Genomic DNA, 288,358 nt, shown 5'->3' on the forward strand with positions numbered 1-288,358 from the left:
AATACACGGGAGCGATAAACCAAATCAAAAACCATCGTTGTACATACATTGTACAAGCCTTGTAACCACGCTCGTACAAGGCTTGAACGAGTATTGTAATCGATCTCAGCGATTCAGTCTGTTAACACAGCCTTGTACAAGACTTGTTCAAACCTTGTATACAAGTATCGTTCAAGCCACGTCTACAAGGCTTGAATAAGCCATGTATTTTTGGACAAAACAAGCCTTGAACAAGTCTGTTTTACACGGGACAATTCCGTCAGGGTACAAATTAAAGCACAATTTACCCTTTGTTTTGGAAAAAAAAACATCGAAATATGTTGATTATGAAAGCAGATATGCAATTCTTAACTAACATTTTGGAGTAAATAATTTTTTTTTTGTTGTTATTTTTCAGATACAAATTTTGGGACTGGTGGTACAAATTAGTACAAATTATTCTGCGTTTGTAGTAATTTTTGTTTCCCCTTAAGTCATCTAAAAAAAAGTAGATTTTTAACCCTTTCTCCACCCTTTAATTTTGAGATAAAAATTAAAACAATTATTACGGTACAAAATAGTACAAATTAAAACGCTTCTAATAAGTATCCTAGAAATTTTTTCTAGAACTTATGCATGGTTGGTTATGACACTGAATTTGGCAGCCAATGCTCCAGTACGAATACTTTTTTCCTTAGGGCGAAGCGCCAAGTGGCACCTGTATGTTACAATGGTTGACAAAATTATTATAATCAGGATAAAATGTTTGAAAACCCCTTAAATTTCTTATTTTTCCTTTTTTTTTACATGAAATGCCACATGGAAAAATCCTAGAAAAATTCATAAACATTGTTAATATTGTCTACAACAATCTAGAAAAAGAAAAATCAGAGGATGAAGGTCTTTTAACATTTTTTGATCCTGGTAAAAGCTATAATAAGTTTCTATAATATGTCGGGGCGCTACGTGGCACTTCGCCCCTGGAAAAAAATATCCAGCCCAATCCGGCCACTAGACGTGGCTGCCAAATTCAGTGTCATTGGTTGGTTCACTCACCTAAAAAAAAGACGAAGAAACAGGATAATAAATTTATTTTATTAATTAAAATAAAGAGAGAGAGAGAAAGAATATCAAGCTAGGGAGAGAGACAACAAATCACACAACGAAGAACTGGCATTACAGTTCTTCTTTTTATAATAGGATTTTATTTAAATTAAGTTATTAATTAATAACTTAAGTTATAGTTCTTAAAAAATAATTTGAGTAAAAAAAAAAAAATGTGAAAAAAAAAAAACAAAATATTTTTTGAAAAAAAAAAAAAAAAATATTTAGGAACTTTTGACTTGAAAAAAAGTTTAAGCTATTATTCACATATAATTTAAACAGTGTTTTTTGTTAATTAAAAAAAAAAAAAAAAAAAAAAATTCATTAAAAAAAAAAGTGCCCATTTTGGACACCCTGTTCATTTTAGACCACTCTCCCCTATACAATTACTTATTGAAAAAGTATTACTATTATCTTACCTTTGTCGATGAAAATTGTAATATTTATAGGTCTACTTTCAGGCAATATAATTGTTTTTAAAAATTTAATATCTTTAAATACAATAGACGTATCGAAAAATGATTTTCCTTGCATCATACACAAAGTTTGCCAAATAAAAACAAAATAAAAAGTTGTAGGAAATGAATTAATACCATCAACAACATGTCCAGTCATGTATTTAAAATCTTGATCTTTCAAAGAAACTTCAATTGTTCGTTTGTGTGATATGATATTTTTTTCATTGTCAAATGAAACAACAAAATGATCATCAGAGTGTTGCCATTTTATTAATGGTGACAACATTGGTGTACCTCTTGATACTGGTAAAGAAACACTTGGATATAAATTTGATATTTTCGATTGTATACCAGCACAATATAGTTTTCCAATACAATCAAGAAATACTTGGATATTATCTTGACCTCGTTGAGCAAGTGACATGTTAATGACACTTGAATTAAGAGACGTACGTAAAACTGTCTGAAGAATACCATGTGGAGATATTTCAATGGTAATTGCATCATCAGGAATTAAAGTGCATGTTTCTTCGAATAAAACTGGACTCGTAAAATTTTTAGTAAAATATTCAGCAGATGCTAGCTGTGCTGTTGGTGTAGCCCATTCATTTTGATGAAAACAAGTACTTAGCCATTTGGAACTTCTTTTTTTTGGCTCAGGTATAATTTTTTCAAGATATTTCAATAATTTTGTTGATGCTTCAGTAACATAACTACTATGATAAGCAATTTTACCACATTCAACTTCTCTGGCAAAAATATTCAAATCATTTAGCTTAGTAACAATTTTTTGAATTGAAATTGCTGAACCTGATATTGTTGTACTTTTAGCTCCATTATGACAAGCAATTTCAACATCATTTGAACAATATTTTTTAGCATCTTGATGACCTATTTTATTAACATCAAAAATAAATTAATATTACGCATGTAAAAATTGTCTCTTTAAATTATAATAATATCAATAATTACCTAATCCAATGACAGCCATTGAACCTTCAATTGTTCTATTGTTAATTGATGCAACACCTCGATAATAAATTGCTAAAATCATTTGTTCAGCTGTTATTGTATTATCTGCATATGCACAACCCACCTCACCCATTGAATGACCAATAATTTTATCTGGTACAATTTTCAGTGATTTAAGTAAATCAACTAAACCAATTTGAATAGCACCAATTGCAATGCATTTTTAATATATTATTAAATTTCGATTTATCTGATTATTGATAATATCATAAATATCAATATACATTGGTTTTAAAGCAGCATCATTAACATTTACGTATTGCTTCAGTAAATATTGTCAAAAGAAATGATTTTCCCATTGTTGGCCATTGAGATCCCATGCCTGAGAAAACAAACCAAACTGAATGTTTTTTTTGTGGTAAAATGTCAATTTTTCTACTAATAACTTTTTCACAATTTGACTGAAGTGTTTTTTCTATTGAATTTATTGTATTCAAAATAGTATAGCCACCATATAAATGACCATCAATACGATCAGCATGAATGTCATGAAGAAGTTTAATAAATTCAACATCAATTGGACGATTTTCAATCTAAAACAAAAAACAAAAATGTAAGTATACTAATGGCAATATCTCAGTCGATGAACGTATATATGTTATTAAAAACTTACATCATCAAGTATATATTTAACAGCATATTCAGTTCTTCCAGATACCATAACAAGTCTTGGAAGATCATCATTTGGTAAAGCATTATTAATTTTTTCTTTATCATTTGATTTAATAAGACAATGTGCATTTGATCCACCAAATCCTAGACCACTTACACCTGCATAACCACCATTCCAATTTTCAGCTTCAGTGATAATTCTAATACGACCTTCTTCAATAGCTTTTAAGCCTTTTTTTGCTTTATTAAAATGTAAATTTGGTGGTATTTTACCAGTTTCATTGGCAATTATAATTTTAGTAACTGATACAATTCCACTTGCTGATTCAGCATGTCCTAAATTTGTTTTTATTGAACCAACAATAAGTGGTTCTTTTCTATTACTACATAATCCAATATCAATAGCCATAATTTCTTGAGGATCACCAATTTTAGTGCCTGTTCCATGTGCTTCCATATATTTAACATCATTTGGTGATACTTTACATTCATCATACAATTCACGAATGAGATTACTGTGCATTAAACTTGAAGGTAATGTTATACCTTGTTCTTTATATCCATCACAATTTGTTTTGCAATTAACAATAGTGCCATATACACGTTTTGCATTTTTTAATTTTTGTAAATAAATAATGCCAACTGCTTCAGCACGAACAAAGCCATTTGCATCAGCATCAAAAGTTTTACAATAACCATCAGGACTAAGAGCACCTAATTTAGTATATTGATATGATAAACTTGGATGAAGACATAAATTAGCAGCACCAACTAATGCTGCATCACACTGACCACTTTTAATTGATCTATATGCATTTTCAATAGCAACAATACTTGAACTACATGCTGAATCAACTGTATAACTTGGTCCAGTAAGTCCAAGCCAATATGACAAACGATTTGCATACATAGCTTTGCTACAACCAGTTATTCCATATCCATTATTAGCCTGTAATTTATAAAATAAATTATATTATAATTATTTAATTATATTTTTATAATAATATTACATACCCATTTTTTTTCATAGAGACATATTTTTTCAGTTTCTGAAAAACATGCTGCAATAAAAACACCAGTTTTACTGCCTTTTAATGTAGATGGATTAATACCAGCATCAACAATTGCTTCGTATGCATGTTCCATCAACATTCTGCTCATTGGATCCATTGCATTAGCCTGATTTGGATTTATACCAAAAAATAATGCATCAAATTTATTGATGTTATTTATTTTTCCCATTCTTTTTGGTAACTCAGGATTATCTGTATAAATTTACAAATAATTAATTTTTTTTTTTTTTTTTTAATAAAATTAATTAATACAATATTACCATTTTTAAAGCGACGTGTATCTTCAGTCACCATGTCAATTTTATTGAAAAGATTTTTTTCAAGTTCTTTGACATTATCTGACTCTGGAAATCTTCCAGCAACTCCAGAGATAACAATATTTTCTTCAGAATTCATTGTTGGCTTGTTGCGAGTAATTGTGCAAACACTGACAATTAAACTGTTATACTTTTTTTTTTTGTGATACTAGACAGTCGGGCTCGTCTATTTATTTGAAAGTTGAAGCTCATAGACATTCATAAATTCTAATGAGATTTTAAATTTAAATCATTGTTTTAGTTTAAAAATTAAAAAAACACATAAAATTGTTTTTCACGAAACTCGTATTGATAAAAGTAAGACAATTAAATTTTATTTATTTTACGACTTTTTTTATTACATATTCATAGCCTAAATAAATTTTTGTATTATTTAAAATTTTTTTATTTTAAATCAATTATCATTTGAATGGGTAACCTTTATTAAAAAAAAAAAAATTTTTTTAAATTATCAATCATCAATTAATATTTTATCTAAAAAAAAATATTTTAGAAATAAATATTAATATTTTAAATAAATAAATAAAATATTGCAGTGTTAATTTTTTTTTTAATTTTCATTTATCCATTCATTTATTTATCCAATAAAAATAGTCTTTTAAAAATAAATTTATAATTCATTAAGCTATGATTTTTTAAAAAACAATAAAAACTGTTTTTATTGATTTGGTAAAAAATTACGTGATCAAGGTAAAAGAAAAAAAGTAATTAAAGAGGTCATAAAATAGAGAAAAATAAAATTTTTATATTTTTTAAATTTATGTAATAATTTTTTGTTTATTCATTGAAAATTTTATTGTATTTTTTTAATTAAAAAATAACATTTTTTTTTTCATTAATTAATAATAATTATATATATTATTAATTTGATAAATTTCATTGTCACATAAATATTACAGACAAAATGAATTTTAAATCATCAGGAATATTCCAAGTTAATATTGAATTACTTTCAATTAAATTTGTCAATGCATTTGTTTCAACAAGTCCCATTACACGTTTATTTTTCATTAAATCAATACCACTATATTCAAATCCAAATATATAATCTTCATCAAGTCTTGAGCTTGTAATTGATTCTGGTTTAAGTTTTCCATTTGCCAGCAACCCATCACGTTCATTAATTGAGCTAAAAATAACTTTAATCATTCTTGATGGTGATGTTAATGAATTTAATGTTTTTAGTCCTTGATGCCATTCAAAACTATTCATATCACCTTATTAATTGTTCAACATATGCATCATCATATTGATCATATGATTTTTGTGTATTAGGTAACATAACATAACGATATGTACCCCATACAGGTAAACTTGAATTTGAATCAATGCGTAATACATTTAAAAAAATAAATCTTTTTAAATTTTATTGACTTGGTAAAAATTACGTGATCAAGGTAAAAGAAAAAAAGTAATTAAAGAGGTTTATAAAATAGAAAAAATAAAATTTTTTTTATTTTTTTAATTAAAATAACATTTTTCCATTAATTAATAATTATATTTATTGAATATAAATATTACAGACAAATGAATTTTTAAATCATGGTAATTAAAAATTGATTAAAAATTTTTATATAAATTTTATCATTATTTTTTAATTTCATCAGTAAAAAGATAGCATGAAATATCACATATATATATATAAAAAATATGATTTCTTTTGTACAATTTTGGGTAAAAGATAAAAATTTATTAATTCTTTAGATACAATTAATTTTTAATTTAAAAAATCCTTTTATCTTTTTTTATAAATATCATATAGATATATACATTTTTTTTATACACCTTGTCATTCTCTTTATTTATGTAAACCCCTACTATGGACATTGTTAACTTTGGCTTAAAAAAAAAAATAAAATTTAACATATACAACTCAAGAACTTATAACCCTGACAATTATTGTCTCTAACTCTGTCAATGTTATCGAGTCTCATTATTTTACTGTTTTTTAAACATAGAAATTTTTTATTTCATTTTATTTACATATATTTAAATTTACAATGTTTTTATGATATTTACTCTTAAAATATTATAAAGTTAATTTTTATGTTATTTATTTGTTTTTTAAAATAATAATATATCCAAGTGTTTTTTTTTTTTTTTTAATCATATCAATAAATTATTATTTATTTTTTGAATATACAGGTATATTATGACATTTAAATTTACGATTAAAAATTGAAGATCAAAATTTTACCTGGTGGAAAAAAATTGACTCAACATTTAACATTTCCACGTGTTGAATTGAAATATTTTAATATTAAATTTCTATTGGAGATCATATTTTTTTTTCAATTTTAGGTCGTAAAAATAAACAATTCATGAAATGAAAATGTAATAATAAATGTTTTTTTTTTTTTTTAATATTTTTAGGAATTTGATAATCATCAAGGTTGTGATAGTGCCAATAATGAAAACAAAGTTAATAAAAATGATAATCCTGGATTATCGATTACACGACATAATAAATCCGCCCAAAATAAATCACGAAAAAATAAATCGCAAAAAAATAAATTTAGACAAAATAAATTTAAATAATATTGAATACAAAAATAAATAAAATTAAAAAATCTATCAAAAATTCATCAAAATTGTCTTTTAAAATTATAAATCAGTAGATATTTTCGCAGTTGGGAGGGCACCCCCCCTTGTGACCTGAAAATCACCTCCTCATTCATGTAACAATTTTCTTCTTTTAAATTTATTTTGTCTAAATTTATTTTTTTTAAATTTATTTTGTCGCGATATATTTTGTGAAATTTATTTTGTCATGTTACCGGATTATCTTATGGAAACGATGATACACCACCTTGGTATCTTTGTTTTTTTATGGCCATTCAGGTACAGCTTTCACAAGCTTTTTATTACTTAGAATGATTATCACTCATACTTACAAGTTGATATACCACTTTTTTTACATTCACAGTAATCAATGTATTTTCATGAAAAAAAAAAAAATTATCATGTAATAGATTGTAATAAGCGCAGTAATAAGTGCGTTTTATTCTTGACAAAACTTTGAGGAAAAAAATAAATTCTTAATAATATTTATAAGTATTAATTTAAAATGGAATACATATAAAGAAATCATAATTTTTTTTTTGCAAATAAACAAATAAATGATTGTACTAATCCATAAACATATGTAATTTAAAAATGAAAATTTTTTTTTCTAGCATTATTTAACAATGATTAATGCAATTGTATCAATACCATTTATATATTAACACCAGCATTACGTATGGCCGAAGATGGACCATCAAGAAGTTATATAATATCAACAATGATATTTGTAACTGGCCTTGTTACATTATTTCAAACAACATTTGGATGCAGGTAAAATAAAAATAATTTAATAATTATACCATATCAATGTTATTAATGTTATTTTTATTTTCAAGATTACCACTTGTTCAAGGTGGAACAACATCATTTCTTGTTCCAACACTTGCAATATTAAATTTACCACAATGGAAATATCCTTCATCAGAAATAATGAATTAAATGACATCAGATAATCGTACGGAACTTTGGCAAAAATTATCTGGTGCAGTTGCTGTATCAGCATTGCTTCAAGTATTTATTGGTTTATTTGGTATTGTGGGTTATTTGCTACCACCATTAACAATTGTACCAACAGTATCACTAGTTGGTTTATCATTATTTGAAAATGCATCAAATGCTGCATTAAAACACTGGGGTATATCATCAATAACAATAATTATGTTAGCTGTTTATTCACAACTACTTGTTAATACACGTTGTCCAATAATTGTTTATATTAAAAATAATGGTATAAATATTAAATAATTTTATTTATTTAAATTGTTTCCAGTAAGTTTATATCTATTTACTTTATTTTTTTTGTGTTTAAATTATTTATAATAATATTTTTTTTTTTTTCAAGGTACTACTGACAATTTGTGGTTTATTAACATTTACAAATTATTTACAAATTATTTACGAAGCCTCCGTGCTAGTATGAAATGTAGGATGAAGCGTGCAGTATTGTATTGCTATCATTTACCAATTGGTCATCAAGGTAAAAGAAAAAAATAATTAAAGAGGTAATAAAATAGAGAAAAATGAAATTTTTATATTTTTTAAATTTACGTAACGATTTTTGTTTATTCATTGAAAATTTCATCGTATTTTTTTAATTAAAATAACATTTTTTTTTTTTCATTAAATCAATACCACTATAATCACATCCAAATATATAATCTTCATCAAGTCTTGAGCTTGTAATTGATTCTGGTTTAAGTTTTCCATTTGCCAGCATCACATCACGTTCATTAATTGAGCTAAAAATAACTTTAATCATGCTTGATGGTGATGTTAATGAACTTAATGTTTTTGGTCCTTGATGCCATTCAAAGCTATTCATGTCACCTTTTATTAATTGTCTAACATATGCATGATCATATTGATCATATGATTTTTGTGTATTAGGCAACATAACATAACGATACGTACCCCATACAGGTAAACTTGAATTTGAATCAATGCGTAATACATTTAAAAATAAATTTTTTAAATTTTATTGACTTGGTAAAAAATTACGTGATCAAGGTAAAAGAAAAAAAGTAATTAAAGAGGTCATAAAATAGAAAAAAATAAAATTTTTTTATTTTTTTTAATTAAAATAACATTTTCTTTTCCATTAATTAATAATTATATATATTGTCACGCATAAATGTTACAGACAAAATAAATTTTAAATCAAGTTAATTAAAAATTGATTAAAATTTTTATATAAATTTTATCATTTATTTTTAATTTCACCAGTAAAAAAAGGCATGAAATATCACATATATATAAAAATATGATTATTTGTACAATTTTGGGTAAAAAGATAAAAAAATTTATTAATTCTTTGTGATACAATTAATTTTTTAATTTAAAAAAACCTTTTTATCTTTTTTTTTTTTATAAATATCATATAGATATATATATTTTTTCTACACCTTGTCATTCTCTTTATTTATGTATACCCCTACTACATTGTTAACTTTGGCTTAAAATAAATAATAAAATTTAACATATACAACTCAAGAACTCAATACGCATTCGTTATAACCCTGACAATTATTGTCTCTAACTCTGTCAATGTTATCGAGTCTCATTATTTGCCTATTTTTTAAACATAGAAATTTTTTATTTCATTTCATTTACATATATTTAAATTTACAATGTTTTTATAATATTGAAAAGTGAATTTTTATGTTATTTAATTTTTCTTTTAAATAATAAATAAATTAAAAATTTGGTTATTTAATAATGGAATTGTCTAACGTTGTAAGTATAATTTATTAATAACAATATTATTTTTTTGTTTTAATATAAATTATTTAAAATGAAAGGAAACAAGTTTCAATGTATAAATTATTATCGAGGTCATTTTAATTGATATCATTTAAATGATTGATGAATATCCAAGTGTTTTTTCTTTTCATTTTTTTTTTAATCATATCAATAAATTATTATTTATCTTTTGAATATATTGTGACATTTAAATTTACGATTACAAGTTGAAGATTAAAATTTTACCTGGTGGAAAAAAATTGACTCAACATTTAACATTTCCGGGTGTTGAGTTTAAATATTCTATTGGAGATCATATTTTCTTTAAATTTTAAATTGCTTTATTATCTGTCGTAAAAAAAAAATAATACATGAAATGAAAATGTAATAATAAATGTTTTTTTTTTTTTAATGTTTTAGGAATTTGATAATCATCAAGGTTGTGATAGTGCCAATGATGAAAACAAAGATAATAAAAATGATAATCCTGGATTATCTTATGGAATCGATGATACACCACCTTGGTATCTTTGTTTTTTTATGGCCATTCAGGTACAGGTTTTACAAGCTTTTTATTACTTTCAAGTTGATATACCATTTTTTTTATCTTTTTTTTTATTTATCTTTTCATTCACAGTAATCAATGTATTTTTATAAAAAAAAAAAAAAGAAATTATCATGTAATAGATCGTAATAAGTACGGTGTAAAAATTAATGAAATTTTCATATTTATCAAGGGCTGTAAATATTTCTTGATAAAACTTTGAGGAAAAAAATTCTTAATAATATTTACAAGTATTAATTTAAAATGAAATACAAATAAAGAAATCATAAAATTATTTTTTCTATAGCATTATTTGACGATGATTGGTGCAATTGTATCAATACCATTTATATTAACACCAGCATTATGTATGGCTGAAGATGATCCATCAAGAAGTTATATAATATCAACAATGATATTTGTAACTGGCCTTGTCACATTATTTCAAACAACATTTGGATGCAGGTAAAATAAAAATAATTTAATAATTATACCATATCAATGTTATTAATGTTATTTTTATTTTTAAGATTACCACTTGTTCAAGGTGGAACAATATCATTTCTTGTTCCAACACTTGCAATATTAAATTTACCACAATGGAAATGTCCATCATCAGAAATAATGAATTCAATGACATCAGATAATCGTACGGAACTTTGGCAATTACGTATGCGTGAATTATCTGGTGCAATTGCTGTATCAGCATTATTTCAAGTATTCATTGGTTTATTTGGTATCGTTGGTTATTTGCTAAAATTTATAACACCGTTAACAATTGTACCAACAGTATCAATTGGTTTAATTATTTGAAAATGCATCAAGTGCTGCATCAAAACACTGGGGTATATCATCAATAACAATAATTATGTTAACTGTTTATTCACAACTACTTGTTAATACACGTTGTCCAATAATTGTTTATACTAAAAATAATGGTATAAATATTAAATGGTTTTATTTATTTAAATTATTTCCAGTAAGTTTATACCTATTTACTTTATTTTTTTGTGTTCAAATTATTTATAATGATATTTTGTTTCCTTCAAGGTACTACTGACAATTATTATCATGTGGACAGTTTGTGGTTTATTAACATTTACAAATTATTTGCCAATTGGTCATCCAGCACGAACAGATGCTAAAATAAATATATTAAGTGATTCACCATGGTTTCGTATACCATATCCATTTCAATGGGGTTTACCAACAATAAGTTTAGCTGGTGTACTTGGAATGTTAGCTGGTGTTCTTGCATGTACTGTTGAATCAATTAGTTACTATCCAACAACATCGAAAATGTGTGGAGCTCCACCACCACCAGTGCATGCTATCAATCGTGGTATTGCAATTGAAGGTATTGGAACAGTGTTAGCTGGTATTTGGGGCAGTGGCAATGGTACAAATACATTTGGTGAAAATGTTGGTACAATTGGTGTTACCAAAGTTGGAAGTAGACGTGTTATACAATGGGCATGTTTTTTAATGATTTTACAAGGTATTATTTGTAAATTTGGAGCAATATTTATCATCATACCTGAACCCATTGTTGGTGGTATTTTTTGTGTTATGTTTGGAATGATAACCGCATTTGGTAAGCTTAATTTATAAATAAATTAACAGTATTTTAATTTAACAACACAAAATTAAGTGTAACTGAATTATCTTATTATTTTTTTTCTTTAATTTTATAAAAAATACTGGTAAAATAAATAATGGCAATACGCTTGCTTGTTATTATAATTCACAAGTTAATAAAAATAATAGAGAAAAAATAAAAATTTTAGTACCAAGAGATTACGCTCTTTTAATTTTATCTCTTTCAACTTATGATGATATATTTTTTTTTTATTTTTACAGGCTTATCAGCGCTTCAATATGTCAATTTAAATTCACCAAGAAATCTTTATATTCTGGGATTTTCCATCTTCTTTCCACTTGTAACAATAAATAGCAAATTAAATTTTTTTTGTCATGCTAAAAAAAAAAAATATATATATTTAAGTTTAAACTTTGTTTTAGGTATTATCCAAGTGGATGATTGTAAATCCAGAGGTCGTAAAAACAGGCAACAATACTGTTGATGGTATTTTAACAGTTTTACTAAGTACAACTATTCTCGTTGGAGGTTTTATTGGTTGTCTATTAGATAACATAATACCAGGTAAAAATAAATTTTTATATTCACATTAATGATAGCAATAAAATTAAAAACAAATACATAAATAATTTTATAAACATTTTTTAGGTCAACGAACATCAACATAATTTTTCGAATAATAATAATTTTTTTTTTTCGAATTTTTTTTCAAGGAACAAATGAGGAAAGAGGACTAGATTCATGGTCAAATCAAATGTCACTTAATATTGATGTTTCAGAATCAAATGATAATACTCAACCAGAATATAATACATTTGATTTTCCAATTGGAATGAAATTACTAAGACGGTATGAAATTATAAATATTTATTATTAACAAAATTTCTTTAAATATTTTTCATTCTTTTTCAGATGGAAATGGACATCTTATCTTCCTTTTTCACCAACATACAAAAAAAATCAATAATCTTGTTGGTTAAAAAAAATTAAAACAAAACTCAATTATTATCTAAATATTTTGATAATAATTTTAAATACAATTTTTACATTAAAAATACATAAAATTTTACTTTTAAATATTGAAAAATTAAATAAAACCATGATTGGCAATTTTAGCTGGAATAAAACCTTGATGTCCATCATTTTTTTGTATTAAAAACCAATTTTTAATATGATCACTACCAATACAACAACATCACCTTTATTAACTGATATTGTATCATCATCATTATCATTTTTAAATAATCACATTGTATACAATAATATTCGACGTGTATAAATTATTTTTTTTTTATTATCAATATGTTTATAATAATGATCAAAAAATAATTCATCATATTTTGTATTTTTTTTTTTATTTAATCTTGAATAACGATTATTTCTATCATCACATTCTGATCTCGTATCATTTTGTCTATCAGTCATATTACCTAGAAAAAAAAAAGAAGAAAACAATAATTTTTGAAATATAATTTCATTATTAAAAATTATGAAAAATACCTAATGGTTTTGGAAAAACATCAGTTGTATCTTCCCAACAAGGTCCACGAGTTGGTTGTGGTAATATACCAAGTGGTAAACATGCTGAATAAATAACATATCCTTCTTTATTATGTGGTGTTGTACAATAAAGCCATTTATCATTTTTAAATATTGCATTGACAATTGTACCAAGTGGTAATGATATTTCATCTTGTATACCATTTTGAGTTTGATATAATACTGATGTAAATGATATGACAATTGGTATATTTGCTGGTTCATCAATTGATGCCTGATTTAATTTTAAAAATTATTATTATTTAATATATTTAGCAATATTATAAATTTTTATTATTTATATTTTTTTTTATTACCTTTGTTAAAAATAAATCCAAATCATTTATTTCATATTTAAATTTTTTTTTTATATTACTTGATTTTTTTGTACGTTTTTTACGATGATATTTATATTTATCATTTAAATTTGATGTTAATGAATCACGTAATATTAAATTTGGTTCAGATATTGCTCTTGTTACTTTATTATAATTATTTAAAATATCTTGATTATTACGAGATTTTTTATTTTTTTTCTATAAAAAATAATAAATTTTTTTTATTTAATTATAATTATTATTATTAGTTTAATGTATTTATTTACCTTTTTAGATAATTCATGTTCATTTAGATTATAATTTTGTATATTTTTATTATCATCAATATTAAATTTTGAATTTTTTATTTTAATATTTTTTTTATCATTTTTATTAACATCATGAAGTACCCATGTTAATGATAATTTTGGACGTAAATGTTGACTATTAAGTTGACCCATTGTCAATTAAATAATTACATTTTAAATTAATTATTTTTTAATTTATAAATTATGTTAATCTAAAAATCAAAAATAATATTATTAAAAATGAATAAAAAGATTTAAAAAATGATTTTAAGCAAAAAATAAGATTAAGAAAAAAATAAAATGAGAATGAAAAAAAAAAATGCCTTGGGAATAATGCCTAACCCCATTGACCTTTTTCCGTGGTAAAATATTTTTTTAATCTTATTTTATCTCAAGCTCAATTCTCGTGTGTGCATATATGTCTGCATATAATTTTTTTTATTTTTTTTTTTACGTGGCTGTACCAATGTACTCAATACCCATGTTACCATGTATATAAAAAAAAAATAAATAAATAAACAACAACAACTGGCAATGAGGCCCCCAAGGGCCTTAATTATATCTTCTCTATAGACGCAAATTATCTTACACGCTATACACGAATTTTATCACACCCACTGAACTCACATAATTTTTTTATCTTGATTTATTTATCTACTTGAATTTTATTTTTTAAATATTCAAAAAAACATATGTATATTTAATTTTTTTTTTATAATTAATTAATAATTTAAATTAATTTTTTTCTAATCAATTAAAAGGCACTTTTTTTTTTTTTTTATATAAAAAAACAAATATTATTTTGAACAAATACACATACCTTTTTTTTTTTTTAAATAATTGTAATTTTTATTAACTTAAAAATTATAAATTTTATTTTTTAATAGTTTAATATTTATTATTTATTTAGCTTTGGATAAATGTTGGCTGTTTGAAAGTTGATTGTTGAATGTTTTAACTGATGTACCTTAGAGTTGTTGGAATGAAGAAAAAATAAAAAAAATTACAGCCTGTGGAAGGGTTTTGATCTTACGGATAAATAAATGATTGGTTAAAATATTCCCGCGTAAAATTTTACAAACCAATGAAATTATAGATGCCAAAAATAATTGCATTTTCTCACGATGTGTCGAAAAATTTTTTATTCGATAAAAATATTATAATCGCATAAAAAATACATTATTTAAATTTAATTAATTAATTTATTTATTTGTAAATTAATAAATATTTTTAAAGATTTTTTTTTAATAATAAAATTTAGTAATACAGTAAAAAATTTAAAAAATAAAAAATTTTTTATTTAAGAAGGGGAAATAATGAGGGAGGTCCCGATGACTTTTGACCTCTGAGGATGAGAACGTGGAAGCTAAAAAATTCCGACAAGGCCAAAATTATATATTATGATGAAATACACTTAAGAATGTGTCTAAAATTATTTTTTAAATATATTATTTAATCATTAATTTAATTTTTTTAATAAACTCAAATTGTTTTTAAAAATAATTAGATATTTTTATCGCTATTTATTAATGAATTTTTAATTAATATTTTTAATGATAATACAAATAATTGTTGTTGTTTTTTTTTATCGAAATTTATTTATTCTTTATCATTGACTATTGTATTTTAAAAATGTTTTTTAAAATGATATAAAATAAAATTTAAAAAACAATTCAATGATTTTTTAAATATAAATTTGTATTGTTGTTAATTTTGTGGTAAATTTTATTCAAGAAAATTTTTTATTAAACAAAATGTTAAAGGTATTTAAAGAGGTTGTATAAAATGTCTGTCATGAAAAAATAAAAGATGTATTGCTTATAGTGTAAGTAGGCGGAACCACTAAAGTATTTGATCGTAAATTAGCTACATACGCACGTCATGAACAATTTAAATTATTCAGTAAAATATATAATAAAAATAAACAAAGAATAAAATTAAAAATTCATGTATCTAATTTAAATAATGATAAATAATAAGTTGAAACAATTTTTATTTATTTTATCGCAACAATACAAGTAATTATTTGTGTTTTAATTTAACAAAATAAATTATTTCTTTTGTCGATTGCAGGAATATTATAAACTCCATCAAATACTTCCATTTGATCGAGATTTTTATTAGTTAATTTTATATGAAATCTTTTATTTGAACAATATAAATTTTTAGAACTACATAAATTACCAATTGTATTTTTTATTTCAGGATCATCAATTTCTGAAGATGCAGTATATTTACCCTGGAAAAAAAAATAATCACAATTTGAAATGGAATTTAAAAAAACGTATTATTAGTGTATAATTATTGTTTGATAATTTTTTTTACTGATTCAATTGGACATGATTCAGGTAATCCAATAGCTTTTAAAAGTGTTTTTGCCAAATTGTATTCTTCTTCAGAGCTATCTAAAATACTACAAACATCAGCTGAATTTAAAATTCGGTATTCATCAGAGCAATCAAGCCCACAAGGATTGCCAAAGAAAGCCTAATAATAAAAAAACACAATAATTATTAAAAATTTTTTAAGAATAATCATTGAGTAATATATTCATACTGTAAATGGATTTTCTTCCGATATTTCTTCCTTCAATTGATAAGTTGATAATTCATCACCAGTAATATTTTTATCAACCTCAATAACTGGACGATATGTAGCGACAATTTCATCGAATATAATTTTAATTTTCTGTAATATTTAAAAAATATCTATACTAGCTAGTAAAAAATGAATAAGCTATAAATTTATCCAAGATTTATAATAATTATTTATTTAATAATATATAATAATAAATTGAAATAATAAAATAAAAATAAATAAACATTTCATACAATATTTGAAAGATTAATATTAAAAAAATTAAATTTGAAATAATAATAACATTGAGTCATTACAATACGATGACTAATTAATTTATTTTTAAATTAATTAATTTTAAATTTATCCAAGATGTATGATAAAAGTAAATTTAAAAAAATAAATAAATTGTTAAATGAAATATTTATTTATTTATCTTATGATATATACTGTTGTCATAATTTTTGGCAAATTCAAAATAGTCATTAAATCATTATGTTTATATTTTACTATGCTTCAATTATTTTTATAATGATTAATTTTAATTTTAAATATAGGATAATGTTTTTTATACTAATTACACGACACAGGATAATTTTTTTTTGTTGAAAAATTGATTACCAGAATATTTTATTTCAAGATGATTTGAGTAGAAAATTTTTATTAATTAATAGAAAAATATAGAGAAATTTTTTTTACCTCTATATCTTCAGAAGTCGATGATGAATCAAAATCCTGAGCACCAACAAAAATATCACTGTTAATAAAAACAATAAAATAAATAAAATATATCAACATATTTAAATTTTTTTGAAACTTTTTTCTCAACGAAAATATAGGTATTTCAAATAGTTTTTTTATGAAATAAATTTTTTCTTATATAGTCTATAATCACTATTTTTTTCCTGTTATTATTTTTCCTCAATTTGCAAATAATTGATTATTGATAACAAAAAAAAATAAGTTACCATAATGTTTTATTTATATTTTACATTATATTTACTTGTTTTTGTTTCCTTAACTAAGATATGTAGTATATGTATTGATAAATAAATTATAAACATTTTTTTTTTTTTTAAATAATTTACTATTACTAATAACAGTAACAATATTACAATATATTTAATGTAAGTTGAGGTGATTTATTTTTAATAAATTGACAATTAATTATTAATTTCATTTGCGGTTACAGATATATATGTATTTTCTTTTTCTTCTTCTTTTTGTTTCTTCTCCCTCAAAAAAAACATTCAAATTACTCTTAAAATAAAAGCGGAAAAATATTTCAACCAAAGTGCCAATGACCTGTTGTATTTTTCATAACGCAACATAATTTTTCAAATATCCCAAAATTAAAAAACAAATAACTCAAAGATCTGACAATTAACCGATCGTTAATAAATGATCTTCTGTTGATAAAAAAACAATATTAATAATTCAAAAACAATATTAGATTTTGGATAAATATTGAATTTAAATTATAAATTTTCTAAAAAAAAAATACATCCTCCAATTAAAATTTAAACATTTTGTTTTTCTAAATTTAAATTATTCAATTCAAACATTAAATTAATCGAAATAAAAATAATTAATTGATATTCCATTATGTAAGAATTAGCCAAGATATTATAAATAAAAAAAAAAAAATTAAATTTATGTCAATAATTATTTACAAACAAGTAGAGTAAGTTATCTAAAAAAAAATTTAAGATAATAAAAAAAAAAAAAGTAATTATTTCATTTTCGCTTTCATACTGTGGTTTATTTTATTTTTTTAGTTTTTTAAAATCATGTAATTCTTCCGGTATTTATGATAAAAAAAACAACAAATAAAAAATAAAACTAAACAGTGGGGGACACCTCGAACAATGATTGTCCCTTCACTTGTTGTTTTATTGCACCAGTGTTTTTTTTTTCACTTCAATATCGTAATCTTTTACACCAGATACATTTTAAATCTTACTCTATTTTATAAAACGTCTATCTGACCTTAAATTTAAATAAACATATCACAGAAAAAAAAAAAAAAACAACAGGAGGCTATAACTTGTTCTTAATTTTTTCTTCTTTTAATTACATTTTTATCTTTTTGAATATTCTCCTTCTTTTTTTATTTTTTTTTTTTCATATAAATAGTGCAAAGTGTAGTTAAAATTTTAAATACTTGTTGAATATTTGTAAAACAATGTTGTTCTTAATTAAAAATAATTATATTTATAAATTATTGGCAATATTATTAATTTTCAATTTAATAAATTTATCAATTGGTTAGTTATAAAATAAAACGCGTCAATTTAATAATAAATCACTAATTTGCTATTTTTTTTTTAATAACAGAATACGGAAATAATTTTGAGGGTAATCCAAAAATTGTTGGAGGAAATCCAGCTGATGATGGCCAATTTCCTTATCAAGGTAATTAAATATCTATAAATATTAATTTCAAATTTATCAAGTAATTTTTTAAATGAAATTTTTTCAATTTTTCAAGTCTCATTACGTATTCGTACAAAAGGAGGTGAACTACGTCATTTTTGTGGTGGATCATTATTAAATCATCGTTGGATTTTAACAGCAGCTCATTGTTTAAAAGGGTAAATTAAAAAAAAAACTCTTAAAGTGTTTTTATAAATAAAAATTCACAAAATTACATAATGTAAATATAGTAATTAAAATGATATATAATTAATTTGAACCAACAGATTTAATGATACAGTGATAACAGCTGTTGTTGGTACAACAAAGCTAGATGAAGGTGGTACAGAATATAAATCAGCTAAAATACATGGTCATGAAGAATATAGTTCAATATTTGTACGTAATGATATTGGATTAATTCATGTTGACAAAGATATTGAATTTACAGAAAATATTAAACCAGTTGATTTACCTACTACGAATTTCGATAAGAGTAATTATCCAGCAGTTTTATCTGGCTGGGGAACAACAAGTGTTTGTATATTTACATTATTAAATTTTATCATTATAAATTAGAAATTAATGTATAATATTTTTTTTAGTATCCAGGAAAAACACCAAATGATTTGCAATTTATTAATTTAACAGTTATTGATCAATTGCACTGTATGATGTATCATAATATTCGTATAACAAATAGAAATATATGTACATTAAATAAAAGAGGACAAGGTGCTTGTCATGTAAGTATTATAAAATATATATCTCAACATTGAGGAGGGCCAACTCTCCCAGCACGATCAAATTTTTTTTTCTTCATTTTTAAAAAATATTAATCATCTCTTTTTTTTCAGGGCGACTCTGGGGGTCCCCTGGTAGCTGATGGTGTACAGATTGGTGTTGTCTCATGGGGAACTCCATGTGCCAAAGGAAAACCTGGTGAAAAAAAAAAACATTAAAAAAAATTAATAGTTTTCTTATTTTTAAAATTTAATTTCATTTTTTATACCTTATTTTCCAGATGTTTTTACAAGAGTTTACAGTTATACTGGTTGGATTAATATGATGATAAATAGTAAACAATATGATGATGATGATGAAACAGAGCAAGATGATGATGATTATTAAAAAAAACAAATGATATAAATTTATATTAAAAATGTTATAACAAAGTAAATTAATAAATATACTTATATGAAATAATATTTACTGGAAATTTATTTTATGACTCAAGATGATAAAAAAGATTAGTTTTAAAAAAATAAAGTCTCAAATGATACGATGAAAATGTGTTTTTTTATTATGACAAAGTTGAAATAATAATTATCAGTGTGTATTAAGAGTTGGTTCATGTGATATATAAACTAATTTTAATTTGAATTTATAATATTTTTAAATATGCTGTTTGATAAATTATGTATTTTAATTAATTTGATAATTATTTGTAATAATTTTATTGAGGGAAAAATTGTGAAACGTATTTTGGGTGGTGAAAATGCTGATGAACATTTATACCCATGGATTGTATCATTAAGAATTCAAGGTAATCATAAATGTGGTGGTACAATATTAAATCATCGTTGGATTTTAACAGCAGCACATTGTTTAATTAAATATCAACCAAATGATATAGCTGTTATTGTTGGTACAAATAATTTAATTGTCGATGGTCTAGCATATAGAGCTGATTATTTTTTTATCCATCATGATTATGATAGAGAATTACATGCTCATGATATTGGTCTTGTTAGAGTTGTTGATGAAATTTTATTTAATGATATTATCAAACCAGTTGAATTACCAAATCGTGATTTCTCTGATAGTAATTTAGCTGGAATTTTTACTGGATGGGGTACAACATTGGTAAATTTTTATTATTTATTTTCATTAGTTTAAACTATTTTTTTTTAAATTAATTTCTTTGTTCTAGCCAGATGGATTTGTTAATAATGAACTTCAAGTTATCAAATTAAATATTATTAAACTTGATCGTTGCCAAAAAATTTTTCCAAAAGTTGGATGTGGACAAATTTGTACATCAACATCAGACGGTGGTTTGTGTTTTGTAAGAATTTAAATTAATCTATAGTAATTATTATTTTTAAAAATGTAAATCAATTTATTTTATATTTTATTATTAAATTTCAGGGTGATTCTGGAAGTCCACTTGTTATTGAAAACATGCAAATTGCAATTGCATCGTGGGGTTCTCCATGTGCCAATGGATATCCTGATATTCATTCAAATGTTTATTACTATTTAAACTGGATTAAAAATACAACGAATATTTAAAATAAAAATAATAATTGTTTATTAAATTATAAACAATTAAAACGACAATAACTCTTTGTTAAAATTTTTTTTCATCAATTTATTATAAATGTAGAAATAAAAGTTCGAATTTTCATTCTATTTGGATCATGACCTATATTACGTGTTTATCAAATTCATACGTATGTATTTGTGAATTATTATTATTGTTAAATGACCCCAGTTTGAGTAATAACAAAAAGGGGGTGCTTGCGCACCCTTGTTTCATTTTACCCAGTACCAATGGCTGCGATTTGTCGAACACCAGAGAATAAATAAATATTTAAAAAAAAAAAAAAACAGCAAAAATCACAAATTTATAAACAATCTAAGACATCCAAAAACTTCAACTAACAAATTTATAAAAAAGTAAAGCATTTATTAACAAAGTGAATTAGAAATTTAAATTATTAATTTATATAAACATTATTATTTTTCAATGAATATATTTTTATTATTATTCGAAATAACAAAATAAAAATTTTCTAAAAAATATATATCAGTCAAGTGTATGACCCGATTATAACGCGCATGTTTTAATTGTGTATATAAATAATTATATAATTATAAACAAAAAAATATTTAAATTTTTTTTTAGCAAAGTTTATTTATTTGTTTTTAAATTTTTCAAATAGAAATATATTTTAAAATTATTCAAGAGCCAATGAGTAATAATGATATGAAAAAAAAAAATAATATAAAAGTTTTTCTACACACACCTGCGTGACACCTGGTCAGTTTTGTGAATATTACGTGTTGTGAATCAATATAAGCCAACAAAAAAAATATTTAAAATATTTTTAATATATACATAATCAATTTATCATTCATAATAATAATAATTACAATAGAAAAATAAATAATAATAATAGTTGAATATAAAAAAAAAAAAAAAGTTGTTTTGTATTTTTTATGTTTATTATTATCTTTTTTTTTAGTCAAGCTTGAGAGTTTTACTGCATAAATTGCTGTTATTTCATGTGAGTTTATCAATTATTTATTTATTATTAATATTAAAAATTGTTTAAGTTATTTTTTTGGTATTTAAATTACATGGAAAACGAGAATGCAAGTTCAAAGATCAAATCAGCTGTTCAGAGTATTTTTTTATATTTTCATTTTCTCACTTTGCCTCTAAATGTTTTATTTAAAAAAAAAAAATAACAATTTTTGTAAATAAAAAAAAGTGATTGATAAATGAATATTTAATTTTTGAATAATTTTTGTTTGTTTTTCTACTTGATAATTACAAACATTGTCTGTAAAAATAGCTTAACAATTAAATTTATTATTTTGATTATTAAAAATTATTATTATCAGTGATATTTTTTTTTTTACAATTTAATTTACCGGTCATGACCTCCGCAAGATCACCAACCTCAAGTAAATTCCACGAGAGTATACATAGAAACGTCAGTTGAAAAAAAAAATAAATAAACAAAAAAAAAAAACAATTCTAACCTCTTTTTTTTTTTTTCATTTTTATTGTTGTTCTATTTATACATAACTTTTTTTTAAACATTTAAATTTAAAATAACATTATTAATTAATACACTTATTTGTTTAAATTTTAAAAATAACACAAATATTATTTATTGTAAATTATACTTTGATGATAAAAAAAAAAAACTATATTTATTTTTTTTTAAAAACCACACATATGAAAACATGGCGTCTTCCCCACTTGATTATTTTTATATCCCTACTTTTAGTTGATTTTAGTCTATCCTACCCTTTTTTTTTTTTCAAAATAAAAATTATGATTGGTCGGCATTTTGTCCTCGTTCGTGAAACGTGCATCTGGATGTTCAGTTTTATTTTTTTATTTCATTGTTGTTGACTTGTTGTGTGTCACAGATAAAAAATTTAATAAATATTATTAAATTAAGCAAATAAATATTTAATAAAATCTCGATAACCATCTAAACAAATAAAACAATAAAAAATTTTAATAAAAAAAATTCATTTTACTCAATTTTTTTTTATTTTTTTTTTTCTCAATGTTTGCGTTGAAAGAGAGATAAAGAATGGCGAATAAAGATTTTCAGCTGATGATGTGAATAATAAATAAATACATTTACTCCGAAAAAATGTTTAAAAAAGAAAAATTATAATAATTCAATTTGAATGATAAAAAATAAATAAAATTAAATTATTTTTTTGTGTGTGATTTAATTTATTTTTTATTTTTTTTTTAATTATCAATTATTAATTTAATTTTTACGCCATAATTTATCAAACAAGTATCTTAATTTACGTATAATTTTTTTATCCAATTTCGTTTTTTTTTATCGAGACAATGGACTCACTACGACTAGCAATACAGTGAGTTTTGTGTTATAAAAAAAAAGAAATATATTATTTTTATTTTTAAAAAATTGGCTAGGTTTATTTTTATATACCTAAGTAATTTATTTATATAATAATAAAATAAAATTGCTATTAAACTTGATATTTTTGATGAATAATACAGTTAGAAATTTAAATTTTATTGGTAAATATTAAAATTATTATTTGTTTTTTATTTTTTAAACAGAACAAGACTTGGTGAACGGATGGTCAGTATGAGCTCAATGCTCGTGGAAACAGTAAGCATTAATTACGAGGATTTTAATGAAAGTTTTTTAACATGTGGTACATGTCTATGTGTCTATGATGGAAGTGAACATACACCAAAATTATTACCATGTTCACATACAGTAAGTTTAAATAAAAATAAATAAAATTATGTTGATTAATAATGAATAAATATATTTTAGGTATGTTTACATTGTTTAACAAGAATAGCAGCATCACAAACACGTGAAGTTGGACATTTTCGTTGTCCAATATGTCGTGAATTAATAACAATACCACGTGGTGGTGTACCAGCATTACCACCAAGTTTTTTAGTTAATCAATTATTGGATTTAATGTCACGTCAAAGACGTGAAGTTATACCAAAATGTTCAACTCATTTTAATCAAGAATTATTATTTTGTGAAACATGTGATACTGTTTTTTGTACTGTTTGTACTGGTGGTAATCATACTGATACATCACCTGGTTGTACTGAACATACTATTATACCATTTAGTATTGCAATAAAACGTATGTCAGAAATATTATTATACAAAGCAAATGAGTGTATATCAAAGGTAATTTATATTTTATATTATATGAAATTGATTTTATAATTTATATTTATTTAATTATTACAGTTAACACAAGCACAAGAATCAGTTAGTACTGAATTACGACGTTTAGATACAGCTATGGAAAAATGTTTGACAAATGTTGATAATGAATTTGCTGATATTATTAAAAAAATTGAAAAAAAAAGAAATGAATTACAAGCAGCAGTACAATCAGCAGCAAAAGATAAAAAACGTGTACTTGAAGAACAACATGCATTAATTGAAACTGAAAAAAATAAAGTTGAAAGAGAATGTGAAGGTTTACAATATCAAGTTGAAGTTAGAAATATAACACAAAGAATTGGTTCATTATCAGATCAACTTGATGCTGCTGTTGCATTAAGTGAACCACGTGAAAATGCATTTATAACAACTGAATTTAATCATAATACAGCAATTAAAGATTTTGAAAAATCACTTGATTTAATTGGACGTGTAAGATCAAGCACAACATTACCAGGTAATTTTTTCATTAATTATAAAATTATTTCAATCTATTTCAATATATTTAGAAATACATGAATCACTAGATTTCCATAATGATATTTTTCTTTTTTCATTTTCATATTGTTCAATTAACAGTCTAACATTTGGAATATGATTCCAAAATTTTCCTAATGTTGGTTTAATATTAATTGTACTTGTATCAATTGGAATATTAAAACCTTCAGTCTCTCTCCAATGACTTATTAAATTTGTCGTTATAATTATCATGTGACATTCATTAACTAAATAATTACAAATATTTGATAAATAATTTATAAACAATAAACTTTTACGTTCATCTGTTTCATTATAAAAAAGTGTTGGTAATGAATCAATGATAATTAATTTAATTTCATTAAATTTTTTTGATGCTAACATATGAAGAATATTCAATAGTTGATGAATATTTTCAACTGGATATACTTGAATACATTTCATGAATTTTTGAATTTTCTAAAATTAAAAAAATAAATAAAAAACAGTTTTAAAATTAAACAAAAAAAAAACAAAAATAATATAATTAAATTTAAATTAATAACCATGGAGCTTATATTTTTTCTATGAAGCTCATTTTATTTTTTATTTATATTTATTTCTAGGATTGTGTAGAGCTAGTCTTCGTGATCCAGCAATATGTAAATTAGAAGCAATTGTTATATTAGAAACAGTTGATTATCATGGAAATCCAAGAAATGCTGGTGGTGATCCAATTGATGCTGTATTAACATATGCTGACAATGTAAATTCACAAAAAAACATTGATTATGAAGTCAAAGATTTTGATAATGGTACATATGAAATATCATTTAGACCACCAACTGCTGATCGTTATGTATTAAAATTATCAGTATTTGAAAGACCAATAAAAGATTATCCATTATATTTTAATGCAACTGAACATAATGAACCAATTAAAATTTATGGTAAACGTGGTTCTGGTAAAGATGAATTTCATCAACCAGTTGCTGTTGCAATTGATGATAATGAAATTATATATATTGTTGATTCTGGTAATTCAAGAATAAAGGTACAAATAACTTTCAATTCATTTTATCAATTATAAAAACATTTTTATATAATCAATTATTAATTAATTTTCTTTGTATTTCTATCAAGGTATTAGATAGCAATTTAGAATTTATTAAACACATAACAAATGCTGGATTAGAGGGTCGTAGTTGTACCGGAATAGCCATATCTGAACTTGGAATTGTTATTGTTAATTGGCGTACACGAACAATTACAGAAATGAATACACATGGTGACACAATTCGTTCATTTTCACACAATGCATTTCAGGTTTGTTCACACGTTATACTTTTTTTTTTTTTTATACTCCATCACTATTTTAGTATTTACACCCATCCGGTTTTCATATGTTTCCGGAAAAATATAACTAGATTATTTTTTTTATATTTAATTTTATAATAGGAGCCAATTGACGTTGCTGTAGACAGAAATTATGGACATGTACTTGTTGCTGATAATGGACAAAGTTGTGTATTTGTATTTGATTCAACTGGTAAAATTTTATTTCAAGTAAGTTTATTTTTTTAATTTTTAAACTAATAATTTAATTTAAATATTAATAAATAAATAAATATAAAATAATCTTTTTGTTATTTAAATTATAAACAGGTGGGTAAAAAAAATACATTTAAATTAATAACATCTGTTACTGTTGGTACTGATGGTGAAATTCTCGTTGCTGATTCAAAATTCAAGTATTTTCAGCAAAAGGAGATTTTTCAGAAGAAATTAATGCTGATGGTAAAGGAAAATATGGTGGTATTGCAATTGATAAAAATAAAAAAATTGTTGCATCACGTTGTGATAAAGGACGTAGCATAATACAAGTATTAAAACTTGGTGATGGTAATGTCTTGACTGAAATTGATTCACACAGCTCAAAATTACGACGTCCAGCTGGTATTGCAATATTGCCAAATAATCATCTTGTTGTTGTTGATTTAGGCAATGATTGTATCAAAAAATACCGTTATTGGTAAACTGCCATTTTTTTTATTAATCATTACTCAAAATATTCTTAATTGTTTTGAGTATTTCTGTTAATTTTAGTTTACTCAAACCGTCCTACAATAATTGTCTGTCACATACTTTTTATTTATTTAAATAGTGATTATTTTTTTTTGTTGTTTATTTTAATTAAACAGCTCAATCTGTGTTTGATCAAATGTAAATAGTCTTTTTTTTTTTTTTCGATTAATTTTTTCAATTTTAATTCAGTATTAAAATATATGAGCTGAATCTCAAAATAAAAAAAAAAAAATATAATTAATTAAAAGAACAAAATTAAATTAACAAATATGATAATGATAATATCATGTAATTTTTATTTTTCCGTAATTTAAATAGACTTTAAATCACGAATGGAATGACAACTAGTCTTAATTAATCGTTTTTCTACGTCAAATTAACAAATGTTTTTGTTAATTTTACTCGGCAGAGTATTACTTAATTTTTATTTTATAATTTATTTATATGATTTACAACAAATTTTCTTAAGTGTCATTGTATAAATTTTTTTTTTTTTCTTAAATAACGTACTGTAAAACTAAAAAATTATATTTTATGTCTGAAATTTTAAGTACGAATTGATGGGAAAAGAAAATAGAAAAGTATTTAGATATTTAATAATTAAACATGTTTAATTTAAAAAGAATAAAAGCTCATAGAGTTAAAATCAAATTCACGTTTGACTGACGAACAATAAAAATTAGAAAAAAAAAAACAAGTATCTTAAAAAATAATAATTTACTTGTTGGTGTATTTTAAAATCTAGTCACACAAGATTAATTCATACTTAAAATGGACTGTTTTAATTGTAATATATTATATATGATCTTAACAATTGTAATATAAAAATATTGCTACATTGTGTAAATAAAAAACAAAGCTTGATTATAATAATCTTAAAAATTTTCTAAATTAATTTATTAAAACTACTTGGTTTATCACAGTTTAAAAGTTACATTTGAGGCAAGTTTAAATCTCTCGAAATTTGTATTATAAAAATGAACTTTGTTAAACTAAAACAATAATTTAATAATGATTACCTATAATAAAATTATTTAAATCCAAAATTTGTCAAGTTAACTTGAATATATTTAGAAATACAAGAATCACTAGATTTCCATAATGATATTTTTCTTTTTTCATTTTCGTATTGTTCAATTAACAGTCTAACATTTGGAATATGATTCCAAAATTTTCCTAATGTTGGTTTAATATTAATTGTACTTGTATCAATTGGAATATTAAAACCTTCAGTCTCTCTCCAATGACTTATTAAATTTGTCGTTATAATTATCATATGACATTCATTAACTAAATAATTACAAATATTTGATAAATAATTTATAAATGATAAACTTTTACGTTCATCTGTTTCATTATAAAAAAGTGTTGGTAATGAATCAATGATAATTAATTTAATTTCATTAAATTTTTTTGATGCTAACATGTGAAGAATATTCAATAGTTGATGAACATTTTCAACTGGATATACTTGAATACATTTCATGAATTTTTCAATTTTCTAAAATGAAAAGAAATAAATAAAAAACAGTTTTAAAATTAAACAAAAAAAAAAAAGAAAATAATATAATTAAATTTAAATTAATAACCATGGAGCTTATATTTTTTCTATGAAGCTCATAAATTCTTGATGAAGAAAAATCGCTTTTCGTATCAATATAAATAATTTCATGTTCATATTTATGAACAATATTTCCAGCAATGTTCAAACAAAGTTGAGTTTTTCCAGCAGATGATGGACCACAAATTTCATAAATATTTCCAACACAAATACCACCATCTAATAAATTATCTAAACTAAAAATAAATAAATTTTTTCATTCATCAAAAAGCCAAATTAATATTGTATCAAAAAAAAATTAACAATCACCTCTCAATTCCAGTTGATAATTTAATTTTTTCAAATTTTAATAGAGCATCAATATCATTGTCTTTTCCACCATATCTATCAACAATTGCATTTCGAATACTATAAATATTTTCTAATTTAAATTTAATAATTTTTTGTATCTTTTCAGTTGACTCATTAAGAAAATCCATTCCTGTTATTATTTTTTTTTTTTCAAGTATTTCAATTATATCATTATTTAATTCTGGATGAATTAATGAATTTAATCTAGCCATTTTCCTTTTTTTTCTAATCTGTAATTATTAAAAAAACAATTATTAAAAAATTAAATATAAAAATAAATAAATAAACAATTATTTATACCTAAATAAAAATTATCTAATTATTAAATTATATTGTTTATAAAATAACAACAAAATTAATAAACAATTTTTTGTCTAAAACAACGTGTCAAATGAAAAAAATTAAAAAACCAAAAGAACTTAATTAAAAATTTAATAAATTAAAAATAATAAAATTAAAATATTAATATTAAAAGTATTAACTATATAAAATAATTTATAAATTTATAAATAATATAAATAATTGTTAATTTAAGTACTACGTTAGTCAATTGAAGATATTATTTTTCTTGGAATTTGATCATCGGTGTCACACATATAAATTAATACACACAAAATTACCATATACATTATTGATGTGTGTGTATTTAATTTTTTCCTTAAACACGTGAAGTTGCCACGAAAAATTATTTTCTCATTCCATTCCAATTGTTAAAGTCAACAGGTCCACATCGTTTTAACAAATTAAAAAAAGAAAAAAGTTTTACTAAAATATAAAATATTAGCTTAAGGGTATAATTTTTATATTAAAATAATTGGTAAATTAATAATTTATTATTTATATAAATAAAATTAATATTAATAATGGGATTATTATTTCGAGTCATTTCGGATTTAGTCGAGTCAAACTTGTTTTATAAAAATTGCCTCGCGACTTTTAGATCACATGTGGAAGAATTGCGATCGGTTGTTCGTTAGTTACTCCGTTTAAATTAATTTTTTTGATTTTTTTTATATTATGGTTAAATATAATAATTGAAACAATTCATCAACAACTATTTATAACAAAATTGGTAAGTTTATAATAATTATTTTTAATACTTGGAAAATTTTATCATTTTCCACGTGGTAAATTTTTACGCGTGCTCCTTTTTCTTGTTAAATTTTTATTATATATTTATTTTAAATTAATTAATCAATCGTTAAATTAATTTTCATTAATTATATATTTAAAAAACGAGTAGATAGTTTTAAAATCATCTTGAAGAAAAATTTACTCCACGTTGATTTTGATAAATTAAATCTAAAAATGAAAGTGTATTTTAAAAATTTAATTAAATATTAATTAACATTAATTTCATTTAATAATACATCAAATTTTCCCCAAAATAATGCAAATTTTTTTTGGAGTAATTTATTAATAATTTTGTTGAAAAAAAAGAAAAAACTGTTGCTGATTTGATACAGGAAACACGTCATAATATTCTTAAAGTTAGCCATCCAATCCCAGCCGCGTGTATTAAATTTAAACCAATCACAATTCAGCAACGCCAATTTCCGGTTTAAATGACAAAAGCGCCATCAAGTGACGGCATTATTCAGCCGCCATTTTGTTTAATCGTTCAACTTTTTTTTTCCCTTTTTTTTCCTCGAATTTTCGAAGCATTTTTTTTTTTTTTTAATGGTTGGCGCAGACTCTGAGCATCGACATCGTCCCGTATATTCCGGGCAATATCATTTCGTGCAGTCGCCATGTTTAGATGTCTGTGGTTCGCGTGTCCTTGAGGGCGGCATCCCAGTGACGAACGTAAAAATTTTATTTCAACATTCAATACCATACTTGGGTGAAAAAAAAAAAAAAAAAAAAAAAAATTTTTTTTTTTTTTTTTTTAAAGTTTAAATAATAATAATAATAGTTTTTAAAACATTGTATCACATGTGGTGGTTAATAAGTGATATTTACAATTTATTTATTAATAATAAAATGTTTAAATTAAATTAATTATAAACTATGCAAAATGTGCACTTAACAATTTTGTGATTACATTATGGTAAGTCGAACGACATATAACCCATGGCATCGTATACAACGCCAATATGGCCGACACAAAATTTCCTTTGTATCGTGTCTTGTTGATGGGCTTGGCACTCGTATTTAATTTTTTTTTTTCATAAAATTATTTAATACACAAACTTCATTAGTAATAAATTTCCCAAAAAAATTAATTAACTTGCAATTTATAATAAAACATTTTTTTTTCGAAATTTTTTTTAATTACTAAATTTTTTTTTTTTTTTTTTTAATTTTCTATTTAATATATTTTTTTTTTTAATTAATTTTTTTATTGTTTTATTAATGTCAACTACGGTTTTGTTAATATTTGCTGGCTTCTTGTGATTATTGAATAATTTTTTCTTTTTTTTTTTTTGCACATTCCATTTTTTTTTTTTTTTTTTTTTGCGTTTGGTATGGCGCGGTTGGACGCTTGCGACTCGTGTCCCGGGGATTTCGATTTCGGCAGTCATCTCGAATAATCAATCTCAACAATTGTTAATTTGAATTAAAAATAAATTAATACTAATCGAAAATACCAATTAATAATTATTTAAAATGAAAAATTATAAATTTTTTTTTTTAATTTATTTGATGATTTTTGTTAAGAGGTTAATTAACTTGTTGACATTTGTATATGTGATAATATAAACATGATAATGAAACAAATATTAAATATAATTTTCTTTGAAAAAAAAAAAAAAAAAATACATGTAATAAGTTGAATATATATTTAAATATTTGTTTAATGATTAGTTGATTAATTTTTTTGTTTATATTTAATGATTACAGTGTGATGTGTAATGAGTGATAAACAGGGCGCGCCTACTTTGCCGCCCCTGTCTGGGGGTGGAAGTAATAATAATGGTGGTAATCCAGGTAATAATAATACCCAACAAACAACTCTTAGTATCCAGCAAGTATTGGCTACTGGACAAGGACTCAATGTCATCACAACAAGTGGACAACAATTTGTCATTACATCACAAGTACCTGGACTTAATCAGGTAATTAAAATAACAAAGTTAATTTATATTTTTAACATGTTAATTCAATGATGATTCTATACCGAACCTGATGGTTTTGATATCCATTCAAATCGAAACCAATTTGTGCTGTTAAACGAGGCATTTATCTGAAGAATTTAATAATAAATAAAAATTCAATTTTAAAATAATAATATTTCTATTAAATAATTAATTTTATTTATTTGTATTTGTTTAAAGATGATAACGAGTTCAACAACAAATGCTGGTATTCAGCAAGTTGGTGTTACCAGGATAGTCAATATAAATAATCAAACACCACGTGTTGTTGGTGTTGCAACTTCTAGTGGTGGTACAACATCATCAACACCAAATCGTATAAATACAACAAAAGTTGTATTATCAACATCACCAAAATTAATAAAAACATCAATTGGTAATATGTTTTTAACACCAACATCAGTTGCATCATTAAATACATCATCACCACCATTAAAAAAATTAAAATTAAATGATACAAATGATAAATCAACACTTAATGATGATACAATATGTTATCGTAATCGTATTATGGATAGTAAAATTCATAGAATGAGTTCATTACGTGATAAATATATTGATAATGTAACTGAATTATATTATTTATTAAATGATGGTAATATGATGGATTTTCAATATTGGAGAAAAAAATTACCAACATCTGATTATTTAAAATTTTTAAAATCACAAAAACTTGATGCAAATGATAATGATGAAGATTTATTAGCACCAATGACAACAGTTATTAATAATTTATTAAAAAATACAAATTTATTAACAAATTCAAATGAAGTTAAAGTAAGTGGTGTTGGTGTTACACCAATTGCTGTATCAACAACATTACCAGCAGCTGTAGCACAACTAAGTCAACAAGGTGAGTTGATTTATTTCTTAAAGTATAAATTTAAAATATGTGTTACTTCATATGATGACCAATGTTAAATGAATGAAGAAATGAACAAAAAAAAAAAAAACGAATTATTAAATTTGGGTAGTAGGTCAATTACCAGGTAGACCCCAAGGTGGTCGTCATGGCATGATTTTTGCTATAAGGACGTCTATACAACCACCAACAATCACAGTTCACCCTCCACCTAATACTTCTACTATTGCACCTACCATAATTATAGGTGATTACCCAACAATATTAGGATTGTGTCACTCGATGTTTATTTAGTATTTCAAGGTATCTCTTACGTTCAAAAATTTTTTTCAATTAACAAATAAACACCTTGAATATTTAAATATAGTAAATTCTCTTTGAGTAATTAAATATTTAAATTAATAAATTACTTGTTTTAATAATGATAATTATTATTCCAACAGAAGATTTAATTAAAATCGAAAAAAAATTAATATTACTTTGAACAATAGAGATACCAAGGTTATTTTTAATTTGAAATTTTATTTTTCCTTTATATTAATGGAAAATTATTGTCGTAGAATAAAATGTTGTTTTAATAGGATAAAAATAATTTTTGCATGTCATTAAAATATGTTGTATGATGATTATTTTTTAATAATGAAAGAAAAAAAAATATATTTTCTTTTCTTTCAACCCACGAATAATATTCCGTTGATTCAAGTGATTTTGCTTGTATTGGCCTTAAAATTTGTGGGTATATTAATTACGAGCATGTGTAAGGCTTCAAGATCATTATCGTCTTTTTGCCTAAGGGATACGTTCGTTACAAATTAAAAATAAAAACATAAATTAAATTACATAATTCTTCATGTAAAGAAAACTAACTGATAATCATTTTTTTTTTTTTTTTAATTAAAAAAGGTGGAACACCAACACCATCAACTCTAGAGCCAGTAAAAATATCATCAATATCACAAGTGCCAGTGTCATCAACATCAACAACAACAGCAACAACAGCTGCAGTAACGACAGCAACAACAACAGTAACAACAACAGCAGTAGCTCCAATTGTTACGAAAGCAGTAATAACAACAACAACACTAACGACTGCAGCACCAACAGCAACAACAACTCAATCAATAACATCAACAACATCAACAGTTAAAACAACAACAACAGCATCAATATCAACAGCTATAACATCAGCAAGTGTATCACAACCAGTTGTTAAATTAGTTAAATTACCACAACAACAAGTACCATCACCAACAACATCAACATCTTCATCACCGTCATCATCATCATTAATTACAAATGATTGTCATAATAATCAAGAACAAATTGTTGAAAAAGCTAAACAAGAAGCATATGTTATGCAAAGAATAAATGAATTACAACGTGATGGTTTATGGTCAGAAAGAAGATTACCTAAAATTCAAGAACCAACACGTACAAAAGCACATTGGGATTATTTACTTGAAGAAATGGTATGGCTTGCTGCTGATTTTGCACAAGAAAGAAAATGGAAAAAAGCTGCTGCTAAAAAATGTGCTAGAATGGTACAAAAACATTTTCAAGAAAAAGCAATACAAGCACTTAAAGCTGAAAAATTACAAGAACTTAGACTTAAAAAAATTGCTGGTTTTGTTGCTAAAGAAGTTAAAGACAAATGTTGAAAAGGTAAATATTAATTTTAATTGATTATTTTCTTTATATTTTTATTTTTACCCCACATACTTAAGCCGGCAGCTTCAATATTATCATTTTAGAAACTGTGAGCTCATTGTGGGAACATAAAATTTATCTAAATTATTTAAATCAGGTTTCAAATATTTAATTTGTACCATAAAATTATTTGGAAACATTTATTAATTATATTTTATTTATTATGTAAATTATAATTGTTTAAAAAAAAAAATTTACTAATTAAATTTTTTCTTTTTTTTGTTGTATTTTAGCTAGTTGAAATTAAACAACAAACAAAACTTGAAGAAAAACGTAAAAAAGCACTTGATCAACATCTTAATTTTATTGTTGGTCAAACTGAAAAATATTCAACATGGTTAACAGAGGGTCTTAATAAAACAGATGGTAATCAAAGTGTACCAGCATCAATAAATAGTTCACGTATATCATCACCAGTACCAACAAGTAAAACAAATTCAGATGATGAATTTGAACCAAATCAATGTTCAGATGATGATGAAGAAACAATTGCAAAAGCTGAAGAAGAAATGAAATCAATGAATCATAAAGAAGAAGTTGAATTATTAAAAAAAGAATCTGAATTACCATTAGAAGATTTACTTAAAGAATTACCACCAAATTATTTAGAAGAAAGAGATCAAGAATTACAAATAAATAATGAAGAAGAACAAGGTGGTGAAGAAGAAGGTGAAGATAATGATGATGTAGTAGAAGGAGAAGAAGAAGATGATGATGAAGAAGAAAAAAGTCAACAAGATAATGAAAATAATGCTGATGATGAATTTCATATAGCTAGTGGTGAATCAACTGATGATGATGAAGATACAATTATGGAACAAGAAAAAAATGAAAGTAAAATTGATCATAAACAAGAAATTGATGATTTAAATGCTGAAAATGAAATGTCTATTGATGAATTAATGGCTAAATACAGTGGTTTAAATCAGCAACCAATGGAAGTTGAAGATGACAGTGATGATCAAGGTAAATATTATTTTTATAATCTTAAAAAATTATATATTAGTTTGTTTTTTTTTTTTAAATGATGTTAAAATACCGTTTCTGAAGGAACAAGATCCATTCAACTTGAACCTACTTTGTGCTGTTATCGAGGCATTTGTCTGATTGAAAAAAAAATAATTATTATAAAATCTATTTAATACTGTATCATATAGTTAATATTAATAAATTTTTTTGTTTTTATTGTTATAGATTCTGAAAAAGAATCAGAAAAAGCTGTTGATGATGATGAAGATGATGATAAATCATCAAGTGAATGTGACAGTGATGATGAAACAACTGAAAAATTACAAAATCAAAGTGATGATGAAACAAGTATTGGTCTTAAATCATTATTTGAAGATTTTGATAAAAGTAATGTTGAACAATCATCACAATCAGATACACATGATGAAATGGATGATGTTGCTGCACTTGCTGAAAGTATACAACCAAAAGGAAATACATTATTAACAACAAGTGTAAGTTTTATTATATTTTTAATGATTAAAAATAACAATATTAAATGCCTTTCTTCCAAAGTGTTTTGTACATTAAATTACAATTCATCATTTCACGTTAGGTAGATAAAAATATGTGACATCTTTCCCATGCAATTATTTATTATTTAATAAAAATTAATTGCGCAAAAGTGTTACACAAATATTCATAAAAATATTTTAATTTAGAAGAAGAAAAAGAAATGATTTATTAATTTTTATTTGTTTTTTTAATATGTCAACAGGTTGTAACGAAAATTCCATTTTTATTGAAACATTCACTTCGTGAATATCAGCATATTGGATTGGACTGGTTGGTGACAATGTTTGATAGAAAATTAAATGGTATATTAGCTGATGAAATGGGTCTTGGTAAAACAATTCAAACAATAGCATTATTATCACATTTAGCATGTGAAAAAGGTAATTGGGGACCACATTTAATAATAGTACCAACATCAGTTATGCTTAATTGGGAAATGGAATGTAAAAAATGGTGTCCTGGTTTTAAAATATTAACATATTATGGTACACAAAAAGAACGTAAACAAAAAAGAACTGGATGGACAAAACCAAATGCATTTCATATTTGTATAACATCATACAAATTAGTCATTCAAGATCATCAAAGTTTTCGTAGAAAAAAATGGAAATATTTAATTCTTGATGAAGCACAAAATATTAAAAATTTCAAATCACAAAGATGGCAACTACTGCTTAATTTTCAAACTCAAAGGTAATTTATTTTATAAATATTTAATTTTTATTATTAAAAAAATTAAACAAATATTTTTCTATGATGTTAAAATACCGTTTCTGAAGGAACAAGATCCATTCAACTTGAACCTACTTTGTGCTGTTATCGAGGCATTTGTCTGATTGAAAATAAAAATACATGAAAATAATTCATTTAAAATAAAAGCCGGAACTTAATAATAATGTTTTTTTTTTTGTTTTCTTCTAGACGATTATTATTGACTGGTACTCCGTTACAAAATAATTTAATGGAATTATGGTCTTTGATGCATTTTTTAATGCCAAATGTATTTCAATCACATCGAGAATTTAAAGAATGGTTCAGCAATCCAGTGACTGGAATGATTGAAGGAAACAATCAATTCAACGAAAATGTTATTCGTCGTCTTCACAAGGTCTGTACGTAATACTTGCAAAAAAAAAAAGAAAAAAATGAAATGTTTCTCGCTATCCGCTCCCCAGAATATTTTTCAATAAATTTACTGGTTTATTTTTTTTTGATAGCGAGATAGTAATTTGAAAGAAAAATCTCTATTAAAACTCGTGTGATTAGAAATAATTAATTCTGCCATGCGAATCCTGTCGGGAGATACAATTTATATTTAAAAAAAAAAAAATGAATATATTTCTAAACTTTGCATAATTTATAAAAAATAATAATTAACCTTTTGTTTGATTTGTATTACAGGTTTTACGTCCATTTTTATTACGAAGATTAAAGTGTGAAGTTGAAAAACAATTGCCAAAAAAATATGAACACGTTATAATGTGTAGATTATCAAAACGTCAAAGATTTTTGTATGATGATTTTATGTCACGTGCTAAAACAAAAGAAACACTTGCAAGTGGTAATTTATTAAGTGTAATAAATGTACTGATGCAGCTACGTAAAGTATGTAATCATCCAAATTTATTTGAAGTACGTCCAACAGTATCACCATTTCGTATGGAAGTATTAGAATACATAACAGCATCATTAGTATGGAATGCACTTGATTATAATCCAATGAAACATGTTGATTTAAATTATTTAAATTTAAATCTTATAAATTATGAAAAAACAATAACAGCATTTGCATCACATCGTGTACGTAAATGTCAAGTACCACGTAAATTAATTGAAGAAATTGATACACAACCATTACCACCACCAAAATGTCCATCTGGTAAAATTAAAATAAATGTTAGATTATCAAATCAAGTTAAAGCACCACCAACAATACCACAAATGAATCAACAAAAAATTAAAAATATATCAAGTTTATTACCATCATCATCAAGTAATACATCAATTACAAATAAAAGTGGTAATAATGGACAGGGTGTTACATTGAGAGTTGCTAGTGGACAACAATTACAAGGCTATGCAGTACAAATTGTACAACATCAATGCAATGTAAAAGGTATAAAATTTATCTTCATTATTATTTCATTATTATTATTATTTGCATCATCGATCGGAATTTACATTGTGACGTGTATTTATTCCTTTGCAATGATGCTAGATTAAAATATCCGGACCAGCTTGTATATGAAATTTTTTACATAATATACATTCCAGAACCGGCATGACATTTTTTTTTTTTTTTTTATTATTTTAAAATAATTGAATATATTTATTTGATCAATTAAATAATATTTGTTTTATTCTTTTTCATTTATAGCAATTCCAGTTGCTCATACATCACAAGTATCAACATCATTAGCCACAACAACGACGACAACAACAACAACATCATCAACATCATTAACAACATTAACAACAACACCATCAACATCAAATACATCCAGAATAACAGTATCAAATCCAACTATGCGTGATGTTATACCACGTTTAACTTTTAAATCGGGTGAAAATTTACAACGTATTAATGTACCAAGTTTTGCTCAATTTGTACACACACCAACTGGTAGACAAATAATATTAACATCAAGTCAATCAAATACATCATCAACAGTATCATTTCCAGTAATGACAACAACAAGTGGTCAAAGATTAACAGTATTATCACCAAAAATAATGGGTTTATCATCAGCAGTTACTGGACGTCCAGTTATGCGTGTACCACCATTAAGTGTTACAACAACACAATCATCACCAACAACATTATCATCATCGTCATCTTCTTCTTCTTCATTATCATCGTCATCTTCTTCAACAAGTGGACAATTACGTTGTGGTATTGTTACAAAAAATATACAAAAAGATTGTAATAATCAACAACAAAAATTACGTGCATTAAAAGAAGCACCAAAATCTGAATTTTATATACAAGATATTGATAATGAAAGACGTAAAAAACGTATTAACAAATTACAAACAATTGCAAATATAAATTCACAAAGATGTTCAGTATGTCCATTATATGGTGATGATTTATTTATGGCATTAAGAATTGATAAACCATCAAATTGTTGTAAATGGAATTCTGGTTGGTTACATATTAAAAATACAAAAAAATCATTAAGAACAAGAAATGAATATTTTAGTACAACAAATACACTTAATAATACAATTAAAACAACTGATAAAATTGTTGATGATTTAAAGGTAATATTTGATAAATATTTATGTTATGTACCAGCAGTTACAGCACCAATGCCACGTATACATGTATCACATCCATCACAACATAAATATAATTCTGAAAAATATTATAAAACAATATTTGAAAAAAAATTAGTTAAAAAAATTGATATATTACATCCAATAATATCATCAATGATGACACAATTTCCTGATCCACGTTTAATACAATATGATTGTGGTAAATTACAATCATTAGATAATTTATTAAGAAAATTAAAGACTGATTATCATCGTGTATTATTATTTACACAAATGACAAGAATGCTTGATGTATTAGAAGCATTTTTAAATTATCATGGTTATATTTATTTACGTTTAGATGGTACAACAAAAATTGATCAACGACAAATACTAATGGAAAGATTTAATAATGATAAAAGAATTTTTTGTTTTATATTATCAACAAGATCTGGTGGTGTTGGTGTTAATTTAACTGGTGCTGATACTGTTATATTTTATGATAGTGATTGGAATCCAACAATGGATGCACAAGCACAAGATCGTTGTCATCGTATTGGACAAACACGTGATGTACATATTTATCGTTTAATATCTGAAAAAACAATTGAAGAAAATATATTAAAAAAAGCTAATCAAAAAAGAATGCTTGGTGAAATGGCTATTGAAAATGGTAATTTTACAACAGCATATTTTAAATCATCAACAATACAAGATTTATTTAATGTTGATAATGATGGTGATGCAACAACAAGAATGGCTGATGTTGTACAATTAAATAAAGAACGTGAAAAAAATAGAAATAATAAAATTGATAATGCAATTGCAAGTGGTAGCGGTGGTAGTGGTGGTGGACAACAAGAAGAAAAAATTGCAATGGGTGCATTAGAATCAGCACTTGCTGCTGTTGAAGAAGATCTTGATGTACAAGCTGCTAAAATTGCTAAAGCTGAAGCTGTTGCTGATCTTGCTGAATTTGATGAAAATATACCACTTGATGATTATGACAAAGATGATCAACAAATATCAAAAGCTGAATTGGAAGTTCAAACTATTATTTCACAGGTAATTACAAAATTAATATAATATATTTTATTATTTATTTTACCTTTCATCCAAAGTAATTTGTATTATTTCATTGCAAATTATCATTTCAGGGAAGGTAGATTAAATTACATGACAACTTTCCCATGCAATATATATTTTTTTTTATAAAGATACATTGCGCAAAAGTGTCATACATATTTCTTTGATACCAATACAATTTTCTCAAGTTTAAAATTTTGCATAGAATAAAATTTGAATTCATTTTTTATATATTATCGATATAAATTGCTTGTAGAATTTTTTTTCAATCACTTGAAATGGTTTTTTATAAATTTTCTTAGAAGATAAAACAGTTAATCTTGTGGATATAATTTATATTATTCATTCTTGTGTTTAAAATGTTTTCTTTTTTTTTCCACAATCAGCAATCGAAATTTAAACAAAAAAAAGACTTAATAATGATTCATATTTTCATGCAACTATTTTATACTTGAATGTGAAATTGTTAGAAATAAAAAAAAAAACATTTAATTTCGCTATCCGCTCACCAGCTTAGATTAATTAATAAATTAGTTGGTTTAATATTATTTTGATAGCGATATATTAAAAATCTCTGTTAAAACTCGTGTGATATGATTATTATAAATTCAATCATGCGAATCCTGTCTGGAGAAACACATGACGTAGAAAAAATCTATAATTAAATGAAATGTTTATTAAACTAGATTATAATTAATAAAAAAAATTGTTTTCTTTATTTTACAGTTAAAACCAATTGAACGTTATGCAATGCATTTTGTTGAAGAAACAGAAGATTGTTTTTCAGCAGCTCAATTGGCAGCAGCTGAAGCTCAACTTGAACAACAAAAACGTGATTGGGAAATTGATCGTTTACGTGCATTACGTGAAGAAGAAGATAGACGCATGAGAATGACTGAGGATGATGATAAATCATTAACATATACTCGTGAGGATGCACAAAATCAGGTTAATAAGCGTTTAATTAATAAAAAACAAAAAATTACAAATTTACCAATACGTCGTAGTTCACGTCGTCAAAATAGTTTTTCATCATCAGTATCATCATCAACATCAGCAACATTATCAGAAACAGAAACAAAATTATTAACAAATCTATCTGATAATTCGGATTTATCAGATGATAATGAAGATGATGATGATAGATATTTAAATGATAATCAAATTGATATTGACAATAATAGTAATAATAGTGATAATGATAATGATGATGATGGTGATGATAATGATGATGAAGATAAAAATTCATCACAATACATATCAAAAACATTTGTTAAACGTAAACCCGGTAGACCGTTTAAAAATTCAAAATTAAAAAATAATAATATTAAAACTGAAAAAATAAATAATGAAAAAATTGAGGTTAAAAATAAAAAAAATCATCTTGATCTTAATTCACCACGTACACGTTCACGTGGTGATGTTAAAATTAATTTATGGACACTTGATGTATCACCAATATTACCAGTACGTATGCGTAAACGTATTGATTTAAGTAAAAGAAATAATGATGATACATTTGATACAAATAATACTGATAATTATGATAATATTGATGAATTAGAAACAAATAATTTTGATAATTATTTGCATAATAAAAATAGTGAATATAATGAATCACATGACACAGTTAATGCCGATGATAATTATAATTCAAATAAATTAGATAATTATAAAATTGACGATGATGATAGTAGTTGTAAAAAGCCAACAAATAATTTATCAAATTTAGATGAAAATAATGCAAATAAAATTGATAATTTATTGGATAATTGTTCGCATGATAATACATTTGATTCATTATCATATGTTGATGAATCAATATCATCAAAAATAACTGATAATAAAGCTAATGAATCATCTATAAATATTGATAATAATGATAAAAAACCAGTGATAATGATAATAATGTTGAAGGTAAAAATAATAAAATAATAACAGAACAATGTGATGATAATGATGTTTGTAAATTAAAATCATCATCTGGTATATCAACACGTCGTTCAAAATTAATAACAGACACAAGTAATTGTAATATTGATGATAAAAAACCAAGAAGAACATCAACAAGATCATTAACTGGTACATCAGATTTAATTGATAAAAATGATATTGATGTTAATGCATCTAAAACAACATTAACAGCACCTAAAATTAATGATGATAATACAATATCATCATCGTCATCTACATCAGCTTCATCAACAGCATTAACAGTATCAAAATCAAGAGTTACAAGATCAACATCAAATACAAAAACAAATGATAATGGTTTTTTAATACCACAAAAACGTAGTAGATCAAATTCACGTTTAATTGACAATAAAAAATCATCATCAACAGATAATAATACAATTGTACAATTATCATCATTTAGAAAACGTCCTGATACACCAATGCCAAGAATAACAAGATCAACAATTGATACAAATAATAGTGATGTTAATAAAAAAATTAAATTAACAACAAATAAAAAATTAAATAATGATTTATCAATGATTATTGATAATAATACAACAACTGATACAAATGGTAATGTTGATATTAATATTATTAATGATGAAAGACCACAAAGAACGGCTAAAGTTGTTGCAATATTATCACTTGATACACATTCACGTTATAATTGTAATAAAATTATTAAAAAAATTGATAATAATCACAGTTTGAAAAATAATAATGACGTTATTGATGATGTTGATGTTGATAATGATAAAAAAAATCGTAAAAATTTACGGAAAAATTCATCATTATCAAGAATTAATTTTTAATCATTGAAAAAATACAAATTTAATTATCAATATGAACAAATTGTAAAATAGAATAATAAAAGAGAAAAAAAATTAAAAATGAAAATTTAATGATTTTTTTATTTTATTAATTTTTTTTTTTTTTTTTTTATTTTCATTTTATTGACAATTACGAATTTCTTAAAAATCGTAATATTTTTTGATTTTGCCAATATTTTTTTTTTTAATTGTAAATAAAACCCTACCGTTGAAAATTTTTATTTTTTTTTTTTCTTTTTTATTTTGTGATTAACAAGAAAAAAAAAAAAAAAAAAAAATTACGGCAGCGGCTTTGTAAAATATAAAATTAAAATAAGTGGTCTATGAATGAGTGATTATTTATATAATTCGTGATACAAGAGAACTCATGACTGTATTATATTAGATTTTAGTATGAAAAAAAAAAAAAGATGAACGTTATGAAAGAAAAAAAAAAATCTAAAATTGCGTAACCAATTTTTAAAGAAATTATAATAATTATTGATAAAATTTTGACTAGTGGATTGATTCCGTTTATCAGTTGAGTCTGAATATTTTTCAAATTTGTCTAGAAACTTTTGCCCTCAAAAAAAATCTCGTGAATTAATTTCTTTTTTTTGTTTTTTAACGTTTATTTTTTTTGTTATTGTTTATATATATAAAGCTAAAAAAAAAAATATATATAGGACTTTAGTTTGTTTGCAAGCAATTTATATTTAAACAAAAAAAAAAAAAAAAGAAAAAGTCCTGTAATTACATTTAATTGATAAGTGTGTGATTGATATTTTTGTATGAATCCAAGTGCGTCCGACAGAAAAATGAAGAAATATTCCTTGCTATCAAAAAGAAAAATTAACAAAGAATGAAAAAAAAAAAAAAAAAAGAAAAGAAATTATTAAAAAAATAACATGAAAAATAAATATAACAATGTGTTTTCTTATTTCTTGGTTTGTTTCCAAGTGCATTCAAAGGTTCAGATCCGTTTTGGTGTCAAAATGATAACAGAAATTAATTTAAAATAAAGCAAAATTTTGTCAGTGTGCTTGTTTATGTTTTGGTGGTTTAAATAATTTTTAATTGCATGACAGTTTGGCGTGGCAAAGCCGTGTCATGACTGCACAATATTAAAAATATAATAATAAGTTAAAATAATTGAGTAAAAAAAAAAAATAATAATAATATGAATCTTGAAAATTTAAATTATTTTTTAAATGGCACCAAAACCACTGCCTTTGCCATTCCAAACTTGGAGACTCCCAGGATATAAGCAGGCACATGATTTAAAAATAAATTAAAAAATAATTAGTATCAAATTATATATCAATTGAAAGCGAGGAATTTTTCCCTCGATTATTCGAATGTAGCGAAACACCACCAGAATGGTTTTTCTTTTTTTTTTTTTCGAAAAAAAAAAAATGAAAATTTGAGCCTTTGAATGAACTACAAGGCCCCTTACATTTTTTCCCAAATATTTTTTTTTTATTATTATTATTTAATAATTATATTTATAATTGAAATATGATAATTAATATTGATTAAATTCTCAATGGTAAGTTTGAAAGAAAATTAAAAAAAAAAAAACTTCTGGTTATTTCGCTGCAGTCAATATCGAAAGTCTGATGGATACATCTTGGATTGGAAAAAAATATAAATGAAATTTATTTTGATTTTTTTGTCAATTTTTTTTTGTTGGGTTATTTAGATATGGCTGTCGGATAATACAATGGAAGCAATGCCGGTAAGATTTGAATAATATACTTAAATATCTATCAAATAAAAAATGTAAATTTCATAATTTCTTTATAAATTTAAAATGGCATTTATTAAATTTTGTATGTGGTGTCCGTCAACTCCTCCAACATCAGATGATGATGTTTATGTTGATTTTTCAATGGATTTTCTTTATGATAGTACACCAATACCTGAATGTGATTTACCACCAGTATATATTAAAAAAGAATTAAAACGTCCACGTGTTGAAACAACAACAAATCAAACAACAACCACAACAACAACAACATCAATATCAGCATCAACAAATGATCGTGATAATCGTAAAGTACAAAAACGTCATAAAGATGATTCAGTACATGCACCACGTTCATTATTTGATCGTCCATCAGCAGCATTAGTAAAAATGCGTAGATATAAAAATCACAAAAACATCGTGGTAGTAATAATAATGGTAGTAATAGTAATCAAAGACCATCAATAACATTGCCTGTTGCTGGTACTGCTGGTGGTGTTAGTGCCAGTGGTGGTGGTGGTAGTACTGGTGGTGTTAAAACATCAACATCAATTGTTAAAATAAATGATTATGATTTTATATTAGAATGGTTAATACATGAAGACATAGCAATATTACAAACAATACAAGGTTATCAAAATTTATCACTTGGTCTTGTTATAATATCACCAGGTCATACACCAAATTGGGATCTTGTTTCTGATTATGTTAATAATACAAGTAGAATATATAGATCACCAAAACAATGTAGATCAAGATATGACAGTGTTATTGTACCACGTGAAGAGGGTAAATTATTATATGATACATTACCTAAAAAACAAAAAAAACAAAAAGGTATTTATAAAAATCAATTTGAACAACAACAACAACAACAACAGCAACAGAATCAACAACAACAACAAACAGCTAAAGCAAATAGACCAATGCGTACATCACAATTATTTAATCAAGATAAAAATTTAAATTTTACAACATTATTATGTGCACGTTTTGATATGATTAAAACAGTATCAAATAAACGTACACCAGCAGCAAAATCAATTATAACAAATTCAACTGGTAAAAATTCAAAACATGCTAGTGTATTAGCTGATTGGGGTATTAAATATGATACACCATTGACACCAACTGAAGTTGCATTAAAACGTGCTGAACGTATTGCCAAAGAAAAATTAAAAAATACGGTAAATTAATTTATTTTTTTATTTTAATAATAAATATTTTAATTATCATGTATATTAATGTTTTATTTATTTATTTTTGTTTTTTCAATTATTATAGACGACAGATCAACAACAATTGGCTGTTCAAAGACTTGCTCAACAACAAGCAGCAGCAGTACAAGCAGCAGCAGTACAAGCAGCAGCTGCAGCACAAGCCGCTGCCGCTGCTGCTGCTGCATCATTAGCTCATCAAGCTCAACCAGTTGTAGCTGCAGCACAATCACAAACATCTCGAATATCAACACCACCGCCAGCAGTAACAGCAGCAATTGCAGGAACAACAACACCAACAACAAATCAATTACCACAAATAAATACATTGGTAGCTCAAAAATCTCAAGTTCCAATGAATGTAGCAATATCAACACCTCAGCAACAGCAACAACAACAACAACAACAACAACAACAACAACAACAACAACAACAACAACAACAACAGCAGCAACATCATCATCAACAACAGTCAACAGTTGTAACAACACCAAAAATACGTCAAGCATCATCAATTGCAACACAAGAAACAAATCGTTCACCAGCAACAATTGTACCAGTTGGTAATATACAACAACAACAACAAACTGGTGGACAACGTTTAACAACAACACCAACAAATATTGTAGCATCACAAAATCAATCAGTTGTTACACCAAAAGGTGTTCTTAATGTAACAGTGGCACCAGGTGTTAATAATAAATCATTAACACATGGACAATTACAATTTCAATTAAATCGACAACAGCAACAACGTCAAAGTTTAATGAATCAACAAAAAATATTATTACATAATCAACAAAGTGGACAAAAAGTTGTTGCAGTTGGTAATCAACATTCACGTGCTGCACTTATGAAACAAGCAACAGCAGCTGTTAATCAGGGTATTATTGATAAACAACAAAGATCACAATTTCCTGAATTTGCAGCAATATTACAAAAAAAAGGCTTAACACAAGCACAACAAAAAGCAGCCATTGGACAATTACAATTAACAAGTAGTGGACAAAATATTGTTAGTACAATTAATTCAGCAACACAAGCCCATATATTTGCACAAGCTGGTTTACAACAAGCTGGTGCATCATCATCATCATCATCATCATCACCATCAACAACAACTGGTAGTAATAATAGTAATAATAATAACAATAATTTATCAACACTTGTTAAAGCAAGTATGCAAAATATAAGAACAGGTACACCATCATCAATACGTTCATTATCAGTACCAGCACAAACGTTAGCACGTGGTAATAAAACAAGTGGACAACAAAAAATGACTCAATTAACACAACAATTACCTGGTAAAAGTGGTGTACAAAAATTGCTAGTACATCCACAACAACAACAACAACAACAACAACAACAACAACAACAACAACAGCAACAATTAAATACAAATGTTTCTGTACAAATGGTTAAATTTCCATCAAATGTACAACAACAATTTGCTCATGTATCAACTGGACAAACAGTAACACAAAGTGGACAAGTTGTATTATCAAAATCACCAATGCAAGCACGTGTTATACCAGTTAGTGTTGGTAGTAATACTTCTTTAAAACAAACAATGCAAGTTGTTGGATCAAATGCACAATTAAGACATGTTACTGGTAAACCAATTGTAACAACTCCAAGAGGTAGTCCTGGACATGGACAACAAATTCGAATACATCAGTCTTTACAACAGGCACAGCAACAGGTGCAACAACAATTACAACAACAAGGACAACAACAAGGTCAACAACAACAACAACAACAACAACAAGGAGATTTACAAAAGTAAATTTCATCCAATTGTTTTTTTTCAAAGTTATCGTTTGGAGTTTTTACGCTTGTTTTTTTTCTTTTTCAGTTTAAAATAAACATTCCGTTTCTTTTTTTTTTTTTTTTTTTTAAATCTTGTATAAATGATAGTTACTTTATCAGAAAAAAAATCATCATTTTAATAGTAAAGAAAAAAACTTTATTGGATGAGCTTGATTTCGAGACTGTAATAAAAAAAATATATATATGTTTGAATGCCCGGATTTATAATTCAAATTTTACTTTATTTTGGTAAAATGAATGAGTTTAATATAAACAATTTAAATTAACAATTAATTATTGTTTAGAATAAAATTCAATGAAATCTACTTGTAAATGTGTGTATATGGTTTTTTTTTAAATTTTTTTAAATAATTTCTTTGTGATGCGGTGATTATTATTATTATTTTTTTTGTTAAACAATTAATGTTTTAGAACACATGTTTCATAATGTAAATGGTTAATTAATATGTATGTATTATATTTGTGTAACATAGTTAAAATATTGCATAAATAATAAGAAATAAAATGAATAAATTATAAAAATTTAAGAATAATTAATTTGTTTATGCTATTTATTTATTTTTTTTTCAAAACAAACATGACCAGTTGTTGTGTAAATGTTTTTTTTTATATAAAATAATTACTGTAATTATAAAAAAGCGTAATTGCATTTTTTTTTTCAAGTGTTATATAGCTATATAAAAAAATAAACTGAATATGTTTCCTTGTTTATGTGCTTCAAGCAAAAATATATTTTAAAAGATTACAGATTTTTCTGATAAAATTACAAGTGATTATATCACTGATGCATGAAAAAAATTTTAGTTATTATGTTATTCGCAAAGTGTCTTTGAATCATGACAAGACAAATTTTTAGAATTAATAAAAAGCAACAAAAAAAAAAAAACTATTGCAATGATAAAGTGCAAAATTATAGGGATCTGACCTATGGGCGGGGTTTGGTCGCTCACGCACACATTTATTGTGTAAAAGCTTATCTGTGAGGCAATATGGCGCATTCCAGACCGCTTTACTATAGTATGCTATCGTCAACAAACTATACCATAAAAAATTTTTTCATGTAGTTTCAATGGTCTGGAAATAGTTCACGGTGCGCCACCAGATGCCATGGTGAATAGGTCAGATCCCTTATGACAAGATGAATGTGACGTTGCAAATTTGCAATTGATAATCTCTGATACTGATAAACCAAGCTATCAAAATGCAAAATATTTTATCAGTTGACAAAAGAACATCGTAGAAGAATGATCATTGAATTGTCATTGTTGTTTTATCAATAATAAGTATATTTTAATATGGGCAAAATGGAAACTAACATATTGGCAAAGACTTGTGTAAAACACTACCAACAAATATATTATTTGGTAATTTTAAAGATAATATTTATCAACGTATATCACCAGGATGGTTAATTGGTCGTTTACATCTTCAAGCTGATGAAAAATTACCATTTATTGGAATATATATATTTCATCAACCATCATTATTAATACGTGATCCATTATTAATGAAAAAAATATTTGTCAAAGATTTTGATGTATTTCCAAATCATAAATTTGCTGTTAAAAATCCAGATGATCCAATTGGTACAAGAAATATATTTTCAATTGATAATCCAGAATGGAAACATTTAAGAACAAAATTATCACCAGCATTTAGTAGTGGTAAAATTAAACAATTATTTGATCTTATGGTTGAATCATCTGAAACATTAAATAATTTTTTATATGATAAATTTAATAATAATTTAAATAATGATAAAATAACAATTGATTTAAAACTTGCATCACAAAAATATACAACTGATGTTATATCATCATTGGCATTTGGTGTTAGAACAAATTCATTTGATGATTCAACAGCTGAATTTTGGAGACGAAGTAAGATTTAATTTTAAAAATATAATTTATTTATTTAATTTTTAATTTTTATTAATTAATTATAGGTATTTATCCAACAACAATGACACTCAAACAAATAATTCGTTTATTTTGTATATTTTTTTTTCCAAAATTAAATAATTTACTTGTACCTGGAACATTGCTGGATCATCATACTGATTATTTTCGTGATATTTTTTGGCGTTCAATGGATATGAGAGAAAAATCAAATATCGAAAGAGGCGATGTTATGGATACATTATTAAAATTAAAAAATGATAAAAAAGATTCAACATTTAGTAAGTTAGAGTGTATTTTTATTTTTATTATTTATATTTAATAAATTATGGTATTTTTATTTTTTTAAGCTTTTACTAGAGATGAGCTTGTTGCACAGTCAGTTGTATTTTTATTAGCTGGTATGTAATAATATAAATTTACTATTAAAATAATTTTTAATTTGTTTTTTTTTTGCATTTGAATAATGATTTAGGTCAAGAAACAAGTTCAACGACAATTGCATTTGGATTATATGAGTTGGCAAAACAACCAGAACTTCAAGATCGTGTTAGAAATGAAATTCGTGAAAAAATTAATAATAAAGGATTTACATATGAAGCTGTTCAAGATATGAAATATTTGATGCAAGTTATTAATGAGACATTGAGAATGTATCCACCAGCTCCACTTTTAGATCGTGTTGCTGAAAAAAATTACACGGTATGATAAATAATTTTTATCAGTAAATATTTTCTTGTTTATTTTTCATTTATCAATAATTTTTAAAGCGTCATAAGACATGTTATCATAATTGATTTCGATAATTAATTATCATCGCAATGATTTTTATTTGTTTCATTGAAATATGTCAGACAATTTATCAGTATTATAATAATTTAAATGACGATTATTGGTATTTCTTAGTTCAATAAATTGTGCATCCAATTTAGTATTAGATATTTTAATTGAAAAATTAATTTCAACAGATACCAGATACAGACGTGGTCATTGAAAAAGGCACAGCGGTGTATGTAGCTCTACCTGGTATTCAAATGGATCCAAAATATTTCCCAAATCCTGATATTTTTGATCCAGACAGATTCAGCGATGAACGAAAACATGAAATTCAACCCTGCACATTTATGCCGGTTTGTTAATTAATTTTATTTTTTTTTTATAAATTATTTTTGATTATTCAATTCGTTTTTTTTTGCTTTAGTTTGGTGAGGGTCCACGTACTTGTATTGGTAAATTAATAATATATTTATTCATTCATACAAAATTATCGGTATTTATTTGTTTAATTAATTTTTTTTGTTTTTTCATGAATAGGAATGCGAGTGGGTATGTTACAAACAGCTGTTGGTTTTATACAAATTTTGAAAAATTATGAAGTTTCAATTAATCCAGCTTATAAAACTGAAATTCATCCTGGAAATATATTTCTTGGTTTTAAAGATGGTTGTAATCTTTATGTTAAAAAATATCAATCTTGAAGTAATTATTGTTTTTAAATTGTATTCTTGTTTGTGTATCTTATAAACATTTGTTTTTTTTTTTTGGACAGAGTTGATAATTATAGCAGATATATTGCTTAAATATTAGCTACAGAATAAAAATGAGATCAAATTAGTTAATTACAATTGAGTTCTTTTAATAGAATCATCATTATTCATCATCATCATATAATTAGGATTACTAATACAATTTAATTTATCAATTTTTGATTTGTCAATAATTCCTAAAACGTGATAAGACATATTATCATAACTATTATTGATAATTTCCCCATCATTTTCATTAAAATTATCTGTTAAATTTTTATTACCACCTGATCTATCATCATCCTTGTTTTCATTTTTTGTTCTATTTTTATTTTTAAATTTTTCACGTTGTTCATGTAAATTAATTGGTCTTAAATAGTGATCATCTAGATCTTTTATTATTGATAATCGATCATGTGAATTGTCTAAATTATTATTGTCATTATCATCAGTATCATTTTGAAATTTAAATATATCTTTATGATTTATTTGTGAATATAATTTTAATGGTAATGTTGTTGATGATACAGCATCATGATCAGGAGCAGTCATCAATGATAAATAATCTTTTTTACCATCCTCAAGTAATATTGAATTTGAATTTAAATATGGTATATTTAAATTAACATAATGTACAACAGTTTTTTCATCTAATAAATTTGTTAATTCTTTAACAAGTTGTGTAAAATTTGGACGATATTTTGGTAAATCATTCCAACATGATAACATTATTTTATAAATTTCATTTGTTGAATAATATGGTTTTTCCATTCTATATCCTTGGCTTAATTTATTAAATTGTGTTTGTGCATCCATTCCTGGATATGGTGTACCAGCAAGTGTAAAAAATTCCCATAATACAATACCAAATGACCAAACATCGGATTGAGTTGAAAATATTTGATCACGTATTGATTCAATTGCCATCCATTTAATTGGTAATGGTGAATTACTTTTTTTTTCATAAATACCATTGTATACATTTTTTGCAAGACCAAAATCACATATTTTAACAATATTATTATCTGTTAATAATATATTACGAGCTGCTAAATCACCATGAAGTACCTGAAACAAATAACATTATACAATCACTGGTGGAAATATTTCTCCAACTTTTTTTTCGCCAAGAAAATTCATTTACCTTTCTTTGGCTTAGATATTCCATTCCTCTTGCAACTTGAAATCCCCATAATATTAAATCATTGGTGCATATTGGTTGAAGATTTTCATCCTTATAATCACCACTATAATTTAATCGTTCATTATCATTATTCGATGATGAAATTTCGAGGTTCATCAGTGAAGTATCTTCTGTACTTTTATTTGAATGTTGAAGATCATCAATTTCATCAGTATTTTCATCACTATTTAGCCTTGAATCACTTTGATGAAATATTAAATCAATGTATTTCATTTTATGACCACTGTAATAATTTATTTTTACATAAATAATAAATTCATTGTTCATAAAACCAGCTACCTTGATGGAAATATTTCTCTGACCTTTTTTTTTTTCCCCAGAAAATGTTTAAAAATTTCTTCGCGCTTTTTCGACTTTTTTATGCTTTTTTGGGGTTTCTGTACCCAAAAAAAATGATAAAAATATATAAAATATAAAAAACAGTGAAAAAAAAAAATCGAAAAAGACGGAGAAATTTCTAAGAAATGGTTGATTTTCGTAGAAAGTCAGAGAAATATTTCTACCAAGTAAATAATAAAATAAACTTACTAATTTTTTACAGCCTCATTATTATTTTGTCCAATTAAATGATTAATTTTACCACTATTAACATCAATTTGATTAATAAATTTATTTCTATTATTTAATAAATAATTATGTAAATTTCCATAACGACAAAATTCAACAATAACATATAATTCTTTTTTAATAATATTTTTAGTACATGCACCAAGTAAATTAACAACATTAACATGTTTACCAAGATGTATCATTATTTTTAATTCACTAGCAAGTGCATGTATAAATGTTATATCACTATTTTGTCTAACCATCTTAACAGCAACAATTGTTTTATCTTCATTATCAACAATTCCATATGCTTCAGCTTTAACAACAATACCAAATGCACCACATCCTAATTTTTTACCAAAAACTAATTTATTCGATGGAAATTCCCATTTTTTATCATATGGCAATAAATTAATTTGTTCATCAACTGTTAATGATGGATTTATTGATGTTAATTCACCACTTTCAAATTTTAACATTCCATAATTCATTAATTTTTTACGTTTTAATTTTTCATTATGTATTTTAATACATGAATAAATTATTATAACAATACATAAAAATATTATAATTATAATAACAATAAATAATATTGACATTATATTATTTTCATATTGTTTAATATTTATTATTTGATATTTTTTTATTTTACTAATACGATTTCTAGCAATACAACTGTACTCACCAGTACAATTTTTATGTAAATTTTTTACTATTAATTCTTGGCTATTATTAGTAATATTTAATTCACATAAATCAGTTGTATTATTATCAATTAATGATGTAATTGTTTTGTTATTTAATAGCCAATTTATTGATGGTACTGGATAACCACCAACGTAACATTTAAGTACAATTAAATTGACTGTATTATAATCAAATATTACTTCACTATCATTCATATTTGTATCAATAAAATACGGTGCTGATGAATTATAAATATTCATATTAAAATTAATTTTTTTTTCTGTATTATTTTGTTTTAATTCAGCTGCACATGTGTATGATAATTCATTGATATTTGGTACTGATTTAATAATTAACACAGTACAATAACTAAGCTGAGTATTATTTTTAATAATATTTATGTTACTTGTTGGAGTAATTGATGTACCATTTGGATTGTACCAATTAGCATTTTTGTAATTGTACACTGATGATATGCATGTTAATTCAATTTCATCACCAGTTGTTATGATGCTGTTATTATTGACAATACCAAAACCATCATTAACTTCAGTTAATAATATTTCTACACTTTCATTTGTACAATTATCAAGGCTACATGCTGTACATGATAATACACATGATGTTTTTGGTTTCCATGTTATTGTTGAATTGATTGATACAAGCTGTTTATTGTTTTCAATATTTTTATCAATAGGATTAGTCATTGATGTACCATTTAAATATTCAAATGACCATGTTACATTTGGTACTGGATAACCAATAACGTAACAATATATTTTTGCAGCATCATCATACTTATAATATGTTTTTTGATTTCCAATTTTTTTAATAATTGGATTACCTGAATTAAAAGAATAAAAAAATATTATATATTTGAAGTTAAATCAATTGTAGTCCCTGGTGGAAATAATTTCTCCGTAAAATTCCGGAAAAACTCCGTAAGCTTTGGGAAATACTCCGTAAAATTCCGGAATCACTCCGTGAAATTCCGGGAAAAAATCCGTAAACTTCCGGAAATACTCCGTAAAATTCCGGACAGCTCCGAATTACTCCGTAATTTTTCAAAGTAAGCCAATTCCGGAATAATCCGGAGTAGTCCGGAGCGATTCCGGGATAATCCGGAGTAATCCGGAGCAATTCCGGAGAAATATTTCCACCAGGGGTTAAAATTTTTAATTACCATAAACAATTAATGTTACGTTGATAAATTTCTCAATGGATTTATTTGATGTGATAGCTTTCATTGTGTAATTACCACTATCAATTGTTGTCAAATTATAAACAGATAGAACTGAATTTTTTGGAGTATTTTTAATTGAAAATTTATCATCGAATTTTGATGGAATAATTATACGACCAAGTGGATCATACCAAGTTACATCTACTTTTACTAATGATAATATGTTGATTCTTACGTCAACATAGTAACCTGGATTCATTTTATAAATTTTTCTAGATGAAGTTAAATTTAGGTGTATTAAATTTGGTTTTATCACTTGCAAATTTATTGATGGATTGTCTTTTACACTGGCAGTTTCAGCAATACATTTGTAGTCACCAGTATCATCATTGCTTACATTTGATAGTATTAATTCAATTATAATTTTTTTGTTGTTTGATTTTGATAAATACTTGTTGAATGTTAAATTTTTATTTGATTCATTTTTCTTTGTCCAATAGAATTTGTATTGTTTTACGTGGGGATGATAATCAATTGAACAGTTTATTCTTACTGTATCTCCTTCGATGACATAGTATGGAGAAGTCATTTCAATAACTGGTTGATAAATATCTAATGATTCTAAATAACAAATTTTTAAAATATTTTTATTAATAATTTTATCTCTATGTTGGTTATTTATAGTAAAAAAATAGTAATGAAATAAATAGAAAATAACAAAGGATAACTTACTTTTTATTTTCAAAAGAAATGTTAAATTTTCCGTACGATTATTATTATCATCAGTTATTGAACAATAAAATTCTCCAGAATGTAGAAAAAAATCAATCATTTTTATTTTAAAACCTTCTTTGTGATCGAATGTAATATCATCATTTTCCGAATTGCCAATAATTAATTGCTAGAAATAAAATTATAATTTAAAAAATTTTGTAATATTTATTGATATTTTTTAATCTGAATTTTAAAATGAATACATTCAATTAATATTTAAAATTTTTTTACCTGTGAATCTTTGTATAATGAAACATTGTAATTTTTGGACGTTGGTATACAGGGAAGTACAAATGAATAACCAGAATAGGCAATAATTGGTATTGTCAATTCATTTGTAACAAAAAAATGTTCTTTTGCTAAAAGTTGAAAGTTATAAAATAAATATAAATATACATGTTAATTTAATATTATTGTTAATAGTCAAAATAAATTTACATTTAACCCATATAAATATAGATTTTATATTTTCCTGATTGTTTATATCGTAACAACCATACAATCCAGTGTCACCATAAATTGCTTTATTTCTTTTGAATATTTTTGTATCATTGTCATTTGTTATTTCGTAAATTGAACGTGGAATATTATTGAATTGTGCCTTTTTTCAAAAACAAAAGAAAAAAATATATACATATATAAATTCATATTATTTAAACAAGTGGATTCACATATCAACATAATATTCTTTTAAAAAAAAAATAAATATCAATCTCTGAAGATAACAATTATTGATAATATTTATTTTCGAAATTACGAATAATCAATCAATAAAATTTAATAATATATATATCTTACATTATCTGAAATTGTTGGATAAAAAAATGATATATCATTTTCACTTGTACATGAAAATACAATCTTATCATTTTCATTAATTTCTGCATCTTTTTTATCAATAACTCCCGAATATTCCAATTTTATTCCTAAAAAAAAATTATTATAAATATTTTTTTCAAATTCAACATTGTTTGTAAATCGATGTAAATAACATAAACTTGACTTGATAATTTTTTTTCAGCAAATAAAAAAAGAAGAAGTACAAAAAAGAGATTATCTAAAAAAATAAAAAAGATAATAATAATAAATACACGTTAGATATGAATAAATAAAATTAATTATTCTTTTTTTATTGATTCGCTTATACCTACTAAAAAGATGATAAGAGTGTAAAAACGACGAGCTGGTTTTTAAAATAAAACATATTTGCCTCAGGCAAATTGATAAAGCGTTGAATAATCATTGAAAAAAAAAAAAGATCAAACTTGATAAATTTTCAACCAATGTTATATGGCCATTTTATTTATTTATTCACTAAATATTTCTCACCAAAAAAATGATTGTTAAAAAAATTTCATCTATATTTTTTTTATCATTAAAAAAATCCGATTCATTGTGGAAAAAAATAATCAATTGATTATAAAATTTTCAAGGTCAATGAAATTAATAAAAATAACAACAATATTTTTTAAACTTTAACATTGATGTTCAAGTTTAAAAATATATTTAATACTTACCCAAACATTCTTTCAATACAATTAAATAAATCCACAATTTTTGGCACACTAAATTCATCTTATCAATAATTTTTTAGACGAAAATAAATTCAACTAAAAAGACGTTTTATTTTTTAAAACTTTTGTGTTTTTTTACTTAGTGATAAAAATATCAAAATAACTGAATGAATCAAGTCTATTTTTGTAAATGTTAATTATATTTTATTGTTATTCTTCACCGAGTAATAATAATTATATTTATTTTTAATAAATATAAATATAAATTTTTAAATTCAGTTACAAATAAGTCACTGTTCCCATTAAAAACTTTTTCACAACTAATTAATAAACGATAATGTTTGAAAAAAAAAAACATGTCAACTTTTATAATGACCCACTAATTTAGAAATCATTATATTTAGAAATCTATTCTATTTTTTATATCATGTTAATATATTTTTTTTAAATATCGAATGGTATTATATCAACTTTTATTCACTAAAAATAAATAGAAAAAAAATACTAATTAACATATTTATATGTATATTTTATTTTTAGAGGTTTCTTTCTGATAGGTTTTAAAAATTGTTGATAACAAAGATCGATGTATGTATTTTTTTTTTTGATTGTTTTTATTATTTTTGTCTGTTTGCCTTGAAAAGTTTGACTTGTTTAGAAGTATCGAGGTGTATAGTGAAAAATAAAATAGATAGTTTCTTTGAAATTAGTGAGAAAAGTTGACACTTTGCTTTACACATTATCATTTATTAGTTTGTTGTGAAAAATTTTTAAATCAGCGACTATTACTTTCATTGGTTTTAGAAATTTTTTTAGAAATAAAATTAGAATATTCAGGAATTATTAGTAAAAAAGATAATCTCTTTTTTGTACTTCTTCTTTTTTTATTTGCTGAAAAAAAATTATCAAGTCAAGTTTATGTTATTTACATCGATTTACAAACAATGTTGAATTTGAAAAAAATATTTATAATGATTTTTTTTAGGAATAAAATTGGAATATTCAGGAGTTATTGATAAAAAAGATGCAGAAATTAATGAAAATGATAAGATTGTATTTTCATGTACAAGTGAAAATGATATATCATTTTTTTATCCAACAATTTCAGATAATGTAAGATATATATATTATTAAATTTTATTGATTGATTATTCGTAATTTCGAAAATAAATATTATCAATAATTGTTATCTTCAGAGATTGATATTTATTTTTTTTTTTAAAAGAATATTATGTTGATATGTGAATCCACTTGTTTAAATAATATGAATTTATATATGTATATATTTTTTTCTTTTGTTTTTGAAAAAGGCACAATTCAATAATATTCCACGTTCAATTTACGAAATAACAAATGACAATGATACAAAAATATTCAAAAGAAATAAAGCAATTTATGGTGACACTGGATTGTATGGTTGTTACGATATAAAAAATCAGGAAAATATAAAATCTATATTTATATGGGTTAAATGTAAATTTATTTTGACTATTAACAATAATATTAAATTAACATGTATATTTATATTTATTTTATAACTTTCAACTTTTAGCAAAAGAACATTTTTTTGTTACAAATGAATTGACAATACCAATTATTGCCTATTCTGGTTATTCATTTGTACTTCCCTGTATACCAACGTCCAAAAATTACAATGTTTCATTATACAAAGATTCACAGGTAAAAAAATTTTAAATATTAATATCTATTTTGTAAATTAATTAAATGTATTGACTTTTAAATTAAGATTAAAAAATATCAATAAATAATTATTACAAGTTTCGTTATAGAAAATTTCATTGGTAAAAAAATTAATCTATATTTATATGGTTTAATTGTAAAACAAAATATTGTGTTTTTCTTTAAATTTCTTTATTGTTTCAATATTATTCATACTTATACATTAACTATTTTCAACGTTACATTTATACTATTCTCAATTTTGCTTTGTGGTATTATTGCTCTCATTGTATAATTACCCTCATCATAAATAGTAACATTTTTAATTAATATAAATGAATAATGTTGATAATTTCCAGTGATATATTTATCATTATCATTACTCAATAAATATGTATTATTCAATCGATGATGATACCAGTAAATATCTGGTTTTTTATTAGAATCAATTTTAACAACCCATTGAAGATCGCTTTCCACTTTAAGATGAAATTTATAATATTTTGTTCTTAAATGAACATAATCATTGATATAATTTTTAACAATAATATTAATTGAATTTTCCTTAATAGCTGTTGGTGTTTGAATGATACATTTGTATTCACCTTCATCATCAAAAGTTGCATTTATTATTTTCAATTCACGTACATCAGTCCAATCATTATAAATCGAAAAATAATTTTTATCATAAGACTTTGTTGACAATATATTATTATTATCATTTGATTTAATCCAGTATAATTTGTAAATAGCATTACTATCTTTTTCTAGATCAACCGAACAATTTGCAATAAATGTATCTCCTTTCGAAATATAATTTATTGATTTTGTATTTATAATTGGTTTATTTAGTGCAAATGTTTCTAAAATTAAAAATTCAAATAATTAAATTTTACTGTTAATTTAAAATTATATTTTTATTAAATATACTTACTGATAACATTAACATCATAAGTACATTCTTCAGTAATATTTTCATGTATAATTTTGCATGTAAAATAACCATAATGTTTAATTCCTTCAACTTTTTTAATTGTAAAACCAATTTTACTATCGTATTTAATATTTTCACCTACATTTATTTCCTAAAAATATTAATAAATTATAATTTTTTTAAAACAAATAATTACTTAGTTAGATGAATATTAATTTGTCATTTTACTTGGTCATCTTTTGAAAGTGTAACATGATAATCTGGTGATGCTGGTCGACATGGAAGAGTCAATGATTCATTAACTCTGACTTGAATTAATCGTCCATCCTCATTGTCAACAAATAAACTATTATTAGCTGTAAATAAAATATTTATTTATTGATTTTTAGTCAAATTTATTAACAAGAAAATTTATCTAAATATTTAGACTTCATTTTTCATAATTATTGTTCTTTTCTATTTTTATTAAAACATTAAATTCTGGAAATAAATACTCTTTTAAACTATTTAAATTATCGAGATATATATTCAACCGTATTTCTTTATGATAGATTTTTTTATTATCATATAGTTAAATAGAGAAAACAAATGTTAACGAACTCAAAGTCCGCATATATCATAGATATTATTTCTATTTGTAATATACCGGCTTTTTTTTTCATTATTCATTTCAAGAATAAAAGAAATAATGTAGCAAATTAGTGGAACACTTAAAAAAACATTTAAAAAAAAATGTTTGATTAGTTAAAAAAAAAAAAAAACAAGACAAATAGCGATTCGTTGAAATGATAGTGATACTCAAGTTTGTCAACGACTTTGATTTCTATTTTATTTCTATTTTATCTATATGTAAAAAAATATTTTTAATACTTACCAAAACACTCTGCAATTATCAGTAATACCCAAAAAAATACAGTCATAATTGAAATAATTAAAATAAATTTATTAGAAAATAATTGAAAAAATTATTATAGTAGTTTTAATTTTACGTTAGTAAATTTTATGTTCCTTCCAGGATTAAAACTATCTAACTGAATTTTTTTGGAAGTTTTTATTCGATATATATTATAATGAATAAAGTAGAGGGGATAAAGTTTGCCATTATATCTAATTCTAATTAAAATTAATTACAAGTGACAAAAAAATAAATAGAGTATCTAACGATAAAATTCAGCCTAACACTTGTTTTTCTATTTTAGTTTTAAAATTCAATAAAAAAAAAAAAACATTTGTGTAAATTAATAGATAAAAACTATGCTAAATTTATGATCGAATTTTTATTATTTATATATATTTTTTTAGAATAAACAAAGTAATTAATAAGTCATTATTAACAATCGGTAAAAAAAAAAAAAATTGGGTTTTTCAAAAATATAAACTTGTTTATTTTTTGTATTTAAAGTAAATAATTTAAATCTTGAAAAACAAATATACAGACAAATTAAATTCTAATCGTTTAAATGTTAAAAAAATTCATGAAAAATATTTAAAAATAAAAAAAAACTGAATGTATTTTGAATTATTGTAAAATGATTTTTCGTTTATTCAATTAATTATATTCTTTGTAATAAATATTTACATTCATTTAATTTATTATTATTAATTATTAAAATGTACAATCTGTTTTTTGAAGTTTTTGAACAATTCTCAATACAGCTGCTGGTGTAACACCTGCTATCCTCGTGGCTCCAGCGACCTTGTTAATTTTAAATACAAAAAAAAAAATAAATTGGTATTAATTTATAAAAAAATACTTCTTTAATATATACTTACAGTTTGTGGTTGAATTGCTACAAGTTTTTCTCTATCTTCTGTTGAAATATTTATCCTAAAAATAAAGAAAACATAAATAATTTTCAAGATAATACTAAAAATTAATTTATCAATTTTAATAAATTTTTTTTCTTACATTTCATAATTAAAATTATCTGGTATCATCATTTTTTCATGTCTACGAACTTCTTCAACTTCATTATGTTGTTCTCTAATTGCATTTGCATACATTACTTCAATCTAAAGCAAAAAAAAAAGAAAATGTTTAAGTAAAATTTACTAAATCACTGTAAAAAAAAAAATATTTACCTTTATTCTTTTAGCTAAAATTGAATCACCACCAAGATCACCAAATTCATCAGGAAGTGCATTAACTATATCTTCAAAAGTACAATCTTCTTGTGTTTGTGTTAAAATAGTAAATGCACTTTTACCTTTAGCAAATTTTGTTTCTTTAATACCCAATAGTTTCGACCAATTTGTTGTACTTTTATGTATATTTTTTAATCTATATATTGCATCATTTAATTTACTTTCCAATTCAATTGTACAATTCATTCTTTTTTCTGATACACAACCACTATTAAAACCTTTTTTAGTTAATCTTAAATCGGCATTATCTGGTCTAAGACTAAGACGAAATTCTGCACGACTAGTAAACATTCTATATGGTTCATTTGTACCTTGAGTTGTTAAATCATCAATAAGTACACCAATATAACCCTCAGTTCTTCCAATAATTAATGGTGGTTTATTTAATATTTTAGCTGCAGCATTTGTACCAGCAATAATACCTTGTGCAGCAGCTTCTTCATAGCCAGTTGTACCATTAATTTGTCCAGCTAAATATAAGCTATTAATTTTTTTAGTTTCTAATTGATATGTTAATTCACGTGGATCAACATAATCATATGTTACACCATAACCTGGTCTAATAATAACAGCATTTTCAAGACCAATTATTGAATTAACAAGTTCTTGTTGTTTATCAGCTGGTAATGTACATGATAAACCACCAGGATATATTATATCAGAATCAAGTCCTTCTGGTTCAAGCCATATTTGATGAATTGGATTTTTAAATTTTAATATTTTACTTTCAATACTTGGACAATAACGTGGTCCAATTATTTCTTCAGTAACATGTAAATTACAATGTAAATTATCACGTATTATTTTAGCAACTTTATCAGTTGTATATGTCATATAACATGGTAATTGATCAGTGGGATTTATCCATACATTTTTATTCATTTGTGAAAATGGTTCTGGTATATTATCTGGTAATTGTATTGTACATTTTGTAAAATCAATTGTTGATTTTTTTAAACGTGGTGGTGTACCAGTTTTTAATCTACCCATACGAAAATTTAAATTATATAATGTATTTGATAATGCAATACTTGGCTCATCACCAATTCTACCAGCTGGATATTTTTCTAATCCAATATTTATTTGTCCTTTTAAAAATGTACCAGTTGTTATTACAACTGCATTACTATTAATTTTTTTACCATCTTTTAATATAACACCACAACATTTTTTATTTTCCGATATTATTAAATTATCAACAGATGATTCACGTATTTCAAGATTTTTCATATTAAAAAATTCATTTTGTAAATTTTTTTTATATAAATCACGATCAATTTGTGCTCTTAAACCCCATACAGCTGGACCTTTTCTTTTATTTAATATTTTATAATGTACACCAGATAAATCACATATTCTTGCACATAAACCATCAAGTGCATCAACTTCTCTAACAAGATTACCTTTTCCAATACCACCAAATGATGGATTACATGACATTTCACCTGTTAAAAATAACAAATTATTAAATAATCAATAAATTTTATCATCAAACATAAATTAAACTTACCAATTTTATTTTTTTTATGAGTTATAAGAAGAGTTTTAGCTCCCATTCTTGCAGCAGCTGCTGATGCTTCTGTTCCTGCATGTCCACCACCAATTACAATAACATCAAATTTATCATTGTCAATATTTGTTGAATAATATTTTGGTACAAGTAACTTATTCCTCCAGCTTAATTGTTTTAATCTCGTCAGCAACATTTTTATTGTCATAAATACTTAATTTATTTTTTGTTTTTAATTTGTTAAAAATGTCTAAATAAAAAAAAATATATTATATAGTTTATTCTTTAATTATTAACAATATAAAAATCATGTTTTTCAATGTGTTTATATATTTTTATAAATCTCATAGCTTCATGAATTTTAGGTAATATTAATTTATCACAAATATCAATTTTATTATTATAAAAATAATTTGGATATTTAAGTTCATTTAAAAATTCAATAATAAAATTAAAACAATTAAAATTAATTGGATGATAATTATTTTTATTCCATTTTGTTAATTTATTATTAAGCAATTTATTATTAATTATTTCATCAAAATATGAATGCCATGATTCTTCAAAATTATCAAAAACAATACATGATTTCCAGTTATCAAAATCATTAACAACAATACCACGATTATCAAATTCATACAATTGTTTATTTGAATTAATTATACCAATATGTAAATCATTATTTAATTCATAATTTAAAAATGTACCAATTGATGGACGTATTATTAAACATGACTTATTATTAGCTGCATTTGTAAATGGACATGGTAATTTAAATGGTGGTATTGTTAAATCCAAATTTAATAAACAATTTGGACATTTATTTGGTATATTACGACAAAATATTGTTGATAAACATTTGTTATTATGTTTAAAACATATTACATTATAATTATCACTCATTATTTATCTATTTTCAACAATTTAATTATCTATTTTTCACTTTTACATTTATTTTTTTTTTAGGTTATAATACGTATGATTCAATTCAACAATAAAAAAATATACCTTTAATTGTTTATATTATATTATTATGATTAGTTAATTAAACATACTAATAAATACCATTTGTAAAATTAATTAACAATCAACACTGTAATTACAAATTAATCGAAATAATGTACAAAAAAAAAAAACATTTGCTCTCTCAAATTTTTCTTGGAGAAAAAAATATAAAGAAACAACAAAAAACTGCATTATCAACTGTCGATAAATTTGAATTTTTTTTAAAAATAATTAATTGTTTAATATTGTTTAAAAAATAATTTATAAATTAATAAATTATTAATAATTGTACAATTATTTTCTGTCTTTTGTTTATAATCAAATAAATTATTAAAAGTTTTTTTTTTTGTAAGTATAGTGGCGCCGCCATTTTGTTATCAAAGTTTTTCAATTGTTTGCAACAGTTGCAGCTGATCCGTCGTGCCGGGAGGATCGTACAACTTTTACTAAAACAATAACAATTTTAACCAAATAAAAAAATTAAAAAAAAACCACACTAACATATTAGCTAACTTAATTAAACATAATAAATAAGTAAAAATAGTGCTGTGATAATAAAAGTGACGTAATTCAAAATTTTAAAAAAGTGAGTAAAAAAATTGTAACAACAAAAAGAACAAAAAAACAGAAAACATAGTGTCATAACGAAAGGGGATATAAATAGTTTGAGTGACTTCATATGGTAAGTCTTATTTATTTTAATTTACTTAATGTTGATTAACAAAAAAAATTTTTTAATATCAAATTATTGATGAAAATTTTTTGGAGTATTTGAGGTTATAATTCGCGTTATTTTGAAACACGTATGGATAGAGGTGACTGACACCTGATGCGTCAATGACCACGCATGTGATCTTGACCTTGTAGGTAAAAACAAAAAAAAAAAATTATAAATAATTTATATTATTAACTAATTAAGCCGCAAATAGTTGAGAATTCTGTTAAATTATTTGTCATTTTTTTTATTTGTTGGGCGAATTAGTTTAATTTACATGATGTCTTTTTTTTTCCTTCTCATTTATGATTAGGAGATTAATTAAAAATGATAACAGAATATATATTTGTACTGTTTAAGTGTGTGTGTAATTATCAAAGTGTGTAATGCAATAATTATATGATTGACCGTAGTCAAAAGACATAATTGCTATTACAAGCATTAACAATTTTCATGATAATTTTTATTATTTATATTATTCATTTTTATAATTATATATTTACAAATTTAATTTATTGTTTATGATAACATTTAATTTTTGTTTAAATAAATAGTATTATTATTTTTTTAAATTAGCTATGAATAAAAATAAAATTTTTAAATTTATTTAGAGTACTTCTTGTTGCGTTAGAAATTTTTTTTTTTTCTCTTTACTTTTTCAATATGGAAAATTATTTATTTCAATAATATTGACATTAGACTTTCTAGAGTTTATTGATGCGCAAATCATAAATCAAATTTCATGTAAATTTTTAATATTATATATAGAAAAATAATAAAAAAAAAAATATATATTTTTCAATGTGAGGATTGGTGACCGGAAGTTTCAACAGTTGGCCTTCTTGATATTTTCTAGACACCTTAATTGAATTTTTTTTTTTTTAACATCAGTTATCCCTTGAACCGCAAACATTTTTACTCCAATATATTTTAATTTAATTTACAAAACATCTGTTCAACTTGTTTTATTCAAAAATGTTTTTTTTAGTTTTTTATTTATATTTCTTTTGATGGTCGTTAGTTTTGAAAACTCTGGTATTCCTTGAACCATGTCTTTGGCTAGATGAAAGTCATTTTATCAAAATGCCTTTCGTACTGCTCTATCTCTTTGTATATCTTACCTTACTAACTTTTTTTTTTTTTTTCATTTTCTATCTTGTATTTTATTTCTTCTAACTATATATGACTTTCATTCCTGAAAACCAAGTTGTGGTTTGTACTTTGTTGGAGTGCATCACTGGGAATTGGATGGGAACCCAGTCGGATGGTAAACGAGGTGGTGTTAGTAGTAGAATTTCATCTTGTTATATATATCTTTTGGCATTGACTCACCTGTATACAAAATTTAGACATTTTCTACCAATTAAACTCATTTATTTTATTAAATTGAGGATACAATTATTTTCAACATAATTGGTTATTTTTTATTATATATAAATAATTGTTTAAATAATGAAAAAAACAGTTATATGATTTTTTAATGACTTGTTGATATTATATTTATTATAAATTTTTAACTAGATAATAAAAATATTAAAAATTAAATTTATCGAATAGTAAATTGATTTTTTTTCAAAGAAAATTTAACAATTAAAAATTTTCTATCAATAATTCAGAGCAAAGAAAATCGAAAAATCGAAATCAATTTAAATTTTAAAAATTATTATAAAATACTTTTATTGCTAATTTTTCTATTTCAATTAAAACTTGCCTTTTTTTTCTTGCAAAATCAAGTTTTTTTTTTATTATCGTATTTGAAATAAAAAAATAAATAAAAGATAAAATTTAACTTTATTTTTATTTACAGTATAACAAAAAAAAAAAAGTAAACTTTAAAAAAATAAAAAATAAATGATTGTAAAGGTAAACTTTTCTTGATTTCTTTAAAACTTTTATTTCGATTTTTTGAGTCTTTTACTTCAAACCCTCAGAGACAATACAAACACATTCTTTTAAACCATATATTTTATTTATATATAATTTTTTTTTTGTATTGTTTTTACTAATATTATTATTCAATATTGGCATGTAATCGATATGCGCAAACACTGATGATTTTGGTTTATAAACGAGGTCACAAAACCCTTGATTGTAACTAAATACCTTGGATGATGATGTGACAGGTAACCTTTAGGTGCACCTGGTTAATTAATTTTCATTTTAGACAAATATATGTATAACAAAGTAGACTGCAATTTCAATTAAACCAAAACATTTTGATTATAATTTCAAACAACATAATACTCTAAACTGGCGCTTTAATTAATTTGAAAATAAAGTCATGAATTTTTTTCGAAAATTTAACTCAAATATTGGTTAATTAATTAAATTATTTTAAAAACAAATATACACAATACAAATATTATTACTATTATTATAAAAAGAATTTACTGTTATATAAAATTTTGGTTTTTAAAAATATGAAGCTGAAGCTGGCAACCGAGACTAGCAGCTGAGATCATTTTTTGTTTTTTCATTAATTTTTTTAACCCTTTTATCATGATGATAGAATTATGAAATTTTTACCACATGTACCTCACATCATAAGCAACACAATGGTAAAAAAAAATTACAATAGTAAACCTTTTTTTCTATTTTTTTATTAATTAACAATTAAAATTTCCAAACACATTAATTGTTAATTAATAAAAAAATAGAAAAAAAGGTTTACTATTGTAATTTTTTTTTACCATTGTGTTGCTTATGATGTGAGGTACATGTGGTTTGAATTTCATATTTTTATCATCATGATAAAAGGGTTAAAAAAATTAAGGAAAAAAAAAAAAAGATCTCAGCTGCCAGCTTCATTTTAAAAATATATATTTAATATATTTGTCAAAATAAATATTATAATAGCAAGAACTTTGATATTGTATTTATTCAATTGCGGGTTTTATAATGAAAATCCAAGTGCATAATAATAATAATTATTATTATCAAGGAAGTAATCAGTTGGTCCTTATCATTACAATTGAAAAGCAACTGCCAATCTAGTCATTTGTCAAGAGGAGGAGGAAGGATATTCATTCAAAGTGCTTTAAATTGACATAGTGCATCAAACTCATTTTCACTTTGATTAAAATTCATGAATTTAATATCGGATATTCAAATATTACACTATTATTTTATTGCCATTTTATCATTATAATATATTTTTCTCTTTAATTTTTAAATTATTTCATTTTAAAAGAAGCCAAAACAATTTATTATCGAGAATATTATTTTTTAATTAACATACAATGTTTGTCATTTTTTTTTAAGTTTAAATTTTTGTAATTTAAAATTATGATTGGTAAAATTTATGAATTTTAATTTACTAATAACCTTAATTTGATTTGAAAAAAAAAAATATATTGAATCTGTTAATTGTGGTGTGGCTAATGTTGATGACACTTATAGCCAACGACTGATTTTAATTGGAAGCCAATTAATGTCATCCACGTAAATTGAGACCAATTGAAGCTGAGAGACAATATGTAGTGCTTTGTAACTGACAATTAATATTATCTAAAATTGATTTTATAATTCAAATATTTTATTCAATGGTTTTATAATTATGTACAACACGATTTTCACAAAATGACCTTATCAAAATTTACAAATTTCTAAACGTTTTAAAGATCACTCTATGAAATTATTTGAGGTGTGTCTTTTTATTGTTCTTTTTTTACACCACCCTCAAAGTAAATAACTTGTAATTTATTTTTTTTCTCTAAGTATCTATCAAGAGAAAAAAAAAAAAAATTATTTTCTTATGATGCAGTGTCATTCGTCGTTGTGATATAATATTTTTATTTTTTCCATCAAAATAAATTTGATTATATTAGTAGTTAAATGTAAAATATTTAAAAAAATTTAAATTTTATTTTGAAAATAACTTGACAAATATATAGTTTTTATTATTATTTTAATAATTTTTTTTTTTGTGAATGAGTAATGAGGTTGTTGGCATTCGATTTGGCACACATCACTGGCGCCATGCTCTATTAAAATATCAAAATTATAATCATAAAATAATATTTATACATTATTTGTATATTGCTATGTTATTTTGATTAAATTATATGGTGGTTTTGATAGTCAAGACATAATGAAACCTGATGCTTAACAAAGAGAAAATTACAAAATATGTATATTCAAAGTCACGTCTTCATTGTTTGAATTTATTTAATCTTTTTGTGATAAAGTTTTAAATTCACATAAGTAGTAGAGTGAATACAATGTCGTTCATTGTTACAATACATATATGATAAAGATTATAAACTTCTTTATATTGTCAAGTTGTCGAAAAAGTTCTATAAACTTTTGAGCTGTTTCAAATTATGACATTTAAAACTTTAGATAATTTTTTTATTTATTTATATTCTATTTACTTTGTTTATATAAATTACCTTCTACAAGTTTTTAAAACTTTTGAAATATTTTTATACTATAAAATTATTAATTAAATTTTCTTTTTTATTTATTTTTTTTTATAATTTTATTAAAATATATTTTCACTTTTTCTTTACTTTATTTTAATTTTCATTCAATTAATATTATTTATAATTTTTCTTTACTAACGTCAAGAACAAATTGTGTTAATTAAATTTTCAATTAATTTAACGATATAATATTATACAAATAATGCGTTATTTATTCATTTTTTTTAAAACGTGTTTATTCATATATAAATAAATGCAATTTTAATAATTAATTGTCAACAATAAAAAACAAGTATTTTGTGGTTAAAAAGTGACCAAGGTAATGCTCAACGAGTTTTAAAACTCAACAACTTGTCGCATTACAATTGTCTTGAATACTTGAAAATAATAATAATAATTATAAATAATCTTGGTGTATATAATTTAAAATTTTTCAAGAGGTACTCTTTTTTTTTTTTTCATATTATTATACACCTTATATTTTACGCTAAATTGACTTGTTTATAAATTTTATTTTTCACAATTTTTATACATGAATGATTTTTTAAATTTATATTTTTATTTTAAATTAAAGCAAAAAAAAAATAGCCATTTAAATGAAAGTTTTAATTTGAATAAATAGAAAGAATAATTAAATGCTATTGATCATTCATTTGAAAAATACTATTATTGTTATATTGATTTTATTTTTGTTAAAAATAAATTTTAATAATTATTATATTAAATTGATATTATAAATTTATTTTATGAATTATTGATTTATTTATTCAGCTAGACATTTATCAATTATTCAAGTTTACAGAATTCATGAATTATTTTGAGACACAATCATTTCTATACACGCGAATTTTCAATTTCAAATTGATTCCTTTATTCGTCTTTACCTTATCAATTTTATTATTATTATTATTTGGCATTTATCAATTGTCTTTTATCATTTCGTAATATTCTTCTTTATATTTCCCAATAATTTTTTTCTCCAAAAATTAAATTTCACCTGTTAAACTGTTGCTTTTGAATTATTTTTTTTTGGCACATTACCATCAAAAATAATCTTGGCTAACGCCCTCGATTTTTTTTTACTACAAGCTACTTTGTTTTATATGAATTTTTTTTTTTCTTTTCTAGTCTATATTTGTATAGTTAGCAAGGTTGAGTCTACCATTCATCGATCAATATTCCCTTCCATTGCGCAATTCATTTGTAATAACTATTCAAAAAGAGAAAGAACAAAAAAAAAAAAAAACAATAAGTTAATTTAAATTTAATAAAATATTAAAAATAAATTATCATATTTTTTTTTATTTAACCAAAGAATTATTAATTAATAAAAACATTTTAAATATAATTGAATGTACGGTAAAAAAATTTTTTTTTTCATTGTTTTGTATTTTTAAAAATAATAAATTATCATCATCATTATTATTGAGATAAAAAGATCGTGGGAAATGTTGAGAAGAAGGTAACGTGTAGTTTTTTTTTTTTATTATTATTTTTCTATATATTTATTAATATATCATGTTGTGAGTGTTTCCATACAAATGATGAGTTTGAATCTACATTTTGAGTAGAATGTATGTAATAATAATAACACTGGCTTTGTATGCTTGACTCATTACATTTAAATTTTAATTGAGTGATATATGTGCTGTTATAATATAATTATAAAATTGTATAAATAATTTTATACAAATATATTTTTAAATAAACTTTATTATTAAAAATTTAAAGAAATTAAAAAAATTTTTTTTTTAACATTATTATTGCAAGAAAATTTAACAACAATATGTGTGACTATGCAAAAAAAAAAAAAATTAAACTGATCGTGATCATTGATATTATTGTTATTATATATTTTTTTTTTTTTTTATTTATCGTGTTTAAACTTTCTCTTGCACGATTTCAACAAATAACCTCTGACCATTTTATTTTAATATTTAAACTTGAGTGAAATTTAATTTATCCATTATTTATTGTTCCAAAAAATAATAAAAAAAATTTACATATTGTTTATTATTATTATTGATATTATTTAGATAATTTTAAAATGATATTTTATTTAAAAATTTTATGCTATTGTGTTATCCATTCGTTTGGTTTTTTTTTTTATTTAAAAATTTATTTTTTTTTTGAAACTATTGTTGACTAGTGAGTTTTAGATTATTAAATACGATAACAAGTATAATTGTAATAATCAACAATAACAATTAAAATACGTCAACCTACTTTTTTTTTTTTTTTATTAAAAAATGGAACAAAGAAAAAAACAAGTGGAAAAATAGTTTAATCGGTATATGCACCGTATCAACAGTAATTAAAAATTTTTAATCTTACGTACATTTTGATAATAATTTTACTAAAATTATTGAAAGATAAATAACGTTAATAATTTTTTTTTGTTAACGTTATTTTGTTATGCATTGGAACAAATAATTGAACAAAAATTAATTTTAAACAATTGACAATTGTAAGGCAAAAATGAAAATAACAAATTTTTTATTATATTAGTTGTGAGGAACATAAAAATATATACAATTGTTAAAATTAAATAATTGTTACACACATTAGTTAGAGTTGAATTTGAAATTTATACAAATTTTAGTCTTATCGCATATGAAACAATTAAAATTATTAAATTTGCTTATCGAACTATGCAGCATTAACGAGAGGTACATGAGCTACATTTACGCGGTTGGTTAAATATACTAGTTGAGTTTATGTAAGCTGAGTTGTATGATTAGGCAAAATATATGTTGTATATATAGAGAGAGTCATGTGGGAAAAAGAGGACAGAGAAAATGTGCTTGATATAAAGGAAGGGTTAAAGGTTAAAGGGATTGTTGTGGTGATGGTAGGGTATGGGCACACAAAATGACAAGGAAAAAGTAAAAGAGAAAGAGAGGCATATGTGAATATCAATTAATAATTTCATACATATACTTTTCCATAAATTATCAAGTGCAGACCATATAATTTACCCAACTATTCTCAGGTGAACTTATCATAAAAAAAAAATATAATTTCCCTTGTGTTTTTAAATATTTAATAAATAAAAATTAGTTTAATAAATTTTTATAAAAAATGAAATTATTAAAAATTAAATTTTACATTAAATTATTAATTTATTAATTGAATTATGAAATTATTATTATTATTATTATTTTTTATATTAAAAGTTTTATTATAAATTAGTTAAATTTATAAAACGAAAATTTTAGCGAATTTGAAGGAAATTTAACTTGGTAATTTACGATAACTTTGTACAAGTGTAGTTACTGAAAATTTATCAAATAGCAATCACATAACTCATATGTATAATTTGATAATTAAATTAAAATTTTCCATGCTAATTTAACGCTAAATAAATGAAATTTAAAAATTATAGTAATACATTTTTTTATATAAGTTTTATTGATATAATATATATTTTTATTATAATTTTACAAAAATATCAATTGTTACGGTTTCCTTTTAGTGTAATTGGTTAATATTTTCCGGTGAATTACAACTACATAAATGAATGATGTTTGAAAACCGAAATATCATGAATAAAATAAATTTGGGTCAAATAAAATATTCTGGTGCGTATAACTATAGTATAAAAAACATTATTCTATATTATTTTTTTACTAAGTGGAGGAAGAAGTTTAGACACTATTTAAAGATTATAAATTTTAAATTATTCGTATTATTTGAACGAATTTGTATCACAATTAAATGTCATGCTCGAAATATTCTAAGCACAAATTTTCTACTCAAATCATCTTGAAATAAAATACTCTGGTAAATAATTTTCCAACAAAAAAAAATATCCAGTGTCGTGTAATTAGTATAAAAAACATTATCCTATATTTAAAATTAAAATTAATCATTATAAAAATAATTGAAGCATAGTAAAATATAAACATAATGATTTAATGACTATTTTGAATTTGCCAAAAATTATGACAACAGTATATATCATAGGATAAATAAATAAATATTTCATTTAACAATTTATTTATTTTTTTAAATTTACTTTTATCATACATCTTGGATAAATTTAAAATTAATTAATTTAAAAATAAATTAATTAGTCATCGTATTGTAATGACTCAATGTTATTATTATTTCAAATTTAATTTTTTTTAATATTAATCTTTCAAATATTGTATGAAATGTTTATTTATTTTTATTTTATTATTTCAATTTATTATTATATATTATTAATTCAATAATTATTATAAACCTTGGATAAATTCGTAATTTATTTATTTTTTACTTTCTCGTATAGAAACACCCATTTTTTCGTTGTGACATCATATTTTTTTAACCAGTTTTTATTGTTTTTTATATTTAAGGATATTCTGACTCGGATATTTAGTCACGTTTTGATGACTTTTCAGGTTAATTATATAATTTTGTGAATACTGTATATTGCAACATACAGAGGATATGAAATCCTGGCAAGTTGATAATACACTATATATATTTTCATGTTAATAATATGATATTGTGATTGGCAAAATTTCCATTATCAAATTTTAAACAAGTAACTGTTTCAAGTATCGTTTACATTGCATATATAGTTACACAGTCAAAGGCTTTGTTGACCTTTTTGATACTATTATACATATTTTATATTTAAATAAATTCTTTTATAAATCCACTTTGTTTATTACTCATTATAATGTATACATATAAAAATACATAAGCATCTATTCAACATTTTATAATGTTAATTTCATAGCTTAATTAGTTTTTTATTATATACGCTTTTTTTTTTCTTATAGTTACATATGAATTTTTATACTCTTATTCTCTATTCCATTTCTTATTCTTATTCTTGGAAATGCTCATAATAGTTCTCATGTTTAATTAAACACTCAGCATATAACTTATCTAACATTATAAATTTTATTTATTTAAAAAAAAGAAAATCTTATTATATCTTAATTATTCCATGAATTTATATGAAAAATAAAATACATCACTGCAATATTTTAATAATTTTGGAAAACCTATTTTTCATTTATAATTATATTTTATTTAGCAAAAAATACAATACAATAATAAAATTTTTATTTTATTAAATATTACAATAATAACATTTGTATGATTTTAATTCCATTGGAATTACATGGTTCATTTATGAATTATCTCGATTATGAATTTTCAATATTATTATTGAATACGTCTATATTGAACATTGGTCAAGTGCCAATGTTTGTGGTTTTGTATATATTTGTTCGATACAATTATAATTGATGATTTCTCAACATGATATACAATACTTACAATATTATTTGTAATATTTTTAATTAATTTTTTTAATTAATTCGTACCAGAAAAATAATAATAAATAATTGTATTATTTTATTTGTTATTATTGATGCATGTTTTTCAATGATTGAGCTTTATTTTCGAACTACAATTTTTCTCATTGACACAATTTATTGTGAATTGTTTTCTGTAAATTTTTTCTTTCAACAAAAGTTGTTTTTTTTTTTTTAAATATTTTATTTTTCGTTTGATGATATATTTTTTAATGATGTACTGGTCAATAGACACATATTCTGAGGGTTAGTGTTTTACTAATGTATATACTCGGGTGTGTCTTTACCTTGATAAAATCTCTCATCCCTGTTCAACTCACAGAGAAATTCTAATGAGTTTACGACACAGTAGCATATATCTACATAGTGTATTAGATTAAATTGTGATATACGTGATGAAACTGTTGCAAGCATCACACACATCTTTCCTCATTGCTTTTGAAGATCTTCTCAAAAGATTTTTTAATTTTAAATCTAAATAAATAATCATCAAGTATTATCGAAAAACAAAAAAAGCACTTGAAAAATATGAAACCTTAATTATAACAAAGAAAACTTTTGCTTTTTCTTTATCGAAAAAAATATTTTAATATTATTTTTTGTTGTTTTATGATATTGTTGAATAATTAAAAAATATTTTTTAATTTTTAAAAAACTGTATTATGTTTATATAGTAAATTTTATTTTTTTTTTTAAGGAAAAAGTTTTGAAGGTTTTTAATTATAATAGATAAAATATTAATATAAAACTTGAATAACATTATAAGCAGCAGCAAACTTTTAAGAGCAATATAAAATTCAGATTAAATATATTGCTAATTTTTTTTTTCAATTTGATACTTGTATTATAAAAAAAATTAAAAATTGGAAAATGAATATTAAATTATTATGTTGAATATTTTATAAAATAAAAAATCGTTTTTATTGAATATAAAAAATTAAAAAACAAATGTGAAGAAATATTTTATTTATTGAATAATTGAAAAATAAAAAAATCAAATTTTTAAAGGATTTTATAGTACTTACATAATTCATTTTAGATCATTTATTATTTTCAACGACATCCTCTCATTCTCTCTATATATACATTGTCGGAAACTGGATTTAGCCATTTATCTTTTTTCCCAAAAGTTCAGCGACTGAATAAAAACAGTAGAAATTAAAAAAAAAATCATATATAAAAACAACTTTATCATAAAACTTTGATGAAAAAAAAAAAACGTTTAAATCAAATTACATATTTATTTTGAAGATTGAATAATCACGTGATAATATTTAAATTATCTGTGAAAATATAAAAAAATAAAAAATATCATCAACAAGATAATGAAATTTAAATTTAAAATATTAAAAATTATGAGGCGTGGCGTTGATAATAAGATTCACCATATTGAACTTGTAAAAAAAATTGGATTTTTGCCAGTGATAGTTGAAGGGTAAAAATAAAAATTAAAAAAGTTACAATAAAAAAAAAAAAAGAAAAATCTTTGACGCTCTTGAAAGTCAAAAAGATAAAAACCATTTAAAAAAAAAAAATAGAGTCAAGCAAGATCATTCTCAGACCAAATTAAAAACCCTCAGGGTATTAGGAAAATAAGAAAAAAAAAAAATCTTAGTCCAAGATAGAATTGAGGGGCTGATAAAAGAGCTTTAAAATAAAAAAAAAAAACGTTAATAGAAGAAAGATTTAATTACACGCTTCAAAATGAATACAAGTAAAATATAAAAAAAAAATTTATTGAATAAATATTGAACTAGTTATTTAAAAAAAAATTGATAACTTAATTTTTTAAATTTTTTATATTGTATGAAATAAAAAAAAAAAAATCATTTTATTAAATTTTGAGAAGATGGAAAATATGTTAAATTTAAAAATGAATTGTAATATTTATTTAAATTTTATTTATCAGCTTTTTTTTTTATTATTATCATTACGTCATCGATAGGGTATTGATTTTTTTTTTAGCAAAATATATTTTGACGTATTTTATGATATTTTACAAGCCCCTATTTTACAAACCCTCTCAAATTGCAAAGCTTGATCAATATATTGTGCATTGATGGAGAAAAAAAAATTTTTTTTTTTCAATAATAATGATAAAAATGAAAAAAAAAAAAAAAAAAATTGTGTGTTGTTGATGATGAAACCCCGGTAAAGCATTAGGATTTTCTGGGTATTTTGTGGCTCATCGTATCTAGTATTACTACATGGTCTAGGTCATGAAATGTCTGATGAAACTACACGAGAATCTTGAGAATTTTAGTGTCCCTTGGGAAAATTTATTCTCTTGTATTTATATTTTTTTTTTTATTTTTTAAGTATAGTTCGTATTTCTTATCATCTGTTGAAGTTAAAAGGAAATCTAAATCTTTCAATGCAATCTGGGTAATATCTTACAAAGCTTTTCATTTTCTTCACAATTTTTTTTTCATTTTTTTATTTACTATTTTATCAGTGTTAATCTTTCTCTATTCATTTTTTTTATTTTTTCATATTGAAAAATAATTTACAATTAATTTAATTAAATTTTTTTCTAACGAGATATCATACATAAATGAAAATAAAAAAAATTTTATTTTAAAGTTTCTGAAAAGTTTTGAAGACGAAAATTTTAAATTCATTTAAAAAATTAAATACAAGTATGTTTGTAAATTAAAAAAAAAATTAAAATCTAATTACAAATTAATTTTTATATTTCGTTCACATTTTCAAACATTTTTATAATTATATTAAAAAAAAAAAACTTAAAAACCAAAGTTTTTTCTACGAATGAAAAAATATAAAAATATAAATTTCAATTATTTCATACAATTTTTAAGCTGCTTAATATTTTTTTTTTATCATGTTGCACTGCTTTATATAAATTTTAATAATTTATTACATTATTAATAGTTCTCTGTAAAAAATTTAAACACTATTTCAAGGAATATTACCTCTGAATTTTCATCCAAATACATATTTTTAAGATTTTTTTTTTTCTACTAAGCAAGTTGAATAAATAATAATTCACGTGAGAGGTTTATATTTTTTTTATTTATTCATATACCTATATATATTTTTTTTTTATTCGTCCGTGTCCTTTCGGATGCAGAAGGCGAGGCATAAGCTATTAAGTATTATATATATATATGTTAAACGATGTCGTTTGTGCCATGCACATATACACAACATAAAGAACGCACTTGAAAAAACATTACCCTGGCACTTGTATTGTTTGGATAATATTAACGACTCTTAGCACATATATTCCAACGAAATATGCATTTGTATTGTTGTTAAAAATTATTACTTTTATTATATATAATTTATTTTTATAATTAACAAGGACGTAAGTCAAAATGTTGATGACAATTTACTTAACAATACTGTTAAAGTTTTATTTTAATCTCAAAAAGAAATTTTTTTTTTTGGCAAATAGTAATTTGATGGAATGAAAAAATTATTTAGTGTTTACAATATGTACTTTGCGAAAGCCTTCATTTAATAACAGTCATGATTTAATAATTTATGAAAAAAGACATAATTTTTTTGGTTAAAAAATTCACTAAAAAACGATTTATTAAGGCAAAATATTGTGACTCATTTTTGAAATTTTTTTTTCTTTACACAACTGATGAATTAGTCAAAATAAAAAACTACTTTTTCGACTCAATAATAGTGTGATTCTTGTTGTTAGCTTATTTATGTTTGAATCAAGAAAATTTCATCTTTGTTGCAAAAGTTTTTTTCTTGGTACAATTTTTTCATTGTTTAATTATTTTAATACAAAATTCTCTGAATAATATAAACAAAGTTTTATATTTTTCTCAAGACAAAATAATTATGGTTCATATATTAAATAATTTTGTGCTTCAAACTTTTTTCTTTGCCAAAAAGTTTTCTTTTAACTTCAAAAATACTTGAAGTTTTATATTCAAATTTATATATGGCAGAACTTTAATAATGATTTACTGGCTATGTAAAATTGTTGAAAAAAAAAAATAAAAAATATATTTATGAATATTATATGAATTATTCAAAATATAGTATTGGAATATATTTTTATGTTATTTAAATGTCTATTTTACACTTTAAATGTATACATTGATTGCCGATTGAAATATCAATTCAATGAAATTTTAAAATTCAGCAAATTTATACTGATAAAACATAACATGATATTTAGGTATTGTTATGCATTATTATCATAATAGAAAAATCAATATATACCTACGCATATTTACCTGATTATTGTTCAATCGATACAACTATTTCTCTTTGTTTTGTTTTGAATTAATTACCATATTACTTTGTTGTTATAATATCATTATTAATTTATATAATTCATGATTTTATTGATCTATTTATTAGTTTTTTTATCATCTATTATCTTTGTATAATTAATTTTTTTAAAAATAATAATTAAAGCCATAAATGCCAAAAATATAAGAAATCTTTTTTCCTGTTTTTCGACATTAAATAACTCTTAATTATCAAGTGGATTAAGTTGCACTGACTAATTAAAATTTTTTTTTTTATTTTGTCTACAATTTTCCATTAAATTACCGACTACTTTGTGTGATAAATTTTAATAATTAACCTTGAAGATTAACAACAAAAAAAATTAGTAATTCATCAGCGTAAAAAGTATATTTAATTTTTTCGAAAATTACTTTTTTAATTTATTATTATTTAATGTTTTTTTTTTCAATATAAATAATTAAATTATCTGTAAATGTAAGATCAAATTATCAATTTTATTTTTAAATTTTTTTCACCATTGTTTTCGGAATTGTGGTGTGTATATATGCGATCCTGTCTAATGCAGATGAGTCAGTACAACATGTTACATTTATGATTGATTAATAACCCGATTAACTCGATGTTTAAAAAAAAATCAAAATCAATAATTATTCGAGGAAGAGTTTGATTTAAAATAAAGAAAATGTCTTTGTTCTATTTTCATAGATGATTTGTTGATATATAGAATAAACTTAGAACGTAATTCAACGGATTTTCTGAAGTATATTCAATATCGATATGAAAACTAGTTCACTTCATTCATGCATTATACAAGTTGTTCAATTTCATTTTTTCAGTGTGTGTTTATCGTAGTATTGCAAATGTAAAATAAAAAAAAAATGTAATAACTTATATACACTTGTATTTGCATTTCATTTTCTGAAAATTTACACTTTTCTGTTTATTTTTCAAATAAATTCATATATTTTTGAAATAAAATAAAATATATAGTTTTTATATTTTGAATAAATAAAAATACAACAAATTGCATTGCCATGTTTATTTTATATTTTATTATTATTATTATTTACACGTGGTTTATGGATCATATCTTATTTGATTTTTTTTATCCTGTATTTTTATATATATTTTTTTGTTAAACTTTTAACATGCATGTTCAATGGAAAATGAATTTTTCTCTCTTGTAAACTCAGCAAACTTTTGGATTGAAAAAAGGATTATTTGTAAATTTATTTTTCCACTGTTCTGATTTCTTTTCATTCGGTACGAGGTTAAAAAAAAAATTTCAGTAAGCTCTAAGACGAATGAAGAATAAATAAAAAAAATTTTAAATACATAAACAAATAGTTAAATAAATAAATAAAAGTTTCAACTATGATAATACAAATAAAAATTTAAAAGCATAAAATTATTTTAAAAGATTTTAATAATTTTATTTTTAAAAGCTTTTTTTGTTTGAATGAAAGCTTTTTTTTCATTAAATATACAAAATTTTACTGCTAAAATAGATGTAACTATTAATAAATGAATAAAATAAATAAATATTAATTTAATTTATTGAATTTTTTTAACAAGCAACTTGAATAAGCTTCGCAAAAATTTGCCAAATATTATTAAAAATAATCTGATTCAATTTTATTTTTGAATTTTAATATATTTTTTAAGTTAAACATTTAAATATTCAATTGTTGATATTTAAAATAGAGTAAGTTGAAGGTGAAGAACATGATAATATTTTTAAATTATTCCTCATTTCTTCCACTTTCCACTTTAACCCTCTTTTTTTCTTATTTTTTAAACCCTTATTCTTAGCATCCCTGCTCTAGCAAACTCTAACTCTCGCGCTGCATTAAATTGAATTACTACGACTTCTTTTTTGTTGTCGACAATGTCATTTTCGTTTTTTAGATGCTTCATATCAAAATATTCAAAGAATATTGTCCTACTTATATTTGTATATAAATAAATATTTAAATAAAAATTTTATTATAAATCTAATTATTAAAAATATACCATGTTTTTAAAAAAAAATAAAAAAGTTAATAAGCTTGAATTTTATATTGTAAAAAAAAAATATTTAAAAAAGTTTTTAAACAGTTTATCAACTTTTTTATAAATAAATAAAACTTGTACTGTGAGCATTATTTAATGTCATTATAACAACGATTCAATAAACACAAATTTATTTATGAAATAAAAAAAAAAAAAAAACAAAGCTGGGTAAATGTTTTTGCAAAGTTTTATAAAAAAAAAAAATTTTTGTATATATGCAGAATTTTCTGGGGCTTGATAAAATTTATTCTTTGTTTTTCATAATGACAAATATTTGCAGGTCGTTTTTGCATAATAGATGGAATTTTTTTTTTTACTAAAAAATTTTTAAACAATGACTGGCATTATAAAAAAATATTCTTCCTTTGTTTTGCATTTATTGATTTTTCATAATTCGAAAATTTGTACTTGAAAAATTTTAATTTTACATTCAAGTGAATTTATGTTTTACATTCTGAAAATTTTGTTTTTCAAATATACGTTTTATTTTATTATTATTTTTTTTTTTAATCAATAATTTAATAATAAAATCATCGAGTATTATTTGCATATTTATTGATAGACATTTACTGTGACCAAATATTTATTGATAAAAAAAAAAGACAAAATTTTTTGTTAATAAAAACGAAAAAAAAAGAAAATTAAAATATCAACTATTATTAATGAAAATCAAAAAAGTAATTATTACATTATTATTTTATTGTATAATTTATTTAAGTATTTTAAATATTTAAATTTAATATTATTACTTGATATTAAAAACATAATAATAATTATTATTATTCTATACTTTTTTTGAAAAATATTTTAAACAGTAAAATATTTTTTTTTATATTATTATTTTATCATTTGATTGAATCATCAAGTATTTATATTCATCGGTACACATTTATGATTTTTACAATCATTATTTTTACCAGAAAATGTTCCACTCTAAGGTGCACCTGCATTATCACATTTGCTCATAATTTAAAATTTACTATACTTCTATTTTTTTTCGTATATAAAATTTAAACAATATGAAATTTTTAATTTATAAACTTTTATTTATTTTTACAAATAGTAAATTTATATCTGCAACATGTGCAAAAGTTAAATTACATTTTATCTATATATTGCTGAATTTGTAAATAATTCATTTTGTTTTAAAATTCAACATAAATTTTCCACAATATTATTTATTTTATACAAAAAATTTATCAACTGAACATCACAATTATTGGATTTAATATTTCCAATAAATAATTGATTTTTTTATTTACAATTTTATAAAGTTTATTGAAGTTTGTGTACACTTATATCGGAAATATCAATTTATATATATATTTTTGTTTTTATATTTATTTATTTTACGATTATTATTATTATTATTTTTATCTTGTAAAAGTTTTCAACAAAGTTTTACAAGAGTTTTTCAAAATATATATGGTATTTAACTTTTTGTTTGGTAAAAACTACGAAAAACCATCACCAGGAGAATTATGAAAATACATATAATAAATATGAATTAACTTTTTACTTGAACTCAATGACTTTAGTAATTTTACCATCTTATGTTTACACTTTACCAATCAATAATTCATTTAGCCAAACTATAAAATCATTACATTTAAAAATTAATAAAATTTCTATTTACATTCTCATAAATTAATTTTAAATAACTTATTATTATAAGTGAATAACAATTACCTATAAAATCTAAAATATATTTCCTAAAATCATTCATTACATAAATCAACTGTCTATTTATTAAAAAAAAAAAAACTAATTTAAAAAAAATTATATTATCAGATAATTCCACTTCACTTGTGATGGGTTTATGAAAATTTTTTTGATATTCGATTAACTTGAAAATAAGGTGAAGTTGAGAAAAAAAAAAAAAAAAGTAAATGATGAAAAAGTTGTGATTGAAGGGTTAAAGAATGAGACAGAATAGATGAGGGGTATAATGGAGACAGAGAGGAAAGTAAAAAAAAGTAGAAGAGAGAGAGATTTTGAGGATTGAATATATCGAATGAGGGATGAAACGAAGGCGAGATAGATGAATTTGCTGATGTCAGTTGAAAATAGTTCACGTTGCTTGCGGCCACTAGTTGTTACATGCGGAAAATGTAAATTTTCACAATCTGCATATACAGCATGAATATATATATACAATTTTAAACTATGTTTCTGTTGATGTGTGGTAGAAATGTATGGATTATATGAACTTTGTATATTTCTCATTTGAGTATTCAGAGTAACAATTATTACTTCAATACAAACAATGAATAATGCTTTTTTTTTTGGAGAAAAAAAAAAGGCTCAATTAATATTTAATTATTTATTTAATTAATAATTAATTTATCAATCAATTTTACTATTTATTGAAGAACTTATTGATATATTTTTTTTACTTTTATTAAAATTTAAAATCCAGTTTTTTATATATTTTTTTAAATTCTAATTATTAATTTATAATTATAATGCTTTTAACATTTCATCTATTTCAATAATAGTTATTGCTTGTTTTTTTTATTATTTAAAGATTTTTTTGATAATTAGTTTATCACAAGTATATAATAACATTTTCACTTAACATTAATTGGCGGTATAATTCACGTCGATTTCAACGCCACGTACGCGTTTTACAATAAATTAGGGTGACAGTCTATTAACTCTTGTCCTGTCGTGGTTTCTCACACTGACACACAATTAGATACATATACATATAGACCCTATTAATTTACGAAATAAACTTACAACCGGAAAATTATTAATCACGTAAGTTTTTATCTTTTCATATAATTTTTTCTTTTTTTTTCTTGCTTGACAGTGAATTTTTAATTTTTTTTTTTCTCGGGAAAATTTTATTTCTTTTATTTTTCAATTTACGCTACCAGGATTATACATTTTGTGTTGGAAAAAAAAAAAAAAGAAATGCCGTTGATTTTCAGATTTTACTTTTTTTTTTTTGCCGTTTATTTTTGTACATTTCACTTGAGTTCGTTGGAGCGTCTGAAATCGCTTTTCTACGAAGCAGTTTTACAAACTTTTCGACCCTATCGTTTTATTTTTATTTTTTCAATTTTTTTTTTTTTTTTTGTATTCCATTGCCACCAGACTTTTCCTTTGCTTCTCCAGACTTTGTGGGGTAAGAAGGTTTTGTCCAAGCCTTTTACGATCGAGAACGTTGCAATTTTTTTTTTTTTTTTTGTAAATATATTTTCTTCATTTCCTTTTTTTCAAGAACTGTGAATGTAAAAGTTTTTATTTATTTATTTTTTTTTTTTACTGAGTAGAAGAAGTTTAGACACTATTTAAAGATTATAAATTTTAAATTATTCGTATTATTTGAACGAATTAGTATCACAATTAAATGTCATGCTTGAAATATTCTAAGCACAAATTTTCGACTCAAATCATCTTGAAATAAAATACTCTGGTAAATAATTTTCCAACAAAAAAAAAATATCCTGTGTCGTGCAATTAGTATAAAAAACATTATCCTATATTTAAAATTAAAATTAATCATTATAAAAATAATTGAAGCATAGTAAAATATAAACATAATGATTTAATGACTATTTTGAATTTGCCAAAATTTATGACAACAGTATATATCATAGGATAAATAAATAAATATTTCATTTAACAATTTATTTTTTTTTCAAATTTACTTTTATCATACATCTTGGATAAATTTAAAATTAATTAATTTAAAAATAAATTAATTAGTCATCGTATTGTAATGACTCAATGTTATTATTATTTCAAATTTAATTTTTTTTAATATTAATCTTTCAAATATTGTATGAAATGTTTATTTATTTTTATTTTATTATTTCAATTTATTATTATATATTATTAATTCAATAATTATTATAAATCTTGGATAAATTTGTAATTTATTTATTTTTTACAAGCTAGTAGATATTTGTGGGTTTGATTATTTGCGTATTGAAAAATAAATTATCTGATAAACTTTTTGATGATATGAATATAATAGAAATTGTTTTTTTCTTCTTTTCTCTTCTTTTATTCGATAATTTAGAATAAGGATAATGCTTATTGCTTGTTAAAGTGTGTGCTATATCCTTTTCTAGGTAGTGATAAAAGCTAAGTTGGATAAAATAGTTGTCTGGCATCTGATAATGATCCTACTTTGGTAGCACGTGTGCTTTTCCTTGTTCTTCTCAAGTCTTTAGATAATAAAGTCTCAAAATTATATGCTAAAATCATTTCCTTTTCTCATCCCAACTTCTTAAACGACCTAAAAATAGCACTAAAAAAATTTACGAATGCATTTAAATGTTCTTAAATTTTATTTCTTTTTCTCAATGAAGAAAAATCTATAAAGAGACAATTTCATTAGCATTGATTGTAAAGAGAACTCGAAAATATCTTTGAATAAAATAAAAAAAATTATCATAAGAATACATATAAAATCTTTTGTGATAATTCTATAAAAATTTAAAAATATATTTCAATGTGGTCTCGTTTTTTTCCTTTTAATTTTATTATTTACCATATTTGTCAAGTTTTTACCAGAAAAGATACTTTTTTTTTTTAATAAATAAATACTAACTAGTTTTCATGAAAATTAAAATTATTTTTTCATCAATAATAATATAAAGTTATTATTATTATTTTCATTTTATCGTTGAAAAAAATTATATTAAAACTTTCATAAGAATTTTAAATTGGAAAAAGAAAAAGAGTAAAGTAGAAAAGTGGCTGGCAAAATTGACAAATAGAAATTGACTTTAATTGTAAAAATAAAATCCTTTGACCCTTTTTTATGATTTTTCGTATGTATGAGAATTATTGTGTCTCTGATTAATTTACTTGAAATCAGACAATAAATAAATGACGAAATAAAATATTTAAATATCATACTTTTATATACTACTTTTATAATTGTAAATTTAAGCTTAATTTATTAACATTCAAAATAAAATATGAATTTTTAAAAATGTAAATTAATTAAGAAAAAAAAAAAAAAATTAACCAATCCAGTAATTGAATGAGAACATTCAGGTTATATTCCCTTTGTCAATCAGAATAAAGTGAAATTTAACAAAGGAATGCTCTTAATGTGGTACACCAATGCCATCAAACATTGTAGAAAATTTGAGAAGAGCTGGATTCAGCATCTATTTGCAAACCTTATTGGGTTTAAGTAGATATTTGAATGTACTATATTCTATTGAATTTCATGGATAACCAATTTGTGTAATTAAAAATTGATTACTTTTGGATTAATAACATTTATATATTTTTTTGTTTTAAATTGAAAATAACATTTTAAATATTGAAGGAAAAATTTCATATTTTTAGATTTAACAGTCGAGGATTTATTGAATTAAATATATCAAATGATTTGTTTTTCAAATAAACGTTTTATTTTATTATTTTTTTTTTTTAATCAACAATTTAATAATAAAATCATCGAGTATTATTTGTATATTTATTGATAGACAATTACTGTGACCAAATATCTATTGATAAAAAAAAAAGACAAAATTTTTTGTTAATAAAAACGAAAAAAAAGAAAATTAAAATATCAACTATTATTAATGAAAATCAAAAAAGTAATTATTACATTATTATTTTATTGTATAATTTATTTAAGTATTTTAAATATTTAAATTTAATATTATTACTTGATATTAAAAACATAATAATAATAATTATTATTCTATACTTTTTTTGAAAAATATTTTAAACAGTAAAATATTTTTTTTTATATTATTATTTTATCATTTGATTGAATCATCAAGTATTTATATTCATCGTTACACATTTATGATTTTTACAATCATTATTTTTACCAGAAAATGTTCCACTCTAAGGTGCACCTGCATTATTACATTTGCTATTAATTTAACGTTTACTATACGTTTATTTTTTCCAACCGAGTAAATTTTTACATGTCATTGAATCTATCTATATATTTGAAAATGAATATAAATATTTACAGACGTATATATTATTCTTTGAATATATTTATATTAAAAACTACGATTAAAAGAATTTTTAATTACTATTTTACATCACATGATCCTTCGTAACTTCGTGCAATACACTGATTAATTAAACTGACCATGTGACCTGGAATTAATTCCGACATTGCTAAAATTGATGATATTGATAAATTTATTAACCGGCATTATTTTAAGCCAGTGTATGTAAATTTTTTGATAAACAAATTTAAAAATAAAAAAAAAAAAAACAAATGTAAAAAATTGACAACATAAATATCCACCATTTTTTTGCTTTTATAATCAGAAAACAGATAAATTTCTATAAAAAATTCTATTTTAATTTTTGTATTGTTCAGCAATGAATTAATCAGTATCTATAATTTCAATAATTGTATTCTATATATTAACATATTTTCAAATATCAACTATTTAATTGCATATTTCTCGGTTGTGAATTTCTGACGAGCAACGGTATGTTACGGCCTATGTCCCGAGGGAAATATTCGAGTTCACAGCAAACATCTACCCCGATATTTTTTTTATCTAGCATATATTCATTTCCACAAGGGAATAAATTTAACACAATAACAGAATTTTTTTTTTGTCAATTTTTTTCCATTCGCTTCATTATTAGTCAATACAAAAAATATTGATTTTATCATGAATTCATTGACACATACATTTTAATTTTTTTTTTTAAATTCATTATTAAATTGTCTCGTATATCACATTGACTGTGATGAAAAGGACTTTGAATAAATATAGACGAGCTTCAAACTATCCAATTAATTTTTTTATTATTTTTTTTAGATCCAAACTTGTTAAACATTTTTTTAACAAAATGATTTTTTTAATTGTAAAATAATATTTATTCAATCAATTTATTTATTTTTTCCAGTAATTATTATCATTGTTATACTTTTAAAAATATATAAAATATTGAAATAAACTTTTGAATTTTTGTGTGAATGCATGTGTGGTGACACTACCCTTTAATTTTTATTTTTTATTTCTCTTCTATTTTGTATTAAATAAATCTCATACATACAACTGTGTATGTAGATTTTTCAAAAATACATTTTTATTTTTCACAATTGTGCAATTGACTTTTATACAAAAAGATATATTTTTTTTTTTCGTTTTTACAATTTTTTTTTATTTATTTTTTATATATCCTCTACCCTTTCAGAATCAACGCTCATCAGAGCTGTACTGTTATTTCACCCTTTCGAGTTATTAAAAAATTGCAATTCAAAAAAATAAATAAAAAAATATATGAAAATAAATAAATAAAGTCGTTATTTGTAGAGGATAAAAAAAAAAAAAAATTAACAAAAGCAATAAATAAATATTTAATTTAATATATTTATGTTTCAGATATATAAAAATGAATTTCGTCAAAAAAATTCCAAGCTAAATTGTGGTAAGTTTTTTTTATGAATTAATATTTTTTCTCTACCAGTAAATAATAAACTTTTAATTTTTTTTTTTTTTAAATTTTAATACTATATTTATTTAGGAAACAATTTTTTTCATTTTACTGGTTGTTTTATACAGCTCTTATATCATTAGTAATTACCTTCTTTTTTTTAATACAAAAAAGTAGAAATAAAAAATTTCTTTATGATCAAGTAAATTTTTATATTTTTCAGTATAAAGTTTATATATTTTTTAACTATTAAAATTCATTGTTATCTTAATTTTTAATTTTCAATTATTAAAGTAATTTAATATATAAAATACAAATAAAATTGAAACAAGATTTTATTTTTTTTATTATTGTATATTGATAGCAAATTTTTATCAGTAAACTTGAGATGATTTCGATGGGTCAGTTTGGTTGTACATCGACGTGAGTACATGTACCATAATACGTGATCCATTGAATTATCTATTATAAATTTCGATCACGTATTCAAGTAGACAAGGATGAGAATACCTGCTAACGTATAAACGTAATGCAATGTAACATACAGTCGTAATTACCTAAACTCAACATTGAGACATTTTTAATAATTTTAAATTATTTTATCATCTAACCATTGAGTATTTTTTTTTTTAAATTTATAACAAACTCCAATATTGATTTTTAAACTTATTTTTAAAACCAGCTCGATGTATTTTATCCTGATTTTTTTTTATGTCATTCATCAAAGTTTTTTTTAACACAAATATGAAGGAAAAAAAAAAAGAGGTTTTTATTTGTCTAGTTGTTGATATTTTCTTTGCAAAATCGTGTTTGAAAAGAAAATGAAAATAGAAATATAAAAAATATTATATGAAAGATTGAAGAAAGAAATGTGAGTAATAAAAAAAAAAAATAATAAAAAACAATAAAAAAGTGAAGAGGAAAATAGAGGATAATGAGGTTTAGGAAGTCATTGAACTAGCTATTGAGACGACGACTATAGTCAGATGGAAAAATCGATGGTTACCGATAAACCTGTTTGTAAGATGGTGTGTTTTAATAGATCCCGAAGGTACATAAACTTTATACATATATAAATTGAGTGTGTATACAACAACGACAATCTTGAAAAATGTTTGGCTTTTAAATTCAATAAAAATCTCGTATGTTGCATTTTACAATGTCATAATATAAATAACATGTGTTTAAAATTCAAAAAAAAAATTTAAATAACGTAAAAAATATCAATGATAACTTTTTTTCATGCAAAATAAAAGTTGGAAGAAATAATATTGAAAGCATACTTGATAATTTATGAGAGTTTCATTTTTTTTTTTTTTGTTTTTAGAATAGAAAAATTGCTAATTTTTATTATCATTGCATTAATGTAATTTGCAAATTATTCTAAACTTTTTTAAAGTGTTCGTTTCAATGTTTCTGGGAATATATATATGTGTAAAAATTATCCGGAGAATTGATGGAGACATTTGGTGAGAAAGTGAGAAAAGTAATGGAAAGAAAAAAATAGTTACATTTGAAAAAAAATTCAAAAAAAAAAAAATGTAAAAATAGTGAGACATACTGTGAAAATGTTAGCATCGTGGGTTCGTAAAGTTTCTTTAATGGCCACAATGTCCGTGATGAAGATATGGGATATGGTCCAAGTATTTTTCTTGCCAATTTTACTCAGTCATTTTTGATTTGTAATATTAGTTTGTTCAACTTGGTAAACTAGCCAATTTAATTCTACATTTTTTTTTTTATAAACAGTAGAGTTTTTTTTCACGTTTTTGCTCTTTTGTATTTCAGTAAATTATAATTAAATTATATTGAAATAATTTACTGAGAAATAAGTAGTCAAAGTGTCGCTAATACAAAAAAATAAAACAACAATCCTGTTAAGGAGGTTATGCAGCTAACACTCTTTTTAAATATAATGAGAATGTTCTGAAATTTTGTACACAGTTAGATCTTTTTATTCTGAATACGACGGTATAATTATTTTCTTATGTTGATCGGTTAAATTTTTTGTAATTAATTATTGAAAATATTATTTAACATTGGCTCTTATGGAGATTTCAACCATTTTTTTCGGATAGAAAAAATGATGAAAAAGTCTTGAAAAAAATCACACATATACTAGAAACCGAGTTTTATTAATTGCGCGAAAAATTTTCATATGTTGATCTGTCAATTAATGAGTAATTAATTATAAACTTTACAAAAATTAGATGTGGCAACGTATGGCATGTTCAAACACACACACACTCGCTGTCCCATATATTGCTCATGCGCTTTTCACTTTATTTTTTCACAGTGTAAGTGTTACCAGATTTCAGTTTTGTCTGTGACGTCAGAAGCGCCCTGCAACATGAATTTGTGCATAACCTCCTTAAATTAACAATACGATTTAAGGCGCATGCCCAACGCCGGTTTTAGAGTGTTGTGGAGGGGAGAATGTCCTATCTATTTTACATTATAAGAAATGCAATGCCAACCCCAAAAAAATAATTTTTTTTTTTTTTAACCGATCATAAAACGTTATTTTTACCATATTTGACTTTATTTCATAATAAAAAAATGTTTATTGACGTATTTTATTTAAGTTTATTTATCAAAAATATGATTTACTATAAATTAAAAATTATGTTGAAAAATAACATCAATTTTATGTTGGTCAACTTGAGTTTTTGTTTGAAATATGCTGACTGCTATACTATAATACGTCAAAATTCCTTTTTTTCGCAATTATTTTTACTCATTAAAAAAAACCCACCGACCAAACTTTTTTCATATACGGCTCAAAATTTTCGTCTTTTTTTATTTTATAATATATCAGTTTTTCAGAATAGTCTCTGTATTTTTCCATATAGTTTCTAACCAAGTTTATATGAAGTGTACTCGGCTGGCCATAAGAGCCTCCTTGAAAAATGTCAACTTTATTAATTAATTAAAAAAAAACCACCGACCAAAAAATTATAAAATAATTAGGGATTATGTATTGTTATATTAATATAATCTATTGTCAAAATTTCAAAAATTTCTCTGTATTTGTACTTCGTGTTGGACATCCCTTAAGGCCAGGCCATCTAGTGTCAAAACTATGACAGCTTCGCATCTCGAATTTTTGTCCTACGATAATAATTTTCTTTTTGATTGAATAGTTAACAAAAAAATATTAAAATGTTCGAAAAAAATTACACACATATCGGCAGTTATGTCTCCAAGTGATGTGATAAGCATAAATAATCTTAATTATTGTTTTTTTGTCGGCCATCACTGAGATGTACACTCATTTTTGTAATAGCCGACAAACTAGACTCAAAAAATAAAATTAAAAAAATTATTAAAATTATTTAGACTTGTCACATTAATTTTTTAAGACATTCTGATGAATTATTTTTTAATGTTTTGACAACTAATAATTTTTATAATAATTGTTATTTAATTTTATACCTTTTAAAATGATTAAGATGCCGTTGTCATCATTGTATACAATTAAAATTTTCCTAAATAAATAAAATAAATTCAAAGAGTTTTTCCTACGTTACAAGTCATTTGATGGCCCTGAAAAGGGCCGATTTTATTATTATTATTATTGTTTCAAAATCTTGAATTTTGAATCTTCTGTGATGTACAGAAGATTCTTCTTGACAGCACCCGAGAGATAAGATTTTATAAAACCTCGGTGTCTCTCTATATTGAGGCTGTACTTGTCCTTCAAATACGCCTCAATATTTTTCATTGTAGCGCAATCGTCCTTTTCCAGCTTCTCGATTACCTCAAAAAAAGTGTCGGTTGTGATGACCATGTTGGTTTGATGTCCGGCGAGCGAATGTGTCGTTCCCTCGGTGTGCTGCTGCTTTTATCCATTTTTGGCGCACAGATCAAATTGCAGAAAAACAAATTTTATTTTTGTTGTTGTTAATTGTAGTTGTGGTGTGTTGGAAAAAATAAAAAATACCTCAACGAGTAGAAAAAAAATTGAAGCAGGAAAAAACAAATATAAATAGATCTAAAAAAAATTATCTAATGCATACATAGAATACGACTTTATGAAGCACCTGATCCCCAGCCTTATACGAATTTTTCACTTTAGTTTGTTTAAAAGTTATTCGATTTACAAACAATTATTAATTTTCTTTATTTATTTATTTTTTTTTTCCGACGGCATGCGGACATTTTTGCCCCTTAAATTGTCACGAAATAAAAAAAAAATAACTGTCAAAATTTTAAAGAGTCAATTGCTTTGAAATTCATTCTAAATTGTAGGTCATTTAAATGTCGATGAATTACCAGTTTTGTTTTTATGATTTTTTGGAAAAATTAATATTCTGAAACTAACATTTCCCGGAAAATACAGAAAACAAGGTGTGCATTGGTTTATTAACGGACACTTTTCCCTTCACTCTTTCCTCTATGCAATACCGGCAATTTACTAAGAAATTTAAAATCAAAAATTTTCCAGTTACTATATTATGATTGTCAAATAATTTTTGATACATTTTATTATTTGCTCCAAAATAAAAAATAGTTTGTTTATGTCAAAATGATATAAGCAAAGTTATATTAAACCCATTAAGGTTGAATGTAAGTCCCATCGTCGAATAACTTTTTTGTGCCAAAGGGGCTCGCCCCAGCCCATGCTTTTTTAAAATAAATTGGTGCCCTCTATGCCTAAAATCTGTGTCCGTTACTATCACATCTGTAGTAGTATGAGTGTACCCGGCCTACACGAACACACACAACTACGACTGCAGCAGTAAAGTGAAGCAAATTTCGGAGTTAATTAATCGTTTGCGATTGAATATCTTCTAAAAAACACGGTCGAAATTGATGATTTTTTTTTTTAAATTTTCGTAATTAAAAAAACTCCAAATCTAAATCAAATTTAGTAATTTCGAGTAGAGGGGTTTTTAGATACAGATCAAAACGTGGGTTTTTCCGTTTACGGCCGTCTTAAATCGGTCAAGTTTATTTCACGGTCGAAAAATTTGAAAAAAATTAGCAAAATCGAGTAGAGGGAATTCGTATTTACATTCAACCTTAATAGTTCAAATAATTTGTAAAGTCAAAAATAAAAAAATATGATAGCCAGTGTTGCCACTTCAAGAAACATCTTATCCCTGAAATATTTTCTCTCACCGGTATTGCAGAGCGGAAAAGAGTCCCTTCATCAACAAACGCACCCAAGAAAATACAAAATAGCATATCCACTTTCCAACAACAACCAACATCCATTTATTGTATATAAAAAATATTTAATTTCCACTAAAAACAACGATAATATACTTCATTTTAGGGCATCTATAACATTTCATGTTCTACTTTTATTAGTTGTACATTCATTAGCATATAAACCACATTCAAATTCTAGAAGCTTTTCATCGTTATTAAACTATTAAAGTTTTATTTTGTACATTAACAAATAATACAATGTTAAAATAAATATTTCTAAAATATTAAATTTTCATATCACTATAAATTGTGTAAAAAAATAATTAATTGTTAATAAATTATTTAACAATATTCTCATTGAAATAAACATAATTGAAAATGTCTTTGTTTTTTATTAGACAAAAAAAATTCTTTAAATATTTGATTTATTTTTTTTATTTTATTTGTGTTGGTTTACTGTCGTTTACTTCAACACTGGAGGTCATATTAGAAACGTGTCTGGATTACAACAGACCTAACCCTTGGATTTTTTTTTCAACCCCTTTATTTTACGTGACAAGGAAAAAATGCAGTAAGTAGGATTTGACCTGGGTGTTTTCTCGATGCCCAGATTGTCAGATTACAACTCGTCGACTATACTGGGATAAAAAAAAAAAAGATTTCTATATATATGTATGTGAATATACATATATAAATTGATAGAATAAGGGATGTAGAAAAATGGAAAAATATCCACACTTGAAGTAGAGTGGAAATTGAGACACGTGAGCTTCTTGACGATATTTTTGATAGAAAAGATTATCGTGTCATTTATCGATTTGAGTTATTTAAATTGATAATAAATATATATATATTTTTTAAATCAAATTTCAATCCAAATAAGATTATTATTTATTATGAATTTTTTTTGTTTTGAATAATTTATAAATAAATGAAAAATAAAAAAATTTTGATTTGTAATATTAGTTTGTTCAACTTGGTAAACTAGCCAATTTAATTTTGCATATTATCGCTATTTTTTTTTATAAACAGTAGAGTTTTTTTTCTCGTTTTTGCTTTTTTGCATTTCAGTAAATCATAATTAAATTGTATTGAAATAATTTACTGAGAAATAAGTAGCCAAAGCCTCTATTAAATAAAAAAAATAAAACAAACAATTCTATCAATTTAATAGAACAATGTAAATGATAATAAAATTTGTGATAAATTAATTAAAATTACGTAAATTCATATTTGTAAATTTACAAATACATAAAAATACTTGTAATACTTGTAAAATTACTAATTTTCAGATTTAGAAATTTTTAGATTTTCCAGTTGGCAGCACTGCAAACATATTATCTGTAAATTATCTATAAAATTCTAGTTTTTTTATTTTTTCTTTTTTAAAGAAATATTATTTTCTTATTATTGGATAAGAACATAGTGAATTTGAAAAAAAAAAATTAGCTTTTTAGTTTATTGAAGAAAAAAGAATAAAAGTATTATCGATTGTCTTTGTATATAAGCTTAATTATTGGAAATTTTGAAGGATTTAATCGATCTTTAGGGAAAACAAAGTTTTGAATTTAAATTAAACTTTGGCCCACCTCCAACATTGAGCTTTACTCGGTCAAGTATAATTTAATATTCACCGATCAGCGTACATTAGCGTTGGCTCTTGCCCTCAAATGTATATGTAAATTTACATGAAGATAAAACCGATGTTTCAACAAAGTTATCCAACAGCTGTATCCAATATATAGTTTTTAAAATAAAAAAATAATATAATTTCGTTTTTTTTTTTTAAATAAATATAAAATTTAATAAAATTTTTAAAAGATCGAATAAATCCTTCGAAATTTTTAGGACAATCTTTCTTTAGGAATTTCCTTTGCAATAAACTAAAAAGCTAATTTTTTTTTTAAATCACAATGTTCTTATCCAATAATAAGAAAATAATATTTCTTTAAAAAAGAAACAATAAAAAAACTAGAATTTTATAGATAATTTACAGATAATATGTTTGCAGTGCTGCCAACTGGAAAATCTAAAAATTTCTAAATCTTGAAATTAGTAATTTTACAAGTATTACAAGTATTTTTATATATTTGTAAATTTACAAATGAATTTACGTAATTTTAATTAATTTATCACAAAATTTAATATCATTTACATTGTTCTATTAAATTGATAGGATTGTTTGTTTTATTTTTTTTATTTAATAGAGACTTTGGCTACTTATTTCTCAGTAAATTATTTCAACACAATTTAATTATGATTTACTGAAATACAAAAGAGCTAAAACGAGAAAAAAAACTCTACTGTTTATAAAAAAAAATAGCGATAATATGCAAAATTAAATTGGCTAGTTTACCAAGTTGAACAAACTAATATTACAAATCGAAATTTTTTTATTTTTCATTTATTTATAAATTATTCAAAACAAAAAAAATTCATAATAAATAATAATCTTATTTGGATTGAAATTTGATTTAAAAAAATATATATATTTATTATCAATTTAAATAACTCAAATCGATAAATGACACGATAATTTTTTCTATCAAAAATATCGTCAAGAAGCTCACGTGTCTCAATTTCCACTCTACTTCAAGTGTGCATATTTTTCCATACGTAATATTATTAATTTATCACAAAATTTAATATCATTGTTCTATTAACTTGATAGGATTGTTTGTTTTATTTTTTTTAATTAATAGAGACTTTGGCTATTTATTTCTCAGTAAATTATTTCAATACAATTTAATTATGATTTACTAAAATACAAAAGAGCGAAAACAAATAGAAGAAAAACAAAATATATTGTTTATTGAAATTTTATAACAATACATCAATCAAAATTAGCCATGACATTCATTCTCTGTAGTACACTCAAAGCTCGTTCAACTTGATCAAATCATGAGGACACTCTCGCGTATTACGTGATGCGTTAGTAAACGAAATCCGAGAATTAATTGGATCGGCACGTACGCTATGTGATGATGAAAAGCTTGCTTAAAATTTCATATCACTGGCCAACTTTAACATTGACTTTGAACACTGAAAATTTCACAAATTTCTTAAATTTTTTTTCAAATTTAATTAATTCACATGAATTAATCAAAATAAAATTTTAAATTAAATAAATAATTTTCATATTTTTTTATAAAGTGTCTAATTATTCACAGCATAAAACTACTTAAAGATAATTTTAAAAAAATATTTAATCTTGTAAAAAAATTACAGCATTTAATTAAATAATTTTCATTTAATAAAAATATTTAAAAAACTCATTTTTAAATTTTTTTTAAAAGCACTCAAGTGTAACTTGTGTCAAGCATATAAAAGTAAAAATATCTCAAAGAAAATTCCTTAGCTCTCATGTGTCCTGAATTTTTTTTTTCATTTATTTTCACTCGTCTTGTACTTGAAAAAAATACTCAGCTTGAATTCGTGTATACAATATCTATACACGTGTATACTTGCACAAAATAAAAAGACAAAAAACAATAAAGATTAAAAAAGAATGAAAAAAATAATAATAGTAGAGAGAAGAGAAAAATAAAAATACATCTTCGTATAAATTTTACAAAGTAAAAATTTTACATATACGACGTACAAAGATAACCCAAATTATTATCATTATTGTTATTTTTTTTTTTTGCAATTTGCATTTATGTGTGACCCAAGATTTCAATATTCAAAAAAAATAGAAGAGTAAATTTTTGTTTTTATTTTTTTCATACAAACCACAGTGTTTTTTACTTTTTGACGATAAATTTTTAACACACTTTTCCATTTTTTTTTTCCTAGAAATTAAAATTTATATATTCAAAAAAATATATTCTAGTTGTTTGCTGCTGTTTTTTTCGTTTTTTATTATAGCCTGTGGATATTTTTTAAAATGTGCTTTTAATAATATTAAAATGCATTGTAAAAATGTTGAAAAATAAAATAATTTTTACAAAATAAATGATGATGTAGAGTAAATACATAGAATACATGAAAAACAAGAATGTAATTTTCCTGGTTATAAATGGTTTGTAAAATAGGAGAAAAAAAAAAATTAATCGAAACAAAGAAAAAGAATATAAAAATCTAGTGAAAGCATTGTTATATATTCTTGAATTTATTACAAGCCCAGAGGCAAATTGCATTTTTATATAAAATTTACAAATTTATGAAACTGTAATAAAATATTTCAGTTTATTTTGAGTACAATATATTATTTTCTCTATATTTTATGATAAAATTAATTATTTTTTTGAAATAATATTTAAACAATGGATTATCAATTTTTGTTTTATACATTTAGCCAATTTTTTTTCGTTTATTTATTGGTTTTTTTTTAATTCGTTTTATATATGTATTTAAACTATTATTTTAATGTTTTTTTTTATTATTTTTTTTCAGTTTCAATACGAGGAAATGAAAAATTAGTAATGATAATAATAAATTAAGTCATTGCGGGTAAATCAATTTCAATTTTTAACGAAATAAACTAATAAATATATTAATTTTTGTACACACATGAGGGTTTTATTTTTAAACAGTATATGGCATGAAGAAAAGAAAAAAAAATTGTATGTATAACGAAAAAACATTTCATTTCTACTAACGCAAATGCAAAAAAAAAAAAAAAAAATAGAAAAAAACTATTATGAAAAGAGGAAAATAAATAAACACAAAAGCCGAGCTTTATCTCAAGTGACACTGCTTGATTGCACTAGGTGTATCTTATCTCACATTTTCACTATAATTCATTGTTTCATTTGAGAAATTTAAAATGAAAAATTTTAAAAATAATAACTAAAATGATATATACATACTTTTAGTCTATTTTTTCTATTTTTTTTTGTTTTTTGAAGTGAATGTGAAAATAAAAAAATTAGAAGCTTTGCTATTATCGAGTTTTTATCGTCAGCATTGATCTGCTTTCTGAGTCACTTTTGTTGGTTTTACATGCATGTGTTTGATAAGTGTAGACAATAGATGCTTTAGAGACAGATAAATACCCGTACTACAAAATCATCGCAAAGTATAAAATAACAAAAAACAAACAAGTATAAATATTTTTTATTCTTTGTTTGTTTGTTTTTATTATTTTTTTTTTTTATACCATACTTGTGCTAACAAAGAAAGATGAAAAATTTCCTAAGCATGAAAAATGTAGTATATTTTTTATGTGAATGAAAAAAAATGTAAATAAGAAACAGAAAAAATCAAAAAGCTGAAATAAAGACGATGAATGTTTAAAAGTAAAAAAAATGGTAAAAAGAACAATTTTGAATAACTGAAAATTAACAGAGAAAAATAATAATGAAAATTGTTATATTAAAAATAAAATAATGACATTTCAAATATTGACGAATGAAAAATAATTTCGTTTTATTTAGATATACATCGAACAACTTTGTTTTTCAAATACCAGTATTATTTGCATATTTATTGATGGAAATTTACTGTGACCAAATATTTATTGATAAAAAAAAAAAGACAAAATTTTTTGTTAATAAAAACGAAAAAAAAGAAAATTAAAATATCAACTATTATTAATGAAAATCAAAAAAGTAATTATTACATTATTATTTTATTGTATAATTTATTTAAGTATTTTAAATATTTAAATTTAATATTATTACTTGATATTAAAAACATAATAATAATTATTATTATTCTATACTTTTTTTGAAAAATATTTTAATCAGTAAAATATTTTTTTTTATATTATTATTTTATCATTTGATTGAATCATCAAGTATTTATATTCATCGGTACACATTTATGATTTTTACAATCATTATTTTTACCAGAAAATGTTCCACTCTAAGGTGCACCTGCATTATTACATTTACTAATAATTTAACGTTTACTATACTATTTTTTTTTTCCAACCTAGTAAATTTTCACATGTCATTGAATCTATCTATATATTTGAAAATGAATATAAATATTTACAGACGTGTATATTATTCTTTGAATATATTTACTTTGAAAACTACGATTAAAAGAATTTTTAATTAATTTTTTTGCATCACATAATCTTTCATATCCACGTGCAATACACCGATCAATTATTATACTGACCATGTGACCTGGAAGTAGTTCTGTCAGTAATTGAATTGATGATATTGTAGTGTTTGTTCGCTAGCATGATTGTTCATCAACTTTCTTGTTAATTTAATTGATAGCTAGAAAATTCAAAGGAAAAATAAATAATCTCTTTACTAAGTAAACTGCATTATCTATAATCATACTAAACCTTAAATATTCAAAATTTTATTACGTATTCAGAACGTATTAGTGCTCACACAAATTTTCATTCAAAAATCTTTTTTTGAGTTATGTTAATACCAAGGTATCAAGATAGATAATGAAAAAACAAGTGATCAATTGTTAACATTGAATGAAAAAATGAATTCGACATTGTTTATAAGTGAGTTGAAAGTCACCATTTTTTAAATTATTACCCACAAATTATCGAAAATTTTTTCATGCGTTAAGAGTCATTTGGTGGCCCTGAAAAGGGCCGATCTTATTAATATTCTTGTTTCAAAATTTTGAATTTTGAATCTTCTGTGATGTACAGAAGATTCTTCTTGACAGCACTTAAGAGATAAGCCTTCAGGAAACGTCGGTGTTTCTCTTTATTGAGGCTGTACTTGTCTTCCAAGTACTCCTCAATATTTTTGATCGATGATCGGTTCTCCTTCTGTAACCTCTCGATTGCCTCAAAGAAAATGGCGGTAGTGATAACCATCTTGGTTTGATGTCCGGCGAGCGACTATGTCGCTCCCTTAGTCTGCTGCTGCTTTTATCCATTTTTTTGGGACAGCAGCGCACAGTGCTTCTATAAGGTACGCGCTCTAAAATTCTGAACGCATCCAAACTGTTGAAAGCTAATATATTATAAATTTATAAAAAATAAAAGAGAAAAAACAAATGATTATTGTTTTTTTAAAAAAAGTATCTAATACATACATGGAATCCGTATTTTTTTAAAACTTTAATTCAATTATTCATTTTTTTTTGTAATGGACACTTTAAACCTAACATTTCAAACTCAAATACATGCACATGAATTTTATCTTTTTTTTTCTCATACTGTGAGCAATTGAATTTGCAATAGTCGACTCTTGAATAAATTCAATCAACTACCCCTTGAATTGTTTTTCAAAATTATTTTCCTTATTTAAATATTTTAAAAAAGTTGTTAAAAAAATTTAATTATAAAATTTAATTGTAACTTTTTGAAAAACAATTAAATTTAATGCATTTTTTTTTTTTTTCTATCTATTTTCGAAACTAATTACTTATTTATAAGTATATGGAAAAAAAATTATTCTTACTATTTTATATTTCATTTTTGACATCAATATTGTTATTAGTACTAAAAAAAAAAAGTAACGATTTAAGCTTTTTATTTTAAAAATGTTTAATTACTGTTTTTTGAATATTCTCTTATACACCCTCTCTTATCACGATAAGCTCCTATTTTATATACCAAATTGATTTGTTTTTATTATATTTTTCATGTCTTTTTATCATAAAACAAACATAATCTATTATAAAAATTAAAAAACTTATTCACGCAATTACATGTTTTTTGATTTTCCAACTTGGTAAATTTTATCTGGTTCATTTTATTTATTCAGACGTTAAAATCATCAGGTTCAATATATTCTCCCAGTAATATTTTTCCTTTTTTTTTTGTTTTTTCTGTATTGTACCGAGTAATTTAAATTTCATGTAAATCGTAAAACGAAAACTCACAACTCGAGCGAATGGCTCTACATCCGTTTCTACTGTGTCATGATGGTATTATGTATTGAATTTATATACACACAAACACACATGTATATATCAAGTTGAAACCAAAACCCCCAAGTGACGGTTTTACGACTAGTAACCTCGTAAATTTACAGATTATTGTACAAATGTATTTTCCAACAAATATATATACACTTTATATATTATATTCAAAAATATATTTCAATTTATTTTATGATTATTATCAAACAAAAAATGTATTTTTAAAATATAATTAAAACAAAGAATAACATTAATAAATTTTGTATTTTTTTTGTAATTATATGAATCGAATTTTTACAATATTTTTTGGATATTATTATTATAAATAAATACTGGGTATTTATTATGTAAATTTTAATGATGAATTATCTATTCTTGGCAGACGTGAATTGCATTTAGCAATAAATCAAATTACAGGGGTGTCTGAATCCCAATGGACAAACATAATCAACACTATGTGATGATTCGTTTGACAATGACATACTACCTTAATTTCAATATAACATATTATCTAAATTATTAATGTAAACAAATAATTAAATCATCAAAAAGCTTTAAATAAAATATCTAAATAAAAAAAATAAACATCATTATAAAATTATCAAATTTAATTAATTAAATATTCATCTATAAAATTATAAAGAAAAAGCTCTAATTACTTAATTTTTTAATGATCTTTGATTGACAATTTAGTGAAGTCAACAGTATTATTTTTAAGTGAGGTAAAATATGGGGGTTTGAGAAGATATTTTCTCCACAATTTAAAAGCTGATGAAAAATAATAATAGAGTTAATTAATTGCCATTAGTAAAATCAATAAAAATAATAATAATTTAATTTTTTTTTAATGTAAAAATATTGTCTATTAAATACAATTAATTTCATGAAATTTTTATTTTGAAATAATGAATATTTTAAAAATTATTGGAGTTATTTTTTTAAAAGAGAGAAATTTGTTTTTATTTTCTTATTTATTTATTAATATATAAAACTTTTAAAATATGTTGAATATATAGCATAAAGCTTTGTTATGCCAGTTGTTACACTGTTGTATACTCAAAATAACCAACACAATTGTCAATTTATTATTGGTCACACAGAATGCCACACAATTATACAACAGTGTACACTTGAAATAAATGAAATGGTACTATTTATCTTGTTGAAATAATAGTTAACATTAATATTATGTGGTTTTTAATAACATTTATTTAATTAACATTTTTATTTATCATTATTGTTGTTGTATAATGTAAAAATTTACTCGGATATAAATATTACATACAAGCTATTTTTTAATGAATAAAAAAAGCATTTTAATTAAGTTAACTAATTGATTTTTTTATTTCTGTTTCAGGTGTGATGTCGTATTTTTAGAGTGGAGTCTCTTCATCTCCATATTATTTTAAAATTAGATATTTTTTTTTTAAATATTTAATATGTCGTTTTTACCAAGTAGAAGTCGAAGAACACCGGTCATATGTTTTGTTGCATTATTATTTTTAATTGCACTTTATCAATTGGGAATAATATGTGGATCAAACAAAGAACAACCAACAAGTGTCATGGTTACAAGTGAGGTAAAATATATTATTAATAATTAAAATAAATAACATTTTTTTTTAAATATATTTATTTTGACGAGTTACCTTTACCATGTCTGACTATTTTAAAAATTTTCTACTTTGTAAATTTTGTTTTTTTCTTAAATGTTCTTTCCCTTGAAATAACTGGTTTATTATAATTTTTTTTTTCTTTTTTTAAATACAACTATTATGTTTGTTTTTTTATTAATTACCTTTTTTTTTTTTTTAATAACAATTTTTTAATTTTTCAATTTTAATATATGTTTGTTGTAAATTTAGTTTGTAAAATTCACTTTGATGTGACATGTTGGTAGTTGGCATCAGGTTTAAAGTAAAAAAAAATTAAATGAAGATTTTTTTTTTTTTTGTAAATACTTTTTTATCCATGCATAGTTTTTTTTATTTTTATTTTTTGTTAGGGCTAGTGAAGAGACAGGCTATTAACCAGGTCGCACCACCGTAAAGTCCCCTTTCGTGTCCCAACATTTTTTATTTTTTATTTTGCCAAATAAAAAAGATGAAAAAAAAAAATATATACACCTAATAAAAAGGTCAGAAAAGAGCAAAAAAAAAAATGAAAATAATAAAAAATGACGTCCAAAAGTAAAGATAGTGAAAAAAAAATTTTTTTTTTTTTAAATGACACGAAAACTAACTAAAACCAACGAGAAACATTTTATTTTTTTTTTTATTTTGCATGATTATGGTGAGAAAACGACGATATAAAACTTAATTAACGTTTTAAATTAGATAAAAATAAATAAATATAATTAATCTCTAAAAATACATTTTTTTTATGGACTAATTTTTTTATATAAAAATTTTTAACTATTAAATTTATTTTTCGTAAATTTAATCAAATATTTTCCTTTTTTATATTGATCAAATATTATATAAACTTTTTAAATTAAATTTTCTTTAATTAAATAAATTTTTTAATTTAATTTTCTGTATTTTAATAATATTTTATTATTATTATTTTACTTTTTCGATAGTTTAAATTGACAACAGAGCTAATTGGAATGTTATTATTGGAAAAACTTTTCAATGAGAAAATTAATCACATCACAGTTCACGAGTATATACGTTCTTAAATATTAATTGGAATTTCATGTTTCGTTAGTTATTATTAAATGACATTTGTAAGGGGATGTTGATATAGAAAATTTTAGCGAAAATGATGTATCCTTGACAAAAAATAAAAGATGATACTTGACAACGCGTTCTCATTACTCGACTTTATTATTTTTTTATTTTTCACATCTCATTCAATATTTTTTTCTTGAACCACCCTTATATTCACGTGAAAAAAAAAATAAAAAAAAGTAAAAAAGCGTCATGTGATCGATGAAATGTCAACGCAAACGAGCAGTCGTTTGAAAATTTTCAAATAAAAGTCAATAAATTGCCACTTTTATTTTTTTTTTATATAATTGTATATAGTTTTTTTTTATCTACCAATTATATGAGCTTTTTATTTTTATGGTTTTGATATTTAATTAACACAAAATCATACACATTGTTGCATTACTAACAAAAAAAAAAAAAAACTCTTTATTTTTTTGAAATTTTATTTAAATAAATTTGATTCACATATGCCTTTTTGTTATTAACAATATTTTTTTTTTATTTTTACTATTGGAAAAAGGGTGTGTCTTTAAAAACATATGCTTTTTTGTTATGAGCTTTTTATTTTTTATAAATTTTTTATTTTTTCTGTCTCAAAAATTTTTTTAAATAAAAATAGGTTTTAATTCATAAGTTAAGCCTATTTGTAATTTAAAAAAAAAATTTTTAAAAGAAAAAAAATATGAAAATATATTTTGACATATTTGTAAATGTAATTTTTTTTATATAAAGTAACAATAACAAGCATATTGGCATCAAAAGAACATGTATAACATCAAAGTCAAACGAAAACTCAGTGACGAGTTTGTGGTATATTAAAACACACCATCATATAAACTTGAAATTTCAAATCCTTTGCTTTATGCTATAAAAAGTAGTAAAAAGTTTTTTGCAACTTTCAAACATCCTGCTGACAACAACACTATATATTTCGCCACTGTTAATATTTACAAAAACCTGTAATTATTCATCTGTTAAATGAAAATAAATATGAAAAAAAAAAAAAATATGTTGGCAAAAAAAAAACTCATATACAAAACGAGAAAATAAAAAAATTCAAAAAAAAGCTATAAATAATAACACTGGACAAATAGATGTATGAAAAAAAAAATGAAAAAATAAAAAAACAAAAAAAAATGGTTCATGAACAATGACAGAGGTCTGACAAATAGAAAAAAATGAAAATTTATTTTTATATATATTTTTTAAACTAAAACAAAAAAAGTAATAAATTTTGTTATTTTTTATTTATAAAAAATAAAATGATTGATGTAAAAATTTGATAAAAATAATGTTCATATTTAGTTGTTAATAAATTTATCAGATTTTTTTATTTTGATATTATATACACAAAAGGTCAATATCCAAGAATTGAAAGGAAATATAAAAAATAAAAAATTTATGAAATGAAAAATATCGACTGATGCCAAGTTTTTCAATATATCTATATAAACATGTATATTGTTACAATTCAATGTCCTGGTATATATCATGTCAGGTATATGAACAGAGGATGCTATCAGTTTTTTTTTTTTTTTTTTTTTATTTTCTCTTGACTCAAACAAAACTTGTCTCCTTACTCAGGCTCCTCTTGTCATTTTTCTTTTTATTCTCTCTAGCATTTTTTTTTTCTTTTCTTATTTTTCTATATTGTTCTGTACAGAAAAAAAAAGATAAAAAAAAGAAAATACAATATTTATCGATTTATAAATGTGCTGAATATATAGATAATAATTGATACCTCGAGTTGAATGATTAATGAGGGCAATGTAGGTGGTTTTATCGCGTGAGAAAGTATAATTTTACTTGCATGTACTATTTTACATGGAATAATATTGTAAAAATATTATTTAAAATACTACTAAATATAGCATGTTAACATTTTAATTCAATTAGAACCTAATTGTTATTTTTTTTTAAACATAATTTATATTATAAATAAATATAAAAGATAAACTTTATATTTCAATTAAAAAAAACATCATTTCTTTTAACGAGTTAAATATCGATATTTTTAATTGTTTGTTTGTCCCAATTTAAAGGGATCATGAATAAATATTATGCTCAAAATATCCTGAGCACAAATTTTCCGGTCAAATAATTTTGAAATAAAATATTCTGGTAAACAATTTTTCAACAAAAAAAAATTATCCTGTGTCGTGCAATTAGTATAAAAAACATTATCCTATATTTAAAATTAAAATTAATCATTATAAAAATAATTGAAGCATAGTAAAATATAAACATAATGATTTAATGACTATTTTGAATTTGCCAAAAATTATGACAACAGTATATATCATAGGATAAATAAATAAATATTTCATTTAACAATTTATTTATTTTTTTAAATTTACTTTTATCATACATCTTGGATAAATTTAAAATTAATTAATTTAAAAATAAATTAATTAGTCATCGTATTGTAATGACTCAATGTTATTATTATTTCAAATTTAATTTTTTTTAATATTAATCTTTCAAATATTGTATTAAATGTTTATTTATTTTTATTTTATTATTTCAATTTATTATTATATATTATTAATTCAATAATTATTATAAATCTTGGATAAATTTGTAGCTTATTTATTTTTTACAAGCTAAGGGATATTTGTTTTTAATGATAATTTTCTTTTTTTTTACAGAAATATGTGATGGGTGAATTTGATAAAAAAAAATATCCATATGATAGAAATATGCCATTAATATTTATCGGTGGTGTACCAAGATCAGGAACAACATTGATGAGAGCCATGCTTGATGCACATCCTGAAATAAGGTTCATTAAAATTTTATTAATAACATAAATACAAAACGAAAAAAGAATCCGCTAAAATTTTTCTTTTGAAAATTTTATTTCACAATAACTTATTATTGTTTTTATTATATTATTATCATAATTATTTTCCACTAATATGAACTGTCTGGTGAATTTATTCATGTACTAATTCATACTTTATTTAGTGTTGTAGTTCATTCTTTATAAATTTTTTATTTCCATTCGTTTATTCATTTATTCTAATTTTTTTATTTCTCTTATTTCTTTTATTCAACTTTTATTATCTTTTTCTTTGTTTTATTTTAACAATTGTGTACAGCAGTTAAATTTCAAGTAAGAGAGCTTTAGTTTCATTGTGTATTTGTATACTTCAGATGTGGCCAAGAGACTCGAGTTATCCCGAGAATTCTCCAGATGCGATCACACTGGTACAAATCAGAACGTGAAAGTATGCGTCTTGCTGAAGCTGGAATTTCAAAAGAGGTATATACATACATAAAACAATTAAATATTTAAAATAAAAATACAAAAATAAAAATAAAAAATTTCATCTCAACAATTAACTTAAACTTTATGTCAATTATATTTAATTATTTTTTTCTCTTTTTCAAATGACAATTGACAGGTTGTTGACAGTGCAATTGCTGCATTTTGTCTTGAAATAATAGCAAAACACGGTGAACCAGCTCCACGTTTATGTAATAAAGATCCATTGACATTAAAAATGGGATCATACGTTCTAGATTTATTTCCAAATGCCAAATTTTTATTTATGGTACGAGATGGTCGTGCTACTGTTCACTCTATAATATCAAGAAAGGTAATAAATTATTATTATTTATACATATAATACAAGGGATTATCATCAGATTTAGTGACTCAATGACATCACATATTTATTATAATCTTGAATAGTCAAATATACTGTGACAACACAAACAAAATAACATGGCTACATGATTAAATTCAACAAGACTTATCACTACATTTATCCCATTTATAATTTACACAGTTGTTTTGTTAATATTACTAAATAGACTCTTGATAAATTGGGTAATCAATAAGTCTTATAATTATTGTTGCTAGTGGTGATGATGATGATGATGATACTGACAAAGTGACAAGCTAGAGAACATGACAAAAAGAAAAAAAAGCTACATGATAAACTCATGAATAATAAACTCAACTTGATTTAATAAATTTATGTATTTTTTTTGTTGATATTTTAGGTAACAATAACAGGTTTTGATTTATCATCTTATCGACAGTGTATGATTAAATGGAATCATGCTATTTCAGCAATGTATACACAGTGTCGTGATGTTGGTAGTGATAGATGTTTTATGGTACCATATGAACAACTTGTATTACATCCACGTCAATGGATGAAAAAGATACTTCATTTTCTTGATGTACCATGGAATGAATCTGTACTACATCATGATGAGTTTATAAATATACCTGGTGGTGTACCACTCAGCAAGTATGTTGATTTATTAAATTAAATTGTTTATTTTATAAAATTAAATTAAACAATAATTATTTTGATAATAAGGTGTCAATCAATTTCAAATTAATAAAAAAAAAAATTGAACAAATATTTAAATTAAATTTGTACTTGCTTTGGCAGTATATGTATTGTTTAAATTAAATTGTCAATTTAAAATAACTTGATGATTAAACGACAAAATAAATTCTGTTAAAATATATCAAGAAAATCTAATTTATAATTTAATGAACAATAGAGAAATATCATTAATTTTGTCGTTATTTATTTTCATGAAAATTTAGACGTGTAACTTGTTGGATAAATTAACTATTGTGATCTTTTTTTTCAGACTGGAGAGATCATCTGATCAAGTAATTAAACCAGTGAATTTAGAGGCATTAACTAAATGGACAGGTCACATACCTCATGATGTTTTACGCGACATGCCAGATATTGCACCAATGCTATCAGTACTTGGTTATGATCCATATGCAAATAAACCAGTTTATGGTGTACCAGATAATGATGTCAGGGAAAATACAAGAAAGTTAGTATCTATTAAGAAAAAAAAATATATTTTATGATTGCCAAGTTAAATTAGGCTATCAATTTTAATATATTCGAATTTTAATATATTTATTTAGTAAATTTTCTTTTTAAAAAAAATCTTTATTGTATTATGAATTTTGTTTTTTGTTTAAGGGTTTTAGCTGATGATGGAGTTTGGCTAACAAAAGCACGAGAATTAGCACTTGAAGTTAAACCAGAAAATGTTATAAATTCAGAACAAGAAAGTACATCGTCAAGTACACCAAACGAGTGAAGCTTAACAATAAATTCATGACTGAAAAAAAAAATAATAAATAAAATTAAATATAAAGTGTATGGAAATTAATTTCAATGCATAACGAATGAATGAAGATGAATGAAAATAGAAAATATAAATAAATTATAATGTAAAATTGAAAATTATATATTACAGAATCTCTGTACTGATAATTAATAATTTATAATAATTTTTTTTTTTTTGTTTTTATGTACTGAATGAATTACTAAAGATCTGTTATTTTATTCTCTTTAAGTTTTTTTTTAATTAATTCATTAAAGTATTACTGATAATAGTACTTTAAAATAGCATAAAATTTTTTTAAAAATAATTATATTTTTATTGATAATTTAAATAATAAATTGCTTTATTATTGTGTTATTATTATTAATTAAAGAGGGCCAATTTTAATTAACATAAAATTTTTTTCCTAAACAATACTTTAGTTGTTAAATTTTTTTTTTGTTCATGTATTATTTAGTTGAAAATTTTTATTGTATTTTTTGTTTATTTAAATTTATTGTGGTCTCTTGATGTGCATATTCAATTGCCATATTAAAAATAAGATTTAAAAACATTAACAATAATGAAAAACAAAAATTTAAAAAAAAAAAAAAACCAAATTATTTTTTCTCTTTGTTTTTGTTTTAATTGTAAAATTGTTTATGTTTAATTAAAATGAAAAATCAAACTTTTATATTTATTAATTATAGCGCAATATTATTTTATAATTTTAATTGATTTATATATTTTCGTTGACAAAAAAAAAAAGATATATAATATATAAATAGTTAGATAGGTAAAATATGAGTTTAAAAAAAAAAAGAATTTTTAATACTGATTGATGAAAAATAAATATAAACATGAGTTTAATTAAAAAAAAAAAAAAACAAACAATAATAATTGTTAATAAACGATTATTTATATGTAAAGTTTATGCATCAATATTGTATTTATACTATTAATTTAATTTAAATAAATTATTTTACTAAAAAAAAAAAAACAATTTCTTTCAATTAATTATTATATCTTTTTCCCTCTTTTGATAAAAAGAATAAAAATAATTTCATTTACTCGTTTTAGTTGATAAGAAACTGGAGGTAGCTGAGGAGATCCTGAAGAAAAAACATGATTTTTTAAATTTTCAGAAGTTTGTTTTCAGAAAGAAAACCCATGTAGTAAAATTTCTACCATGGATTTCTACCAGAGTTTTTCGATTGCAGTGTTTCGATTGCACTGGAAAACTGTGAAAAGACATAAATTTTCTTTTGAAAAACACTCGATACTTTATATCGAACACCCGATATTCGACACCTATCAAATATCGAACAAAAATATATCGGGGCTTTCGATATATCGACTGACATCGCACATCCCTACCAGTAGGTCAGATGAAAACTTTTTTTTTCAATTGTGTATATATGTATAAATAATCCACTCCAAAGTCAAATTCAAGAGAATTAAAAATGGTAGATGAACTTACTGACAGGTTAGTTAATTAATTAATTAATAATAAAAATATTTAATCACAATAAACAATGTTATAAATCACAATAATTAAACAAAATTAATTCAACAAATTTAATTTTTTCTAACCTCCAAAAAATTAGAACTACCAAAGAAAAAAAAAAAAAATTGTCCCAGTAAATTTATTGTCAGTTATTGTTTAATAATTCTTTATGATTTCTAAATTTATAATAATAAATGAATTAATTAATTATATATGTTTTAACAAAAAAAACTATTATTAAAAAAAAAAAAAAAATAGTACCTATTAATAATTTTTTATGACTCTGTTTTGATGTTGTTGGTTCTGTTTTTTTTTTTCTAATTCCAAAATATTTAATCATTTGTTTTTGATTAATTTTTTTAACTGAAATTTATTCAATCATAATTATATAAATTGAAATAGTTAATTTATTATTATTACTAATGAAAAAAAATGAACAAAATATAGAAAAATAACAATATCATTAATTTTTATTTGACATTTTTTTTTTCTAATAATTTTTATTGATAACCTAGATAATATGAAATAATAATAAATAAAATTGTATTATGTAACGAATATTAATAACAAAAAAGCATGTTAAATCATGTAACAATAAATAATAATTTTTATATTTTACAGAGATGATAGTGCAAATGTTGCAATTATTAGAGAAGTTTATGAAAGTGCAAATGCACATGAAGCATTTGAATATGAATTGGAAAGAGCACTTGAGGCTGAATATAATTTAATTGTTATTGAACCAGCTAAATTAGGTGATGAGACATCAAGATGGATTGCTGTTGGTAATTGTTTGCATAAAACAGCATCATTATCTGGTCTTGGTGCAATTGTAACTGGTAATAATTTATATTGATACATGAAATAATTAAATAAACAATTAATAATTGAAAAAATAATTTTAAGGACTTGTTTGGAGTGATCGACCATATATTTGTGGACCACTTGGCATGGCTGCTGTTATAACATGTGGTTTATACACAGTATCATGGCAATTTGATCCATGTTGTCAATATCAAGTTGAAACAGATACAAGTAAATTACCACATGTTGAATTACTTGCTAAACTTGGTCCTTCATCACCCACATTTCTCGTTAGAAAAGATGATAAAAGAAGAAGGATATTACACACAACAATTACATTAACAGCATTTAGCATTTGTGCATGGCGACTTTATCAAGCATTTCAATAAACAATTATTATTATTACAATAAAAAAAAAATTTAACATGGAAATAAAGGTAAATTTAACAATTCAAAATGAACAAAAATTATCATAGTAATGAGACAAGTTTATAGAAAAAAAATAAAACAATTAAAATAGCAATTAATTCATTAAACGAACATTATGTTATAATAATCGTACAAAAGTATAAAAGTAATTTCACAAATTGTTCTGAAATTATAAATAGATCTTTTGTTTTTTTTTTTTTTTTTTTAAACTAATTATAATTTTATATTAATTGCTATAGCTTTTTTTTTCTATATCTTCTTTCTGTGCTTGAAGATTATTTAAAATTAAATTGATCAATTTTAAAGCACAATATTTTTTGTTTATTATAAATTTGAGAAATTTAGTTTAAAAATGAAGATGGTAACACAAATGTTGGCTTAGAAATGTCGAGTGTTAATATATTTTTTAGGATGTAAATACAAGTAGGTAGAAACACACACAAAAAAAAAAAAAACAATATTAAAAGTTCAAAAAAAAAGGAAGAATTTAAATTGCGTAAATTTACTTTTTCTTTTTTATATAATACATAATATTTCAATAATTTTTTTAAAATTATTTTCTTTATTTGTATTTAAAGATACTTTATTTTCAATTGTTTTTTTTTTTTTCTTCAATTTTTTGAGTTTGAAAATAGAAATTATGCAAAGAGCCACTTGAAAATTTGTGTAAATAGTGAATGAATAATTGGTTCTTTTGCATAAAAAAAAACAGTATATTTTTAATGCAATGCAAATGAATAAAAAAATATGAAATATATATTTAAAAATATTATAAATAATTCCATCACAAACTGATAAATAAATTCTGCCAATATAATTGAATGCCAGTTATAGAAATAAATAAAAAAACAATTAATTTTATGTTTATTATTTTTTAATCTAAAAATTAATTACCACTTGTTACTTTCACATATAAAAATGAACAAATAAATGAATCGTATTATTACAAAAGAAACAAAAACGTTAATTGAATGTATGCTTTATTTAAAAGAAATTATTAAATAAATTATGTAATTAATTAATTGAATAAAAGGTATTGTCAACATGGTGCAGACAGATAACTCTTACAATTTTCTGTTTGCCTGGTAATTTTCAAAATACAATTCGATTTGTACAGGGAACATAAAACAAACAAAGAGATATTCGATATTTTTTAAAAATTTACCTTCTCAATTTTCTAATTATCTAATTTATTTATCAAAATTAAATAGACCTGTATAAGGAACATGACTGAACGGGTATTTATTAATTTGAAAAAACTTACTTCCTTACTTAAAGATCCCCTATTGGATAAAAATTTTCGCTCAATATAAAAAAAAAAAAAAAATTTGTATCAGGAACATAGGACCACATAAGAAGTAATTTGTATTTTATGAAGCTCACCTCCTTTACTTTATAATCCCCTAATAATTTTAAAATTCGTCGGACAGTTTTCAAAGAAATTAGATTTTTGTATTAGGAACATAGAACTACATAAGAGGTATTTTGTATTTTATAAAGCTTACCTCTTTTACTTTCTAATCCCCTACTAAATTTGAAAATTCGTCCGGCAGTTTTCAAAAAAATTAGGTTTCTGTATTAGGAACATAGAACTACATAAGAAGTATTCATTGTTTTATAAACTTTACTTCTTCTATTTTATAATCCCTTAATAAATTTGAAAATTCGTCCGGCAATTTTTGAAATAATTAGGTTTTTCTATTAGGAACATGGAACTACATAAGAGGTATTGTGTATTCCATGAAGCTTACCTCTTTTACTTTATAATTCCCTAATAAATTTGAAAATTCGTCCGGCAATTTTTGAAATAATTAGGTTTTTCTATTAGGAACATGGAACTACATAAGAGGTATTGTGTATTCCATGAAGCTTACCTCTTTTACTTTATAATCCCCTAATAAATTTGAAAATTCGTCCGGCAGTATTTTAAAAAATTAGGTTTTTGTATTAGGAACATAGAACTACATAAAAGGTATTGTGTGTTTATAAAGCTTACCTCTTTTACTTTATAATCATCTAATAAATTTAAAAATTCGTCCGGCAGTTTTAAAAAAAAATTGCGTTTTTGTATTAGGAACATAGAACTACATAAGAGGTATCTAATGTTCTATAAAGCTTACTTCTTTTATTTTATAATTCCATAATAATTTCGAAAAAATTGATCATACGATTCTTTATTAAATTTAAACTTTTATACAACATTTTTAAAAATAATAATAACATATAAGTATTAGGAACTGCATAAAAGGTATTTGGATATTTTAACATCTTACTTATTATACTTAATGATTTTATCATAAGTTCAAATTTAAAAAAAAACAAAACATTTAAATTAAAAAATTAAAGAGACAAACAACATCTTAGATTGTAGCTAATGTGACAATAAAAAATAAAATCCTTTTTATTGTGAATTCAGCAACATCAAAGTTATCTTCTCCTTTAAGGATTATAAAAAAAATAAACAACTAAATCAGTTTATTAATAATTTCTCTTTTATTTTATTATTCTAATAATAAATGAAATAAATGTATGAATACACAAAAAAAAAATGACTTAAATAATCAATAAACAATCTAAATTTTGAAAAATTTCTTTAAAATATTTCTAAAATATCTTCATTCTTTTTTTATAATTTTTTTAGCACGAATATTCATTATTATAAAATACAATGTTGGTATCATGAATCTTAAAAACTCCGCAATTTTTGGTAAAAATGTTGCAATCCTTTTTTCCTTATTGTCTCTCAAAATAGCGAGTAAAGTTTCATCAGCAACATGTTTTGGTGAGTATCCTTTTTCTGTATCTTTATCATTAACTGAAAAAATATTATCATTAATAATAAACATATGAATCAACAAATGTTATAAAATAATAATTAACTCACTTCCATATTTTTCACCATGACCAGTCAATGCATTTAATGATAAATCAGTTTTAATATAACCAGGATTAATAACTGTTATTTTAACATTTGAAACAGCTAATTCAGCTCTTGCTGAATCACACCATGCTTGTAGGGCATGTTTCGAAGCTGCATATGCTGATCTGTATGGTATTGCTATTTTACCTTGGACACTACTAATACAAACAATGCGTCCTGATTTATTTTCAATCATTGATGGAAGAATCACTATAAAAAATAAATTTAAGCTCTTTTAAAATGAAAGTTTAAATCATTACAATTTTGTTTTAGTACTAGTAATACTATTGATGTCAAAGATAAAATATAAAATTGTAAAAATAATTTTTTTTTCATATACGAATTTTACTGCATTTAATTTTAATGTTAAATTAAAACTTGAAGAATCAAATGATTTATTTTTAATGAATATACCTATGTAATTTGCAAGTGGAAAAGTTAATTTACCAACAGAAATAATTTAATAGATAATCAGAGATATATGACAAAAAGAAATTATTAAGTTTACCTTTAGCAAGTTTAATTTGTGCAAAATAATTAATCATCATGATTTTCATGTCGACATCAATGTCTGTTGTTGCTGCTTCACCACGATATGATATTCCAGCATTGTTTATGAGTATATCAATTTTTCCATGTTCCATCATGACATTTTTAATTTTTGTTTCAAGTAAATTAATTTCTGTGATATCCAAAGGCAAGACAATTGGTGTAAAAGTCTGTGATGTCTAAGACAATATTTAAATATATAATAATTGTTTTTTTTTTATCATTGAATAACTAAAATTTAATAAATTCATACTTGTTTTGTTTCTAAAAGAGTATTTTTAACACGTTCAAGTTCATTTTTACGTCTTGCTACAAGAATAAGTTTACATCCACAATTGTAAAAAGCATGAGCAAGTGCTTCACCAACTCCAGAACTTGCACCAGTTATTAAAACAACCTAAAGTAAAATAATAATTTAAATTTAAACAAAATTAGCTGATAAAATATATGAATTTTTGAAAATTTATCTTTACCTTTCCTGTGAGATTTGACTTATTTTTTTTTCTCCTTATGACATCATAAATATAATAAGCAAGCCATGGTAATGTCATTGGTAAGCCAAATAATGAAAATGCAATTTGCATTAATGACCAATCTTTCATTGTTTCTTTAAGCTTCATTTTATTTAAATCTAAAAGAAAAAAAAAAAGGATAATCACCAAGTTAATAACTCAAAATAAAATTCTAAAATTCTAAAAAATTAATAATAAAATCATCCAGAGTCATCAGCAAATAATAATTATTAAGAAATGACCTTTGAGATTGAATAAAAAATTTCTTTAAAATTGTTTACTTAAATAAATTAAAATTAAATTTCGTAAAAGAGTTGAGTAATTTTTAAAATACATTCAATTTAAAGAATAAAAAGTAAATGTTAATATTTTAATTACAATTGTTAATTGAGTAATTAATAATTAATGTTAAATAATTTTTAAATTTACTTTGATTTACCTCAGAGGTTACCTGATGAATATAATTTAATTTTAAAATGTATAATTAATTAATATTTTATCTTTTTGATAATGTGTTTATTCAGTTTATTATTTTCCTTGTTAATAATTTATTCATCAACAACAATGATAATTTTGTTTAATGTTGTTTTTAAAAATTTGATAAAAAAAACATTGTTTATGTTTACAAGTGTTATTTGAAGCCTTGAAGGTAACATTTAGGACGACGCCATTTAAAAAAAAAAAAATATCGAAAATGAAAAATTTCGATTATTGATATGCAGCAAGTTCACTCCACTGTAATATTTACGATAAAATTATAATATTTTTTTTTCGTTATAAACAAATAAAACGTTTACAATAAAACAAAAAAAAAATTCACTAATTTATTAAAAATTTAACAACAGTTAACTAGTAAAATTTCGATAACGAAAAATGTAAAAAATCTCAAATCAATTTCGACTGAAAAAAATTTCGAAAAAGATAAAAAAAAGCAAATAATTAAAACACGTTAATGAATTAATTAAACAATAAAAATATTTAAACAATGACCTAAAAAAAAGTAAGTTTTTTATTTTATAAACAAATTAAAAATATTATTTAAAATTCCGCCAAAAAAAAAAATAAAAATACCTATAAATAAAAAAAAATCATAACCCAACCTAACTTTTATTATTTTTTTTTGTCAGGTAGTACTATTTCATATGGAAGACAAGTGACATCTCACAAAAAAAAAAAACAATATACCTAAATCATCAAAATAAAAACAAGAAGTGAAAAATAATAGTCAAATGTTTATAAAAAAAAAATTATAAAAATGGAAAATAATATTAGCAATGAATATGTAACATTTGCATTTTCAAATATTCACAATACAATACAAGAAAATATGCATGAAGAAATATGTGATGAAGAAGCTGAATGTATATTACCAAATGATTTAACAGAGGTAACTGTTGTTAATGTTAATGGCCAACAATACAATGACAATAATCATATTTCAATTGAAATAATAACTGACAAAAATAACGTTGATGAAAATAATACACTTGTTTATCCACTTTACATAAAACAAGAGAAGCATCATCAACAACAACAACAACAACAGTTTACATCAGGTGATGAATCAGTTGCAGTAGAAGCACTTCGTCAACTCGGTGGTACATATACACCATCATCATTTAAAATTGATGATAACATAAAATGCATAAATTGTCATCGAGAATTTACTAAAAATGATTACAAAAATCATACAAAATTATGTAAAAAAAAAAACTTATCATGTACAACATGTAGCGAAACATTTGATCGTTTAACTGATTTAAATAATCATATTGTTTGTCATCAAACTGATCGTCCACATTCATGTAGAACATGTGGTAATTTATTTCGTACAAAAACATTATTAAATAATCATATGAAAACAACTCATAAAATTGGTAAATTACATAAATGTAATGTATGTGATGAAGAATTTATGCGTCCATCAAGTTTATCAAATCATATGAAAATACATTCATATACACCTGGTCGTGCAATAAAAGATAACAACAACACAACATATGATTTGATACAAACAAAAGTAACTGATGTTGATGATAAAAATTATATTGAAATAAATAATATTATTCAAAATGATGAGGAAGATGCTGATGATCCTATAATGCCATCAACATCATCAACCAGCCATAATAATAATCTACAAAATTATGAAACAATAAATACATGGCCAAATTCAACATATACATTAATTAATAATAATCAAAATACAATATCAACAATAACAAATACTCATGATGATAATGATAATAATTATGCAATTAGTGAATTTACTGTTATGCCAAATGGTGATGTTACACAAACATATGAATATACTGAAAAATTACAACAAGAAAAAAAAGAAAAATTATCAATACCTGATAATACAATAAGCAATAATGATAATATAGTTAAAAAATTAAAAAATAATAAAGAAAAACAACAATATTTATGTGATAAATGTGGTATAAATTTTAGCAATATTAGTTCATTTAAAAAACATGAAAAAGTACATGAAAAAGTGATGAAAAATAATGGTGATAATGATGATGATGATGATGATATACCAATTGATTGTGAATATTGTGATAAACAATATGAAAATAATGAACATTTAATGATACATCATAAAACATGTATTAAAAAATTATTAAATGATAATAAAAATAATAAAATAATAAATAATAAATATAATAAACATGCATGTATTGAATGTGGTAAAAAATTTACAACAAAACAAAAAATGTATCGTCATCAATGGATACATAGAAAAAAAACATGGATATGTGAACAATGTGGTAAACAATATGAAAAACAAAATGAATTAGATGAACATCGTATATCAATGCATCCTGGTGATTCACCATATACATGTAATGATTGTGGTAAATGTTTTGTATCACGTCAAGGTTTATGGGAACATGGTAGAACACATGCTGGTAGTCCAGCACATTTTCATTGTGATAAATGTGGTAAAACATTTTCATCACGTCAAGGTTATTTAATACATCATCGTACACATACTGGTGAACGTCCATATGGTTGTCAATATTGTTGGAAAGCATTTCGTGATGGTGGTACATTAAGAAAACATGAACGTATACATACTGGTGAAAGACCACATGTATGTCCAATATGTAAACGTGCATTTAATCAAAAAGTTGTATTACGTGAACATGTTAGATGGGTACATGCTGCATCTAAAAATGATAATAAAAATTCTACACCACCATATCCATGTCCATTATGTAATTATATTAATCAAGATCGTGATGAATTATGTGCACATATTGTTAAACATTCTGATCAAATTATTGCTGATGCTAAAGCCAAAGTTACAAACGTACAAACAACAACAACAACAACGTCAATAAAGAATTCTAACAATAATAAAAAATCACCAAAAGGAAAAAAATGTAAAAAATTAAAAACTGATAAAGAACAAATGATTAAAATTAATAATAATGTTGGTAATAATAATAGTGGAACATTGTTACTTGTTACAACTGATAAGACTGTTGATAAAACTGATGATAATATTGATGACAATACTTGCACAATAACTATTGATAATAATGACACATATATTTTACCATGTACAAGTCAAGGATATCAATTACATGACAATGATTTATCAACATTATTATTACAATCAAATAGTAATAATAATGGAAATCAAACAATACATTTTATTAATGAAAATAATACTATTCAAATTATTGAAAATGGTAATGATAATAATTTACCAATTATAATTGATCAAGCTAATAATTATCATGACAATAATATAACAGAAATTATTATTAAAAATGATGATGATAGTTATGAAATTATGGAAAGTGATGCTATTGAAATATTTGATAATTATGATTATGATGATGATGATGGTGATCTTTCATGTAAACTTTGTGGTGATATTTTTAATGATAAAAATATACTTATGGAACATATTAAAGAACATACAAGTGTTAACACAAAATAATCATATATTTATATTATTTTTTTTTGTAGTTTTTTTGTTAAATAAATTTTCATTTTGTTATTATTAAATATTTGATGAATATTGTTTTCAAAAGTATTTAAATTACAGATTGATAAATCTTTTTGAGTTTTTATTTTAATAGTTTCATTGTCAAGTGTAAAAATTTAATATTATTATTGTTTTTTTTTTCTATTTGATACTTTTAGGATAATTTATAATTAAATATTATGTACTATTCAAATATTTAATTTATCTATGATAATAATACTCAAAACAATAATAAAATATATAAATTCATAAAAATATAATTTTTGTATTTTAAATTAACGCGGTTTTTTTGTTCATTCAAAATGGCCACTGTACCACGTGATTTTCTATGACACATTTGTATTGTTAAATAAGTTTTGTTGTTTTTTTGGGGTTTGCATTTATTTGTAACACGTGTTGATTTAAAACTTAATTAAAATTCAATTTAAAAAAAAAAAAATTCATCAAGTGTTGACTCGTGTGTTTAATAATTATATTTAAATAATTTATCATCTCGAAATCTAAATAAAAAAGGTAAGAAAATTTTATTTTGTTATTATAAAAAGTTGAGGTTAGTTTGGTAATTATTTTCTACATTATAATGTTATCTAAAAACTATTTAAATTATAAAAACAATAATAAAATTGACTGATTAATTTAATAAATGTTTATAAATAATATTTAATTATTTATATATATTTATTTATTTATTAAAAAACTATCATGGCGTCGTGATTTCGATATTTGCCTTGAAGGTGTCGCTTGAATCGAAATTCGAAACCGGTAGAAAAAAAAAAATCCCTTTTAAAGGTTATGTTATTATTTTTTTGTGTTAAACAAAAAAAGCCGACACATAAAAATAACGTTAAAAATAATAATAAACAATAATTAAAAATGCCAACGTGGGATCAAATACAATCACAATTAAAAAATCCAAATAATCCAGTGGTATTTTTTGATGTATCTGTTGGAACAACTGAAATTGGTCGTATGATATTTGAATTATTTGCTGATGAATGTCCAAAAACATCAGAAAATTTTCGTCAATTTTGTACTGGTGAATATCGCAAGGATGGTGTACCAACTGGTTTTAAAGGTGCAATATTTCATCGTGTTATTAAAGATTTTATGATACAAGGTGGTGATTTTGTAAATGGTGATGGTACTGGTGTCATGAGTATATATGGTGGTAATACATTTGCTGATGAAAATTTCACTCTAAAACATGATTCAACTGGTTTATTATCAATGGCTAATTCTGGAAAAGATACAAATGGATGTCAATTTTTTATAACATGTGCTAAATGTAATTTTTTGGATGGTAAACATGTTGTATTTGGACGTGTTATTGATGGTTTATTGGTCATGAGAAAAGTTGAAAATGTACCAACTGGTCCAAATAATAAACCAAAAATTCCAGTTACAATATCACAATGTGGACAAATGTAATTTATAACAATAAACAATTTATATTTATTATTTCTAAATAAAATATTGTAAAGAAATAATTTTTTTCTTTTTTCATAAAAACTGTTTTTTTTTTTAAATTTATTTACTTCATTAATCAACTTGACATAGATTGATTAAGCCTGAGGGTTTTTTTTTATTGAATATTATATCAAGAAAAAGAGGGTTGAAATATTAATCAATAAACTTGTTAAGATGTCGTTAAAATTTAATACTAATATCATTAAAACATTCGATTACTTTCTTAACAATATTGAACAATTTTTTTTACTTTTTTATATTCATTTATCCTATAACTTTTTATATTATTAAGAACACACATTGATATGACATTAATATTAAGCTACAATATTATTTAAACAGGTTATATTAACAATTAATAATACTAGCTTTATTTAAACAATTTATTTTTTAAATTTAATAACTATTAAAAAACCTGGAGTAAAGTGGATATTTCAGTTTTTTTTTTTTTTGTTTATAATTAATTTTTAATTGTTATTTAGTATGTTAATAATAATTAAAACTTGATTTATATTGTTTGAAAACTTTTAAGTAGTTTTTATAAATTTAAAACAAAAAAAAAAGCCATAGAAATTCATAATTTCAATAATTTTCTTTTAGACTTTCCACTTTACCCCATAATTTTTTTACCCTATATGTTTTTAGTACATAACACATATTAACTAATTTTTTTCTTCAATGATTGATTAATTTAAATTGCAAACAAACGAAAAAAAAAAAAAGTCCGATAAAATCGTCATCATTTCCTGAAACAAAAAAAATCGAAATACTCTGGCTTTCGTACATATCCAGTTGATAGAAATAAATAGAAAAAAATTTAAATAAGTACTTCTTTTTCAACAGAATAAAATAATTCAGGATCAGAACGATATTTTGATACCCTATCTAATTGCCTAACTCATGGTAATGTTAACAATTTATTATTTTGATTAATAACCATGAGTTTAAATTCGTTCTACCGACTATTTGGCCGTAAATTATCATCATCATGTAAATCAACATTTTGATTATTATTATTATTATCTTCAACAACCATAATTGGTGTTGCACCATCATGTAAAGTTGTTTTAGATTTTGTTCTTTTATAAACATCTCTAGTAACACTTCTAGTAAAACTGAATTTTCTAACTAATTTTTTATCCAATGGTGCTGGACTTTTTGGACTTTTTGAAAATTCAATATCATTATTATCACAATGTGATAATAATACTTCTTTAGCATGTTCATCAATAACATCAACAGCATAATCAATATCATCCTCATTAGCATTTTCACGTGTTACACAAAATCTTATAATATATTTACCCATCATACGTGATGGTATCATATGTAATTTACCAGATGCATTTATATTTGCTAATAATTCTTGATTAATTTCATCAGTATCACGTAAACGAAAACAAACAAGACCAACTTTAACATCATTTAATACATCAAAACGTTTTTTACGTTTTATTAAATTTTCAAATCTACGTGCACATCTTATATGATTTCTAATATATTGTTGTAAACCATTAATACCATAACTACGTAATACAAACCATAATTTAAGTGCACGAAATCTACGACTTAATGGTATACCCCAATGACGATAATCAATTGATTCATTTGAATTAGCATGTTGTAAATATAATGGATCAACAACAAGTGCTGATGTTAATTTAACTGTATCACGTACCCATAAACATGAACAATCAAAATTAACAAGTAACCATTTATTTGGATTTGTATTAAATGAATCAGCATATTCAATACCAGCCATTAAATGACGTAATTCTGGACATATAAATGCATTACCAGCATATGCACTATCAACATGTAACCATATATTTGTATATTTTTTACATACAGGACCAATTTCAATTAAATTATCAAATGAACAACAACCAGTTGATCCAAGTGTTGTTGATACATAAAATGGTATTAAACCACGTTTAATATCTTTAATCATAGCACTTTCAAGTGTTATACCACGTAAACGACATTTATCATCTGTTGATAGTACACGTAATTTAACAAGACATATCATTGCTGCTTTTTCAACACATGAATGTGATTCTGTTGAACAATATGCAACAAGACGTGGTAAAAAACCAGAATCTTCAATATTTGGTTCATTTAATTTTAATGAATTTATCATTTGTGTACGTGCTGCAAGCATTGTAACAAGTATACATTCAGATGCTGAACCTTGTATAACACCACCACCTTTTGAATTTTTATTATCTGTTAAAAATATTGATGGTAAATTTATTGCTTTTGCAAACCAATCTAATACTATTGTTTCAAGTTCTGTACATGCTGGACTTGCTGCCCAAGAAAAACCAATACAGCCAATTGCATCAGATAACATATCACCGAGTAATGAAGGAAATGAATTACCAGATGGAAAATATGCATGAAAACGAGGATGTTGCCAGTGGGTTATCTGTGAAATTTAATAATTATTTGTTAGTTTAGTAAATAACAAATATTTTTTTTATGTTTAAACTTACACCAGGCATTATTTTACTCTCTACATCTTTCATAATATCATCCCATGATTCTGGTTTTGTTGGTGCTTCTGATGGTAATAATGGTCTCAAATATCCTGGATCAACATTTGCTGTAACTCTTCTTCCTTCAATTGTTCTTAAATATTCGCAAATATATTCAATCATCTCTTTACCACGTACCCTAAATTCTTCAATATTCATTTTATTTTTTTTTTTGATTATATAAACCTTGATGATACAATAATAGCAAGAGTAAATATTTAATTTATAGCTGGTTTTTAAAAATATCAAAAAAATACAAGTGGTAATTTTGTCTACTACTATTGTAGATGATAGAAAATTTCGAATAAGAGAAGAACTCGTTATTCATGTACCACTCAACGTGAATAAACTCAGTACACTGATGGGTGGTAGCTTGATCATACTGAGGGTTATTATAAAATAGGGTGAGGTTAAAAGTATATTTTTCCCCCTACTCTTTATAATCATATTTTTTTTTTTTCCTTTTTATTTAAAATTATTATTTTTTCTTTTTTTATCACCCTCAACACTTTGATTTTATTAATAGACATCTAGCAAACTCGTTGTCCAACGTATAACCAATACAGTATCAAGCAAAACCAACAGGTCACTGCTCAATCAACTCTCTGTCATAAACTATAAAAAAAAAATCTTTAACAATATTTTGTCCATTTAAAATACTACTTTATGCTTCACTTGTTGCCTTTTCATTAAAATTGAATTTATGATGACACAAAAGAGAACAAAATTTTAATTGAAAATAATTTATAAATATTTTTTTTTTTTTCAAATAAAATATAATTCAGTTTTAAAAATAATTTAAAAATAAAAAAAAAATAGCATCGACGTCAGTGACGATAGATTCATCAAAGGAAAAAATAAATAAGGCAAATTTATAATAAATAAAATATTTTTCTTTTTTTTTAAATTTATTTATTTTCTTAAGTAATCTCTTTTGATCATCAAGTAATAAGTATCAGGTCAAAATATCTTGAACACATATTTCCCACTTTAAATCATCATAAAAAAATAAAATTAAAAAATATCCTGTGTCGTGTAATTAGTAAAAAAACATTATCCTATATTTAAAATTAAAATTAATCGTTATAAAAATGATATTATAAAAGTCGCTAATTATTCATTAATTAATTCGTTGTATCAAGAGTATCATAAAACTGAATCGAAACGGTATTACAAAGATTCGAAATTCGTGAATATAAATTTCCCTGTCGAATCATCTCGAAATAAAACAACCTGCTGAATAATTTTCCCAAGAAAAATATATACTGTAGCGTTTAATTAGTATGAAAAACATTATCCTATATTTAAAATTGAAATTAATCATTATAAAAATAATAGAAGCATAGTAAAATATAAACATAATGATTTAATGACTATTTTGAATTTGCCAAAAATTATGACAACAGTATATATCATAGGATAAATAAATAAATATTTCATTTAACAATTTATTTATTTTTTTAAATTTACTTTTATCATACATCTTGGATAAATTTAAAATTAATTAATTTAAAAATAAATTAATTAATCATCGTATTGTAATGACTCAATGTTATTATTATTTCAAATTTAATTTTTTTTAATATTAATCTTTCAAATATTGTATGAAATGTTTATTTATTTTTATTTTATTATTTCAATTTATTATTATATATTATTAATTCAATAATTATTATAAATCTTGGATAAAATTTGTAGCTTATTTATTTTTTACTAGCTAGTAGATATTTGTGTGGCATATTGTCTTTTGGGATTATTTTTGTTCAAGATATTGTGACCAGGATATTTAATTATTAATAATAATTTTATGATTGTTGATGTTGTTTTATTTTTTTAATACTTTCATTGTCGTTTTTATTCAAGTTTAGTCATTGTTTTAAGATATATTTAAAAATTATTTATGCACGTCCATTTGGTGATCGGCTTCTTGATGGTGATGCTGATGGTGATGGTTCAGGACTACAACCATTGCTACTACCACGACGACTTCCTGATCCAGTTTTTAATCTTACCATTGTATCCAAATGACGAAATCTTAAAAAACAAAAATTTCTTTTTTTCATAAATTAGTAATTTTTCTAATCTACATCTTTCTATATAAAATTCTTTTTTTTTCTTTCTTATAATTCATTAATTAATTCTTATTTTTTCGTTAAAAAAAAAAGTTAATTATTTATTTATTTTAATACCTTAGTGATAATTCACTTGTATCAGTTGATTCTTTAGACATCAAATAAGCCAAAGGCCATGAAATCCATGATCGTCTTTTTTAAATTTAATAATAATACAAAATATAAAAAATATATTTTTTTTATTTCAACATTACTTATAAATTAGCTGTTATTTTAATAACTCACGTTGATTGTATATTTTGTCCAATACCACCAATTGTTGGTTGAGTTTCCAATTTAGCTGGTTGATTTGGTGTTTTTGTAAAACCAGGTTGAATTGCTGGATCAGATACCATACGTACGAAAAATGAACGTCTTTGTTCTAATGTTGCTTTTCTCTTTTTTTCACGTATATCAGCAAGCTCATCCATCACATCCTTCGATTCCAATATTTCCGATAAGAAATCAGTTATAATATTCCAAGCAATTTCTATATAGAAAAAAATTTAATTAAAATTTCTTTTTTTTTTTACATCATTTTTATTATTTATTAATAATAATAACTCACCAACATCCTCAGCAGTTGCATTTGGTGCAGCAAGTGCAAATCTAATGGTATATTTATGATTAACTTTTGCTGGTATCATATGGATCCTTCCAGAATCATTAATTGCACTTAATAATTTTTGATTTAATTTATCACTTCCTTTTGCTCTGAAGCACACTAATCCCAACTGGATGAAAAATTTATATTATTTTTTTTAATAATAGATGGTTAAACGTCCAATAAAATAAACAGTCTGGGCAAAGTGAAAAATAATGGACTTTTTAATTGAAAAAAATTGAAAATAAAAATAAATAAAAAATGTTTTTTTTTTTTCTTTTTTTAAATGAAAATCTTAGAAATTCATTTATTATTTTATCATGTATTTTTATATATGCTTTTTACAGTTTTTAAATTGAAAAAATAAATTAATTTATTCGTAAAAAAGTTTCCACTTTACCCTGCATGTTTAAAGGTTTTTTTTTTTGTTAAATTAATTAATATTTACCAAGACATCATTGCATACTTCAAATCTATCATCTTTTTTAACAAGCAATTCAAATTTTTTAGCCAACTGACAATGATTTCTTATGTATTTTTGAAGACCAGATATACCATAACTTCTTATAACAAACCACAATTTAAGTGATCTAAATCTTCTGCTCAATGGAATACTCCAATGTCTATATTAATTATTTAAATGAAAAAAAAAATACATATATATGTTTTAATTACAAATTAGTATAGTATATTTAAATATTTATCTAATTTTAATAATTATTAAAAAAATAAAAAATATAAATTCAATAGAAATTAGTTTACTATTCGAAAAAAAAGAAATACAATCGAAAAAAAAATATAAAAATATATTGAATTTGTTCTAAATGTTAATACAAATACAAATTAAAATAATTTTATATATTATTTTTAAAATAGAAATTATTTACCTGTAATCAATTGCAGTATCAGCATGTGTATGTTGAAGATACAATGGATCAACAACAAGTGCACTTGTTAATTTAAAACGATCTTTAACCCATAAACATGAACAATCAAAATTTGTTAATAAAAATTTATTTGTATTTGTATTTAATGAATCAGCATATTCAATACCAGCCATTAAATATTTTAATTCAGGACAAATAAATGAATTACCAGCATATGCTGCATCAACATGTAGCCAAATCTATAATCAAAAAAAAAAAATAAAATAACCAAATGAATTTATAAAAAGAAGAATCAAAAACAAGAACAAAAACTTACACCAGGATATTTACGACAAACTGGACCAATTTCTTTGAGATTATCAAATGAACAACATGCTGTTGTACCAAGTGTTGTTGATACAAAAAATGGTATAATACCATCAGCAACATCAGCTTCAATAGCTTGTCTCAATGTATCACCACGTAATACACTTTTATCATCTGGTTCTAATATACGTAATTTAACAAAACAAATCATAGCATCTTTTTCAACACAACTATGTGATTCACGACTACAATATGCCATTAATTTTCCTAATAATGATGTTTCATCAAGATGTGAATATAATGGTGATTCTTTAAGACGTGCTATTGCTTGTGCACGTGCTGCAAGCATACATACTAATATACTTTCAGATGCTGAACCTTGTATAACACCTCCACCTTTACTACCTTGACTAAAGTAAAGAAAATCATTTGGTAGACCCATTGCTTTACCTTTAAAAAAACAAAAATTAATTAAATATTAATTTTAGCTTTAAAATTAATTTATTTATTTACCAAACCAATCACAAACAATTGTTTCTAATTCTGTGCAAGCTGGACTTGCTGCCTGTAAATGATAAAAATTAAAAATTATATTTATAACAACAAGTTTATTAAATAAAATTTTAATTTTTACCCATGAAAATCCAATACATCCAATAGCATCAGATAACATATCACCTAATATCGAAGGAAATGAATTTCCCGCTGGAAAATATGCATGAAAACGTGGATGTTGCCAGTGTGTTATCTGTAAAATTTAAAATTTAAAAAGTTTCTTATAAATATAGTTGAAATATGGATCACGATTCACTCACTCCTGGCATTATTTTATTTTCAACATCACTCATTATTTTATCCCAATCTTCACCATCATGTGGTGCTTCTGATGGTAATAATGGTCTCAAATAACCAGGTCCAACATCTGGTGTAACACGACGATTATGAATATTATTCATAAATTCACAAATATATTCCACCATTTCTTTACCACGAATTCGAAATTCTTCAACATCCATTGTCACAACTTGGATAAATAAAATTTAAAAAAACAATAGTTATATAAATTGTAAAAAGTGTTGTAAAAAAAAGAAAATATTGTTTAATAAATTTTAAACACTGTTTATGTATTTTAAATGTAGAAATAAAAAATTAAATGATTAGTTGAAGTCTTTGATGAGATGAAGCCATACCTGTTTTTGTTGAAGTGACTCAGATTACTTACAAACTGGGTAAAGACAGTTGATGTTAACTCGAATAGTGCTCAGTACAATCTAATTCTTAGCATCAATTTTTTTTTTTAAATCTACCCGAAGGATTTTACTTTTTTTTTTTTTCCTTTTATTTATCAAAATTTTTTTATGCGCAAGCGTCTTTTCGGTTATCCTATATACCATGATATTTTCATTTTTACTATTCTTCCATTTCCTTGACTCTTTCTTATTCTTATTTATTTATATTTTTTTTTTTTTTCTATCTTGAGTCGAGGAATTGAATTGGAATTCCATTCACACAATAAACAGATCGTCATTTCAATTGAAATAAAATTCAAGAAAAATAAATAAATGAAATATATATGAAAAAAAAAATTTATAAAAAATAACATAAAATTTAAATAACAAATAGAAAATTATTAATTTTTTATTTTAAAAAATTTCTATTTAATAGTTTATTGTTTTTTTTAAATTAAAGTCAATTTTGTTATTTATTAGCTGATGATCTTTTGGTGTATTGGGGTAAAAATTAAATTGAAAAAAAATATGAAAATATAAAAAATATTATTGTGAAAATGTGGGATATTTTTGCGTGGTTGTTGAAGTACACTTTTAGTAAATTGGATGCTTAGTTCTTGATGGTAATTTTTTTTAAAAATAATACTTGAAAAATAAATGTGAATATGAACTTGAGATACTGCCAGATGCAGAATTTTTTTATTTATTTTTTATTTTTATTGTACTGTCGATTCAATTGTTAATTTATTAACAAATGGAATTTATGAAATTTAATTTACATCTGGAAAATTTAAAAGTTTATTAATAAAAATAAAATTTATTTCTTTGAATAGAAAAAAAATTAAATTTATAAAAGATATTTCAATTTATTTTTTTTTTTTATTGAATGTTTTTTTTTTATATATTTACTGCAATAATAAATTTAAATTACATTTAAATTATAAAAGTGTTATATAATTAAAAAAAACAATATAAATACTTTTAGTAAAATTAAAAAATTAAAAATTTACATTAAATTAATTAAAGAATATTTTAAAAATTATATTTACAATATTTTTATATAATTAGTAAATATAAATTATCATATTATTATTTACAACTCATTTATCTACTTGGAAAGTTTTTTTTTTTTTAATTTAACTTGAAAATAATATAGTCAAATTTTATAATACGATATTTTAAAAAAATTTAAAAAGGAGAAAATTCGTTACATTAAAAATGGCACGTGATACATAAGGGATGATTGTCGAATTTTTGAATATCAATAAAATAATAACATATGATTTATGTTGACGTGTTAAGGAATATTGAAATAAATATTTTCTAAAATTTCTGGACCGTATCACCCTTGTGGTTCAGGTTGAATTATCATCATTTTAATTCAGCTTTAAAAATTTTTTTTATTTTTTTATCCACTTTTTATATTCATTATAAATTATTATTATATTTTTTTTTTTTCATTCATTTTTTTGCTTTTTGGACTTGTCATGAGTTTTTAGTACTCTAGGGTGGCCCTTTGGGGGATGAAAAACCTTCATAATAATGGAATGTCGATGGGGTGATACTGGCATTAAGGGGGTGAACGTTTAATAATGCAATATGGCGTCAAAGCTTCGCGATGCTATTTCTGCTATGCCATATACTATCGTACACCCACATCTTCAAGCTCCACCACTAAAGAATTGTTTTATTTTTTTTCATTATATATATATACTTGTAAACATATTTTTTTTTCTTCCATTAATAAAATATGATTATTAAAGAAGAAGCAGAAATAATACATGTTATTTTTTAAATACAAGTCATGCTGAAAAGAATTACGAATTAAATTGTTTTTAAAATAAATTCCCCAAGAAAAAAAAAATATCCTGTGGCGTGTAATTAGTATAAAAAACATTATCCTATATTTAAAATTAAAATTAATCGTTATAAAAATGATATTATAAAAGTCGCTAATTATTCATTAATCAATTCGTTGTATCAAGAGTATCATAAAACTGAATCGAAACGGTATTACAAAGATTCGAAATTCGTGAATATAAATTTCCCTGTCGAATCATCTCGAAATAAAACAACCTGCTGAATAATTTTCCCAAGAAAAAAATATACTGTAGCGTTTAATTGGTTTAAAAAATATTATCCTATATTTAAAATTAAAATTAATCATTATAAAAATAATTGAAGCATAGTAAAATATAAACATAATGATTTAATGACTATTTTGAATTTGCCAAAAATTATGACAACAGTATATATCATAGGATAAATAAATAAATATTTCATTTAACAATTTATTTATTTTTTTAAATTTACTTTTATCATACATCTTGGATAAATTTAAAATTAATTAATTTAAAAATAAATTAATTAGTCATCGTATTGTAATGACTCAATGTTATTATTATTTCAAATTTAATTTTTTTTAATATTAATCTTTCAAATATTGTATGAAATGTTTATTTATTTTTATTTTATTATTTCAATTTATTATTATATATTATTAATTTAATAATTATTATAAATCTTGGCTAAATTTGTTATTTATTTATTTTTTACAAGCTAGTGGATATTTGTTGTGACATATTTTCCCCAATAAATTAATAAGTCGACATTTAATGAGTATTAATTTGTCAATTTCTTGAGCATTCTGCATAAATATTTCATGGCATGAATTTCAATTGAACTCGTGACCCAGTGATCCACACTGATTCTCTCAATATTCCATCACTATTAAAATTTTTTAGAAATTAAAAATTTAATATTAAATTTTTTCATTTAATTATCATTCATTTTTTATTGATTATTTTTTATTTTGGATAATTTTATAACGTTTTGGTTATAACAGTTATCTGTTGACATTTAAATTTATAATGAAAAACCTTTTCATCTTTTAATTAGTACTTTCAAAATTTTTTTTTATCAATCTTTCTACTTTAAATAACTAAATCACTTAATTTTTTGATTACAGATATAATGGTTAAATCAAAGAAAAAAAATAAATTTCAATTGAATGCTAGTACTGATGATGACGACAACAACAATGATATTCCAATTAAAAATTTACCGAAAAAGTGTTTAACAATGAAAGTTAATAGCGGAAGTAAAATTCGTAATGTATTGAAATATTCACTCAATAATTTTTCGAAATTTGATGGTATCATATGGTCTGGTGCTGGACAAGCTGTTGGTAAAGTAATATCATGTTCAGAAATATTTAAAACAAAAAATAAAGGGCTTCATCAAATTACAAAACTTCGATTTATTGCGTAAGTATTTTTTTATTTAAATTTTAAACAATAAAAATTAATTTTTTATATAAAAAAAATATAAGTTAAATTTTAAATTACATAGATAAATAGATAAACTAAATCTACACAAGAAAATATATTTTTTATTTTCATTTATTATTAAACAAATAAAGATAAATATTAGATTATTTAATTTTTTATGTATATTGTTTAATTGTTTTTTTTTCTTTTAATTTATTTCTAGATCGAAAAAAAATAAAAATGATGACACAATTGCTCGACAAGTACCAGAAATATTTATTTTTCTATCAAAAAATCAACTCGATAAAACGGAAACTGGGTAAACAATCATTTCAACTGTTAAAATATCTTAAAATTTATAATATAAAATTACGTGCATAAATTTAAATGAAATTAAAAAAAAAAACAAATTATTTGCATGCAGATATCAAGGACCAGATGACATAGGCATGTTCCAGAATTCAAAGGACAATGTCGAGTTAATTCAACAACAGGATCAAGGTCAAGAAATGACAAATATAAATTCAACAATTAATGCTGAAGAATTTGAAGAAATGGGGTTAAGAATGAATTTAAAAAGATCAAGACAAGAACGTAATTCAAAAATAAATATAAAAAAAAATAAAAAATCATGAATATATTAAAATTAAATGTTAATTTTATAATAATAATTAATAAATTATAAATTATTATTAAGGTTAATAAATATTTTATTATTTACAAATATATTATGTTTTTTTTTTTATTTTATTTTTTTTATTATAAATTACATACAGATCAAGGAAAATTGTCATAATTTTTTTTTAAATTTCATTTAATATCATTATATTTTTTTTGTTTATTTATCTATTATCGGTTTTTCTATTTATTCATTCTTAAGGAACCCTAACGCATTGTCTTTCTTATCAATCGTTTATTATTATTTAAATTTTTTTTTTATTTACAAAATTTATATACATTAGCGCAAAAAACAGGAAAAAAAAAAATGTTATTTTTATTGGTTTTTTATGTTTCTTTTTTTTTTTTGTTGAAGATTTTTTTTTTCAGTGGCAGTGACTGGATAATAGGGCACTTTTTATTGTTCGCAATTATCGAGTAATTATTGCAGAATTTTAAAATATACAAGAAAAGCAGACATGTATTTTTTTTTTTCAGTTTTTTTATTTTTACTGGGCGCTGCTTTTTTTTTTTTTTAATTTAATTTTTTTTATGACAATGCTAAGGGAGTGTTAAAATTAAATTTACATAGTTTTTTTTTTTTTAATTTGTAATACTCTTTAAGAATTTTTCTTTCAATTTTTGGGTGATAATTATTTTTTTTTCGTATTGATTTTTACTCATTTATAATGATAATTATGAATTTTTTCTTTTAATTGGGTCAATTTATTTTTACGACTGTTGAAGATCTGATAAATCAGTCACAATTTTTTTTTCATTCGCATTAAAAGCTATTGAATTTTTAAAACTTCAAATATTACAATACTATTTTTTTTCTTTATATATATATAATTTTTTTCTTTAAATAATTCATCAATCGTCTTGTCAATAATTCAGTAATTTTAACCGACGTTAATCCTACTTACACTCTAGTTAAATAAAAATAATAATAAACAAATTCTTTTTCTTTTTTAAATTTAAATTAGACACTTGTAGCTCTCTTTGTTTTAAATAGTTTTTTTTGTCTCCTTCATTTTTCGAGTATTGTTATGAGTCGATTTTTTAAATTTCTTTTTTTACTCTTCACTATTAAATAAGAAAAAAAGAAAAGATTGCTGGCTTTAAAATTAACCAGAATAGTTTTTTTTTTTTTCAATTTTTTAAATACACACACACACGCACACGAGTAGAAAAGAAACTTTTTCAATTTTTGAATAGAAAAAAATAATAATAAAAATCGAAATTATAATATGCGTCTGTAGATTATTATGTTAATAGTCGAGTTGGTTCTTCAAGATCCAAATAGCTCATGCTAATAATCAGTCAAAATATTATTGATACTTTGTTTGTTTGTTTTTTTTTTTCAACTGAATAATTGTATTATTGAAAATTTACATTTTCAATATTTGTTTTTTGTTATATTTTTGTTTTTTTCGTTTTTTTTTTTTTTTTTGATGTCTTACACATGTATGTATTTATTTTTCTTTTTAAATTTTTTTTATCATAAAATTATGCTTCACTTTCAGTTGCACCATCTTCTTTAGAAATTGGTACAATCAAATTATCTTTTGACATCAATTTATACTTGGTGACAAATGCAGTAAACCTAAAATGAAAAAAAAAAGAAAATAAAAACAATAAAATCAATTAATATAAATCAATAAAATATAATATAAAATTTTACAATATATAAAAATATTTTACCTTCGACATAGATATGTTTCATGTTCAAATGGATCAAATATCGTTAAATGATGAAAATATGCATGTGAAAAAATTCTATAAACTCTACGACAAACAGATCCTAATTTAGCAACACTTGATTCTTTGATACTAACACGACTTGGAAAATATTTATTACTGTTTAATAAACATGCAGCACCATCAAGTGTATGTCTTGTATAATCAATTGCTGGACATTCTTTTGGTGTTTTATGAGCAGCACATAAAAATATCCATTGTTCAGTTGCTGTCATTTGTGTACATGATAATGGATCACAATCTTCTTGTAAACGTACTGCAAGACCATTTAATTCCATACAAAATTGACGTAACTGTTCATATTTCCATACACCTTCATCTTGTGCTTCTGGCATACTTAATATATGATCAATATTTGTTGGATCACGTCTTATCATTTGTTGTATATATTGTTGTACTGCAAGTGTACTATCCATTTCTTCAAATGGTTCATCAGGCCATCTACAAAAATCCTGTAACAATAATTTCCTTTCAATTAAATATATTCATTAAAAATATAAACATTCTCCTTTCTTTTCATCACTAAATATGTCAATTTAAAAAACACAAAACTCACTATTAATTTATCTACAAAACATCATCACAATAAATACCAAAATAAAAAAATAATACAACACAATTATTAGTCTAACAAGTTATTGAATATTATGAAAATTATATTGTCAATAATATATCTGTCAGAAAAACAGACATGTCATTAGCATCAAGGCGTGTTCTGTCAAAAAAATGAAAATAATAAAAAACAAACAAACAAATCAATACAAATAATATTATTGTTATCATAATATTTTGACACTAACATAAGCAACTAGTAAATAATTATATGATAAATATATATAAACAAAACGAGTAATTAAATTGACAAATTTAGCTAATGCCAATGGCCGACATTTGCTCCAAAAAAAAAAGTATACATATGCAATGGTTGGTATGACAGCCAAGTAAAAAAAAAAAAAGTTAAAACAAAAATAAGTGATTAATAATAGCTAAATTATTAAATTACCTCGGATTTTGTTCCTGGTCTATTTCTTCTGACAATTGTTGTACCATCCGCCATTTTCATTTTGTCTGTTGACTCGTCGTTTGTTTCCGTTTGTTCACTTGACGCACCTGATCGACAATTTGTATCAAGCATTATGATCTTTTTGGACTTTTACATTACACTAAACAGAAGTTTTTGCGCATGGATGCTGTAAACAGTCTTGCACAACAAGAAAAATATTTATTTTTTACACAAGGGAATTTTATATTTGTTTTATTATATCTAGAATTTTACTGCGCTGGTAACTTACCGACTGAAAAAATGGTAACAAAAAAGACCGCGAGTTTTTGAATTGCTTAAAAATAAGTACAGTGTTTTCTTTATATTTTAATGGTGTTTTTTTTTAGGTTGAAAAAAATCAATATGTATTTTTCTTATTGTTCACAACTCGGTGGAAAATACTCAGCTCACACGTGAACAATGAAAAGAGGGTAAAAAAAAATCAAGTTCTTATGTTGAATGATAAAAAAAAAAAAAATATTAAATCTATAACGGAGGGAGATTAAAATAACTGAACGATTTCATAACTTCAGAGTAACACTTGTGAGTAATAAAAAAATTTTCTTTTTTTTTTTTATTATTTCTCACAGCTTGGACATAAATAGGAAGCACGCTTCGATTGTGCTTGGTAAATGTACGATAAAATCACGCTGGAACAATCTTGTTCTGGACCTAGTTTGCTAATAAAAATGAAAAAAAATAGTTAAAGAAATAAAGATATAAAAAATATCGTGAAAAAATGTTGAGAAAATTATTAAGAAAAATCAAACAAATTAAGGAAAAATAAAACAAATTAAGAAAAATAAAATTTGATAATTACAAATTAATATTTTTAAAAATACATGATGAAATAAAATAGTGTTTTTTAATTAGTCTGTTTTTTTATATTAAATTTCTATTGAAAAAAATAAAAATAAAATGTATTATTTGTTTGGATTGTGATCATCGATGGTGGTCCTTTTATCTGTACCGACAGTTTTTTTTTATTTTTAATTTTAAATCTCATGAATGAAACATATTGATAGAGTCGTATTTGATAGATGGCCGAAGAAACAATCAGGGGGGAATTTTTAATGGGGTAAGCAGGGTAGAGATGATGCAATAAAAAAAAAAAAAATATAGAAAAAGGAAGAGAGAAGGATGTAGCCATAAGGAGAGATTAACATAAGGGAAAAAGTTTAAACAAAAAAAAAAAAAAAAACAAGATTTGTAGTCATACTTCAACTGTCTTAACTTTCTGACAATTACAATTTCCTGATTTACAATTTCAAAGAAATTAGTTCTGTATAGTTTATATTATATATTTGTATAGATATATTGATGTGAAAATAATTCTCAGTAGTTGTTTAATACCACACACATTGTGGTAAATTGTCATGATACTCAAGTTCTTCTTGTATCTTCTTATTTCAAGTAGCTTTTTTTTAAACTTTTATTTATCATAATTACATGATATTTTATTTATTGCTATTTTATTTTTTATATTAATTTTTACAGAAATGATTATTATTGTTATTGTTTGTTAATTTTTTTTTTATTGATAACAGTTAGAATGGAAAATAATTATTGTCTCTTTCTTTTAGCAGAGAAAGTATAGCTTGATTGGCGATTTATCGTGACTTTCTTCTTTTCCTTTCTCCACTTTTATTCTAAATTGTTAATAATTTTTATTCTTTCTTTTTGAATTATTATGATGTTTTAAATTTTATAGTAAATTGATCATTTAACTCGATTGAAAAATAAATAAGCTACAAATTTATCCAAGGTTTATAATAATTATTGAATTAATAATATATAATAATAAATTGAAATAATAAAATAAAAATGAATAAACATTTTCATAGAATATTTGAAAGATTAATATTAAAAAAAATTAAATTTGAATTAATAATAACATTGAGTCATTACAATACGATGACTAATTAATTTATTTTTAAATTAATTAATTTTAAATTTATCCAAGATGTATGATAAAAGTAAATTTAAAAAAATAAATAAATTGTTAAATGAAATATTTATTTATTTATCCTATGATATATACTGTTGTCATAATTTTTGGCAAATTCAAAATAGTCATTAAATCATTATGTTTATATTTTACTATGCTTCAATTATTTTTATAATGATTAATTTTAATTTTAAATATAGGATAATGTTTTTTATACCAATTACACGACACAGGATCTATTTTAATCTTAAAAAATACTATGGTAGGACGCTTCGCGTCTATCCCACCTCCGTAAAATTAATCAAATATCTCTAAAATTACTACAGTGGCATTTTTAAATAATTTAATACGTAAAAGTTTTATTATTTGTATTATTATTTATCCTATCTTTTAATAATTACATCATTATTTTTATAAACATTGTTATGAAAGAGACATATAATAATAATCAAAAAAAAAAAAAAATTAAAAAGAAAAAATTGTATATCATTGGTGATTTTCCATTGGATCAATCCGGTGCAATTAATCGTTATGCGCAAACCGTATAAACCAGATGCTTTTTAACGACCCATAAACGGTTGACATACGATGTAACGATGAACCTCTTTATGATCATTCAACTCAACATGACAATTACCTATTGCTTGTTTTAATTTCTCCTTGCGTCAATGTACCTTAATTTTTTTAATATACTATCGGCTTCTTGAATGTAGTGCAAATACATGTATCTCTATAACATAACATTAAAAACTCGTTGAAAGAAAAATAAATGAAAATATATATATGAGAAAATATAAGATGTTATAAAAAAAAATTTAAGTATTATTGCACAAACGTTGTAATGCTTGGAAAGAAGAAGAGATCAGTTGATAGATGAGAATTAATCTTCCCTTTTAACTTCCTCTTAAAAGCCACCGGGGTATTTATCAATCAAGAAAAAAAAAAAAAAACAAATCCATATGTCCTGTAATTTTGTTAAATTAACTAGTATAGTCTTATCTTCAATTTTTCTTTAATTACACACAAGAAGAAAAGAAACTTTTTCAATTTTTGAATAGAAAAAAATAATAATAATAAAAATCGAAATTATAATATGCGTCTGTAGATTATTATGTTAATAGTCGAGTTGGTTCTTCAAGATCCAAATAGCTCATGCTAATAATCAGTCAAAATATTATTGATACTTTGTTTGTTTGTTTTTTTTTTTCAACTGAATAATTGTATTATTGAAAATTTACATTTTCAATATTTGTTTTTTGTTATATTTTTGTTTTTTTCGTTTTTTTTGATGTCTTACACATGTATGTATTTATTTTTCTTTTTAAATTTTTTTTATCATAAAATTATGCTTCACTTTCAGTTGCACCATCTTCTTTAGAAATTGGTACAATCAAATTATCTTTTGACATCAATTTATACTTGGTGACAAATGCAGTAAACCTAAAATGAAAAAAAAAAGAAAATAAAAACAATAAAATCAATTAATATAAATCAATAAAATATAATATAAAATTTTACAATATATAAAAATATTTTACCTTCGACATAGATATGTTTCATGTTCAAATGGATCAAATATCGTTAAATGATGAAAATATGCATGTGAAAAAATTCTATAAACTCTACGACAAACAGATCCAAATTTAGCAACACTTGATTCTTTGATACTAACACGACTTGGAAAATATTTATTACTGTTTAATAAACATGCAGCATCAAATGGATCAAATATCGTTAAATAATAAAAAATATACTATACAAAAGTTCTATATTCATTAATTCTAAATAAAAACTTATCAATTAAAAACAAACCCGAATTTATCAACTCATAATTTTCAAAATAAAATTAAAAAAAAATACATATAAAATATTAAAATTTATCGTTTTAAACAATCTAAAATATCCAAGTAAAAAATTTACAAAATATATATGAATGGTGTGGCAATAATGTGGACACGCGTGCTTGATCCGAATCGATATGACTCGATGCAGTTGATGATCGCGTGCCATGGTCACGCGAGTATAAAAAAAAAACAGAAACTTGAGGTAAGAAAAGAGATAAAAAAAAAAAAAAGTAAACTGATATGATGAAGTTAATATCATATATAGGAAGAGGAAAAAGCAACAAGAAAAAAATAAAGAAATTAAAAAAATCAAATAAATAAATTATAAAGTGAATGAAAAAAAAAAAAAAGAGTTAAAAAGATGCAACGGGGCAGAAGGGAGGGGAATTTAAAATGACCGTGAATGCATGGAGGGATAAACTCAGTTATAAAAGATAAAGAAAGAGATAATGAAGAAAAATAAAAAGATGTTTTATACTGTTAAAAAAAATAAGTAGATATAAGATGTGCACACATTGAGAGAGAGACCATATGAGTTGACGATGTGGTAAAGTAAGTTTGTGTTATGTTAGAGTTGGAAGGGCATGAGAAACCTTTAACTTCAACATTGGTTAATCGTAACCACTCATTCATTGACTTGCTGACTTTGCAATTCGTGTGTTATACACCTGTTATTTTTATCATTAAATATAACATTAACATTGTTCAAAAAAAATATAAATAAAGTTATTTAATCAATTAAAAAACTATAAGAAAAATAAATTAATTAACAGGTTAATTTAATATTTAATGAACAAAAAAAAAATGTTATAATTTTTAATTAAGTTTTAAAAAGTTATTAATAATTATTAATATTATATATAATTTTATGAATTTTAATTTGTTTATTTTTTTAAAAAATGAGGATGGTTGAAATTTTTATTGTCGTTATTGTACTATTAGTACAGGTGCTTGGTCGACCACAACAAATTAAATCAGGCAAGTAGATAAAATAATAATTTTTTAATATTATAAAAATAAATTTAAAAATATTTATTGTAAACTTTTATTATATTTATTTATTTATTTAAAAATATTTCAAAGTGGTATCACGTGTCAGGGATTTTTTAAATATTTTTTCATTTCAAGACATCGTTAATTACTTGTACTGAGAAAATAAATTCTAAGTGGTAAACGATGTTAAATGAAGTAAAAAAAGCAAAAAAAAACTATAATTTATTTTTTATTTTTAACAACCCTAAGATATTTAATAAAAAAATTAAAACATGATCATTTTTTTCTTATTTTATCGTTAAAAGTTCTTAACAATAATTAGTTTGATAAAATTTTTATAAATTGTAGATATTTTTTTTGAAAATTATTTAAAAGATATCATACAAAATATTAAAAAAAAAAATTAAGGGAGATTGTAGGTATATTTAAATTTTTTTAATTTGATATTTGACTATTGAAAATTTTTGTCACGATTATGGGAGTTATATGCCACGTGTGAAAAATGAAGTGTATGTTGTATATTTATTTATTTATTTATATTATATATATATGAGTATATACAGGCGGGAAACATGGATAGCAATATATTATTGCATAAGATTCAAGAACCTGTTCCGGTCCCCATTCATTCTTTGTACGGTCTTTTATTCAAAAAATATATAGTCGTTGTCGGTCATGGGCAAGGCCTCTTTCAGCATGAAAAAATAAAAATTTTAAAAATAAATTTGAATATAAAAATTGAATAAATAAAGTGTTAAAAATATTTTTTTTTCATTGTATGGGGTTTTTAATGTTTAGAAGGATTTTACATCCTTTTAGGAATAAAGTAAAATTATTAAATTATATTTTTTTATCTTGGAATTATATTGAGTGTTCAAGAAAAAATTATAATATAAATAAAGGAAATTTTTTTCATGAATTTTAATCTATATTATCGAAAGAATAAGTAGTTTTTTTTTTCACCTTGAAATAAATCAATAATTTGTGAAGTCAAATTTATGATTCACTTGAACAAACATATTTTGAAAATAACTTACAATTAATTTGTATTAAAATTATATTTTAATTTATAAAAAAAATTAAATTATTTCGAAAAATGTCGGTAGAAAATAAATGGGAAAAATAATGTTTATCCAGTTGATAAATAATATTTATTTTTTTATCATTTCTATAGTTGTTTATTATGAATGTCTTTTGATTGAAATTAAACTAAAGTATTCCTCTAAATTTTCTGCCTATTTTTTTACGTATTATTTCATAATTTTCTCCACATTTTTTTGCACTTGAACAGTGAAAATAATCCTTTTTTTCAAATTTATTAGCCATGGAAATATTTGTCGTAATTTTTTTCCAAATTTTCCTCCAAAAGAAACCTGTGTTGAATTATTTTTATAAAAATACTTGTCATACTTTTTTAAAAAATAATCCATTGCCTTGAAAATTTTTACATAATATTTTTCGTATAATTTATAGACTGACTGTAAATATAAAAAAAAAAAAAACTTCAATTCAATCAATTATTAGTTTTTTTTTTTTAAATAAAACCGGTGAATTTTTTTTTTTTTTTTGCATCAAGTTGATAAAAAAATAAAAAATTGGCAGAATGTCATGCGTGGGTTGTTGCACAAGTCGATGAATCTTAATGACGGAAGCGACAAACTACAGTAATAAATAATATTCATGTTATTTGAAAAAAATAAATTAAAAAAATCATATACAAACTTACATGTTAAAAAAAAATACATATTTTCCAGTCGGCGTGATCCTGACCTGACACAATATTACTAAAATAAATTAATCATTTTATATTAGTTGATAAATAATATTTAAAACACGCATATTTATAATCGTACATTGAACTATTTTATTAATTAAAAAATTTAAAAGTAAATATTTAATTAAAAACAAGTAACAATAAAAAAAAAAAATATATAAATTTTCATGAAAAAATTTAAATTTTCAACACGTAGTTTCTAAATAAAAAAAATGCATAAAAACAAAAAAGAACATATAAAATTAAAAGAGAAATAGAATATCGAAAAACTAAAAGTGATAAAAAAAAAAATTTTCTAAATGTCTGAGGAGTTTAATTAAAAACGTCGGAGAAAAAAAAAAAATTACTTATTTTTATCTGAGTAATAGAAAGGTGTGAATGTCAATTTAGCGGTAATTTTTTTTTTTTTTTAAATAACAAAAATGAGAGATTTTTTGAAGCTGCGTTGAGAAATAAATTGTCAAGTTTGACTAACGTCTTTTTGTTATTAAAAATGGTATATTTTGTTGTTAAATATTTTTGTTATTAAAGCAACAATATTTATTTATAATTTTTATTTATATTTATCAGTTATTTATAATTTTATTTGATGTACATTTTTTAATTCAAGTCACATTCAAATGTGCTTACAGTTTCGCGGTAATTGAAACATGCTCCGGATTCAAAGAATTTATACACAACGCTGGTTTATTAATTAGCTATAATCACGCAATCTTTAATAGCTTGTTAATTTATTAGCCCACTAGTTTTGATTTATATACATGAAAATATTAAAATTAAATATTAATAAATTTAAAAAATTTAATTTAGTTATAGAAAAAAAGTTTTTACGAGTGAAAAAAAAAATATAAATATTTTAGAAGTATGCAATTAACATGAAAAGTAATTTTTTAAAAAGTTTTTTTTTTTTAAATAAATTATTGAGTGTATGTTATTTAAAATAAATTAAATATATTTTAGAAATTTTTATTTTTTAGTTTTGTTTTTATAATTCAAGATAAAGTTTAATTATTATGAATATTTAGCATTTTATTGAGAAAAAAAAACAGTAGATGTTCAAAATATTTTAACATGTTTAATATAACTTTCAACACATAGAGTTAGAAAATATACCCGAGGCAAAATTATTATATCCATGCTTGAATAATTGCTTGGATCGTTGTACTAAACTACTTGGTCCTTTTTTGTTTTATTTTCAAAACATTTTACCTCTGTTTGACTACACTTTGGTTATAATTTAATTGTTCATTTGATATACAAGTTTTGATAGAGTTTCAAGTATAGCTAACAGACATTTTCAAACAGTAAATACATAACATTTTATTAATTATTTAACACTTTTATTGCTTGTTATATCATTTAAGAAATAAACTTTAATAAATCAATGTTTCTTTAATAAATGAAGTAATTTCTTTTTTTTTTTTTTTTTTTGTATTTGCAATATAATAAAATAAATATAACAAATTGATTTGTTAATTTTTTTTTTAATTATATATTTTATAACTATTTGAAAGACCTGGAGTAAAATCAGGCAAGTAATTTTCAATTAAATTGCCATCACTTTTCTTTCTCAGTGGATTTTATATAATGTTTCGTTGATTCAGATCATTAACCACTCTAATAAAAATTAATTACAATCGATTAATTAAATTATATTTCTTTTACCACAATCAATTGAACTAGTAGAATAGTTTTTTATTTATAATATTTTTTTTGTTAATTTTAGAAGACTAATGATCCTACTCACAATATCCTGAACATAAATTTTCCAATATAAAAAAATTTGGTAAAAAATATCTACTAGCTAGTAAAAAATAAATAAGCTACAAATTTATCCAAGATTTATAATAATTATTAAATTAATAATATATAATAATAAATTGAAATAATAAAATAAAAATAAATAAACATTTAATACAATATTTGAAAGATTAATATTAAAAAAATTAAATTTGAAATAATAATAACATTGAGTCATTACAATACGATGACTAATTAATTTATTTTTAAATTAATTAATTTTAAATTTATCCAAGATGTATGATAAAAGTAAATTTAAAAAAATAAATAAATTGTTAAATGAAATATTTATTTATTTATCCTATGATATATACTGTTGTCATAATTTTTGGCAAATTCAAAATAGTCATTAAATCATTATGTTTATATTTTACTATGCTTCTATTATTTTTATAATGATTAATTTTAATTTTAAATATAGGATAATGTTTTTTATACTAATTACACGACACAGGATTTGTTTTAAATTTTATTTCGTGATGATCCAAACTGGGCAATATGTGATACCACTTGCTATGAAAACGTCTTGTATATAATAAATTAAAGAATAAATGTACTGTAATTCATGTATGATTATTGTGAGTATTAATGAAGTGAAAAAATAATTACTTTACTAGGATGTTGGTATGAAGGCAAACGTTTTGAAGAGTCATCCATGGTTAATACAACTGAGCCATGTTTAAGATGTCGTTGTCTCGAGGGTTCTCTCAGATGTCGTCTTCGTGTCTGTCCTCGTATTCCTAATCCACCTCCAGTTGGTTGTGTCACAAGGATTCCCCATGAGAATGCATGTTGTGCTGAACTTGTTTGTCGAGATTATCGTTAGTAAAAAATATATAAAAATATATCATTTTTAAATTTACTTTAAATTTAAATATTGTTAAATATATTTATTTAAAAAATTCTAATAAATAAAGGTGGAAGTATTTTCTGATAAGTAATTTTTCTTTTTATATAATGATGAAATTGAGTGATATAATTTTTATTTAATTACAGACGTTAAAGAAAAAGCACGTGAATCAAATGTTGCTGTTAAATTATCAAAAAATGATGGTAAATATTTATATATTGCATTATTTCAAAATGACATTATATGATGAATGAATTTATTGTTTTTTTTTTTTACTTATTAAGGATGTATTTGGGAGGGTGTACATTATGCACCAGGTTCAGCAATGATGGGTTCACGAAGATGTGAATATTGCTATTGCATATCAAATGAACGTAGATGTGTTAGACCAAGATGTTTACTTCCATTGCCAGGGTGTACGCCAATTTATGCACCATACTCTTGTTGTCCAATTGCTTACAATTGTTCTCGTATGTTATTCAATTTTTATATTTAAAAAATAAAATACAATTCATTTGAAAATTATCTATAAATTGAAAAACAAATTTATTACAGATGCAACATCAGAAATTTCAACACCAATGTCTGCAAATGGTAAGAAAAATTATTCTAAAATAATAATTGAAAATGATTAATAAATTAATAATAAATTTACACATCATTGCACAAATACTATAAAAAAAACTAATTAAAATAATTCGCGGTCAAATCAGCTTGCAATAAAATATCTTAATAAACAATTTTCCAAGAAGAAAAAAATATCTTGTGTCGTGTAATTAGTATAAAAAACATTATCCTATATTTAAAATGAAAATTAATCATTATAAAATATATTATAAAATGCTAAAGCATTAATCAATATAAAATATAAAATAATTCAAAGATTAATGAATATATGAATATATAAAACAATGATAAAAATATATATGACTAATTAGTTGATATTATCATTTAAAATTAAAATAATATAAATATTGAAACAGTATATATCATAGGATAAATAAATAAATATTTCATTTAACAATTTATTTATTTTTTTAAATTTACTTTTATCATACATCTTGGATGAATTTAAAATTAATTAATTTAAAAATAAATTAATTAGTCATCGTATTGTAATGACTCAATGTTATTATTATTTCAAATTTAATTTTTTTTAATATTAATTTTTCAAATATTGTATTAAATGTTTATTTATTTTTATTTTATTATTTCAATTTATTATTATATATTATTAATTCAATAATTATTGGAAATCTTGAATAAATTTGTAGTTTATTTATTTTTTACTTGCAAGTAGATTTAATACCAGGTTTTGTTTTTTGAAGGTTGTCATGATGGTGAACATTTTTATGAAGAAGGTAAAATGGTACGAGATAGACGATGGAAGTCAATGTGTGACAATTGCTTTTGTGCAATGGGTAGTATTCGTTGTGTTCCACTTGCATGCGCACCACCACTTCGGGGCTGTAAACCTATTGTACTTGAAGGACAATGCTGTCCATCAACTTATAATTGTAGTGAGTCATTTATGTACATCCGTTTTGTCCACTCAATTCATTACATATTTATGAAATTTATTTTCACAAAAAATTTATTTTATTCATGTCAAGGTGGAAGTATTGCAGTCAAAGCAACTCAAAATTATGGATCATATGCATTTGTAAGCAAAGATTATGCAAAATTTCGTAAAGAAACAAATTTTTTATCATTAAAAAATAATAATCAAACAAATAATTGTTGTTCAACATTTGAGGGTCGTTCACATCGTGATGATGTACCAAATGAATTACCAGAAACAACAGTTACAACAATAATAATACCTGAATCATCATTACCAATAACAGAAACAATATTTTCAACATTTGAAACAGAAACAATGAATAATGAAATACCAACAGAAAATATTGATTATTCAAAATCAACAATGTTACCAAATGGATCAATCGATGATACAACAATGTCAACAATAAATGATGATTCAAGTGGAATAGTTAGTAATGTTGAATCATCAACAATTGAAATGATTTCATCTGGTGAATCAACAGTCAAAGATGATACAGACACTACAATTCATTTTGCTGATATTTCAACAACTAAAATGGATAAGCTTGTTTCAATGAATCCAAAATCATCAACAATATCCCAAACATCAACGACATCTTCAACACCAGCAACATTAAAAATATCTTCGACGTCAACAACACCGTCTTCAACATCAACAACTAATTCTCCATCATCAACAGCTTCACAAAACTCGACAATAGTAGAATCAACAACAACAACAACTTTAAAAACATCAAAGACATCAGAATCACCATCCACAACTGAAAAGTCAATAACTCCTGAAACAACAACATCATTAACAACAGTAAATACATCATCAATAACAACTCAAAAATCACAAACAACACCGGATATTATTTTTGAAACAAGTATACCAACAAGTGATCATAATAAAAATTCAGTATCAATTAAAGTACCAGTAACTGGTTTACCAACAACAATAATAATGCCCGATGATATATTCATAATGAATGTAACACTTAAAACAAACGTATCGATTGGTGTACAAAATAAAATACAAGGTGTTACTGTTAATCCAATTAGGCCTGATGTTGATACTATTGAAAAAATTGTAAATATTACAAATAGAAAAAAAGGACAAGAATTTGGTGAATATGATTACAGTGAACCTACGCTTCCTCCATCACTTCCAAATGTCAGGTAAATATTTTCTTTATTATTTTAATATTTTTCTCGTATACCACCTAAATTTCTATATTTTTTAAAAGTATAAAAAAAGCGAGTCCTCAATGCTAAGACATTATTTAAAATTTAAATAGAAATTAATATTAGTTAAATTTTTGTTTGTTATTGTGATGATAGTGGCTTTGATATTTGTATCATATTAGTATACTGCCTGAATTTAAATTTTTTAAAAGTCAAAAAAATCCTTTAGGCTCAGAGATTATTTAAAATTTTAATAAAAATTAATTTTAATAAATTTCGTAATTTAAACGATATTCAATCAGACTCTTTAAATTTATTTTACCAAAAATCATGATAAGCTCATGATGATTTACTTGGATGAATAATCATGATTAACTTTTATCATAAACATTATCATAAATTCATCATGAATCAAATTATTTTTTACATGGTTAATTATACTTGAATAAAGTTCAATGGGTTTTGCATCTAATCAAGTCTTGCTTGTCCTTTTGCTAAATAAATGTTTCATTTTTTTATATATATAAATTAGTCATTTATTTCTAAATACTAGAAATTTTTCTGCCACAAAATTAATTACTTAATTTTAATAAATTTTAATCCAGTTAAATTAATCCACAAAATTATTCTCAGTGTGTATAGATTAGTTTGTTACTTGATATATTATACGCAAGCCTTACTGTGGTTATTATTGTTATCTCTAAAATGATGTACTTCAAACAGAAAATAAAATTATTGAGAGTATATATATATTTCATTACAATATATATGGTAATAGGATAATACTAGTACCAAGTAGAATCACGTAAATTTCAAACACAACGACCTTAATTCGTATTAATCCATGGGTGGTTTACCATCAAAACTGCTGGTCGGAGAATATTCACGTTGTGAACAAGAAACAAGACTAATTTTACTGAGATATACTGATTATAATAATAACCATTACCACAATGATATGATAAAAATAATTTTATGAATAATATTAGTTTGAAAATTGTATAAATTTTCATTTTCGTTATTTTGTTTTTTTAATTTTTTACCATCAAATTATTGATGATAATTTAAAGAATCATACCATTTGTTGCGGCTGATGCACTTGTCAAAAATGAGGAAGCATCATCACCGGTGACAGCATATCCCTTGGGCTCAGTTGGTCTTTCACCAGAGTTAAGAACAACTGACATACCGTCTCGAGGTAATACTGGAAATTTCTATGACATTGTCACTCAGGAGAATCGATTTAGTCCACCTTTTGAAACACAAGGTATTTATTAATTTATTTAAAAATTTTCAAGTTCATTAATCCATGGACTAATACGTTATAAAAATTTTATTTTCTTAATTAAATTTTGTTTTTAAAAGGAGGATTTGTTCCAAGACAACCTTCGTATTTTGAATCATCATATCATTCAACAGATTTAAATCTTGAAATTGGTACTGGTGTTACAGTTGTTCCAGGAACAATAAAAAATCCACACAGAAAAAATGATGGTATGTTTTAAAAATACAATTTCATTTGTTTTATTTAAATTTAAATTTAAATAAAACTGAATTTTAATGTTGCAAAAAAAAATTTGATATTTTTGTATTTTTAATTTTTTGAATATGCGGAATTTTAATGTTTTTTTTTTAAAATTATTTATATGTAAGATATTACAAGCCTGTGCCATTTTGAAGGAAGAGAATATCAACATGGTGAAATGTTACCAAGCAGTGGTCATTGTATAATTTGCATCTGTTACTATGGACAAGTTGCTTGTTCAGATGAAAAATGTACACCAGTTAAATTTGGATGCAGAAGAATTCAAGATTCAAAAATATGCTGTGGTCAAATTATTTGTGGTAAGTTTTATAAATTAAAATAAAAAATCTTACGTTATTTGTATTTTCAAAAAATAAATAAACAATCAATTCATTCTTGAACCAAAAAAAAATGAAAAATAAGTTATGTCTGACTATTTATTGATTTTTCTACTTAAATTGAGACTTAATATTAAAAAAAATATATATAATAAACCCAACAGACTTTAATATTTGATTTTTCATTAAATTATTGTTTTTTTTATTTTAATTATCATGTGTGCCTTGATTTTAGACACTTTCAACTACTTTAATAATGATTTTCAAAGTAAAAACTTAGAAAATGAATTTAAATGATTCTATTAAAATTGCTAAATAATTTATTTTAGATTCAAACGAATCACCAACAGTGGTACTTGATCGTGCTGATGCAGCATCATCAGACAAAGAATCATCAATTGTTGAACATCTTGAACTACCAGATCCATTTCGTGATGTTATTAAAACTGAACCAGCACCAGATTTACCATCTCTCATTGAAGATATGATACCATTTTTTTCCGAACATGGTACATCAATAACAACAACAACATCATCATCATCACCACCATTAACAACTATAACAACACCATCATCATTAGAAAATTCAAACATAATTAACATAAATAATTACGACAGTTCACCTGATCAAATATCAATTACAAATCCACCAAACACTGACATTGTTTATGGTGATGATGTTCTTTTTTCAAATAAATTTGACATTAATAATTTAGACAATAACGATGTAACAATAATATTTAAAAATAAATCATCAATAAATTTTACAATTAGTAATAATAATAGTTTTAATAGTCATAATAATATTAATAATTTAAATAGTCAGATTAATTTTACTGATATTAATTACAATTATAATGATAACGATAAAAATAATATAACATTATTATTCAATTTAACAAGTAAAGAAAATATATATAATAATACAAAAATTCATGATAATAAAGAGTCTAATGATTCATCAATTTTTTCATTTGATGGAGTAATTGATATATTGTTTAATGATGATGATAAAAATATAAATAATACATCAAATATATCAATGACAAATACAGATAAAATTAAAATAATAAATGATACAAATGAATTGATAAATTCAATTAAATATAATAATTTAAATAATAATAATAATAGTTTAAATAATAATAATTTAACAACAATAAAAAATATAGTTGTTAATACAGATTTACCAGTTGTTAATTTAACAATTAAACCAATTATTGATGGGACATCATTAATTGTTAATGATAATATTGATAAAATTTTATTTGATAAAAAAATAATTAATAATAATAATGAAAAAATAAATGGTATATTAAAACTTGCTGGATGTAATATTTATGGACGTATGTATCGTGTTGGTAAAATAATTTCTGAATTATCAAATATATGTCTTGAATGTCGTTGTACGGAAATTGGTGTACAATGTGAAAAACTTAAATGTTAATTAATTTAAATAAATTATTTTTAAGTTAATTTAATTATATATTTTTTCAAAAATATTTTATAAGTTGTAATTATTTTACTTTATATATATTTGTTAAAATGCTCAATTTTTTTAACGCATATTTAATCAAATTAAAAATATAAGTTTAATAAAAAATAATACATGAATAAATAGTCAATTTATCTTAGTTTAATTTGCTTCGAAATTAAAATTTTTAATGCTGAAAGGTTGAGAATAGAAAAGCCTAACTTTTACGGATTGATTGAGCTTTTTTTTTGGTTTGAAGATTATGGTAATAAAAAATTAATAGAAAATAAAAAGCTTGTAATAAAAAAAGGGCCGGAAGACAAGCTCTAAATCCATTAGTGAAAATAAAAAAAATTACTATCAACATAAGGGCTTAACTTTGTAGAAATAAGCTTTATTTGATAACATCTAGGACATGAGCTTTTCTTGAAAACACTTTGACTTTATATGAAACTTAAAAAAAAATAAAAATATAACTATTAAAAAATAATTATAAAGCTTGTAAAATATGAAAACTAAATTCCTTTGGTTATTAACAAAAGCTAAATTATAAAAAAAAAAAAGCGAGTATAATTTGACGATATATTGTCTTATATTTAATAAGATAATTAAATTTGTAAATTATTTAATCAATATGAGCAATAATAATAAAATCTATAATTTAATTATTTAAAGTTATTATTTAAATTATAAGTTTTAGTATTTTATTCATTGTTTTAATTTAATTACAATTTTAGTCTGACATTTTATCCGATAATTCTACCCATGAGTGTATATTGAATTTAGAAATTTAGAAATATACAGTGTTTGTTTCATATGAAAATTAAGTTTTGTAAGTTTAAAATTTAGTATGAGAATGTTTGAAAATTTAAATCAAATATAATAAAGAACGAGCTGTTCTTTGTTTTACCTTAAATTACACATAAAATGAATAAAAAATATGTGATTTTTTTATTTTCTACAAAATTATAAAACTCTGTAAAAATCAAAATAATTATAAATTTAATTTTATAAATAAATTAAAATACTTGTAATATTAAAAAAAAAAAAATTAAAATATTTTTTATAAATTGCAGCCGACTTTTGTTCTATCTGTTTGAAAACAGGTTGAGTAAAAAGCTTGAAAAAATAAAAACATGGCTAGTGCAGAGCAAAGAGGAGGCAAGGGGGTGGTTAATGTGAATGTAAGTGGTGAAAAGAAAAGTTTAAGACGAAAACCATGTCCTGATGTTATTAACCTGACTCGCGAATACAGTTTTTTTGTTCTTTTGTGTTAATACGAACATGATCCGCTTTTTGAATCGCTTCATCAGTTTATGTATATAGCGAAAGAAGAAACTCCTGATCTTTGTTATACTTTTCTTATCTTCAAAATGTACAAGTATCTTACTACTTTTACGTCCATTGTATGATATTGCTGCTGGAGTTTTAGTCTTTTGTTATTGATAAATAATGGAATTTTTTTACAATTTCTTTTTTTTTTCTCTCTTGAGCAGTGAAAAACTGATTAAGTGTTATTTATAAATTAAAGATGAATTATTTATCTTGATTTATATATTATATATTGTATTTTCATATGGTTATTTTATTGTTTTGAAAGGTTTTAAAAGAAAAAAATTATTGAGAAATTTAATATTGCTGTTATTGACGACTACATACCCTGTTTTTCTTCTTTCTGTCTCTCTTCATTTGTTGTATGTTGCTATTGTGAAGTTGTAGAAATAAAAAACAGAAAATAACAAAAAAAACTTTCCCAGTTCGATCAATGAATGATCAATGATCCCAGGAATGATCAATGAAATTTAAAATAGTTTCTGTGGCGTGTAATTAGTACAAAAAACATTATCCTATATTTAAAATTAAAATTAATCATTATAAAAATAATAGAAGCATAGTAAAATATAAACATAATGATTTAATGACTATTTTGAATTTGCCAAAAATTATGACAACAGTATATATCATAGGATAAATAAATAAATATTTCATTTAACAATTTATTTATTTTTTTAAATTTACTTTTATCATACATCTTGGATAAATTTAAAATTAATTAATTTAAAAATAAATTAATTAGTCATCGTATTGTAATGACTCAATGTTATTATTATTTCAAATTTAATTTTTTTCAATATTAATCTTTCAAATATTGTATTAAATGTTTGTTTATTTTTATTTTATTATTATATATTATTAATTCAGGACATTCACAGATAATAACTTTTACAATGAATTTTTTTTTTTGCATATTAGTAGTTGTATTGATACACAGGGTCTATAATTATTAATATTTACAAATATTTTTTTTTTCATTTTATTATTTGGCATAATACATATTTTTCAATATCTACTATTTAGCATCAATTGTTCGTAACTATTTTTAAATATTTTCTGATAAAATTAAAAATAATCACAGCCACTTGACATTTTTTTTTTTCTTTTTTTCTTTTTTTATAAAAACGTTTAAGGGTTGATGTAGAAATCAAAACTTTTCATTAAATTTTTCTTTTTTATTAAATTTGAAAAACAAAATTAAAACAAGTCAATTATTTATTTATTTATTTTTTTTGAACTATTAATTAAATCAACAAATATATAAAAAAAGTGTATTATTTTGATCAATTTTTTAAATTCAGTCTAACCTTTATATTTTTTCAAATTAACATTACAAAACAAATTATTTGGCTGTTTGATTATTTATTTAACTATATTTATTAATAATTTAAATTGATGAAAAAAAAAAAAATACAAACATACATGAACAATACTTGTTATATTCTTTTTTTTAAAACAAAGCAATTATTTTCATAAAAAAATAAGACAAACAAAATATTTTTATACCATAAAATTATTCAAAAATAATATCAGCACTCTCACGTATTTTAACCATAAAAAATGACTTTTTACATAATTTAACAAACATATCAATACGTTGTCAGGATGGTTTTTGTAAATGTGGTAAAACAATAACATACATATTTCCAAATATACCACCAAATATAAGTAGCATAATACTAACACCACTTAAAAATCTAACAAATTTAACAAATTTACGTCCACGTGAATCTTTTTTACTTTTATTTGGAAATATTGATAAACCAATTAATGGTCCAGCAAATGCACCAGCAATATGTGCTGACCATCCAATTTTACCACGACCAATTAATGCTGGTACTGGTAATTGTATTATATCAGCACCAACAAGAAGTAATACAGCAACAAGACGCCATCCAGCATAACGTAATTCACCATGACACTGTAAAACAACAATAACAAACAAAAACAATAAAAACAAAGAGAAACATTTTGCTCCAGATAAAAAAAAACGAAATAAATTGAGCTGAAAATTAATGAACATAAAGCAGAGAAAGTTTATGTAAGAGCAATCAGTGTTTATCAGTACAAATAAAAATAAAATTGACATTGAAGATAATTGAAGATATACAAAGCAAGAATAATGCTTAATTTATCAAAGCGATTGAATAATCTACAAGGATAAAGAGACAACTGAAATTAGGATTGTTAGTTAAATGGCAAAACAGATGAAACGATATTATCAACTAAAATTAATTTGTATACATGATCAAGTTTCTAATTATTTTTACAAAATTTATATAATTTCAATTCAAAAAGTTTTAATGATTTACTGTATATTAATTTTTAGTATTTACTAAAAAATGCTAAAGCTTTTAAAATGATATAGAGCTAAGGTTTTTTAAACTTAAAAGTGACAAATTTATATATTAATATCTCATGTAAATATTTAGATAAAGTTACCAGATACAAATGGGCCAGATGGCTTGTGAGTAATGCATAAACACCAGCGGATGCTCCAACTAGATATAAACTTGGTTGAAGTAGAGAAGCACCAAGTGCACCACATACACCTCCACACAAATAAATTATTCCAACTGATAATCTACTCTGTTCCACCTGTCAATTAAAAATATTTATAAAGCCCACATTTATTCATCATTTTATTATACTTATATTTTATAAAAAAATGAATTAAAAATTATTTTAAAATTATATTTATTACTTTGTTTTATCGAACATAAAAATAAATAATTCTGGTTAAAAATCAGGCTATTGATAAATTAATTTAATTTTCAAAAAGTTCAATAAATTAATTATATGATTTAACAATAAATTTTAATATATTATTATTAAATTTACAAATGATATATATGTTTTTATGTTGGTGGTTAACTTTTTGGGTGGGTGTGGTAGAAGAAGTACATACCTCAAGGGGTATTGCAAGAACAAGCTGAATAACAACATTGAGAACCAGATGGAATACGTTTGAATGTAGTAACATGTAAGAAGCAAATCTCCATCCTTGAATTCTATGTCGAGGATCATAAACAAGCCATCTGCGTATAACCCCCTCATTACCTAAGCAGTGTACACTTATCTGAAATGAAAATAATACTGATAATTTTAAAGTAGAGAGATTTTTTTTTTTTAAATAAAAGAAAAATAATGAGAATAATTTAAAGCTTTGTTGATTATTAAAAAAAAATATGTCAATGCTTATTGGTAAAGTTCAATGAGATGGGAATTTTATTCTTGAAAAAATTTTAATATAATAATAAGGTGAATTATAAAAATTATATGATGCACAGAATTTATAATGATGATTTATTTTTTTTTCTTTGTTGTATATGTAGGTATATAAATAATAATGAAAACTTTTAACAGAGATTAATTAAGAGAATATTTGTGAGCTTATTATGAAACTCATGAATAAAATTGAAGGATAGAAAAAGTGAATAGAGACATAATAAAGAAGAAGATACTAAAAAGAGAAGGAAAAATTGAAGTGGAAAGTTAATTAAATTAGTTGAAGTATCAAATTATTTATTTTTTTTATAGGATAGAGTTATTTATATAATATATAAAAAGTGGATGTTGAGTATTGCGATTGAAACAAATAAAAAAATATCAAATTGTAGCTTTTTTTTTTTATTTCATTATTATCTTGGTAGCATGTGGTTTATTATAATGAATTTATATTTTGTTGTGTTATGTAAATAAAACAATTCGTCCTTTATGTTGTCGTGGAGCTTTTTAAATATATCTAGTTTACAACTATTGCTTTTTTTTTATTTGAATGCTTTATTTGCACATGTTACTGTTTTTATAATTCCTAATTTTTATGATAATCAATAAAAATATCTTAAATTGTTTGAAATTTAATAATTAATATTTTTCATTTGGTATTTTATAATTTTAGAGATAAATTAAAAATTAAACTGTGAATTTATTTTTTATTTTGTTTGTTATTTTTAAAATGTGGTATTTAAAATGTTGATGTAAGATTTAAAATTAATTAATTGTTTGTATGATTATCAGTTGTAGGACATATTATGAAAAATTTTAAGTAAAATAATAAAGGGGTGGTAATGTGGAGGAGGTGATGAAAGGGTAGGTTATATGTATCACCTTAAAATCACTTGTTAAACACAACACTCATATGACTTATTATTTACAATATCAACAATTAAATAAATAAATAAATAAATAAACAAACAAATAAATTTAATATATAAAAAATATTAAATTAAAGTTGAATTGTATTTTTGTTTTGTTTGTACTTGACGATAATGCAAAATTCAAAATAAAAAAAAAGTGATAATCCTCGATTATTTTTGACATAAAATTTCATCAGTTATTATCATAGTTAAATAAATTTTTCCAGTTTAATTATCACTGAGTTATTTTATATATATTTAAAAAATTTATTCACGAATAAATTCAGTTAGCTGTCAGTTGACTTATAATATTTAATGTGAAAAACATGAGTATTTCATACGTTTTAATTCCATGAAAATCGATTTATATATTTATTCAAATTTGATATTTATTAATATCATTTGTTATAATTATGTTCATCAAAATAATTGCCATAAATCAATAACCACTAAATAAAAAAATTTACGTGATGGCAAATTTAAAAAATCAAGCAATATAGGTATATGAAACAATCCATGAAATTTTTTTTTTTTTTTTCCTCAACTACTCGAGAAATTTTCCACTTTGAAAATAGAGCAAATAAAGTTGTATTTCTAAAAAACAGTTAAGTAACACAAAAGAAGTAGCAAGAAAATAAAATAAAAAAATACAAAATTTTAAAAGAAGGTTGAAAGTGGCAGTAACATTTTCTCTACTCTGTCCGGTTGTAACATCTATTTCCGGTAAATGTTGGAGACTGAAAAATAGAAAAGTGCATATATACATCACATTGCCACGTGCAATTTCCTCTTTACTCAACATATACATGTAACATAAACTTTTCTCTATCAAAAATCAATGTTTATGTTGGCATGTGTGTTGCGTTTATCAATGTTTGTTCTACTTTTTAAAGCTTTCATTTTTTACTTTTTAACATACAAAAAAAAATTAAAAAAATAGAAGAAAAAAAAGCCACTAAATTCACATTTAAAAATAATTTTATAAAATATTATATATCACAGTCAAAAAAATACAAATAAAAAGAGGAATATTTCCATTAAAATATTGAGCTATAGATATTGTAAAATAAAAAAAATTTACCTTTGTAATATTTTTAAATAAAAAATATGAATAAAAAAAATAATCAATGGGCCAATTTCAATTGGTTTTTTTATTTTTTAAATGTTGACTTGCAGTGAGACTATTGGATTCAACTCATTTACCGATATTCCGGTGAACGACAACATTTATTTCCGTTTGGTTTTGGATAACCCAACTGGATGAATTATATATACCTATACATGTATGAAGTGCTTTTATATAGCATTCAAAATTCAAACCAACTATATCTAAATGTTTTACCTCATTTCCCTTTAAACCTATGGTTAATTTAAAACTTGAAAAATTAAAAATAAATAAAAAAATGAATATCATTTAAAAAGGCCAATATTACGAGATAACTTTGATAATGACTGCAAATTTAATAACTATAGATATGAAATTATATTAATAAATTATTTGAAATATGTACCTCAATGATGCTTATGCATATCATGAGATATGGTGGTCGTATTCGAAATTCTGGTTTTCGTGGTTGTTGAAAATATCTTGATACTGGTTTTATTATTATATCGTTATTTTTAATTTTTTCAAATGTCAAATTGTCAATTGTAACTGATGAGCTGTCATTTGACAATTGGTTATTTGGATATTGTTGTGATTCATTTTGATCAAATGATGATATTGTTGAGACAGTTGGTGATGTTACTAGTAACAATGATTCAGCGTCCATTTTTGAATCTGAAACAGATAAAAGAAAATATTTGTAATAATATGTAAAGAGCTGTTTTTATATTTGAATGTGATTAGAATATATAGACAGTATTTAAATATTATACGAGTATATATATAATTATATTTTATTTTCTGTTTGAAGTACATCATTTTAGAGATAACAATAATAACCACAGTAAGGCTTGCGTATAATATATCAAGTAACAAACTAATCTATACACACTGAGAATAATTTTGTGGATTAATTTAACTGGATTAAAATTTATTAAAATTAAGTAATTAATTTTGTGGCAGAAAAATTTCTAGTATTTAGAAATAAATGACTAATTTATATATATAAAAAAATGAAACATTTATTTAGCAAAAGGACAAGCAAGACTTGATTAGATGCAAAACCCATTGAACTTTATTCAAGTATAATTAACCATGTAAAAAATAATTTGATTCATGATGAATTTATGATAATGTTTATGATAAAAGTTAATCATGATTATTCATCCAAGTAAATCATCATGAGCTTATCATGATTTTTGGTAAAATAAATTTAAAGAGTCTGATTGAATATCATTTAAATTACGAAATTTATTAAAATTAATTTTTATTAAAATTTTAAATAATCTCTGAGCCTAAAGGATTTTTTTGACTTTTAAAAAATTTAAATTCAGGCAGTATACTAATATGATACAAATATCAAAGCCACTATCATTACAATAACAAACAAAAATTTAACTAATATTAATTTCTATTTAAATTTTAAATAAATGTCTTTGCATAATATTAACGAATATCACTTTATCATAAGTATTTTTTTTTAATATAACACAAAACAGACATTGTTCAAACACTTGTGAATCTCTTTTTTTTTTGTTCAGTATGATTGATGAATTAAATCTTAATTGTGGTAATTTATAAGTGATTAGCCTTTCTGATGGTGCTTAAAATAATTCAACAAATACAAACACTAACGCAAAAGATCATGTATATTTTAACACATATATAGACACACACACAGAATTTTGTATAAAGTTTTACCAACTACCCGAAGTGATAAATTAATGGCCTGATTTCAATGGGTCTTTTGATAACAGGTACCAGACAAAGAGTGTCTAGTGACTCTCCCATGAACAAAGACTTCATAGGCACCAAGTTATCCGAGGTTGACCGTACATAACTTATCCCCAATATTCATTATACTCTTATAAATAAAAAATAAAAAAGAATATAGAATAAAACATTATCACACAGAATTTTAAAATATAAATTTCTGACAATCTCAGAAGTTTTTCATATATATAATTTTATTGATTTGCAATAAGTCATTTACATTCATTCATAAAATTAATAAGAAATAAAAAAGTGTATTTATTTTTAAAATTAAATATAATAACGATAAATATATAATTCTAGTTTTAAATATCGAAATTTGATTATCATTATTGTAAGTCGTTTTCATTTTATGTCGATTCAATATTAAAAGAATTTTTCGAGTTACGGCTACTTGCAGTTGTAAAATTTTTTCCATACAAATAAGTTAAAAAAAAATCCATAAAAAGTCTTTAATAAAAATAGTTTTGTTCATGTAAATCGCTGACTTGAATTGCCCGACGATTGAAACTTACATTTCCGTATATTTTTTAACACAAAAATCTCATTGAATATTTAAAAAATTGTGAATATCAATGAAATTCGCTGACTTTACAACATTGATGCTATTGAAATATTGAATAATTTTACATTTTGATAAAATAATTTTTTTTTTCTTTTATGAATTATACATATTTAATGAATAAAAATAAAAAAGTGTTGAAGAATCAATTGTTAAATTTTTTGTTATATAAAATACAAAGATCTGTGTAAAAGAAAAAAAAAATTATTTAGATTATTATAAATAATAACAATTTTGTAATATGTTCAATAAAATTTATTATCAAATTTACAACTCAAGTTCTTTTTAAATTATTTTTTAAGTATAATATTTTACTTTGCAAGTTGTAATTTTTACAAAGTTAAGTGATCATTAGTGAGCTTTATTTTCATCAGAATTAACAAGTTAAAAGTTAAGTTTCCAAGATTTTATTGTACCCACATGTGTACTTGAATACTGCATATAAATTATCATAAATTTCCAGATAATATTACACCATATTATGAATTACTTAATTTTTTAATAACAATTAATAATAATAATAATAACGCGATGACATTTTTGGATTTATGAGCTTAAAGCTTCATTGATTTATTTATTTATTTATTTATAATTGTATTATTATTTATTTCTATTATAAAATAAATTGTATTTAAAATTGAAATTTAAAAGAATAATTTCAATATAAAATAATTATTAATAATAAAAAATATAAATTGTTAATTAACAATTATTGAATGATAAAATATTTAATGGAAACTACTCAACATTAGTAGGTTTTAATTTTAATTTATTTTCAATTATCTAAAATGTATATTTAAAAAAAAAAAGAACGTAATTATATTATATCAAAATTAAATTCTAATTATCAAAAAAAAAAGGTTTATAAAATTATTGTGAATCAATTATTCATTACATCAGTATTTTAAATATTTAATTAACCAATTTGATTCAAAATAAATATCAAGTAAATATCAATAATAAAAAAAATATATTTCATTAAAAAATAATTTTTTTGTCTGACCAAATATGGTTTTATCTACTTCGACAAAAAAAGAGATTCTTTTTTTTTTGACCTCAACTGAATTTTTATGATCAACCACACTCCAATTTTTTCTGATTTTATTTTTATTTTATATATGAAAAGATGAGCACACTTACTGTCCCCACAAGAAGACATGATCTTTTGAATTTACGAGGTAAACGTGATGCTAAGGTAAAATGAGCTGACATAATGAAAAAAAAAAAATTTTTGCAGTCAAAATGTTTAACGAACAGATGATAAAAACCAAGTTTTATCTGTTTTTTCTTTATATGAATGTTCAAAATTTAATGAATTGTGTACATACAAAAAAATGAAATAAATAAAAGTTACAAAAAAAAATAATAATTATATTATATTAATAGTTTAATGATTAAAAAAATAAAAAGTAATTATTTCTTTCAATAAATAATCCATTTATTATTTCCCGGATATTAATAAATTTTTTTTCTCTATAAAAGCTCTAAAATATTTAAGTCTCTCGAGTACACAAGTATTGAAAATTGAACTCTTCCTTTTACTCTTAGCTTCACTTCCTCTATTTTTTTTTTAAAATAAAAAAACGCGAAATCACCGAGTTATATACCCTGGATGAAGAAGCATTTCTTTGTTCCTTTTCCATTGGGAATCGTTGAGTCAAAAATACAAGATGAAAAAGAGTAAAAAATATATAAATTAAGTGTAAGAAAAATAAGGAAAAGATCTATTTTCTATGATGATAAAATTAAATAAATAATAACAAATGGATAGATCTATTTTTCATATAAATATATTAAAATATTTTTAAATTTTTTATAATAATTGTTTATTTAAAATCAATTTAGATGTATTTCCTTTTAAATTTTCTATCTGCTTGTTTAATTTTGTTGAATTTATATATTCTTTTTTAAATTTATGCATGAATAAATGTTGATAAGATGACAGTTGAATTATCATTGTAATATTAGAGCTGATTCTGTATGAAATAAAATAGTGTATGCTTGAATAAATATCATTCGATGTCTCTATGAATACATTTCTCATTGCATTATATACGAAAACTCATTTTCCAAAACAATTTTGTGTCTGACACTATTATTGTCACAAGATATTTATTTAAATAAAATATATATTTGACAACAAAAAAAAGCTCACGACAGTGTTCATTTAAATATATATGAACAAATTTTATATTAACAAAAAAATTATAATCAAAACTAAAAATTATTCGCAAATGAGAAAAAATTAAAAACATTTTTTTTTATTCTACAATGAATTATAAATAAATAAAAAAATTATTTTTTTTACCAATTTATTGTATTTATTTAGATTAATAATTTAATTAAAAATATATTTTTTTATTATAAAACTTAGTTTGCAATTTATAATGCGTACTTTTGCGGTAGAAATAAAATTTTTTTTAATTTTTTTTTTCCACGTTTTACGATAACCATAGTAATTTTAGCTGATAAAAGAAAATTGACGAGGTCTCTTTTATCCGGTTACAATTTTATTTGTGTTATTTTATATTTTTTATTCGTTTGATATTATTTTTTTAACTTTTATTTCTTTTTTTTTAATTTTAGCATGTTCAAGCTAGAAGAACAATCACTGCATGGTAATCAGTGTTTGTCAAGCCGTCGACGTTAACGACACCAACAACGTTACCTATCCTCGTTTTTTTTTTTTTTTTTGTTTTTATTATATTCGATTTATTAAATTGCCAAAAATCCAATATCAATCGAAACACATGTATTGCAAAAATCAAATCGATCATGGATAAAATAAATAAAAATTTTTGACCAATGGAATTTTTTTAAAAAAATATATATAAATCACGTATGATGTACGTTAATAATTGTAATTTGATACCCAGATGTGAGAGATAAATAATTCACGTAAATGAGAGTTAAATAAAATAACTGTTGTTAAATAAATTAATCGTTTTTTTATGTTCTCAAGTTTCATTGAATTGAAAAATAATAATAATTATTTTATAAATGAAAATGAAGAGATTTGAATAGAGGACTTTCTTTTTTTTTTTATAAAATAATTAATACTGTTGAGAAGTGTAATGACATTAATTAAAAATGAATAAACAAAGATATAAATAAATATTTAATAATTCAAAATGAAAATTTAAAATACAGTTGAGAAGAGTTGAATACATCAGGTGATTTATCAAATGATTCATGAAATTAATTCGTAAAATAATTAATATGAAATAATTTTATTGTAAAAAAAAAAATTAGAAATGATAAAACATATCTGTGTATATGTTTCATGACACATATTATATGGTGCGAGTATATTAGCATACGTCCAATTTTGGATATCACACGAATCACATGGATTTGATAACGTTGAATGATCAAATGCAAATTCGTCAAATCCAAGCGTCAGATATATAGATGGAATATATATACTGATTTCGTGTAAATGGAATATTCAACTACATCTCTCGATGAACTTTAATTTCGTCTATATATCTCTCCTATTGTTTACTATTTTTATTTGCATCTCTATATTGCCATTCAATCGTAATTGCAACGAATAAATTTATCACAAATTTATCCAAAATTTATAATAATTATTAAATTGATAATATATAATAATAAATTGAAATAATAAAATAAAAATAAATAAACATTTCATACAATATTTGAAAGATTAATATTAAAAAAATTAAATTTGAAATAATAATAACATTGAGTCATTACAATACGATGACTAATTAATTTATTTTTAAATTAATTAATTTTAAATTTATCCAAGATGTATGATAAAAGTAAATTTAAAAAAATAAATAAATTGTTAAATGAAATATTTATTTATTTATCCTATGATATATACTGTTGTCATAATTTTTGGCAAATTCAAAATAGTCATTAAATCATTATGTTTATATTTTACTATGCTTCAATTATTTTTATAATGATTAATTTTAATTTTAAATATAGGATAATGTTTTTTATACTAATTACACGGCACAGGATATTTCTTTTTTGGGTTATTTTATTTCAAGATAATTCGAGCGAAAAATTGGTATTTAGAATATAATACCATATAATATGTTAAAGTGAAAAAATAAAAAACATTTGGATTAGTTCATTATGTTTTAATTTTCAAAGATTTATTATTTAATTTTGTCACTTTCAGCTTATTTTCATTTTATATATTTTTTTTTTCTACTTTATGGGAATATTACAAGGCAAATTCTTACAATTAGTATTTTTATCTGTATAAAAATTAGCATAATTTTACACCTTTTACTGTGAAATGCTGCCAACTTTTTCACGTTTTTATTTTTTTTTTTTTTTGTAAAAAAAAATAAAATTTAAAAAGTTGCACTCTATTACCCTGAAGAGTCAAACGAACTGTAGAAATACAAAAGCTATATGTTGAAAAAAAAAAAATGAATAAATGAAAGGTTGAATTGCCTTGATTAATTTTACGAGTTTATCCATTTGTTCTGAAAAGATGTTTTATTTTTTTTTCAAGTAACTTGTTCTTTTTAAATCTATTTTTTTTTTCAAATTGCCAAGTGTTCCCTCAGGAATTTTTTTTTCAAGGAAAAGTGATGACGGAAACTACAAGGTAAAAACAAAGAAAAATAACAAACAAACGAGGACGAATACACGAGTTTGTAGTGATCCTTTTTTTTTTTTGTGTTAAAAGTTTATTGAAGCACTCTACCTTCTTTCTTCGAAAAATACGAAGCTTTGTGAAAAAAAAAATGAAGAAGATGAGTTAAAAATATTGAAAAAGATAAAAATAAAATTCTTGAAATATTTGGAAGTGGAAAGGAATGGTCACTAGGGGAAAATGTACAGGAAAAGAGGGTGAAAATAAAGAAAAAATATAAAATAAATATTGTTGAAGATAAAAAAAATCTCTGGTTGGTAAAATCCATGACCTCGGTGAAAACGTGGCCACTTCATCTTTTGTTTGTTCTGCTTTTCGTAAAATGTCGCCAAATAAAGTTAGGACACAAAAAGAGGATAAAAAAAACAACAACGAGTATTATAACAAAGAAGGATGTAAAATAATAGGATAATAATGTATAAAATGAAAAATAAATATTGAGCATAAATTTTATTTTATTCTAAATATCAAGACAAGAATATAGTGTTAAAAAAAAAATAAATTAAGCTTTTATACATAGAAGAAATGACGTTTTTTAAATTTATTAAAAGGCAAAATAAATATTTGTTTTATAACTATACACTCAAGCTACAGCCACAATGTTAAATCATTTATTTAAACTCTAAAATTTGTAATATTAATATCAATACTTTTAAATGATAACAACAAAGAAATAAATTATTAGACTTGGAAAAATTAACAAGACTAAAAGTATATTCAATTTTGAAAAAAAAATCAGTATCACTGTGCGTATTGAATGCTGGAATATTTTTATTTTTCTATATGAAAAATTAGTAGACTAAAATATTTTTCTACTGTGATTATGAAATTTTATAATTTAATTAATGCGTACAATGAAAAATAATTTGTATTGTTTGTTAATTAAAATAGATATTATGAATTTTATAAAATGATTATACTAAAATAAACAAAATGCCGTGCTAAAAATAAGTATTCATAGTAAATCAACATTGACAATGAATTATAAAATATTTCAAATGTAAATATTTATTAACTCATATACAATGATTTTTCATAATCCATTTGATTTAAATACAAATTGCATCCACATTTCACCTATTATTTATACAAAAATAATTGAAATGAATTATTATTAAAATAATTAATATAAAAAAAAACAAAAATAACAACGTATGTATATTTTTTAAATTATACTCATAATATTCAAAAGTTTGATATTTCATTTTAATTTATATATATTACTGTTTTAATTAAAAAAATTAATTCATTTCAAAAAACTAAAAATAAATACTCAAATTTCATTTAAACATCAAATTTTATTTTCTTCTAAATAAAAATTAACACTACTACACAAATTATAAACAAAATGAGCAAATAGAAAAAACAATTTTTAATACAAAATACATAAAGTTTAATCATTTTTTATCCATTATTTTTTTCTATGAAATAAATGAAATTTGTAGCAAATTATTTTCAACGATTTTTCATCCAAAATCTCGTACATCAAGTGGCTACTTGTTTCTCAAGTCTACGATGCCACATGAAACTTTATATATCAGTCGATACATTTATCTGATAAAGCTTCATTCAATAAATAATACGCTCTTATTTAAAAAAACATAAACAACAATTATAATTCACAAAAGAAAATAAATAACTATACAAATATATTGTTAATAGTAAAAAAAAGTAGAATTAAATTAAATATTTATTAACCTTTATTTAAAGTTTTAAACAAACTTGTAAATAAATTTTATTGCGATAAAGAATTCTTTGATGTTTGAATTTGAGTGTGCTTTAATGTTTACTGAATAGTTACGTTGAAAGTTTGTTTTGTTTTGTGAAACATATATTTGTTTGGGGCCTGCAAATATACAAATAAATATATATATATTTGATTTGTCAAAGAGCTAACATCTGCTTCCCATAAATTCCGTAAATCCTAAAAAGAAATTTTTAAATTTATACCTCAAGTTGTTATTATAATATTTTTAATTAACAAAATTTGCTAAAACTTTTATTTTTTTTATATTTAAATAAGTTGAAAAACAATTATAATTTAATGGAATTGTTTTTTTATTTTAATTTTTCTATAATTATTTTTATGTAGCTTTGAATTTGTTGTCCATTAGTATTTACTGTCATGGAAATCCAATGGGAAAATTTACACTGAGAGAAATTTTAACTAAAAATTACAAACGTATAAGAAAAAATTACAAAGCGAATAGTAAAAACTGCGTTCCTCCGATTATTTGTAAGAATTATTCGTATATTGATAAATAATTTTTACAATAAAGTTATGTAAAAAATTTGGCCATTGACTATATACAACACTAAGCCATAAAAATTACATAATTTTATTGTAGTTTTTCTTTAAAAAAAATGACTAAATTCACGAAACTCACAAGTAAATTCTAGCAGGTTGAGAATTTACGCACTACCAAATTTAAATTTACTATATTTTATTATAAAATTTTATTAAAAGTTGGACATTTTTTGTGCTAAAGTTCGGCAGTTTGTGCTAGATTACGAGAGCAAGCAATCAATTCTCGGCAACATTTTTCTTTTCTGTTTACACGCTCAAAACTCGAAAACTAATTGATAAATAGAAAAATTCATTCTTGATAAATTGTTCAGAAATAAATTACCAACAATAAACCGCTTAACCCCATACCTAGCTTCAACAGATAAGGCTGTAGAAATGCTTGAAATTACATGACAATTAAATCATTTGTTCAAATCAGTAAGCCATCTTTGTATTCGCCTCACAACCAAATTTTTACAAAGAGATATAGTAAAAATATTTAAGTATATGCTAACTTTTATATGTACATGATAAATTTTATTATATATATTAGAATATTTATTAAATTGTTCAGTATGTTTTATTCGAACTTATAATATTTTTATCGTTTCCACAAAACATGTATGTGCTTTATTTTTAATTTAACTCATAACTCATTATCTAAGACATTAATCAAAAAGTAATTCTTTTATAAAGTGTTTAGAATTAAATTCTCAATAATTAACTCCACTCAACCCCATGTCTATCTGCAATAGATAACGATGTACAGAGACTTGAAGTAACATAACAATTTTTTGACATTGTGTGACATTTTACATAATTTTATTGTAGAATATCATCTCTCGCGGCCAATCCCAGAAATAAAACAAAAATTACAAAGCAGTATAGTAATTTCTATTCAACATGGGTTTTAATTTTTAGTTAAAATTTCTCTCAGTGTAGACTATAGGATAATCCGAACCATTTGCAAATATTATCACCGTTTGTTGTCAATTCATGTTTACGTTAATAGAGGGCATTCTAAATTGTCTGGACATTGGCATTTTCACGCAATTACCCATCCATTAAATCATTTAAAAAATAATTCATAATTATTGTTTCATTTGTTACTTGTAAATTGTAATTATTATGTTTAAATAGTTTACTAATATTTTACTGTTTAAAAATACAAAATAAATTCATAAACAATATGTCCAAACTTATAAACAAATTAGTTTTTTTTTTTAAATATAAATTACGAACAATATTAAGTGAAATTCATGGGTAATATTGTTAAATACATCTGATTTAATTACAGGTTGATTTTATCCAAAAAAGAAATTTAAAAATTAAAAAATAAAAAGAAAAATTTAGATTACTATTTTAGAGAAAGGTATTAATACAGCTAAAATGTTTAAACAGTATTTAAAATTGAGAAAAGAAAATTGCTGAGTATAATAAGACACAAAGTAAAAAAACTTTTATACAGTTTTTAGAATTTTATGCGAGAGCACTTTGTGTTTACTAAAATTTAGATATTTTATAAAAAGCATTATATTTTTTATTTTAATATATTTATTTTGTTTCTATTGAAATTTATATATACCTGTTTTTCAATATACCACATAAACAAATATCGTTTGTAGAACTTTTATTAAAAACTAAAAAAAAAAAATAAAATAAATGAAAAAAAATATAAAGCACATATAAATACAGATTAAATAAAGTAAAAACTTATTCAAATTAAAAAATTTTTTTCCGATATTTTTAAGAGATATTGAGATAAACGAAAAAAAATAAATAAAATATATGTTGAATAAGAAATAAATCGAAAAAACTAGGAGCGTTCGATGAATCGCGTTTTCCAAGTGATTTCCCACTTTCTTTATTCATGAATTTTTTTTTTTTTCTTTCTATATATATCTGTCTATTTAACCGTATATTTTTTTTCTGAAATTTTCTTTTTATTTATTTTTCAATTTTATTTTCTCTTCAGCACTGTTTGATGAAATTCAATCCAAGCGAAAAGACAGTTATTGCAATGAATCGTATTGTGAAAAAAAAATATAAAAATAATATATAAAATCAGAGAAAATCAGAGATATAAATATAAACTTGATTTATATTATCAATTTTAAATGGATAATAATATTTTTAATAATGTTGAATAAATAAATATTGAAATTAAAAATAAAAATTTAATTACAAATGACGTTGAAATGATTATACTTGTTATTGATTAAAAAATAAAAAATTCTGAATAATTTTAATTTAAATTTATGAATATTAAACGTTGAATTGAACAGTCTAGTTACTCAATATTTATAAAAATTAAAAAATTATATAAATAATATTTTTATTAATGTAAAAAAGATGAATTAGAAAAAAAATTAATTGAATTGGAATAAATTACCATAATAATTTTAATTAATTCGTTGAATGATGATCAATGGAAAATATGCATGAGTTAACTACTGAAATGGTCAGTGTAGAAAATATATGGGAATTTTTTAATTTTTAAATATTGATATTTAATTTAATTTTTAATTTAAACTTTAATTTCCTTTTTGAAAATGCATCAGTCGTTTTGTATGACGGACGGACTTCAATATTTATTAAAAAAATTTTGATGAAAGCAACGTCACTATAATCGATAAATAAATTTAAATAAAACCAATATAATAAAATTACTTATTTTTAATTTTTTTTTTTTTTTTTATATAATAATTTAAAGATTTTTTGGAACATGGTAGGATGCATTTCCTATAAAGATCGTAAAATAGTATATAGCAGTTTTTAGTCTTTACTTTTGAAGGAGAGAATAATTTTATCTGTGTGAATTTTATGAGTCATACATAAGTATCATTTTTAAAATATTTAAACTGGCATCATAGATTCTCACACTCACTTGAAAAACAAGTAGCCACTTGATGTACGAGATTTTGGATAAAAAATTGTTGAAAATAATTTGCTACAAATTTCATTTATTTCATAGAAAAAAATAATGGATAAAAAATGATTAAACTTTCTGTATTTTGTATTAAAAATTGTTTTTTCTTTTTGCTCATTTTGTTTATAATTTGTGTAGTAGTGTTAATTTTTATTTAAAAGAAAATAAAATTTGATGTTTAAATGAAATTTGAGTATTTATTTTTAGTTTTTTGAAATGAATTAATTTTTTTAATTAAAACAGTAATATATATAAATTAAAATGAAATATCAAACTTTAGAATATTATGAGTATAATTTAAAAAATATACATACGTTGTTATTTTCGTTTTTTTTTTATATTAATTATTTTAATAATAATTCATTTCAATTATTTTTGTATAAATAATAGGTGAAATGTGGATGCAATTTGTATTTAAATCAAATGGATTATGAAAAATCATTGTATATGAGTTAATAAATATTTACATTTGAAATATTTTATAATTCATTGTCAATGTTGATTTACTATGAATACTTATTTTTAGCACGGCATTTTATTTATTTTAGTATAATCATTTTATAAAATTCATAATATCTATTTTAATTAACAAACAATACAAATTATTTTTCATTGTACGCATTAATTAAATTATAAAATTTCATAATCACAGTAGAAAAATATTTTAGTCTACTAATTTTTCATATAGAAAAATAAAAATATTCTAGCATAATAGTGATACTGGTTTTTCTTTATTGAACATACTTTTAGTCTTGTCAGTTTTTAAGTCTAATAATTTATCATTCAAAAATTTTTATATAAATTATCAATCATAACGTCAATATATATGATCATAGCAAAAATGTTTTTAGCTCAACTTTTTATACCGTTTATTTTAAGCTTATAATAAGCAATCCAAAAGTTATATAATTTATTTTTATCAAATTTTTATCTAAAAATAAATTTACTAGATCTATTCTATCTATATGGAAAAACTTTTTATGATAAAAAAAAAAAAAAAAGAATTACTTTTATTATATTAGTGATAAAAAATTTTCATCAAGATGTAAAATTACTAAATTCAAAATAACTCGTTGGTATGCATGAAAAATCGTTGCTTTCAATGAGGCGTAAAATGTTGTATATAAGTGAACGAGTATATATAAAGATGATTCCATCAGGTAAATATGTTTTTTGTTTTTCTATCTATTCAAGTATTTCGCCAACAGCAAAAAAAAAAATGAAATAAATAAATAACGTGAATAAATAATTCTTTTTTTTTTATGTTTCTAGTGTGACATTAGTATGCAAATTTATGGACAATGTAAAGTGCACTGAATTGAAAAAAAATATACATAAAAAACTTGAAAATTCATATAAAAAAAATAAAATATAACTTAACTATTTTTCTCTTTAGGTCCTCAAGTTGTCCTCATTTTTTGTTTTATATATATTATTTTTTTTCTTAGATAAAAATTTTGCCTCAGGAGATGGACGTGCTTGAGGGCACTTTAAACTCCATCACTTGAAGACATAGATTTTTCAAAAGCGCATGTCTGTATTTCTCAAATCACTTGACTCTGATAAAGGTCACCCGGATGCTCGACTTTTTCTCAACATAAAATACCACCATCAGTCTCCCAATTCATATCACAAATACTCCGCAATTGTAAAAGAAACAGGATGAAAAAAAAATATTAAAATAATAAATAAAAATATATATTTGAAATTTTGCTGACCAGAAAATTTATCCACTCAAAAAAAATCTAAAAAACTGTAGATTTCAACTTTTTAACTGGGCTATGGATTTTTTTTTTTTTTAAATATTTTATTTTTCAGATAATAACAAACTTTTTTTTTATTATTTACTTTTCTTAAATTTATTTTTACTTTTTTGTTTAAAGATGTGTTAACTACTCGAGAAAAGTTTAACTTTAATTTTTTATTTTTTTGTTATAAAAGTCTCAATGATCAATTTTATTTTGAAAAAAAAAATCAAATAAAGTGCTTGAGTAGACAGACTGAAACGTGATGATTCATCGAAGCCATGTCAACTCACGTGGTGTATGAAAAAGATCAAGATAATATTACGTGTGAAAATAAAATTTTTACGAACAAGTATAATATTAAAAAATACTTTTATATCTTTGATATTTATTCAATATAAAATTCAATATAATGGGGAAAATTTTATTTATCTTGTTTACATTAAAAAAAAAATATTAAAAGTTTTATAATATTTTTATTTATTAAATTTATTAAATGTTGAAATTAAAAAAGTTTTAAATTATGAAATAAATTTTATCGTTGTATTGATTTTATTTATTTTCGTTTTATAAATAATATAATTTTTTTTTTTAAATGTTTAGTTTCAATATTAAAAAGTTTAAATATTTTTTTATTTTTTTAATAAATATTTATACATTTTTTAAGTGATTGATTTCTTTTAAATATAATTTTTATTTGTGCTTTTTTTGTTGATAATTTTGTCAATGATAAATAATAGTTATGCAATGAATTTGTATATATTTTTTTTAAAGCCACAAATCAGTTGACGTCCAAATGAAAAATAAAAAATTGGCAAAAATTCAACTCTTCAATTTCTTATCTATCTGAAAGTCCAGCACCAATCACTGAACATTCTTTCTATTCTGAGCTTTCATCCCCCATTTTTATACCTCCATGAACTAACGTAAAATCGAATAAGAGACACCCAGAATTTTTCCAATTGCACCAAAACGATCTCTCGGAATTTAAACTCAATTTTTTTTTTTTTTTTTTCAAATAGATTACTTTTTTTCTCTCATGGTATTTGTGACGACAAAAGAAGAAACAAAAAATTAAATGAAAAAGAAAACAAAGATAAAGATAATAAAATAAATAAAAAAATAAATGAGGAAAAAGAAAAAATAAGTGAAATGAATATACAAGTTATATATTTTCTGGATTCTTAATGACAATTTTATTTGTTGTCTATGAAGCTATAAATGTCAGACAATAAAATTTGGCTAAAATAATAAATTTAATTTAAATTAATTATCAAAATATAAATGTATTGATTTTATTTATTATTTTTAAATTAAAGTAGAAAAAGTTGATCAATATTTTACGAGCTTTATTTGCTTCTCTATATTTTTTATTGTATTTAACTATTTTTATTGTATTGTTTTATTTATCGCATCGTTTGGTACACTAACGTTCTCTGAAAAAAAAAAAATAGAGAAAAAAAAAAAGAAATAAATAAATGAACTTGGAAGAATAAAGAGATAGCTTGTTTGTCGTTATCACGAAAAAATGCACTATTTTCGAAAAAAAAGCTTTATCAAATCGATTGTTTATTTCATGTATATTTTTATTGTGACTAACATTAAAGTTGATCATTATCTTAAAATGATAATAATAATTTTACCTAAGAATAGAAAATTTATGAAATAGAATATTTTATGAAAAATTTTGATTTACAATTGAAACAAATATAGCTTTTTTTTTTTATTACGGTGCATTATACATGTATAATGAATTTATATTTTGTTGTGTTATGTAAATAAAACAATCCGTCCTTTATGTTGTCGTGGAGCTTTTTAAATATATCTAGTTTACAACTATTGCTTTTTTTTATTTGAATGCTTTATTTGCACATGTTACTGTTTTTATAATTCCTAATTTTCATGATAATCAATAGAAATATCTTAAATTGTTTGAAATTTAATAATAAATATTTTTCATTTGGTATTTTATAATTTTAGAGATAAATTAAAAATTAAACTGTGAATTCATTTTTTATTTTGTTTGTTATTTTTAAAATGTGGTATTTAAAATGTTGATGTAAGATTTAAAATTAATTAATTGTTTGTATGATTATCAGTTGTAGGACATATTATGAAAAATTTTAAGTAAAATAATAAAGGGGTGGTAATGTGGAGGAGGTGATGAAAAGGTAGGTTATATGTATCACCTTAAAATCACTTGTTAAACACAACACTCATATGACTTATTATTTACAATATCAACAATTAAATAAATAAATAAATAAACAAACAAACAAATAAATTTAATATATAAAAAATATTAAATTAAAGTTGAATTGTATTTTTGTTTTGTTTGTACTTGACGATAATGCAAAATTCAAAATAAAAAAAAAGTGATAATCCTTGATTATTTTTGACATAAAATTTCATCAGTTGAACGTATTTATAGTTTATTTATTGTCTCGTTAATTAGTGATAAACAAGCTTAAAAAATAAATACAAATAATGCATTTAAATTTATGATTATTGCAACAAGAAATTGCAGCTGAAAGTAAAGTTTTTCTGGATTTTTCATGATGCATGGAAAAGCAATCTGAATGATGTTTTAATATAATTATATGATAATGTATATATGTGGTAGATGTATTTATAATATATTCATTGAAGATATTACGTCTTTTAATTAAAAGATATTTCTTGTTGCATGCAAGTCGTGAAAATTGTCGTAAGATGTAGTCATTCACCAGCTTAACTTAGCTGGATTACACTAAAACTCTAGCATTTTCATTCTCTGCTATATGTGTATACTGAAACCAACTCAGGCAACTCAACTTTAACATGTCTTTTAGTAAAACTTAGGAACCAGTTTCCTTTTTTTTTTTTTTTATTTCATTTTTATACGAATGTATAGTTTATGTAATTTTTTTTCTAACATTTTACATTACTTTACTTAAACTTGAATATATTTATATCACATCACTGAACTTAAAAATTTTTTTTTTTTAAATTCTACGTATACACATACTATTTTTATGAAAACTTTTAAAGTAAATTTTTATAAAGTCATTTTGAATTGCAATTTTAAAAGTAGTTTGTTTTTATTTTTATATATATAAAATTATTTATTTGTTTATTTTATTTTATGTTTCTTAATTTGAAAATAATATAATTTTTTGACTATTTCATGTCATTTATTTATCTACTTTTTAATTTAAATTTTCAAAAGTAATTTATGATGCATTTTTCCTGATTTTCCTTTGATTCAAATACGGACATTTTCAAATGTCAACCAAATATAATTATATTATCAAAATTAAATGTTTATTCTTTACGTAAAATTGAAAAATACAATTTTCAGTTTGACACCGCTAAAATATTTAATTTCATGCTAAACATTTTTTAATTTTTCCAAGTAAAATTATTAAATATAATTATAAAAATTAAACAAAAAATTTAGTTTATTGTTTTTGTTATTTAATAAATTTTTGTTAATTATACACGTTGAATAAAAAAAGAAAAAAAATTGGGTATGACACTGGTTGACTTGTACTACTGAAATATGTAATGTCGTGCTAATTTTTCATCTTTAAATTTTTTTCCAAATAAAATTATTAAATATAATTATAAAACTAAATAAAACATTGTGTTTATTATTTTTATATCATATAATTTTTAATTAATTATACAAGTTAAATAAAAAAATTAAATTTCAAGTTTAACTTTGTTATTGACTTGTACTACTGAAATATTTATTGTCACGAAAATTATGCTGTGTCTTTGTTATTTTAATTCCAAACAATTGGTATATTTTTTTTTATTCAATTTGAAATTATCACAAAAAAAAAATACCACTCAAACATCAATCAAAAATAAACATTTAAAATTTGTTAATAAAACATCTAAAAAAATATTAAATTTTGAGTCAAATAATTTTTCAAATGTTAAGTCAATATTTTCTTGAATATTAATTTGACATTTATTTTTAAATGTCGATTTTAAAAAATATTTCAAATGTCCAATTTCAGCATTAACAGCTCATAAACTTTATAAACATATTTTGACATTTGAAAAATGTTAAATTTTATATATATAACTTTTTTTTGTAATTATGTATGTCTACTTTTTCAGGTTTTACATGACAATATCAGAAACATAAAGTGTCTGCAGGATCGTTTGTTGAATAAAGGGGTGGCTTAGAGGAGAAAAAGGTATAGAGAAATGGTGAAAGCACATATATATTGTAATTCATGGGTAAGTTCGTTATCAAGTAGACGGGATAGCTCGCGACACTCTAACGGTCCTTCTCCGACCTCGTTACGCTCTGCCACTATTAGACTTAAATTGATAGCGACTTTGTCCTCAGTTACAAGTTACTTATATATACCAATTTCTCTTCTTACTTTTCATGATGAGTATAGCACTTTTATCAAGTATTATCACCATATTCAAACCTCATACTTACCATTTTTTTCTTCACTTTTTTATCATCCTCAATGAATTAATGAGTTTTCAAAGACAAAAATAAGAAAAAATTTAAAATCTTTTTGTGGTTCAAGCCAATTGCAACTTTTTTTTTAAACTTGACAGATATATACTAATTAAATTATTCATTTTGGAGATGAAATTTTTTTATTTACTTGAAATATATTTATTTTTTTTCGTTGTATCAGTTTGAAATTGATATTTGAATGGAAAATGTAAATTCAATTAAAGGGTTAACATTTCAAGCCTCTTGTCATGTTTTAAATTGACTTGACTTGTCAATTTGTAACTCAATTGTTCACCATCAAATGGCAACACGTCATCGTAAATTCAACTGAGTGGTTTTAAAATTTAAATGTGTTTAATTATATTTTAAAACTCTTTTTTTTAAAACAAATTTTCATCGTTTTATATATTTTATGAAAAAAAAAAAAACAAATATTATCTACTATGAATGACTTTTTTAAAATTTAAAAAAAAATTATTTTTATAATAATTAGTTTATTTCATAATTAACAGAAATTTTATACCATAAAATTTTAAATAATTTGTATAAATAAAAATAATTCAACTTTTGCTGAAATTTTTAATTGAAAAGTATATTTTTTATTTAAATTAAAACATGGTATTCAAATAAAACAAATTATTATTTTTTCAAATAAATGTCATTTATAAATTTTAATGTTTATAAATATTTTATCAATAATATTTTTATTTTTTTATATATATTTAGTTGTACACGGCAATAATTTTATTCAAGTTTTTTTTTTGCCAAATATATATACTGAAAAGTGTTTTACTAAAAATAAAAAATGTGAAAGAAAACACATTGGTTATAAGGTATATCATTTCGCAAGAAAATTCACCTATACACATATACATTGACATATGAAGGTGTATGAAGGTACATTGGTATACCAGAGTGAAGTTTATTGCGGTTCTTTAACGTTGAGGTCGCGCATTTCACCTTTCTTTTCTCTTTTTTAACCCCAATTTTTTTCTTTATCATCCTTTAAGATCTCTCCTTTATTTACGCCTGCGTCTCATGAGTTTTCCCTCAACACACTTATACACACAGATTTTTTTTTCTTCTTTTTTTTCTAGAGTTTCTCTCTTTAACCGGGAAAAAGCTTCTTCTCTTATCTATCTTACTCTATCTTTATTTCCTATGTATTTTTTTTTTTTGTTTTATTTTAGCTTTTTTTCGCTATTTTCGCTTTTTTATATATATAGTTTTTTTTTTTTTTTTCCTCTTTATTTTTACGTCTTCCGCGGGAAAAATATACCCCACTGGGAACAACCCAGAACCGGATGGAAAACGTTATTGAGGCATCGTTGAGATACCAGAGGTTTCTTTCAAATTATGCTTTTGGGAGTCTGCTCGTCATATATATATATTATTCGTATTTTTTTTTTATTATTTTCAAGCCGGAAGTGTTGAGAATTTTCAATTTTCAAACAGTCGATTTTAACAAATTTACTTTTTTTTTTTTTTTTATCTTTTTTGTTGTAATTTTATTTTATATTCAACTTTGAATAAAAAATAAATAAATGAATAAATTGTTATTCAAACTTTTTAAATAATATAAATTTTTAGAAAAAAATACGTACATTTATATACATTTGTAAAAATCTATGACTAGATGAAAATTCTTAAGTGATTTTTTAATCAAAAAAAATTTCTAGGTGATATCCTAAATTGGTTTTACTGAAAAAGATGATTAATTAAAAGTCACGATAAACCAAACACAAAATAGTGATGAATTTATAATTTATTTTCAAGTATTACTCTTCTTATTTTAAATATTTATATAATATTATTTTTAAAAAAGTCCTTGATACTGAACAAAAAAAAAAGAGATTCACAAGTGTTTGAACAATGTCTGTTTTGTGTTATATTAAAAAAAAAATACTTATGATAAAGTGATATTCGTTAATATTATGCAAAGACATTATTTAAAATTCAAATAGAAATTAATATTAGTTAAATTTTTGTTTGTTATTGTGATGATAGTGGCTTTGATATTTGTATCATATTAGTATACTGCCTGAATTTAAATTTTTTAAAAGTCAAAAAAATCCTTTAGGCTCAGAGATTATTTAAAATTTTAATAAAAATTAATTTTAATAAATTTCGTAATTTAAATGATATTCAATCAGACTCTTTAAATTTATTTTACCAAAAATCATGATAAGCTCATGATGATTTACTTGGATGAATAATCATGATTAACTTTTATCATAAACATTATCATAAATTCATCATGAATCAAATTATTTTTTACATGGTTAATTATACTTGAATAAAGTTCAATGGGTTTTGCATCTAATCAAGTCTTGCTTGTCCTTTTGCTAAATAAATGTTTCATTTTTTTATATATATTTTTTTTACTAAAAGAAAAAAAATTAAAAAATAAAAAAACCTTGGCAAAAAACAAAGTAATTAAAATTCATAATTATAATGTTCATCGAGACAAATTATTTTACAAAGAAGATACGAATTGATGGGTATTTGATTTGAGCTCAAAGACATGATATAGTTGAGTGAATGCACCTTCAACTGGTGTGTATATATATACAAGTCCGCTTCAATTGAATGAGAGAAAATCATTGCCTTTGAATAGATTCAAGACCTATCGTTAAATTAACGTCGAAATGAAATGTAAATAATTTGATAAACCCAATTAATTCAACAAACGAGTAAATACCATATTTTTATCTTTTGAAAATATAAAAATTACCACGATAAAATAAAAACAAATAAACTACTAATAAAATTTATATAAATTTAATTTTCAGTTACCTTTATTTATTCGTCAATCTCAGTTGTATAATATTAAATTTATTTTCATTGTTCAATAAAATTAACTAAACAAATACACATCACTAAAATAATTTTTGAAAAATTTTTTAATACAATATTTGTTAATTATTTGAAATGAGTTTTTATTAACTTTTTTCAACTTAATTTATTTATTAATCAAGATAGATTAATTTTCAAATAATTATTTATAATTTTTTTATCTTTTTAATGTTATTAAACACGTACGTTGTTATTGACGTCAGCGCGTGTACTGACTCGACTCATCCGTATTTTTCTCTTCCACTTGTATCATCCCTTCTTTTGGAATGTAAACACAACGCTTGCGCAATAATTAATAAAAATGATGATGATTTTTTATAAAATCATCTTAAAATATACTTAAATTAACTTGCCAAAAAATTATAAATAAATTTCATAGGATAATTATTAATTATTTAATTGTTTCATGAATCAGGTTGATTTTTTATAGCTGGAGTAATTTTTATTAATCTATTTTTTGGTGGTATCAATAATTTAAAATAATTTTTTACTAAATAATTTAAATGAGCTTTAATGAATACCTTTTGTTGTGTTTTAATTCACTAATTGTACAGTGACAAATGTTTATTTTAACAATGAAAATCCACTGGACAACAAATGATGTATATTTAGACTAAAATGAACTACTTGTTTGTAATTACGGTATCAGTTTTTCCATTGATTTAGCTTAAGTGATTCAGCTGTTCCAAATTTGTATTTATTGTTTTATTTTTAATTATGTAAATCACAATGAATCAGGTAATTTTTTTATCTTGTATAAACATTTATTTAAAATATAAACACAAAATATTTATCGTCATATGTTTTGGATTATTTATTTTTTTAAAGTCAAATAACTGTTGACATGTACAGAGCAATATTTATTTTTCAATTTTGGTATAAAACTTTGAAATTAAAATGAGAAGAGCATGGCTCTAACTTTGTGTAACACTACGTATTTTTTTGATTGTTTTATAAAATATTGGATGACAGTATTTTGATGCAGCAAGAATTACATTTGGTGATTTTTTTATTGCAAAATCTGGCGTCTTCCTCCAAAAGGTCTTCTCACTAAAAATTAAATACAAACATTATTTATTTCATTTAATTAAATTGTTTATTCATTCTTGAAATAAATTAATAATTTATTAAACTTACACACTGAACAACAAATTAATCCTCCATCAATATAGTCACAAATTCCATCATCAGACCAGTACTCACATTCTCTAGCACCAACGCACTTTTCTCTTTCACATTTTCTGCTTGATCGTGAGTCGAAATTTCCTACGAAAAAAATTACAAAAATCACCATTAATATTTTAATATAAATTATTAATATAAATAATTTAAATTTAAAAACACTTCATACCAAAAACTCCAACACTAATAATCACAACCAAAATGGTAATAAAAAAAATTGTCGAAATTCGCATATTGATATAATTTTTGTAAATTAATATATTCTTTAAAAAAAAATACAATAAAAAATTACTTCACAGAGCTGATTTATAAAAGAAAAATGATTAAAAATTAAAATCAGGTCAACGTTGTTAATACAAAGTCAATATAAAGACTGACGATTAAATTCTCATTTCAAATATAAAAAAAAATCAATTTATAAAAAATAAAATTAGAATGTCCAACTAATTTAGGTCAGTATTAGATTAAAATTAGAATTATCATGCAGTTAATGACAAGTGATAAAAAAATAAACCAAAAATATTATATTATTTTTTTATCATTCGAATGACAAGTCAAAAAAAATAATCTATGACACAGCAAAAAAATAAATAAAAAAAAATTTTTAAATATAAAATTTCAATAACTTTTTTATTTATTATTATTGTTTATATTTATAGCAGTGTATCTGTTATACTGATAACAAACAGCTACTGTATTATCAAATGAAAAAAATAAATATAGAAAAATATGATAAGGTAGTGAAGTATTTGATATATATTTACGAAAGGAAATTGAGGGTACAAGAACGATATCAAGAATCCCAAAGGTATCAAATATGATTGATCAGTGCTTGACGTATCCAATATCATTCACCTTGCAATATCCTTGAAATACACATTCAAACAGTAACCATACAAAAGACTTGTAATAAAATTTATCGACTCATTGATTCAGTAAAATTATTTGAAAAGTTTTTCCAAACAAAAAATAAAAAAAAAAACATTTTCTTTGTTTATTATTTTTAACAACGATTTGTATTTATAAATTACGAGAGTCAAATGAAAATAATGAGAAAGAATAAAAAAAAAATCTAATAAATATAAAAAATATATTTAAAAAAACGATGAAACAATTTAACTAAGAATTTTATTTTTCAATAAATATTTTCCATAATATTTTAATGCTTAAATATTCTCAGTATTTAATAATAAATATTCAAATTCAAAGCATGTTGTAATTTAAATTAATAAATTCTTTGTAGTGTTAAATGGATGTTGTGTGTTGCAAATAATTATTGAGTTTTATTATGAAAAATATGAATATCCTTTTGTCGAACATTATAAGTCGATTATAATAATTGGATGATATTTCTATCTCTTGTAAGCATCAACACAAAGTCTCAGGGATTTTCCTTTAAACACCAAAGTTTACCAAACTGCAGAGAATAAACCATTATATTCAAGTGTATATAACTCGAATAATCTTCGTACAATATTAATAATAATTGTTATTGTTTCATGTATTATTTATTTAGATTATTCGAATATTTTTAAAAATTGAAATTTCGATTAAATAAATATAGACTGTATGACTTTCTATTGCCTTAAAAATTAGATAATTATTTTTCCTTTGAATATTGATTCGCGATTAGAAATACAATGTCAATATTTTTTCTAATATCTATTTTTATTTTATAACAATAAAAAAATTGCTTATATAAATGATAAAATCTTAATGTGTTTGTTTTTACTTTTTTTTTATCATTTGATTTTGATATTATATAAAAATAACAAAAAAAAAAAAAAACAATCTGTTTAGAATAATAAAAAACAGGTGACAAAAATTGACCAATGTCGTTTTAAAATCTAGACAAACCCACTTTTACCATTCCCCACTTTAATTCGACTGTGATCACCTGTTTCGTCTGCTAAACATATAAAAACGATGTCAATTATTATTTTGGCACTTTTGTCGTGTAAAACACATCTTCACTAAAAAAAAAAAACAATTCATCATGAATTTACGTGCTGTTTTAATTATTCTATTGATAAGTGTTGTTGCTGTATTTCAAGCTTCAGGTATATAACTATATATATTTAAATTAACAAACTATATTGCAGTCAGACGACTAATTCTTTTTTGTAGTAAAATTTTATTTATTTTTTCATTCTGTCGATATTATATAAACACCCAAAAATTTTTTTTTCTAGCTTTTCCTGTGCTGGATACTTGTTGTTGGAAGTGGCCCATTCAGTACTGTTTAAATCGAATTCCATATAATAATTGCAAAATGCCTGGTAAATATTCAATTTAACTTTTTCAAATAATATTTAATATATATAGTTGTAAAAATTATTTATTTGAAGATTGATATAATTTTTTTGCAGGATTTCCGATTGAAAATTAATCATCCAGAATAAAAATATTTTGAATCAACAAACTGACTAAAAAACAAATTAAATTGGCAAATATTTCATATTTTCTTCTGATTTTTTTATTAATTGACATATTATGTAATGAAAAATAATATAATTTTGAATTATATATTAATTTTGTAATGTAATAACAAATATTTGTTTGGTATTTAATAAAATAATTTAAATAATTTCAAACGACAAATTTTTGCATTTATTTATTAATATTTTTATATTATTTTCATCTGTTTTTTTATTTCGTGTTTATATTTCTATTGATCAATCTACCTAAAAGCAAAATACATCTATATAAATAAAAAAAAAAACAAAACAAAAAAAAAAGAGTTACATATTATATAAAAAAATAAAATTCAACTAAAAAAGAAAAAAATAATATAATGATAAAAATAGAACAGATGGAAAAGCTTTTAGTTTTTCAGTATGCCTCGAAAAATATTCAACTTGAATTTTCATTTATGTACTATGATGTATAAAATTTTAGTGATAATAATAGACAATTTTATTTCATGTATTTATTTATTTTTTTTTTTATTTATAAATGTGAATATTTTACGTGGAATTTTAAAGCATTTATTTCATCAAATATTTTATTAATTATACTTGGAATAAATATTCAACAACGAGTTTATTTATTTATGAAAAAAATATCAGGTTATTTATTATGATTGAAATTGATGTTTTTTATTTACGTACAATATTAAAATTATTTTTAACGAATGAATCAATAATATTTGGTGGAAATATTAACATTGCATTGAGTTATCTTTACTCTCGTTTGGAATGATCACCACAAAATTCATTTGCATCCAAATCACTACCACACAATTTCAAATATTCGATATATTTAACCACGAACAAGATTGAATGAATTTTCCATATTGTATATCTACAAAAAAATTATTATTGTTATAATTAAAAATACAAATAGGATATCAACAACATGATATATGGATATAAGCAAACATCAATTTAATTTGTGGTCATTAGTAATTTATTTTATAACCAAATTTTCCATGTTATTGCACTGTACGAACCTAATAAAAATAATTGATATTTTTTAAATTATGTGATTTGAGAATACCAAAATGTTAAAACCGGTTGCCGGCTCAGTTCTGGCAGGTGGTGCAGGGTTCTCCAGTTAAAAAAAGACAATACAAATCAATCAAAATTACAGTTTAAATTTATTAATGACAATAGGTTAATCAGAATTCTCAGTGACAACAAAATAACCAGTCCAGTACGTCAAATTATTCAGTTTAATTATTCAATTTCATTATGCAATTATAACATTTAATTATCTAAGTTAACAACCCAATTACCATATTTAATTATCCCATCATCGATAATAAATTGTGAAAGGGGGATAGATAAAATATGTGTAAGTGAGTTACATTATATTTTTTTTTCAAAAAAAACAAAAAGGGGTTTCTGGTGTTTCAGGCAGATATATCCTGGCGTAGACTAGGTGCGTAGTTCACATGGTCTATGCTAGATTATATTTGCATTAAACACCGGAAGCACTTCCCAATTAGTGTAACAGTAGAAAAGTATTTGGGGTAATTATGTTTGGTTTTGACTTCTGTTGGACTTCTGTTTCTTACGAGATTTGAACACATGCACCAATGTTATTGCCGAGAGCAGAACATTAGGGCTCTTGCCGACTTAACCATCAGCTCACTCGATGAATCAAGAAAAATAATTACACTTTATTATTGATTTGAAAAAAAATTCAACTTAAACTCAGATTATTCATTATGTCATTGCATTAGTTGGAAGGAAATCAATAGGAATACACCTCAATTGTGTAATCGTTTTTCCAAAATTAACATAAAATAGATCGGCTGTAAGCAGGAGGAAATTTCAAGAAATGCATCTGACTTTGACTTACAGCTTTTTTTTAAAGAATTTATCTCTTGCGGCCAGAGGAAAATCTCAGGACGTACACCTATCCTCGACATACCCAAAAATTAATTAGATAATATTTATCTTTATAATTGAAAAAATTATATGAAGAATTTGTTCTTTAATTTTTTCTTAAAATAAAGAATAACTAAGTAATCATTAAAATTATATCGTGAAAATTGATTATAACACGTAAATGACAATAAATATAAGTTAAAAAATATTAATACCGGCGCGCCAATGTGATCGTAAATATAAAAAATTAAAGTATTTTAACGGGAACATAGAACAACTGAAGAGGTATTTCAATTATTTTCCTACTTACCTCTTTTCCCTTATAATTCCCTAACTTTTTATACATAACTTTTTATGTATAGGAATATTAAAATAAGCAGAAAAAATTAAAGTCTTTCAACAGGAACATAGAACAACTAAAGAGGTATTTCAATTATTTTCCTACTTACCTCTTTCCCCTTATAATTCCCTAATTTTCTGTATAATAATATTAAAATAAATAAGAAAAATTAGAGTATTTCAACAGGAACATAGAACAACTAAAGAGGTATTTTTATTTCATAAAGCTCACTTTCTTTTCTCTATAATTCCCCAATAATTTCGAAAATTCGCTCTATTTTTTTTCAATACATTTAAAGTTTTTACTTTTGTACGAGGAACATAGCACTACGAAGGATTCATTCATTGTTTCATAAAGTTTAATTTTTTTCCTGAATGTTTTTTCAAATTTCGGAAATTTCCCGATTTTTTTCCGAAAAAATAAAAGTTTTGTATAAAAAACATAATATGAGTAAAGAGCTATATTTACCTGTTCTTACAGCTAACCTCTTGTATTTTATGATTTTCTTATAATAACGAAATTTCAATTCGAAGGGTCACCAACAATCCGATGACTTTTTAAATATTCTAACTTGAAATCTTTATGCAATTTTAAATATTTTATAATGATTTCAATTTTAAAAGAAATAGTTGTACGATCATTTTTTATTTTTTAATTATAATATAATACATAGATATTTTTTTTCAGAAAGTGTGGAAAGATTAATCATCCACTATGCGATTACGAGTAAATTAGATTGAGCTTTTTAGTATAAAATGAATGAAAATAAAAAAAAAAAAATGTATAAAATGATGAAGAGACGTTGAATGAAACCATAAAAGATTATGTAAGATAGAAAGAGATAAAAAAAGGTCAAAGCCAGAAAATTTTCAGCCACAGATGGGATGATAAAAGAGGTTTGGTTTAGACACAGTTACAAGACCAAAGTGAAAAAGTTCAATGAGATGAGTAAAAGACGAGTAAGATAAAGTATAAAAGGGTTTGACTGGTAAAGTTTTGTGGTGAGTGAGTAAACTCGATTTGAGTTGCCATCAAATTTTCCCTTCTTATTTTAACGTCCATAGACGACCAAGTAACTGTTACAGGCTACTTTTCGTAACCCGCAAGTATATAAATACTTTGAAAAAAAAAAAGCACAACGTTCACAAAAAACAAGAATAAAAATAGTAAATAAATTCAACAAGCACAAAAATAAAAAATATATATATAAACTTTGCCAAAGACTAAACAACTTAAAGTCAATTTTATTTATTTATTTTTTTTCTTCTTCAAACAATTTTCCTCATTGCTATTGAATTTTATTTCAACTAGCCTGTGTTACTTTTTAAGAAATTGACTTTTATTCTCTAAAGAAATTTACTTTATTGCCCTTTATTTATTTTTAAATATAATAAACAAAATATAAATCAAATTTATAAAACTACTTTATTTATTTAAATACAATTAAATTAAATATATATTTTTTTATTTATATAAAAATAAAGCTTCAAAAACACTGACAGTTTTTTTGTATAAAACTAAATTATTTATTTTTTTTTTTTTAATCAAATAAAGAACAATAAACTGGGTAATTTTCACGGACAGGTTTTCATGCTTCTAGCGACATTTCATATGAACATCTCGATGGAACATACACAAATCTGAAAATATATGTTTTTTTTTTTTTTGCATTTTTTTGTTTGTCTGTATTCACCTACATCCTTTCATCATATGTATTTTTATTATTTTTTCCGAGTTTTATTTCATCATTTTTTTATTATATTTTTTAAAAATTTTTTTCTATTTTTTGACATGGTTGTTACAAATGGCCACAAAGTCAGAGATATATTTATTAGCTAGCATAACTCTTGTCAATATATTTGCATTTTTGTCGATGATATGCGACGAGCGAATTTTTTTTTTTTTTTATAAATATATATTGGCTTGACTGTTGATACAAATGTACACAAATATATCTGTATATTTAGAGTATAAAAATTGTTCAATATTTGCTTGTTAATCCTTTAACATTTTTTTTATTTATTCTTTGAACTTTTTTTAACACACAAATCATTGCTATTATTTAAATTTATATTTATTTTATTTATTTTTACATATTTTAATTACAAATTTTCACGTTTGCGAGCCTTCTGTTGGTATTAAGTTTTTTTTTTTTTACATTCAGCTTGATTATCCGTTGAATTAGTCGTTGAAACGTAAAGAAAAATAGAAAAAAAATTCAAGTAAAATGCAATAGTTAAAAGAATAGAAAAAAAAATTTATGAAAACAAGTTGAAGAGTTGGAAAAAGTTTAATTTTCTCAGGTACTTTTGAAAATCGAACGAGAAATAAACTTGATCTACTTCAACTTTAAAGTGAAAATTAAATAAATAAAAATATATTAAAATAATTAAAATTAAATAATTTAATAGTAAATACAATTAATTTATTAGAAAAAAGAATAATAAATTATTTATTTTTTAAATTAATTTATACATGAAGATATAAAAATAATATGTTTTTATATTTTAACTTTTAAGGTAAAAGTGCTAAGTAAATTTATAATTACAAAGAAAATTATCTGTAAATTTTCAGTTGAGATGAAAAATATTTTCAATCGAAAAAAAGACATATTTAGTTGCTCATTTATTTATTTAATTATTTATTTATTTATTTATATAACTGTCCACAAAGAAAATGTGACTTTAAGCCCTTAAAAAGTTTTTCTAATCGAGAAATTGAGTTTATTTATTTAATGGTAATTAAACTTATAAATAACGTATTAAAAAAACATTGAAAAGTTTCAAATTTAGCGTTTATTTCTCCAACTGTACTATTTTTTAAAAACTTTTTTAAAAATTTATTTTATCCAGTAAGTCTTTCGACTGAATTCTTCATTCATTTCATTAATTACTATTCAACAATTTGGTACATTTTTGTTCATAAAAATATTCTGCAGTCTTTAATTTCAACATTCAAGCTAAATGTTAAATTACAACATTTCAAAAAAATGCTGTAAATGTCAATTATTAAAAAGCATAATTCAAATATTTTTCAATGTTTAAAAATGATAATAATTTTGTAGTATGTCTGACTATGTATTTACCTATTCTACTTTGTATTATTTTTCTATTCAACCTTTGCCTCAACCCATTTTCATATAAACCAAGCTGACTCGGGAAATTTCAAAAATATAAAATATATAAAACCGATTCACAATACTAATATTCACCAACGAAATACCTTTTTTTTTTTTTTTTCTTTCTTTATTTGTACTGCTTTATTTTTTTTTTCTCATTATTTAAATTCAATCCCTCTGGCTTTTGTATTTACACCATTATTATTATCATTATAAAAATTTTTTTTCCTATCATTTTCCATATTCTTTGCATCGATGATCTCTCTTCATATCGACAGCTCATTTACACTATGTAATTACTTCCGCTCGCAAGCATATGAAACCCATCCGTATATATAAATTTTTTTTTTTTCCAATTTTTTTTTTCATTCCAATGTTTTATTTGAATAAAAAAGAACATTTACGAGTTTTATTTATTTTTTTTTCATTTAAAAAGCGTATTCAATTTATTTTTTTTTATTATGAAATATTAAAAATCAATAAATAAATATTAAATTGATGAAATTTAAATTGAAAATTAGTTTTGTTTTTATTTTTTATTAAAATTATATTTTTAATTAAATTTCTCTTTGTAGTTTTTAGTTAATTAATCAATTAATTATTTGATTAATAATTTGTGATGCAGTAAGAAAATTTAATAGAAAATAATGAATATTTAATTGATACTAATACTAAAAAGAAATTAATTGATATATATCTTTTTTATTGACAATTTTACAGTGCAGTTTTTTTGTAAACAAGTGGATATGTTTATTAACTTAAGGTGTAATTAGTACATCAAGTTGATTTGTTAAACAAACCAAAATAAAGATATGTATTCAAAACGATGGACTACATGCACATGGACTAAATTAAATAAAATATTCGATTGTTAACTAACATTGACAAACCATTATCAAAGGCACCTAGAATATAATCTTAATTGATATAAAAAATTGTCAGGTTTTTCAATTAAATACAAAATTGGAAAATTGATTAATAATTTAAATATTCATATGCTTTTCATTATTAGTAAAAGAAAAATTTTCACAATACCCTGAGAAAATAGAAAAATAAATAAACAATTGACTCTGACAATGAATAATTTCTTTGAATATATTCTCAGACAATTTTTAAAATTAAAATCATTCTAAAATCCATAAATATTTCACGTAAATTTACTATTAAAATGGTCATTAACCCTTGGTTATATAAATAAGTAAAAATGAGTTTAAAAAATATACATGAAAGTTTTAAAAAGTCAATAATTTTTATTGACATTATAAAAAAAAAAAATTTGGAGGAAATTATTTCGTGAGGTTGAATAAATTATTCGTAAATTAACAAAGAGATTAAATGAATATTGGGATGAACTTTGAAATATATATATGAAAGGGGTATGTCTATATTTATTTCGTCAACAAACGCTAGTTTAAATTCACTCTAAAACTTTTGCACCCTCAAAACCTCAACATTCTTTATCAACTATCTAATGAATAATAAGTGGAAATTTTTAGTCTTTGTACTTCTTTTGTATTTTTATTATTTTTGAAATAATAATGCTAATTATTTTATGCAAAAATTGTTTTATTTAAAATGTATTATTAATTTTCTGAAAATAAACTTTAAGTTTAATATTTCATTTTTTTTTTTGAATATAATTTATTGTAACAAAAGAATAAATGTAAATTCAATGAAAATAATATCATAGTGAGTAAGACTTATATATTTAAGTAAAAAAGAAAATATAATTATATGCTGATTCATGAATATGAAAAGCCAAGTATTTGATATTCTGATATTTTCTAATTTTAACACAGCTGTTGAAATAAATTCTTGATATTTTAGTTTTAATATTAATTATGCATTTCAATATGAAATTTCAATTGATTTAAAATTAAAATTGATTTGCTTTTTACTGATAGTACATATTCTATGAGCTGTTAATGCTGAAATTGGACATTTGAAATATTTTTTAAAATTGACATTTAAAAATAAATGTCAAATTAATATTCAAGAAAATATTGACTTAACATTTGAAAAATTATTTAACTCAAAATTTAATATTTTTTTAGATGTTTTATTAAAAAATTTTAAATGTTTATTTTTGATTGATGTTTGAGTGGTATTTTTTTTGTGATAATTTCGAATTGAATAAAAAAAATATACCAATTTTTTGGAATTAAAATAACAAAGACACAGCATAATTTTCGTGACAATAAATATTTCAGTAGTACAAGTCAATAACAAAGTTAAACTTGAAATTTAATTTTTTTTATTTAACTTGTATAATTAATTAAAAATTATATGATATAAAAATAATAAACACAATGGTTTACTTAGTTTTATAATTATATTTAATAATTTTATTTGGAAAAAAATTTAAAGATGAAAAATTAGCACGACATTACATATGTCAGTAGTACAAGTCAACCAGTGTCATACCCAATTTTTTTTCTTTTTTTATTCAACGTGTATATTTAACAAAAATTTATTAAATAACAAAAACAATAAACTAAATTTTTTGTTTAATTTTTATAATTATATTTAATAATTTTACTTGGAAAAATTAAAAAATGTTTAGCATGAAATTAAATATTTTAGCAGAGTCAAACTGAAAATTATATTTTTTAATTTTACGTAAAGAATAAACATTCAATTTTGATAATTATATTTTATAATTACACTTGGTTACTTTTGAAAATTGATAGTAAACTCAAATTGAGTCACGTAAATATTTACAATCATCTCGTGAGTTTGATTATGTCAATGTTATGTTTACAAAATTGTTCACTGGACATTCAATAACCGATGTTAACGATGCATCAACACGACCTAAGGGAACGTATATATTACAATCTCCTCCAGTATTATCATTTTACAAGCCTTAACAAAAATTTGCACTAAATTAATTTGTTATTATTTATCAATTATTCAGTAATTAATTACATGTTTATTGTTCTAATCATGTAAATACTTTTAATTTTGTTTTTACCTTTAAATAAAATAAATTAAAAGAAAATATAATTATTTCTATTTTCATTTATTTAATTTGATTTCATTCAATTTATTTTTACACTAAATGTAATTATAATTTTAATTTTATTTCAAAATATATTTTATCAACTCTCTTGTTGTTGTAGATAAGAGATTATTTATGAAGTGACTTTCGAGAAATTTTCAATTTTGTATAACGTGCTTAACGACTCAAGTAAACAACTATTTTCTTTTTTTTTTTTGTTCAAATTTAATTACTGGTGATGTACATTAAAATTTTTAATAAAATTTGTTTTTTTTTATTTAATAAAATATTAATTACTTATTATAAAATCAAATTTTCATAAAAATCTTTAATGAAAATTAATAAGCTGTAGAGTATTCAATATTAATATAATTAAAATTAATTAATTTTTTACCTCTTCAAGAATTGACCCAATTAATTTTTCAAACATATATAAAATGACTTATAGAGTTTATATTGTATGCTTTTCCTCTTTTTTTTTATCCATTAAAAGTTATTTCAATTAATTGGAACAAAACGTTGAATCAAATTGGTAGGTCAGTGCAATCGAATGCACCCCCATTTTCCTCGTTTATTGCCTCTTTCTACTTTTCCCCCTCATTCCCCTTTTTTCTAAACCACCCCAATTCATGCTCCGCAAAACATTGGAAGCAATACGATTTAATCGTTGTTCCAATTATCCAAAATTGATGACTTTTTTAAATCTGTATTTTCATTTTTTTCTTTTTTTTTTTATATTTATTTATTTTAAATTCAATTATTGATTAAAACTTTCCGTTGAATGGCTTATAAATTGGCTGGAAAAAATCAAAAATACTTGAATTTTTTTTCTCATTATTGGTGTTGAATTTAAATGTTTTTCCATATAATTTACGAAGAAGAAAATCCGAATTCAACAGCCGCACACATTTTTTAACGTTTAATCGAACAGTTGTCCCATGGAAACAACAACCAATAACATTTTCGGTTTTTTTTCTATTTAATGTGTGACTTTGATTTTTCATCGAATGGATAATTATTTTTGAACTTTCTTATCAGTAATCAACGAGACAATATATAAACTATAAAGAAATTTTAAAAATATATATTGAATTTTAAATGCTGTTACATTGGGGTGAAGATGATTTTCTTAAATTATAAATTCTTGTATTTGAACAACCAACAGTTAATCCTACAATGCACTCATCTTTTCTAAAACTGTCACTAAAATCTGGAGAGTCAATTATTTAGATTTCTGTTGATGGAGTATATTTTTAGAAAAATATGGTCTTGTAGAAATTTTAGCTGGAATTTAAACATGTACTCGGAGTGTTGTGATCCCAAATTAATTTTTCCTTTTCGAAGAAATTAATTGGAGATCATAACACTCAGAGTGTATTCTAAGCAAGCCTCCGTATGGCTGAATTAAGCCAGATAATAATAACCAAACTAACATCCGAAAAATACCCAATAAATATAACGATGAGTAACGCACTGATAGATAAAAATGATTTTGGATGATTAAAAAAAAAAGACTTTGAAATGGAAATCATCCAAGATGATGAAGTAAGTATAAGATAAAGCAAAAGAATACAACAAATTTGTGATGCCTCGAAGCTTTGATATTGTGCCAAATTTATAAAGCAACCTTGGTAAAAATATATTTTTATCTTTTCTCCGAATTACTCTACTTTTTCTCCGCTTTTTTTCACGAATGATCCATGGCGGAGAAACTTCTCCTTTATCTTCGATTTTTCTCCGACTTTTCTTCTCAGTGATCAATGTAAATTTTTAATGAAAAAGTCAAAGAAAGTCGGGGAAATATTTCCACCAGAAAAGATGAAGATAACAATAGATTTAATATCAAGATATTTTCTTTTATCGTGCTTACCTTGGGCACCTCGTGTAATGGGTATATTAAATAACGAATTTTTGTAAAATACTCTAAAGAAATGCACAAATATATTTGAACCAAAACATGCATAACATAAAAAATAAAGTGTTTGATTTAGATAACACAATAAAATATAAATTATTATTTTAAAACTATTATTTTACTTAGTGTTTTACAATCTAAAGCAACAGAATACTCATTCCAAAACAATATATTAATGAATGATCATTTTGAAAAATATATGTAAATATAAAATAAGTATACTTATATATGCTGTTTTGAAATTGTATATACGAGTATTGTTGTATATGAAGGTTTAAAAATATAGGTAATATATGTATACATATTTATAAATGAAATAATGAAGCTTGTGTGAATTACAATATCATACATACGCATATAACAAACCACGGATTTTCCATTGTAAACTCGACACGTTGGCCATTGTATTATGTGGTATTTCCTTCCCTTCTGCACACCTGTGAACAACAAAGGACTACCATTAGAAATGTCACAATATATATACATATTAACTATATATTTAAAGCATATTATTTTACAACTGAATTTGCATACATATTGAATGAAAAATATATACACTTTGAAAAAATTATTTAATTTGTAAAGTAAATAGAAAATATTTGAATTTAAAACAATCCAATGTATGTGATTGAGTAAAAACAATATAAATAAAATGAATATATTAATATTAAATACAATATATCCTCAATAATTCACGAATATATAAATATTTTTTTAAATTTCATTATTTTTATTAACAAAATGCAGATGTTTTTAAATTAATATGCATAATATCTGATCGATTTGATTAACCACAAGTACGATGAGCAATGAGCATGTACCAACTGTGTATATATAGTTAAATCATTATCGTATTGATCCAATGTACAAAATAAAAGTAAATTATTCTTGATATATTGATTATTGTAAAAAAGTAAATGCTTAAAATTAAAATTAATCATTATAAAAATAATTGAAGAATAGTAAAATATAAACATAATGATTTAATGACTATTTTGAATTTGCCAAAAATTATGACAACAGTATATATCATAGGATAAATAAATAAATATTTCATTTAACAATTTATTTATTTTTTTAAATTTACTTTTATCATACATCTTGGATAAATTTAAAATTAATTAATTTAAAAATAAATTAATTAGTCATCGTATTGTAATGACTCAATGTTATTATTATTTCAAATTTAATTTTTTTAATATTAATCTTTCAAATATTGTATGAAATGTTTATTTATTTTTATTTTATTATTTCAATTTATTATTTATTATTATATATTTTTAATTTAACAATTATTATTAATCTTGGCTAAATTTGTAGCTTATTTATTTTTTACTGGCTGGTGGGTATTTTTTTGTGGCATATCTACAAGTTTATTTTTTATTTAGTTATATTATTATTCTAAAACAGATTTTTATTTATTAATAATTAACAATATTATTGGTTAAAAATACACCTTTTAATTTGCTGTCCTAAATGTGCTAGATATATATATTTTTTTTTTTCATAAAACTTGATGAATTCTCATGGGTATACGACCTCGTTTCAATACTCAACTCAATCGATAACACACTAATTAAATTATCTTGTTAATAAACTTATATATACATATACTAATCAAGTTTATTTACCCGATAATAAATATTGAATTATTTATCAATTAAAAATATATCAATTCATTTAAACAAATTGCTATGTTCAAAGTTAAACTAAAATTTTAACTCATCACTTCAAATTTCAATTAAAAAAAAATATTATTACTAGCAATAATAAATACTATTTATGTTTCCATGTTTTATATAAAATAGTGTCAGATTAAATACGTCTGTTAAAATATACCTGAATAAAATTTAAAGTGTTTGAAAAAACTTCCTGATAGCCTCAGGCGTTCATGAATTTCTTGAAGCTTTAATAGAGTTTTTGACATTGAAATAAACTATTGTTTATGTCTTTTTGACATTTTAAAAATATAATACAAAATATTATCTCGTTGATGAAATTTCCCTTGAACAATTTTGTAATTTTTTTTTATACATATACATTTACTTTATTATAATAATTGAATTAAATATTTCATTGAAATTTACATTATTTTTAAATTTTATTACAATTTATTTTTAACATATACAATTTAATTTTTTATTATATTTAATTCTTCAAATTTAAAATCTACAAGTTAATATTTGTTAAAATTTATCTCAAAATTCGGATACGTTTTTAATGGTTTAAAAAAAAAATCAAAAACAAACTAATGATTAAATTAAAATAAGAAAAATTTCATATTTAGCCTTTAGGCAAATTTGAATTGAATTCAACGACGTGAATACTTCATATTATATAACTGACAGCTTGGAAATAAAATTAAAAAAAAATATGTTTTTACTTTATACTCAAAAATTTATAAATAGTTTTTTAAATTGTTAAATGAAAAATATTGTATTATCAAAATTAAATATAGTATTTTTTGTCTTGACTTTTAATTACTTGACTAATTGAAAAAAATAATGATTAAATATAAAATTAGATTACTTTTTTAATAAGATTATAGAATTAATTTTACAAATCGGATTTTGTATTTTTATTTTCATTTTTTTTTTTTGCTTCAAGAGTTTACGTTATGAGAGGTAATTGACGTAAATTGCTTGAACGTTCCTAATTTAGATATTTAATGGTTGTGAAGATTCCATCTTACAGTAAAAATTACAGAAAAAAAAAATTTTCAAAAAAGTAATGACAATTTTTGTTGGTTCTTTGAAAATAAATTTTTAAAATGTCAGATAACTTATTTATTTATAATTTTACATCTAATTTAACTATCATTATTAAAATTTAGATATTATTAATAATTACCTTGCAATCACATGGATAAATCATTGGATGTCTTGATGAATTATAACATATTCTCCATGAGCTTCCATTTGATGTCTGACTATACGTCGTTTTTACTACTTTTTTTAATCAATATCATCTTCAATATTATCCGTCATTAATAATAATATTCCTCCAACAAGATTAATTAAATCATTTAAAAAATTAACAACAGAATTACTTTCATTGATCATTTTTTTATCAAAAATTAACATTTGAAAAAACAAAGCTAACTGTATTTTACATGTTTAATTTTATCATGAATACCATATATTTTTTTACCATCTGTTTTTTGTTTTTCCTAGTTGAAGTAGATGTTGTTCTAGGAAATGTTCTTTGATCTGACGATGTAATTCTCTGACAACTTCATTACCATGATGAATAAGTACTCTCTACATTTTCCATCAGTTCTAATTGCTTGAAAGAAAAAGAAAAAAAAAAGAAGAATCAGCCAATAAATTGAGAAAAAAAATACAATAGAATAATGAATAAAAAAAATAAAATTCTATGCAATTGACAGTTTTGATGTTTCACTGGTTTGTCGTCGGATATCATTATTGATTTTATTTTCGGTTAATAATATAATTAATATTCCATGCTAACCATGTACATATAAAAAATATAAATAAATGTCTGCAAACAGAGAAAATATATACACTTATTTAATTTAATATAAGAAAAAATATATCCAATTTATATTTATTTATTTATTTATTTAACATTTGTTATAACTATATACATATATTTATTTTTTGGCGCGAACTCAAATGATCACAATTTAAATTTATATGTTCTTACCGACACTTAGTATACAAATAATTACGCTAGATGACGCAGCTGTAGTTTTCAAGATGGCTAATTGTTTCGTCTGCTCGTCATTTTCTTACGTTTTAAATTGTGTTGAAGTTTTTTTTTAATCGTACATCAGTAGTTTTTATTAGCTAAAAGTTATAATCCAACGCTCAATTGACCAATAAACTCATTATAAATGTATTATTTAATAATTCAATGCCAGTTTTCATATAATTTGCAAAAAAAATGGACATTTTTTATGCTGACAAAGTTGAGAAAAAAACAAACGAATGCCGAGCATCAATGTGCCAACAAAACGCAAAAATAATAGGTAAATATTAGCTTGTTATATTATCTCATTTATTTTATTCATATGTGTTAATTTTTATTGTATAAATATGTTTTCTAAGAACTTTTATCTCATTACTATTAACCAAACTTCCCAACATATCTTCTTCTTGATTTGTGAACTTTGTCATTGTATATCAACTTGGATACTCAATTTTTGCAAATTTGTTTCCAATATTTTTTTAAATTGTAATTTATATAAGTATATTGACTGCATATCAAATTCAATAATCTCAGTGTCATCCAGCTTTTTGTTGACAATAATTATGCCACCATATAATGTATTAATATAAATTTTGATAACATGTTATCATGTTCATATAGATACCAAGAAGTGTGGCTGAATGTTTCAAGAAACTACAACTGGATAAAATGACAAAGATCTTGGTGAATAGTGATCAAGAATTGATGGTAAATAAATACATAATTTGTTTAAAATGAGTTTGTTAAAACATTTGCTTAACAAAAATTACAGGTACCGGTTATTTCAAAGCTGATGAAGATAATAATTTGACTGAACATCAATGAGGTGTTAATGAACGTTCAAATGAGCTTGTCTTTATGTACCTGATTGAACACAATTACTGGTTGTTGGAGCCAAAATGGTCTTGAAATAAAGTGAGTTTATTTTTAGTTTACAAAAAAATTAGGTTAGAGTTTTAATTAAACTGTTAATGCAATTTTCAATTAACAACTCAATTTTTATTGTTACAGCTTCAGTACAAACATCAATCATTGAAGAGCTGGAAACTTTAGCAATATATGGGAAAAAAAAAAAATATGAATGAACTTCAATGATGAAGTCAAGGAAAAGGAAGAGTTTAAAGAAAGTGTTACTTAAACAATTGTAACAACTGAGACTGCTTGTGTATTAAGAGCAGTGTGTTGTCAGCAATATAATAGAAAAGAAAACAATACAAGGATGATGATGCTGAAGTTGTAAGGTATGTGTACCATATGCTTTAAAAATTTATTGAATTGATTGTTTAAATTGTTTAAATAATAAACACTGTTGGAAATATGAGTAAGTAATACTTTTGAAAAAAATAGAGAATTTAATTGTCAATAATCTTCAATTGAAATGAACCACCCATGAAAAAATAATTAACTAGCACACCTGGAGATACTAAATTACCAATGAGACCATCTACATCATCTTTTGTTTCAACAATATTAACCCTTGATAATGAAAAATTTCTCTAATGAAATTCGTGTCGCTGGGCTTAAATAGACAATGATAAAATTATATTTTCACTCTCGTGTTTAATTAAATTTACAAAATACGAGGTTTAAATGAATTTTAATACTACATGAATTATCTGATGGGTATTTTATCAGCAAACTTTTCATTTCTTAGACTACAATAATCAATATTTTGTTCAAAAGAAATTGACGGTACTGATGTACCAGTTGGTGGTACTGATGTACCAATTGGTGGTGCTGGTGTACCAATTAGTGGTGCTGATGTACCAATTGATAGTACTGATGTACCAATTGATAAACTTGTTAACGAAAAATTAATTTAAAAACTACTAATTAATATTAATAGTTTAATATTAATAATTAAATATTAACCATCATCTGCAATATAAAATTTTATAAATAAAAAAGTCTTCGTTATTCGAAACCTAACGAATCCACTGCCAGTAACAGAAGGATGTCAGAAATTTCTATTCTATCAAAGATAGATTTCTGCTATTTTTTGAATAGTAAAATTATTTAAAATTACATATAAACTTATTTCGTAAATAATTCAATATTAAATTTATTACAGTTTATTATTAAGTTAATAATTATACAATTATAAAACTAATTTATTAAGTTAAAGTAATAAATAATTAATATGCTTTGATTTTTTCTGTTACAGATGGTATAAAAGTCGTGAAAAATAGTGAAAAAAAGAGCTTGTATGTGTGAATATACAGCCAGCTGGTGATGTAATAATTATGGACTTCCTGGAGAGCATGTGTGGGTTGATGGGATTTATGGACGCTTAAAAGGTAGGCCTCTATTTAATATTGAGTATTGATTAAACCATTACATGATAAAAGTATAGAACCGTTGCATGTGTCCTTGTTTTTTCAAAGAACTCATTTTAATACTCCGTGAAGCTTCGTGATAGCTCTCAATATATTTAATATGTGTTTTAGCGACTCTAACTTGCCTTGATTATAGAAAATTATTAAGCGTTACTCGATAAGATCCCCATAATTATATCTAATAAATTTAGTAATAGGTGACAATCAAGTCCAAAGACGTGGGGACCAAGGGGACCTTATTCTTTAACATTATAAAACTATAACAACTTGCCCTATAAAATCTAAAATTAAATATCATAATTTTAAATTTTATTGACTCAAAATATTCAGATGATTTCTAAAAAATAATGAAATCATTTTGCATCAAATCAATTCTAGGAAAACAAAAGAGAAATCGAAATATATTTCTGTATAAAAATCATAACTCGAGCATTATCCTCTAAAAATTAAATTCTGGGTGGCTATAAACTCGTTGAACAAACACATGTGAGTTTTGGTAATTTTTCGGGTGTTTCTCTTGACTTGTTTGTTTTACTTTGTCGCGTCAAGAATAATTTTATTTGTGGTGAGTAGAGAGGAACTGATGAAGAAAGTTACAAAAAAAAAAAAATGAGAACAAGCAGAGCAAACGATGCGATCAGTCTGTGTCTGTAACAGGCTTGACATCCATGAATTTACAAAGATACAAATGTTTTTTTCCTTTTTTTTTTGTTTCAATAAAAAAAAACAATATATTGCTAGCTAGTGTGTCAGTTGCGAACGTCACTGTGGGTTTATTTGTTTTTGCACGTGGCGTTGAGTGCCCAAGGGGTTGATGTGTCGCTGGCCATGGTTTTTCATACCCCTTTCCAAAATTTTAATGTTAAAAACAAAAATTTGATCAAAACACTATACGTAAGCGGAAGGAAAGTGACATTTAACCAGCCACTCGAATATAAACTGTCCTGACACTTTGACAGTTCAAAAATATTTACCGGATAGAAAATTCATGACCTCTTTCTCTTTCATGTCAAAATATAAATATTTAAAAAATTTCTACTGTTAATATTTTTAAATATATATATAGTTAAACAAAATTATTATTATTTTTTTTTTATTTTAACTATGTTTATGTTATTAAATATTAATGATAATTAAAAGTAAAAAAATTATTTACCATTGATATAAGCAAGTGTTCAGTAAGCTCAAATATAATCGATCAATTATTTATTCACTTGACACAATATTTATTTAAATACACAATATAAAAATGATATTATTTTAAATAATAAAAAAATTTTTTTATTATTTATAATCATCAGTAATGTATTTTTAAATTCATTCTCATTTTTATGCATGAAAAAAAAAAGGAAAGAAATAAATATTTTATGATGAGTAGAAAAAAAAAAAATTGATGACCTTCGAAACATAAATGAATGACATGATGAGCTATGAAATAAATAAGTTGAGAAAATGTCGGCTGTTTGTCTTACATTAATGGTCATAAGGTCGACACTAATTTGATTCTCCCCTTACTCCTTTAAATTTAACTCTTTGCGGTTGTTAATTGGATCCAGAAAACCGACCACCGACAATCTTCATCATCTTGTCTATTTTTTTATTTTATTTTTTCTTCATCATTTCTTTTTCTTTTCTTGGAATTTATTCACATTATTCATGCCAACTTTATTAAGATCAATCTTAGTTAATAATTTTCATTAATTTATTTATTATTATTATTACTCTAGATACGTGATTGAAATTGATTATAAATTATAATTTATATTTTTTTCCTTCAAGTATATATTGAGTAATATATTTAGAATGTTCATTTCAATTATGATATAGCTGTAATAATTAAAAAAAAAAAAAAAGTTATTGATAAAAATGATGGCGAGTTGGTTTTCATTGATGTTGAATCACGTAAAAAGACTTCCGTTTTGCTTTATGGTATTCAATGATAGGGGAATAAAGATAGAATTAACGCTTGAATAGAGTATAGAAAATCCTTAAAAGTCGTCAAGTATAAAGCTATATTATACGTGTTGATGTAATGGGGGTGTTATTATTTTTTCCTTTCAATTTTTTCTTTCTTATTATTAGAAAAATTTTTCATCCATTTTGTAATTATATATTCTGAATTTTTTGAATTTATTTCAAGATTTTTTTCCATATAATTTATAAAACAATAAAAAGGCTTTATAATTATTTCCTCTTTAAAATTTTAAGAAAGAATATGGGCTTTTTAATTTTTTTATTTTATAACAATTACTAGTTGCAAATTGACAATGAGAAAAAAAATTTTTATAAATTTTTAATTTTTAGTATTTTTATTTGAATTTTAAACTAGTACTTGTGCTAAATATTCAACCGAGATTTTAGTTTAGAAAAAAAATTAATGGTAAAGCAAAAATATTTTCAATTTCAATTTTCAAACATTCTTATGTTTTTTTTTATTGTTGAATTATTAACAATTAAGCTAAATATTATAATTTAAAATTTAAAATAACAGTATATCCTTCTAGACATTTGAATAATACTAAATATTTTATTTCATGTTATTTTAACTGTGTAATTGTTTCGATTGTAAACATTTGATATTTATAATGTTTTTTTTTTTCAATTTAAAAATATTACAATACTGAGGACATAACATGTATCAGCAGAAAAATATATATCAATTGAAAATAAAAAATAATTCAACAAATGGAATGTCACAGTAATCATTTCCAGTGATTATTTTGTTCGTGTTTTTTTTTATTACGAAAGCGGCGCGCGTCAAAGAACAGTAGTCATCATCAGAGTAAAAATACATAAAAAAAAATCACGAAGAGCATTGCAATGGAATCCGGAGATGAAATCAAATAACTCTCGTAAAGATCGATTGTGTCCGGCAATTTAAAATGTATACAAAATATACGTGACTTGATATCCTTGAGGATATAAAATATTTTATTTTGTTAAATAAACAATAATGTATATTAAATGCAACTAAATGAATTACAATAATTTATAATATATTAAATAAAAAATAAAAACATTATTCATATGCAAATATATAAATTTGATACATTTGTGATCAAAGAGTCGGAAAGTTTGTAAAAAGGTTGCTCCTTAGGACGGATCAAAGGTTACATCGGCTTTTGGTTATTTTGTTTGCTCAATGATTGAAACAGAATATCTATAATATATACAAATCGTAATGTTTTTTAACAAAATTTTCCTCCCTCAAAGAAATAAATTGTCTTGGGAAAAAAAAAAAATTCAATATATCGATGCTAGTTTAACAAACATAACCTCATTTTCCTTTTTAACATCAAAGAAAATTTTTCGTCTATTTTCTTCGTTTCCTTTAGATTTTTAAACAATTACGTTAAAAATTTTTATTCAGAATAATATATATTCGAAAGTGAATTTGATATAAAACTTATATCTTTCAAAAGATTGATATGGTTATTATATATTTTTTTTTTTTGACAAAGATCTGATAGTAGATTGGATGAAGAGGATAAAAAATTTTTTAAAAAAATAAGGATTGATATTGCGGCACACAAAGCGCATCTCCTTCCGGCGATATTTTTTTTCATTTCCTTAATGTCACGCTCTAGCTTTTGTATATATATATAGAGGAGTGAATATGTCCCATTGGTCTTTTCACTCGTCTTTTGAATGAAGAAAGATTTAAACTTGCCATTATATCAGAGAATCAGAGATTTCTTTATAACACTTTTCAACAATTCTCAATGACAATGGATCTCATCTATACGTTGAATTTTGAGGTATAGTCTAATGGCTGAGTAAATAATACTTTTCGCTTAATAAATACATTGTTGTACGATATCTATGGTTTTGACATATTTTTTTTTTCATCTAATATTCAAGTACATTAGAATGTATTTTAAAGTATTAAAAGTTTTCATTATATATACTTAGTATGATTGTCTTGAAAAACTTTAGAGCCAGTAATTTTATCCTGGTAATTTATTGATCATTTGTTTGAGATGATTTGATGATCAGGCATACTATTTTGTCAGAAATATTATATTGTATTATGTAAATGACATAAATTTGCATTTCTTGGTGTATCTTTTGACCTAGATTTCTGGGCATTAAAAAAAATAAATCGATAATCAAAGATTGACATATTTAATGCAATGCTGATAGAAAGAAAAATTTTTTTTTTTTGTCTTTCAATAGTTAAATTCACCTATTTACAAATAGCATTGAGATTTAATTTTACTATCTCAAATAATCTTTGTTTTATCTAATTTTTTTTTTTTTTTTTTTTAAACACCATATCTATACAGGGTTGCTCTTGATTAAAAGAAAATTTTTTTATTTAAAATATAAAATTAAATTTCAATGGAAATTTAACATTGTCTAACTATATGCAAGTTAAAAATAATTTAAATTAATAAATTTTATATTTTAATAATAATAAATCATAGCGCTGTTTATTTCCATTACATAATTCATAGATTTATAATAAATCATTTATTATTTACACTCAAATCATACATTGCATACTTTTTCATTTATAAATTATTTATAATATCATTTATTCACTTGACTCATTATTCATCTATTATTCACTATATAACACAAGAAAATTTATCAATTATTGATATTTAAATACGCGAACATTGTAAAATTACACATTTACAATTTATCATAATTCTTGATAAATTTAAACTAATGTTACCGAATCACTAATACAGTTGTAAATTAAATTTATCATAAATTACAATATCATTTATTTTTCATGTTCAAAAATAAAATATCAATAAATACCTATATATTATTTTTAAAATATAATTACTAAAACTAAATAATTTTTTTCTGTAAATTCATGATGATCATTACAGTTTAATTATTTCCATGTAAAATACAAAAATACAATGATTATATATATATGCACATGATAAGGGTGGTATCACCAAGCGAGTAATAGTGAGAGTGAGTATATAAGGAGGGTCGCGATTAAGCTTGCATCTATCCGACATAAACGATGGGCCAATTCATGGGGCCTTAGGTGGAATGAGGGTTGAATGCATAGGAATGAATGGGGAACACAAGAGAGGTGCGTAGAAGAGAAAAGTGAGAGAGAAGTATAGATTAGTTATACGTCCATGTATATAATGTATCAAATATATAAACACGTTGATCCAATGGGGCTGTTTGTGAACCCCACGGGCCACTTTATCCCTCCTGTGGCTTTCACCCCCACTAACCTTTCTCACACTAGTTTTATATCATTTTTTGCTACCCTCTTTACCCTCTACATTCAAAATACAGGGTGTTGGATCACCCGTAACGAATAACTATTCAGTCGAGGGAACACTTTACTTATATACATTTTTAAATTTAGTAGTTACAATATATATATTTGTATATATTGTAACAGTTTTAATGAGAATGGAGGCGGAGATCATCGGCTTCAATGATTGCAACTTTTTTTTTTTTTTTTTTCTCCGGATACCATATTAAACCCTCAAAACACGTGTCAGTTATTTGAGATTATATTTTTCGTCATCATCATGACATCTGGCTGCAACAAGAAATACATAAAATAAAATTATATGTCCAGGAATTGCGTATTTTTTTTATAGTTGACGTATTTTTAAAAATGACAGAAAAATATTTTATTTATATTTGAAATGTACATAGTTGAATAATAAAAAAAAAAATAGTTTAGAAGTAAAATTGGACACTTCATTTATCTACTGATATAAGCGTGTTTTTGACATCTCAATGTGACCCCATTTTTATACATTGAATGTTGTATTTACTATTTACCCGCGTCTCAAACAGACTAAGTACGGAATAAAGAATATAAAAAAAAAAAAACCCTAAATAGACTCTTGAAATCATAAAAATATGTGTTTAATCTAAATCTAAGAATCTTATTGATTTATATTTCATATAAACATAAAATAAAGAAGAGAAAAATATTCATTTTTTTCTTCAAGAATTGCTTCATTTTTATGTTAGCCTATGGACTGTTTCGTCTTTGTCCTGTTACGATGTACATAGGTTGTTGAATTTATGAACCCTCAAAATATAAAAGAAGAAAAAAAAAAAAAATTCCCCTTCAACTCTTAGATGTGCGGAATAAAAAAGAAATCGAAATTTAGGACCAGCTGCAGCTGGTTTTTTTCGACTGGATTTTTTTTGTACTCACGTACAGGAAAATTTTGATATACACGTGACTGAATGCATGTAATACATAATTTCTTCATTTTTGATCCGTTTTTTTTTCCATTTCATTTTTTTCCGGATTTTTTATTTTTCTTTTATTCTGTTTATCTTGTTTTTTTTCTTCTTATTTTTTATTCAATACGGAAAACAACTCGGTACTTTATTCTCGGATTTTTTTTTTATGGTTGATGGTAACTGTTTGACATGTTGATTATTAATTTGGAATAATAGAAGTACTTACATGTTGAATAATAAAATTTTTCAACAGTTATAATTTGCATTAGAACAGATTGATCTTTTTTTTATAGAAAATTATTAATTTCGTAATGGAAATTTAATTGTTGCTGAACAATTAATTTGACTATATAAAATAGATGAATATTTTTACATTATAATAAATCAAATAATGTTAATTGTTAATCATGAAATTAAAAATATTTTAAATTAAAAAAAAAGATCAATTTTTAAAAAAATTATTAAGTTTATTTATATTTAAAAATTTTTATTCTATTTAAATCATCTCAACTTGATAAAAAATAACAAAATAGAATATAAACATTTTTTAATGTCAAACTTTAATAGCTTCAAGGAATTTTATCGTTTGAAAAAAAAATAACATAAGTGTGAATTTCATACTAGCCATAAAATACTTGTGATAAGATCGACTATCTAAATAGAAAAAAAAAAAAAAATACACACACAGGGAATTAATGTTCAAACAGAGACGTATAATGTAGCCGCATTTTAAAAGAAAAAAAGAAGAAATTTCATAGTAATAAAAGAGTTTTGATGACGTTGCAATTTTTGATTTTTGGTAAAAATAAATAATGCCTGTCAATGTTAAAAATAAATTCGATTAATCAGATATATAATATGAGGGTGTGTTATTTTGAATATAAATATGAACAAAAGAATTTGATACATATATACGGTATATAAATTTTTTATATCATGTTTCTATATGTGCACATACGGAGAGGGTGCACGCATCGAGAATACATCAATCTTCTTCGCTAACGTACCATTAGAATGTTCACGTAAATTACCCTCATCGATATCAAAGTGACGAGGGAGACATCAAGCGTGTTGAAATTTTTTTTTTTTTTTTGCACATATACAACCCTTCAGACTGGTATCTTATATACAATTTTTTTTTTATTTTTAATCGAATTTACTTTAATGCACGCTATCTACAAAAGTTTATTTTCTAATTTTTAAAATTTTTGTTTTATTAAATTATATATAAAATTGAATTTTGAATTTTATTCATATTTTTATTTCGTTTAAATATTATTAATGAGTTTTTGAAGTTTTTTAAAAAACAATGAAAAAGTTTTTTTTTTTTTTTCTATTTTTTCTAGTTGCAAAATATACTTCATTGTGTATCTTGAAATTTTGTTAGGTATCATCGTCATTCGACTGAGAAAAAAAACGATAATTTTTTTACACATTTAATGTACCGTTATGATCTTTATGGGTGGTCGTTTATAGCTTTTTCCACAAGCATCGTGATTTTCACGCTTGGCTGATATTGTTTTATATTTTATCACAGTATAACAATGGATATATATAAAAAAAAAGAATTTTTAATTCAATAATAAAATACCGAAATATTTGACAAATAAAAAGTAAATTAAAATAATAAATTAAAGTTTTATTTTGTTTTAATTTTTTAAATATTCATCTGGTTTCTTTTTAGGCAGAAAGTTTCATTTTTAAAATAAAATTTTGATGAATTTTTATATCAAATATAGTAGATAGAATATTATTTTTGCATAAAATGATGATAAATTTACTATATAATTTTAACTAATGGGATTTTATTTTAAATGATTAGTCGATAACAAAGTTCATTTTGAAGGAAAGAATAAGTGGACCCCAGTTGATAATTAAATTAATTTCTAACATGTCAAATACTTGAAAATATTTTATTCTGTGCGCACCCTTTTTCATCAAGTGTTTTAATTACAATCTTTTCTCTTGAATGTTTTTTTTTTTTTATCTTCATTTTCTTATCCAGTTCTTTTTTACATTGCCTTTTGCTCGGCTAATTTGTTCATTCACTTGCTGCCACTTGAGACACTCCCGATATCACCCGTAAATCACTTTTTACGTTGCAAAGTACCATCATCTCACTCTGGTAATTTTTTTTTTTTAATTTTTCTTTTGTTTCTAAATTTCATTATTTTTTATTTGTTCGTTATTTGTTTTTTTTTTTTTTACTTTTTATCTTGTCATTATATATGTGAAAGAAGTAAATTGATTTGCATTATTGCGGGTCAATCTATAAAGTGACATTTTCAGATGGAATGAAAATTTAAATTATTCATTGAACAGAATATTATAAGGTCCATTAAGTTAGCATAACCTTCATAGCACAATCAATCGAAATCTTGGCAGGAATTTCGTTCAAACTTCGCGCAATTTTCGTGTGGAATCCGCGATTAAAAAAAAATACATTATAGATTTTTGTGAATTGTGATTGTGAACCAAATATTATATTGTATAGTTTTAATTAACCCATTAATTATTAAATATACATTTAACTGATAAAATTTTACGTCGAAAATAATCAAGGATTATCACTTTTTTTTTATTTTGAATTTTGCATTATCGTCAAGTACAAACAAAACAAAAATACAATTCAACTTTAATTTAATATTTTTTATATATTAAATTTATTTGTTTGTTTATTTATTTATTTATTTATTTAATTGTTGATATTGTAAATAATAAGTCATATGAGTGTTGTGTTTAACAAGTGATTTTAAGGTGATACATATAACCTACCCTTTCATCACCTCCTCCACATTACCACCCCTTTATTATTTTACTTAAAATTTTTCATAATATGTCCTACAACTGATAATCATACAAACAATTAATTAATTTTAAATCTTACATCAACATTTTAAATACCACATTTTAAAAATAACAAACAAAATAAAAAATAAATTCACAGTTTAATTTTTGATTTATCTCTAAAATTATAAAATACCAAATATAATTCATTATTTATAATTTATTCAATTTTTTTATTTACTTTTTTACAGTTATTAAACTAATAACTTTTACGCATAAATTTTTTGGCAATAAATAAATAATAATTATAATGGCGTATATATGCAGATTCAGACCATCGCGTGCATTTAAGTATACACCTCTCTTGCATTTGACTGATTGCATTATTTTTTTTTCCCTTTTTCAACGCACAAATAACCAAATTTATTTCAAATAAAATACAAAAATTAAGGTCAATGTACTACAAAATATTATAATTCAATGAAAAAAAAAAAAAAAGTTATTCACAAAAAATAATTCCTATACAAATAATATATTTTCAATTTTCAAAAAAATACTTTTTTCGTAATATAATAAAATCTAGAAACAACTACAAAATAATTCAATTAACACATTAATAATATATGATTAATTTTAGATATATATTTTAAGTATTATCGACCAGAAGCGTGTGTAGATTAGCATTAACGACAATCAGTTGGTCATTAATGCCATGATAATACTATCAAGGGGATGAAAGATAAATAAATACCCAAACACGATAGTCTGTCGCATCCCAAATAAATTACATTACATAAACCATGTATTTATCTATAGTATATACTGTCCATTGCAGAAATTGCATCACCAATTTCAGTATTTTCAAACGTGTTAAACATTGATGTTCTAAAATTACATTATGTTAATGTTATATGTATATATATATTCAAGTTTGGTTCTAACGTTAACGTAAATTTCATGGGTAACCTTGTCGTTAATGGTTCGCGTGTATACATACAAAGTTTCCTGTTATTTACTACTGATTTTATCAACAACCTCATATCACTCAGTACCTTTAGTTTTAGTTTATTTAAATGATTAAGTTTTGCATCATCAATCTACATTATATATTTTATTTTTTAGGTTCTATTTTCTTTCAAATAATTATATAATTTATTTTTTTTCTTTACAATTTTCTACGAACTAATTACTCCGTATATTATTCGATAATTATTCCACCCTTTTTACGTATTTCTCTGGAACTGGTCCAATCAAAATTTAAAAATATATTTAATTGTTTTCTTCAACGTTAAAAAGCTTCACTTGGAGTTGTCGAATAATGTCATTTTTTATGGTTTAGTCATGAAAATATTTTACAGAGTTTCTTTAAATGGCCAACTCGAAAAAATTCAGTTTAATATTTTTTTATTTCTCGTGTAAATAAATTGTTGGAATAATAAATTAAAATATTCATTTTTCTAATAATAATATTTGTTTAAAGTAAAAAAAATTCTCTCACCATGATGGTAATCAAGAAATAGAAAATAACCGCAAAAGAAAATTGCTAATTTAGTCAGAAGAATTACATTTAAAAAAAAAAATTCTTAAAGAATCTTCAGGATGGTGTGACAAAACGTAATTTAGGGTCAAATTATTCGAGAAATGATAAAATTCAATAGCGAGTGATTGAAGAAAAAAAATGAATAAAAAGAGATAGAAAAAAAAATTTTTACATCTAGGAAAACAAAGTTTAATTGCTACTTACGTAATTGGAAAGTTTGATGAATTTTTTTAGTTTGCTGACGTGATGAGATTTTTTTTTTTTTTTGCACACCCACCATCGCCATCATTACCACCTCCACTTTCTTTTATCGTTTACGACATAAATTTTCGATTTTTACCCCTGGCTAAAATTGACGAAGAACTTTAATTGCACTGAAAAATAAAAGAAATATAATAATATAAGGTCAGTCTATATATATTTTTTATTTTGTATTTGTGGAATAAAGAAAAGAAAATAAAAGTTTCAAGTATATTGGAGCAAAATGTTGAGATTAAAGTAAAAAAAAATGTTGAAAAAAAAATTTACTGATTGGGTGCGTTAGACACAAGTTGATTGGTGTTTTGATCGGGTGGTTTGTAAACTCACTTTCATCAGGTTTTAGTCAAACAATTTTCTGTTACCATAGACACACCCTGATGTCGATTGTCCACTACTTTTTTTAAAAAAAAACTTTTAAAAGTACTTATATATATATATACAATTGTTATATCCTCAAAACTTTTGTTGTTTTTAATCACTTTTTATAAATAATTTAAAGAAAAAATAATTAAAAATTAAATTACTTTTTAACATGAATTTTAATTCAACAACTTGAAATAAGAATTTTATATTGTTATTAAGTTTTTGAATTATTTTTATTGAGTCGTAATTTATATATATAAAAATTTATTTTTATTTTAAAAAAATATATACTGTTTTATGCCAATAAAAAATTTAGTAAATTTGTCATTTAAATTTATTTTTTATTTACATCAAAAGTAGTTTAATATATAAATTCAATGACAAAGTAAAATTTATATTTTATTTATAATTTATTATTAGATTTTATTTTTTTATTAAAATAGAATGTTTTTAAATTTTTTTTTAAAAATAAAATAATGGTTAAAATATATGTTTTGTTGAGAAATCTAAAATCAATTTGTATATTTTTATTAAATTTTTCACTGGAGACTGCGATGCATACGTGATGCTAACTCAACACTTTTTTTTTTTTTTTTTTTTTTATTTCACGTATTATGCTTATTAAATAAATTAAAACTCACGTCTATATATATACCAAAAATTATAATAAAATTGCTTTTTAATTTAAGAGTTTTAAAATTAAAAGAAATTAAATTTTTATAAATTTATTTATTACGTGTTAGTAAATCTATTTCTAAATGAAAAAAAAAAAAAACTTAATCTTAACATAAAACAAAAAAAAAAAATAATCATAACAACTTGAATATTAGTGATATCAAAAATAAATTTTCGCCCACATTCAAAGAATTGATGTTAAAATTTAACATCAATTTAAATGTTTTCTTTTTTTATTTTTCATACGTTATTTTTGTATTTTACGTTGTGATTTTATATTTCGGATTATAAGAATTGACATATTTTTTACATGTATATTTAATTTTCTTATTTCTGGAAAAAATAGTTAATTAAATATCAAAATAATCTAAAATTATTATCACAACTTCCAATCAGAAAAACGTCATCTAATTTTCGTTGGCTGAAAACATTAATTAAATTACTAACTAAACAATGAATTTAAAAAAAAATTAATCAAATAAATAAAAAACATAATAACAATCCAATAAAAAAAAAAAAAAAAATACTGTAGGCGGTGCATTCCATGTGCATGTTGGTGCATGTTGTTTTATACTCGAAAGGATGAAAGTTGCGCACGCATCATATCTCGTGGTCGAGGAATCCTCGTGGCTAACTCGACATTCAAACACACACACAAGTTCAGTAACTCCGTAACGGTCTCGGCGTGCACTTCTTTCCTCGGCGTCATTTTATTTTTCTCATTTAATAAAATAATAAAAAAAGTGTTATTAAAATTACCTAAAAACAATTTACAAATAAATAAAACTACTATTATTATTTATCTAATTTTTATTTATCTATTAACATAATTAACAAATACAAATAAAAAAAAAGTGATGAAAATGTGTTAAAGTGAATTTACAAAGTTGCAAAAAAGGAAAAAAAAAAAAATCGTTTAGTGTAAACGTAAAGTTATTATTATACAAAAAAAAAAAAAAAAATGTCACTTCCAAAATTGACATTTCTTTTGACATTGGTATCGTTACTAACAATTGTTGTGTCATCAACACAACAAATAAATGTCAATAAATGTTGTAATATTGATGAAGAATTATTAATTGATAAAAAACCAGCAAATAATGATGTTGTATGTATTAAAACAAATTTACCATGGACACCAACGTATTATAATCAAAGTTTACCACCACCAAATAAATTTGTATTTGGTTTACCAAAAACATGGAAAATAAATAATAATAAATTACCAATATGTAGTGATGATAATGTTATTGATATTATTATTAATCGTTCAGCAAATCCAATAATAATATGGAGTAATGGTGGTGCTGTTCTTGGTACTGGTTTATCATTTTATCAACCAAATACATTTTGTGCTGATAAAAATGCAATAATTGTTTGTGTACCAAAAAAAAATATTGCTAATCATGCTGCATCAACAACACGTCCTCGTATACACAGATGTTGTCTTAATAATGCTGTTTTTAGCAATGAAAGGTTAGTATTTATTTTTTTAAAATTATAATTATTGATGTTTTTTTTTTTAATAATAATTGATGATTAATTTACTTTAGAAATACTTGTGAAAATGTGAAAGATCCAGAAGACATATCAAAAAAATTAATGCCAATAAATTCATCATCAGCTGAAATATTACCAGGTTTTCCAACTTGTGCTAATGGTCAAAAATATGTTATTGTTGGTGATAGTAATAATGGAGTGTTACAATCAGATGGTGGACTTATTGTTGATGGTATTAATTTACCACCACTTGAATATTGTGTTGAACTTATCAAAGAACTTGATGGAAAAGGAAAAATATTTGCTTGCTCTGAACATGCACCAAAAAGGTACAAATTTATTGTAAATATTAACAAAAGTTACCACAAGACACAACATAAACACAACTGACTGACATGTATATCAAAATAAATAGTATTCAATTTTTCAATTCATCAAACAGTAAATTATCTTAAAAATAAAAAAAATATTATCTTATACAATAAAATAAAAGCAAGAAAAAAAAAACAAATGTACATATTATTTTTTTTTTCGACGATGAAAGGGTTCAGAAGTCGTAAATTTCGAACAACACAAAAGACCGACTAGCGATCTGGAGCTGTTCCAATCGTTAAACACAAAATGGATTCACTTTAAAATAAATATAAAAAAAAAAAATTCATACCATTCAGTAATATCTACAACAACCGGTCTTCATGAATGTTTGCTATTCAATTCCAAATAAAATTTAAACGATTTTTTATTTATTTTACAAATTCACATCACTTTCTACATGTGACTCATCCTTTTAATAATGTCTTTGAAATAAATAAAAATACGCAATCTCATATTACACCCTATTTAATTTCGTTTTCTTTTTTATATCAATTTTTATTACAACCGGAAATTAGGGGTAAATAATATCAATTTACATTTTTTAAAAAATTTTTAGAATCAAGAAATTTGATATAGATAAAAAAATTGTAATTAGAAAATAAAAAATGCAAACAAAACAAAGTGCAATTTATTTTTAATTTTTTTAAAAATATTAATTGTTAGTTTGTTTAAATTACGAAAAATATCTTGTGAAATTATTCAAGTCGATGAATAATTAATTAAACAAATCATAAATAGAAAATTTTGTCTTCAAAGAAAAATATTTCTCTGAATTTTCTTGCTGTTTAATAATTAGAAAATTTAATATTATTAATTAATTTTTAAATGAAAATTTAAAAAAAAATTTAAATGGTAAATTTCGAGTTTGATGAGAGAAATTAAAATAATATAAAAATAAAAGTAAAAAAAAAGGGACAATTGGAATGCCAGAGAGAAAACGTGACCTTGGTAAGCTTTGGTATAGACTATACAAAATACGTATGCACTCGAGTCGATGAACGATACAAATACCGTTATTCTATTTCAATAAAAAAATAAAAAAAAAAATAGATAAAAATAAATAAATAAATTTAAAGAGTAATGAACAAAAAAGAAAAATACAAAAAAATCAAGTCATTTAATCATAGAGTTTCTTCTTTTTTTTTTCTATATTATTAATAATTTTTTTTTCTTGTTATTTTTATAATAAAATACTTTTTTAAATTATATTTATTATTATTTCGAGGATTGGAGATGATCGAAGGGAAATCAAAAAATATTCGGTTAAAATTAAAATATAAAAATAAAAAAAATCATGGATCCGGTTTTATATTATTTTTTCGAAATATATATATTTATATCGTCGCTTTCACTCACGAACTTTCACTTAAAATTCAATGCTGTTAGAATTTCAGCAGGTGCTATAGTCTCTGTAACATCAAACGAATTTTTTTTTATTTCCAATATTCCATTATAACTGAAAATTGATTTTGAAAAATTGATTCTATTATGTCACGAATATAACGATAGAAAAAAAAAAATTTTTTTTTTAATTAGTGTCATAGATTTTTTAGTTTTTATAATGAACTTTTTTGCTTTTTTTTTTTTAAATTATTTTTTTTCTCTTGTCCATCTCGAAAGCCACTTGGGAATTTTTTTTTACCTTATATTTACCTTGAAACTTTAAATTTCATGCGGTTTACTTTATAAAGATTTTCAAGTGTCTTTTATAATTTTTTACTTACTTTGAAGAATTATTATTATTATAATTATAATAGATAATTTTTTTTTTTTTAAATTTATTATTAACACACTGTTGAGTAAATTAAACATATATATTTTTTTTTTATACCTTTGAGTTTATTATTTTTCTTTTTTCTTGTAATATGAAAATGAAAAAAAAATATCACATAAAAGAAATTCTTAATAATAGAATTTTAGCTAATTAAATATTTATGGTAATTTAATTTTAAATTAAACAGATTAACGTTTTTTTATGAATCAACAGTTTTTAAATACAAAAGCTACGATTTTCAAGTCAAAAAATTATCTCTTTTTTGTTTTTACATTTCAAATTAATCGTATTATAAAAATTTTTAAAAATATTATAAACAAAATAAATGTTTTTCTTCTGTTTCTAGATAATTATTTATTTATTTATTAAACTCATTTATTGTAATATTATACTGTTAGCTGTATCTCTCCATTAAAAGGCAAAATAATACTTGCAAAAATAACATAAATCCAAGTTTTACATCAAGCTTAATTGCAGATTAACGTAAATAATTAAAAAAATAATTTCAAATAAAATATACATGGTATTTTTTTGTATTTTATTAGATTATTAATTAATATATATTCATGACTTAATTAACACTAAAATTAAACAACACTACAACTCAATGTTTATATGAATTTTTTTTTTTGTATAAAATTATTATTATAAAAATACGTAATACTAATTAATTTATATTTCTGTTTCATTTTCAGTAACCCAAAAAAACCATTGGACTACAGATTTATCATGTATCCAATTAGTTTTTTGATAAGTGCAATATTTTTAGCAGCAACATTGGGTGCAGGTTGGTTATTACCAGCATCACATCATGTACTTCATTGGCGTTGTCAAACACACCATGTTGTATGTCTTATGTTTGGTGATTTATTGATGGCAATAATACAACTATGGAGTGATTCTCTTCCAGAAGAAAGCTGTAAAGCAATTGGTAAGTCAATAAATAATTATTATTTCATAGAAAAAAAAAAAAATAATTAATTACTAACGTAGAAAAAAAAGAGAAGAGAATTTATTTCTAAATCTCAACAGCCACGTGTTCTTTTTTTTTATTTTTATTCTTTGCTGAATAGAGCAGCTGGTATATGCTCAAGTTATATGCATAAATACAACTTGGTTTAAATGAATAAAAATAAAAATAATATAAATAAAAAAACACGTAACAAAAGTACGTTGAGTTATGCATACTCACGTATCGACTTTACTATTGCTACCTCGTTTGACTCGGTCATTTTTTTTTTTTCTCCTTTCATTTTTTATATTTTTTTTTCATTTATTATTATCATCGAGGTTATTACTATTATTATTATAAATATATATTAATTTTTTTTTTATTCCTTATTTATTTATTTCAACACGTATTAATAAATCTGGGAATATAACAACGACTTTCGGTGGCCTCATTTGCACTTGAATAATATTTAAAAGTAGTTTTTTTTAAAAAAATTATTATTTACAATTGTTTGTGTATTGTTGATTTTAATTTTTAAAAAAAATTCCAAGTTGTTAAAATATTTTAGTGGTGATAAATCTATAAAAAATAGAAAATCTATTTGTTTTTATATTTTTTTTTTTTGCTTTCCGGTGAGAGGAGAGTATACTTTAAGTCGTAAAATTTATGTTGAAGTTTTTATATATTTTTGTTGGAGCTGTCCTCGACCTCGACCCTGATTTGTTCTCTAGAAAATAAGATAATTATTTTAAATGGCGTTATAATTTTTGATTGCAAATTACATATTAAAAAAAATCTAAAATTAATGATGTCATAATTAATAAAAATATGATGAATAATTTTTTTTAAATAAATATTTGCATTATGATCATATCAAGATAAAGAAAAATTTATATTCAATATATTATTGATATTATTTTAACATTCAAAAAATTAACAAAAATAAAATTTACATTGCTCGTTACGTGTTGATAAATTAAATAAAAGCAAATAAAAATATAACTGATAGCTTATTTAATTAAAAAAAAATTTATAAAATAAAACGATAAAATTAATTAATCAATCAAATTAGTTATCAATATATACCCGTATTTATATTGATGTTAATTAATTTGTCAAGCATTGTCACAACCGTGTTTGCCACATATAAAATAATTGATAATAATTAGACAAAAATCAATAAATAAATTATATAGTTATCAAGAGTAATTGGAAGTTAAAAAAAAAAGTAAAATTTCATTTATTGTTTGTTGAAAAAATCTATGATTGTGGATGTAAAAACAAACAAATAAAAGAAGACTGTAGGTTGTTTAAATGTCGATATTGCAATACGACAATAATGGATATACATTGCATCTCCAATGGATTACCATGATCATCCGAATAATTACCCATTGCACTGTTTTGGACGGGCTAAAATGGGGTAAACTACCAAGTATATAATCCAAGGGGATTTTCCACTACCATCAAATCGTTTCTACAATGCTTTTCAAACCTCATCCTCTACTACTTCTCATACCTATATAACGATGAAAATTCAAAATAATTTTCACGCTTAATTGGTTAAAACTTTTCGCTTGATTTCTGCCACAAATTGAATTATAAAATTGTTTTATATTTACTTTTTTCAAATTTTTTTTCAACATATTATGTTCAAAAAATTAAAGCTACGTTTTTTTTTTTGATTATTCTGTAATTATTTGGAGCGTCATTTTTTCATTGAGCTAATATAAAAAATAAAAATTACAAATTGATAATTCGTTCTTTCGTTTATAGATAGACTGTTTTTTTTTTTTACAACAAGTCAGTTATAATGTAGACTTATTAATGGAAATAATTAAAAAAAATAGTTTCGAAAAATAATAATAAAATTTAGTCAACAATTACTGATTAATGATTAACACTTTGACAGATTTTTAATGTTAATTGTTGATTATTTATTATTGTTATTGTTATTATTTAAGATAGATTAATGAGATTTATCACAAAATAAAGTTCGTATTCTAACTGAGCTTGTGCAAAAAAAATCAGTCAATTATGTCTATGTGTAAACGTTGTAGCGAATTTTGAAGTTTTAATGTTTTTTTATTTTTTTGCCACCACGTACGTGATACGTGCCACCTCGTACCGACACCCCTAAATTGAAAACATTTAAAACTTTTTTTTAATTTTTAAATTTTTACAATTTTATAATTAATTTAAATACCCATTAAAATTTTGTTAACATTGAATTGAGACATTTAAGTCATCTTAGTTTGAGAGTCATTTGAAGTCCTAGTAATTTAAAGAAATAAATAAATTTATCTTTATTGATAAAGACAATCAGATGAATAGTATAAATTTAAAAAAAAATTAATTTTCATTCATTATTATAAAGAGATTATTGTGAATGACTTGCCCGCAGATGAAATGAATACGACTTTTGATAAGTAAATAAATAATACAAATAAAGAAAAAATATGTGAATTGGAAGAAGAAAAAAAAATTGATATTGCTCTATATTAATGTGTTGGATCTATATATAGATATAATAAAAAATATGTATGTATTTAACTGAATGAACCCGTATCCCAGGAAATCCGAGAATGACATATGTCTGTTGATTGTTATCATATCAACAATGCTTGGCATTTATCGATGAACAATCGGCATTGTACTTAAAGTTAAACATCATAAAAAAAATTACAAATAACTTTTCTTTTTTTAATTTTATTATTGTTTGAGTATAATAACAAATCCAAGATATTTTTTTATTATTATTTATTGTTCATATATCATCATAGTTAAGCAACCAAATGGGTATTGAAATTCATACCAACTAAAGAATAACTTGACAATTTTTTAAACTCAGTTGTTTTTTTTTTTCATCTAATATTCAAGTACATTAGAATGTATTTTAAAGTATTAAAAGTTTTCATTATATATACTTAGTATGATTGTCTTGAAAAACTTTAGAGTCAGTAATTTTATCGTGGTAATTTATTGATCATTTGTTTGAGATGATTTGATGATCAGGCATACTATTTTGTCAGAAATATTATATTGTATTATGTAAATGACATAAATTTGCATTTCTTGGTGTATCTTTTGACCTAGATTTCTGGGCATTAAAAAAAATAAATCGATAATCAAAGATTGACATATTTAATGCAATGCTGATAGAAAGAAAAATTTTTTTTTTTTGTCTTTCAATAGTTAAATTCACCTATTTACAAATAGCATTGAGATTTAATTTTACTATCTCAAATAATCTTTGTTTTATCTAATTTTTTTTTTTTTTTTTTTTAAACACCATATCTATACAGGGTTGCTCTTGATTAAAAGAAAATTTTTTTATTTAAAATATAAAATTAAATTTCAATGGAAATTTAACATTGTCTAACTATATGCAAGTTAAAAATAATTTAAATTAATAAATTTTATATTTTAATAATAATAAATCATAGCGCTGTTTATTTCCATTACATAATTCATAGATTTATAATAAATCATTTATTATTTACACTCAAATCATACATTGCATACTTTTTCATTTATAAATTATTTATAATATCATTTATTCACTTGACTTCTCCCATCATTAGACCACTTGAAACATTAAAATTAATAATACTCCATTTTTCATTCAGACGATAATACTAAAATAACAATCTCTTTTCCTAAAATTAACAATTGCCATGTACTATATAAACAAAACAGAAAAAAAACCAATCCAATAAATCCCGCTGTAATTGTTTTTTTTTTTAAATTTAAATCCACAAAAAATAAAATTAAACAAATATAACGTAATATTTATTTTATTTATTATTCTTTGTGATATGACGATAATCTTTCGAGCATTAAAATTAAGAATGTAAATTTAGCGTATTGTGTATTATTGAAGAGAAAAAACAATGGAAATATTATAAAAGATAAAATATATATATAATTTATGGATAATTGGATAATTTTATGGTGACGTGAATGTAAAAAAAAAAAAAAAAAATTGTACTCAAAAGGAAGAAAGCGCAGATAATTATTTATTCGTTAAGGTTTATTTTCATTTATAAATGTCTATATAATCATCTACATATGTGTTTGTCATTATATTTTCATTTATTTATTATTTTTTTTTTTTATATAAAAACGTGTTGGTGTAGTATGGCGCCATGTGGGCACGGGATATTTTTTTTATTTTTCGATTGGCTCGAGTGGCCTCGTTGGTCGGGCGCCGTTTAGTACTAAAGTCATTGAATATTGTACTTGATTTGTAAGCGTGCCCGTTGCTCTGACTATTCTCATTTCAACTCGCAAATTTGATTTATATCAATAATTTTAATGGCCGTAATTTACTTGGTAATTTACTCAATGCTCACTTGTGTTTATTACAGCTAAACCGATCATAATTAAAAATACATATTTTCATTTTTTTTTCTATTTCTTTTCTCATTTTTGTTTCAACTTTAAAATAGAAAAATAAAATATGTCTAGGTTTTCCGATTGACTTTAGTAACGCAATATAGTGCTATCGATTCTGAAAAAAAAAAAAAATTATCCCATAAAGCATTGCAAAATAAAAATGCAATGCTATGAATTTTTTATTTTTTTTTTTGTTAGCTTCCAATTTCGGAGTTTTTGTCCCTTTAAATCTGAGTATTTTCCAGAGATTATTATTAAAAAAAAAAAATATTTTTTTGCATGCATTTGGATTTGAACTTGGCAATTTGATTGATCTGTCAAGTTTTCATATTTGTTGTAAAAATAAATACGCTAAAAATGGAAAAATAATAATAAATGTTAAAAAAAAATTTATATATGAAATAGGAAATAGAGTAAAATAAAGTCTGACTTATTTGGTGTTCAATCTTGTTGGATATGCGTAATGTCATTCGAGTGTATATACAAAATGTAAGCCTGAAGTAAAAATAATCTAGAAAAAAAAATAAGTAAATATCCTCTCTTCATCTTTTTCTTTTAAACCCCCTGTTCACCACACAGAAAAATATACGTTTTCCTTTTTGTGGTTCCCTTTTCACTCCGATAACTTTGACTCTTTCTTTTCAGTTATTTTTATTTTTTTCATTTTAGTTTTTTAGATTTTTCAATTTTTTTTTTATTTTCATTTTCATTCTTTGTTTTTATACTCTACTCCCCTATTTTTCGTTTTACTCCATTTCGCGGTTTTCTCTGTATATATGTATTTTCTTTTTTTTTTTTGTTCATTTTTTCGCGACCTTTATTCACGTGTTTTCCGGCGGAGACGGTTTCTTGGTGAATCTATATCACCAGAAAGTTTGTTTCGCCAATTTCCGTACACAAAAAAATAATAAAATGAAAAAATACTTTTCAAGAAAACTAAGCGTTAAATTCAGTTTTCAAGATTTTTTTTTTTTTTCTCCAACATATATATTTTTATATATAATATCTATATTATTTTTTTCTATGAAATGAAAAAGTTTCTTTTTACGTTGACAGAAAATAAAGTAAGTTATATACGTCACTCATTTTTATGAAAAGACGTATATATTGTCATTTATTATTCTACTTATATTAAAAAAAATTCATTTAGATTTTTTAAAATTTTTTTATTAATTTTCTTTATATTCTTTTATTACAACTTTATAGTAAAAATTGAATAAATAACGTATTTATCCAGGATTTATAGTAATTATTTCATTAATAATATATAATAATAAATTGAAATAATAAAATAAAAATAAATAAACATTTCATACAATATTTGAAAGATTAATATTAAAAAAAATTAAATTTGAAATAATAATAACATTGAGTCATTACAATACGATGACTAATTAATTTATTTTTAAATTAATTAATTTTAAATTTATCCAAGATGTATGATAAAAGTAAATTTAAAAAAATAAATAAATTGTTAAATGAAATATTTATTTATTTATCCTATGATATATACTGTTGTCATAATTTTTGGCAAATTCAAAATAGTCATTAAATCATTATGTTTATATTTTACTATGCTTCTATTATTTTTATAATGATTAATTTTAATTTTAAATATACACCTAATGTTTGTCATACTAATTACACGCTACAGGATGTTTTTTTTTCTGTTGGAGAAATTATTTCCCAGGACATTACATTTTAATTTGACTGGGTAGTTTATATTTAGTATATTTTGGTCATGATTAATTTAAATTTTAAAGCTTCCTGTGTATTTTATCCCTCCAAAATAATTTCACAAAAATTTATTATATTTATTCTATCAATTACCTCTCAATTTTAAACATTAATTTCAATTTAAATTACTTTTATATTAAATGACAAATATTAATCCAAATTTTGTAAATATTATCACACTCGTTTTATAAATTCAAAATTCAATTATTTAAAAATATAACCAAAAATAAAAATTCACTTTAAACAATTGGTTTATATATCCATATAGTGTGTTGTTCGGTTTATGGTCGAGCCATATTTTGGTCATGTGGTTTTGTTCATTTTCGTGCTGATGGTACATCGAGAGAAAGCTCTCATGTTTCTCACCAGGTGTTGGTCGTGGTTATACTAAACTATAGCACATCGTTGTTCTGTCAGTAAATATATTATATATATACACGCATATGGACCATCATGTTCATTGTCCTCTCTTCTTCTCATCCCCTTGCTCTTTACTCTATCCTTAACATCATTTTCTTTTTTCAAATTATCTCTCTTTTTCGCTCTTTCCCCATATCTCAAATGCAGTTTCTCGTATAAACTACACATACATTTAAACCATCGCATGTGAACCACACAAATTCTGTCAACCAAAATTTATGACAACCAAATGCTTCGAACACCTTTTGTATTTACCACAATACAAAAACTTAAAAAGTAAATAAAAAATTGAAAAATCAATTAATTCATTTTCATTTTTCTTGAAATTTATTTATTTTATCTCTAATAATTTTATTCAAAGTAAATCAATCAAAATGCAAATATAATTTATGTCAAAGTGTATGAGTAAGAGATGACACTATTGCATCGTAATAATGTCAGAAAAAATTCACAAGGCACTTTGCCGTTAGTCCCCGGAAAGCAAAGTGAATTTATACTCATGGCACCTGGATGAGTAGAGAGCTAAACAAGGACAAAGACTATATACTTTTTACCTTTTATATAAATATATACGTATATGTATATAATGGCTGTGTTGTACATGTATTAGAGATTATATAGCCTTGGGGAATATACTGTGCTTGTATCTTTGTCATCTTTGTATTTTCTTTTTTCCTCATTTTTTTTTTTTTCATTTTATTTTTTCTTTTATTATTTTCTCAACGTTAGGCTTTTGTACATAGTACCCATACACATATATGCATTGTGTAAATTGTATGTGTTTGTGAGTAAATCTCTGATGGAAATAAAGAGAAAAGTAGCTAAACATTTTTGGATTTATATCGGTAAACATCAGCATCACTGATGCATATTATATTTTGTGCAAAAAACTAGCAATGTACTCATGAGAATAACTTGATGATTATACTTAAAATATACTGCTACATATAATTTTATTGTTTTAAAGTTAAAATTTAATACTCCAATTTGACAATCAATTTATTTCTTATTTATTTTTATTTATGAATTTTCATTATGATCGAAAATATTTGAAGTAAAATTTTTTTTAAAATACTGATCAGTTTGGGGTAAATGAAATTTGTAGATATATTTTTTTTCTTGTAATATCTATGGTTTTATATTTTTTTTTTCTTGTGGAATTTTTATGGTGGGGCATATGTCCCCAACAGGCGGTCCTTATGGGTATAGCTCGCTGACCTGCCGCGTTCTTAGAAAATTATCTCAATGTTTAAAAATTCATAACTTATTGACAAATAAAAATTAAAGGTTCAAATTTTTTTTAATGTATTTTTCAGTATGTCTACATTTTACTGTCTAAATTTCATGAAATTCTGACGTATGGTTGTAGAAGAGTTAACATTATTGATAAAATTCGATACATTTAATTCGTTGTTTAACCACTTTTACCTTTTTATTAGGGATGAAAAGGGTAACTTGAAAATTTTTGACTTTTAAAATTACCTACAGGGATTTTGATGATCTACAATTTAAGCTATCTCCAAATAAAATCAGTAAATTTTAAAGCTCTCAAATAGAAAAAAATGTCGGCAGACTCAAAAAAACTAATAGATTCTTCAGTGAGAATCTTGAAATGTTACAAAACATTTGAATAGATTAGATGGTTTAAAGTTGACTTGACTTGGCTTAAAATAAAAGAAGAATTTTATTTAAAAAAATAACAAAAATTAAAAAACAAAACCTCTCTATCGTTCTGCTTCTCTGCCGTTTAAGGAGGTTATGCACAAATTCATTGCGGGTGTTGCGGGGCGCTTCTGACGTCACAGACAAAACTGAAATCTGGCTACACTGTAAAAAAATAAAGTGAAAAGCGCCTGCGCCCCGTATACAATATATGGGATTGCGGGTATGTGTGTGTGTTTGAACATGCCATACGTTGCCACATCTAATTTTTGTAAAGTTTATAATTAATTTCTCATTAATTGACCGATCAACATATGAAAATTTTTCGCGCAATTAATAAAACTCGGTTTCTAGTACATGTGTGATTTTTTTCAAGACTTTTTCATCATTTTTTCTATCCGAAAAAAATGGTTGAAATCTCCATAAGAGCCAATGTTAAATATTATTTTCAATAATTAATTACAAAAAATTTAACCGATCAACATAAGAAAATAATTATACCGTTGTATTCAGAATGAAAAGATCTACTTGTGTACAAGATTTCAGAACATTCTCATTATATTTAAAAAAAAAAAGAGTGATAGCTGCATAACCTCCTTAAAATATTTAAAATTTTACATTTCTTTATATTAGCTTGTTTTTTTGTAACATTTCTTGTTGCATAAAATTTCACTTACAACCTGGGAATTTTTATTAACCGTTTATATATTCATGGGATATAGAATTACAAGTATTTTTAAATGATTTAGTTGAGGCTATATGAACAAGTGGGATCATAGTCGTGCTTCATGCTCTAGTTATTGAAGAACCGGCCTTCTTGTCCATGTTCCTTTCCAACAGTGTACCAATTTTACATCATTATTTGTATTATTATTAAATACACGTACAGTATATTTTTTATATTCAAATAATCATTTTATTGTATAAAAATTTTACACATTATTAACGTCTCATGAAGCAAAATATATTGAGGAAAAAAAAGATATAAAAAAAATTTAAAAACAAGTAAAATATTAACAATGAAATAACTGATGTAATTATATGTCCTCTATATGTATTTATATTATTTTAATGCAGCTTCATTCCCCGAATGAATGTATAAAAATTTCAACTCATTCATTTTTTTTTTTTTCTCTATAATTTTTTTTTTTTTCTTTCGCAAATATTTATGTCTCTTTTTATATTTATTTTTTTTCTACTCACATTTTCCTGTTGTTACTCCACCGGAAACATGGTGTGGATTTTTTATTTGTATTTTTTTTTTTTCACCCAAAAGGCAATTCATCGATGTGTGAAAGGCTTTTCCGACAATTCACCATATCTGCCAAATATAATATCCCTATTTATATTTATAATATTACATAAAAAATTCATGAAAAAATATCTTAAACTCTTTGACAGCTAGATAAATATATTATTTTCATTGAATAATATTTTTCATGCATTTTTATCATTGACAAAGTACATTGCATTGATTTACGGTATCAAGTTGATGAAATTTCCGGTCATGCGGGTATACAACAACAAGAAAATACGATGAAACTAGTCACGTACAATAAATACTGTCGATCGAATAAAAAAAAAAATACATATACACGTAACGGGAAGTTTAAGAATTGACAAACTTACAGTAAGAAATATAAAGCATAATTTTTTTTCTCATTGATGATGTTCTCAATTGTCCACGAGACTCGCACGTATCACCAAAATTTTCTTAAGGATCGTATGCTTTCTAGGTCAGCTACAGCAACCCCCCCCCCCCTTCCCCTAAAAAATAATAACAATAGATAATCAAAATAATGAGAAACGAAAGTTCTCATTTTTCAGCTTCAATTCTGCAAATTTAATAGATACCCAACATCAGGTCTAAAATTATATCTGACAAAATAGAAAAAAAAAAAAAAATAGAAAAAAAGGTTCATCACAATTCTCATCTATTTTTTTTTTTGAATTTATATATACCTGCACCCGACCTAAACTAAATTTCAAAAAGAAAATAATTTGATAGTTAATTTACGATGATTTTTTTTTTTTAACCTTATTTTGTATATTTGTAAAAATTCGATGGAATTTTGTTGAATTAATTTTGAAAGCATATATACTTGAACTGAAAAAAAAAATATATAATTTATATATAAAACAGAAATATTTTAAAAATTTATTAAGAAAGTGGGTCATCTTATTTATTTTTATTATTGGTGTTTTTTTTTTTTTTGTAAACATTAATCAATCTGTAAATCTGAAGAGCGATTAATTTGTAAAAACTTTTGGATAGCTCTGAATTTTCAGTAATTTATAGTAAAATTGCTTTAAATTTTGTAATAAAAAAATGAAGGGTTTAAAAATAATATTTTTAATGATATTATAACTTTGATAAAAATAGATTTATACAGTAAATAAATTATAATTTTTAGTTTCAAAATAGTTGAGGAAATAAAAAACAAGAAGTAATAAATTTTCAAACCTAAAAATAATCATTCAAAGTTGTATTGACATTTTTCTTTAAGTAAAAAATACAATTGTTAATAAACTTTTTACTCCAAAAATTAATTAACAATTCAATTTATTAAATTTACAATTTTTAACTGATTGTTTAAATGCAGAATAATTGAAATTAAATTTATAATTTAAGCTAAATATTAAATTAACATCTCAAAAATATGCAGATCTATTTTGACATTTAAAAAATGTTTGCAATTTTTTTCTAAATCATATATATAAAATCAAAAAATTGTTAACGAGACACTTTACTTTGTATACACTACATAAAAATTCACCCCATCAATAAATTCGTCGATTTATATTTATACATTTATCCTACCTTGAATTTTTTATCTGTCCTCAAACTGTTTTTTTTTTTTTTTTCTTATATACATCTTTCCTAGTCGCGTTTTTTCAACATCGATAATCGACAACTGCTGGCTTTTTCGTCTCATCATTCACGCCTGTATCAAGATAAAATTCAATTTTCTCAAATATATAAATACATATAAAGTCTACCCGCGTTTTTCAACATTCACGGTTTATTTACTTTTCCACAATTTTCAATTGGATAACCCATCTCTCTCTCCTTCTTTTTCCTCAACACTTTTTTTTATTATTTTTTTTTTTTTTTTGTGAAATATAAAAAAAATAAAGATACAATAAAAACGATGTACACCGTATATATCCAAGCAAGCATTCACCTCTCGAATTAAAAATAAATAAAAAAAAAATAAAATAACTAGTAAAAAATCGTATGCATGTTGGAAAAATAAAAAAAAAATTCGATATTTACGTTAGTCGCCTTCTGGCGTTTCGATTTCACATTAATGTTGTGTTCGATATATTCGAAATGAAAAAAAAAAAAATCGTGATGCCAAAAAAACCCAATGTAAATACTCGTCAATTCTACCAATACGAATCTTTCGAAATTTGCTCGTTCGTTTTTCATGATGGGCTAGTTACAACAGATGTTTTTCACCCTATATTTTTTTATTTTTTCATTTTTATTTCTATCCTCTATTCACTCTTTATAATACTTTCTCTCTTTGATTTTTGTTATTTAACTGAAAATCCCGTTACATATGTTACTCCCGTGAATAATACATATATATTGCCTTTTAGCTATTTACCTTTTATTTACAACACAAATTATATGTACATACAATATACGATCTTGTTGAATGATTATATACATATAGGCATTGGAACGTTAAAAAAAAAAACCCCAATTGATTTCCATTGTCAATGATATTTATATTGTCGATAATTTATATATGTCAAGTTTAATCATAGTGATTTATTTGACAATCGGTTGCACTTAATACACCATTTATTCAATGATTTTAATAAAAAAAAAATTGATATTACTATTATTTTTAAATCATGTATTGATAATGATGACGTGATAAAATATTTTCAACAACAAAAGTACTGCATAAAGAATATTACAAAGAGAAATGATAAAATGCAATTTAAAAGAAAGGGTCGAAACATATTTCTCGGTCAACATAAAAGTATATATCCACTAGCAATTCAAAAATAAATAAATTACAAATTTATCCAAGATTTATAATAATTATTAAATTAATAATATATAATAATAAATTGAAATAATAAAATAAAAATAAATAAACATTTAATACAATATTTGAAAGATTAATATTAAAAAAAATTAAATTTGAAATAATAATAACATTGAGTCATTACAATACGATGACTAATTAATTTATTTTTAAATTAATTAATTTTAAATTTATCCAAGATGTATGATAAAAGTAAATTTAAAAAAATAAATAAATTGTTAAATGAAATATTTATTTATTTATCCTATGATATATACTGTTGTCATAATTTTTGGCAAATTCAAAATTGCCATTAAATCGTTATGTTTATATTTTACTATGCTTCTATTATTTTTATAATGATTAATTTTAATTTTAAATATACCTAATGTTTGTCATACTAATACTAATTTTGTTTTGGGAAATTATTTACTAGAATATTTTATGTCGAGATGACTTGATCGAGAAGATCTTTATGTTCAGGATATTTTGTTATTGTAACAACAGTAGTATAAGAAAACTACTTGTTTATTATTTTTTTTTTAAGTTGGGATACATTCAGGATGGGTTTTTTATTCACTTTAACATGTGTTCAATTGATTGTATTACATACTGTATTTATGTATATAATATAAAAATGTGTTAAAGCGTTATAGTTGGCTCATTTTCTAACTCTTAATTGACGACATGAATTGGGTTCGTCGAACCAGTACAACTTGCACTGTGATTATGTATTTCGATTTATATTTTTTTTTTTTTTTTTTGGCAAACATCCAAAAAAATATATAAATTTTTTTTCTAATAATTTTTAAGAAATAAGGGTCACATTAAACACGTGTTGAAACACTGAAAAAAAAAATTTCTATTACATTTTCAGTACACGTTTGTTTAGTTTATATTTTGGCTCATTTATTCTTTATCCTTTCTGTTTACATAAATATTATTATTTAAAAAAAAGAAAATTTTATTAATTTGTTTCTATTATTTATTTTTTTTTTTATATGTTTATACAATGTAATGTAACTTGTGTGTATATTATAAGAGTAGCAACTGCCACCCAGTATCTATTTTTAAAATGAAAAAAAAAATATGAAAAAAAAAACTTTCCATCATGCTCTGAATACTTTTCTACCCTGCAAGATAAGTGAAAATATTTATATTTATATAAAAAATATAAATAAGAAAAAATATATATAGAGAAAAAAAAAAAAAAAACGATACAGCAAGTTTTGAAGATATCTTTTAACATCTCGTTAAATAATGCAAGAGTTTATAAATTTTTTTTAAAGCTTTCATATTAAGCTAAATTTTTTGTTTTATTTTTTACTTGAAATATTTTAAAATTATGTTTTATAATATCAAAAAATAGAGTTGTATAATTTTGAGTAGTAAAATTTATCAAATCCAATTATCTTAAATTTTTTTTTACAAAAATAAAATCAAAAAAAATAATTTTAAATTTCTATTGACTCTAAAATTGAATTATTATTTTACATTTCAAATTGTCATAATAGAAAGATAAATATTTCATCAATTCATTGAAAAATCATATGAGAATATATTAAAATATGAATAATTTTTGAATAGCGATGATTTTGACTAACGTAATTTGCGATGAAATTAAAAATGAAAATGACGATTGAAATTGATGTGGCATCTTGACCATTAATTGGGTCTAATTATCGATAATGATTTCATCAATCTCTACCATGTTTTGCTGTCACACTTGTGTGGTAGAATTTTGGCGTGTAGAGACTAGTCAAGCGTGCCTAGCAAGTCTGAACCACCAAGTGCAGCATGTGCATACACATGTCTCTATCAGCCTTGCCACCCAACTATACATATATATTTTAAACTAAATTATACACATGCAAATTTACTTTACATATATACAACACACACACTTGCATACGTATATTTGTATACATACCCAAACGAAAATTCCAACGAGCAAATGTGAATGTGGCATTGCCCATAAACGATAATAATAATAACATATCTATATTGAAAATCTCTGCAGGTTGCACGATGATTTCGATTATAAAATTAGTGACCAACAGTAACCACAATTCACCAATTTAATAATTAACAATAAAAATTTTTTTTAATACAATTTTCATTTGCAAATTGAGTTGAATAAAAATGTTGTTAAATTTTTTTTTCACATTGGTATTTATTTAAATTTTCTTGGCTTTTTTTCTATATGTTTATTAATTTTTTTAAATTATTGCTGAAAATATTTACAGTAACAATTTAAATTATTTAATTAAAAAAATTTAAATTTGCAAATTGATTATTGTTGTTTTGCGTTAGTAATATTGACTCATGTTTTTTTTTTTTTTATTCAGTAAATAATTAAAATAATTGTACTTGAATAAACTAAGAGAACTTGATGTTTTTAGATATTCAAAAAAATAATTAACAAGGAAGCTTTGATGTTGAATTTAATTGTTTATATTTTTAATAACATTTTAGTTTTTTTTTTTTTTCTTTTGACGATGTTATTTTGTGGATAAATGTGTTTCTTGATTTATCACATGATGTATTACTTTGTATAAATATATTTACGTACATGGAGGTAAAATCAAATCAAAACGGAAATTGCGTAATCATATATATAGCATTGGGATTGAGAGAGAATTTCGAATGTGTCATATATTTTATTTTAAAATGGACATTAAATTTTCGTAAAGGAAATGATATTTGCTCGACATTGATGTAAAATTTTGTGAATTATTTTCATTTTCTAAATTTTCATCACTTTAACCCCATGACATTTAAATTAATCAGAGTATTATTGTTTTAAAAATATTTCAGTAGATTGAAATTTAATAATTTTTATCAAAATATATATCTTTGGACAAAGAAATAAAAATAAAAAAATATTGTAAGAATAATATGCAAGCATATTTGAGACAAAGGGCAAAAGGCCAAAACACGTAATATGAGCATTGTCGCATATCTCCCTTGTTGGATTTATGTTTGGATCGTTATTATTGTGCGAAACGAATGAAAATTCAGCACAGTATTATAGAGTAGGTGGAGTAAAGTCACTCTCCCGAGAAAGTTATGTCGGCATTTTGCCAATATTTTCACCAGACTGTTTTTCTCTATGTGTGTGTTTTTAAATTTGACAAAATATCATGTTTTTTTTTTAATCAAAAATATACTATAAATTTAAAAAATTTTTATTTCAATCCAAAAATAAACAACAAACAATTTGTAAAATAATTTTTTACATTTTTTTAACTATTTTTTTTTAATTGATAAAAATACATGGGTATTGTCAATACTCCATTACAAGCTTTAAATAAATTTACGTTTTAAAAAAATATTTATTTTGACAAGTTATTTGTCATTTATATCAAGAGATATTAATTTGTATATTTTCATGATCAAGGACATGTTGATTTATCAAATTAAATAAACATAATGAAATTAATTTTTTTTTTTAGTAATTATGTAAAATAAATATTTAAAGTAAATATGAAAAATTTATATTCTTCATCTTTGTTTTATTTATTAACAGTGGTATGAATGTCATGAGAAATTTATCCAGATGGATTTCAAACGAGTCATGAAGAATAACGGAATTGTGGCGTTTTAAAAAAATGGAATTTTAAAAAAAATTATGTCTGCTTCTGTACAAGGTGAAGATCATACATCGCGGTGAAATAAAATAAAAAAAAATTGAAAGATAAAATAAAACAACCGGTCAATTTTCTTTGTAACATCTTGAATTCTTCTTCTCTTTTTTTTTTCTACTTGAAACACAGTTAATTCCTAGTTCGATTCAACGCTTTCATTCATATTTTTTTTTATCTTTTACAACTCCATTGTCCTTAATCCACTTTACAAATTCGTCAAAGGTTTTATTTTCTTATATAAAAAGAAAAAATGATGAAGAAAATTTAAAATACTGGGAGAGGAAAAATAAATTAAAGAAAAAAATGAAAAAGTAATGTTTCGATGAGTTGAATCTAGGGAGAGAAAAAAAAAAAAACGAAATGAATAATATAAAAAAAAAAATATATGAAATATAATTCCAAAAGGACTTTGGCAACAATGAAAGAACAAAGTCAAAGGAATTCGTCGACTGTGAATTTAAAGAAAATTTTTTTATCATATTTTTTTTTAATTTTTTTTGTTTAAATAATTTATTTCTTATTGTTTTGTGGTGGAGTTAGTTTTTCCTTTTTTTTCTTTTATTTTCGTTTATTTTTTTATTATTTTTCTTCACGTCAATTATTCAGTGATAGAAAAATAAAAAAATAAATAATATTAAAACTGCATATGCCTGCAGAAAATTGAGTTTTCATTTTACCAGATAAATTTAATACGTCTCTTCTGAAATAAACACTCAAAGTGATAACAATCATGTACAACATGTGATAAAAATTGTTTTTTTATTTTTCCACCTAACACAGTAACAAGAAAAAAATAAAAAAAAGCATAATTTTATATCCTCATCTTGATAATAAAAATACCCTTTTTATAGTTTCAATAAAAATGAAACAAAAAAAATAAGAAAAAATTTTTTATATTTTACAATAAAAATTTGAAAATATAAATAATATATTTAAGAAATATTAAACCTATAATTAAAAGACAATACGTAATAAAGTTTTCAAGTGATTTTTTTTATTTTTTTCTAAAGATCTATTTTTTTTTTATGAAGCTAAAAACAAGTTGATAAGAAATAGTAAAAAAAATTATAATCAACGTATTTTTCCGCATTCTATGAGTTGTTTTGTCCGTCACGGTACATCCAGGTGTTTTTTATGTATATATTTATTTATTTTTTTTTTCTTTCACGGTTCAAACGTGCATAATATAAAATAGCCACACCATCATGGAGTTGCTTGGTATTCGATAACGTGTTTCTCACTCGGTTGCACTCTATATTCTCTCGTGATATAATATTTTATTATTCCTATATTTTTACACTTTATATATAAAATGTTCATACTATAATATAAAAATTAATACATTTTTATTAATGAAATTATAATCACTATTTATTAAATATCAAATGAAATATATTTATATTCAGTTTTTTTATAATTTTATTAATATTAATGCATTATTTTTAATAAATGAATAATAAAGTGTATAGATGCATTAACTTTTATGAAAATTTACAATCACAATTTATTTATTTTCCTTGTTTCATTGAATTTTAATTATTTTCATGACATTTATTTATTAAAATAGTTTTATAACTTGATGATTTAAAGCCAATGTAAAATGTTTATTTTTAAATTTTGTTTTAAACATTTTATTATTATCATTTGTTTGTTGAATATTAATATCAAGTGTCAGGTTTTGTTTTTGCCATATTATTTCACAATAACAGAATGTAACATTTTATATAGTCACTTTTATAATATTAAAAAATTGTTTAAAAATAATTTAATACATCAACTAAAACACTTTATAAAACTTTACAAAATAAATAAAGTATTTATCCAAGATTTATAATAACTATTAAATTAATAATATATAATAATAAATTGAAATAATAAAATAAAAATAAATAAACATTTAATACAATATTTGAAAGATTAATATTAAAAAAATTAAATTTGAAATAATAATAACATTGAGTCATTACAATACGATGACTAATAAATTTATTTTTAAATTAATTAATTTTAAATTTATCCAAGATGTATGATAAAAGTAAATTTAAAAAAATAAATAAATTGTTAAATGAAATATTTATTTATTTATCCTATGATATATACTGTTGTCATAATTTTTTGCAAATTTAAAATAGTCATTAAATCATTATGTTTATATTTTACTATTCTTCAATTAATTTTATAATGATTAATTTTAATTTTAAATATATTCTTCATACTTTTTCACACTAATAACACCATACCAGGATTTAACCGCTCAACTGACTACCTCAAAAAACTTATTTTAATTCCAAATTTAACATATAATTTTTTTTTTGTTAAACAAACATAGCTAAATTTAAAAAATCACGTGCTCACCTCATGAAATAATCATTTTGAGATAACGTAAAACCACATATAGACTTATTAAAACACAAAAAAAAAAAAATTAAAAAAAAAAACGACCCAGTTATATACGATTACGTGTCAAAATGAACATTTTAATAAAAAAAAAAATAATTAAGATAATCAACAAAGTAAATAAATATCCAGTCGAAATAAAAAAAAAATAAAATATTTACATATATGAGAAATCAAATATTGATTCAAATTAGTGTCGTCGCCATCTATCCAAAAAAATTTTACCCCATTCTATTTATCAACCCACGTGATTTCATAAATTCTTTATAAATAATAATAATTTTACATAATCAACAATTATGTAAAATTATTCACTAAAAAAACAAACAATTTTTTCTTAAACTATTTTTTTTTTTTTTTATTTATTTACATCAGTTTTTTAAATTATTTATTTATGGACAATCACAGTTAAACATTTATAAATCATTCATACATATACATTTCTTTATCTATAAATTATAATTTTTTTAATTTAATTATTTTTCTAAATTAATATAGTGAAGGAAATCCTACTCTAGCTGTTAGAAACATAAAATCTTCATTAGCAACAACAACTAAAAATTCTTCTTTCACAAAAAATTCTTTATAATTTTCATCATCCTCGTACGTTACGTCATGTTCATCTAATAAAAAAATAATAAGTTATAATTTAAAAAAAAATAAATAAATAAACAGTATTGGTAAATATATACATTATCAATTATTTAACCTTGAACTTCTGTTTGTACTTCGTCACTACTTCCATTTTCATGAACGTTAAAATATACTTTTTGATAAGCATATGTAAGTGGTCCAGGATTATTTTGATGTATATTAAACATAGCGTGTTCAGTAAATGCTTCATGAATATTCATCTTAGATAAATAAATAATTATTAAAGATACCATTCAATTGTCCTTTTTTGTTCTTTTATAATTACCTCATTTAAAATTTCTGTTAAATCATTTGTAACCTCAAAATTAAATCTTGGAAGATATAAATTAATTTTTTCTAATGTACAATTAAACAATCTACCGACTGTAATTCTTCTAATATTTCTTTCAATATCTGAAAATTTACCAGTACCAAATGGTAGTATAACAAACATAAATACTTGTTTGCCAGATATAACCTATAAAAGAAAAAAAAATAAACAAATTATTTGTCAAAGTAAAATTTAATAGACTTACCTTAAAAGGAATTTGTACTATTTTAGCTTTAATATTAATATCAGTCAATTCACTATAATTAAAATGACCTTTTCTATGCATTGTTGGATGATAAATTTTTTGAGTATTAAATAAAATAAATGGTTTTTTTCTTGTCAATTGTGGATCAAATGGTATAGACCAAGTACCACTTATATACATAACATTTAAAAATATTAATTTTGAACGTGAATATACTCTACTATCTGAAAAAAATCATAAAAAATTCAAATGATTAATTAAAATTATTATTTTATCAAAAATTAATAAAAGTTACCTGTAAGTTTATCAGTACGATTATTGCTTATTTCCCTAAGCCATGCATTAATTTTTTTAGCATTTTCATATTCATTGAATTCTTCTAGGCTTATTATCTTAGCAATATTAGAATCCTCAAAATCATATGGATCATATGGATCAATTTTTGCAATGATTGCATTATTACTTTTCATTTGAAAATATTTTTTATCATTATTATATTGCTGTTTAATAATAACATATATTTAAAGTAAAAATAATAAATAAATAATTTTAATTTAAATTTAAGAAAAAAAAAATCAAAAACAATTATACACAGTAAAAAAAAAAAACAAAAAAAAAAAAAAAGAAATTTTATTAGAAATAATTAATATGTTAAATTAAAATTTGGCATCGCGTCAGATAAGCACATCCGAATTTAACACAGTTGAATTTTACACATTAATTAAACACATAAAAAATTAACACATATTTTATTTACACTTTCAAGAATTACACATAAATAAATAAACACACGTTATTTTACACATTGATTATTTCATATTTTTGAGTTACACATTATAGAATTTGAGTTACACATGATATTTAAGGAGGTTATGCAGAAATTACTCTTGTTTATAAAAAAATGATGAGAATGTTCTGAAATTTTGTACACAAGTAGATCTTTTCCTTCTGAATACAACGGTATAATTATTTTCTTATGTTGATCGGTTAAATTTTTTGTAATTAATTATTGAAAATAATATTTAACATTGGCTCTTATGGAGATTTCAACAATTTTTTTCGGATAGAAAAAATGATGAAAAAGTCTTGAAAAAAATCACACATGTACTAGAAACCGAGTTTTATTAATTGCGCGAAAAATTTTCATATGTTGATCGGTCAATTAATGAGAAATTAATTATAAACTTTACAAAAATTAGATGTGGCAACGTATGGCATGTTCAAACACACACACATACCCGCAATCCCATATATTGTATACGGGGCGCAGGCGCTTTTCACTTTATTTTTTTACAGTGTAGCCAGATTTCAGTTTTGTCTGTGACGTCAGAAGCGCCCCGCAACACCCGCAATGAATTTGTGCATAACCTCCTTAATATTAGATTGCGAGTTACACATGTAATATAATACATATGATCGAGTTACACACCGGTAAAGAAGGTTTTGCCTTGCACTTTTACCTTGTCGATGAAATCTGGGGAATTTCTTAAAGGCATTTTACGTGTAAAAAATTCCCCAGGTTGTATCGACAGAATAAAACTGCAAGGTAAAACCTTCTTTACCGGTATGTATTATACTTCATGTGTAACTCGCAAGCTAATATTAAATATCATGTGTAACTCAAATTCTATAATGTGTAACTCAAAAATATGAAATAATCGATGTGTAAAATAATGTGTGTTTAATTATAATGTGTTTATTTATTTATGTGTAATTCTTGAACGTTTAAATAAAATAATAAAATATGTGTTAATTTTTATGTGTTTAATTAATGTGTAAAATTTGACTGTGTTAAATTCGGATGTGCTTATCTGACGCGATGCCTAAAATTTTATAAAAAATATTAATTTAACATTTAAATAATTTTCTTTAGCTATTATTTTTGAGGTTAATTTTTGTGTTTTAATTGACATTTTAAATTTTATATTTACAATTTTTTTTTTTCTTTCCTTTAAATGTGTATATATTTATTTATATTTTTATCCATTTACCTTGTAATAATTGTCAATTAACGTATAAGTAATAGATGGTTCTTGATCACGTACTTGTATTACTCTTAAAAATTCTTTTTGAGTTTTATTTAATGAATACATTGCTGCAACTGTCAGTAATTCACCGAAACCAAATGGTGAATAAGCAAACCTCTGTCTTTCATTATTAACTATAATCTAAAATTGATTTAAAAAAATAGAAATTTATATTTATAAATATATTTTAAAATTGAAATTTTATAAAAAAATATTGTCACATTTAGTAGATTGATTGACATTTGATTCATGTCATAAATATTGTCATCAGTCATTCTTCGAACATTTATTTTTTCTGTTGATCTGCACATTGAAGGAACAGTTGAACAAGCAAAACCCATCAAAATCATACGAACCACTGAAATATTTAAATTTAAATATTAAATAAATAATCAAAATTTATCAGTTTTAAATTGAAAAAAAAATATACACATTCCTCTGATTTATATAATGTAAATAAGCCAAAATAAATAAATAAATTATTTACAATTTTTATGTCGACTAGAATAATTAATATTTTCAATTAATATATGTAGTTTCTACCAGGGTTATTTATTTTTTTTTTTAAAAAAAACTCACATTTATTATTCATGGTTAAAAATTAAATGATGCTTCCAGATCAAGACACGGCCAATTGCTTACTAAAATAAAAAAAAAAAAAAGATTTGCGACTTGATATGTATTTGGGTGCGGGGGTTACTCACCTTCGGTTTGTTTTTACGACACTTCATCAAAATGGCTTTACTTTGTGATAAAGTATTTACCTAGTCAAACTGTTTGTTCACACTGCGAGTAAAAATTAAAAAAAATAAAATAATACAATTATTAAGCTGAGAATTTTTTTTTATCATTATTAAACTATATTTATTCATTTACTTCAATTTTCAGTGTCTCATTCATTAGTTTATAAATTAAAAAATAGTTTTCTAAAATGTCAAATAAAAATTATCATGGAAAATGTGATAAAAATTTTTTTTTTTCATCAAATAAAATGTTACATAACCAAATTTTTTAATACGTTAATATTTAATTTAAATTTTTATTTACAATTAAAAAGTACAAGCAAAAGTATCATAAAATTAGTGACGTAAAATAAAGATGATTCTTTAAGAATTGTCTGTCCCAAATTGATAAGAAATTTGAAGATTAAATTATTTTTTTATTTACATTAAAAAATTTTTACATTGTTGAGCTCAGTTTATAAATATTTATAAAATATATATTTTGTATCAGATTATTTTAAAAATACAGTTTTTAATTTTATCTCTAATTATGTTCTTCCACTTTGACTGTCTGTTCAGTTTCAGTGAATTAAACTACTTCTTTTGTATGAAAAAAAAATTTAAAGGGTAATCACACATCACGTGCTTATAATTGTATTTGTTTTTTTTTTTTTATTATTGACATATAACATGTGACTGTCATAAATACTAAAAAAAAAAAAATAATACAACAATTAGGTTTTCATAAAAATTATTAAACTAAACATGACAAATAAATATAAATAAAAATAGATATAAATTATCAAATAAATTTAATAATATTTGCAGACAAAAGAAAATATTTATTTTCGTTACATTTTGAAGTTAATAATGTATTTTATTATTAAACATTTGCAGATAGTAAATTATTCATTTTTTTTTTTTTACGATAACTGCGTTATGGAAATATTATTTATTTATTTTTTCGAAAAAATTGTTGTACCTTAATATATAATCAGGTGTTCAATTCGATCAGAAATAATATACATATTTTTAGCACGTGTCTCAAACCGTCACATGTACTTTGTCTCATTCTTCAAAATGTATTTTTCTATAACAATTAAACCATGAACCAATATATCATACAAAATTTAAATCCTCTAGTTATCTCTTCTGTTTTTTTGATGATTAATTTTAACAGTTTCATTGTGACCTTAAATATTCATCTGTCCTTGAAATAGTTTTAAAATTACGACAAAAAAAACACTGGTTTTTTAAACTCTGTTTGTTATCAAGTTTTAATATTTATTTAAAAAATAAAAAAAGAATTTTTAAAGTAGAGGGTGAGTTGTATTATCACTCATTCATAAAATAAGAAAGGTAATCGAAGGAAAAAAAAAAAAAAAACCATATAATAGCTAGGGTAATTTTCGAAAGACAAAGGTTAACAATTCTATCAGAAATTTATGAACAATTTTCAGGCTTCCATCCTTATACTCTAGTCGTTTTTTCTTTTATTTTTTCCAATTTTTTTTTACCTCACAATCGTCGTCTCTTATTTTTTTTTTTTGTTAATGTCAAATAATATATACATACATTTTTAATGTTTATGTATATAAGTTGCCACAAAAGTTTATCATCGTTTTGTGTTGTATATACAAAAGCCGATCATAAAAGAGAAAGAGACACGCTGATGGTCTTTAGAGTTTGAAATAGCACAAAGCCCAACGTCAGCGTCAAAAGTTTTCGTTCGCTTCAATGTACCTCGGTGAATATCCTGATGAATTATTCTGATCGTGTCGCGTCTTGTAAGAAATTGGGCATTTTAATATATAGAACATCTAGCTTTATGATTTATCATCCATATATTCCAATGAGATGGAAAACTATCTAATTGAATTATCAAAATTTTTACATCACAAAGTATATCATGATTTTTATTTAAAAAAAATTTACATTATTTTTGTTATCAATAATAATAAATAACTAATAATTTATTAATTTTTTTTCATGTCTGTTTCAGCAATTTTGACGCACTTCTTTTTCCTTGCTGCTTTCTTTTGGCTTAATACAATGTGCTTCAATATTTGGTGGACATTCCGGTGAGTAATTTAATTTTTTTTTCACTAAAATTTATAGTAATAAACTTCTCATTGACAAACAAAAAAATAATTGTTAATTATTTTTGAACTTGTTGTCTATGAGGTTCTATAAAACAACAACAAAAAAATATATATACAAGTATTTTACGTAGGTGGGACGCTTCGCGTCACCTACGTATTGGATTTGTCTACCGAAAATTAAAAAACGCTCTCATTTCTTAAGTAATTGTCAGAGACACTTCGTGTTAAGACCAAAAAAAGCGTATTTTAAATCTCTTTAATTTGTATATTTTAGATTTTTTCTCAAATACAAATACAAATTTTATTAAAATTAATTTTAAATAATCTTAGACTCTAAAGAATTTTTTTTTATGATCACTATTATTACAATAATTTATCAAAATTAATTTTTATTTAAATTCTAAATCTTGCTATATAAAGAACTATTTTTTAATTTTGGAAATATCAAATATAACAGCATAGTAATAATTCGAAAAAAAAAAATTGATTTTATTTTTACGTAGGTGGGACACTTCGCATCACCTACGTATTGGATTTGTCTACCGAAAATTAAAAAACGCTTTCATTTCTTAAGTAAAGTTGTCAAAGACACTTCGTGTTAGAACCAAAAGAAGCGTATTTTCAATCTCTTTAATTTGTATATTTTCGATTTTTTCTCAAATAATTATTAAAGTTGCCAGAGCCAAAAATGTTAAAAACCTTTTTTTCTTTTTTTTTTTAAATATTAAATAACTTTTTATCTGTAAGCGTGATCGATTTGCACCGACTAATTAAAAGTTTCCTTTTATTTTTATCTTTAAATCGCCGCTATTTTGAAAACGATATTTTCAAAACTCACGGAGTTATTAGAATTCTAATAGAAAAATTTGATGTGGCTGTTTTTTTCCCGATTTACATTGGAACCCAAAAAATCATGTTTTGTGGAGATTCGACTCGCAGTGTTGGCAGCCCTGCTTAGTTCGTCTCACTCACACAGATGAACATATGTTTATGATAAAATTTCGTAGTGTTGTGACTAAACAACAACGTTTTATTTGAAAAAAAAAAAAATTACACTAATTAATAATTGCACATAACCCACCGGAGTATTGAAAATTTTAATTTTCGTTATATATGATTTTTTTTTTAAATTAAATTAAAGCTTTAGATGATAATTTTAATTGAGGAAAAAAAAAAAATTTAAAATTAATTTTGAAGTAATAATGAGTATTTTTTTTTTTTAAATAAATAAACTTTTATCATTATTTATGATAGCAATGAGATCATGAGATATGTTGAAATTCTTGAAACACGTCAGGGGTTTCATTAGCGCCTATATAGCGTCAAAACTCACGGCCTAATTACAAAGTTTTACACTACCCTCAAGGTCCCACAGATGCACAATCCCACGTTTTAAATATATATACTAAAAATATTCAGGATTAACGTAAAGTTTATATTTCAAATAGTGACAAACATTGTTAAATCATTCACATCATTAATTTATATTTTAAAATTAATTATATATTTAATACATTTTAAATACCATCTGTTGTTTGTTTGTGTATACTTTGTATATCAAAGTATATTTTTAAATGGAACAAAATAATTAACATTTATTTACTTGACAACTAATTAATCAACCTTCACACTTATATAATTGTTATAATTTTCATGACATTATTACTCAACTTAATAATCAAGTTGACAAATAATAAAAATTAATTTTTCATAATTAAAAAAAACGTGAAAATAAAAGTTAATTGTTGTTAAAATTTATGAACTCAGTGTTATCAAAAATGTGGCTTATAATTTCATTGACGTATAATGAAAAAGTTGTGTTTTTTTTTTTGTAAAATCAGTGAATTTATTTATTGAAAATAATGACAAGTTTTAAATCAGTTTTACTATATGATATTTTTTATATATTTAAAAAAAAAAATGCATATAAAAATTGAATACTAAAGTTACATTTTACTCGTTGAATATATTGAGGAAATGGAGTAAAAGAGGATTTATTTTTTTATTTTTTTTTTTATACATATATACCTTGACTTTCTCGTCTCTTGTCGGTCGCGCGAGTACTTGTTAAAGCTGAGCACGGAAATCCGTGGGCAGAGATGAGAGTACTATATATACTACGATGGTTTTTTCTTGGACTATGTGAACCGAATCTTTAAAACTCTCTACACCATATCCAAGAAATGTGATTGCGTACATTTCAACTCTTCAACGAAATACCCAGACGTATATTGTTCCATGACATGACGTATTTTTATTCTCAACTATGATTTTTATTTTATATAATACATTTTGTGTCTAAGAATGATATAAATTTAAAATTAAATATTATTATCTATAGCTTGGTATTCACTTGGCACCTTTTTTTTATTTGCAATTGATTAACTTATATTGTTTTATTTTTTTTTTCACTTTTATAAATTCAAGTTTCATTGTAAAACCACCAACTATTTTGTGTTAAATAATTCCACAGTTTCTACAACAACTACCTTTAACTAAAAAAAATTGAAAAATAAATTTTTAAAATAGTTTTAAAGCGGATTTTAGTCACTTTGTTCAAGTCCATCTTTGTCTCTTTAATTCTCCTAAATTTACAAATGGTATTTCAAAGCGATTTCGTGTGAATAAAAAATATACTTCCTGTTTGTACAACTTATTTGAATTTTATCTATATTTATGACTGTCTAAAAAATCTGTGTCTTCTTATATTTGAACAAATATTTGATGAACAATCAAAAATAAATATCAAACCAAAAATAAAATTATCAATTAGATAATTAAAATTAGAATAATATATTATTTTTATTTATTGATGATAATAGTAATAATGTAAATACCAATTTTATAATTTTCAGTAAAATTTTTTGTAGAATTTTTAAATAACGGTACATAATTTCTTCTCACTCGGTTAAATTACCGGAGATAATTGCTCAACTGTATCGCGTGTGAACAGACGTTTTCCTGGTTCACAGTTCAATGCTAAAAAATACTATTTTTTTTTTTTTCTTTATAAATAAACTTTCCTATTATTATTATAAATTTTTTTCTATTTTTGTTTTTGCAAAAAAATTGCGTATTTTTTGTCTTAATTTACAAACGCGAAAAAAAAAAATTCCCGTTTGTTCTGAATTATATATAAAAATATAAAACAGTTATTATTCAATTGAATGGCAAGACTTAAATAAATTTAAATTATTTATAATTAACAAAAAAAAATAGTTAAATAATTATAAAATTGATTTTTATTTTTTTTATTCTTATAATTAATTGTTATATTTATTTTTTTTTATTTTTTTGTGATAAATAAAATACTGAAATGAGGTTGGTGACCTCAATGATGTTTCGATATAAATTTTTTTTTTTTATGGGTTTGCAATTTCTTGATGTACTTCACCTGCTTCATGTAACACACCTGCTTTATACTTGATTATTTTTGTTGATGGTTGTTCTTGGTATCCAAGACGTGTATATGTCTTCCTTATCGACCATATTAAAGCCAATCGCTAAAGATCAGAACGCCTTGAATTCTATCGCGATATACAATCGTATAAATTTCTTGAGAAAAACTTGTTGAATTATTTCAACTCAAGAATGCGATAATTGTCTGTGTCGTTTGTATTTTATTTTTTAATTTTTTTTATTATTGGCATTGCAAGTTTTTAAACACGCAATACCAATTTTCATTATAAAAAAATATATGTTACATTTTATTTTAAAAAATTTAAATTTTTCATTATTATTATAATTATATTTATTATATAATAATTTTTATTTATTAAAAAATTTTTTAAAAATGTGCATTTAAATTGAAATGAAATGAAAAATATATATTTTTTATTTTTTTTTATGATTAAAATTGTAGACAATTTCTTTGTTTTTTTATAATTTTTTTTTAACAGGGCGACGATCGTTTACACGCACGAATAACGAAAAAAATATTGATGATAAAAAAAAAAACGATGTAAGCTAGAATACGAAATTTTTTTATTATTATATATATGGAGCAGATTGCACACTGTTAAAGTATACGAGAAATGAATGAAATGAGGATGGGAGTAGGAAACGTAACCGTGCAGACTGAAATGCATATCTTGCATACAAAGTGTGTCTTTTTTCGTATTTAACTTGACTAGGCATATATGTATATATACAGTCTATATACATATTTTCACACCATTCATTTCAAAGCTTCTCATTGTAGTCTTAACTTTTCCAAATTAAAAAGTAGATAAAAAATAGAAAAAAAAAAGTTTTAGGCAATAAAGGTATATTAAAAATGCTGTTACATTGCTTTTTGATTTTTTTTTTATTAATCTTTTATATTTGAAATTTCTTTTCTTTTTTTTTTTTTCCATCCGGACCCTCAATTAGAATATATTAAATGAAGATTTTTTTTTTCTTTTATTAGTTCATTTGTTCTCTGATTGTCGATATAAAATTTAAACAGTTTAGCGAACTCTATACGAAAGATTGCACGGGATCTTTAATTGAGCATCAGCCAAGAGTATTAAAACAATATTGAAAATAAAAGAGAAAAAAATTTAAATAAACCAACGGGTGAGACTTCGATGAAGATAATTGTCGAGGCATTGTCATCGTATATTAAATTAGCTTCGAAGACCTGATGTATAATATCGTTCGACAATCGATCTGAATTATTAATAAACTAGTAATATATATTTAAATTGATGAAATAAAATTAATTATTCAAATTTGATATATATAGAGATGAAATAAAAATTCATTGTGAGGCAGATGATTATACTTACTTATTCAATAATAAAATAAGATAAATTTTTTTTATTGTCCAATATTTATTTTTATATAAACAAAAATTTATACAAAAATAAATAATAATTTTTAATAATTTTGATAAATTATTTCAATTAATCAATAAGATATTTTTGATGTGAATATAAATAACATTATTTTATTAAAAATATAATTTTATTTTTTTATAAATACTATCTTCAAGTACAAGTCCATTAGTTGTTACTAAAGACAACAAATTAGTCAGTAAAAAAAATTAATAATTATAATGATAAATAAAAAAAAATAAATTTAATTATTAATTTTTATATTTTATAATTTCAAATAATTTTACTGAATTCAAGTTATTTTAAATGAAATTAATTCAGTGACTTTATCAGTGCCTGAACCCTTTTTTTTGTTTTAATCAATAACGAGATTATTATCAACGAAAAATAATTAAAATTTTTGGAAAATAAATACATCAAGATAATGTAAAACACCAAACTGTTTGAATCAATTTCATATACAACAATTAATTACGTTTAAAATTATTCTTTTTTCTATCGTCAAAGCTTTCTATTAAATTTATTAATTGAAAAAAAAAAAAATGTATCTCGAATAATTCCTAATTTTAAATTATTCTACTGTTTTCAATTAATTTTAGGCTACATAATTTTAAAAATTCAAAAAGCATATCTAATCCCTCGTTTTTATTTAACAAAATTTACAAAGTTAAGTTTATACTTTTAAAGATATATATTAACACATAGCTTAATGGATTGGTTGACTCATTTTTTTTTTTCAACATCAATCCAAGACAATTCTCTTGAAAGCCTCTTCCATTGTCTTTCAACAAAATATCCAATTAATTTAATTTAGTTTTATTTTTATGACACTTTTTTTTTTTTTTTGTAACAAGAGTTTAAAGTAAAATTTTCTTAAATTAATTACAAGATGAAAATAGCAAGCAAAAAAAAAAAAAAAACCTTAATTTTTTTGAGGATAAATTAATTATAAAACTTTTATCATATTATATAAAAAAATAATATACGTAAGATTAAAGATAAAATATTAATAAAATAGTTTAAGTATTTTTTTTTCCTCTTTTTGCATAGTAAAGTCGTCAACTTGTCGCTAACTCAAAGTTAATTTCCGTGAATATCAAACCGCTTAACAGAGGTGTCACTTTCGCGTGTAGCCTCTAGGGTGGTATACATATATATTATATATACCTTTAGAGTTAAACTCAAGTTATAATCTCGCACCACCATTTTAAACTAGAAAATACAATTTTCAACAATTCCCGGACATACTTATTTCCCTCAAATTACTGTCAGACGGTTACTTGAATATGTATCATCATATAGATATACAAACTTTGTTTTCCATCCCTCTGTATTTTCGTGTTACTAAAAATTCAACAAACCTCGACACAGGGTGAAAATAAAAAAATAAAAATATTAGATTTTAAATGTAAAAGAAAAAAAGAAATCAGCCCTTCTATTTTTTTTTTTGCCTACGATTGCAAAAGTTGATATATAAAGTTAATGGAGAGCAACCAGTACCAGGCACCTAAACAAAATTCAAATAAAAATTTATTTTACGTCGACGGAAATTTGGGGATCACTGATATATTATTTGAAAAAAAATAAAATACTGTTTTAAATTAAAGCACGTACAATTTTTTTTTAATCTAAACCAATTAATTGGTCAAACAAAATTTTAGTTATGATTCATTCATAAAAAAAAAAAAAAGAATATTGATTTAATTTTTGTTTGATTTTTTATATGAATATTTTCAATTAAATCACTTGGATAAATTCAAGAGATAAATTTTTTTATTATTGATACTTTTTCTTATTTTATTTAATTTTTTTTTTTTTTTTTGCATTACTTGACGATGAGTCTCGTGTGTCTGAGATTGGGTGACGTGGTGTAAAAAAAGACGCGCAATATCCGTCAACTCAGCCCACAACTATTACAACACATCGTGAAAAAAATATTCGGAAAAAATGCCTCGAAGGTTTTCCAGCTCTCTACTTTCACCAAATAAAAATAAATATTAAAAAATACATATATAAGAAAAAAAAAAACGTCAAATGTCGGAACTCCCTGTAAAGAAAAAAAAATAAAAAAAATCACGGTCTCCAAGAATAAAATGGATGAGTAAAAAGCTGTGGAAAAAAAAATGTATATATAGCAGAAAAATGTCGAGTGTAAAAGCAGATTTTATGATATATTTCATGGAATGCAATGAAAAATAAGATTTGAAATAAGCAATATTTACTTGAATGCACAATTTTTTTTTTATCATTATTTCTTTTGAACAGAATTTGAACACAAACAGAATTTATTTCGGGTTTTTACAACAGCCAAGTTGTCATAGTAAATAAACAACAAATAAATAAAAAAAAAATACAAATTTTTTTTTGATTGATTGTTATGTAATTAGGATTTAATTGAAGATTAATTTGATATTTTTCGTAACAAATGATGGACTTGTACTAGCAGATGATATTTATAGAAAAAAAAAGATAATATTTTATTTAAAGTGACAATTATAAATTCATTTTAAATCGGAGCAATTTGTTGGCAAATCGAACACACACCCCTTTTCTCATGAGCCAATTCAATTTACAGATTAAATTTTCGATTAATTTTGTTCCGTAAAATATGGATTTTCATGTATATAGACGAGAGAAAGGTGTTGGCGAATTTATAACTCAATAGAATCAAAAGAAAAAGTATATAAAAATTTAAAAAATTAAATTTCACAATTTAAACGTTTTGTTTATGATTGAATAAACATCAAAGTAATCATAAAAATAAACTTTAAATAATGAAAATTAATTAATAAAAGTAAAAGACATTATTTTTTATTATAAAATCTTTATTTTAGTATAAAAGTATAGCTAATTTTATTTATCAGTCATTTGCCAACATGTTGGACAAGTTAAAAATATTTAACAATCAAGTTTTACCAAGTTTAACCTTTTGCATTTTAGCATCGATTCCTTTGATGATTAGTCACTGAGGCATAGTCCAAAGCGTGTGAAGAAAACATGCAATATTTTTCAAACACACCACACACACATATATAAATTATTATTATTATAAAATAAATATATATACATGCATGTTTGAGTCAATAAATTATCCTCGGAATATTGAGATTCTAAAATGCCTTGATATCGCGTGCATGTACATCAAAACTTTTTGAATTAAAAAATAAAATAAAAATTAAACATTGTTGACGTGTAAATCGAGCAATTAAATAATCATCTTGAGTAATCAACATGCCCTATTAAATGATAAAAAAAAACATTCTTTGTATTTTAACGAGAAATTTTAATTTGATAAAAAAAAAAAATAAAAAAGTAATCGTTAAATCAACGAATTTAAATTGAGATTTATTGCTACATTTATATGTAACTTAATTTAATGTTATTATATAATTTAATTTAATCAATTTTACTTTGTAAATATCTATATATAAATTTAATAGAATTATTTTTTAATTAATTTTTTTTTTATTTAGAATAAATTATAATTTAAATTTGACAATTAATTTTATATTTATCTAGTTAAAATTCAATTTATTAAAACAAAGAAATAATTTTAATTGTTTTAACAAGTAATATTTTTTTATTATTTATTTGTTTTTTTTATTTTTGATTTTTTTTAATTTGTCTGTCTTGAAAGGGAGAGAGGTATTGGTTGAAAATAATTAAAGGTATAAATGGTGAGTGTAATTTTAAATTTGTTTGAAGCATCACAATAGTTGTAATCATAGAGTTGGAATCTTGGCTTGTCTGTGCGATATATATATATTTGTGGGTGGTGGCTATATACAATTGTGGGATATCTAATCGAGACCAAACCAGAGATTGCCTGATGGGTGGTTGCTTTAATGAAGCATCGTTCGCGTTTGTGTCGCGACCTCGAGGTTCACAATCTAGCCAGACACACACACAGTTCTATTGAGTAAATCGATTGAACTATAAATTGGTTCATGTCGTCTATTATTGGTTTAATTGATCAAGACACTGTACTTTTCAATTTCATCATAGATTCATTGTTACTTTTGTTTGACAAATAGTTGTATATATGCAAACTGATATCACCACTTACTCAGTATATAATTAATAGTTTAATTATTGTTCTTTTAATAATAGAGTATTATGTAAAATTACTTGGGATAAACTCAACATGACAATAGTAAAGAGAATAATTTTAAACGTAATTAATTGTTGTATATGAAATTGATTCAAACAGTTTGGTGTTTTACATTATCTTGATGTATTTATTTTCCAAAAATTTTAATTATTTTTCGTTGATAATATTCTCGTTATTGATTAAAACAAAAAAAAGGGTTCAGGCACTGATAAAGTCACTGAATTAATTTCATTTAAAATAACTTGAATTCAGTAAAATTATTTGAAATTATAAAATATAAAAATTAATAATTAAATTTATTTTTTTTTATTTATCATTATAATTATTAATTTTTTTTACTGACTAATTTGTTGTCTTTAGTAACAACTAATGAACTCGTACTTGAAGATAGTATTTATAAAAAAATAAAATTATATCTTTAATATAATAATGTTATTTATATTCACATCAAAAATATCTTATTGATTAATTGAAATAATTTATCAAAATTATTAAAAATTATTATTAATTTTTGTATAAATTTTTGTTTATATAAAAATAAATATTGGAAATTATTAAATAAATAAATAAATTTATTTATATTATGAAATTGATTCAATTATTAATTGTTTTATATTTATTCTGAAAAAATTTCAAATCAGTTATTCAATAAATAATTTTAACTTGAAATCATGTGAAGCCACCTGACCACTTGAATAGCCAGTGTCTAATCCAATGATAATTAATTAAAAACTCATATCTTTATAGCCTTATAACCGGTTTCATCGAAGCATTGTTCTATTTTTTTTTGTTTATGCAAACAAATTAGCCTAGTTTTATATTCTCAAAAAAAAAAAAAGAGAATATTCGCATGACCTATATTTTTTCTTCAAAAACCATGCCAGAAATTAAATTACCCTTTTTTCTTTATTTACATTTAAATGTCTTAAATTACCATATTTAATTTTTTTTCATTATTATTATTCATTTTATTTTAAATCTTTAAATATCGAAAATTAATTTTTCTACAACTTTCTAGTATTTAGAAAGTAAATTATCAATTTGTTCTCGAAATTTATTCTCAATGAACATAAGCTCCAAGGATTACTATAACAACTTTATAATAAGCTTTAAATAGTTTGTCCTATTTTCCTTGTTGTTTATAAATAAATGTTATTTTTCTTCATAAAATTAGTAAATGATTTGATTAAATTTTTCTCATCCCCATTTGAGTATAATTAAATTACATTGTATTTTACATCATCATCAACATATATCATTATAATCTTTTGACCTATTGTGAATCCGTTCATTCGGTAAAATAAAAATTAGCGTGGGTTTTCATTCATCTTATTAAAAAAAATAATTTTAAATAAAAATAAAAACTACTATAATTCATTAAACGACAGCATCCTGATTATACAATGCGGGGGTTTGTTTAAATTCATGCCGAGATAATTTGTGGTTAATATGGTTTATATACATGTATATATGTCGAGAGTGAAATTGAGACTACAATGTTTAACTGTATTAAATGAACTTTTATAGACTAAATTAGTTGGTCAATTAAACAATCTTGACTTAATTAATAAAGTGCATATTTAAAACTTGATTCAATGATTTTTTTTAAATTTATTTTTTTACATTTTTATGATAGAATAGTAATTAAAATAAATGTTAAATCGATGTGAAATATATACGAGACAAAAATTAACTAGACTTGGGGAACCAACATGAAACAATGGTAGACAAATTTTACATTTTATTTAGAGAGGCATTTGCATTTTCCAACACCCTAGAGTTTAACACAATTACCCTTCGTTGGAAACTGAGACACCCATATCATGATAGGTCAAACCTTTTTACTTTTTTACTCTATTTTTCATTTTTAATTGTCTTTTATTTTTTTTTTTTTTTTTGGTGACCAACTTGACTCTGCTAAGCTAATTTACGTTTAACCAAACTCTTGTGGTTTGAACACGAATAAAGGATGTTAAAAAAATTCAATAAAAAATTGAAAAATTTTTTTTTTAAAAGACAATACTCTGGTAAATTAAAAGTACAGTGTTTCGAAATAATAATCATTGAAAAAACAATAAAATATATTGTGAAAAATACGCAAGATGTGTAAAATTAGTTCTTTTTTTTTTTATCAAAAAGAAAAAAGGTTCAAAGTGGATTACGCTTGGGTTAGTTCAGGAAGTTGTTACAAAGAGATTTTGAATTTGCAACTGCCGTTAATCTAGATAGCAGTCAACTGACTCTTCTTTTTTTATTTTTTTTTAACTCTTTCAAACATCTTCAGTAACCCCTTGCGTTAAATTACAAACCGTTTGTTCTGACTGTTTTGTTTTTTTGTATTTATTGTTTTTCTTTTTGTCTAGTATTTTTATTTTATTTCTTTTTTGTATCAAGTACAAATGGACAGTGATGAAATAAACCGCAATTTTGTAACAAAGTTTCAGTCATGCTGAACAGACCCTTGACATGATCCTATAACAATTAAGCTACCATTTTGAATTTGTCTATTTTCTTTTTATTTTTAGTGTTGCATTATTTAAATGGAATGTATTAATTATATTCTGAATATTCAATGAATATGATATAGATACAAGACAGTTCAATCTGTCAAAGTTGACTGATTAATTAGGCGTTCGAAGTATATAGGGATTTTGATTGATCGATCGTGTCCTCTGGTTCTCTCATTCAATGCTATATCGTCTTTTGCTATTCATATCTTTCTCCAATTTCACTCTGTGTTTAGAATTTCTATCCCTTTTTATTATTCTCTTTTTTATACTACAATTTGACTATAGAGTGGACATTACCAGTATACAACTGGGCTTGCAATTTCAAGCTTTCCGACAATTTGCCGGAAGAGCTTACGTACTCTCAACCACTACCCCCACACAAACTCCACTACATATACATATAAATTCCCAAGGGATTTCAGCACTTGAATTGATTATCATTCAATTAATTAAATCATCAATCAGTTAACTATTAGTCATGATAATACATATATATTTGTTCTTATATTATTCATATGTAAATTATGCAAATAACAATAAATAAAAATAATCAAAAAATTATATTGTTATTTTAGTTTGAGGAGGAATTATCGCGATAATATTTGACAAAAATTAGTATTTTTTTTTTGAGGTATACGGTCTTTGTATATCTGCAGAAAAGTGAAGATGCAAAACTTTTGATATTTTTTTTTTTTAAACCTACACAAATAAAGAAAAAATTTAATCACACACAGATAGAAAAAAATTATTAAAAACTATCAAATTTTGTTTAATTTATTTAATTTTAATAATATGATTATTAATTTTATAGTGAAATGTAAATAATGAGGTGTCTATTTTTTTACTAGAATTTTTGTCTACTAATATTTGCTATAAAAACAAGTCAATGCATATCAAGCTGCATATATTTTTTTTTAATTTGACTTTTAACAGTAATCTCCTCAATAAGTCATTGATTTTAATTTTTTTTTGTATCTTCATAAAAGCCTGTAGTAAATTTTTATTTTTTCATAATTATCATAATTGTTCGACTAATCAATCCATCAATTTGAAAATGTTTTTCTATGCCAATTATAAATATTTTAGTGTATTCATAAAAATATGAATGTTATGTTTTTTTTCTTTAATAAATTCCAATTATTATTTGCATGTTAAACAAAATTGTATAATATATATTTGTTTTATACAATGTATAGCTATTAAATATGATAAACTGTTAAATTGTGTAATTTTCCAGTCACACCCCAAGAGATATTTCCAATATTTATTATAGTTCATTCATTAATAAAACAACAATAATTTTTCTATATAAATATAGTAATTTCATTATGAAAATAATAAAAATAAGGGGAAAATAATAATTTAATATTTTTAATGAATTATTGATTTTTGAGAAAATGGTATTTACAATGAGGGGTGAAGGGGAGAAAAAGGTAATATTTGCGGTGGTTGATGTTTTAAACGAGGGAGGAGAAATACAGTGGTCAATGCAACAATGGCAACAATGCAACACGATAGTAACTAATATCTCGCATAATCAAGCACACCACATTTCAATGAATTCGTATATGATGATGATGATGATTTTCTCATAAGTCAATATTCCAAATCACCAGTTAAGTGCTCGAGTTGTTTGATAGACTCTTGACGTTATAACCAGACAAATCGAAATTTCCACTGACTGAATTTTAAATTAATATGTACATTTCTATTTATGTCAAACTCTTATTTTATTAATTTAAATTATCATTCGTTTATCTAAAATTGTTTTGAAACATGCTTGATGAAATTTTCTCAATCAATTATATATTGAATCAATTTCCATATTGTATATCGATATAGACACTTAAATTTTGAAATTCTATGTGCTTTTATATATGTATAAATGTATTGTCTCTGTCAAATGCAAATTAAACTTTATGATGTGTTTGAGTTTGAATATTGTCGGTCTCTTTTGGTGGTGGTGGTTGCAATAAACACTTTAGCATAAATAAAATAAGCCACAGTTTATGCCAATCAAATAAAAATATAAACCAATATTTAATATACTTGACACAATGAATTTTATTGTTTTTTATTTTCATAAATAAATAATAATTTATGAAAATATCGTAAATTGTTTAAATCTTAATAATTTATATTTTTCATTTGGTATTTTATAATTTTAGAGATAAATTAAAAATTAAACTGTGAATTTATTTTTTATTTTGTTTGTTATTTTTAAAATGTGGTATTTAAAATGTTGATGTAAGATTTAAAATTAATTAATTGTTTGTATGATTATCAGTTGTAGGACATATTATGAAAAATTTTAAGTAAAATAATAAAGGGGTGGTAATGTGGAGGAGGTGATGAAAGGGTAGGTTATATGTATCACCTTAAAATCACTTGTTAAACACAACACTCATATGACTTATTATTTACAATATCAACAATTAAATAAATAAATAAATAAATAAACAAACAAATAAATTTAATATATAAAAAATATTAAATTAAAGTTGAATTGTATTTTTGTTTTGTTTGTACTTGACGATAATGCAAAATTCAAAATAAAAAAAAAAGTGATAATCCTCGATTATTTTCGACGTAAAATTTTATCAGTTAAATATATTTTTAGTTAGTTTATCGGTTTGCAAAATGAAAAGTTGTTTGTTATCAAAGGTTGAATTAATATTTTAGCTTGCATTAAATTATTATTGGACAATAATAACCAACTTACACAACACACAACTGCATATTCACAAATATTAAACAAAAATCGATTAGTCACAAGTTCCAAACTTCCAGTTCATGAGATATTCCCAAATATATTCTTTCAATTTAAAAAAACAAACAATGATTCTATTAAATTAATAATAACGTTCATGTAATTTTTCAATTAAAAATCAAATCCTAAAAAAATCTTTTAAATCACATTCAAATATAGTATATATATTTTTTTACATTTTTTAAATTCATATATTCATTCATTTCAATTTTATAGATAAAAATTAAAATAATAAAAATATATATTTTATTCCAATTCAATTATAAACCAATAATAAATTAAAAAGTTTTAAAAATAAATTTATAAAATGGCCTTGGATATGAATTCTTGGCAGATTGCCCAGCATCAAACTGAGCATTAATAGTAACAAGTTAGTAAGGTTGGGTCTTGGTGTTTGCAATGAAATCGATTGAAGAAAATACTGATGATAGTTGTAGTAGTAGTTGTTGATGTTGGTGATGCATAAGACCTTTATAATAGTCCAAGTCGAGAAATCCCTTGGACCGTAACGCGATACGTTTACGAAACACTAGATTCCCACATCCGTACATACTGTCTTCTTCTTATATATATATTTTCGACTCTTGGTAACCCTAAAGCTCCAAACTTTTACCACAAGATGAAGGGCGCCAACCTCATTTACTATACATAATACACTTTATTTTATATAATAAACTAAAGTTTATTATTATAAAATAAATACAAAAAATAATAAATGCAAGGAAAAAAGAAAACAACTATTAAGATTTTCATATAAAAATAATGAAAATAATGTTGAAAAGAAAATTATATAATGTAAAAACAGAAACAAGTTGTAATAATCTTTTGATTTGTTTTTTTCCTCATTGGGACAACAATTTGTTATTTCTTATCCTACAATTTATACTTGCTATAAAATTATTTTTATCGATTTTATCTAGACAAAGTACTTCTCATGTTACATGGCTTCTTTCTCGAATATTTTTTCCAACCAATTGTAATTTTATTTTATTTTTAAATAATAAATAAATTGATTAAATTGCTATTTGATATTTATCTTCATTAGACAGAGTATTATATATCATCACTTTTAAAATGCACTTGTTCATAATAATTATAATTTTTTTGAATTTTTAAATAAATTAACTCTATTATTTAAAATTAATGGCATTTTTTTTTTTTTGTTTTTTCAATGTATTCTTGGCAAATATTTTTATTAAACGTATATATTGTTGCCAAAAGATAAAAAATTGAGTGTTTGATAGAAATATGTATGTATATATCTATAGATTTTTTTTTTTTTTATATAAAATTTTCAAGTCATATACTTTTATAATAAAAAGGTATTAAAATTTTTTAGATATATCACTTGTTTTTAAACTATTTTAATATAAAAATTGGTGTCACGAGTGAATATCATAGCTAAAATATACTGAACACAAATTTCTCTGTCGAATCATCCTGAAAGAAAATGATTTTCCCAAGAAAAAAAATATACTGTAACGTTTAATTAGTATGAAAAATATTATCCTATATTTAAAATTAAAATTAATCATTATAAAAATAATAGAAGCATAGTAAAATATAAACATAATGATTTAATGACTATTTTGAATTTGCCAAAAATTATGACAACAGTATATATCATAGGATAAATAAATAAATATTTCATTTAACAATTTATTTATTTTTTTAAATTTACTTTTATCATACATCTTGGATAAATTTAAAATTAATTAATTTAAAAATAAATTAATTAGTCATCGTATTGTAATGACTCAATGCTATTATTATTTCAAATTTAATTTGTTTAATATTAATCTTTCAAATATTGTATTAAATGTTTATTTATTTTTATTTTATTATTTCAATTTATTATTATATATTATTAATTCAATAATTATTATAAATCTTGGATAAATTTGTAGCTTATTTATTTTTTATTATCATATAATCATGAAAATTATTGAAAGAAAAACTAACTTCAATTTTAATATTTATTAAAATTATAAAAAAAAAATATGTACTTATATTTCATATGTCAATTAATCTTGATCAATACATCATTTATAAAATTGAATTTTTCAAGAATGATAAATTATTTTATTCAAGATGATGGATTATCTTTAAAAAATTTTTCATCTATTCTTTTTCATATTATTTTTCATTCTCTTTTTTATTTTCCAAACTCCATATTATATTTCTATACATATATATATCTGTTTTGCACGTCTGCAAGCATGTCCAGTTTTTGTTAAATTATTATTTTATTTTTTTTTTTGCTTGTTGGTCCATTGGGGAAAGGACAACGACGAGTAATGCCTTGATAGTACCATCTGCTACCATAACCCAAACCCAAGTTTAGAGACCATTGCACATGCCTTCATACCTAAAAATCCTACCAACACCATCACGTACCAGTATGATGCGTCTAAAACGTAAATTAAACAGTCAAAAAATAAAATTAAAAGAGGAATATAACGAGACTGCAGACACCATCGAGTCAAGACTATATGTATATATATTTGTCCATTCTAAAATTTTCTATTTCTTTCTTTCCATTCAATCTTTCATCTTTGTTCCTTTGTCAGTCACCCCAAAAATACTTTAGGCATTTATTGTGAATGAAATATATATACAATATACTGGCGTTAGATAAATTCGTATGAGAAACGTGAGGGGACAAGAGGGTTGAATGAGACAAAGAGAAAAGAAGGGAGGATTCCGTTGGGTAGGTTGGTTTACTGATTTGAATATTGGAAAAGGAACCAGAGGAAGTGTACGTCATGGTACCATGGCTTTAATTAAAACTCCTGCAAAAAAAAAACTGCCAAAAATTTTAAATCAAAATATATATACATAATAAAAACATATGGTCCTGAGTGAGTGATTCTGTTTTCACGTTTTTTTTTTTTCTTGTGTTATATATACACACGTTGACATAAATAAACAAAAAAAAAAATATTAATAATGACAATAATAACAGCAGGAAAAAGTAAAGAATATAAAAAAATTTTAAAACACTTTTAATCACTTTTCCACTGACGTGTGGATGAATATGCTTTTATGTTGCATGATATTACGTTTTTTTTTATTTTTTATATGAATTTTTTTCTACTTTTTTTTTTTGCAACCTTCTTCAATGTCAAATTTTAATTAATACTCTCTTAGGACTTTAATTAGTCCTGTGTTGTCCAAATTAATGACCAAAAAAATTTTTTCAATTTTTTTTTTTGTTTAAATTATTAACTTTATTATTATTATTATTATTTTATAATAATTAAAAACAAAAAATTTGATTCTTGATGAATTTATTTACGATAAAAGTTTATCATAATTTTTGGTAGAAAAAATTGGAAGAATAATTGAGTAACGTCTGACTTACAAATTTTATTAAAATTAATTTTAAATAATCTTAAACTCTAAAGGATTTTTTTTTATGATCACTATTATTACAATAATTTATCAAAATTAATTTTTATTTAAATTCTAAATCTTGCTATATAAAGAACTATTTTTTAATTTTGGAAAATATCAAATAACAGCCGAGTAATAATCAAAAAAAAAAATTGATTTTATTTTTATAATTTATCATAACTTCACTGCTCGCTTTGCTGTCAATTTATGATGGATTGAATTGGCTATTAAAAATTTCAACTTGATCATTATTTACAGATATTATCAACGTTGTTTTAAAAATATTTTTGATAAAATAAAAAAAATTCTAACAACTTTTTAATTGAATGGAAAAAAGATGTTATCGTTTGGGAGGAAATCATTCTAGGTTGTTTTTTTTTTTTTCGTTGAAGAGAAGCTTAAGTTGTACCTGAAATAATCCGAGTTAAGGAGAAGGAAAAACTTATATATATATATATTAAGTAGAGTTCTCTTGGTATATTGTATTTTGTCTGAAGTGCTCTACTAGTCACCATCCCTATCCTCAAGAGTATCGAGGGGTACTATAAGCCATTCTCGAAACGATAAAATATAAAATAAAAATAAAGCTAAAAATAATCGGTAAAAGTAAAAGTGCTTGCTCAATCAAAAAGTTTATTTATATTTTTTTCTTCCAAAAGTCTTGTCAATTAAAAGAAAAATATAACAATAAAATTAATGACAGGATAAAGTTTATTACATTTAATTTATTTAAAATATAAATTAACTTACATTTAGTTGATAAAAAAAAATAAAATAATTTAATCATGATACATTGGACATTTTCGAGCATTAATGTTCATAATTTAAGTAAATTTGGTTTGTTGAAATTTTGAGAAAGGATGAAGACAATGCTATGACACTTACAGTCGTAAACCTGGTACTGAGTTATAGCATTTGTAGGGTTAAAATTTTACTTAAAATTATTGGCTGGATTATCAAGTGAATTGTTAATGTCAGTAAATTGGCATCAATCCAGTATATTTATTATTTTACTATTTTATTTAACAAACATAGACAAAATAATTTACTATTTTTTTATTTTTTTTTAATTATATTCATTCAGTTTGTAGACAGTATTTCTGTACTGACTGATTTTATGCAGAACATGTGCATCTGGTTTTGTATCTAATCGTTCAGTTGGTGTATCTGGTAATAACTAAATTTAGAATGTATTTTAAAAAATAAAAATTCATTTCAATATCAAGTTCGATGCTGTAATAAACCAGTCTTCCTAAAAAAAAACAGGAAGTTATGTAAAATATTTTGATAAATTAATTTGATTATTTTTGTAAAAATAATAGAATTAATTGAATAAAAAAATAAATCACTAATTAAATTAATTAACATTTTTTAAATTTGTATTTTCATATTTAAATAAAATTATTTTTATAATTTTAGTTTAAAAATCTCCACTCAATTTTTAACATTTACTCGATGAATTTTTTCTTTTTTTATCCCTAATTATTAAAGGGTTTAAAAAAAAAAAAAAAAACACTTTACCAATCATGTTTTTATCAATTGAGATTTGGGTGTCTGAGGAAAAAAAAAAAAAATTTATATATATAATGCCACTTGAACGTGACACACAAGTATGAAATTGTATGTGCGGTAAGAGAAATACGCCCACATCATGTTCAACTCTATCAACCAAACCCCCATTATGTAACAATAAATTCCTGCAGTCGTTCGCATTCGATAAATACTATCGTCTCTCATATTTTTTTCATTTTTTAAATCCATTTTTTGTTTTCTATTTTTGTCCAATTCTATTTGTTTTAATTTTCATTTTTCTTTACAAATAACTTGCCTTTGAATAGATGACAAATTTACTACTACTTTTTAAATCTTTATTATATTTTTAAATTTATTAATCTTAAAGTTTTAATAGAATGAAAATTTATATATCTTTTGTTAAATATATTTTTTACGATACTTTTTTATATACGTAGTATAAAAATTTTTAGTCAAAACTAAAACGAATATCGTCATTTATTATAAAAAAAATTAAGTCTTTTTAAGATCTCATAGAGATCTCTTCTAAATCTCGTTTGTGAGACGGATAGAGATTTATTTTTTTTCAGAGACAAATTAAAGAAAAATTGAAGAAAAATTAGAGAAAATTAATGAAAGAATTAGAAATAAATTGAACAAGTTAACAACGAATAACTTTTTGAACTTTTTTTTCAATAAATATCTACTTGCACCGACTCCGACTCTACGTTTTTTTTTAAATATGGATTCTAAGATTGACCTAAATATGTGTAAATAAATTCTTTTAATTCAATAATAACACAATTAAATAAGTAAACACTCGAATTTTAAAATTCAACAATATCTACTTGCGCCAGCTCTAACTCCGACCTAAAGTCCGACTCCGACTCTGACTCCGACCTTAAGTCCGACTCTACAGATTTAAGAGAGATCTTTATGAGATCCCAAAAAGACTTAATTTTTTTAGCTATATTCTATTGAATTTAAAAAATTTTCATCTGTATAATATAATTCAAAAAAATAGACAATAAAAGCTGCGTTCTTAATTAATCCCTGATGAAAAAAAAAATCAAAGAAAATAAATAAACAATCACTTGAATTTTCCCTCACAAAATAAAACAAATAAAATACAAAACAAAAAAACACATCAACAGTTTATATCGATAAGAAATTTTATCGTTTCACTTATAATACCATCAAATCAAAGAATAAATGTCAGATAAAATATAAACAAATAAAATTGTATATAAAAAAGATTTTTTATTATAAAAATCTGTGAATGACATTAAGTAGAGAGATGAATGTGTTTCACCATGGCGAAAAATAAATTTAATGATATATATACTTTACTGTGGTATTAAATCTTCATGGTTGATGAAGTATTATCATCCCTTAATTTTAAGATATATAACAACGGAACAATCTACCAAGTTCTAACCACTTTAAAATCTGTATTTTTGCTAGTTCATGTTCCGTGTCTCATCATACATTATCTTTTTTTAATCCCTGTTTTAATTTACTTTTTTTTTTTTCTAAAAAACTCTTCTATATTCCCCTTAGTATATTTTTTACAACCCTTTTAAAAAATTGAGGAATGACATCACTTGAAGAATGCCACTGGAATCTTTTCATGCGTGTTTTCATATACACCTTTGCTGTGCTTCATGAATTTCATTTTATATAAATGTTTTTGAAGGCGCCAACACAATATCATCTTTACAAAAAAAAAAAAAAGGAGTATTTTACAATGTATACGCTAAAGAGGGTTGTATATATTCATATTATTATAATTGTAGAATTGTCAAGGTAGAGGAAAATTGAGAGGTAGTTCGGGGAAGTATTGTACCCTTTTATTAAAGTGAGTCTCAAGTGCATTTATCATGTGTGTTTGTGGATGTCTGGATTATGCGTATACTCAAACGCGATTCACTATCTTTGTCGTAAGCAGAGGTATTCAATGTTCAAGTCTCTAAATTTTTTTTTTTTTTTTTTTTGTCAACACAACACTGATGATGTGCAGAAGTAGGCAGATGAAAAGAAAATACATATACAAAAAACTCTTTTAAATTTGTCAAAATTTGAGTGCAATTTTTGTGTATAAAAAAAAAAGTGTTGTAAAAATATTTTTTTACTAAATTTAATATATTTTTATTTTTGTTTTATCATATATAAAATTATTATTTATCTAAGAATTTATATATGAAATATTTTCTTTGCATAAAAAATGATAATTCTGTTGAATAAAAAAAAAAAACAATATTTACCCTCAAGGGTTGAAGGAATCGATGTGAAATGATAGAGGGTTTTTATTCTTTGGCTCATATGTTTGCATAAGGTTGACATGCGTGTCGTGAAACTACCCAAGGCAACTTGAGATATAATAATAAAAGCATAAATTTCTATTTTCATCGTGTTGTCTTGAGGGTAGATTAAAAAAAAATACATATATAATATAAAACAGAGCAAAGTTACAACTGTTTTTTTTACATCAAAAATATACTTTTACTTATAGAATGGTTTTTTTTTTTTATGTATATTATTCATTTTTTTTTTTTTGAGCTTTTATTATCTTTATCTATTGATAGGGAGGAGTGAAACGTGTCATGGACAGACAAACTAGACTAGTCTTCGTTTTAGTAATCCCTCGACTGAAATCGATCCACCATTGTTGGCTCATCTCGTCACGCCTCGTTTCATCCTTTGCAATATTTTTTTTTTTTTTTATATATTTATTATTATTATATTTCTTCAATATTTTTTGTTTTTCTCCAGCCTCTCAAAAAGTTGGAAACATGGACACGACAAGGCAACTTGCCAGAAACAACTTGTCTAAGATTTTTTTTTTTCTTAATTTTTGTTTTTCATTAGTTCTTTGGTTAGACTTTCTGAAGTTTTTCTGAATCCTAAACATGAATTTTTTTTTTAATTTCTGCAAGTTAATTTTACTCTGTTTTATATCAATTTTTTTTTTTTTTTTAATTATTCGTACATTTACATTTTATTTATATTTTTTTCGGTCGAGAATTTATACAAATTTTTGTATATATTTAAATTTTTAGAGACAAGTTAAATAAGACATTAAATAATGAAGTGAAAGAAAAACTAGTTGGTATTATTACTGGGTATATGTGCTTGGCCAGAAATTCGTTTTTGGTTTCTCTACATGTATTTATTTCAGTGTACCCCGCCAACCCCAGGTGTAATTATAGTCGTTGCATTTAGAGCATGTGCCCGTTTTACTGATATCTCAACTAGCCAAATTGTTTGAACAAGTAGAAGAAGAAGAAGGAAAAGAAGAATTTGCAACGAAAAAAATAAAACAATTTCAAAAAAAAAAGCGTAATAATTTTATTTAAATGTGCTCAATGAGTTATTATGGGTTATTTATTTATTTATTTATTTTTGATGATTAATAGAGATATTTTTCATTTGGATTGAATCAATTAATGTCTCGATGAAAGTGAATATTTATTTGTAATTTTTAATGGAATATAATTAGTCATTTTTGTTGATATTTTTGTGTTATTTTTTTTTGTTGTTTTAATTTAATATTTTGAATGTTACAAGTAGCGAGTAGTTGTATATGATAGTTTTGAGTCTTTATCGAAAAACAGAATAATTTTATTTAAAAAAATAACTAAAATTTTTAGCAAACTTTATTGATAATTTATTGGCATTGCTTTCGAATTTTAAATTTACAAATACAAAAACTTTTTGACAATATGACAAATGACTAAATAACCGATGTCAATTATAATCAACGACAAAATAATAAAATAATATTATCTGACGATATGTTAATTGAATTTTAGTTCATAAATTTAAATATAAATATATTTATTAAAAGCTTCCTTCTTTTTGTATAGTAATTTTTATTATTTTTTTCTATTAAAATTTGTCGTTGATTTTTAATCGTTAGGTTTTTTTTGTTGTGATTATTTTTGCATTGGTTTTAGTTTCATGTAATTGCCATGTGTAAATCACAGATTAATACAACACTTTTAAATATTTTCACAAAAAAAAAAAACGATAATAACTACTGTAAGAAATATTTTTACATCGTTTTTACTGTTCTAAATTTAGATACGTATATTAATTTTTTATATAAACAAAAATATTATTCCAATTTAAAAACAACTAAACAATAATAATTTCTTGTTTTTAATTAATAATCAAAAAACCCATAACTCGGCAATTTTTCATGAAAAGTATCTCCTTTAATTTAGCCATCAAGAAAAGACATTAAACTCGGTAGTTATATATATGAAAAGGTAAATGATAATAATCCATTCTAACTCAGTATACCACTGAGAATATATACATATACTTTAAGTAATATTATAATACATATAACGAACAGTGGAATAAACCCTTGTTCAACAAATGGCAATGGGGTAAAATGTTGTAACAGTCGATAATTCGTTGTGCGGATGGTATTCAATATTCAAGTCCCTCAGTGTAGTCCAAGATGGTATGATGTTATTTCCTTTTGGAGCAACACTACTTGCAAATTTCTATACATACAACTTAAACAATACACACAATACACATACAATACTAATATATTTTCTTAACACTAGTATTACAAGTTACTTTTGTCTTTCCGTGTCCATAATTTCTCTTCCTTGATCGCCCTTTTCTTAGGAGAGATACAATACCTTTGTTTCCATCAAATTATTAACAAATTATATTCAAAAAAAATATATTGTCATCACAAGAAAATAAAGACCTTAGTGTTATTTCTATTTTTTAATACCTTACCGTCAAGTTATTGGCTCTACAAGACAAAATTAACAGCCACGATTATTAAATATGTATTTAATAAACTTATATGTATACTAGCCGCAGGGTTATTTCAATAACTGCTGCTTATATTTTATACATAAAACATAAAATAATAATAATATACATTTTGATATTTCAACTTCATTCGACTGTTTGAAATATTTAATATCTGTATTTCTAACCCTTATCCATCCATTAAATTTATAAACCGTAAGAAAATTTCTGACGTTAATGTACGTTATGTTATGTTACAATCAATATCGCTATTTTACTATTTTACATCAATATTTTTATACTACAGGATTACACTTTTTTTTTATTTTGTTGATTTTATTTTACCTTTATATTTGTTGAATAATATCACTGGATGATGGAAAGTATTTCATGAAATATTTACTATATGGAAATAACCACAATTTTTTTTTTTTTTTTTTTCGATTTATAATTTTTTTACATACAGATTATTGGAGTATTGCCAAAACTACGAATTTTTTTTCGATTTAATATTAAATGTTAATTTATGAATTGAGATTAATTGTGTATTTTGACAATTTTTATTTTTTTTTTATTGCTGGTTTTAATGGTTTTATTTTTTATTTTTTGTTTATGGATTTTATGGATTTTAGTAATGGCTAACACAATGGAATTTATTGGATGGTGATTATTAATGAAATTTTGACGTTATCAAACGTGTTGTTATATTGTGTATATAGGGGTGTATAATGAAACGAAGGTTTTCTCGTATCACTTTATTCTTTTATGAGATGATAAAATACTTGATAGCATCATTGTTTGCAAGGTATAGTTTTGACGTTGTCATAAAAAGATTGATGATGTAAATCTGGACACGATATTGTCTATCATATAAACGAAAATAAAAAAAAAATAAAAAAATATAGAATATATATATTTTATCTATCTCTAGGAATAATTTATAATTTTATCTATTAAAAAAAAAAAGAAAAAAAAAAGTTTTTTTATTTTCTCTGTTGTATGTATTGTTCGATGTCATAAATTGCACCCTAATGGTTTTCCATTTTCATTACCATTTCAATGACACTCGGTTTTCATGTCAATCACAAACCTCTTCAATTGTTTGACTAAATTAACATACATATAATTCATTGAATTATAATTTCTTATATATATTTATAAAACAATTCGTTTTCAATTTTTATTATTTATTCATTTGATTGATTATTTTAATTTATAATTCAAATCAAAAGGTCGAACAATGATTAAGTTATTGAACTATTTATTTGTTTAAATTATTTAGATGCAATTTAATAATTTTAGATATCATTTTTTATTTAAATTAATAGATTTAATAGAAATTTTGACGATAGAAAAGAGAATAATTTTAAACATAATTAATTGTTGTATATGAAATTGATTCAAACAGTTTGGTGTTTTACATTATCTTGATGTATTTATTTTCCAAAAATTTTAATTATTTTTCGTTGATAATATTCTCGTTATTGATTAAAACAAAAAAAGGGTTCAGGCACTGATAAAGTCACTGAATTAATTTCATTTAAAATAACTTGAATTCAGTAAAATTATTTGAAATTATAAAATATAAAAATTAATAATTAAATTTATTTTTTTTTATTTATCATTATAATTATTAATTTTTTTGACTGACTAATTTGTTGTCTTTAGTAACAACTAATGGACTTGTACTTGAAGATAGCATTTATAAAAAAATAAAATTATATTTTTAATAAAATAATGTTATTTATATTCACATCAAAAATATCTTATTGATTAATTGAAATAATTTATCAAAATTATTAAAAATTATTATTTATTTTTGTTTATATGAAATTAACATTGGAAAATTAAACAATTAATTTTATTTTATTATCAAATCAATTAGTATAATTAATTATAAATTAATTCAATATTAATTAACTAATTTGATTATCAGTTGTTTTATATTTATTTTAAAAACTTGTTGAATCAGTTGCTTTATAACTTTTTTTTAATTTTGTGAAATTATTATTTGTATTCCATTTATTTTGATTAACTGACTTTTATATATTCAACATAATATTTTTCATTAATTTGTTTTGAAAATTATCACTGATTGTGATATATTTTATAAAGCTCATAGACATTAGTTGCGTTATATTATCATTTTTATAATATCTCAAAAATATTTCAATCGGCTTATTGAAATTTTAATGATTGTATTTGATTTATTATGTATAAAATTTTGTTATATTGATATTTATTTAATCCGAGCTTTCAAAAAGATTAATTATATAAAAAAAATTCAATAATTCTTTTGTTTATTTTATCAATACATAATTAATCAAATTGTATTTGAACAAAAAATGAACAAAAAAGATATTAAATAATGAAAAATTCAAAAACACATGATTGATTTTTAAATAATAAATATTTCAAAGTAAAATTTATGATGACAACACCTGGATGACATTTGTAAATTAACAGTTGTAACTGTCATTATATAATAACGATATTTTCATTTTAAATTATCAATTCAAGTTGTGCAATATATATCGATCAACGTTGCAATACTCATTACAATTTTAAATGTTTGTAAAACGATAAATCACTTGGTAATAATTTTCTCATCCACATCCTTGGCGTTTTAGTTGCACCAACTCCCCAGTGAATAAATGTGTATATGTAGACTTGTAAACTATTATAAATCTTACACCCTCTATATATATTTATTTTTTTTTTTTCACCCTCTCAATTTTCTCCCTACAACATCACCACAATGACTTGTAGACACGAACTTTTTTTTTCCAATTATTTTCCAACTTATGTGCAATTCTTTTGTTCACAATTTTTACTTTTTCTTTGTTTTGAATTTTATTGTTTTCATTGTTCATTATAATGTCAAGTTTATTTTTATTTTCAAATTCAATAAATCTTTTTGTTTCTTCGACAATTTGAATTGTATTTATAATATATTATTTTTTTGTTAAAGCTAATTCAAATATATAATTTTATTTTTTTATTTTGCAGTGATTTGAGACCAGCCAGTTTGGAAAAAGGCCAAGAAACATTACGACTAAGGGTGTACGCTTGTTACGCTTGGGGTGGTCCACTTCTTGTTGCCGGGCTTGCAGCAATACTTGATCATTTACCCCCACAAGAAAATTATACTTTTCTACGTCCACAATTTGGCAGAGATAAATGCTGGTTTTACGGTAAATAACATTATTTTTTTCATATATAATTCATTGATATTACTAAAATAATATCTTCACAAAAAAAAAAAAAAAACAAATTTGTTGATTAGTTCCGAGTTTCTAGATGTAATAATCGACCACTGGGTGATTGAATCAATTTTAATTTATATTTTTTTTATAGTTTAACAAGTACTTAAAAGAATTATACATAAAAAAAATCATCAAATCTTTATTAACTGCTTAATTAATCAACTAAAACCTTATTTTATGGTCGAAAAATTTGTTGGAAAATTCCCTAAAAACTTTCTGCGGTTAAACTCATTAAATGACTTCTTAATGTTTCGGTTTTTTTTTTATAAACAACTCACTCTGTTTATCGAAATAGCCACTTGTTCATTTTACAGCTATGCTTTTATTATTTTCTTGATAATTAATTTTGCATCTTTTTTTTGTTCTACGCGCGCCTGTATCCATAATTTCTAAAATGTTTATTGTTTATTGTTTATTATTGTTATAAAAAAATGCATCAGTAGAAAACCACAAAAAAAAATATTTTACTTCTCCAAAATGTCCTTCATTTAATGGATATTTTAGAAATACTGTGCAACAAATATTTATTGTAAAAAAAAATATTAAAAATAAAAAAACCAATGGAAAATTATAAAGTTAAAATTTTTTAGAAGTTTAAACAATTTTTTTTACAATAAATATTCGTTGCACAGTATTTCTTCGTCCTTTTTATATAAGGACTAATTATAACCACTCGAGGATTATATTTTTTTTTTGGGTAATTATTTACCAGGATATATTTTATTCTACCGAAAAATTTGTGCTCATATTTATTCATGCAAGCCATAATTGTATTAAAAAAATTAATTATTATTTTAAATTTTCAACTATATATATTAATCAAATATATAATTAGTAGTGTAATAATTTTCTGGATTTTCTCATTAAGCAGATTATTGGAATTTTGCCAAGTTTATATCTCTCCATATGTAGATATTTCAAAGGATTAAGGATTATTAGGGTTGAATTTTCTCTTGGAAGGTTGCGTTTAAACTAGCTACCAAGTCACAGAGAAAAAAAAGAGAAAATAAATATATATAACAAAAAAAAAAAAGACAACTAATAAGAATAGTTTTCGTGCTAAATGCACTTGAATATATATTACAAAACCAAGTAAAGAGAAATATATAAAATGGGGGTTGTACATGAACACATAATCCACTACCACTGTATATATAAAATATAATACTTGCAACTTTGTTAATCCCAAAAATATACATACGAACAAAATATATACACTATAATTCACATATAAATATATTTAATAACTCCCTCATCTTCCCACATTATTTCTCATTTATTATTTCATTTTATCTTTTTATTATTTATTTACTTTTTTTTTCATCATTAATGTTTCCGCATCTATTGTCAAGATACTTCAAACTAGCAATTATTAAAAACCCCCGCTGTGGAGTTTGCCGAAGAGAAAATATAATAGAAAAAAAATATCCCCCCACATACATGAATCCCACACTTTTTTTTTTTTTTTATCTCACTCATCATTTTTTGATGACTATACTCGGTAAATTTATATACTTGCATGTGCACATATTGTAGATAAAAAAAATAAATAAACAGAAACCTTCTGCAAACATATTATCCATGTCAAATCATACAAAGGATTATTGATTGTTGAAAAAGGCAAAATTGTTTTTCACAAATTAAAAAAAAAAAAAAGTAACAAAGTTTTTTAAAAATATAAAAATATTTCAGAAATATTTCATTGATTATTAATATTTTTATCTCAGTTGGCAACATTTTTTTAAATATCTTTTAATTTTTTTTTTGTTTTTTATCGTTGATGAGAGTCGTGAAAATAAAATAATTCACGCTGTTGTAAATCAGAGATAATTGTGTCCCAAGGGGTGGCTAAAAAGAGAGTTGTTTCGTTGTGACAAAATCCGAGTGAAAATATATATATATAGATTGTTGAATGAAGTAAAACACATAAAAAATAAAAAATATTCGAGGGATGAATTTTGGCGAGGTTCTTCGTATTTGAGTGGTGATAGTAGTGGTGTATGACTGCAAGTGAGAAGGGATGATATCCGGTATGTGTCGTGTATATAGATATATACATATATACATGTTTATATGAAAAGTCGAGACGATAGGGTAGTGAGATAAACCTGGCGCCAGTGAGCCAGCACGTTAAAGGGACGAGGGCAAGTTTGATCTAACTATAACCCCACCAACTTATTCGCTCCGTGAACCTTACATATACACATTATGTACAATTTACGGTATGATACTTGCTTGCATTTATCTCACTTTTACTTATATACATGTATATGCAACTATGTGCAAGCTAAACCGCACATACGTACACACTCCATTGTTCTGTATGTCCTTTTTTTTTTACCCCCTTTGCTTTTCTTTACAAACACACAGTTCGTCCAACAACTTACCGGTAAATCCACAAAGGAAAATCCTACTTTACTAAACAAACTGTCCTCCAATCTACTGAGGATTAACAAATTTGTGTTTGTATAAACGTTATTTATTTTTTACATATACATATATGTGTTTAAATAAATTTTCATTAGAAATAGGGATGTTTGAAAATTTTTAAATGACGTTTATTTGTTTTTTGATGATAATTTTATTGATATGTGCTCAATGAGTCATTCATGGGCTATTTATTTTGATGATTAATAGAGATATTTTTCATTTGGATTGAATCAATTAATGTCTCGATGAAAGTGAATATTTATTTGTAATTTTTAATGGAATATAATTAGTCATTTTTGTTGATATTTTTGTGTTATTTTTTTTTGTTGTTTTAGTTTAATATTTTGAATGTTACAAGTAGCGAGTAGTTGTATATGATAGTTTTGAGTCTTTATCGAAAAACAGAATAATTTTATTTAAAAAAATAACTAGAAGTTTTAGCAAACTTTATTGATAATTTATTGGCATTGCTTTCGAATTTTAAATTTACAAATACAAAAACTTTTTGACAATATGACAAATGACTAAATAACCGATGTCAATTATAATCAACGACAAAATAATAAAATAATATTATCTGACGATATGTTAATTGAATTTTAGTTCATAAATTTAAATATAAATATATTTATTAAAAGCTTCCTTCTTTATATAGTAATTTTTATTATTTTTTTCTATTAAAATTTGTCGTTGATTTTTAATCGTTAGGTTTTTTTTGTTGTGATTATTTTTGCATTGGTTTTAGTTTCATGTAATTGCCTTGTGTAAATCACAGATTAATATAACACTTTTAAATATTTTCACTCAAAAAAAAAAGATAATAACAAAACTAATTTCAACCTTTTTAAAATTCTAAAGATAATGTATTTAAAAAAAAGTTTGCACAATAATTAATAATAATGACACGAAAATAAATTAGTTATTGTTACTAAAAGGTTTGTTTTTCTAATTAAATAAAAAACAAACAACAAAAGATATAAAAGTAACTTTTCTTCTTGACAAAGTTTTTCCTTAATCAAATAAAGATGTGTCAAATTGTTCAAAATACAATTAATCAAATTTTATCAATTTTTTCACAATATTTCAAAAACTATAAATAATCCCTCTCTATAAATATCAATTTAAAATTGAAAAAAAAAAAAGGAATTGAAATTAAAAATCAAAAGTAAATCTGCTGCTGTTGCAAAAAACATAAAAAAATATAAAATGATAAGTGCACGTTTTGAAACACGTGCAGGCAATGAATAATGGTGTCGATTTGGCGCCGGCGAGCTTTCTCATCCCTCCATAACAAGTTGTAAAACTAAGGGTTCCACGCAATAGTATAGGTTAGTGAATGAGTTAGTAAAAGATAGAGAAATTGACAAGGGACGTAAAGGTAAAGGGGTAATAATATCCAAGCTGATTTGAATTCATTGGTGGCTTTAGCATTCAATAATTCAACTGGGCATTTCATTACGCAATACACGAGTACGCACTTTTATACCTTTCTCTATTTTTCATATATAAAAATAATTTGAGAAAGGGGTATAAAGCCCAGAGGCTTGCTCTAACACATTGCCAAATCTTCTCTACTCATTCAATCAAAATATAATTGTGTTAAATTGTGTTTCGGACCCCTTTAAAATAATAACTGCTTCAGGGCAAGAACAACCTTGTCCAGACAAACTGATAAACTTGCTAGGTAACGTAGGGCCACTTAACTTAACCGATAATCCAAAACAAATTACTCAGAAACTTGTATGTATATACATAACCCATCTTCCAATTAATACATATATTCTCCCTCTCATAAAACTCTTCAATATATTTTTTTTTTTAAATTAAAAATTAAAATTTTCTAAAAAGAAAAATAATATTTATGTGAACAACAAACTTCGTCCATTAGGCAAATTAGTTTTTCAATTGTTTTACAAAAAAGAAAAACCATTATAATAATGGTCTATGTATATATATAGTAAAACGAATAAATATATTTTGGTATTTCTTTATTTTGAATATTCTATTTTGTGAATTGTGAGATGATTTATTTATAATTGTTGAGAGGAATTTTCATTGGTGCATACCAAAAATGTTTGATACGAACAACAGGCATGTCTACTGCAGAATTTAGAGGATATAACCAGTACAGGGATGAAAAAAGAGAAAGAAAATTATAATTGGGAGAGAAAGAGAAAGAGAGAAGGATGTTTGATAACGGTTGGTACTGCTAATCGAGTTTGACGGTGAGGAGCATAAAATATATCGGCTAGATACTGGGCTTTACTGGCACGCGTGAGCATAATTCACTTATGTTTGTTATAGATGTTTTGTTATGGAGAAAAATGATATACATGTATACAAAATATATTTGTATATAAGCCAAGTAAATGCTACCATAACTGAAACACCAATTGTTGGCATTTAGCCAAATAACAAATAAATGGTATATGGTTTTTGTTGATGTTTTCATATTTTTTATTCACTCGTTCCATTTCACCATCACTGATGGTAAATCAGTGTATATATTCACAGAAAATTTAGTTTTTGTTGAAAGCTTGAAAATGGAAAACAAAGAATAACAAAAAAACAAACAAAGTTATAATAAAAAATGCATTATCCAACTAGTTTGGTAATGGAGTAAATACATTATGACAAAGAGGAAAGAAACATTATAGATCAGGAACTTTAAAGCTCTTGGGAATTCATCCACTTAGTCTTGAGAAATATTTAAAAATGATTATTCACAAAGTATGTGTATACATTAACGATAATAATATTGAATTTAAATGTTTGATAAAATTTTTATCGGTGAAATTAAAGTTCAATTACAAGTTAATAAATAATATAAAAATTTTTCAAACAAATCAATAAGAAATGAAATATCTTGATCAATAATTTTCCCAAAAAAATACAAATCTACAAGATTTGTTTTTTTTAAAAAAACACTGTGTATGTATTTAATTATAATTTTTAAAAAAATGAATTTTCATTTGACAAATATTATGGAAGAAAAAAAATTAAAAAGAAAAGTTGATTTAATTAATAACCCTCGTAAATTAATTTTTTTTTAAATAATAATTAATTACTCTCCAGATTTTCAACAAAATCATCAATCAAGATTCATAAACCATATTAATTATTACAATAATTAATTAGTATTTTTTATTTTAAATTTTAATAATTTTAAGAATTTAATTTATAATCTTTTAAGTCATCGTTATATATCATGATTTTTTTATTTTGAAATTTATCGTTAAAAAATGATAATGTATATCACATGATGATAAAATACATTCATGCAAATTTGAGAAAAAAAATTAATATTTGTCGGAGATTTGTTTGACCCTTATAACGGTGGCATTTTTTTTTTTTTTCTACTTTTTTTTTTGTTGACTGAAGAGTATGAGAAAAATAGTATGGGTATATAGACGACCCTTGGCGAGAGTTATATAACCCGGAATTTTTATTTTTCGGAAGAGATGTAGGGTAGTTTGAGAGGGGTAGAATGGTGATGGCCGAGCTGCAATCTGCCAGTAGCATGATAGTGGTCTCGACGCAGTTTATCCGCGCGTGGAACCGAGAATAACCGAGACCACAAACAAACCTATAAATTAAGTAAATCCTGATGCAACGTTTGTGTCATCAAACATACATTGTTAAAATTCACTGAGTTTTGAAATTCATCCAACCAATTCTAGTGTAATTCCTTTATCTTGCAGTTTTCAATTTGAAAATTATATAAATATGCGAATAAAATGATTTATTTAAAATAATGCTTTAAAAAAAAAACAAGTTAAAAATTCCATTGATCAACTTTACTTGGCATTTAACTGTCCCTCTATTTCCTTGTATTGTAGCTACATCATTTCCTGATTTCTACCCCTTTTTCATATAATATATATATATGAACACATACACGCTTGAGTTGTGCTGTTTGAATTTTAAAGGGGCTTCAAGAGGGCAACCTCTGTAAATGTAACTTAACAAAATGTGCTACAATTTACCCCCGAGAATTGCCAACACCACGCGACATAACTTGGAAATTGTTGAATTCCATACTACCCTTAGTTTCTCTTTACTCTCTTCTATATACTCTTTATCACTTCTTATATTGTGTATATGTGTGTGTCTGTATATAGATTATGTAGTTCTGAAACAGCAAAATTGGAACTCGAGTGGGGTAAACACTTGAAACAGCATGGAATTTTCAAGTAGATATGTCGAGTGTGTTGTATAGAAACTTGTTCAATAAAAGTTTTGCAATATATTAACAATAAAAAATCATTTGTAATTGTTCAAAGCTGTAAATTATATATTATATACACTCTTTTTTTTTTATCATCATCAATTTTTAATTTATCATCAAGCTTTCAATTAAAATACTTTTTTTAAAATCTGTTTTTAAGCGTTGGTATAATAATTTTACTAGGATTTATCGAAGGGTTAAGACACTCGTTATTATTTTAGTAGTCACTTGACTTTGATTAGCTTCAAATAATTTTAAATAATTTTTCAATATTAAATAAATAATTTAACAAATTTTTTAAATAAATATAAAACAATTAATTATTAAATTAATTTAATAATATAAAATTAATTAATTATACTAATTTATTTAATAATAAAATAAGTTGAATTTTTTATTTTTTCCAATATTCAAAAAAATTTATACAAAAATAAATAATAGTTTTTAATAATTTTGATAAATTATTTCAATTAATCAATAAGATATTTTTGATGTGAATATAAATAACATTATTTTATTAAAAATATAATTTTATTTTTTTATAAATACTATCTTCAAGTACAAGTCCATTAGTTGTTACTAAAGACAACAAATTAGTCAGTAAAAAAAATTAATAATTATAATGATAAATAAAAAAAAATAAATTTAATTATTAATTTTTATATTTTATAATTTCAAATAATTTTACTGAATTCAAGTTATTTTAAATGAAATTAATTCAGTGACTTTATCAGTGCCTGAACCCTTTTTTTGTTTTAATCAATAACGAGAATATTATCAACGAAAAATAATTAAAATTTTTGGAAAATAAATACATCAAGATAATGTAAAACACCAAACTGATTGAATCAATTTCATATACAACAATTAATTACGTTTAAAATTATTCTCTTTTCTATCGTCAAAAATTTCTATTAAATTTATCAATTGAAATAAAAAAAAAATATCTCAAATTAATAAATTGCATTTGAATAATTCAAAACAAATAAATAGTTCAATAACTTAATCATTTTTCGACCTTTTGATTTGAATTATAAATGAAAAAATAATCAATCAAATGAATGAATAATATAACTTGAAAAAAATGTTTTAAATCAATTTGTTGATATTAAAAAAAAAAAATAATTATCTCGTCTTAATTTTCGTTCAAGAGTCTCATCATAAAATAATTTGTTGCATATTTTTTCTTTTTGCTTACTTTATCACAAATATCCGGCATCTTAAGCATATGTTTATCATTTGAGGAATTTGGTAACTTCCTGCCTCGTATGTTTTTTTTATATTTTATTTTTTCCCTTTTTCCTCATTCCACCCACCTATATCTCCTGAAACCGCATCAATGCTCAAGATATATATATTCAGTCGCAAATACACTTGATTCATAAATACCATACCACCACCGCATTTCAATATCTATCCACACTGACTAGATAAACCAACGTGCCATTCAAACAAATTTACTTTATTTATTATTCTAACACACTGTATAACTAAAAATTAAAATTAAACTCAAAATAATAATAGTAATAGACTAAATTTATTTCCTTTAAACCAAAAAGACAAAATAATTCTTTTAAATTAATAATTTAATTATTGAAGCTATATCTAATTACTAATTATTTATTTTATTATTTTTCTAGGTGATACGGAAATTTTGGCTTATTTTTATGGACCAATTGGACTTCTTCTTGCAATAAATGTTATATTTTTTGTTGCAACCGCTCGTGAATTAACATGTGGACTTTGGAAAGGTGAATTTGTCAAAAGTACAACTGAAAGGTATGTTTAAAAAAATAATTAAATTATAAATATAAATTTATACACTCATTGAGTATAAAAATAAAATAAAAAAAATATATAAAAAATGATATTATCAAGTGATTGTATTATTTTTTTTTGAGAATTTAAAATAACTGGATAAAATTATTTTTATTTTTAAACTGACATGTTTTTTTATTAATTTAAAGTAAAATTTACTTCTGTGTTTTTTCATTCTTCACAATTTTTTTTTTTGCTTTCTTTTATTTTCATCAAAATTTTTTTTTAAACTTTCTATATTTTTATATATGCTTTTGTGTATTTTTTTAAATTTTTTTTTTCGTTTTCGGGTTGCAATTTCATTCGACAAAAAATATACAATGTATATTTTTTTTTCTTCAAATCTTTCATCACACTTTTTCATATTTTCAACACTTTATTTCTTATTTTCATTTTTTTTTTTTTTTTTCAAATATTCATTCAAGCTAAAGTATAGTACTAATATTATTTTATTTTGTATATAAATTTATATTTTTTCTGTATTTCAATTTTGTGCCAAAAATAAAATACAAGATACTTTTTGATGTTTAAATTTTTAATGGTTATATTCAAGAATTTAAATGGCACTAAAAAAGTCTGTTTATCATCGTCACTCAAAAACAGATGCAAATAAAAATTTTCTATTGCAAAAAAAATTTTTTAAACAATTTTTTTTTTTTGACAAAATAATATATTTTTTATTTTTTTATCTTGAGAGTATATCGACCTTTGAAATAAAAAAAAATAAAAATGTCCAAGTAGTAGATATACATCAGAGAAAATCCCGGATGATGAAAATGTAACTCGGATACATTTTGACATTTATTGTTGTAATAAAAAATTGCATGACATTTTTTTTTTTTGACTCGTATATAAAAGGCGTCTTAAAAATCGTTAAAAGCACTTTCAAAAAAAAAATTAAATAAATAAAAATAAAAAATATATATCACTGATATTTTATTGTCGCAAATAACTCTATTTTTATTTTATGCACTCAATGAGCCAAAACTTGAATGTTAAATTTTTTTATAATAAAACTTACTTTATTTTGATACAGCCATGAAAATTTTATGAAATTGATTTTTTGAATTATTTGCAAATATATTCCAAGGCCTGTTTTAAATCAAAACAGCTTTTCATTGCTTTTTTCATTCAGTTTATAATTTTATTATATCTTTTATTTTTTCGTTGATAGTATTTATTGAAATTCTTTGTATATTTGTGATTTACAACTGGTTAACCTTGGGTGTTAAATATTATCATATAACTTTACCCTCAAAAAAATTTAATATTAAATAAAACTAATGTATAAAAAATAGTTAATTTATTTATTAAAGATTAACAGTTTTTATCCAAGTACAATTAATTTTTTTACATTGATACTTAATCTAAATTACGAGGAGGAATATTTCGTAAATATTTTTAAAATGATGAATTGACTTATTGAGGAGATTACTGTTAAAAGTCAAATTTTAAAAAAATATATGCAGCTTGATATACATTGACTTGTTTTTATAGCAAATATTAGTAGACAAAAATTCTAGTAAAAAAATAGACACCTCATTATTTACATTTCACTATAAAATTAATAATCATATTATTAAAATTAAATAAATTAAACAAAATTTGATAGTTTTTAATAATTTTTTTCTATCTGTGTGTGATTAAATTTTTTCTTTATTTGTGTAGGTTTAAAAAAAAAAAATATCAAAAGTTTTGCATCTTCACTTTTCTGCAGATATACAAAGACCGTATACCTCAAAAAAAAATACTAATTTTTGTCAAATATTATCACGATTATTCCTCCTCAAACTACAATAACAATATAATTTTTTGATTATTTTTATTTATTGTTATTTTCATAATTTACATATGAATAATATAAGAACAAATATATATGTATTATCATGACTAATAGTTAACTGATTGATGATTTAATTAATTGAATGATAATCAATTCAAGTGCTGAAATCCCTTGGGAATTTATATGTATATGTAGTAAAGTTTTTGTGGGGGTAGTGGTTGAGATTACAGAAGCTTTTCCGGTAAATTTTGTTGCTAAAAAAAATAGCTACATACATTTTCAACAGTTAAATTTTTCAAGTCTCATTATTTTTCATTCATCTAAATATATATATATATATTTAAAACACATTTATTTTTATTTTATACTTACCATTTATTTTATTTTTTTTATCTGTAATTTACTTATTTTCTAGTCTTCACGTCAATATCGATTGATATTGACGATACACTGGAGGATAAAGTCGTGTAGATATATTGGAAATTTTATGAAACGATATAGATAACAAGTAAACCCCTAACACGTGAGATTCCCATGCAAAAAATGAAAAAGAAAAGAAAAAAAAAAATCAACGAATGAAATAAAGTGAAGAGGTATATATACAACACAGCGTTAAAGCTTGGATAAGAAAAAAATAAATGTTAGAATAAACGGGGATCGACTTGTTCAAATTAGGTTCACGATCAGATCGAATAGCTTTTCATTACGATCAACTATAAACCTCACTCAACATCCACCATCTTGGTTTTTCATCGTAACCATAGAACAATAAAAAAAAAAAAAACAAATAAAAATTCTTGTTTCATTGTTGTTTCATTGTTTTTTTCTAATTATTTTTATTTTTTTTTTTCTCTTTTTAAATTAATTTTTTTTAGTTTTTTAAAACTTTTTTATATTGTGTTAACAAAAAGCTAGTAAAAAAATATTATTTCATAACAAAATATAAATTACAGTAATTTATATTTAAATTTTTTGTCTATGAGATTTTCATTTTTATTATAAATACATTTTCTTATTTTATTTTGTTTATAAATATATTATTATTATTATTTTACATCAATCATATGCCAATGTCATTCGTACTTTATTTTATTTTATATTTTTTCTTTCAACTTTTCATCTCTACTGCAACATCATCCTTTCACCATCGTTACTTGGGTTGTTTCGATTTCGCGCGCTGTCAAGTGGAAATCTGTGTTTTGCCTTTCCGCCCGCGAAATACGATTTTCAGACACGCGTACTTTTATTTTAATATATATATATATAAATTATACCAAGCTTTTCCTGCACTCCATTTCTATTTCACAGTAGCGAAAAAACACGAATTTTTTATATATATGTATTTCTTTTTCTTTTGCTTTTTATCTTTCAGCTTTTTACTTTTTTTATTTGAACATTTTTTTTATTCTATTTTTTTTCTTTTTATATATGATCATGTTATTTTCAAGTTCAAATAATAAAAAAAATTTTTCTTTTTTATTCATAAATATTTATTTGATCTTGAACTATATTTATTTATAATAGAATTTTAAGAATTTTTAATTAATTAATAATTTTATTATTTATTTATAATTTGTGGAATTTGTTATTTTAATTTTTTTTTTTTTAGACAAAGTTAATAGGGAAAATTGCCAAATAATATCTATTTTTAAATTTTAATAATTACAGTTTTTATATAAATCCTTGGAATGAACTGTAGATTTATATTTCCATAAAAATATTTTCTTCTCAGTGTCTTTTACCATAGCCATTATAGCAACTCTACTTATTGCTGGCTCGTTCATAATAATTAGCAATGCAATACGAAAATAGAAGTACGTTCTTCATATAAACACCGTCATCATCATCATCATCATTTTTTTATATTATTTTTATTTTTTATTCTTCAACTTCCCTCTCAACTATTTATCCATATATCTCTCTATGCACGCATACACAAAGACTCTGATTATATTAACCTCTTCCGCATAATGAACATTTCATTAGTATTATTATTATTATATTTATTTTCATTCTTTTTCTTTATTTTATTTTTCTCATTATATTTTTACGCTTTTAGTTTTCTACAGTGAAATTTAAAAAAAAAATACTCTTTGTTTTTTTTGTTTCGACACAAAAAAAAATAAGGAAATAATATAAAAATTCTAAATTATATGTATTTAACAATGAAATAATAAATAAATTTTAAAAAATTTTTAATTATTTTTAATTTTTTAATAAATAAATTTATGAAGGCAAAGTAAAGATTTTGATGGGTAATTTAATGATGAAATTACTCAATCACTTTTATCTCAAATCATAAAAACTAAAAATTAATAATGAAATTTATTTGTTTTATTTATGATTATAATTATTTATTTTTTTTACTGTCTAATTTGATGTCTTTATAGTAAGATTTGATTTGTACTTGAAGATAGTATTTATAAAAAAACAAAATTATATTTTTAATAAAAGAAATTTATTTATATTTGAATCAAAAATATCTCATAATTTATCGAAATTATTAAACATTATTATTTATTAAAAATTTTTGACGATAGAAAAGAGAATAATTTTAAACGTAATTAATTGTCGTATATGAAATTGATTCAATCAGTTTGGTGTTTTACATTATCTTGATGTATTTATTTTCCAAAAATTTTAATTATTTTTCGTTGATAATAATCTCGTTATTGATTAAAACAAAAAAAAAGGGTTCAGGCACTGATAAAGTCACTGAATTAGTTTCATTTAAAATAACTTGAATTCAGTAAAATTATTTAAAATTATAAAATATAAAAATTATTAATTAAATTTATTTTTTTTTATTTATCATTATAATTATTAATTTTTTTGACTGACTAATTTGTTGTCTTTAGTAACAACTAATGGACTCGTACTTGAAGATAGTATTTATAAAAAAATAAAATTATATTTTTGATAAAATAATGTTATTTATATTCACATCAAAAATATCTTATTCATTAATTGAAATAATTTATCAAAATTATTAAAAATTATTATTTATTTTTGTATAAATTTTTTTGAATATTGAAAAAAATAAAAAATCCATCTTATTTTATTATTAAATAAATTAGTATAATTAATTAATTTTATATTATTAAATTAATTCATTAATTAATTGTTTTATATTTATTTAAAACATTTGTTAAATTATTTATTTAACATTGAAAAATTATTTAAAATTATTTGAAGCTAATCAAAGTCAAGTGACTACTAAAATAATAACGAGTGTCTTAACCCTTCGATAAATACTAGTAAAATTATTATACCAACGCTTAAAAACAGATTTTAATTGATAGCTTGATGATAAATTAAAAATTGATGATGATAAAAAAAAAAAAGAGTGTATATAATATATAATTTACAGCTTTGAACAATTACAAATGATTTTTTATTGTAAATATATTGGAAAACTTTTATTGAACAAGTTTCAATACAACACACTTGACATATCTATACTTCCATTAATTATTTGACATTATTTGTCGTTTTTTTTTTTATTTCTAACAATAACAATTTTATTTCTTTTGTTTTCAGAGCTGCACTTGGTCGTGTCTGTTTAAAACTCGTTGTTGTAATGGGAGTTACATGGGGTTTTGATATTATATCATGGATTGCTGGTGGACCTCATTATCTATGGTACGCAACAGATTTATTAAATGCATTACAAGGTCTCTTCATCTTCATGGTCGTTGGTTGGCAGCCACAAGTTCGTGCTGGTCTTAAAAGACTATTTAACAAAAATCCACGTACAAATGCAGGAAGACAGGGTAATGGCCTCAGTACCACCAGTCATGGAATGCCAAGTATGGGTGATAGTGTTACGCAAAATCCAAGCACAAAAACAGCACCATTAGAAACCATATGTTAAATTATTATCATCAAAATATTATCATCGTATTATCATAAGCAATGATATAAAAACAAAATCATGAAAATAAAACGCACATCCAATTGTTTACTCTTAGCTTTTTCTTTTAAACAATCATTTCAGTTTTATTTATTTATTTATCATTTTTTTTTTTTATATAAAACTGTATATTGTTGATCCAAAGATCTTGTTAAAGATTTTAAATAATAATTTATAATAATCATATTTCGATAATAATGAAAGTTCAAGAAAAAAACAAAAATTTTTTAAATAAATATTTTCTAGTAAGTCTGAACATTTTAATAGAAAATGTGTAATTAGTTATTTTTTTATATCAAAACAACGAATAAATAAATGTTATGTAAAATATTTAATTAATTTAAATTCACCTAGTATTTTTGTATGTCTATTTATATTTATTATTTTTTATTTTTTAATACTCGGTGAATTTATTTATACGCCACAAATGTATTCATAATGAATTTTTTAAATTATTGTCTACTTTGTTTTTGGATACGTGCTGTTCTTATGTCTCAAGTAGAATTTTCGTTTTTTTTTTTTTTTCTATAACTCGTATACGATACGATTTTTGATACATGATTTATTTGAATTTTTCGATTGATTAAATGTGTCAAAAGTCATCAAGACGATTTATGACAATACAAAATAAACATACGATAAAAAAAAAAATAAAAGAAAAATTGATAAATGCCTTCTTAAAAAAAATAATAAATAATGCCTTGATGATTGTGCCCTGATTTTCAAATACGGAGGATTAATAAATTGAAAAAATTAAAAAATAATAATTATTGTTATGAGACAAATTCAAGGCATGACAGAGGAAAAAAAAAAGAAAAGTTTTTAAAATTTTAGTAAGACAATATAATGATATAAAAAAATATTTAAAGAAATAGAAAAAAAAAAATGTATTTCAATCTAGAATTAGAATTTAGCGTAACATAACAATTAGATTATTCTCGTAATAGACGAAATAAATATTAATAAAATTAAAAATAATAATAATTAAGTCTGAATGTTGAGCAGCTTTCAGACAGACTGCATTTTTTTTTTTATTTTTTTTTCATATTTCCATTAGTTTAATATGGAAATAAATTTACTTATTTGTTATTGTCAAAACTGTAAAACAAAATAAGTAAATTTAAAAAATAATGTCTGGTTTTTTTTTGTACGTGTATTGTTTATTTGAAAAAGAAAAAAATTGTGATAGAATATGAAATTATAGAACGAAAATTTGTAACAGAAAAAAAAAAAATAGATAACAGTTTATTGGTTATTGTGTCGATGATTCTATTGATAATTTCATTTCGACAAATTTCGAATGTAACTGAAAAAAAATTTCGAATAATTTTGTCTATAGTATTTTTTTCGTTGGACATTTTGAAAGATAATTATCAGAAAAATTGAACCATTTTGTAAGAATTATATGCCTGAATTAATACTGATAATAAAATTTGTTTATTAAGTAAAAAAAATAAACAATTAAATATTACAAAATTAAAAATTTGATAATTATAATTTGATATTTTTATTATTATTGTTTATTAATATAAAATACCATATAAATATTAATAACAATATTTATTATAATAATTACAATACTTTTATTTATTTGAGTCACATGATTTTTTTTAAATTGTAAATATAGTTTTTATTTAACTTTTATCAATAACAGTGACAAAGTATTATTAAATAATTTTCATCTAAAATATTTAATTATTATTACTCTAATTAAATCGTATTAATAGTAAATTAAATTTTTTGTTTTTCTTTTCTTTGACCATGTATTTTTTTTTTTTTTTGATTGTATTTTATTATTATTTTTGAATTAATATTTATTGTTGTAAGGTAATTATGCAAGTAATAATAAAAATTCTTTTTTATAAAAAATTCATTGTAAAATTATTTATTGAGAAAAATAAAAAAAAAAAAAAAGAATTTGTATATTTAGTCTAATTTTTTCAGCCTTAAATATTTTTACATTTATTTATTGATAGTTTTATTGAATAAAATCCACAAAATATATGAATGATTTATTTTTGTTTGATTCGAAATTAAATTAAAAACATTTTAAAATTATTGTAATTTTGTGAAGTTTATAATTTGGTAGATTGTTTGAATAAAATGAATTGCAAAATACAAGAATGTTTATTATAAATACAATAAATAAATTAGAATTGAAATTGATTAATATATATTTAGAGCGAAAACATAAGATTTTTGTTGTGAGGCTTTGTAATGAATGATTATTTTTAATCAATTTATTAACAATAATTTGAGAGCGAAAAAAAGATATTAATTCTATTCAGTCGTCGAAATGAAAAATAGTAATTGTTGATTGATTTTTGATATCAATAACTGACTGGACATTAATTGAAAAAATATTTGAAGTGTTTTTCTACATAAAGATAATTCAATTGTCGATAGACAATTTGTATAATAGTTTTATAAAATTGTCGAGAGAGATGGTCATGTTTCTCAACATTTCGTTACAAGTTTCACTACTCAGACAAATAATGTTAATTAAATTATCAACTAGCTTCTCGATGTTCACAACTTGTAACCACAATTCTCACAGTCATTTGGCACAAATTACAAGATGCTTCAAAATAAAATAAATATAAATGATAGTTTTGAATATATATAATACATTCTTTTTTTTTTTTTTTTTATTATGATATATAATATACATTCAAAGTGACTTACCGTTTCGCAAACAGTAGAAATAAAAGAAAAAAATAATAAAACAAATATTTATTATCAATCTCTAGAAATATTTGCATCATCTGTTTCTCAATTCCTGATACGAACATTCTTTTTAGTTGAAGAAAAAAAGAAAAATTATTAATATTATTAGAAGCTTATAACATAACATATAAAAATGTATACTTGTAGTTAGAATGATTAAAAAAGTATTCAGTGGTCTTTATAACTTACTCAGAGAAAAAAAGGAAAAATATAAATATTATGAAATTATAACGAAGGGTGAGTAAACTTGGAAAACTACTGAATACCTCTTTGCTCATTATATAATCCTGTTAAGAACTCTCAATTTTTTCGAAAACTGCCGGACGAAATTTAAATTTTATTAGGGAATTACAAAATAAAAGAGGTAAGCTTTAAAAATTATTTAATATCTCTTTGCTAATCATATTCTCCTAATACAAATTGCCAATTTTTTCAAAATCTGCCGGACGAAATTTGAATTTTATTAGGCAATTATAAAATAAAAGAGGTAAACTTTATAAACTATTTAATACCTTTTTGCTAATTAATAATTATATATTCTCCTAATACAAACTGCAAATTTTTTTCAAAATCATATTATTATTATATTAAAAAAAAAATGGCTGTGCATTGGTGCCGGCAACCACTGGCATTATATGTGTGGGCACAATATAAGTTTTTAGAGACGTTAAAAACCGAAGCCCTATAGGTGTTTACTGCAGTATAATGAATTAAGATGATATCCCCCCACTGGGCTTTTGAAAAAACAAAAATTCCCTTAGCAGAAATCAGTTTTTTTCGGCTGAGATGAATGAGAATGGAAATATTTTATACGTGCGACAAACATAATTATGAGAATGAGGTGACTGTAATATATAAAAATTTAGTGGAATGGCAAAAATCCAAGGACCCAATTGTTCACTGGAGGGTGTTAAGGTCCTGAATTTGCCGGGACATCTGGTGTGGAGCAAGGTGCATGAAAAATTGGTGGGCAGACATCAGTATTCTGTTGTCTTCCAGATCGAGAAGTTTGACAAATTTTTTTGTAGTGTAAATATTACATAGCTATAACAAGTATTATAATTTACCATTATTTAATATTACAATAAATATAATTTTAATTTTGTAATTTTTATTAATTTCATGTGTAAGTTAAACTTATATGTTGTGCAAAGTCAATCAAAATTTACTCGTGCCGTTGTAACAGTTGATTACTAATTTTACATTTTTGAATTTAGTTTAATTTTTATTTTATTTTAAAAAAATTAAAATATAAAAAATATTTTAAAAAGCAAATTTCAAAATGAGTTTCAAAGTTTTTATGCTGACAGTTGGATTGGCTGTTTTTGCATTGCGTAAGTTATTTTTATTTTATAATTTTTTTTTTTTCGCTTCTTATTATATGTGTACATATTTTTCAAAAAGTTGTAATAATTTTTAGATTGTGACCTTGAATTTAATTTTTGATTTTTCTATTTTTTTTTTTTATGATAATTAGTTGACAGCTCTGAGGGAATTCCAACAGAAACACCAGTTACAACTGCTCAAAAACCTTCTTTTAATTCAGAAGTGGTAAATAAGTTCTGGAAGTGGCTAGTGATTCAGGATAGACCTTATTACGAAGGAATATTAGATAATGTTTTGGAGGAACAAATAGATATTCTATCATCAGAAGATATAGATATAATTTTTGACAAAATCAATGCTTTGACCACTGAAGAAATAAAAGGAACTATATTCTTGGAATATCTCGAGAGACAGAAGAGACTTAAGAAAATTGGAAGTAAAACTGATACTGAGATTAATAAAATGATTGATCTTTTAAAATCAAAATTTCCGAAAACACCAATTCCAGTGGTGGATATAATCTGGAGTGATATCAAAACATTTAGTTTAGAGCGAGGAGAGGAAATAGTTTCATACTGTGTAAGCAAGCTAATAAACTTTCTACCATCAGATGATATTGATATATTTCTTGAAAGAATCAATGCTTTGACCCCTGCTGAAATAAACGGGAACTTTTTCTTGTCACTTCTTAAGAAAATGAAAGAATACCGAGTAATTGGAAATAAAACTGACGCTGAGATGGATACAATGATTGATCGTCTAAAATCAAAACTACCTTGGAGCACTTGGTTCTATAATTTAATTACATTCAATTTTGTATCAGACTAAAAATGATTAAATGATAAATTTTCTCACCATTTTTGTTTAAAAATAATTTTTTTTTTTTTTAAATTAATGTAAACTTAATAAATTCAGTTAAATAAAATTAATTAAATTGTATCCAATTAATAATATCAACTGTTTTATCCTAATCAACTATACCTATAATGTAAATAATTTTTTCATGTAGCTATGACGTATAATCTTTGTACCACAAGTTTTTCAAAAACAATAATAATTTTTTTTCAGATTTACTGAGTTATTAATTTAACAACAAATTGCAAGCCGCCGTTAAGGCTATATATGCTTGATCGTTACCCCCTCGCCCGTAAACGTGTATGCTCGCGCGTTTGCATATTCATGAAAATACAAACGATAGACGCGCAATTTGTTGTTAATAACTCAGTAAATAATTAATAAAAATATCTGAAAATTTGTAAAAATCTTCTTGATATACTGCTACACAATATTGTCACTGACAAGTTACTCAATTTTCAAATTTCTCCCACTCTTTTATCATTTCAAGTTAGACGAATTGAATTTTTGCGTCGACATAAAACAATAAATAAAAAAAATTAAACAATATACTTAAACAAATAATTTTTTTGATAATACTGTTGGCATCGCTAGATTATTATAAAGCTACAGTCAAATTTTCAAGTTGATTTATTTATTTTTAAGAAAGTTATCACAAGTTATATATTGAAAAAAAATAATTTCGTTTTCAATTTTTAACTCGTTAACTAATAATCATAACAAAAAATTTATTCAAAGGATGTATTTTTTAATTCTACAAATGATTGTATTTTTTTTTTTTTAATTTTTCATGTTTGATTTTCAATTTATTATTATAATTATTTTTAAAAAACTTAAACACATTTTTGCGCAAGTCTATAATTTAATCATGCGCAGTTTTTAAATCAACAAGTTGTTTTATTTTTATTTTTATATTGTCAATATTGTATTATTGACAGCAAACAAAAACAAACAAAATTATGTTAAAAATTTTTTTAAATTTTTTTAATATATATTAACATCAGTTTGATGAATTTATTCATGAGACTTTGAGGCACTTTGCGAGGAGCTAATTTGAATTCATTAGTAACTTGTTTATTATTTTCTTAACTCATCTGGAAAAAAAAATTAAAATAATATAGCAAGGTCAGTTTGTTGATTAGATAAGAAAATGCACACGATACGTTTCACTATATTTCTTCATAATATTGCAAAAAGTTTTACATTCTATTTGCAAATCAATCGAAATATTTTATAAAAGGTATAATTTTAATAATTATTTAACATAACCTATAAATAATCAAATAACTTTTATAATTTTTTTTTAGATTATAAAAATGGCATTAATATTGGAATTAGAAATGCCAACAATTGTAGAAAGATCATTATTTACTCCAACTCTTCAAGAAATAAAAAATGGTAATTAAATATTTAACTTATTTAAACTCGTATTGTTTATTAATTATATATATTATTTGTTAAACAGTTGTAACACCAGCATTATCTGAAAATTTTTCTGAAGTTACTGTTGACATTGTTGACTGTCCAGACTTGACAAAAGAACCATTTAATTTAGCAGCATCAGGTCTTGATGGATCAAAGAAAATATTCGAAATTGGTGGACCATCATTTCTACTTCCTTTGGTACAAAGAAATAAAATATATGACATTAAAATGTTGTTAAATAAATTGAATTATCATGATAATGATAAAAATGCTTTTGTTATTGGTGCTGGAGCTGGTCCATGGCCAAAATTTAATCGTAATTGTGAAGCAAGTATTTCAAAATATTATTAATACTTTTAAAAAGCTTTAAAAAATTATTAATAATACATTTATTATGATTACAGATGATGATGAATATTTTTATGACACCAAATGATATGAAAAACGAAACAAGAATTGCTTGGGTTGGTGAAAATAATAAATGTATTTTAGAAAATAATATGAATAATGATACACGTTTTGCATTACTTGCAAATCTTTAT

At 23.0% G+C, this 288,358-nt stretch overlaps 25 protein-coding genes, 1 long non-coding RNA gene and 1 pseudogene across 31 annotated transcripts in view; 15 read left to right on the forward strand and 12 right to left on the reverse strand.

The window, feature by feature from the left end:
- Window positions 1-2,818: 2,818 nt before the first annotated feature.
- LOC122856288 (fatty acid synthase-like) lies at window positions 2,819-4,798 on the reverse strand. Its single transcript, XM_044157983.1, has 4 exons — window positions 4,519-4,798; window positions 4,200-4,450; window positions 3,187-4,134; window positions 2,819-3,106 (listed from the first exon to the last, which is right to left on the reverse strand). Exons 1-4 carry the CDS (start codon window positions 4,652-4,654, stop codon window positions 2,819-2,821), a joined length of 1,623 nt encoding a protein of 540 aa, XP_044013918.1. The 5' UTR covers window positions 4,655-4,798.
- A 5,029-nt stretch (window positions 4,799-9,827) lies between these two features.
- On the forward strand, window positions 9,828-13,317 carry LOC122857295 (solute carrier family 23 member 2-like). Its single transcript, XM_044159396.1, is given in 10 exon segments — window positions 9,828-9,873; window positions 10,300-10,431; window positions 10,731-10,888; window positions 10,954-11,226; window positions 11,228-11,402; window positions 11,474-12,017; window positions 12,284-12,363; window positions 12,446-12,587; window positions 12,737-12,872; window positions 12,936-13,317. Coding segments are annotated over 10 exon segments (1,713 nt in total). The 5' UTR covers window positions 9,828-9,855; the 3' UTR covers window positions 12,991-13,317.
- Window positions 13,318-16,163: 2,846 nt separating this feature from the next.
- Window positions 16,164-17,609, reverse strand: LOC122857346. Its single transcript, XM_044159468.1, has 4 exons — window positions 17,464-17,609; window positions 16,744-16,875; window positions 16,513-16,674; window positions 16,164-16,426 (listed from the first exon to the last, which is right to left on the reverse strand). The coding sequence occupies exons 1-4, from the start codon at window positions 17,560-17,562 to the stop codon at window positions 16,226-16,228; spliced, it is 594 nt and encodes a 197-aa protein (XP_044015403.1). The 5' UTR covers window positions 17,563-17,609; the 3' UTR covers window positions 16,164-16,225.
- A 1,253-nt stretch (window positions 17,610-18,862) lies between these two features.
- Window positions 18,863-20,538, forward strand: LOC122856289 (chymotrypsin-2-like). Its single transcript, XM_044157984.1, has 8 exons — window positions 18,863-19,031; window positions 19,102-19,179; window positions 19,256-19,358; window positions 19,467-19,716; window positions 19,785-19,925; window positions 20,037-20,121; window positions 20,204-20,305; window positions 20,513-20,538. Exons 1-8 carry the CDS (start codon window positions 18,950-18,952, stop codon window positions 20,536-20,538), a joined length of 867 nt encoding a protein of 288 aa, XP_044013919.1. The 5' UTR covers window positions 18,863-18,949.
- Window positions 20,539-20,556: 18 nt separating this feature from the next.
- LOC122857335 (chymotrypsin-1-like) lies at window positions 20,557-21,477 on the forward strand. The gene is made up of 3 exons (XM_044159454.1): window positions 20,557-21,045; window positions 21,113-21,247; window positions 21,331-21,477. The coding sequence occupies exons 1-3, from the start codon at window positions 20,581-20,583 to the stop codon at window positions 21,472-21,474; spliced, it is 744 nt and encodes a 247-aa protein (XP_044015389.1). The 5' UTR covers window positions 20,557-20,580; the 3' UTR covers window positions 21,475-21,477.
- Window positions 21,478-23,704: 2,227 nt separating this feature from the next.
- On the forward strand, window positions 23,705-27,264 carry LOC122857282 (RING finger protein nhl-1-like). The gene is given in 9 exon segments (XM_044159377.1): window positions 23,705-23,817; window positions 24,029-24,191; window positions 24,252-24,629; window positions 24,693-25,128; window positions 25,754-26,181; window positions 26,271-26,453; window positions 26,586-26,693; window positions 26,793-26,868; window positions 26,871-27,264. Coding segments are annotated over 9 exon segments (2,091 nt in total). The 5' UTR covers window positions 23,705-23,791; the 3' UTR covers window positions 27,164-27,264.
- Window positions 27,265-27,685: 421 nt separating this feature from the next.
- On the reverse strand, window positions 27,686-29,322 carry LOC122857330 (DNA repair protein RAD51 homolog 4-like). The gene is made up of 3 exons (XM_044159450.1): window positions 29,083-29,322; window positions 28,802-29,009; window positions 27,686-28,713 (listed from the first exon to the last, which is right to left on the reverse strand). Exons 1-3 carry the CDS (start codon window positions 29,250-29,252, stop codon window positions 28,243-28,245), a joined length of 849 nt encoding a protein of 282 aa, XP_044015385.1. The 5' UTR covers window positions 29,253-29,322; the 3' UTR covers window positions 27,686-28,242.
- Window positions 29,323-30,817: 1,495 nt separating this feature from the next.
- Window positions 30,818-48,183, forward strand: LOC122856291 (helicase domino-like). The gene is given in 17 exon segments (XM_044157985.1): window positions 30,818-31,174; window positions 31,969-32,183; window positions 32,403-33,075; window positions 33,197-33,331; window positions 33,988-34,729; window positions 34,731-34,746; window positions 35,025-35,757; window positions 35,986-36,254; window positions 36,518-37,008; window positions 37,237-37,423; window positions 37,717-38,431; window positions 38,693-40,641; window positions 41,389-41,610; window positions 45,133-45,167; window positions 45,264-45,603; window positions 45,606-46,364; window positions 46,462-48,183. Coding segments are annotated over 16 exon segments (9,192 nt in total). The 5' UTR covers window positions 30,818-31,174; window positions 31,969-31,979.
- Window positions 48,184-48,643: 460 nt separating this feature from the next.
- On the forward strand, window positions 48,644-51,750 carry LOC122856292 (annotated as a pseudogene).
- LOC122856293 (platelet-derived growth factor receptor alpha-like) lies at window positions 51,745-60,845 on the reverse strand. The gene is made up of 15 exons (XM_044157986.1): window positions 60,823-60,845; window positions 60,405-60,522; window positions 60,177-60,327; window positions 60,001-60,105; window positions 56,847-56,974; window positions 56,544-56,649; window positions 56,280-56,407; window positions 56,121-56,175; window positions 55,815-55,895; window positions 55,275-55,523; window positions 54,402-54,935; window positions 54,229-54,329; window positions 53,414-53,991; window positions 52,796-53,036; window positions 51,745-52,719 (listed from the first exon to the last, which is right to left on the reverse strand). The coding sequence occupies exons 1-15, from the start codon at window positions 60,843-60,845 to the stop codon at window positions 51,745-51,747; spliced, it is 3,573 nt and encodes a 1,190-aa protein (XP_044013921.1).
- An 881-nt stretch (window positions 60,846-61,726) lies between these two features.
- On the reverse strand, window positions 61,727-64,941 carry LOC122857285 (protein MTO1 homolog, mitochondrial). 2 transcript variants are annotated; one of them, XM_044159382.1, is made up of 6 exons: window positions 64,897-64,941; window positions 63,832-64,081; window positions 62,259-63,766; window positions 62,086-62,189; window positions 61,950-62,004; window positions 61,727-61,872 (listed from the first exon to the last, which is right to left on the reverse strand). In XM_044159382.1, exons 2-6 carry the CDS (start codon window positions 64,037-64,039, stop codon window positions 61,783-61,785), a joined length of 1,965 nt encoding a protein of 654 aa, XP_044015317.1. In that variant the 5' UTR covers window positions 64,040-64,081; window positions 64,897-64,941; the 3' UTR covers window positions 61,727-61,782. The 2 variants fall into 2 exon arrangements, with proteins under 2 accessions (XP_044015317.1, XP_044015316.1); XM_044159381.1 differs by having other exon boundaries at window positions 64,840-64,925.
- Window positions 64,135-64,734, reverse strand: LOC122857344 (MKRN2 opposite strand protein; the record flags this gene model as incomplete). The annotated part of the gene is made up of 1 exon (XM_044159466.1): window positions 64,135-64,734. A coding segment is annotated over exon 1 (600 nt), but the record flags the coding sequence as incomplete, so codon positions are not given.
- Window positions 64,942-65,237: 296 nt separating the features above from the next.
- Window positions 65,238-110,744, forward strand: LOC122857310 (protein-tyrosine sulfotransferase-like). The gene is made up of 9 exons (XM_044159417.1): window positions 65,238-65,518; window positions 88,928-88,973; window positions 103,288-103,510; window positions 107,293-107,426; window positions 107,801-107,909; window positions 108,052-108,246; window positions 108,656-108,909; window positions 109,265-109,462; window positions 109,618-110,744. Exons 3-9 carry the CDS (start codon window positions 103,370-103,372, stop codon window positions 109,736-109,738), a joined length of 1,152 nt encoding a protein of 383 aa, XP_044015352.1. The 5' UTR covers window positions 65,238-65,518; window positions 88,928-88,973; window positions 103,288-103,369; the 3' UTR covers window positions 109,739-110,744.
- A 362-nt stretch (window positions 110,745-111,106) lies between these two features.
- Window positions 111,107-112,923, forward strand: LOC122857351 (transmembrane protein 11 homolog, mitochondrial). The gene is made up of 3 exons (XM_044159474.1): window positions 111,107-111,230; window positions 111,873-112,090; window positions 112,158-112,923. The coding sequence occupies exons 1-3, from the start codon at window positions 111,208-111,210 to the stop codon at window positions 112,442-112,444; spliced, it is 528 nt and encodes a 175-aa protein (XP_044015409.1). The 5' UTR covers window positions 111,107-111,207; the 3' UTR covers window positions 112,445-112,923.
- A 1,719-nt stretch (window positions 112,924-114,642) lies between these two features.
- Window positions 114,643-117,562, reverse strand: LOC122857326 (dehydrogenase/reductase SDR family protein 7-like). 2 transcript variants are annotated; one of them, XM_044159444.1, is made up of 6 exons: window positions 116,905-117,562; window positions 116,427-116,584; window positions 116,207-116,350; window positions 115,913-116,132; window positions 115,369-115,614; window positions 114,643-115,299 (listed from the first exon to the last, which is right to left on the reverse strand). In XM_044159444.1, the coding sequence occupies exons 2-6, from the start codon at window positions 116,571-116,573 to the stop codon at window positions 115,100-115,102; spliced, it is 957 nt and encodes a 318-aa protein (XP_044015379.1). In that variant the 5' UTR covers window positions 116,574-116,584; window positions 116,905-117,562; the 3' UTR covers window positions 114,643-115,099. The 2 variants fall into 2 exon arrangements, with proteins under 2 accessions (XP_044015379.1, XP_044015381.1); XM_044159446.1 differs by having other exon boundaries at window positions 114,967-115,299; window positions 116,895-116,905.
- Window positions 117,563-117,637: 75 nt separating this feature from the next.
- On the forward strand, window positions 117,638-120,423 carry LOC122856294 (zinc finger protein 665-like). Its single transcript, XM_044157988.1, has one exon. The coding sequence runs from the start codon at window positions 117,721-117,723 to the stop codon at window positions 120,421-120,423; it is 2,703 nt and encodes a 900-aa protein (XP_044013923.1). The 5' UTR covers window positions 117,638-117,720.
- A 518-nt stretch (window positions 120,424-120,941) lies between these two features.
- Window positions 120,942-133,498, forward strand: LOC122856295 (ribonuclease P protein subunit p25-like protein; the record flags this gene model as incomplete). Its single annotated transcript, XM_044157989.1, has 4 exons — window positions 120,942-120,984; window positions 132,581-132,878; window positions 133,105-133,200; window positions 133,306-133,498. Coding segments are annotated over exons 2-4 (582 nt in total), but the record flags the coding sequence as incomplete, so codon positions are not given.
- LOC122857349 (peptidyl-prolyl cis-trans isomerase H) lies at window positions 121,238-121,923 on the forward strand. Its single transcript, XM_044159471.1, has one exon. It carries the CDS (start codon window positions 121,345-121,347, stop codon window positions 121,897-121,899), a length of 555 nt encoding a protein of 184 aa, XP_044015406.1. The 5' UTR covers window positions 121,238-121,344; the 3' UTR covers window positions 121,900-121,923.
- On the reverse strand, window positions 121,959-124,859 carry LOC122857296 (tyrosine decarboxylase-like). Of its 2 annotated transcripts, XM_044159398.1 has the most exons (3): window positions 124,434-124,820; window positions 124,237-124,366; window positions 122,625-124,164 (listed from the first exon to the last, which is right to left on the reverse strand). In XM_044159398.1, the coding sequence occupies exons 1-3, from the start codon at window positions 124,632-124,634 to the stop codon at window positions 122,894-122,896; spliced, it is 1,602 nt and encodes a 533-aa protein (XP_044015333.1). In that variant the 5' UTR covers window positions 124,635-124,820; the 3' UTR covers window positions 122,625-122,893. The 2 variants fall into 2 exon arrangements, with proteins under 2 accessions (XP_044015332.1, XP_044015333.1); XM_044159397.1 differs by having other exon boundaries at window positions 121,959-124,366; window positions 124,434-124,859.
- On the reverse strand, window positions 126,216-129,682 carry LOC122857291 (aromatic-L-amino-acid decarboxylase). The gene is made up of 11 exons (XM_044159390.1): window positions 129,574-129,682; window positions 129,199-129,407; window positions 129,018-129,131; window positions 128,897-128,948; window positions 128,394-128,833; window positions 128,078-128,316; window positions 127,639-127,813; window positions 127,155-127,320; window positions 126,833-127,076; window positions 126,665-126,739; window positions 126,216-126,509 (listed from the first exon to the last, which is right to left on the reverse strand). The coding sequence occupies exons 2-11, from the start codon at window positions 129,397-129,399 to the stop codon at window positions 126,374-126,376; spliced, it is 1,842 nt and encodes a 613-aa protein (XP_044015325.1). The 5' UTR covers window positions 129,400-129,407; window positions 129,574-129,682; the 3' UTR covers window positions 126,216-126,373.
- Window positions 133,499-133,846: 348 nt separating the features above from the next.
- LOC122857337 (MOB kinase activator-like 4) lies at window positions 133,847-136,475 on the reverse strand. Its single transcript, XM_044159457.1, has 3 exons — window positions 136,303-136,475; window positions 135,243-135,751; window positions 133,847-135,144 (listed from the first exon to the last, which is right to left on the reverse strand). Exons 1-3 carry the CDS (start codon window positions 136,432-136,434, stop codon window positions 135,048-135,050), a joined length of 738 nt encoding a protein of 245 aa, XP_044015392.1. The 5' UTR covers window positions 136,435-136,475; the 3' UTR covers window positions 133,847-135,047.
- Window positions 136,476-139,553: 3,078 nt separating this feature from the next.
- LOC122856296 (MOB kinase activator-like 4) lies at window positions 139,554-140,741 on the reverse strand. The gene is made up of 3 exons (XM_044157990.1): window positions 140,727-140,741; window positions 139,828-140,042; window positions 139,554-139,729 (listed from the first exon to the last, which is right to left on the reverse strand). The coding sequence occupies exons 1-3, from the start codon at window positions 140,739-140,741 to the stop codon at window positions 139,633-139,635; spliced, it is 327 nt and encodes a 108-aa protein (XP_044013925.1). The 3' UTR covers window positions 139,554-139,632.
- Window positions 140,681-152,362, forward strand: LOC122856297 (mucin-5AC-like). The gene is made up of 12 exons (XM_044157991.1): window positions 140,681-141,111; window positions 145,318-145,521; window positions 145,697-145,753; window positions 145,835-146,020; window positions 146,106-146,144; window positions 146,879-147,070; window positions 147,164-148,277; window positions 149,354-149,550; window positions 149,649-149,777; window positions 149,937-150,128; window positions 150,476-150,898; window positions 152,358-152,362. The coding sequence occupies exons 1-12, from the start codon at window positions 141,033-141,035 to the stop codon at window positions 152,360-152,362; spliced, it is 2,817 nt and encodes a 938-aa protein (XP_044013926.1). The 5' UTR covers window positions 140,681-141,032.
- A 1,491-nt stretch (window positions 152,363-153,853) lies between these two features.
- Window positions 153,854-179,680, reverse strand: LOC122857328 (protein rhomboid-like). The gene is made up of 5 exons (XM_044159448.1): window positions 179,408-179,680; window positions 158,606-158,874; window positions 155,864-156,034; window positions 155,398-155,553; window positions 153,854-154,876 (listed from the first exon to the last, which is right to left on the reverse strand). The coding sequence occupies exons 2-5, from the start codon at window positions 158,864-158,866 to the stop codon at window positions 154,556-154,558; spliced, it is 909 nt and encodes a 302-aa protein (XP_044015383.1). The 5' UTR covers window positions 158,867-158,874; window positions 179,408-179,680; the 3' UTR covers window positions 153,854-154,555.
- An 18,167-nt stretch (window positions 179,681-197,847) lies between these two features.
- On the forward strand, window positions 197,848-199,323 carry LOC122857371. The gene is made up of 3 exons (XR_006374191.1): window positions 197,848-197,983; window positions 198,080-198,309; window positions 199,233-199,323. It is a non-coding gene; the product is annotated as an uncharacterized LOC122857371 (long non-coding RNA).
- A 12,560-nt stretch (window positions 199,324-211,883) lies between these two features.
- Window positions 211,884-282,317, forward strand: LOC122857292 (probable G-protein coupled receptor Mth-like 1). Its single transcript, XM_044159391.1, has 7 exons — window positions 211,884-212,698; window positions 212,776-213,051; window positions 215,567-215,802; window positions 240,051-240,129; window positions 267,055-267,239; window positions 275,610-275,748; window positions 281,111-282,317. Exons 1-7 carry the CDS (start codon window positions 212,184-212,186, stop codon window positions 281,442-281,444), a joined length of 1,764 nt encoding a protein of 587 aa, XP_044015326.1. The 5' UTR covers window positions 211,884-212,183; the 3' UTR covers window positions 281,445-282,317.
- A 5,000-nt stretch (window positions 282,318-287,317) lies between these two features.
- Window positions 287,318-288,358, forward strand: part of LOC122857323 (ester hydrolase C11orf54 homolog) — a 2,348-nt gene continuing 1,307 nt past the window's right edge. For 2 of the 3 annotated variants that reach the window (XM_044159442.1, XM_044159440.1), the window contains exons 1-4: window positions 287,318-287,631; window positions 287,699-287,789; window positions 287,857-288,143; window positions 288,221-288,358. The exon at window positions 288,221-288,358 is cut by the window's right edge and continues 121 nt beyond it. In XM_044159442.1, the coding sequence (XP_044015377.1) occupies window positions 287,708-287,789; window positions 287,857-288,143; window positions 288,221-288,358 (507 nt within the window). In that variant the 5' untranslated portion in view covers window positions 287,318-287,631; window positions 287,699-287,707. The remainder of the gene's footprint in view (window positions 287,632-287,698; window positions 287,790-287,856; window positions 288,144-288,220) is intronic. The other variant, XM_044159441.1, reaches the window with a different exon arrangement.

Source organism: Aphidius gifuensis, linkage group LG5 (genome assembly GCF_014905175.1).
Source record: "Aphidius gifuensis isolate YNYX2018 linkage group LG5, ASM1490517v1, whole genome shotgun sequence".
Classification (NCBI taxonomy): domain Eukaryota; kingdom Metazoa; phylum Arthropoda; class Insecta; order Hymenoptera; family Braconidae; genus Aphidius; species Aphidius gifuensis.

Bases quoted from the DNA above. Each gene is read 5' to 3' on its own strand.
- LOC122856288 (XM_044157983.1), bottom strand. From the start codon at position 4,654: ATGAATTCTGAAGAAAATATTGTTATCTCTGGAGTTGCTGGAAGATTT. The intron at 4,451-4,518 runs GTAATATTGTAT...AAATTTATACAG, and splicing joins TACACGTCGCTTTAAAAATG to ATAATCCTGAGTTACCAAAA. The intron at 4,135-4,199 runs GTATGTAATATT...TATAAATTACAG, and splicing joins GTCTCTATGAAAAAAAATGG to GCTAATAATGGATATGGAAT.
- LOC122857346 (XM_044159468.1), bottom strand. From the start codon at position 17,562: ATGTTGATATATTTTATTTATTTTATTGTTTTTATTAACAGTGATATT. The intron at 16,876-17,463 runs GTAAAAAAAATT...TAAATATTACAG, and splicing joins CGACTTCTGAAGATATAGAG to AAAATTAAAATTATATTCGA. The intron at 16,427-16,512 runs GTAAAAAAAATT...TTTTTTTTCCAG, and splicing joins AATCATGTCCAATTGAATCA to GGTAAATATACTGCATCTTC.
- LOC122856289 (XM_044157984.1), top strand. From the start codon at position 18,950: ATGTTGTTCTTAATTAAAAATAATTATATTTATAAATTATTGGCAATA. The intron at 19,032-19,101 runs GTTAGTTATAAA...TTTTAATAACAG, and splicing joins TTTAATAAATTTATCAATTG to AATACGGAAATAATTTTGAG. The intron at 19,359-19,466 runs GTAAATTAAAAA...TTGAACCAACAG, and splicing joins GCAGCTCATTGTTTAAAAGG to ATTTAATGATACAGTGATAA.
- LOC122857335 (XM_044159454.1), top strand. From the start codon at position 20,581: ATGCTGTTTGATAAATTATGTATTTTAATTAATTTGATAATTATTTGT. The intron at 21,046-21,112 runs GTAAATTTTTAT...TCTTTGTTCTAG, and splicing joins CTGGATGGGGTACAACATTG to CCAGATGGATTTGTTAATAA. The intron at 21,248-21,330 runs GTAAGAATTTAA...ATTAAATTTCAG, and splicing joins CAGACGGTGGTTTGTGTTTT to GGTGATTCTGGAAGTCCACT.
- LOC122857330 (XM_044159450.1), bottom strand. From the start codon at position 29,252: ATGGATTTTCTTAATGAGTCAACTGAAAAGATACAAAAAATTATTAAA. The intron at 29,010-29,082 runs GTGATTGTTAAT...ATTTATTTTTAG, and splicing joins TTATCAACTGGAATTGAGAG to TTTAGATAATTTATTAGATG. The intron at 28,714-28,801 runs GTTATTAATTTA...TTTTCATTTTAG, and splicing joins GAAAAAATATAAGCTCCATG to AAAATTGAAAAATTCATGAA.
- LOC122856293 (XM_044157986.1), bottom strand. From the start codon at position 60,845: ATGAATAATGAAAAAAAAAGCCG. The intron at 60,106-60,176 runs GTAAGTATATTT...TTTTAATTTTAG, and splicing joins TTATGATGTTAATGTTATCA to AAACATTTGCACTAAATAAA. The intron at 53,992-54,228 runs GTACCATCAATA...ATGTCAATATTA, and splicing joins GTTACGTTGGTGGTTATCCA to TTTATTGTTATTATAATTAT.
- LOC122857285 (XM_044159382.1), bottom strand. From the start codon at position 64,039: ATGACAATAAAAATGTTGCTGACGAGATTAAAACAATTAAGCTGGAGG. The intron at 62,005-62,085 runs GTAAGAAAAAAA...CTTTATTTTTAG, and splicing joins GATAATTTTAATTATGAAAT to GATAAATATTTCAACAGAAG. The intron at 61,873-61,949 runs GTAAGTATATAT...AAAATTAACAAG, and splicing joins TAGCAATTCAACCACAAACT to GTCGCTGGAGCCACGAGGAT.
- LOC122857310 (XM_044159417.1), top strand. From the start codon at position 103,370: ATGTCGTTTTTACCAAGTAGAAGTCGAAGAACACCGGTCATATGTTTT. The intron at 103,511-107,292 runs GTAAAATATATT...TTTTTTTTACAG, and splicing joins GTGTCATGGTTACAAGTGAG to AAATATGTGATGGGTGAATT. The intron at 107,910-108,051 runs GTATATACATAC...GACAATTGACAG, and splicing joins AAGCTGGAATTTCAAAAGAG to GTTGTTGACAGTGCAATTGC.
- LOC122857351 (XM_044159474.1), top strand. From the start codon at position 111,208: ATGGTAGATGAACTTACTGACAG. The intron at 111,231-111,872 runs GTTAGTTAATTA...TATATTTTACAG, and splicing joins GTAGATGAACTTACTGACAG to AGATGATAGTGCAAATGTTG. The intron at 112,091-112,157 runs GTAATAATTTAT...AATAATTTTAAG, and splicing joins TCTTGGTGCAATTGTAACTG to GACTTGTTTGGAGTGATCGA.
- LOC122857326 (XM_044159444.1), bottom strand. From the start codon at position 116,573: ATGAAGCTTAAAGAAACAATGAAAGATTGGTCATTAATGCAAATTGCA. The intron at 116,133-116,206 runs GTATGAATTTAT...ATATTGTCTTAG, and splicing joins CTCTTTTAGAAACAAAACAA to ACATCACAGACTTTTACACC. The intron at 115,615-115,912 runs GTAAACTTAATA...TATTTTTTATAG, and splicing joins ACAAATTAAACTTGCTAAAG to TGATTCTTCCATCAATGATT.
- LOC122856294 (XM_044157988.1), top strand. From the start codon at position 117,721: ATGGAAAATAATATTAGCAATGAATATGTAACATTTGCATTTTCAAAT.
- LOC122857349 (XM_044159471.1), top strand. From the start codon at position 121,345: ATGCCAACGTGGGATCAAATACAATCACAATTAAAAAATCCAAATAAT.
- LOC122857296 (XM_044159397.1), bottom strand. From the start codon at position 124,634: ATGAATATTGAAGAATTTAGGGTACGTGGTAAAGAGATGATTGAATAT. The intron at 124,367-124,433 runs GTAAGTTTAAAC...TAAATTTCACAG, and splicing joins AGAGTAAAATAATGCCTGGT to ATAACCCACTGGCAACATCC.
- LOC122857291 (XM_044159390.1), bottom strand. From the start codon at position 129,399: ATGGATGTTGAAGAATTTCGAATTCGTGGTAAAGAAATGGTGGAATAT. The intron at 127,814-128,077 runs GTAAATAATTTC...TAATTAATATAG, and splicing joins GATACTGCAATTGATTACAG to ACATTGGAGTATTCCATTGA. The intron at 126,510-126,664 runs GTATTAAAATAA...TTGTTTTTTAAG, and splicing joins ACAAGTGAATTATCACTAAG to ATTTCGTCATTTGGATACAA.
- LOC122857337 (XM_044159457.1), bottom strand. From the start codon at position 136,434: ATGCTTGATACAAATTGTCGATCAGGTGCGTCAAGTGAACAAACGGAA. The intron at 135,752-136,302 runs GTAATTTAATAA...TTATTGTTACAG, and splicing joins GACCAGGAACAAAATCCGAG to GATTTTTGTAGATGGCCTGA. The intron at 135,145-135,242 runs GTAAAATATTTT...TTTTCATTTTAG, and splicing joins GAAACATATCTATGTCGAAG to GTTTACTGCATTTGTCACCA.
- LOC122856296 (XM_044157990.1), bottom strand. The intron at 139,730-139,827 runs GTAAAATATTTT...TTTTCATTTTAG, and splicing joins GAAACATATCTATGTCGAAG to GTTTACTGCATTTGTCACCA.
- LOC122856297 (XM_044157991.1), top strand. From the start codon at position 141,033: ATGAGGATGGTTGAAATTTTTATTGTCGTTATTGTACTATTAGTACAG. The intron at 148,278-149,353 runs GTAAATATTTTC...GATAATTTAAAG, and splicing joins CCATCACTTCCAAATGTCAG to AATCATACCATTTGTTGCGG. The intron at 149,778-149,936 runs GTATGTTTTAAA...TTTATATGTAAG, and splicing joins TCCACACAGAAAAAATGATG to ATATTACAAGCCTGTGCCAT.
- LOC122857328 (XM_044159448.1), bottom strand. From the start codon at position 158,866: ATGGACGCTGAATCATTGTTACTAGTAACATCACCAACTGTCTCAACA. The intron at 156,035-158,605 runs GTACATATTTCA...TTTTCATTTCAG, and splicing joins TATGCATAAGCATCATTGAG to ATAAGTGTACACTGCTTAGG. The intron at 154,877-155,397 runs GTAACTTTATCT...GTTGTTTTACAG, and splicing joins ATCTGGCCCATTTGTATCTG to TGTCATGGTGAATTACGTTA.
- LOC122857292 (XM_044159391.1), top strand. From the start codon at position 212,184: ATGTCACTTCCAAAATTGACATTTCTTTTGACATTGGTATCGTTACTA. The intron at 213,052-215,566 runs GTACAAATTTAT...TTTCATTTTCAG, and splicing joins TCTGAACATGCACCAAAAAG to TAACCCAAAAAAACCATTGG. The intron at 240,130-267,054 runs GTGAGTAATTTA...TTTATTTTGCAG, and splicing joins AATATTTGGTGGACATTCCG to TGATTTGAGACCAGCCAGTT.